At 53.4% G+C, this 241,953-nt stretch overlaps 5 protein-coding genes and 1 pseudogene across 10 annotated transcripts; 4 read left to right on the forward strand and 2 right to left on the reverse strand.

Moving 5' to 3' along the window:
- Positions 1 to 609: 609 nt before the first annotated feature.
- FCF1 (FCF1 rRNA-processing protein) lies at positions 610 to 14,880 on the reverse strand. The gene is made up of 8 exons (XM_055130520.1): positions 14,811 to 14,880; positions 14,506 to 14,573; positions 12,903 to 12,974; positions 10,145 to 10,293; positions 6,967 to 7,039; positions 4,420 to 4,507; positions 1,793 to 1,887; positions 610 to 1,113 (listed from the first exon to the last, which is right to left on the reverse strand). Exons 1-8 carry the CDS (start codon positions 14,811 to 14,813, stop codon positions 1,065 to 1,067), a joined length of 597 nt encoding a protein of 198 aa, XP_054986495.1. The 5' UTR covers positions 14,814 to 14,880; the 3' UTR covers positions 610 to 1,064.
- An 18-nt stretch (positions 14,881 to 14,898) lies between these two features.
- AREL1 (apoptosis resistant E3 ubiquitin protein ligase 1) lies at positions 14,899 to 66,285 on the forward strand. 5 transcript variants are annotated; one of them, XM_055130515.1, is made up of 20 exons: positions 14,899 to 15,005; positions 36,449 to 36,746; positions 42,901 to 42,961; positions 43,685 to 43,911; positions 44,793 to 45,030; positions 50,290 to 50,459; positions 50,580 to 50,760; positions 51,364 to 51,611; positions 54,450 to 54,527; positions 56,144 to 56,285; positions 56,598 to 56,719; positions 58,346 to 58,421; positions 59,053 to 59,162; positions 59,950 to 60,129; positions 60,300 to 60,425; positions 61,193 to 61,322; positions 61,502 to 61,560; positions 63,457 to 63,546; positions 63,853 to 64,028; positions 64,116 to 66,285. In XM_055130515.1, exons 3-20 carry the CDS (start codon positions 42,946 to 42,948, stop codon positions 64,216 to 64,218), a joined length of 2,472 nt encoding a protein of 823 aa, XP_054986490.1. In that variant the 5' UTR covers positions 14,899 to 15,005; positions 36,449 to 36,746; positions 42,901 to 42,945; the 3' UTR covers positions 64,219 to 66,285. The 5 variants fall into 5 exon arrangements, with proteins under 5 accessions (XP_054986490.1, XP_054986494.1, XP_054986492.1 ...); XM_055130519.1 differs by having other exon boundaries at positions 43,685 to 43,881; XM_055130517.1 differs by lacking the exon at positions 14,899 to 15,005 and adding an exon at positions 15,223 to 15,316.
- A 14,122-nt stretch (positions 66,286 to 80,407) lies between these two features.
- On the forward strand, positions 80,408 to 86,066 carry LOC101543663 (60S ribosomal protein L34-like; annotated as a pseudogene).
- A 17,446-nt stretch (positions 86,067 to 103,512) lies between these two features.
- Positions 103,513 to 199,996, forward strand: LTBP2 (latent transforming growth factor beta binding protein 2). The gene is made up of 36 exons (XM_055131041.1): positions 103,513 to 104,081; positions 111,593 to 111,663; positions 125,553 to 125,799; positions 150,191 to 150,378; positions 152,683 to 152,853; positions 154,057 to 154,263; positions 155,535 to 155,803; positions 156,523 to 156,625; positions 165,138 to 165,212; positions 170,002 to 170,124; positions 172,616 to 172,780; positions 173,006 to 173,221; positions 174,220 to 174,239; positions 175,212 to 175,251; positions 176,691 to 176,810; positions 178,471 to 178,590; positions 179,324 to 179,452; positions 181,456 to 181,578; positions 183,662 to 183,781; positions 184,746 to 184,868; positions 185,011 to 185,136; positions 185,453 to 185,578; positions 186,319 to 186,441; positions 186,537 to 186,662; positions 187,446 to 187,568; positions 188,367 to 188,498; positions 188,932 to 189,057; positions 189,458 to 189,601; positions 190,112 to 190,300; positions 190,441 to 190,524; positions 191,143 to 191,271; positions 191,462 to 191,599; positions 191,687 to 191,854; positions 192,004 to 192,285; positions 193,271 to 193,420; positions 194,404 to 199,996. The coding sequence occupies exons 1-36, from the start codon at positions 103,648 to 103,650 to the stop codon at positions 194,547 to 194,549; spliced, it is 5,376 nt and encodes a 1,791-aa protein (XP_054987016.1). The 5' UTR covers positions 103,513 to 103,647; the 3' UTR covers positions 194,550 to 199,996.
- A 3,342-nt stretch (positions 199,997 to 203,338) lies between these two features.
- Positions 203,339 to 204,997, reverse strand: ISCA2 (iron-sulfur cluster assembly 2). Its single transcript, XM_004612283.2, has 4 exons — positions 204,894 to 204,997; positions 204,580 to 204,682; positions 204,324 to 204,439; positions 203,339 to 203,887 (listed from the first exon to the last, which is right to left on the reverse strand). The coding sequence occupies exons 1-4, from the start codon at positions 204,962 to 204,964 to the stop codon at positions 203,713 to 203,715; spliced, it is 465 nt and encodes a 154-aa protein (XP_004612340.1). The 5' UTR covers positions 204,965 to 204,997; the 3' UTR covers positions 203,339 to 203,712.
- A 168-nt stretch (positions 204,998 to 205,165) lies between these two features.
- On the forward strand, positions 205,166 to 218,144 carry NPC2 (NPC intracellular cholesterol transporter 2). Of its 2 annotated transcripts, XM_055131042.1 has the most exons (5): positions 205,166 to 205,506; positions 209,653 to 209,760; positions 212,452 to 212,624; positions 217,312 to 217,427; positions 217,825 to 218,144. In XM_055131042.1, exons 1-4 carry the CDS (start codon positions 205,425 to 205,427, stop codon positions 217,396 to 217,398), a joined length of 450 nt encoding a protein of 149 aa, XP_054987017.1. In that variant the 5' UTR covers positions 205,166 to 205,424; the 3' UTR covers positions 217,399 to 217,427; positions 217,825 to 218,144. The 2 variants fall into 2 exon arrangements, with proteins under 2 accessions (XP_054987017.1, XP_004612341.1); XM_004612284.2 differs by having other exon boundaries at positions 205,167 to 205,506; positions 217,312 to 218,144.
- The last annotated feature ends 23,809 nt before the right edge of the window (positions 218,145 to 241,953 follow it).

The following is a 241,953-nucleotide window of genomic DNA, read 5'->3' on the forward strand; positions in this document are numbered from 1 at the left end:
TTTAAACCACATCCGGCTGTGAACTCAGAGATCACTCCTGGAGGGCTCAGGGTACCATATGGGGTCAGCCGTGTGCAATTCAAGTGCCCTACCTGCTATACTATTTCTTGGCTCCCAACCACTCACTCATTTTTAAAAAGATTAACTGAAATATCACCATCTCTGGTCCATCCTCCCCACTTTAACCCCCATCAAGAAATCATTTTTTTTGATAGTTGGGATCCTGTGTGGTTCTGGGAATCAAAACTGAGCCTACCACATGTAAAGCACGTGAATTCACCTTTTGAGCTGTATCCCAGCTGTTCTTCCCTTCTTTATGTGCTTCCTTATCCAGACTTTTACCCTAGCATCAAGTTATCTTTATTTATGGCTTTGATTTATTTTTTTGTGCCATATCTGGAGGTGATAGGGGTTAGTCCTGCTCTGCATTCAAGAACCCATCACTCCTGGCAGGCTCAGGGGACCATATAGGATGCCAGGGATCGAACCCGGGTCAGTCATGTGCATTTCTCTATCCCCTATCTGTATTTATTGATGTACATTTCTCCGACCATGAATGTCATTAGGTCATCTTCCCACTAAGCACCTTGTATAAACAATAAATTCCTGTTGAGCGATTCAATATAAAACCAGCAATTTATGTAAGCAACCAGGATTTATAAAAATATGCAAACAAAATTTGTAATGATACAAAATAACATTTTCATTGTGTTTTTTGTTTTTTAGGCCACACCTGCTGTTCTTAGGGCTTACTCCTGGCTCTGTGTCCAGAGATCACTTCCTGGTGGGCTAGGAGGACCATGTGGTGTCAAACCTAGGTTGACCTTCGTGCAAGGAATCAAACTTAGGTTGGCTGCGTTTGAGGCAAATGTGCTACTCACTGTACTATCACTCTGGCTCCCAAAGTATTTTCAAAACATCAAAAAGTGAATGTACTTAACCATTCTCAGCTCATAATAGAGCAAACGGGTGAGTGGAATGATAATTTATAGACATGCTAGAGCATGTTTAGTGAACCAGCAACAAAGAAAGTTGAAGGCAGGCAGAACTTTTGTCTTCAAGAACTAGAATCGAGGGGCTCCGTAATCATCCGGCATCCGCTCAATGTTGTACCTGATCAGGACGAAAAGTTCACAGTGGTAAGAAAGCTGGACTCAGAACCATGTAGAAATCCACCCTTTATTGACGCCAACACTCGCCCCCTCTGAAACGACTTCACCCTATTACCAGAAACATCTGAGAGGAAGAGCATAATGGACGTTGCATTATCTTTTTTTCTTTAAAGTCAGAGAAAGTTTGCAAATGGGGAATCCAAGCTCTGCGTCCAGCTTAGCACAATTTAATTCATATTCCTCCTAGTACATTATGCTCTCCCCAGGCCAAAAAGCTGGACAATCATACTCTGAGGACTGACATGGACCCATTCAAGAAGGATAAAAGACCAGCTTTTTGATTTTTACAAAACTTTTAGTTTCCAGATGAAGGGCTAATCACATGCACCAAACTTTCAAAAACAAGATCACTGGCCAAAATTATTTGCTTGATTTTAAATTACTGTTTTGTACTGAGGACAACACATGTCTCTATTTCTTCTACTAATCTTATTGTAAAAATGTGAATGTCTCATTCCTAAGTCCTAGCTTTATTTTTGCTCGTTACTTTGTCTTCCTTCTTCAAATACAGCTAAACACTGATACAGCAATATCCTTCAAATCCCTCTATAAAACCTGACCTCATTTCACACTGATACTTCCTATGCCCTGTTAATCATTTCCCACCAGAAAGTTCTCACCTATGATTAGAAATGTACATGATGGGAACTCCGGGGATCTTTCGAATTCTTCTTTTAAGGTCTCGGTCAACAGTGGCCACAATATAACATTTGTGCTGCAGGAAAACAATGAAGAATTCATAAAACTTTCAGAGTCAACTTCTTCATACTAGATAACTGCACCAGACTGGTCAGTTTTAATCACTCACTTTCACAGTAAATAGCTCAGAAAAGGTTACAAAAAATTCAGACAACTATCATGATTTAGAAGCTCTTATTTATAAACATAAGATGGCAATACAGCTCAAATAAACTTGAGGGGGAGAAGAAAAACCATTTGTTTTCCGTCACCTTTGGGAGAAAATGATGGAGGGATTCTTTACAAAGGTGCGAGTGCCTTAGAATGGGGGTCACAGTGTTTGTCTTCTCTGGGATCTGCAGGTTTGGGTTTAGTCTGAGACCTCCAGGGAATGGTGGAGTCAGGCTAGATGGGGCTAAGAACCCAGACTAGGAGCTCCAGGTCGAGTGTGAACCTAACAGTGATGAAAGCGGCAACATTTAGTGGTATTTGGAAGTGTGGTTACTTCCACACTTATTCTTTGTTAAGGTTAATAAAGAATGACTGCCTGGTGTCAGCTACGCAACGGGAAGCTAAAGGAAACATACTCCCACCACAGATGGGATAGCGGTGTGGTCACCAGTTAAAGATGATTCTCGTCAGCAGAGACAGGCTCTTTCACTGTCTTTGGGGTGGTGGTACTGGGCCGTGTCTGGCAGTGCTCAAAGGCTACCCCTGTCTCTGTGCCTGGGGCTTTCTCAGCAATGACAGGAATCCAGGTGGAGCTGCTGCGCATCAGGCAAGGCCTTTCCCCCTGCACTTTCTCCGGTCCACAGAGGTTTGGTTTGATTTTCATTCTGGGTTTGGGGGCAACATTTGGCAATGCTCAAGGGCCTTTCCTGGCAGAGATTGGGGGACCATATGTGGTGCTGGGGTCAGCCTATGCAGGGCCAGTGTCTTAAGCCCAGCATCTCCATACCATAGTATTGCTGCCTCCCCACCTCCCCAAGCTCAGGTTCTTAAACAGGACAATCAATAGCAGCCATTCTATGGCGTGGATGAGAAAGCCTGAGGAGGAGGAGAATAAAACTTTGCTTATTTCTTGGGGCTGGAGAGAGTACAGCTGTACTTGCCTTGCACACGGCTGACTTGGGTGAATCCCTGGATCCCACATGGTCCCCATGCACTGCTAGGAGTAATTCCTAAGTATTGTTTGCTGGGTGTGCACCCCCCCAAAAAAATTAAAACCCTAAACCAAAGGAAAAAACAAGAAACCCTCAAGCCCCCCCCCACCAAACTTGACTTATTTCAGGGTGTATGTGAGAAAATGCCCTGAGAAGCTCACATTTAACAGAAAAAAACTTTTGGGTTAGAGACAGAGGAAAGAATAAAATTGCTTCATGAGAGTGAATGGAAATAAAATCTTAGAATCATGGGGTGTGGAATCTTAAAATTTTATTTGTATACATCCACTTAAAATCATTTTCTACACAAGATTTGTGGAATAAAGACTCATCAGTGCCCCAAATCACATACCCAATAAATGCATGTGCTGGGATTTGAAGCCCAGGTTTCTCCCCCAAGGCAGTGCTCTCCTGTCAGCGACGGCAAACTCCCAATTCCCTCTCAGGCCAATGAGGCACCGCCCCTTACTGTGAAGGGTGTTTGGAGTCTGGGTCGCACCCAGCATTACTGAAGCTCTGTGTTCAGGAGTGGCTCCTTGCAGTGCTCAGTAAACCATGTGGGGTGCCAAAAGTCAAACAGGGTCAGCAGGGCGCAAGACAAGTGACTTAATCCTTGTTACTATATCTCATGCCCCCACAGTGAAGAATTTTTTTAAAAATAAATTTATTTATTGAATCACCATGAGAGCAGTTACAAAGCTTTTGGGTTTAAGTCTCGGTCACACAATGATGAAACATCCATCCCTTCACCAGCACACATTTTGCACCTATAAAAACCCCAGTATACCCCCCCACCCCAAACCCTCCCCCTACCTGTGTGGCAGTGAAGAAATTTTATATAATTTTTTTGTTTTGTTTTGGAGCTACACCAGGCGGTACTCAGGGGTTACTCCTGGCAGTACTTGGGAGACCATATGGGATGCTGGGATCAAACCCAGTTTTTAGCCATGTATAAGGCAAAATGCCCTACCTCTGTATTATCACTCTGGCCCCTAGAATATTTTTAATATCCCTAAACACTTGGCTATCTTGAACATTCTGGGGATAACAGTTCACTTTATAATTATTAGTTATGTTGCCGCACCAGGTTATGGTCACAGATCACTCCTGGCAGTGCTTAGGGAACCATAAGCGTGCTGGAGATTGAACCCACATCATCTGTGCACAAACAAAAAGTCTTACCTGTTGTATTATCTCTCTGGCACTTACTTATTACTTTATCAGTGGTGCTTAGGGCTTACTCCTGGCTCTGTACTCAGGGATCACTCCCGGTGGGCTCAGGGGACCATATATGGTGCTAAGGATTGGCATGAAAGGCAAGTGTCCTATCCACTGCACTGTTTCTCTGGCCCCAGCTTTATTTCTTAAAGCACAAAGCAGTAGGTATATTTAAAAACTGGTGGTACCTGAGTTACTCTTTGTACTAAGCAGTCATCTGCGTAGGTTCCTTTGTGTGTGCATGGTAGTCGTTCAAATCTTGGATCCTTGGCAATCCTGGAGGATTGTAAAAGTAGATTAACTATTCAGGCAATTGGGTAATTTTCTGAGTATCAATTAGGTACATAAAAGTAACAAGTAGGTAAATAAAAGAGATTTTAAGATATCCTCTTACCTTCTAATTAAAAAACACTTCCAGGGAAGGGAATTAAAGCTTATAGCCTAATACTATGTGTGCCTGAGGTCATGCAAATTCCACAAAACTCAGTATATTAGATTTCCATGTCAAAGATAAGTAAGCACACGGACAGCAATAGATTTGTTCAAAGCTACATAAGTAGAAAAAATCAGGGGGCTGGAGCAATAGCACAGCGGGTAGGGCGTTTGCCTTGCACGCAGCCGACCCTGGTTTGAATCCCAGCATCCCATATGGTCCCCTGAGCACCGCCGGGGTAATTCCCGAGTGCAGAGCCAGGAGTAAGCCCTGTGCATCGCCAGGCGTGACCCAAAAAGAAAAAAAAAAAAATCAGGATTATTCAAACCAAATCACTTTTCTTCCTCATCTATCTATCTATCTATCTATCTATCTATCTATCTATCTATCTATCTATCTATCTATCTATCTATTTGGGGGGGGGGATACAAAATGCTTGGATTACTCCTGGCAGGCTCGGGCGACCATGTGAGCCTGGGTTAGCTGTATGCAAGGCAAACATCCTACCTGCTGTACTACTGCTCTGGCTCCCAAATAATTTTTTTTTCCTCTTTGGGTCATACCCAGTTATGCACAGGGGACCATATGGGATGCTGGGAACTGAACTTACATTGGCCACGTACAAGGCAAATGACTTACCTGCTGTACTACTGCCCTGGCCCCCAAATCACTTTTAACTTAAATACTTCACTTTTATGAAGTTGTTTCACACAAATGTAGAAGAAAAAGGGACAGGGGCTGGAGCGATAGCACAGCGGGTAGGGCGTTTGCCTTGCACGCAGCTGACTGGGTTCGATTCCCAGCATCCCATATGGTCCCCCAAGCACTGCCAGGAGTAATTCCTGAGTGCAGATCTAGGAGTAACCCCTGAGCATCATCGCCGGGTGTGACCCAAAAAGAAAAAAAAAAAAAAGAGGGACAAGGATGGTCATTATAAACCAGTATATAATAGTAAATATGAGAGATAATTGGAATCATCAGCAAGATAAATGCTAAGCGTATTTTCCATTAATATTATTAACATTCTTCTGTGACACACACATAAGGGTCCGGAGACCAGAGTCTGAGAATAACTACTTTAAAATCAGGAGTGCTTTTGGGGCTGGAGAGATAGCACAGCGGGTAGGGCGTTTGCCTTGCACGCAGCCGACCCGGGTTCAAATCCCAGCATCCCATATGGTCCCCTGAGCACGGCCAGGGGTAATTCCTGAGTGCAGAGCCAGGAGTAACCCCTGTGCATCGCCAGGCGTGACCCAAAAAGCAAAAAAAAAAAAAAAAAAAAATCAGGAGTGCTTTCTAGAATCAAACCTACAATGTGAATCCTTTAAATGTGATTCTGATGATATCTAGACAATAAACAGACAGATAAAAAATGGAAAATCTCGGGGCTGGAGTGATAGTACAGCAGGTAGGGCGTGTTTGCCTTGCATGCGGCCGATCCAGGTTTGATTCCCAGCACGCTATAAGGTCCCCTGAGCACTGCCAGGAGTAATTCCTGAGTGCATTAACCAGGAATAAAAACCCTGTGCATTGCCGGGTGTGACCCAAAAAGGAAAAAAATAAGAAAAAAAAAAAAGGAAAATCTTGAGGTATATTTATTTCGTTTTGGGGCCACATCAGGTGGTGATTTTTTTGGTTTTGTTTCTTGAGTTACACCCAGGTGGTGGTCAGGGCTCACTCCTGGTGGAGCTTGGGAGATGCCTGGGATCAAATCCGAGTTGGCTGCATGCAAAGCAGACAACCTCTCTGCTGTACTATAGCTCGGGCCCCCTGGTGGTGATCAGGTCTCACTCCTGGCTCTGTGCTCAGGGATCACTACTGGCAGTGTTCAGGTAACAATATGCGCTGCCAGGGATCGAACTGGAGTCGACCACGTGCAAGGCAAGCAGCTAAACCCCTGTACTATCCCTCTGAGAGGAACTTGAAGGCCCATAGACCAACATGACTAAGTAATTGGTTCAATAAAGCTTCCGTATAAATATCGATAACCTTCAAGTGTTTATTTTCTTAATTACAAATTGTTGATCAGTTTTGCATTACTTTTTTGAGTGGGTGAGCACGCCTAGAAGTGCTCGAAACCTGCCCCTCTAGTGGGGTTCAGGGGACAATGTGGGGCCAGGAGTCAAACCTGGGCCTCCTGCAATACGCTCCCGTGCATTTAGCTAGGTTTTTTTTGCAGTTCCGGCATGACTTTGATTTAAATTAACTGGCTAAGAACTTTCTGGACAGCAATTAGGAGACAGTGGGTCAAACAGCTCTCCAGTACATCACCTAGAACATATCAAGACCAGCCCCTTCCTACCTGAGAGCTACTCGATACTTCTGCCCCAATTTTTCAATCTCCGCCATGACACAGTCAGTTATACAAGGGATACCTGCCAGGAAAAAACACGTTTTAGAAACAGAACTTGTGAAGAAATGGAATATGCTCTAAATTACATCCTATTTACAGTCTTGAGAAGGCACACAGGATACTGAAATAACAGCAGACTATACTGAAATGAAGAACTAGAAGAAAAATAAAATCTATTAATTTCATCATTTAAAATTTTTCCTTCTTAAAGGAGAAGATTTAGGAAAAGGAGTAAGACCTTACAGAATGAGTACCATTCCAGAGGAGGTAAACTTTTTAATATACATGGAAAAATAGTAAAGGGAAAGAGAAGTTAGCTGAAGTATCTGTAGATTGACCTTTTTTTTTTTCTTTAAGTGGTGCGGACACACCCAGTGATGCTCAGGGATTATTCCTGGATCTGTGCTTAGGGATCACTTTTCCTGGGGCATGTGGGTGGGTGGAGGATGGGGGGGTACATGTGTTGCTGGAGATTGAATCCAGTTCAGCTGTGTTGAAGGCAGGTGCCCTACCCACTCTACTATCTCTTGGGCCCCATATTAATTCATCCTTTATGTGTTCTTCATTGAGCAATTTTTGCTTTGTTTTGTTTTGGGACCATACCCAACAGTGCTCAGAGCTGATAACTGACTCTGTGCTTAGGGTCGTTCCTGGTGGGCATGCAGCAACCATATGGGCATTGAACCTGGGTTGGCTGTGTGCAAGGCAAGTGCTCTAGTCATTATACTGTTTGAGCAACATTTTTTTTTCTTTTTCTTTTTTGGTGAGAACCAAAAAAACCCCGAGCCTGGCAAGCTCCCCGTGGCATATTTAATATGCCAAAACCAGTAACAATAACAGGTCTCATTCCACACTCCACTGACCCTTTCAGAAAACTCCAATCGCTGGGAAAGACGAGTAAAGAGAGGCTGCTAAAATCTCAGGGCTGGGACGAATGGAGACATTACTGACGCCCGCCTGAGTAAATCTATGAACAATGGGATGACAGTGATACAGTGAAGGGAGAGGAAGGCAAGGGAGGGCTCTAGAGTTTCTTTTTTGCTAATGAAAACATTTAAAAGTGACCTAGTCTGGAATCAACCATACGTGTGTGCGGGCTGAGGATGGGTAAGATAGAGAAGGGACCGCTATGACAATCATAGCTAGGAATGATCTCACTGGACAAGCACTGAGAGTTAAAAGTAGGCAAAGGGATATTCTTGATAACCTTTCAGTATCAATATTGCAAACCACAATACCCAAAAGGGGAAAGAGAGAGAGAAAATCGTGTACTAGAGAGGGAGGCTAGGGGTAGGGGTGAGGGGTAATGGGAGAGAAACTGGGACACTGGTGCTGGGAAATGTACACTGGTGGAGGGATGGGTGTTGGAATACTGTACGACTGACAGCTAATCATGAACCGAAACCTAAGCTTTGTAAGGTTCTATTTTACAGTGATTCAATAATAATAATAAATAATAATAATAATAAAAAAATAAAATAGAGAATAATTTAGCAAATGTCAATTTGTTCCTAATCAGCTTAACAATGAACTTAAAAAAAAAAAAGCATTTCGATTTCTTGTGCTATTACCTCATTTACTTTACAAAACTTGTTTACACCTTGCTTATCCATAACTGCAACTGCAATTCTATTTTTGGTATTTATTGATCTGATGCATGGGTAGAAGCATATTGAATGCATATGCACCTTTAAACAACAAACAATGTAATATGGTTTTAAAATTTATATAAACAATATAATGCAACATGTCATTTAGTAAGTTATATCTTTGATGTTTATGTATGTATAACTTTTTTCACTGCTATATAGTATTTCATGCTGTAACTTCCCACTCAACTGACTCATGAAAAATCTTTCCCACTATAAACTCAAAAGGTACTCAGTGTGAAAAAAAATAAAATTGACCTAGTTCTCAAAGACAATAAAAGCCATGAGCCTCGAAAGGGTGAACTGACGGTGTGTGAATTATATCCCAATAAAGGTATTTTAGAAATTCACAGAAAGGGGGCTGGAAGGCTGGAGGGGGCTGGACAGATACCATAGCGGGTAGGGAGTTTGGCTTGCACACGGCCGACCTGGGTTCGATTCCCAGCATCCTATATGGTCCCCTGAGCACCGCCAGGGGTAATTCCTGAGCGCAGAGCCAGGAGTGACCCAGAAAGGAAAAAAAAAGGGGGGGGCTGGAGCAATAGTATGGCAGAAGGGCACTTTTTTTGCTTGCAGCCAACCCAAATTTAATCTCTGGCACACCACCACATGGTGCCTTGAGCACCGTCAGGAGTGATCCCTGAGCACAGAGCCAGGAGTAAGCCCTGAGCACAGCTGGGTAGGGCCTCCAAAATACATAATCACAAAGAGACAAGATAAATAGTTCTGCATTCAGGGGGACCTGAGTTTGAACCCCCGCACCATGTGCTCCCGAGAAGGCCGCATGGAGCACCGCCGCACATCCTCGGGCTCAGGCATCGAACAGCCCAGCCCTGTTGGCCCAGTATTGCTGGGAGTGGCCCCAGGTTCCCTGGCCTCCTGCCACAGTTTGAGAAACGTCTCAAAAAAACTCAAAAAGAAGACAGTAAATATGAGGCAATCCATTTTTAATTTTTATTTTATTGAAAAAAAAAATTAAAAGAAACCCCACTCAATAGAGATCACGTGAATTTTAAGAAATTGGCAGACATAAAGTATAGCAGCCAAGGTGCTTGTCTTGCACATGGCCAACCTGAGTTCGATCCCCGGCACCCATGTGGTCAACCAAGCCCTGTTAGGAGTGATCCCTGAGCACAGAACCAGGAGTCAGTCCTGAGCATTGCTGAGAGCCCTTTCTCACCCCCTACCCCCCAAGCCCCCGAGAAATAAACAAAAACTGCCCCACGGAGGGAGATGGTTCACAGTCTGGAGTGCGTACTTTGAACATGCACCCCCAGATATTCTTCAAACCCTGTAGTCCTCCAAGTGGTAGTAGGAACAACGCCCAGGCGCTGAGGCGGGAGCAGTGTTGTGGTGCCAGGGTTCAAACCGGGGCCGAACTGCCTGTCCTGTCTCTCCCGCTCCTTTCTTTTCATGTCAGTGGATAGATCTAACTCTTCTGCACAAACGTCCCAGAAACATAAAAGTATGATACTCACACTTGGCATACAGACAGTCCATCATTGATTGTACTAGGTCCAATTTGGCTTTAATGGAGAAGTTGATGAAGTTGGTATCAACCAGGATATGGTACGGTGGGCCCAGCTGTGTGTTATATTGGAAGAATAAACAGGAAGGGTGCTGGGTGCTGAGGGAGACAGAAACAACACAGCAGGTCCACACTGACATTTCAGTAACAACAAACGCAGCAAAGAAGTCTCTGAGCAGAACTATTTGCTATAGAGTAAGCTCTTTTTCTACTTAATGGAAACAAATTTTATAATCACATATTCATCATCAATCCTTGGCAAAATGAGAAATAGAAGGAAAATGTGATGAGGTTTTCAAAAAGTCAAATGTGGGGCTGGAGTAATAGCACAGTGGGGAGGGCGTTTGCCTTGCATGCGGCCAACCCGGGTTCGATTCCCGGCATCCCATAGGATCTCCCGAGCACCGCCAGGAGTGATTCCTGAGTGCATGAGCCAGGAGTCAGCCCTGAGCATTGCCAGGTGTGACCCAAAAAGTAAATAAATAAAAAAGAAAAATATTAAAAAAAAAAACCCAAAACCAAAAAGTCAAATGTACTATCTTTATTCTGAAAAGATGACCTTACTACATTTCCCCCCTGTTTGGGCCACACTCAGTGATGCCCAAGAGTAACTCCTGCTTTAGGGTTTGCAGTGCTGGGGATAGAACCGAGGCCTCCACGCAAAGGATGTGCCCCGGACGTGTGAGCTATCTTCATCCTGGCTGTTTTTTTTGGTCACGTATTTTGAAACCAGGTCACACTACCAACAGCTTATCTGAAAGTGGTTAATTAACACAAGTCAGAGTGCCAGAGTCAAGGGGTTAATGAAATGCGAGTGAGTTAAACAATGTTAATTATTTCTGTCATAAGACTCTGGGAAAAGAAAAATACTAATAGCCCCAGATTATACTCCTAGAACTTTAGGCAAAATTCTGACCCATGAAATTCAAAATTTTCTTGTTTCTGGGCCACACGCAATTGTGCTTAGGAATCATTCCTGGTCGTGCGCAGGAGACCGTTTGTGGTGCTAGGGACAAAACTGGAGTCATCTGTATACAAGGAAAGCATCTTAACCCCTATTCTCTCTCTCTAGCTCCTTTAGCATTTTCTTTTCTTTTTTCTTCTTTTTGCTTTTTGGGTCACACCCAGCGATGCTCAGGGGTTACTCCTGGCTTTGCACTCAGGAATTACTCCTGGCAGTGCTTGGGGGACCATATGGAATGCCGGGGATCGAACCCGGGTTGGCCGTGTGCAAGGCAAACGCCCTACCCGCTGTGCTATCGCTCCAGCCCCCCTCTCTCTAGCTCCTTTAAAAACAGTTTGAACTAGTGAAAATGATATGTGTTAGAAGTCCTGGCAGTCACCCCGACGAACCAAATCCAGTCCCACTCTGTAAGCTCTACTACGAGCCTTGCTTCAGAGACCCTTACATAAATCTTGAAAGAGATAAAAAGCCGCAGATAAGCTCGGACCCGTGAATGTCTGAAAAGACCAGGGGAAACTGGGCGCAGGGGGAGGAAGGGAGCGGTTGACCTGTGCCCGCCCAAGCAGAGCCCCTGGCAGCCACTTGCTTCCACAATCCAAAATTGCCGCCATACTCCCAGCCTGACTCCACTGTCTCAGGACGGACCTCACCGAGATATAATCTGCTGAAAATTTTGGTATGCGGGTTTTGTAACTGAAATCTCCAGGCTTTCTTGAAGTCGGAATGGGCTACATCCCCCACCTCCCTGTACTTTCGGAAGCCCCAGCAGTCACATTCACACACCAGGGCTGCCACCCAACTGAAAAGCTACTCCAGCTTTACTGTTCTGATAAAAATACCGAATACCCTGAACAAACACTATGACCTCTAAAACCATATGCATAAAAGGAAAAGGAGAGAGAGAGCAAGAAGGAAAGTGCCTCCCATAGAGGGAGGCTGGAGGTACGGGGTGGGGGCTGAGGGATGGTGGTGAGAGGTATGCACTGGTGGAGGGATGGGTGCTGGATCATGAAACCCAATCACAAGCAGTGTTGTAATGGTCTATCTCATGGATATCCAGTTAAAAAATTTTTTTAAAAAAGCAATGTGGAGTTCATGCCCAACTCAGAAAGCTTAATCAATGGCTGAATAAATAGCAGTACTCCTACATTAAAAAAAGAATGTAGGAGTAAAAGAAAAAAGAAAATGATGTGTGTGTGTGTGTGTGTGTGTGTGTGAATTAACAACACTTTCATTTGCATAGCTGAGCCAGACTCACAAATGATTGAGTAAACTAGCATAGGAAAAATCTGAATTTCAAGGTTTTAAAATGTGTCTTCTAGGGCCAGAGCGATAGCACAGCGGGTAGGGCGTTTGCCTTGCATGTGGCCGACCCGGGTTCAATCCCCGGCATCCCATATGGTCCCTCAAGCACCGCCAGGAGTAATTCCTGAGTGCAGAGCCAGGAGTAACCCCTGAGCATCGCTGGGCGTGACCCAAAAAAGCAAAAAAAAAAAAAAAAAAAAACGTGTCTTCTAGTTTTGTTTTGGTGAAGTAAGGTAGTTTTCATTGAAACCTATTTAGAAAGATGTGAGGGGAGAGAGAGGGAGAAGTCAGTCTCTGAGAGAGAACACAGTGTTCTCAGAGTGGAAAGGAGCAAGCAAGGACAACAAAGACAAGCAGGTGAGTCGTGTTTAGGGGCAGCACCAACGTGAGATGAAAGCGTCTCTTCCAGCTCTAAAACATGAGAATTATGGTTACTCACACTTCTCTTTCTTTAAGTGCACTGGGATCTTTCTTTACTTTCTTTTTAGGTTTTAATCTGTCCTTTTCTTTCCTAAAGGGAGAAAAAGTTCATTAAATGCAAGAAGGAAAACAAGAACACATAGCAGCTATTATCTCATTTGAAATGAGGTATTTTTGTTTTTGTTAACAGAGAAAATCCTACTTTGTGATTTTTTTTTTCTTTTTCCCAGTGATGCTCAGGAATTACTTTTATTCCCTGCTCCCCTCCCATGTCCCCCATATTTGGGAAACAGCTCAAGGTACTCAGGAATTACTCCTGGCAGTGCACAGTGGGGACAAGGGCAGGGGGTGGCATATGAAATGCTGGGGATCAATCTGGGTCAGCCATGTGCAAGGCAAACATCCTACCCACTGTACTACTGTTCCAGCCCCCAGGAATTACTTCTGGCACTGCTTGGGGAACCATATGGGACACCAGACAGTGAACCTGGGTCAGTGCATGCAAGACAAACATCCCACTCACAGTACTATCGCTCTGGCCCCCAGGTAGTTTCTTCACTAGAATATCAGCTTATAATGTCCCAGGTGGAAAACAATACGAAAGAAACATAATTACTCAGATAACAAAATTTAAAAATCTCCAGCTAATGGCCACAAAAATTAACAGGTAAATAATTATTGGTTGCACTATTATTTTTCTTAGAAGGTTTTTACATCAAGGATCAAAATCCTCTCTTAGCTGTGGAGAAGCAGATTGATGTCTGTATCTTAAGTCCCGTGCATTGGTGGCAGGTGGGATGGAGGCAGGGCTCCCCACAGGTGTCTTATAAAGTGTCAAAATGTACTAAAACATATACATATGACCATTCCATTTTTCCCTGAAGGCTCTTCACTCAGGGGTCACTCCTGGCGGGGCTCAGGGAGCCATATGGTGTCTTGGGATGGAACCTGGGTTAGCTGTGAGCAAGGTGAGTCCCCTGCCTGCTGTGCTATCTCTCCAATCCCTTTGTGAGGAACACTGGTCCTGATTTTCTAACTTGGTTCACCTGTCACTGCTGCAAGTGACTAAGGCCCCAGAACAGGCGATATCATTCTAGTCTCTTCTTCCACAGTCAACTGGATCCATTTAAAAGTTAGAGAGCTAACATTTCCCCATTCTTTCATACACACACACACACACACACACACACACACACACACACGGAAAGTTAGGTGCTAGAGACAGACAAACAACTCCCGCCCTGAGATATAGTGGCTAATGGCAAGAACGTGCAGATAATCCTACCTCCAGCACAGAACTTTGTAAGATCGAAACGTGAGGGGCTGGGCAGGGGTTGAAACACTTAAGAGAGGCTTCATTCCCGCCCCCTTCAGCTGGCGGGGCAGTTCCCCTTAGCTGAAAACGTGGCTTGGGAGGTTTCTCCATCAGTAAACCAAGACACAGGAATTTCATGACATAGTAAATGCAAAGCACAATAACGTCAGAAGCACACATAGAGCAGCAAAAAAAAAAAAAAAATCCAAAAAACAAAAACAAACAAAAAGCCACCCTTCCACGAAGTACCCCTTCGTGGCTCCCTGCCTGGATGCGTCTATGAACCCGGGGGGTGCCCGACACTCACAGCCTCTGGTCTCGGAGACTGAGCATTCGCTTCATGGTCGCATACTTCCTGGTCTTCTTCTGTTTCCCCTTGGAGCAGAAAGTGGAGAGTGAAAAAACAACAACAACAAGAGTCGGAACCACACTGGCCTCTGCAGCCCCCCTTTCCCCTTCACTCCTGCCCATGCCTCCAAGCCCCCCAGCAATCCGCAGCTCCCCTTCCCCCTCTGCCCCAGCCCTAAGCCGGGGTGGGGGGTCTCGGGGGCCCCTCAGCGGGCCGGCGAGCACCCACTCCCGAGCACCCGGCCAGCCGGCAGTCCGTCTCACCATGTCCACGCCGCGCCCGGGCTCCTTCCGGAACGGCCGGCCGAGCGTCCCCAGCGCGTCGCCCCGCCCCCCAGCGCGCTTCCGGCGCGGGCCAGCCCGGAAGCGGAAGCCGCGCGGGGAAACGGAAAAGCCCGGAGCCGGTTCCCAGCGCGGGCGTCCCGCTCCCCGGGCAGCGGCGCCCTCCACCCCAGCCCGGTAACGTGGGTCCCCGTGCGCCCCGGCGGCGCCAGGGGCGGAGGGAGGGAGGATGCGCGCAGACCCGGGGGCCGGAGGTGCGGGGGTGCGGGAGACGGGCTGCTCGCCCGCGCGAGTCCCGGTTCTTCCTGGGTTCTCCTCCCGGGCGTTCCGAACCTCAGCTCCCCCAGCCCCGGCTCGGGAGAGCTGGGGGGGGGGCGGGGGGACTCAGGGGGAAGGGGGAGCGGGGAGGCGGCTTTGCAGGGGCTTCGGGAGACCTCCCTGAACTTCTCGGGCCGTCTGCAGAAAGTCGGGGCATGGTGAGCCTGGAGGTGGGTCCCAGTCGCCGCGCCCGGCCAGGGGCGGGAGCCCGGGGGACGGTTAGGACGGAGGCGTGTTGACTCACCCTTAGGGGAGAGGGGAGAGGGGTTTTTATTATTTATTTTTCCTTCGAGAGCACGAAGACAGGGAGCCGGTTTCTGTTTCTTCTTCTTCTTCTTTTAGTGGCTGCTATGTAGGTACTCCTGTTTATTTTTCCTTAACTTTTTGGAGATTCCCATCTCAGGGGGAGGGCGGTGGGTGGGTGGCGAGGGAGGTGGAAATAAAAAGCCTGTGGAACACCAGAGACGATTTTTTAAACACGTTCTTGATAAGGGCACCCTTATCACGTCTGTCATCCGGCTCCGGGAATCAGATGGGGACTTGATGTCCCTCCCGCCGCCCCCCCCCCCCGCCCCGCGCGACCCTCCAGGGGAACCCTTGGGGTTGACGAGCACTCTCCTGTGTTCTCTAGCCTGCACTATAATCCGCCTTATGGTCAAGGTGCCCCCTCCTCGCGTTCCTTACGGGGAAGCTGAGGCTTAGACTTGGCTCCGGAGCCAGGTTGGGGTCTGTTTGATTCCATAGCGCCTCCTGATGCACAAGGTCCTTGGAGTGTCCGAAAGCCCCAAAGGTCATTAGGTGAGAAGAAAGGTGACCTTTGCATGACCTTACTGTCCAGCGCATTGTGTTGGTTTATATGGTCTTCGGGGACAAACTGATGGTTTTTGGGGGGGAAAAAAGAAAAAAACCCAAACAATCAAACCAACCCAGTCTGTCTCTTCTAACTGATCTGTGCTTCAGTTTCTTCATCGGTCAGACGGGAAGTATCACCATCACCAGTTTCACCGGGTGGATGTTATCAGGACCGAAAAAATTCTAAGGGGAAACTCCCAGGACAGTGCCCGGCACAAGTAAACGCAGAGAAAGTGATTTCTGTTGTTAGCATTGTGTGGCTTCCAACACGGAGCCTGAGAGCGTATGCCAATGTCATGTCATTGCTCTGTTTTAGAGCTGCTATCTCAATGACTTCAAGAACCTTAATAATGACTTTCAAAGACCTCATTAGCGTTTCGGTTCTTGAGCTCAATTGCAAAGTACTTTCTTGGGTTGCTTTTGAGGATAGTTTTCTTCAGCTGCTTCTCCTTTCTCCTGTAAACATGCGTCATGCTCTTAGGTGATTTGGTAGTTCCACTTGTGACTTTATAGCTCTGAAATTTTGATGTGGAAATAACCATATTAGTGAAAGCTTTATACTATTATATGTGCTTGGTGGTTTTTTTTTTTTTCCCGGTCACACCTGACCTTGCTCGGGGTTTACTCCTGGCGTTGAGCTCAGAGATCACTCCTGGCAGGACTCAAGGGACCATATGGGGTTCTGGGAATTGAATCTGGGTCTGCAGCTTGCATTGATGGTGCCCACCCACTATACTGGTCCCTGTGCTTAATTCATTACCTTATTTAAGGTCACTAGAAATTTCTAATCTTTCTGGAACAGCTTATCTCTGCCAAGCTGTCACTTATGGATAGAGCTGACAGCACCATTTTTATGATGCAATGGAACCTCTTGGTGATGAGGCAATAGTTTGCTTTTTTTTTTTTAAAGTAAACATGATTAGTTGTTTATTTTGAACACTGGGAGGCCGATTCGTATTTTCTATAAATGTATAGATTGAGGGGGAAATTGCATATAATTAAGTGGCAATTTGCATTTAAATGCAGGCACTGACAGAAAAACATTCTGCTGGTAATGTGTACCCTGGATTTTGGAATCCGTGAACAATAACAAATTAAAAACAGCAAGCGGTTTGCAATACCTATTCTGAGAACTTTCTGATTTCCTTGATTGTTAGTACTTGATAGGGAGCTAAATTAGTGTAGGAACACCCTGGGGGGTGAGAACATTCCTTCAAAAAAGATTTTGTTGCACGGTAATTTTGCATTCTGAGGTTCTTGTATCCCAAGATTAAAGTTCTCATACTCTAACAGCAAGTTTTGATGGTGATGGAAGGGGGGAAATGGTGTTGGCTTTCTGTTGGGCAAGGGCACGAAATAATGGCTCTTGGTGACATACTTGAGAGAAAAGGAAATGACTTTAGTCCTCAGCACCGGTGAGTGTGGCTTTGCACTTCCCTGCAGTACTGAAGAGGAAGAATTCGAGGCATTCAACCCTCAGCTTGAGCTCAGAGTAGAGAGATCCCTGAGCACAGGGACAGGAGCCAGACCGCTGGTGTGTTCATCTGAAAGCAAAAACAAAATAATCATTTTCAGGTGTTTTATTCACTTTTTTGGGTTTTGTTTCTGGGCCACATCTGATGGTGCTTGGGCTTGATTTCCATTCACTCATTAGTCTAATTTACTAATTTAAATTGTTAACAAATTTCTTTATAAAACCATGGGTAATGAAAGATTCCTTAAAGAACATCATTTGCTTCAGTGTTAGTCTTAGAGATAGATTAAAATTTTTGTCGCGGAGGTGGTCCACACTTGATGATATTCAGGGCATACTCCTGACTTTGCCTTCAGGGATCAATCCTGGCAGAGCTTGGGGAACTGCATGGGGTGCCAGGAATTGAACCTGGGTCAGTCCTTTGCAAGGAAAGAAACTTTCCTATTGTACTATTCATCTGCCCCCTATGAATTATTTTTACCCTAATGACCACAAAAATAAATATACCTCTGGTACTAGAAAGATTCCTGAGCAGAGAAACAGGGGCAAGACTGTTGGTGTGTCACCTGAAAATAAAAATTAATCATTTACAGATGTTTTATTCACTTTTTAAAATTTTATTTCTGGGCCATATCTGAGAGTACTCAGTGCTTATTCCTGGCAGGGCTGAAGGAACCATAAAGAATGCTGGGGAACGACCCTGGGTCTGCCATGTGCCAGGCAAGTGCCCTACCCATCCTACTAGCACTCTGTCCCTATTTTCTTCAAGTTCAAATTAGAGTTTTTACACTTAGGACTTTGTTTTTTGGGGGGAGGGGGTTACATCTGATGGTACTTGGGGACCATACTGTGTTGGTAATGAAACCCAGTTTCCCACATATAAAGCAGGCACTCCAGCTTTTTGGACTATCCCCCCCCCTTTTTTTTTAAATGTCTTGTGATAAGAGGTTTTCCCCAACCAACATTGCTGTTAATTATTTTTCAGTTAACTGGAATGTCTTCTAAATGTGATCACATAGTGTACTCTTCTGCTAAGGTGTTGATATTAATTTGAATCCATACTATGAATGGTCAGAGGTATATTTTATGGCTTAAATGGCCAGAGGTTTATTACTGCTGTATGTTCATTCATTCTGGAGGTGTTTGTTGAGCACCCATTCAGCCCAAGGATATTGATGTGCTTTAGAGGAATTTACTCTGTTCGTTTCTGAAAGTAGCTCAGGTCAGAAAACTATTGCATAAAATTATTATTATTATTATTATTATTATTATTTTGGCTTTTGGGGGTCACACCCAGCAATGCTCAGGGGTTACTCCTGGCTCTGCACTCAGGAACCACTCCTGGCGGTGCTCAGGGGACCGTATGGGATGCTGGGGAATCAAACCCAGGTTGACTGCGTGCAAGGCAAATGCCCTACCCACTGTGCTATCGCTCCAGCCCCTATTGCATACAATTTAATATTGTCAACATACGGCATAACAGATCAGATTTTATGACCATGGTAGATTCTACTGTATCATTTACATTTAGTCATGAAATAGCTTAGCTTAAATTTCACTTGTTTGTTCTGGTTTCTTTCCTTAATGGGCCATGAGTATTTAGCCTTCGCCAATACTGTGTTGTGTGATATTTTTCAAATTATAAATTTGTTTAACCTTGTTTGGGGGCGTGTATGTGTGTGCGTGCACGCATGTGCAGGCCTACCAGAGGGCTTATTAGGGTGTTAGAGCGTCAGGATGTTTCCCTGATGAGATCCTTGAAACTTGTTCTTCAGTGACTTTCTAGGGTGAGCTGAGTATTCATCATTTATTTATTAGAAACTTAGGGAAGATAGGAGTTTTGTTATTTATTCTAAATTAACCAATACCTTCTGATTTAAGGAATTTTTACCATGTTTTTCAGAGCTTGTAGCTGAAGAATTCACTGTAGTAGACTTTGCCTTTTGATGTGGAGATGCTGATAGTCAACGTTTATTACATTTTTGGTTTATTATCATTTTTTTGATCAGAGATTAAGTAAAGCTAGGCTAACAATACTACACATTTTTCTGTACTCACTTTTTCCTTTTTAATCTGTGATCCAGCCCAGAGTATTTTCCTTATTTATTTTGTTTTGTGCACCATAGTTGACTGTGGCCAAGGCTGACTTCTGGCGCTGTGCTCAGGGATCTCTCCTGGTGGGGCTTAGGGAACTATGTGTGATGTCAGCCAGGTGCAAGGCAAGTGCCCAACCTGCCGTACTATTTCTCTAGTCCCCTGCTCCCAGCCCAGGTTATTTTAAGGTTATTTTAAGCACCCTCTCATCAGCTGATGGAAGTTCAGCTCCAGAGATACCCCTGGTGTATGTGCAAGGCAAGTGTCTTATTAATTTCACTGACCCCTAAAGAAGTGTTTTACTCAGACATTGCCCGAGCTGGGGCAGTGACTGGAGATGCATGTTTGAAATTTTGTGGGGAATTGAACACGTAAAGTGGGAAACTATGTATATTTGGGGGGAGGTTGGGTCATAATCAGCAGGGCTCAGTGACTGCTCCTAGTTCTGTGCTCGAATCACTAATGCTTGGGGGACCATAAGCAGTGCTAGGGATGTAGTTAGGATCAACTGTATGCAAGACAAGTGCCTCGGCCCCTGTAGTGTGTCTCTGGTGTTACCAGATGCTTTGGGGTCACTCCTGGCAGTGTTCAAGGGCTATGGTCTATGCTCAGGAGTGGTCCCGGGTGGTTCTCAGGGTACCACTGTGGTTTTGGGGATCTGAACCTGGGTCTTAGCCACAAGCAACGCAAGTGCATCAAAACTCCTATTTGGGGGGGGGGCTGGAGAGATAGCACAGCGCGTAGGGCGTTTGCCTTGCACGTGGCCGACCCGGGTTCAAATCCCAGCATCCCATATGGTCCCCTGAGCACCGCCAGGGGTAATTCCTGAGTGCAGAGCCAGGAGTAACCCCTGTGCATCGCCGGGTGTGACCCAAAAACAAAAAACAAAAAAATAAAACCTCCTATTTGGCCCTACCATGTGCAATTAATCACTGTCACTGTCATCCCATTGCTCATCAATTTGTTTGAGCAGGCACCAGTAATGTCTTTCATTTTGAGACTTACTGTTACTGTTTTTGGCATATCCAGTACGCCACAGGGAGCTTGCCAGGCTCTGCCGTGCGGGCACGAGACTCTCGGTAGCTTGCCGGGCTCTCCGAGAGGGGCGGAGGAATCGAACACAGGTTGGCCGCATGAAAAGCCCTACCACTGTGCTATCAATCCAGCCCATGCAATTAATAAATAAAATATTTATTTTGAGGGGCCAGGGATGTGACTCGGTGGTAGACCACTTGCATGCACAAGACTCGGGATTCAATTTCTGACAACACCAAAAACAAAAGAAAAGTCAGGTTTTATCTTGGGATAATTTTAGATTTGAAGAAAAGTTCCAGAGATAGTACAGAGAGTTCTTATATGACTTTCATGCCTCTCACTTGTCTCACGTCCCTAATACTAACTTCTTACATAACCATGGAACATTTGTCACATCTAAGAAATTTACATTTGTACAGTACCAATAATTGAACTGCACACTTCTCAATTTTACATATTTTTCCACTTAATGTCCTTCTGTCTCAGGATCCACTCCAGGCTCCCACTTTTCATTTAGGCCATGAGTAATTTTGTTAAATGAGATGGGAATATTGATAAGCATTTTCTGTGCCATGTGTTGGGTGTAACAATCTCCTTTAGCCAGAATTGAAGAAAGAAAGTCCTTGGCCATGAGAATAAACAGTATTGCATAGATATGCATTTTTGTGCCCCTTGATTCTCCAAGCACTTGAGTTCTGAGCCAGAGTTGGCTTTGTTTGCAGGAAGGTGCTGTCGCAAGAGGTTTCTTGAGAAGCTGAGGGCAGATCCTTCTGAGGACCGGAACAGCACTCTCCCGCCGTGCTCCCTTCTCTGAGATTCACTGTGTGGAACTAGCACCAATTATTTGTCTGTCGGCTTTACTAAATTATGTTTTTAAGAAGTTAGGGATCATTTTGTTCCATTTAGTTCTAAGTACCCTACGTGTGGAATTTCTTTTTCTTGAAATCTAACAGTCTTAGGTTATCATTTCTGTGGGTGTTGGATTTTTTTTCTTCCTGAAATTTTTGTTTTTGGGCCACACCCAGCAGTGCTCAGGGTATACTCCTGGCTCTACACCCAGGGATCATTCCTTGCAGGCTCTGGGGACTATGTGGGGATTGAACGCAGGTTGGCTGTGTGCAAGGCAAGCACCCTACTCACTGTACTATTGCTCTGACCTTTTCCTGAAATCTTAAAGTACTATAAAATGCTTGTTTAAAGTCTTTCCTTTTTGATATACAAATAACTTATTTTCCTTTAAAATTACAGAGTAGAGGGCGGAGTGATAGTACAGCAGGTAGGACGCTTGCCTTGCACACTGTCAACATGATTTTGATCCTCGCCACCCCATATGGCTCCAATCCTTCCAGGAGTGACCTCTTGGCACATAGCCAAGAGTAAGCCTTGAGCATTATCAGGTGAGAGCCCCCTCAAAAAACAAAACAAAACAAAAACCAGAGTGCTGGAACAGTAGTACATTTGGATAGGGCACTTGCCTTGCATGCTATTGACCAGCATCCCATATGGTCCCCCCAAGTCCCACTAGGAGTGATCCCTGAATGCAGAGCCAGGAGTAAACCCTGAGTACTGCTGGATCTGACCCCCAAATGAACAAAATTAGTTAAATAAAAATAAGGGTCAGAGTAGAGGAACTGGAGAGATAGTATAAGCTATAGGACACTTGCCTTGGACAAAACTACCCCATGTTTAATCCCTGGCACTGCATATGGTCCCTTGAGCCATGCCAGGAGTGATTCCTGAGCACTGCTGGGTGTGGCCCAAGTGCCCCTCCCGGGGGCTGGAGCAATAGCACATCAGGTAGGGCGTTTGCCTTGCATGCAGCCGACCCAGGTTCGATTCCCAGCATCCCATATGGTCCTCCTGAGCACTGCCCAGAGTGATTCCTGAGTGCAAAGCCAGGAGTAACCCCTGAGCATTGCCAAGTGTGACCCAAACAAAAAGCAAAAAAACAAGTGCCCCTCCACCCCCCAAAATCAGTAGAATTGAAAGGAACGGATGGTAGTAGAGGTTGAAATTTTGTTCTTAAGTTTATGTGTGACAATCTCAGTTCTGCTCCACTGGGCTCTCAATTTGGCTTTTTGCCTGCCACGTCATGCCCTGTAAATGAAATAACTTTCTAGACTTATTGAAGGAGACAGCTTGTCAGATTCAGAGAGTTCTAAAATTGTCCTGTTTCAGCCAAGATTCAGTGGCCCAGGGTCACCTAAATAGAAAAGTTGCCATGGTATGAGAACACAGAGGGCTGTCTTAATTCTGTGAATTGGGGGCACAATAGAGTCAGTTTAGGGGGGTGGATGAGAGAGAGAGAGAGAGCAAGAGAGCACTTAATAGTTCTTTCCTTCTTTGACTCATATTAGTTTTGAATCCCTTTTTTCCAGCTTTCCCTGAAAGAAAATTGAAAGAATCTGAAAATTTGAAAAAGCAAACTGAAAGAGTTTGCTGAGAATGCAGTCTCTTGTTTGAGGGCACAGTTGAATCTGAATTATGTTTTTGTACATACTACTCATTTATTTCATTTTGCGTCTGAACAGCTCTGGCTGCTTGAACAAAAGTGGTGCCAAACAGAGAATGCAAACCAAATTAAGAAAATATAGAATTAGTTTTGTCTTGGTCAGCTTAACCTTTACAAGCCTGAATTTCTGTTCACCAGTGAGTGACAGTAGAATTCTCTTTAGCCTTTCCCTCGGTTAGAGTGACCCGGTATTGTGAGGATGAAAGCTTCTCTTTAAAGCCAGCAGAGCAGCCAGAGAGATAGCTCTGCATGCAAGACGCCCAGGTTTGATCCCTGGCACCACACAGTTCCCTAAGCTACAAGCCAAAAGTAACCTCTGAGCCCCGCAGACACGAAGCCCCACCCCCAATAAAGCCAGAAGGCAAAGAGTATATTGCCCCTCTCATAATCTAAAAGTGCATGCTCCTGATGTTGGGTTTTGCTTTTAAGAGCAAACGTGAGAGGTCTAAAGATTTTATGGCAGTTTTTAGGAGGTAAGTGACTAAGACCTTGACGACATTTAAATACGCCATTTAGTAGGTTGAAGAGGGGGAAGTGTGCAGAGATAAAATTTTTTCTAAACTCCAGAATAGACTTGACTTAAATAGTGCATGTAATGTGGGAAGTTGAATTTGAAAGAAACAAAGAGATAATAAGACTGAATAACTAATTATGAGATAAATGGAATGCAGAGGCTTAAAAAACTCATTAAATTTTTTGACAAGAGATTTTCTTTTATGAACCTTTCAGATAAAGCTTCTGAAAGAAAACAGAAGAAATATCTTTGTGACATTGAGTCAAGTAGAGATTTTTTTTTAACATTTGACAAGAAAATTGCAAATTATAGGGTAAAAAGGTAAGTTAGATATCACCAAATTAAAAATTTTTGTTTTTTGAACCACATTGATAGAAAAATGAAATAGTAAGCTATAGAAACTATTTGCCAAAATACATGTTATTAAAAAACTTATATCCAGTGTATATATTGGTTTGGGGGCCACACTCGCTGTGGTCGAGCCTGGTGGTGCCCGGCCACATCATGGTGCCAGGGTCAGACCAGGGCTGGCAGGCACAAGGCCAGTGTCTTCACTCTCACACTCTCGTCCTCTGTAACCTGGATTCATACTGTCGAAGGGGTTCTGTAGCTAAGCAGTGAGAAGACAGACAACTGAAATTTTCATAATTTTTTTTTTCTGTCATTTGCGGGCATCCCAAGCAGTGCTCTGGGGGCCACACCCCAACTAAACTTGGCCCACCAGGCCATCAGTTCGGTGCTGGAGGGAGCCTGGGGTCAGAGCTGCTGACGCGGTGCCAGGGGCCTCCAGGCCGGCACCTGCCGGTCCCAGGCGGTCTGGCCGGCCCTGCTTTGCACAGCACACCCGCCACACAGAGCCGTGGCCCTGGAGCAAAACAACTCAGGGTTTGGGCTCTGTTGTTTGGGGCCACACCTGGCGGTGCTCAGTGTCCATTCCTGGCTCTGTGCTCAGGAATCACTCCAGGCAGTGCTTGGGGGATCACATAGTGCCAGGGATTGAACCCAGGTGGGCTCTAGGCAAGCACCTTACCTGCTTATCTCTGACTCTCGGTTCTTACATTTAAAAAAAAATTTCTTTTTAGTGTTTTGGGCTAACTCAGTTTTTTTTTAAAAAAAAAACAAATGATTTGCTTTTTGGGTCACACCCGGCGATGCACAGGGGTTACTCCTGGCTCTACACTCAGGAATTACCCTGGCGGTGCTCAGGGGATCATGTGGGATGCTGGGAATCGAACCCGGGTTGGCCGAGTGCAAGGCAAACGCCCTACCCGCTGTGCTGTCGCTCCAGACCCCCAAAATAGCAAATGATTTGGGTTGTAAAGATGATTTACAAATAGTCAATAGGTACATGAAAGAGATGCTAATTATTACTAGTCCTTAGGGAAATGCAAATTATGATGAGAAACCACCATGAGATACCATCACCGCACACATGATAAAATGGGTGACACAAAATTAGAAAGATTGACAATCGCAAATGGTGGGTATCAAACAGCTGCAACTCTCATTCTGGAAATGCATGGTGGTACAGCTTTGGCAGTTTATTTTTTATTTTTTTTGTAGTGCCACAAATGACAGAGGAACCTAGGGCCTCACACGCACAAGTGTTCTGCCTCTGAGCTGTACCCGGCTCAGAGATTTCTTAGGTTAGAAAGAAATTTAGGGCCTAGCACTTAGGGCCTAACAATCTCACCACGAACTATTTATTTACTCAAGAGAGATGAGAGTGTTTGTCCACACAAAGACTTAAATGTTCATAGCAGTCTTAATCCATAATTGCCCCCAAGTGAATAGAACCCAAATGTTCTTCCATTGGTGTGTAGATAAACAAATTGTAGCCTGTCCCTGTAGTCGACGGGTACCCACAGTAGAGAGGAGTAAACCAATAAATGTAGCAGAATGTACTTAGCTTAGAAAAGTATGTCAGACAAAAGACAGTGTTTTGTGTATGATGCCACGCATATGGAAAAACTATAGTATAGCAAAAACTATAGTATAGACCTACCAGCGGTTGCATAGCGGGTTGGAGTTTGGAGATTTAATTGCAAAGTACAAAGGATTTTGACATGTTTTTGACAAGCGTTCCGTATCATGGCTTTTATTTTTTTTTGTTTGTTTTTCCTTTTTGTTATTGTAAACTTCTTTTTAAAAATTTGTTGATTTTTGGGGCTGGAGAGATAGCACAGCAGGTAGGGCGTTTGCTTTGCACGCGGCCGACCCGGGTTCGATTCCCAGCATCCCCTATGGTCCCCTGAACACCGCCAGGAGTAATTCCTGAGTGCAGAGCCAGGACTAACCCCTGTGTATCGCCAGGTGTGACCCAAAAAGCAAAGAAAAAAAAAAGTAAAATTTATTGATTTTTATTGAATCATCATGAGATAAGAGCATTACAAAACTGTTCATGATTTTTTTTTTTTTGCTTTTTGGGTCACACCTGGCGATGCACAGGGGTTACTCCTGGCTCTGCACTCAGGAATTACTCCTGGCGGTGCTCAGGGGACCATATAGGATGCTGGGAATCGAACCTGGGTCGACCGCGTGCAAGGCAAACGCCCTACCCGCTGTGCTGTCGCTCCAGCCCCAAAACTGTTCATGATTGAGTTTCAGTCATACAGTGTTCCAACAGCCATCCCTCCACCAGTGCAGTTTCCCGGCACCAGTGTCCCTAGTTTCCCCCTCACCCTTCCCAACCCCCATATCATGGCTTTAAAAAAATACATATAGCCTTATACAGTTGTCAAAATTATTTAAATCAATTTACTGTTGTAAACTTTATTTCCTTAAAGCTAATCTTGACTAGAGATATTTGTTTTGGGTTTTTGTATGTGTATGTTGGGGGGGATGGATTTGGGCCATACCTAGCAGTACCCGGGGGTTGGTTACTCCCGACTCTGCATTTGAAGTCACTCACGGCAGTGCTCAGGGGACCATATGGGATGCCAGGGATTGGCAAGTTTGAGTCTTTTGCCAACACTCTAAAATTTGGAGGTCCTTTTCTTTTGCATTTCCAAATTTCCAAGTACTCCTTCGGTATTCTTAAGCTCAAGTGTGACAGAAATAGCTTATCTTTGCTTTCTTGGGGTTCTTGATACATCAGTATTCCTGGTTGAGAATTCAACCAGGTAGATTCTGGGAGTCAGAGATAGCTCAGTGGTTTAGGTCTTATGGTTTAGGGTATGACTCCTAGTATGAGCATTGCCACGAATAATCTCAGTACCACTTGGCATGACAACCCCTCTCCCCCCCACTCTGTGACACCCCAAAACATACAAACAAGACTCTGGAATTGCAGTGCTTGGTGTTTTTACTTATGAACTGGGTGGCTGTAGGCAAGTTATTTCAGCCTTCTGGGCCTCTTGTTTCCTAACCTGAAAAATATGGATAGTCATATGGGTAGCTGGTAGAGCTGCTGTGAGAATTAAGTGACAAGAGACAAAGTACTTCGAACAGAAAGTTCTAAATAAAGAATGACTCTAAGGAACAAATGGGGATGCATCTATTGACGGACCAGCAGCAGTTGCTTATCTGTTGCCAAGGTTTCCACTACAGATGCAAAAAAAAAAAAAGTGGCTTCACTTTCTGCCTCTTTGTGGCAGAGGGGGAGGGAGAGGGCGAGGGAGAGAAAGGGGAGGGAGAGGAAAAGGAGGGAGAGGGAGAGAGAGAAGAGAGGAGAAGCCAAGGGCCAGAGATAGAGTCCAGGTTTGCCTGTGTCCCATCCTGGTTCTGTCCCTGGCACCACATGTCCCAGGATCGCAGGGTGCAATTACAGGAGGTCCCTGAGCCCCTGAGAGGGGAGGCCGAGGTGATTCCCCGCACCGCAGGGACCCTGCAGCACTGCATCCTTGGGCCCTTGCATTGAACTGTTGCCCAACTAGGCCTTTGAGCACAGCTTTGGGGCCCCCAAACAAATTAAAAAAATAAAAAGAACAGGGGCTGGAGCGATAGCCCAGCGGCTAGGGCGTTTGCCTTGCACGCGGTCGACCCGGGTTCGATTCCCAGCATCCCATATGGTCCCCTGAGCACCGCCAGGAGTAATTCCTGAGTGCAGAGCCAGGAGTAACCCCTGTGCATCGCCAGGTGTGACCCAAAAAGAAAAAAATAAAATAAAATAAAATAAAAAGAACAAAACAAAAAAGTTGGTATTTTGGACTGTTACTGGTTTTATTTCCAAATGTATAGGGTTTTTTGTTTGTTTGTTTTGTTTTGTTTTCCTGGCATACCGGTTAGTCCTTCAGGTGCATGTAGCATCTTTGTCTGCTATGGGCTGGTCTTCTGTGATCTGGGCACAGACCAACATGATAACTTGGCAACCCAGCAGCTTTGTTTGCAGGAAGAGGCATCTCCCCTGAGGTACGCTCTTGTAATGACAAGTCACCTGGGTCTAGTTTTCAGTTTCAACCAGTTCCTCCCCTCGTGCTCCAGGTCTGGTTCCCCAGCTGAATTCTCCCTCCTCTCACTGCCTCTCTGTTTTTATCTGATGCAACTGAGGAGCAGTAGCTTGTCCAAGGTTCTTATGCAATCAGATTCATGCTATTGCCCGCAACCCTGTGTACTTTGAGCCGGTCACCCTAGTATGACCCCAGGTGAACTGCCCAGATCCTTTGCTTTCACAATGCTGAACTTGGCACCACTTTCTTACTTGGTACTTTTGTTTGTGCTGTGCTTGCTGGCTGAAGTACTAGTCCTCTTTGTTTTTCCCTGCCTTTCAGTGCTTACTCATTGTCAGTAACTGCTCTGTTTCTTCCGCGAAGACTTCCCCATTCTATTACTCCTCTCCTTCCTTTGCCTTTCACGGTCCTTTATTCCAGTACTCCACACTGCATTTTCTCTCTCCACCTTGAATGAAGTCTGCCAAGGTTAAGGAAACATACTTTAAAAAACAAAACAAAACAAAACCAAAATCCGAACCCTGTGACTTTAGCTTTTATCACATAATCTGGCATATAGGAAATACCTAAGAATTATTAGAGAATGAACCATAAAGAAGAACCTAAAGAGGTTGGTAGTGGGTCAGTTCTGGTGAATTTGCTAATAGCTTTTTTTTTTTTTAAAGTCTATACATTTGGCTAAGACATCTCGGGATGAGGGGAACATAAACATAATGGAAAGACAACTTAAAATGTGAGTATTTGGGATGGTCAGTGATGGAGTAATAGGATAGAAGTTGGGTGGGATCGGTTCAAACTTCCCAGCTCTAGTACCTTAGTGAAGGAGGACAGTGTGTGTGTATATATACACCTATACAGACACACACACACACACACACACACAGAGCCCCAAGCATATATTTTGCCTCAAGTACAAAATATGTGTGCCTACAATGAGAATATTCATCCATACTTTCTCTATGGAAACTTTTGCCTTTCTTGCATTCTGGATTGTCGTCTTTGAGTGCATTTTAATACTAAGGTACCTTTTCTCCTTACCCGCCACACTTCCCTAAGACCAGTTGCTCCAGGAACAGGGTTCGTTTATCCCCTGGCTGCTCACACTGCTGGCATGTCCCAGTGCCCGGAGTCCGGGAGTGTTGGACTGCGCCCCTCGTCTGCGATGGCAGTATTCTAAATTTCTGTGATTGGGAGATTGTCTACTCAGGAGTATTATGTCATGGAACTGAGGAGACTGAGCTCATCTTGTTCTGACTAACGAGGTTGTTCCTGGAAGGCTGCAGGCAGTTGGAGGCACCTCATTACCAGATCGCTGGGGACCAGCTGGAGAGAGTTCACAGAAGACCCACAGGAATGATTAAGAGACTGGGGGGGGGGGGCTGACTGATGAGGAAAGAACATAAATGTGAACCGTGTAACTTGGCTGAACAAAGATAGCGGGAATACACAACAGTACTAATGTCTCAGGAGTCTAAATGTATGGGGGAAGGTCATGTTAGGTGGGGTTTTAGCGTGGGGATGTAAACTAAGGAGAAATGGAAGTAGGTAGTCTGACTGGTGGTGTGCTTGCTTTCATGGACCTCCTTAGGTAGACCTCTCTAACTGGTGCTCACACCCGGCAGTGCACAGGGGTTACTCCTGACTCTGCAATCAGGAATCACCCCTGGCGGTGCTCAGGGGACCATATGGGATGCTGGGAATCGAACCCGGGTCGGCCGCGTGCAAGGCAAATGCTCTACCCGCTGTGCTATTGCTCCAGCCCTGGTGCTCCTTTTTAACTCATGTCACGGTTCATTTTTAAATTGATTTCCCTGAACTCATGGCTCTGCAGGTAGTTCATGAATGCCGGAGACTACAATTTTTTAAGTTTTTTATTGAATCACTGTGAGATCTATAGTTATAAAGTTGTTTATGATTGGCTTTCAGTTATATAATGTTCTAACACCCGAGCCTCTGTGGCAGACACACCCTCTCCCCCTCCTCTACTCTACCCCCTCTTTATCTCCCCCCTTCCCCCTTCTCTCCCCTTCCCTTCTCTCCCTTTTCTCCTCCTCTTATCCTCCTCTCTCCCTCTCCCTCCTCTCTCACCTTCTCTCTCTGTCTCCCCCTCTCTTTCCCTCTCTTCCGCTCTCTCCCTCTCCTTCCACACTCCCTCCCTCTCTGCTTCTCCCCCCTCTCTCTTTTTAAAAATTTTTTTAAATTTAATTTTTATTAGTGAATCACCGTGAGGTACAGTTACAAACTTGAGAACTTTCATGTTTGCATTTTGTTTACATCCCTCCACCAGTGCCCATTCTCCTCCACCAATGATCCCAGTATCCCTCCCACCACCCCCACTCCAACCCCCACCACCCCATCCTGCCTCTGCGGCAGGGCATTCCCTTTTGTTCTCTCTCCTTTTGGAAGTTGTAGTTTGCAATAGAGGTATTGAGTGGCCATCATGTTCTGTCTGTAGTCTAATTTTGGCACGCAGCTTTCAACCCGAGTGGGTCCTCCCAACATCCTCTACTAGGTGTTCCCTTCTTTATCTCAGCTGCCTTTCCCCAGTACGTGAGGCCAGTTTTCAAGCTGTGGGGCAGACCTCCTGGTTCTTATCTCTACTACTCTTGGGTGTTAGTGTCCCATTCTGCTACTTTATATTCCACAGATGAATGCAATCTTTCTATGTCTGTCTCTTTCTTTCTGGCTCATTTCACTTAACATGATACTTTCCATGTTGATCCGCTTATATACAAATTTCATGACTTCATTTTTTTTTAATTTTGCTTTTTGGGTCACACCTAGCAATGCACAGGGGTCACTCCTGGTTCATGGACTCAGGAATCACTCCTGGCGGTGCTCAGGGGACCATATGGGATGCTGGGATTTGAACCCGGGTCGGCCGTGTGCAAGGCAAACGCCCTACCCGCTGTGCTATCACTCCAGCCCCCTACTTCATCTTTTCTAACAGCTGCATAGTATTTCATTGTGTAGATGTACCAAAGTTTCTTTAACCATCCATCTGTTTTTGTCTCCCCCTCTCTCTTATTGGGCATTGTGGTTTGCAGTACAGACACTGAAAGGTTATCATGTGTATCACTTTCGCACGTTTCAGCACAGAGTTCTTGTCCAGAGTGATCATTTCCAACTCTCTGTGATAGGGGTCCCTTCTCTCATCTGACTGCCCTCCCCCTACTACTCCTTGTGGCAAACTTCCAACCATGGGCTGTCCTTCTGGCCTTTGTTTCTACTATCTTTGGGTATTGGTTGGAGATTATATTTTGTGGAAGGAGATATCTTCTTTAGCTCTGGCTTATTTTATGGAATTTGGTAGGTGATATTTGGCATTGCAGAGTGCTGCCATCGCCTCTATTTGAACCAGGATTCTGAGGTGGACTTTCATATGACAGTTTTCTTGACTTTTTAGAGTAGTACTTTAAAGTAGAGACTGAACCAGTAAAGGTTACTGTGTTAATTTCAGAAACCTGGATATTGTATTTGGTCCCTGGTGTTCTGGTGTTTTAGGAAATTATAGCCTTGGTGGAATGCAGGCATGATTGTAAGAAATACGTACTTTGGGAAATGATTTGTATAAAATTCCTAATTGAGGTAAGGGAAGCAAAAAGTTTTTATAAAACAGTTGAAATTAGCCAGAAGAAACATTTGTATAACATTGCAAGCTTTATAGCTCTTTTCCTAAGAGAGGATTAGAACCAGGAGAAAATTAATTTTAGGCTTTTAAAAAATTTATAAAAATGCATTCACTTATATAGAGCAACGATGCCGTTCTAAGGCTAAGGCCTATATACCAGAAATTGGTTAACATTTTTATAAATGATAACATTTTTATAAATTCATAGTAGTAAAACTTTGTGGGCTCTGCCATCTCCACTCGGCCTTGTAACACAGAAACAATCACAGATAGTACGCAAGTGAAGGAACTTGGCTGTGTTCATCCATCCTTTATAACCAAGCTTTTGTTGTCAAGAATGAGTAGGATGTGCTAAATGTCCTAAGGGCCGCCCATAATCTTTTGGGAGAGACTGAAAACAAGCAATTCTGCCTGTCCCTTTTTTTACTTTTTACTTATTATTATTTTTTTTTTTTTTGCTTTTTGGGTCACACCCGGCACTGCACAAGGGTTATGCACTCAGGAACCACTCCTGGTGGTGCTCAGGGGACCATATGGGATGCTGGGAATTGAACCCGGATCAGCCTTGTGCAAGGCAAACGCCCTAAACGCTGTGCTATCGCTCCAGCCCTGTCCCTTTTTTAAAAATGGGATTGGAGGATGTTCAGTCCCGGGGGCCTACTGCAGGCTCTCTGCTCAGGGGAGTGGGGAGTGTGGGTCTCAGGATTGAACTGGAATAAGCTGCGTGCAAGACAAATGCCTTACCTCCTGTACTATCTCTCTGGCCCTGCTTCTAATACATTCCAATAAATGCTATAATAGAAATCGCTTTACCGTCGGAGCTTCACCAAGGAGGAATGATCTGTCTGGAAATTGGACCAGACAAGGCATTGATACTTGAGTTGAATTTTTTTTTTTTTTTTGAGGTGGTGGAGCACACCTGGTGATGCTTAGGGATTACTCTTGGCTATGCACTCAGAACTTACTCTCGTCAGTGTTCAGGGAACTGAATAGGATGCTGGGGATTAAGCCAGGTTGGCCTCCTTCAAGGCTTGTGCCTTACTGTACAATCTCTCTGGCCCCTCGATCTTCAACTCGTAAGAGAGAATGAAGCATTGGGCTAAACATGGTAGTTCCTGATGGGGAATAGTAAAGATGATGGAACTGGGAATTAATTACTAGCCAGCCACAGAGCTGACCCATAAGATAAGTAAAAATAAAAGTTTAATAAATCCATTACCTTTGCCCAATTTTTAATAATCTTAATTCAAATGAAAGGTTAACTTGCTTATTCATTCTTGTGCTTATTTTAATTTAATTGGGGGGAGGCGCGACTCCCCAGTAGTGGTGCTCTGGTGCTCTAGACCTGAGTGGTGCTCAGCTAAGCAATCTGGTAGTCCAGTGGTAGAACTCAGGGATGCTGCTCAGGCCCTGCTGTGCTGGGAATTACCTGACCACCCTAGTGATGCTTGGTGGTCCACCTGGGATGTCTAAGAAGATACAGAGTGCTGGTGACCTGAGTTAGCTGCATGCAAGGCTGTGCTTTAACCTCTCTAAAAATCTCCCCAGCCCTGCAGTCCCTTTTTGGGGAGTTTGTTTTTGTATTTGTGCCACACCTGGCAATATTCAGGGCTAAGTCCTGGCTCTGTACTCAGGAATTTACTCCTGGCAGTGCTCCGGGGACCATATGGGATGCCCGAGATTGAATCCAGGTTGGCCACGTACAAGACAAGTGCCCTACCCACTGTACTGTCTCTCCACTCCCTCAATCCCATTATTAATTATTATTATTAATTTTTTGTGAGAGATTTTTCCCGAAGGTGTTCAGGAAGGTCTAGGGGTCCCTCCTAGTGATTCTAGTTTATTGTGTGTGTGTGTGTGTGTGTGTGTGTGTGTGTGTGTGTGTGTGTGTGTGTGTTGAAGGGGGCACACCCAACAGTGCACAAGACTTATTCCTGGCGGTGTTCATGGACCCATATGAGGTACCAAGGAGCAAGCCAGGTTTGACTGCGTGCAGGACAAGTACCTAGCCCCTGGACTATCTCTCTGGGCCGTGTGAATTCTGGCCAGCCCAGTTGGTGGTTCACTGTGAGGGCCCAAGGATGCATTGCTGCTCAGGCCCTGAGGTGCACAGGATGCCCCAGCAGAGCTCAGAAGCATCCAGAACTGCAGTGCTTGGGCGGCCATGTGGTGCTGGGCATCAGACCAGGTCCACCACATGCAAGGCATGTGCCGTAACTCCTGTACTATTCTGTTTTTCTCCGTTCCATTTATTTCTGTTGTTTTGTTTGTTTTGGGGCCACGCCTCAGTGCTGAGAGAGGTTATTCTTGGCTTTGCACTCGGAATCACTTTGCACTCGGGAATTACTCCTGGTGGTGCTTAGGGGACCATAGGGATGCCAGGGATCGAACCCCCAGGTCAACTATGTGCAAGGCAAACGCCCTTCCCACTGTACTGTCACTCAGGCCCTCATTTCTTTTTTTTTAGGGGGAAAACAAAAAAGGTCCCTAAAAGTATTTGTTCTTAAGAAATAGGAACTATTTTATGTCCTTGTATCATTAAGAATGTAGGCAACACTGAAAGGTACAAGCATAAAATTAAAAGTTTTTATAATTCATCACCAGGAGATGGCCACAGTCACCATTTCTGTTTTTTTTTTTTTTTCCAGTTTTCTTTACTGTTTTCATTTGAAAAGTTGGGCTCATAGTGTATAAATAATTTTGTGCTTTTTAAATTTAACATTTTATTTGGGAACACTGCCCTGTGTTACTCCTTAGAAGTGTCATTTATTTTGAATGCTCCTATAGCATTCTAAGGATTTCTTAAAGTTTACGTAACTGTTCTCTCGTTTGTGGATCCTTTAAGTTGGTTCCAATTGCTAGTTGACCTGGGTTTTGGCTCTTGTGTTTGGCAAGTCCATCATCATATTTTAAAGTAAGTACATAGACTGATTTATTTTTAATTATAAAAGATTGCCAGCTTCCTTGATCTTCTGGCCTTCTCTCGTTCTCTTCTGCTCTTGTTAGCATTTTGTATTTTCTTTCTTGGTTTCCCACGGCTGAGCGCGGTGGAGCCGTGGATCCTGAGTCCGGGTTGCCTGGCTTAGACTCGGCTTTACTGAGTATCATGTGTAGTCTTGAGACAGTGTTGGGGAGAGCGTCGCAATTTTCTCATCTGTGAAATAGGGCTAGTTTTACCTGTGTCTTGGGGTTGTGGGCTGATGCTTAGGAAGCACCAGTAGTTCCTGTCCTGTGGTTACAGACTCTTCATTTAATGATGGCTTAAGCTTTTCTTGCCTTATTGTGCGAGGTATCAAACTCCGGGCCTCACTAATATTAGGGAGGCATGTGCTCAGCCACTGAGCTGCTGCCCTGCGCCTGGTTATTTTATTAGCAGGATTGTACATGCCTGCTCTAACCTCCTTTCCGTTACTTCCAATTCATGAATATTTGAGCACCCGACTGACTTTACTGGTCCAGTGACTTTTATCACCTCCCCCCACAGAAGCAAGTCTTCCTGTTTTAAAGGTAAAACTAGCAGTTCTGTCACCTTGTAGGGATGTATACGGGGCACGAAGGGCGTGCTTTAATTGCCTCCCCTTTCCAGCTGAATAGTACTGTCTTCGAGACGTTAGAAGGCCCGCTGTGATGTGGCCCCAGTAACTTTTCATCGAGTTCTCATCACCTTGTTCCCAGACCCTGTTCCCCAGCCCCCTTAAAGTGGGACAGGGTATGTGATAGTGATGAGGTTCACTTCCTGGGGGGTGGGAGGGTCTGATATACACCCAGCAGTGCTCAGGGCTTACTCGTGTTGGTACTGATATGTAGGGATCACTTCTGGCAGGACTTGGGAGACCCCTGTAGGGTGCTGGGGATTGAACCCAGCTTGATCCATGTGCAAGGTAAGTGCCCTACCCACTTACAGTTCTCTCTCACTGGCCTGTGAGGTTCATTTAAAAAATTTATTCATTTGGTGTTCGGGCCGTGCCTGGTGGGGCTCAAGACTTAACTCCTGGGTAAGTGCTCAGGGATCACTCCTGGTGGGGTTTGGGGGACGATGTGGTGCTGTGGATTGAATCTGGGTCAGCTGCGTGCAATAGCAAGTCCTACACACTGTACTATTGTTCCAACCCTAAAATTTACTCTAAAATTTCCCATTTTCTTTTGTTGTTGGCGTTGGCGGGGTTCATATGGCCGGTCGTAATGCTCTTTAGGGCTCACACAGTTTGCTGTGAGGCTTGTACATTTGGTTGTGCTTCATCGTGGGCACCAGGCATCTCAAAAAGCATTGCCACCCAGGGGTTACCCTCAAGCATATGAAGGTAGTACCAGGCAGTGAACGCAAGCTTTGTGTCTGCAAGGCAGACACACTGAGCTATCCCTGGGCCCGGATTCACTGTGGGAGTCTGTGCTCTAGTTTGCTGCTCCTGAAGGGCTGGGATGAACCGTGGTGCTCAGACTCCTTCTGGGGAGTGGCACAGTTCCAGAGACAAGATTGCCACTCAGCACTTCCTGTGGCAGGAGGAGCTGTTAAAAGTTTTCGTTGGGGGGCTAGAGAAATAGTACAGCAGTAAGGTGCTTGCCTTGCCTACCCAGGTTTGATCCCCGGCACCCCAATATGATCACCTGAGCACTGCCAGGAGTGATCCCTGAGTGCCGCAAGGTTTGGCCCAAAAACAAAAAGGGTTTTCCCTAGGAAAGCTTGGTCAAGGTTTACCAACTTTTTTTGTGTCTTAAGGTTTCCACTACCTTTTCTATCCCCTCTTGATTCTGGGGATTCACTTCGGTAATAAAATATTCCATTGTCTCTTTTCCCTTTGTAGGGTAGCCAAACAGATACAACCTTCGGTAATTAATTGCATCCGGCACAAGAGATGATATATTTGAGATGATCTATTTGCCGGCTCGATTTCTCCACGGTGGAAGTCATCCAGTTCCTTCCAGAAACAGTTCCTTGCTTCCGTGACTCACCCGAAGTGAAGGTCTGATGGACAGACATTTTCCGTCAACATTGCGGCTGTTTTCTTTTATGTGGAAGGTGGGAGACAAGGCCACCCATTACCTGCTTTGGTGACTAGCACTGTGCCACTCCGTTCTCGGAACATGGGCCCTCGTTTAAAGGTAAGAGCCTCGTCGGGGCCAGAGAGAGCTGTGCGCGAGTTCTGCAGCCTGGGGGTCCATCCCTGCCCTCTGATGGCGGCACCCCCCAAGCACAGACTTGGGAGCAGCCTTCAGAAATGCTGCGTGTGACCCCAAAACAAAGACAGAAGCAAATCCCCGAAATTAACTTGTTTGGAAAGTAGAATGTGGACTCGGTGATGAGTTTCTGCGCCTCTTCAGTTATGGATAGCTGTTACAGTGCGCCGTGCATTGACTTGGCTTTGCCTCCCAACAGGACAACTTTCAGTATGAAGAAATTAGTTCTTTCTTTCTGGGAAATGACTATTAACAATTTGGCAGCAATTGAACAATTTAGCAGTACTAAATTTATTTGGTATTGTAATTACAAAGAAATATTTTTGCCTCCCCAGTGGTGATTATTGGGTGCTCGCTTTCTCCCTCTCTCCTTCCCTCCCTCCTTCCTTCCATCCTTCCTTCCCTCCTTCCTTCCATCCTTTCTCCCCTCATTCCTTTCCTCCTTCCTTCCGTCCTTCCTTCCCTCATTCCTTCCCTCCTTCCTTCTGTCCTTCCTTCCCTCCTTCCTTCCATCCTCCCTTTTCTTCCTCCCTCCCTCTCTCCTTCCCCACCTCCTCCGTATCCCAGGGCGCTCAGGGCTTACTCCTGGCTGTGCAATCAGGGGTCACTCCTGGTAGTGTGGTGTTCAGGGGACTACATGAAGTGCCAAGGATTGACCCCCAGCCTGACTGTGTGCCAGGTAAAGGCTCTGCCCTTTGTACATGCCTCCAGCCTCGCAAACTTGATGGTAGTTAAATTGGCAGTGCGGCCTGAGAGCCCGGTGCTCAGCCAGCATTGCTGGGTGCCACCAAGGCCACCTCTGGTGCTGCTGTGCAGGGGTGGGGCTTGAGTATGTGGTGCTGGGGATCGAACTTGGGACATTGTATGTGGGAGCGTGTACTCTGGGCCCTAAAATTGTAAGTCTTTATTCTTAAAAAAATAAAGGAGAAAGCAGCTATTTTGTTTTGTTTTGTTATTTGGGCAGTGCTCCGGCATCACTCCTGGTTCTGTGCTCAGGCATCACTCCTGGCAGGGCTCAGAGATGAAATCTGGGTCAGCCACTTGCCAGGCAAGTGCGTACCCGCTATACTATCTCTGGCCTGCATTCCTTTTTACTTTATTTTAGTTTCAAAAAATTAAAAAGGAACCACAAATGTTTATATTCCTAATTTTAGCCTTATGGTGAGATTCTTCAGAGTAAAATTGGGTAATATATTTCATACCTTTATCTTTCTTCTTTCATTTGCGGGGGGGGGCATGCCCACTGGTGCCCAGGTCGTGCCCCTGGCTCTATACTCAGGGGTCCCTCCTGGCATGGCTCAGAGCATTTGGGTGTGAGGGATCTAGAGAGCCTGTGGTCTGCGTGCAAAGCCAGCGCCCTGTCCACTTGGCTCTCTCTAGCCTTTTTGACCTCTCACACTGTTTACCCCTCCAGTAGTTGGTCCTTGAGAGGTGCAGATTTGAGCTGCATGGCTTAATTGGACCTGGGTTTTTTCTAGCCTTAGTTCCACTTTTGTATATTCCACCAACTTTGAATGAATGTTCACTGGTTAATCCCCGATTTTGTAACCTATACATACGGGGTCAATGCTAAGTTACGCAATTTTTATTGTGCCCTAACTCCCACATTATTCCTATAACTCCATCAAAGTTTTCATGATTCACGATTTCTATAAAATTATTAACATTGAGCTTCAAAGTTAGACAGGAACTGAAGACATAGCTCTGTGTTTGTTTTTTTTTTTTGGCTCTGGATATGTCTTTTTTTTTTTTTTTTAAATTTTATTGAATCACCATGAGACTGTTACAGGCTTTCATGTTTGGGTAACAATCACACAATGATCCAACACCCATCCCTCCACCAGTGCACATTCCCCACCAGCTCTGTTTCTTAATATGTGGGAGATGTCTAACAGTTTCACTTTCCTATGCCCAACTTTTTTTTTTAATCTATATAATGAGTATAATAGTGTTTATTTCACCAACTTGTTACGGGGATAGTCATTTAAGGAAGCTAGCACGAAGAGCCAGTGGTGCAGGGTTTGGCCAGTGGCAAGTGAATCAATAAGGAATGATGAGTTACTACTGATTTCTGCGAGGTTAGAGTATTGCAGTTTGTTGAATCATATTAGGTCTGGAACACTAAAGAGATATGCTTAGAAAGAAGCAAAATACATAATCGAATTGTGTGAAGTAGTGTGGTGGGGACTTAGCACCCTGCCTCTTCGTGCTTGATTTAGACTTGGGAAGAAATCCAGAATCACTTTATGAAGATGTGTGAGTCTCAGGAGAGTGCTATAGAAGCTGTTGAAGAAAAATAAGGCTTAAGGAAGATTAAACCGTAAAATTGGATACCATGTCATGCTTGAGAGCTTATGACCTTAGTGTGGTTAGTTGAATGCACACATAGAACTGAAATTCAGTGGTAACTTTTTTTTTTTTTGGCTTTTTGGGTCACACTCCGAGATGCACAGGGGTTACTCCTGGCTCATGCACTCAGGTATTAACTCCTGGCGGTGCTCAGGGGACCATATGGGATGCTGGGAATTGAACCCGGGTTGGCCGCGTGCAAGGCAAACGTCCTACCCGCTGTGCTATTGCTCCAGCCCCTCAGTGGTAACTTTTCATCTGAAGAACTTAAATAACTCTGGCTCAAGTGGATAGAGAGAATAGAGGGCTCCAGAAAAATTATTTCTAAAAGGAAGGTCCTGAGTAACATTCCTTATCCTTAGGCTTCTAGACAAAGAGGTCAGATATGACTCCATTCAGCATTTTATTACTATTTACTTCTAATACGGTTAAAATTTACATGCTAGGGGCCGGAGCGATAGCACATCGGGTAGGGCGTTTGCCTTGCACGAGGCCGACCCGGGTTCGATCCCCGGCATCCCATATGGTCCCCCAAGCACTGCCAGGAGTAATTCCTGAGTGCAAAGCCAGGAGTAACCCCTAAGCATCACTGGGTGTGACCCAAAAAGCAAAAAATAATAATAATAATAATAAAATAAAATTTACATGCTATATACAATTATCTTGAGTGCTGTTTTTTTGTTTGTTTTTGGGCCACACTCAGTGATGCTCAGGGGTTATTCCTGGCTCTGCATATAGGAATTACTCCTGACAGTGCTCAGGGTGTTGTATTGGGTGCCAGGGATTCCAACTTGGTTTGGCCACATGCAAAGCAAGCACTCTCTCTGCTGTACTCTCTCTCCAGCCCCTGTAGACAACTTCCCTGAAAACTAGTTTTTACTCTGAAATGGCCCCCTGCATGTAGAACACACCCTCAACCCTTAGAGTTTTCTCTCCAGCTTCAGTTTCAGTCTTGGTGTGGGAAGTTGTATTGAAGGCTTCTCTCACCAAAGGCAGTGGTGCCATGATTAAATTGATTAAATGATTAAATTGCAATGCTTTAACAGTCACGAGGATACCAAAACCAAGATAGGTCGCAGTTGCACCTCTGAGCTTCTCACTTTCTCCTTCTCAGCTGCCTCTCACAGAAAAGACAGTTGCCAAAGTCAGAACAGGAATTCCTCCGGTTCTCGTGCCTGTGTGGTAATACTCTTATTCTTTCAAGGAGCAAGAGTTGGGCCCAGAGTGATAGCACTGTGGGTAGGGTGTTTGCCTTGCATGTTGATCCCTGGCATCCCATATGGTCTGGTCCAGCCAGGGCAACACCAGGAGTAATTTCTGAGTGTAGAGCCAGGAGTAAGCCCTGAGCATCGCCAGGTGTGACCCAACAAGCAGAACAGACAAAACAAAGAGCAAGAGACCATCCTGTGGCATCAGCCACGTAGACTTCATCTTTTGCTGACTGCTACAACTTTGCTAAGGACCAAACTGCCTGGCATTTGGCTTAGACGAGCTACTGAATTTGGTCCCATCAAGTTCTGTAGCACACCTTGAAAGGCGCAGATAGATATTTTCTGAGATGTTAGGGCTTTTATGCTAAGGGTCCCAAGAAGATGGAATACTTGTTTAGGAAGGAGGTTTAGTAGTTGTGATCCCAAATTGGGGTCTGTTTTGTTTTTACAACATGAGCCCCTTTGGGGGCAGCTTCATTGACATGTATTGGAGTGTCATTGTTCCCTCTTTCTTGGTAGGACTTTAGACTTTAGTCTGAATAGGGATTTCTTTGAAACTTGGCACAGCCACTTTTTTTTTTTTTTTGATATGGCCACTTTCATATGGTCAGTTTACCTACTCTCTGGATTCCACTTGGCATTTGTCATAATGGAACTTAGGTATATTTTCTGTCTCAGTTTTTTCCAGTATAGTTAAACATAAACTCACATCTTGGTTTTTTTTTCGGTTTGTTTGTTTTTTTAAAGTTTTTTTTTAGCTTTCTCCCAAATCTGAGTTTAGAAATTTTCTGCTATTTAGTCTCTAATATTCTAGTGCTGGTAAAAAGCATTAATTTTTTTTTTTTTTTTTTGCTTTTTGGGTCACACCTGGCGATACACAGGGGTTACTCCTGGCTCTGCACTCAGGAATTACTCCTGGCGGTGCTCAGGGGACCATATGGGATGCTGGGGGTCGAACCCGGGTCGGCCGAGTGCAAGGCAAACACCCTACCCGTTGTGCTATCGCTCCAGCCCCCGGTAAGAAGCATTAAGATGGTAGTAATCTTATGACTTAAAAGAAAGAATGAATGTAATGCATTAGAGAATGGAGAGCGTATTTAGCTTATTCTAAGGTCAAACCCAGTGACAAGGGCCAAAGAGATTGCTCAACAAGCTAGAGCACATGCATTGTATGCAGGAGGCCTGAGCTTGGTATATAGTGCCGTGTGGTTCTCTGATCACCAGCAGGTGTGACCCCGAAGCACCAAGCCAGGTGTAGCTCCTGTGTACTGCTGGGTATGACCCCAAAACAAAACAAAACAAAAAAGAATAAATAAAAAGTACAAATTCAGGGGCTGGAGTGATAGCACAGCGGGTAGGGTATTTGCCTTGCATGCGGCCGACCCGGGTTTGATTCTCAGCATCCCATATGGTCCCCCGAGCACCGCTATGAGTAATTCCTAAGTGCATGAGCCAGGAGTGACCCCTGTGCATTGCCGGGTGTGACCCAAAAAAAAGAAAAAATAATAAAGGTACAAAAAAAAAAACCGTACAAATTCAGTATGTAAAGCATAAGTATTGACGCATTACAGTTTTCCTTGGGTGCTTCAGATGAGTGATGAATATTGAGCTTATTCTAGAAACAAATTTAGTAACAATGCAAGTTTCTCTTCAGATTCTGGCTTCTGTTTGAACTGTTCTGACCTAGAACATCATTCAGGATGCAAAGTACGTTCTGTTCCTTTTGTTCCTCTCGTTGGCCTTTATGCTGAACTCATCTTCCACTAGATCCGTTGCTTTGCCTGATCGGTAACAGCGTGAGCAGCTTCTCTGACATGCCCACTGCTCCTGATTTGGGAAGACCTAGGGCTTATTTTAATTGTATAATACCAGTGTGGTGATGATGATAATACTTGCTTTAAAAATCTACATTTTACATAACTCTTTCTTCTTGATGAATTACTTCCAGAAGGGGAGAGCGATTCCATTATCTTCTGTGCTTGCGTTAATTAGCACAGCTTTGCTTGGGGGAGGCAGACCGTCTTGGAGGTCCTGGCTCTAAAGAGATGGAAGCCGTGTCGTTGCATTTTGTAATTAGCAATAAAGCAAATGGCTGTTTGTGGTATTCCGAGGGGATTGGGAGGTTAGAAGGCTTTAAGGAGCGGGGGGAGGCCATTTGTTTCACTGTTGTAGCCCCTGTCAGGCTAAAGAGAGGACGGGGTAGTGAGGCTAAGGTGGTGGCTCAAGGGCTGTGCTCTATTCTGTCTCTGAGAGGTCTGTGCAAGAGAACTGGAGAGGAAAACCAAGCAAGGTTTGGGGCTGGAATGATAGTACCATGGGTCGGGTGCTTGCCTTGCATGTAGCTGACCTGGGTTTCATCTCCGGCACCCCATATGGTCTTTCCCCTGAGCCTACCAGGAGTGATCCCTGAGCACAGAGCCAGTAGTAAGCTAGTAAGTGTAAGCTCTGAGTACTTCGGGGTGTGGCCCAAAAGCCACAACAAACGAATAAAACAAAACTAAGCAAGTTTTCTTTTGCAGCTGCAGCTGTGATCCTCGGCTGTCTGTGGGCTTCGAAGGGACCTGATGTTTTACGTTATTGGTATGTTGTGGCGAAAACTCACTTTGTTATCTTTTTGTTGCCTCCTTGTCTATTCCCTTTCCCCCTGAAAATAGAAGTAAAAATATTTCCACTTGTGCCAGAGCGTACCTTCACAGAATTGGCAGAGAAACTTAACTCATTTTGGGAAATATTTATTGCGTTATTTATAGTCGGTGTCAGACACGATTTCCTGCCTAGTCAAAGTCAAATAGGGCAAAAGTCTGCCTTTAAGGAGTTCGTAACATGACGGGTAGCTGGCCGAGGTGGGGGAAATATATTAATCGGTAAGTAGGAGTTTAAGGGCACCCTGAAGGGGGCCCCTCAGACCTCTCTGCACGGACAAGGGAGAAGGCTTCCTACAAGAGGGAATGGAACCCACAGTTCTTTCTCTGAGAACCCAGCATAGGCTGTTATCTGTGGCCCGTGGTATAGAGCAAGGATTAGCAAGCTTTCTCTATGGGGCCAAAGAGCCATTGTTTTTGGCTCTGTCTCTGTGGCAGCTGTTGAACTCTGTCAGGTCAGGACAAAGTGGCCCTCGATGATTGTGAATGAATGGGTAAGATCTTGGTCCCATGGACCTTCCTAGAAAAGGGCCCTGCTGGGGTTTGGGCCCAGATGGTCCATTCCGATCGTGTTATAGTAGTTCCTCTCTGCACCCTCCGAAGTGTCGGCCCCGACGGTGCGATGTAAACTGGCGGGTGGTGTGTTCTCTCTTTTACCCAGGCGGAATCACAGTGTCTGTGGTTGCATTCTTCTTCACAATTAAGTTCCTCTTTGAGCTCGCCGCCCGCGTAGTCAGCTTCCTCCAGAATGAGGACCGTGAGCGGCGAGGGGACCGGACTATCTATGACTACGTGCGGGGAAATTACCTGGATCCCCGGTCATGCAAAGTCTCCTGGGATTGGAAGGACCCCTATGAGGTGGGCCACAGCATGGCCTTCCGAGTGCATGTAAGGGAACGTTTCTGTCTCCGTACCCATTGGGGTTTCTCGGTCATTTGCTTTCCGGAGCCCGCTCAGTTGCTGGCCTAGAGGGTTAAGCTTTTATTTCCCCTCGTATTTCATCCCGCCTAGGAACGTGGGAATTGTTCACGCTTGAGGTCACACATTGATCATTTTGGCTTAATAGGTGCTTCTTTTCGAAGATGTGTATAGTTTAGTGTTAACCTTTTCAAAATGAACATATTACTGAAAAGAGTCGGCGTTATAGACTGGGGGCTGACCAGACCAGTCTGAGGCCCAAGTCGGGCCAGCTCCCTGTCTGGCCAGGACGCAGCCACACCCTTTGCATCTTCCCGTGTTGACCGTGCTTTTGTGCCCAAGGTAGTGAGCCACAGCCAAGTGGCTGCACAGGGGCCCCAGAGCCAACACACGTGGCCTCTTGGGCCCTTTACGGAACACGCGCTTCCCCTGAGGTCATTTCTCCACTGCGGCACTCCGCTTCACTTCTCCAGAACCCCGTGGAGTCAGCCAGTGGAACCCCCTGACTTCTCACATCTGTCCTGGCAGTATCACATAATTTAAAAAGGGCTGGTAACGACAGGGGAGGCCGCATTTGTAGTTCAGAAATGTCAGGTCAAAGTGGATTTAGTGGCACTTTATCCCTGTTAGGATAAATAACAGTTATTTATCCTAACAGGGTTAGGATAAGGTTAAATAACAGTTTCTTTGACACCTCGAAAAATTTGTTGCTCTCTGGGATACTGTGAACCGCACCGTGGGAGCAGGTGGGAACGGGGCTTTACTGGTTACTGCCTCTCTCCCGGCACTCGCTGGCGTTGGATGTCCTCCTGCTGTTTACTTGTGTGTGTGTTTGTGTCTTCCCGCTGCAGTTATTCTACAAGAACGGGCAGCCTTTCCCCGCACATCGGCCCGTGGGACTGAGAGTTCACATCTCTCACGTGGAGCTGGCAGTGGAAATCCCAGTGACCCAGGAAGTCCTCCAGGACCCCAGTTCCAACGTGGTCAAGGTGGCCTTCACTGTCCGCAGGGCCGGGCGCTACGAGATCTCTGTGAAGCTTGGCGGGCTGAATGTGGCCTATAGTCCCTACTACAAGATCTTCCAGCCTGGTACTTCCCTTTTTTTCCCTCCTCCTTTCCTGTCCATCACTTCCTCCTTGATCTTTTTCTTTAACAGCTCATTGATATTAATTTACATGCCGTAGAATTCATCTATTTAAAATACACAATTTAATGTTTTTTTGTTTTGTTTCAATGTTTAGTCCTGCCACAGGCATCACGGCCAGCTTTAGAAAATCCCCACCAAAGCAAACCTGTCCCCATTAGAACAGGACTCCCCATGCTCTCCCAGACCTTGCAGCCACGGGCAGCCTCCAGTTCACTGACTCTGGAGTACCCTGGGCCTTTCATAGAAGTCTAGTCACATAATTCATGACCTGGGGCTGGAGAGGAGTGGAACAGGAAGGCGTTTGCCTTGAATGCAGCCAATCCAGGTTCGATCCCTGGCACCCACATTGTCCCCCAAGCCCCACTAGGAGTGATCCTGAGTGCAGAGCCAGGAGTTAGCTGCTCAATCAAAAAAAAAAAATAAGTGAACTTTTGTGGCTGACTTACTTTTCTTAGTGTAATGATTTTATTTAATATATACATACATCCACACACATCTAGTGTATGATATATATGTGACATGTGTGTATATATGTGTACACATATATACATACATATATACACACACATATACATATACATGTGTGTGTATATATGTAATTGTGTGTGTGTGTGTGTGTCTGTTGGTTTGTGGGTATGGGTGTAGGTGTGGTGCTAGGAATAGTATAATGCCTTTAAGGTTCATCCGTAATTCGGGTTAGCCTCCCTCATTCCCTCCATCTTTTCTTTCCCCTCCTCTCCTTTTTCCTGCCTTCCTGTGCATTATGCATGCTGTTTAATACCTGCCACAGAGTGTCAATATTCTTCCACCACTGTCCCCAGATCTCTCATCCCATACCCCTGCTCCCACTTAGCAGACTTAGTTCTGAAGGCAGAATCTTGGGGTTTGCATTCATTTTCCATTGCCCTGTATTTCTTTATATCATCAAATAATATTCCATTTATGGACATGCTACTTTTGCTTATTATTGTCCCTCCCTCCCTCCCTCCCTCCCTCCCTCCCTCCCTCCCTTCCTTCCTTCCTTCCTTCCTTCCTTCCTTCCTTCCTTCCGTCCTTCCTTCCTTCCTTCCCCTTTCCTTTCCCTTCCTCCTTCCCCCCTCCTTCCCTCCCTCTCTCTCTTTCTCTCTTTTTTCTTCCTTCCTTCCTTCCTTCCTTCCTTCCTTCCTTCCTTTCTTTTTCTTTCTTTCTTTCTTTCTTTCTTTCTTTCTTTCTTTCTTTCTTTCTTTCTTTCTTTCTTTCTTTCTCTTCTTTCTCTTTCTTTCTTTCTTTCTTTCTTTCTTTCTTTCTTTCTTTCTTTCTCTTCTTTCTCTTCTTTCTCTTTCTTTCTCTCCCTTTCTCTCTCTCTCTCTCTCTCTCTCTCTCTCTCTCTCTCTCTCTCCTTTCTTTCTCTTTCTTTGAGGTCCTACCTGGTGGTGCTGGGGGCGTTCTCCTGGCTCAGTTCTGGGTTTTTCCCCCCTGTGCTCAGGGAGAGCTGGTGCTGAGGATGAATCTAGACCCCTGTCTGTACAGCATGTGCTCCAGCCCTTTGAGCATCTCTCCAACATTTTTCCTCTCTGCCAGCTGATAGGCTCCTGCCAAGGGATGCTGCTGTGAGTATCGGCGTGTGGGCCTTTATGCGGCCAGTTGTCTTCTGCTTCTCTAGTGGAGATGCTGGGTCAGTAGCTCACTTAGTTCTTAGAGATAGGTGTGCCAGAATAGACCAGATAAATTCTCAGTTTTGAAACCTTTTCCAGTAAAAGCACCTTGACCCTAATTCCAGCATTTCTGCCAAAGTGTTTTACTTCTCCCTGAAGAGTGTCTGCCCAAGCCTTTGGTATCCAAGAATCGTGGCCTTTATCTCGACCCTCCCACCCCCACTCCCTGACAGATGCTCACTGACTTTGAAGCCTAAAAATAGCATCTCTGACTCCTGCTCCGTTTCTGTTCAGCGTGTGAGCGCCTGTGTCCTAGTGCCCCGCCTCTGCTCCCTTCTCAGGGCGGCACTGGGGACACGCAGGAGGACCTTGGCGGGTTTGCGAGTCAGACCGCCGTCAGAGGGGCCTTAGGATTGATTCCTTTTGCTCTCCTGGGTTCAGTTTTCATTCTCCTCAAGTGGGATGACTTGAGCCGGTGCCCCCCAAGGCCTCTCCCGCCCCATGTTTCTCCGTTGCTTCAGTGCCTCGCCCACAGGCTCCTTTCTGCATGAATTAACACCACCCCACCTCCCTGCCACCAGCGGAGAACAGTTCAGATCCTTATAATAAATTCGAGTCCCTTTCTTCTTATACTAAAATAAGGTTTGTTTTGGAGATAATAGTCGATTCCTATGCAGTTTTAGAAAACAATGCAGAATGATCAGTACCCTTGATGCAGTTTCTCCCAAGGGCGATATCTTGACAGTACTGCAGCATAATATTCCCCTCCGTACAGTCAAGGTTGGGGGGCTGACTGCGGGGCACGCAGAGCCAAGAACGTGGGAGCGGGACTCCTACTTACAGTAAGAGCACGCGCTCCAGCCTGTTGAACTCTCCCGTTTCTCATTTCTTTCGTTGGTATGGGAAATAAGCTCACCTTCAGTCACGACATGGATAAACCGTGCAAGTGTTTTGACACCTGCCCCCACCCTTCATACTTAGTGTTTTAAAATGACAGGAAAACGCCAGTAACAGGCTTAATGGATTTATTAAGTTTATCCCTTCAGTTCCTCTTTGTAGCACCCAGTATATCCTTGGAAATGCCAGACGGAGCAGCAGTGGCCAACAATAAATTCAGACTACGGAGTTAAACAATTAAATGATAAAAGCATTCTGTTGCAGTAGCCTGTTACATTTAAAGCCTCCCTACAGGGGCCGGAGCGATAGCACAGTGGGTAGGGCGTTTGCCTTGCACGCGGCCGACCCGGGTTCAATCCCCGGCATCCCATATGGTCCCCCGAGCACCGCCAGGAGTAATTCCTGAGTGCAAAGCCAGGAGTAACCCCTGAGCATTGCTGGGTGTGACCCAAAAACCAAAAAAAAAATAAAATAAAGTAAAGCCTCCCTACAGTTGGGGAACTTTATTTTATTTATTTTTTTGGTCACACCTGGCAATGCACAGGAGGCTCTCCTGGCTCATGCACTCAGGAATTACTCCTGGCAGTGCTCAGGAGACCATATGGGGTGCTGGGAATTAAACCTGAGTTGGCCATGTGCAAGGCAAATGCCCTACCTGCTGTACTATCACTCCAGCCCCATTTTATTTATTTTTGAGGGGAGTTGCAGTAGGCCACGTAAGTTTTGTAACCAGTGCTCGGCAAGCATTAAGTGTTGGAAAAGGTCATCTTTCCCCTGTTACCTTGCTTTTGTACCTTTGAGTTTGAACTTTTTTTTTTTTTTTTTTTTTTGCTTTTCGGGTCTCACCCAGTGATGCACAGGGGTTACTCCTGGCTCTACACTTAAGAATTACTCCTGGTGGTGCTGGGGGACCATATGGGATGCTGGGAATCAAACCCTGGTCCACCACGTGCAAGGCAAACCCCCTGCCTACTGTGCTATCACTCCAGCCCCGCTTTTGTACCTTTGTCAGAGATCAGCTGGGCGTTTTTGTTGGGGGTCTATTTGTGAGTTCTCAGTTCTCTTCCACTGATTTCTATATCTGCTCCTGCACCAGTAACACAAGAGCTGTATAAAAAATCTAGAAATTGAGGATTTTTTGTGGGGAGGGGCCTTTTGGATCACATTGGCGATGCACAGGGGTTATTCCTGTGCATGCACTCAGGAATTATCTCCTGGCTGTGCTCAGGGGACCACATGGGATGCTGGGAATCAAACCCAGGTCGGCCGCGTGCAGGGCAAATGCCCTACCTGCTGTGCTCCAGCATGAGTAAACAGATTCTTCCTACTTAATTTTTTTTTCTTTTGGAATTGTTTTATTATGCTAGATCCTTTTTCCTATACATAAAGAATTTAGAATGATAGAAAGTTTAGAATGACATTTTCTAAATTTATAAAACAGAATCTTGCTGAGATTTTGATGAATTATTTTAAACCCATCTTCTCTCCAAGGACAATTGACAATTATACTGCATTGTCTTCCAGTTCATTTGCCTGGCTTACCTCTAAATTTAGACTTTAAAAAAATTTTTTTTATTGAAGGGACCAAAGTGTACAACGGGTAGGATGCTTGCCTTACATGCAGCCAATCTGGCTTCGATCCCAGGTCCTGCATATGGTCCCCTGCGCACAGAGCCATGAGTAAACCTTGAGCACTGCCATGTGTGGCCCCAAACAAAATTTGTATCAATAATTTGTAGTTTTTAACATACTAGTCTTATATATCTTAGCACCCAAGTGTTCTATTGTGGGGTGTGTGTGCTTATTTTCAGGTCTGCCACTTTATGGTGAGCCTGGGGTAGGATTTGGGCCACACTAGCTGTGTGTGACCCCACAGGGCTTACTCTTGGTAGTGCTCAAGGGACCGCATGCAGTGCTCTGGATTGAACCCAAGTTGGCACGTGCAAGTCAGCACCTTCCCAGCTGTACTCTCTCCGTCCCGATCTGCCTCACTCATGGCTTCCTCGTGGTACTCTGGGCACTCTAGCTGTGATTCTCAGTTCACTTTTTACTGCGTTCTATATTCCTTTTGCTTAGTGCTTATATTCCTTTTGCTTAGTGATAAGGAATTTATAAAAATCAGTCCCTAAAGTTCATTTAACTTATTTGCTCAATTTTAGTTTTCTCCGAGACTCTTTTTTTTTTTTTGCTTTTTGGATCACACCCGGCGATGCACAGGGGTCACTCCTGGCTCTGCACTCAGGAATTACCCCTGGTGGTGCTCAGGGGACCATATGGGATGCTGGGAATCGAACCCGGGTCAGCCGCGTGCAAGGCAAACACCCTACCCGCTGTGCTATCGCTCCAGCCCCTCTCCGCGACTCTTTATTTGTTTGGTTCTTAGCTCACATGCAGTGGTGCTCAGGGCTTACTCCTGACTGCTCAGGGGTCACTCCTGGCGGGGCTCAGGGACCATATGGGGTGTCCAAGATCGAAGACAAGTCAGCTGTGTGCCAGGCAAGCACCCTGCCCACTGTACTGTCTCTCCAGCCCCTTTTTCCCTTTGCACCTTAATGGTATTGTTTATCCCTAGAAATTGGGCAGAGACCCAGTGCTATATGATTCACTGAACAAATCTGTATATCCCGAAAGCATCTCTCGCAACATTAGATCCCACTGTCTTTGTTCCAGGCGTGGTGGTTCCTTCCAAAACCAAAATAGTGTGCCATTTTTCTACTCTTGTGTTGACCTGTGGGCAGCCACACACCCTTCAAATAGTGCCCCGAGATGAGTATGACAACCCTACCAACAATTCCACGTCTCTGAGAGATGAGCTCAGTTACAGCCTCGCCATTCATGAGGTAAGCGCCCTCCTTTCTCTGTGCTCTTTCCTCTCCTCTCGTGCTCACCCCTCCCAGTTCATTCCCACCTTGTCGCCTCTTCTTACATACGTTCTCGAAACTTTTCTTTTCCTCTTCCAGCTTGGTCCTCAAGAAGAAGAGAGCGCCGGTGTCCCCTTTGAGAAGTCGGTGTCGTCCAACAGGCAGACGTGCCAGGTGTTCTTGAGACTCACCCTCCACTCTCGTGGGTGCTTCCATGCCTGCATTTCATACCAAAACCAGCCCATCAATAATGGCGAATTTGACATCATTGTGCTAAGTGGTGAGTTCAGAGAACGTTGTCCTTTAGTCCTCTACGCAGACCACTTGTTTTTTGCAGGTCCACACTCCTCTTCGCTCTCGATTTTGGATTTGGGGCCACATCCAGTGGTGCTTAAGGTTTGCTCCGGGCTCTATGTTCAGGGATCACTTAGTGGGTTCTCAGGACCATGTGGGGTGTCTGGGATCCAACCGGGGTCGGCCATGTGCAAGGCAAGCGCCCTGCCTGCTGTATCTCACTCCAGCCCATGTCTGCACTCCTCTGACCAACCTCACAACCCGTTGATATTCAAGCTAAGCTCTGCTTAGAAATTCATGAACTGACTAGTGATAGGTTATTTCTTTAATCTCGCAGCTCTCGCTTTAGATCTTTACTGTTGGGGCCAGGTTGTGGCTCAGTTGATGGAGCATTTGCCTTACGTATGTGTGGCCCCGGGTTCAGTCCCTGCCTCAGCACATGTCCCTCCACACCGGCATGTGCGTGGGCCTAGCGGCCTTGGAGCACTGCTTAGTGTGGTCACTCATCTCCCCACCAAAAAAAAAAAACAAAACGGGAAAAATGTACAAAATTTCAAGGCATTCATGCTTTCTCCTTATCACACTTCAGAGAGCGAGAAGAATATTGTCGAACGAAACGTGTCCACCTCGGGAGTGAGCATTTACTTCGAGGCTTACCTTTACAATGCCAACAACTGCGCCAGCACGCCCTGGCACCTGCCCCCCATGCACACGAGCTCCTTCCAGCGCCGGCCTTCCACGGCCATCGAGGAGGAAGAGGAAGACTCTCCCTCCGAGTGTCATACCCCCGAGAAGGTGAAGAAACCCAAGAAGGTCTACTGCTATGTGTCACCAAAGGTAGGCACGCCCCTTCTGCCTCCGGATTCCCCACCGGCACGCACCTGCGTGGGATTTAATGGCGTAGTCCCCATTATCCACCGAGTCTCCTTGGTTCCATTTACCCGCAGTCAGTACTGACACCAAAATACTGAGTGTGCTCGGATGTTTAGAGAGGGGGTGTGGCCATGTTCATGAACTTTCACTAGCTTGCTATTATAATCGCTTCATTTTATTATTGTTAGTCTTCAAGTGTCTAAACATGAAGCTTTTTTTTTTTTTTTTTTTGCTTTTTGGGTCACACCCAGCGATGCTCAGGGGTTACTCCTGGCTTTGCACTCAGGAATTACTCCTGGCGGTGCTTGGGGGACCATATGGGATGCCGGGGATCGAACCCGGGTCAACCGTGTGCAAGGTGAATGCCCTACTGGCTGTGCTATCGCTCCGGCCCCTAAACATGCAGCTTTTCAAGGTGTTCGTTCATAGGAATACTATCTGGGGTTTCAGGCTTCTGTGGGCAGGGGGCATGTGTAGTTGGTGACAAGAACCACCGAGGAGCTGTCTCAGCATGGGGCATGACTCGTGACTTACGGTGTGTCCCTGCCGCTGAGAGAAGCTGGTGGACGTGGAGAAGACTGTGCCGCACCCCTGTGCCTGGAGCACCTGTGGCTTCTTCCCTTTGATGCTTCTGGGAAGACTTCAAGGCATGGTTCTTAGCATTTTCCAAAAAAAACGCTTTTAACCAATAAGCATTTCTCATTAATGTAAAAATTTCTATTTAGCCCCCTGTGCTGTTTGGAAACAATTTGATCTTTTCATTCTGCCTTTTGTGAGACCACAGTAAATGGATGCCACCATCAGGCTCCACGATCGGAGTGGAGAAATTCTGGCAGAGATAGGAGGGTGACTTTCTCAAGGCCCCTGGGCTAAGAGGCGCTTTGTGTTGGGGGTTTTCTTTTTTTGTATCTGTATCTTGCTTATTCATTCAGACCTCAGAAGAAAAATGGAACTTGTGAAACATCTTATTATGTCTTTAATGTCATAACCAAAACTGATTCCTAATTCTGTTCCTCTCAAGATCACTTTGATGCCGTACCCTCTTCTGTACTATTGCTCTGTCCCTCTTTTTAAAAAAAAAAAATCAAGAAATACTGACTTAAAATATGTTCAGGTTCTTGCCTTTCCTCTTCCTCTCCCTTCATGGTTGGTGGTGTTGTGATGATGGGCATCACACACACACTCATACACACACACACACTCACACTCACACACACACACACACATGCCTGGTGCTCCTCATCACTCAACTCTGTGTGCTCCCGCCCTGGGCCCCATTGCTTTCAAAGGTCTGCGCCCCTTTTTTTTTTTTTCTTTTTGGGTCATACCCGGTGGTGCTCAGGGGTTACTCCTGGCTCATGCACTCAGGAATAACTCCTGGCGGTGCTGTCATCCAGAAGACCATATGGGATGCTGGGAATCGAACCTGGGTCAGCCATGTGCAAGGCAAATGTCCTCCCCACTGTGCGATTGCTCCAGCCCCTCATTGTGCTCTTGAGTTGTGCTTGTGCCTCTTCTGGTTGTGGTGCTCACGTTCATGGTCACCCACAGAGAGGGGTTTGTGCACACCCAGTGCTCACTCCTAGCAGGTCAGGTTTGTGCTCCATCACTTTGGGCCACACCCTATCTGGACATGAATTTTTTCCAGAATAAATGGAAAAAAACAAAAGTTATTACATGAAGCCAGAGTGATAGTGCAGCAGAGAGGGCTTTGGCCTTTCGTGCAGCCAACCCATAGCATCCCTGAGCCACCAAGAGTGATCCTGAGCACAGAGCCAACAGTAAAGCCCTGAGCACTGCTGGGTGTGGGCCCAAAACAAAACAGTCACTACAGTGCCCGCTTCCTTTTATGTGGCGTGAAGGGGCTGGCCTACAGTCTGTGGCCCGTATGTGAGCACCGTCACCGGCAGATGTGAGAGCGCTGGGGCTGGGCAGGCGCCCTGCTGAGCACCGTGTCACCATGAGCTTGAGAGTCCCAGTCGCGTCCCAGTCGCGTGCATGCAGGCACCTCGACTGTGAAGCCAGGGAGCCCCAGGGAGCCCCAGCCAGGTGTTGGTGTGACCTCTGGTAATCGCAGCAGCCGTTGCCGGGAAGAGAAAAATAAGTGAATAGATAAAAATGTTTAAATGATTATGAAAATCGAAAACGGGTCGGAAAGATGGTGTAGCGGGTAAGACGTTTGCCTTGCATGCAACTTGGCCCGAGTTTGATCGCCAGCTCCCCAAACAATCCCCTGAGCCCACAGAAGTAAGCTCCGAGCACCACTGCGTGTGGACTGAAAAAGAAAAAAGCAGTGGGTAGGGACCCCTGATATTCACTCCCCCAGCACGGAGTCAGTCTCTGGCAGCACCGGGCTGAGCAAGAGATTTTTATTATTTCTAAGTGAAGTATTCTTGCCTCATTGAGTGCAAACCTTATCTCAGCTGTTTAGGAATGATAAAAAAGACTTGAGTGTTAAAAGGATGGGACATTGCATTGTCAGCATAATGTATTTTTATTTATTTTTTAATTTCAAATTATTTTAAGAGAAGGGATAGGAGGGGGGAAAGCAGGAAAGCTTCCTGGTTATGGGTAGGGCTCACTGTTGGAATTCCCCAAAGTAACAGCATTTCCGTTTGTCTGTTTTAAGATGGGGTTGCTATTCATTTGATTGCAGTGTTGACTAAGTCGTTTTCTTGCTTCATAGAGGAAAGAGGTTAGCATGAGAGTTGTAGATGGGGACTCTGATGTTTGTTTGAGATTTGGAGCCCCGGAGAGCCTTTAATTCCTCATTCACTTCCTTTTCTGCTCTTGGTTTTCCAGCAATTCTCAGTGAAGGAATTCTACCTGAAAATCATCCCCTGGCGCCTGTACACCTTCCGGGTATGCCCCGGAACAAAAGTAAGTGGGACTTGCCATCCGCTCAGGCGAGGCTGAGAAGGCCTCGGCGATGGAGTGTGTCAGCCTTTTCTTTCTTTCCTACAAGGGCTTTTTGTGTTTCTGCAAGTTCTCATTATGCACATAGGGTTCATTGCCAAATAAACTAAGGGTCATCCTCTCCTCAGGAAGTGGCGTCAGCGTCTAGAAGTTCTAGAAGAACACATGCCTACAGAGGCAGAAATTAGTAACAGGGCAGTATTTCAACAGCTATCTTTGTCCTGAAGATTAAGCTAATGAAGAGGCTTTTGGTTAACCTTGGCTTGGTTTCCCAGTTGGCTAAGCTAAGAACTCTTCTAGAGTCAGTGCTCATAGTTTAAAACTTTTTGAGACTTCTCCAAGCTTCAGGAATCTAAAGACTATTTCTGTTTGCACAGCCTTTCCAAGATAGTTATTTGCTCATATATACACACATACATACATACATACGTACATATATACATATATATCTTAATCCTTAGGGTTTTTTTTGTTTGTTTGTTTGTTTGTTTGTTTTTTGCTTTTTGGGTCACCCCTGGTGTTGCACAGGGCTTCCTCCTGGCTCTGCACTCAGGAATTACTCCTGGCAGTGCTCAGGGGACCATATGGGATGCTGGGAATTGAACCCAGGTCAGCCGCATGCAAGGCAAACGCCCTACCCGCTGTGCTATCTCTCCAGCCCCAATCCTTAGTATTTTTGCTCCTTATGTTTTATGCTGGGAGATCTGTAGTATTGCCTATGATTCTTACTAGAGCAGTCGTTCCCACTCAGATTATTCTAAATGAAATTAGAGCACTGTAAAACACAGCCATACATTCTGTACTGACTAGTTTTCACTTGGAGAAAAAAAACCTCACTTTGGTTTAATTGGTTGGTACAAAATAATAGGGAGGAGAGGTGGAATGATAGTATATTGGGTAAGGCGTAAGTTAGCCTTGCACTTGGCCAACCCGGTTTCAATCCCCAGCGTCTTATATAGTCCTCCTAACACCACCAGTAACAGTTTCTTGGTGTAGAGACGGGAGTAACCCTTGAGCATTTCCAGGTATGCTCCCCCCCCCACACACACACACACAAAGTAGGCATGCATATGCAAATCCATTAAAAAGTATTTTTGTTGATTTTATAGATTGAATAGTTAACCAGCTACAAACTGTTCTCATTATATTAACATAATTACTTACAAAATGTTCCCTGGCAATCTTATAAAGTTTATAACGGGAAAGGCTAATTTGATTTATGTAGGTTCTTTAAGTTTTTCTATCCATGAAAAGATTGATAGAACAAATTGATAATACTCATAATTTGTATTATGAATTTATAATATAGTTTCTTTCATTGTAATCAAGTTAAATTTACTTTTAAAAAGGGTTGGTATGTGGGCTGGAGAGATTGTACAGCAGGTAGGGGGCTTGCCTTGCACGTGGCTGACCTGAGTTCAGTCCCTGGCACTCTGTATGGTTCCCAGAGCCCTGCCGGGAGTGAGCAGAGACAGGAGTAAGCCCTGAGCACTGCTGGGTGTGGCCACATAAAAAAAATAGCTGTGGAAAGTTTTGTGTATTCGAGGACTTTAGTAATAACCGCCCCCCTCCTTTATTAGTTTTCCTATCTTGGCCCTGACCCTGTCCATAAACTCCTCACGCTGGTGGTGGATGATGGCATTCAGCCTCCTGTGGAGCTCAGCTGTAAGGAGAGGAATATTCTAGCAGCCACTTTCATCCGCTCTCTCCATAAGAACATCGGTAAGTTTGGGGACGGAAAGAAAGAAATCAAGGGGGAAGGAAGTAGATGGGATGAGAAAGAGAAGTAATGGGGAAACAGGGGTCAGGGCTTCGGTGATGTGGAGAGCGGGAAGCTATATATCCAAAGCACAGACGCAGCAGTGAAGACGTGAGATCTAAGCTACAGCCACCGAATATTGTAACATGCCTGCCAAGGTGGCAGGCGGGGTGGCCAGGGACCCTGACAGGAAAGGCAGCCGCCTAACTCTGGGGTCTGAGGGTGGAGAGGGTGCAATGGATGTTGTTACCGTGATGGATCTTGCTGCTCCTCAGGAGGCTCTGAGACCTTTCAGGACAAGGTGAACTTTTTCCAGAGAGAGCTTCGACAGGTACATATGAAAAGGCCACATTCCAAGGTCACTCTGAAGGTCAGCAGACACGCCTTGTTGGAATCGGTGAGTAAAGATGTATCTCCATTGATCGGTGCCACATTTTCCCATTGAAAACCCTTCTAGTGTTTGAGTGTGTGTGTGTGTGTGTGTGTGTGTGTGTGTGTGTGTGTGTGTGTGTGTGTAACTGAAACTTCTCTTCAGATTTTTCTACTTTCTCTTCAAGTTCTGGTTTCTGTTTGATTATATTAAGTTTAGGTCTGATTTGTTCAAGCTAAGTCATTGACAGGGAGACTAGTTAACACCTCGACTTTGGAATGTGTACTGAACTAGTGGAACAGCCTCACAGTTTCCCTATAGGGCTGTAACTAACTGCCACGGAAGAATGGTCTTGTTATGGGACCTCTGGCATTCAAGAGTTCTTGGATCAAAAGGAAGTGAGTCTGTTGTCACTCTGGTCTGATGGAAAAGGAGCACCTAAGGTGTGTCTGTCTGCACTGCGCAGACACTGGCCTGGCTCTTACATTCTCCAAGAGTGAGGAGGCTTGATCCCTGTCCAGGAAGCGTTTGTGATGTTTGGCTCGCCTGGGCGTGACTGGAAATCCCTTTTCTCAGCCACATTCTCCGTGCCATGTGGCTCCCAGTCTGCACCTAGCCCAGTGGGTAACAATTTTTAGGAGAGAATCTGGAAACTACTCTTGATGGCAGCTAATTTTGGGTCATTTTTACTGCTTTTTATGTAAGTTTTTCTCATTCATAAAATGAACACACACACGCCCAAAAAAGACCCTTGCCTTAGAGGTGACCGACCCTGGTTTGATCCCTGGCATCTCATATGGCCTCCGCAGCATCACTAGGAGTGACCCCTGAGAACAGTCAGGAGTAATCCCTGAGCACTTCTGAGTGTGGCCCAAAACAACAAAAAACAAAATTTAATTTTTTTTAAATTTTAGTTTGTTTTTATAAAGTAGTTCATGATGATTTATTGCTTTCAGTATTCCAATACCAATCCCACCACCATTATACCTTCCCATCACCATTAGTTCTAATTTTCCCAACTACCACCCAAGGCTGCCTCAATGGCAGGCTCTAAATATTTTGTATTAGTTGTTATAAATAATTCATTAAAAATGATGAAAAAAGATTTCCTGAGAAGAAAGTGTGTGAAGATTGTTGTATCTCACCAGGAGCCATTAAGCCCTTACATAAGAGATTACTAACATGTTGTTAGAGGTTGTGTGCTAATATTTTCTTAATCGAGATTGGTTGCCTTCTATTTTATATCCCATCCAGTGTGGTGTGCTATTCCTGGTATATCAATGAAAACCTTAAATTTCTTCTTGAGTTGTACATTTTAAATATCAGGTGATGTGTGTGCTTCTGTTTTTATTTTTTAGTTTTTTAGTCCACACCTGACAGTGCTTAGAGCTTAGTCCTGACTCTGTTCAGGGATCACTCCTGGTGGGTTTCAGGGACCGGATGGGGTCCTCAGAATGAATCAGGGTCAGCTGCGTGCAAGGCAAGTGCTCTACCCACTGTGCTATCGCTCCACCCCTTGTGCTTACTTATAAGCACTGAATATCCTCCAAGTACTAGTGGCTAGTTAAATGAACAGTGACAGTGTTCTTGTATTTTTGTTTTTAACACCCAAGAGATTCCAGCTCATATACTGACAGCTTCACTGTTTTTCAGTCTCTGAAAGCCACTCGGAATTTCTCCATCGCAGATTGGAGCAAGAACTTTGAAGTGGTTTTCCAGGATGAGGAAGGTCAGTTTTGAAATTTCGTATTCATCTTTTTTTAACTCTCCCGACTCCTCCTCCTCTTTGTCTAACCCCTCTCCACACGAAGTTAAAACAAAACAACAACAAAACCCAGCCCTAGGCTACCCCACTTAACCTCCCCCCCAAAAAAAAGAAACCCTATTCCTTTCCAAGGGAAAAAGAAGGCATGAGTTAAGATTCAAAGGGTGGTGTTCACTGGCCGAATGGCCCCGTGTTGCTGACTGAGCACAGACGTACAGGGGCTTGGACAAGTCACCTTTTGGACCCAAGAAATGTGTCCCGGGGCCCCCTGCAGGGCTCTGGTCTGTATTTCCATGCTGTTTAGCTGTATTTGTTTAGCCCTACAGAAAGGTGTGGGGTGTTTGGTTTGTGTAGTTTTTCAGGTCTGTGGTTTAGGTGGATTGGAATGGGGAAGCACGGGTGTGGGCAGTGTAGAGTGATGGGAAAGGAGTTGGAATGGGGAAACACGGGGTGTGGGCAGTGTAGAGTGATGGGGAAAGGCGTTGGAATGGGGAAACACTGGACGTCGGCAGTGTAGAGTGATGGGGAAGGAGCGGACTGACGGACGCACCGTAGCGAGGCCAGAGCCACTGTTTACTGATATCGTACTTTGCAGCGCTCGACTGGGGAGGGCCTCGTCGGGAGTGGTTTGAGCTGATCTGCAAAGCACTATTTGATACCACCAATCAGCTCTTCACCCGGTTCAGTGACAACAACCAAGCATTAGTGAGTCCATGGCTTTCCCCTGGGTGGGAGGGAAATGTGGATTATTTTACAGCCACTAGATGAGCTCCAGGTTATGAAACTGTCTTAGAAGTCTGATCACCTGTGCCCTGTTGTTAATTTTGATAATGGAATACAAACTTACTCAGTTTCCTTCCGCCTTTTTGCCTTCATTGTGTAGTCTATAAAAAAAGGGAAAATCAAGACATAAAACTAAAGAGTCTTATAGGAGCTGGGGAGAAAGCTCAGAGGACTAGAGCATATATTTAGCAATGTGGGAGCTCTGGGTTTGACAACAAATGATCCCTCGAGCACTGCTAGCAGTAATCCCTGAGCATTATCAGGTGTGGCCCCCAAACCCAGAAATAAAGGGGATGTAGTATAGTGCATGGCTTTTAATTGTATAAACTGCTTTCTCAAAACTAAAGCAGTTGAATCCTGTGTTAAATATTGAGTGGGCGTAGGAGACGAGTAGAAAAGTAGACTTTGACTGAAAAAGTTCTGGTTTAGGGAAAAGGCATCGTCTCATTCCCAGTTTAACGTGCACACGCAGCCAAGAATCACAAACTTAACATCAGATTCTTCAGCTGAATGTGAGTGCATCTTTGCTCTTTGTCCTCATGTCACTTCGTCTTACTCAGTGGCTGTCAGAGACTAGTCCACTTGGAGAGCTTCTGCTCCTGGCACCAGGCTGTTTGGTTCCTGGGGATAGACGGGGTGGAGAGAGGGTCTGTCCAGACTAGGCTGGAAGATAAACGCTTCCAAGCCTTATAATGCCTTTCTTTGACAGGTGCACCCCAACCCCAGTCGCCCCGCCCACCTGCGCTTGAAGATGTATGACTTTGCGGGGCGGCTGGTGGGCAAGTGTCTTTATGAATCCTCCCTCGGAGGAGTCTATAAGCAGTTGGTTCGAGCTCGATTCACCCGCTCTTTCTTGGCCCAGATCATAGGCTTACGTATGCATTACAAGGTAATGTCTTAGCCCTGTACTTTTCATCTAGGCGGGGCCTGTACCTCCTGGACTTCTCCATTCTGAGCTTACTGTTATGAAAGTCGGAAGACAAAATGGTTTTAAGCTGGTACAAATTTGGCTTCTGGGGAAGAAGTACTGTTCCATCTTTACCTTCTCTGTCCTCTCAGTACTTTGAAACAGATGACCCAGAATTCTACAAATCTAAAGTTTGTTTCATCCTCAACAATGACATGAGTGAGATGGAGCTGGTCTTTGCAGAAGAGAAATACAACAGATCCGGTCAATTGGATAAGGTGAGAAAGAGGGCAAGAGCCCGTGTCACCCACTGCCCAGCTGCTTCCAGCTCAGTGCTGGATACTAGAACTTCCCACGGTAATGGAGATGTTTCCTTTTGAGAACAAACAGTCTTGTCTTTGGTCAACTGGAGTGACCAAGTAAATTTTCCCTTTAAATGTTTCACAGACTTGTAAATAAGCCCCTGAATCTGGTGACAACCATATTATACAGTCTAACCGAGGGCACTGATTCCCACCCTTCTGACTCAGCCTTTCCCCGCCTTTCCTCCTTCCAGAAGAAAGGGACTTACAGGGCCATAGAGTCCAGGGGGTAGGGCACACACGGCCAACCCCATTCCCATCCCCAGCACCCTGTATGGTCCCCTCAGCCCTGCCAGGAGTGATTCCTGAGTGCAGAGCGAGGAGTGACCTCTGGTGCCCCTGGGTGTGGCCCCAAAACAAAAAAACAATAAAAAGAAAAGAAACTTCAGAGGGTTAAAGAAAGTCAGTCGTGGTTGTGTTTTGGATCATGGAGACATTAAAATGTTACTAACGTGGTTCATAGCACCGCTCTCTTTGACCAAGTCTGAAAAGAATCGCTTGGATAACCAGAAATCATGGCCAGTAGAACAAAGCAATAATTGGAGCCCTGAAGCTTAGTGGCTGAAAAATAAAAGTGCGCTGAAAAGCTTGTGAGGGCAGGAGAAACTTGTGAGTGGCAGAATTCAGTAATGCTGGGCAGATAAAATTCCATTCTCAGCTTCTTATTTTCTCTCTTACTTCAGGTGGTAGAACTCATGACAGGTGGCGCACAAACTCCAGTAACCAACGCAAACAAAATCTTCTATCTAAATTTACTGGCCCAGTACCGGCTGGCCAGCCAAGTCAAAGAGGAGGTTGAGCATTTCCTGAAAGGTGAGCTCCTGTCTGTGCGGGGCCGAAGCTGTTTCTAGTCTCCGTGATTTGGGTCAGACTTTTTTTTTTTTTAATTTAAATTAAATTAAATTTTTTATTTAAAGAAATTTTTTAAAAATCATGTAGGAGTGCTGCTATTTGTTTGGGTCTGACTTTTTAAATGTTGCTGTTTTCTTCAGGCCTGAATGAGTTGGTTCCTGAGAATCTTTTGGCTATTTTTGATGAAAATGAACTTGAGGTGAGTACTTCTGGCTGACAGCCCCTGTTACTATGAGCGGCACAGGGACTATGTCACTGCCCCCTCTGCTCAGAAGCGGGGAAGCCTCTTTGGCAAAAGTGGCGTGTATTTGGGATTCTCCTAAGCATCGACTCTTTCTGCAGCCTTTAAAGGCTCAAATATAGGGGCCGGAATGATAGCACAACGGGTAGGGCGTTTGCCTTGCACGCAGCCGACCTGGGTTCAATCCCCGGCATCCTATATGGTCCCCCAAGCACTGCCAGGAGCAATTCCTGAATGCAAAGCCAGGAGTAACCCCTGAGCATCACTGGGTGTGACCCAAAAAGCAAAAAAAAAAAAAAAAAAAGATCGAATGTGAAGTTAAAAGCCCAGTCATTAACCATTTATGAAGAGTAATCCCGTTGATCTGTTCATGAATATTACCGAGTTAAACAGAATGTCGGTTTGTGGCCGGGGCTGTGGTGCATGCCTTACATGCATTTGGCCCCAGGCTCAAGTCCCAGCGGTGCATGGTCCCTGGGCACCACACTGTCAGTGCCAGGCTGAGTATCATTGGGTTCCTGAGCACCATCGGGGAGATTCCCCTACCCCCTCCCCCTAGAAAAAAAGGAAAAAATAGAATGATGATATCAGGTTTAGTCTTCGTAAATTCTGTCACATTTGATGTCGATGTAAGGAAAAAATAGAACTTATTTGTTCAGGAACTACTTATTAAGGGCCTCCAGTATGTCACATATGTGTGAGGCAGTGGTGAGACGGCAGTGAGCAAGACAGAGCTCTGCCTCTCGGGGTGACGTTCCAGTGAAGGGGGCAAAAACAAAAAGACATGACAAATTTCAGAGTTTTAAGACACGTTACTTAGATAATATACTCTTATTTCAGTTTTTATAAGAGCCATACGATGGCTATCAAATGGCAGTTCCCTTCTGTGTGGGTAAAACAGTAAGGTCAGTTCTTACCTGCTGCTCACCGTAGTTCCCTAGCACGCAAGTGAGCTTTCCATTGCTTAAAGGAGGGTGTGTTTCTGCCAGGGTTTCATCTAGAGTGGTAGTTCTGTGTTCAGTCCCCACATGGCCCACAGTCACTCCACTGTGTGGGGTTCCTGGTGCCACGGGAAGGTGCCTTGTCCCCAGCGCCCTGCCACTGGGTGTGCGGGTGCCACCCCCAAGTGTACCATCCCTGGTGAGTACGACAGCCAAACGTGTGTGTGTGTGTGTGTGTGTGTGTGTGTGTGTGTGTGTGTGTGTGTGTGTGTGTGTGTGTGTGTGTGTGTGCGCGCACACACACTCGCGAGTGCGCGCGCTTAGTACCCCTGGCTTAATGCTCAGCAGTCATTCCTCACAGTGCTCTAGGGACCATGCAATGCCAGGGATGGAAGTGGTCCTCCTGGTGGGCAAAGCACTCACTGCAGCTCTTTGAACCGTCTCCTCCTTTCCGAACACACAGGCTTCTGTGCCTTTCCTGGAGATCCTGACTCAGGTGGCCTGTCCTAAGGCCCCGGACACCCCTTTCTACCACGCTGGGTAGGATCTAGCCGCCTGTTAGCACGTATTCTCCTACAGCAGCATCCTGGCGTCATGGCCCCGCCCTCGCTCTTTCTCCCGGTGTGCACATTTTACACACCAACATGGATGATTCGGGGCTTTGTTGTTGTTTGCTTTGGGGGCCACATCCGGCGATGCTCAGGGATTCCTCCTGGCTCTGTGCCCAGGGATCACTCCTGGCGGTGCTCGGGGAACCATATGGGATGCTGGGAGTCACAAGTTGGTTGGCCACATGCGAGGCACTTTCCCTGCCCGCTGTACTGTTGCTCCGGTCCCAACGTGGATCGTCCTGACTGCGTGTTGGGTCTCTGTCCTGGTGGCTCTCCTCCTAACACCCCACTGTCATCTCCAGCTGCTCATGTGCGGGACCGGGGACATCAGTGTGTCTGACTTCAAAGCCCATGCAGTGGTCGTTGGCGGCTCGTGGCATTTCAGAGAAAAGGTAAGGAGCCAGGCCTCCGGGTGGCTCCGTCCTGTCACAAGGGAGACGTTTCCGAGGAAAAGGGAGGAGTCGGAAAACGGATCTATGTGGGCAAGGTCTACATGTCGTGTAGGCGAAGGGCACCCACGTCCCAGAGGGCCACCGTGCACACTGCCACGGGGGCTATGTGACATCGTCAGTGCCCAAGGAGCCGGTCAGCTCTCCCCATTCCTGCCTGTGCCCTCCGAGGACAGGAGCGGGCATACCCCTCCTCCCCCCCGCCGCCGGGGTTCTTGCTCTCTCCCAGCCCTCTGCTCTTCCTGCCAGGTCATGAGGTGGTTTTGGACCGTGGTCTCCAGCTTGACCCAGGAGGAGCTGGCTCGGCTGCTCCAGTTCACGACGGGCTCCTCTCAGCTGCCCCCCGGGGGCTTTGCCGCACTCTGCCCCTCGTTCCAGATCATCGCTGCTCCCACCCACAGCACGCTGCCCACCGCACACACATGGTATGTGTTGGCGCCGCGCGGCCTCGAGGGGTCTTGTCTCCCCACCCCTCGTGGCGCCCACTCATCCCCGCCCCCCTTGCCCCGCAGTTTCAACCAGCTGTGCCTCCCGACGTACGACTCGTACGAAGAGGTGCACCGGATGCTGCAGCTGGCCATCAGTGAGGGCTGCGAGGGCTTCGGCATGCTCTGACCATCCTCTGACCCTCCGGGGCACCTGGCGCATGTCACCAGTGTCATCACCGTGGACCCCGGAGCCACGGAACCGCCCGCCGGAAGGCGCTGCATGCTTCCCCGTGTCTGGAGAGTCTGGTCACCTACACGCTCTGTGCTTCCTCCCCTCCCTGTCCTCATTAGCACGTAGGCCTCCTGCTCGGGGACAGGAAGGGGGCCGCACTGCCGTCGGTCCGTGTGGTTCTGAGAGGAGCTCAGCAGCGCGCTGCTGCAGGGGCCGGAGGAAGTCCCGAAGTGGATGCCATGCTCCTGGGAAGCTGCGGGCGTCCTCGCCTTGCTCGGCTCCTCAGCAGCCCCCTCTGGGGCCCTCGCCGAGCCACCCGAGGTACGCACGCCCTTCCCGAGGGCAGGGTCACCGCCTCCTCGCATCTGGAGCCTCCACTCTGTCCCTCTGCACAGTGACAGGCCCAGGCCGTGGCACTGGACTCCCCGTAATGGGGACTGAGGGTGCAGAAGCCAGTGCTTGTCTGGGCTGTGGGGTCAGCACTGAAAGAGGAGCTTTGTCTGCAAGTCACTGTAACCCCTAAAATGAACACGAAACTTCCAGAGTCGGAGCCGGGAGAAGAGCAGCCGGGCTGCAAATGGGACAGGGCCGTAGCCCCCAGTACTGAGCGGCATTCCCCTCGGGAATCTGACACTGATGCGCGGCCCTGCACTACGTCTGTTACACGAGGAATGGCTGGGCGCGACTGCTTTCCTCCGGGTTCTGTGGCCCGTGAAGAGCTGGGCGATGTGCACGTGTCTGCTGAAGAGATCTGGTAGCGAGGGACAGGGACAGTAGGAAGAGCAGGCCGCTGCGCCCTGGCTCTGCTCTGGCGGTTCTGAGGCCACGGCAAAGGGATCAAGGAGCCCATCCAGGTCCTCTGCTTGCCCTGTTCGTCCCCTTCGCTCCATCAGTCGCCGGCATCCATTGTTCCGTGGTGGTTAGAGAGGACCTGCAGCCTTCTCCCGGAGCAGCCCGCATCCTTACCCACCCCCGTGTGATCGCCAGCGTTGTCAGAAGTCAGAATCTCACGCGCTCCCAAATCTGTTTGTCCGAAGGCTCTCCTGCAGGCGACCGTCCCCCATGGCACTTCAACCCCGAGAATACTACAAGCCATCTTTATTGCCAAAACCAGCAAGTCCAGAGATGGGGCGGGACTTGCGGTGATGCCTTGATCTCCTTGAAGCTTGTCTGAGCCTCCCTGTTCCAGGGACCAGAGGAACAGGCCCCCCTGAGCTGCTCTAGTTCCTGCCTGACCTCCGACCGCGCACTTGTCATTTGTCCCTCTCGGCGTGTGTGCTGACCTCACTGGTAGTGGTGACCCAGGGTCCAGCAGCCTTGCCGCACGGTCACTGCTCTCCTCAGGAACCAGGGCAAGGTGCTGCTGCTTGCCCCCAGGTGGGGCAGGCCAGCTTCCTCGCCCTGGGCAATGCCCCTCGGGCACAGAGGGGGCTTTCAAGCAGGGGCACCGGGACTGGTTCTGCTGTCTTTGGGTTCTGCATGTCCCCTCCGAAGCCTCCGGAGTCCCTGCTGGTGCCCGCGTTGACTTTCTTGGCTGGCTCTGTGGTTCCAGCCCTCACTTTCACGTTGGTCACAGTGGCCTGGGTGACACTGCGGCGTCCCGCAGTGGCCTACAGCCCCAGGCTTCACAAAACCTTTTGGTACTGTGGTCCTTTTCTATTCTTCCCGTTTCTTTTCTCCTAGCTCTGTTCCCAAAGGATCTTTGCTTTTTTTTTTTTTTTTGTCCTTTTTCTTCTCCCTCCTCAACCTGCTTCGGCACTAGCCGTTGAGGGGAAAGGTACAAGATGTCAGTGAGAGAGAAAAGTGTCTTATTTTGTTTGGGGCAAGTCTTGATTCACAGTTCTTGACTTGGGGCTGTTGTTTCTGTCCCTCTGGCCAGGGAGGGCCAGCTCATCTCTCACAGAGCAGGCACCCACTGCACAGGAGCCCGTGGCCTGTGTCTAGACCTGCAGAGGCTGGACAGCTGCACAAGAGTGTAAATATTTTGTACAGTTAATAAATGAACTTTGGAAGGATGATGGAGCAGTGCCTGCTGTGGTCATGTGGTCTTGGGGCAGGGGGAAAGAAAATGTAGGCACGCTGTTGTCTTGTCCCAGTAATCCATTCAGAAACAAGTCATCTCGGGTAGTGAGTGTCCGTGCAGCCTTCATCCACTGCCCTCCCCCCCTCCCCCACCCCTTCGCATGCAGGCACACGGAGCCTGCGCTGTGCTTAGCGCCTGAGGATACGGGTTTGGCAAGGGCAGAGCAGGGCTGTTCTCCTCAGTCTTTAAACATGTGCTGTTGTTTTATTTCACAAGAAAACCTGTGTAGAGGGGCTGGAAAGCTAATATGACAGGTAGGGCTCTTGTCGTGCCTGTAGCTGAATGGTTCCATCCCTGGTGCCACATATGGTCCGCAAAACACTGCCAGGACTGACCCCTGAGCATACAGCCAGGAGTAAGCCCTGAGCACAGTAGGTGTGGTCCAGATACAGCCCTTACCCCATACATACTTCCCCCACACCAAAGTACAAGGAAAGGAAGTCACTGGTTCTTCAGAGGTAACTTAACCTCTTCATGTGTGGAAGGAAAGCCCTCTCCGATTCACATGCAGCCTTTTTTGGCTTATAATATGACGCATATAGGGGCTGGAGCAATAGCACGGCGGGTAGGGCGTTTGCCTTGCATGCGGCCGACCTGGGTTCGATTCCCAGCATCCCATATGGTCCCCTGAGCACCGCCAGGAGTGATTCCTGAGTGCAGAGCCAGGAGCAACCCCTGTGCATCGCCAGGTGTGACCCAAAAAGCAAAAAAAAAAAAAAAAAGACGCATATAATATTTGTTTTGGGGACCCCTTGGAGGGGGCCTTTCCTGGCCCGGTGCTTCGGAATCACTGCTGGGTGCTTGGGGGTTCAACTGGAATCCCAAATATGTCTGTCTTAGCCTTTTAATCTCTCACCAGCCCTTAAAACATCATCTTTGAGGGTGACTAGGAAGAAGTCAGTCCTGGACTGCGTAAGGTGCTAGGTCTGCTTGTGTTGACCAAGACACATCCCGATGACAAGGCTCTCTGTGTGACCTGTATTTTGGACTCCAGAGCCCTGCTTCAACCTTCCCTGTGGCCCAGCCATCTCCTGGGGTCCAGTCTTCCTGCAGAGGTGTCCTTGGGGCCTTGGGGTGTCACGTGTAGAATGGGACCCTTAAAGGATAGAGTCTGGAACTGCTGCTCTTGAATGTTCCTATTTTATTTTCAGAGGCGCTACCCCAAGCAGAGCATCGCTGGGTGTGACCCTGTGGTTTGGTGCTCAGGCCTGACAGTACAGTATCATTTTCATGACCTGCAAACCCAGTTATTATCGGAGTAAGAAAGTTGACTCAGAGCCTGGAGTTCTGGGCCAAGTTTTCCAATAATCACATTGACTATGATTAGGGGCCCAGTCATTCCAAGTGAGGGGGCTCGGTGGAACTAGAGGACGGGAGGGTCATGTAGGAGGCAAGAGTCCGGGGCTGGCACAGAGTTCCAGAGTTGGCTCTTTGCCTACCTGGCATATCAGGCAAACCTGGAGTATCACCTCAGACGCCTAATCTGAAAGAGAAGACCCTGTGTGGAAGATGATAGCACACCCTTCTCACGGCCCTGCGAAGGCTGAGGAGCAGAGCGAGGGGATTGCACCCTAAAACTTAGTCAGGGTAGGTGATCTAGTGACGGGCAATTTTCACAAGGGAGTTCCCGACTCGCCCGACTGCTGCCATCATGATGGTATCATTCATTTTTTATTTTTCTTTTTGGGTCACACCCAGCGATGCTCAGGAATTACTCCTGGCGCTGCACTACAGGAATTAACTCCTGGTGGTACTTGGGGGACCATATGGGATGCCGGGGATTGAACCTGGGTTGGCCACATGCAAGGCAAACGCCCAACCTGCTATACTATCACTCCGGGCCCCCTGGTATCGTTCATTTTTGAGCATTTCTCTTACACCAGGAATTTTCATATCCTCTGGTCTTTTTTTTTTTTTTGCTTTTTGGGTCACACCTGGCGATGCACAGGGGTTACTCCTGGCTCTGCACTCAGGAACCACCCCTGGCTGTGCTGAGGGGACCATATGGGATCTGGGAATTGAACCCGGGTTGGCCTCGTGCAAGGTAAACGCCCCACCCGCTGTGCTATCGCTCCAGCCCCTCATATTCTCTGGTCTTATATGAACAGACCTGCAGAGTAGCCTTACTTTCTCCACAAGACACAGTTGGTCTCATTTTCTCCATTGACAGACACAGTTGAGGCTCAGAGAGGATGGATGTGTGTTAGCGCCAAGGCTCCTTAGCTTGGCAGAGCTGTATTTGAACACAGGTCTGTTTCATGTCAAAGCCCAGACTCTTCCACTTGGCTGATTTGTCTCAGGCAAATTAGTTTAGACTAAGAAATCTCCCAGGCCCTGGCCTCTGGTGCTCACTGACTTGCCTCATGTTTTCTTGATGACACTGGCTGACAGATGGACACTTCTACCCCCATTTACCTGTCAGTCACTCAAGGATTTGGGAATTATGAGACGGCCCCACTCGAAGAGGATAGCTATTAGTAGTAAGTTTCTGAAACCTCCTGCGTGTAGAATGTCACAGAGAGTACCAGCTAATGACGGAGGGAGCCGACATCCAAGTTGAAATGAATCGTGCAGAAATAATACAAGACACCCCTGAGGATATAATTGCTGGGGCCGAGGGGAATCCTGACACGCTAATATCCCCACTTGGGTGGAAAATCCACAGGTCACATGCAAATGAAATGAAGTCAGACACGCTATACAATACCCCGATGTTTATCTCTCTGGCAATGAAGTTGGCTGAACAAAAGAAAAGGCTCATTTAAATCTTTGTCTCTAAGGTCTCTTCGCATGAAACACCACTGCCTTTGGCAAAGGTGAGACTCCTGGCGCCTAGCTCAGTGGACAAGCCCAATGGACAAGCGTTCTACCTAGAACGCCCAGGTAGATGGCCCACCTCAGAGACGGGGAATCTGCTGGAACTGTGATCCCAGCGACACCGCCTCTACCCCCACCCCCCTGTACCTCCCAGGGCAGCCACCACCCTGCAGCCCTCATTTCACCTGCCCTCCAGATGAGCACACGCCGGAATCTCTGTGTCTTCCCATCCTCTGCAGACCAGCCTCGTTCCCTCTCCCCAGAACTCCCACTCGGCTGAGCTGCCAAGACATTCCTCTGTTTGCCCGCTCTTAGAGGAGTCGGAGATAGAGGAATTGGTGAGCCAGCCGGGGAGACGGACGGCTTTCATGCCGAAATGAAATGTTGCATTCTTGGGTGAGAGAGAAAGAGGCTGTGTGTCATCGTTTTGTGCTAGTCCTTATGTCTTCTGTCTAATCCTACTCCAACTTGTCATTTCATTTCCTACAAATGTACCTCCCCACCCACAGAACGCCTGACATTCCTGGTCCATCCCTGAGCTCATGGCCCTTTTCCCTTTAGTTCTTTGCATTTCAACAAGCTTTTGTGGGTGGCAGGCAATGTTCGGGGATCCAAGAACACAGATAAAATGTGGAATTCTTCCTCGGAACAGCTCGCAAGCATCTTGTGGAGGGAGACAGTCAACTCATTCCCTTTAGTTTTCTTTCCCCTAAGTCCAGAGCACCCAAGTCCCTCATCACCTCTCCATACTTTCTATTTAATTGGGGGGAGGGGGGACACACTGCTATTTGGATCATTCTCATGTATAGGGTCATAGCTGCAAGTGAAATTTCTCTAGCTCCTGCTACGTTCTCCAAGGGATTTTCCCTGTTGATCTCAGAGAAGAACTTTAAAGAGATAGATTCTAAACGAGGAGGCCCAAGGAGCACGCCCTACATTTGCCACAATCGGCATCACTCGAGCAGGTTCTAGGAAAGGCTGGACCTGGGAATTCCATGATCGTAGGATCTACATACTCTTCCCTTCGCCCTCTCTCCCAGGCACAGTAGGTCTCACAGGTTGACTTTGGCCCTGGGGGACTGGTCGGTAAGTGGCTTACAGTTAAAATCTGGCCCGGGAGAAGGAGGCATGTCCAGCAACAACCCAAACGGTTGGCATTCTGGTCAGAAGCGGGGGGTGATGGGAGTGGAGTGCAGTACCACACCCAGCAAGTCAGACGAAGGAGGAGACGAGGCCTGCACCAGCACGACGCCGTGACAGGTGGTTTGTGGCGGATCTGGGTGAAGACTGAGCTTTGCTCCAATTTCTCTGGATGTTTGTCAAACAGGAAACGGGGGTCCCTGGTCACAGCACAGTGCTGCAGCTGAGGTCTGCCCCTCTCTAGAGCTTGAGCAGATATTAAAGTTACGCGAGCGCGCACGCATACACACACACACACACACACACACAAGCTTCTGAGCTGGGTGGCAGTCAGGGATGGACCTCAGACCAGGCTCTGATTTCTTTTAGGAAAAGCTTCGAGCTCCTTTTACTGGAGGGAGATATCTGAAGCTGTGTTTGCAGTACCAGTCTCAGTCTTGAGTCTGGGGGTTCTGTGGCGGTGGCACTTGTTCTCGAGGCGGCAGCGATAGCCGTGCGGGGGGAACAGGGCTGAGCTGCCGGAGGAAGGGCTGGCTCCCTGGGGTCCGACCAAACTGTCCCGCGCACCTTGAAAGTACAGTTGTATTTGTATCCTGACTGTGTTCTCCAGACAGCTGCTCCTGCCCCAGCACAGCACAAAACCCTTTTGTCAGACCTGATCTTGAGTTCTGGCTCCAAAATGTCACTGTGGATTAAGTATGGGAGGGAGGGAATCATCAAAGCGAAACGCCCGGCTGTGAGGGGTCAGGACGGGCTTCAGGGCTTGGTGCGGTGGGAGAAGGGGGCTGAGATAGCGGTTGGCACAAGGATACGGAGAACTCTGGAAGCGGAGCCAGCCAGTGAGGAGTGAGGCCCCGGGAAGTTTGGCACGCGCGAAAGCCGGGTATTTCTCCGGGAACAGCCACTCTATTTTTCTCGGCCTTGGCAGCGGGTCAGGGCAGCAAGCAGTTCTAGCAGGGCCCACATCCTTCCCATTGTCTCCACCCGCCTCGCTCTCTCGCCCGCCCAAACATCTGCTTCAGATTGGGGCCCTTGCCCTCTCCCCAATTCCTGGACCAAACTGCAGGGGGCAAGCGTGAGGGGCACCAGGCTGCAGGTATGGGACGGGGCGGGCTCTCGGAAAGGTGCCTGGAGGTTTGGCCTGAGGTGCTGCAGAGGGTTCAGGGGTCTGGACCTTCCTCCCTCCACGCCCCCCCCACCCCGCCACGTTTTAGAAATGTGCACATATATGACCCAGCCTAACCAGTGAGCTCTTATCTATCAGGGTAGAGGGGGCGGGGGAGGGGGGGAGGGTGTGTTACTGGGGAATCGGTTCCTCTAGGTTCATTGCAGAGCCCCCAGGGGCAGCTGGCTGAAGTGATTAGTGCCAGAGCAGCGGGAGGTGCTAATGAGGTTTTAAACAGCTCTTCCTCGAGGCTGCCGCCGGAGCCAGAGTGGGCCTGAGCCCGGCTGTGCTGTGAGGAAAGGGATTGGCAGCCTGGCCTTGGCCGGCCGCAGGCTCAGGAGTCCCGCCGGCAGGGTCCCAGCGTCACTAGCCTGGAAACTTGGATCCATTTTACTCCCTGTGGTGCTCGGGGCTTCCGGGGTCAGCCTTGTGCGAAGCCAGCAGCCTTTGGTCAAGGTGTGCTTGACACTTCCGTTTGTTAAGGATCCTTTGTTGTCATTTGGGGGCCACCTTCAGCAGTGCTCAGGGCTTCTTGCTTTATGCTCAAGGGCTACTCCTGGAGGTTCTCGGGGACCAGACAGGGCCCTAGGGGGGAATCAAACTGGGGTCTGCTGTGTACTACCTCTTTGGCCTGGCAAAGAGCATTATTCTTCCCGTTTTACAGCTGAGGAAACAGGTACAGTGCAGCTACTTGCCCGGAGATCACATGTTCAGGGATGAGTCTAGGCGTTCAGTTGTATGTTGGGTTCAGAGGAGGTGGAGTTTGGGGAACAGAACAGTCACCTGGAGAGAGTACAGGAGGCAGAGGGTGGGCCTGTGACTCCTGGGACCCCAGACCCAGTCAACAGTGCCTCCCAAGGCCTCTGCTGCCCCCTCAGCGCAGAGCTGGGATTCCCACCACCCTCTGCAGGTCAAGAGGTGCCCCTCCACCTCCACATCGGTCTCCTGGCTCCAGACCCCTGTCGGAAATGGAGCCGGTCTGGCCAAGGCCACTGCGCTGCCAGGAGCCCCATTAAACTTCAGAGTGAGGAGGGCGCCGACCCCATCACTTGGCGGGAACATCAGGAGCCTCGGTGACTTCCCAGCTCACCCTGGCCAGCTGCAGAGAGAGAGAGAGACAGAGACAGAGAGAGATGGGGGCTGTGCACAGGAAGGGGCCTGGTGGTTCATCTTCCGGGAGAGCAGCTCCCTGGCAGCAGGGAGCGGGGAGCGCTAATGAGCGGGCAGGAGGCAGGCCAAAGCCTGCGTGCATGCTCGGTGCGGTGGGAATCCGCCCAGCTCCTCTGCCTCCTGGCCTTTGTCTAGGACACGAGTGCCCCGAGGGAGATCTGGTCCCCGAAACCAGCGTGGCCTGGGCAGAGCTAAACCCTCTATTTAACAAGACATAAGCCAGAATTGTCTCCGGAAAAACTTTGGTTCCGAAATGAAGGGGGCGACTTAAACCAAGAACATGTGAAAGGAAAGGAGCCAGAATCCTGATGCGTCCAGTTATGAAGTCCAGCTTTGGGGACCAAATTAACAGTGACCCTGACCACAGGCCCCTTCGGTTCTCTTCAGCCTGGCCTGGTGGGTTGGTGGTAGGGGCACAAAGAAAGGGAAAGCCCAGGATGGTTGAGAGCCACCCTACATACATGTGTGCACACACACACACACAGAGGACTGGTCTATGCACATGCATACACACACATGTGCACACACACACATAAGTGTGTGTTCATAGAAACTGAAAAAATTCTGTGTGCGTGCCTCACAGGAGCACAGGAGTTTAGTCATTGAGGTCAGTGTCCTGCTCACTGGCTCCTTGCTAGTTTATTTATTTTATACTACCTGCTAACGCAAGACTTTCAAGCACCAGGGTTAGAGAGGAAGGATGGCAGGTAAAGCATGACCCCAGAGCCAGGGCCAGGAAGGAGTAAGTCCTGAGCACTGCCAGGTGTGGTCTAAAAGAAAAAAGGAACAAAATCACATTTAAAAATTGGATAAAAAAATAAAATAAAATAAAAATAAAATAAAAATAAAACTTGGATAGCCAAACCAGGGGTGTGGGTCAGCGGAAGAGCACTAGCATGTGTGAGAACTGCACACACACTTTTTTTCAAATTAAGTGACTGTGGAGCCAGGACCTTTAGGGGGCAAAGGCAGGTGGAGCGCTTACCTTGCATGCGGCTGACTAGGGTGTGATCCCAGCATCCCACGTGGTCCCTCAAGCACCTCCAGGAGTGATCCCTAAGCATGGCCAAGAATAACTCCTAAGCATTGCCAGGTATGGCACCAAAACAAAAAAAATAAAATAAAAAAAAGGAGGCAATACCATAAGTGTCATAAAATCCAGCCCCCCCGACCCCCCGCCAGGGCACATCAGATGTGCTTCTGGCAGCATCCGTGTCTGCCATTTCCTGCGGATGGGATGTGGGTAGAGGGACAATAAAGGGCTAACCTCGCAGGATGGAGGAGGGCTGGGAATGGGGGAGGTGGCAAGGGTTCATGGTGAATCCAAAACCATCTTGTGGCCTTCTGAATGGAGGACATTGAGCCCCCCCTCCCTTGTTCCTGAGCCCAGGAGCTCTCGTACCCAGCCCACACCGTTCTGCTCCTTCGAGGGCTCGAGGCGCCTGGGGGACGCCTTGGCCAGGGGCAGCGCTGGGGAGACTGGGCCCCCCAGCTCAGGAGGACACTTCCGAATGTTTATGCAGCATTTCTCAGACCCTGCTATGGGCATTTGCGTAAAAGCAACAATTTCTTAGGAATTCCCTGGGAGGGGGCGGTAATGGAAAGGAAAAGGAGCCTGGCAAGGACGTGGTGTCAAGCAGGAATCCAAAGCAGGGAGACTCCACGTGCCAGGCTCACGGAGGTGTCTGACCTCACACCTGCAGCTGGGGAAGGGGCAGAGGGAAGTCACCTTCCGGAACCATCCCTGAACTCCTGTAGGAATGGCGGGGGGGTGGGGGGCAGCCGTGCCGCAGGCCACACACAGGCCCTGTCCCCTGCTGCTGGCTGCCCAAGCCGTGAGCTCCCTGTTTGCTGGGGCCTCATGGACAGCTCTGAAACCGAGTCCCTGCTGTCACCCAGGCTCCTGCCGGCTCACCGCTCAACGCCCACCGCCTAGCCCGGCATCAGCCCGGACACGGGGCCACGCATAGGGGCTGCCAGAACCAGGCAGGGCTCAGCTGCCACACTCACCGCCGCTCCTGGGGGCCCACACGCGGGCGTAGCACAGTGCAGCCCTGGTGGCGGGGCGCCACCGCCCTGGGGAAGGCAGCAAGCAGCCCCCGTGCAGATCCTTCAAAACCCGTCACCTGCCCTCCCCGCCGTCGCGTGGCACCGACGCGCAGGCCTGTCTGCAGAGCCCATGTGTGGGAGGGCCGTGGCCTCTGGACAGTGCCCCGCAAGGCCCTCACTCAGGCCCTCGAGAGACCCCGGCGGCGGAGCCTCTCTCGCGTGTTGCAGACAAGCTGGGAAAGGCACATCTGGGAGGCCCCCCGGGGCGGGAAGTGCAGGACGGCTCTGGCTCTCTGGAGAGCCGAAACAGCGCGTTCTGGCCCTGCGCCCTTCCCCGGGTCCTCCTCCTCTTCCCCAGAGGCATGCCCTGGGCCCCCGGGCGGGAGCGGGCAGGGCCCACTGGGGTGGGGAGAGAGGTGGCACCCTGAAGGGGGGACCTCAGGCCGGAGGGTGGGCTGTGGCAGGGCAGCCCTCGCAGACTCGGGAGCTGCAGGCTGGCTGCCACCTGCCCTCCCCAGCACAGACTAAATATCCAGGCCGGCGGGTGAGTGAGAAATTCTTGGCCCCGGCCTGCCTGCCTGCCGAGGAGGCCTCTCTGGCTTCACATCGCCTCCTTCATGGGACCGGGGCTGCTGTCTGCCCTCAGCCTGGCCTGCTCTTCCTGTTCCTCACCGCAGGGGCCCGAGCCCATTGGCAGCCGGCTCCGGCGCAGGGCAGGGGCACCGGCCTTGGGCAGCGGCCAGGATGAGGGAGGGAGTGAGAGCCAGAGAGCACAGACATGCAGTCAGAGAACGTCTGAGCGCAAGAGACAGAGTCAGGAAGTGACAGGAAGACAAAGAGCCCGAGTGAGGGAGACTGGGAGACAGGAGGGCAGCAGCCGAGAGGGCCAGGGTGGGGCGGGGGTGGGGGGTGGGGGGGATGGACGACGTAGAGGGAAGCGCTTGTCTGCCGAGAGGAAAGGGGAGAAGAAGGGTCAGCGGCTGGGCAGTCAGGCCCTGAGCTGGGGTCCCCACAGGACCCCCTGCACCTTGCCCGCCGGCCTTCTGCCAGGGAAGGGGACACGTTCTCCAAGGTGGGTCCGAGGCACTGGAGCAGGGACAGGCCACGTTCCCACATCTGCTTCTCATCCGCAGCCCCCTCACGGCACACATGCAGCCCTGTGCGCTCTCCGGAGCCTCGGTCCCCCCAAAACAAAGCGTGGCTCTGCGTCCAGAGCTGCGAGTCCTGGCTGACGCTGCGGCTCCCTTGAGTGGTGTGGGGGAGGGGGGGTCCCGGGCTTGGCCGTGCCAGTACAGAGCCAGGGCTGGGGAAATCGAGTCACTGGCAGAGGTGGAGAAGGGGAGCCTGGGCAGGGGAGACAGAGGCCTGATCTGGAGGGGATTTGGAGGGGAACTTGGGGAGTTCCACCTCCTCCTTCCCGCACCTTGCCCATGCCCCCGTCCCCGCCCCCCCCCCAACTAAGGCACCAGACCCTGGGGGCCTTTCCCAGTGGCTGTACCAGATGGTGGAGCCAGTGTGAATTCTTTTTTTTTTTTTTTTGCTTTTTGGGTCACACCTGGCAATGCACAGGGATCATTCCTGGCTCACGCACTCAGGAATAACCCCTGGCGGTGCTCAGGGGACCATATGGGATGCTGGGATTCGAACCCGGGTCGGCTGCGTGTAAGGCAAATGCCCTACCCGCTGTGCTATCACTCCAGCCCCCCAGTGTGAATTCTTTTTTTTTTTTTTTTGCCTTTTGGATCACACCCGGCAATGCACAGGGGTTACTCCTGGTTCTGCACTCAGGAATCACTCCTGGCGGTGCTCGGGGGACCATATGGGATGCTGGGAATTGAACCCGGGTCGGCCATGTGCAAGGCAAACGCCCTACCCGCTGTGCTATCACTCCAGCCCCACCAGTGTGAATTCTTGATCTGAGGGTGGGATACGCCTGGGCACAGTCTCAGCTGCCAAACCTGGCCACATCCAAGCAATAGGCACCAAGGCTTTGAAAGGTGGAGAAAGAAAATTTCTTTCTTTTAATTGCAGTTTTCATTCTCTTTTTCATTCTCTTTTTAATTTAATTTTTTTAATTGAATCACCATGAGCTACAGTTACAAAGCTTTCATGTTTGATTTTCAGTCATACAATGATCGAACACCCATCCCTCCACCAGTGCACATTTTCCACCACCCATGTGCCCAGCATCCGCCCCCTTCATCCCAACCCTCCCCCTGGCTCTATGGCAGAAAATTTCCCTCACACTCTCTCTCTACTTTAGGGCATTATGGTTTGCAATACAGATGCTGAGAGGCCATCACGTTTGGTGCTTTATCTATTTTCAGCACACATCTCCCATCCCAAGCAACTCCTCCAACCATCACTGACTTAGTGATCCCTTCTCTGTCCCAGCTGCCTTCTCCCCCAGCGCATGAGGCAGGCTTCCAACCATAGAGCAATGTTCCTAGCCCTTGTCTCTACTGTCCTTGGGTGTCCGTCAAGAAGATTGTTCTTGTAGGTAGTTAATGAGCTCTGTGAAAGTCTCAGCTCCAGCTTCATGGCTTTTTTTTTCTTTTCTTTTTGAACCACACTTGGCAATGTTTAGGGGTTACTCTGGCCCTGCACCCAGGAACTATTCCTGGCGGTGCTGGGGGGAACCATATAGAATTAAGCTCAGGTTGGCCACGTGCAAGGCAAATCCCTACCCACTGCGCTATTGCTCTGGCTTTTATGTAGCATGGGCACCTGCTTCCCTCTGCTGTACCCAGTCCTGTGCCCGGTGCTGCCCGGTGCTGCCCTCTCCGGGACTGTCTGACGGTCAGCGTCAGCTTCTTCACTCCCTCGTTCGTGTCTCTGTTCTCGGACTCGCCCGTTCCACCTTGCTCGCTTTAAAGGGCATGGCGTTAGGCCAGTAGCTTCATTCCAATGTCTGTGTCCCACCTCCAGCGTGGCTGACGTGCTACAACGTAACGATGTTGGGAGATGAAGGAAGGAGGCTTGGACGAGGTCATGACTTGTAGGACTGACCATTGGGAGCCCCCCGGGGGCACAGCATGAAGGCAGCCATCTGCAAACCGGGAAGAGGGCTCTCGGCAGACTCTGGGTCTGTTGGCCCCTTGATCTGGGAGTTCTCAGCCCGCAGACAGAGAAGGACGCATTTCCGTTGTTTAAGCCACCGAGTCTGTGGTATTTTGTTATGGCAGCTTTCGCTGACACAGACACCCGTCAATTATGGAGGCGAGGCTGAGGGAGAGCTAACGTGTGAGGGGGCTAGAGGGGCACAGGGGCACCAGACATGACGTGATGGAGCCAATGCTGGACTTCCAGAAACAGGGGCCGGAAGTCTTCTGAGAGGAAGTGGGGGGTCTGAGTTCTCGTGTCGGCCTCTTACACCCAGCCTTTTGCTAGCACCAACAATCCTCGGTCAAGACTGACACCCCCCAGACCAGGAGTAGCATGAAGACTCCAGGAACAGATCAGTCCATCAAAGGGGACCTCTCTAGGGTGGGAGATTGCCCCTGGCAGTCTACCCCTGGTCTCTGGGCATGGAGAAGCCTCACACCCGTTAGGACCGCAGACGGCAAGACTGAAGCTGGGAGTTCTGCCAGATTTGCTTCAAAAGGGGAGGCCTGGGTGTGGGGTGAGGTGAGCAGCAGGGAGAAAGTCCAGCATAGGGGATGGGAGAGGGGAGGCTGGTTAAAAGTCCTTGGCAGGGCCTTCCAAGGGTGGGTGGGTCAGAGGTGGGATGGAGGATGGAGAAGGGCTGAGATGTAGGATGCAGGAGAGTGGAGAGGAGCGAGGGAAGTGGAGGACAGAGAGAAGGTAGAGAAGAGGAGCAAGAGAGAAGAGAGAGATTAAAGTTGGGAGCAAAGCAGGAAATTAAGAAGTACTTGGAGCAAAAATAGAGGTTCAAAATGGGGACTGGTCCTGGTTTAGAGTTCATTTTCTGAAATATCAAAGCTAGTTCAGGAGTCTTCCAGAAACGAATAAAGGGAATGTCTTGGCTTGTGTAGCTGTAAATGCCAGAATGGGACAGGCTCCGACCATCCCTAACTCAGGGGATGCTCGTTAAGTCAGAGCACTGAGACGCCCTCCAGTCGTGGGTGTGGCTTATTCTTAGGCCACACCCCCTTCTAGCACTCGACCATCAGGAGTCCTGCCACAGTCTTGCTAGGTTCTGTTTGGGTCACGTGTCCTTGCCTAAACCAATCGCTGTGACTAGAGCAATAGAACGCTATGATATCGTGGAGTGGTTGGTTGCCAGTGTCCAACACTTGAGTTTTTGAGAATTTCGGTAAATGGTTTTGCCAAAAAGCAGAGAGATTCTTATCTTCTCACTGCTGGCCTCAACTGCAGTCTTTTGTAGGGGTTGGACTTCTGTATTTCCGGGAGAATATGAGCGCTAGGGAATCTTGGACTGTTTGCTTGCTCTGGGACCCTAAGACTCATTAACAGCGCGTGGTACAAGGCTCAATAGATAATTGCCGGATCAGTTCAGCAGGCAGAGTTCATTGCTGCAAACTTCTGGCTAAAGGTTATGGAATATTTACATATTCCAGAGAGTGTTCTAAGCAATTTAACTATTTAAGTTCACCGTCATTACACAATTCCATGGCAACTACTGCTAGGATAACTTGCATTTTACCTACGGGAAACTGAGGCATAGGGGAGTTACTATAAGTAACAGAACTAGTGTTTGGGCCACACCCAGAGATACTCCTGACTCTGCACTCAGGAATTACTCCTGGCCATGCACGATGAGGAGGGGGGGCAGGAGGAGGGGGGACCATATGGGATGCCGGGGATTGAACCTGGATCAGCCACATGTACTGCTACTCCAGCCCCTTAGTGCTCAAACACAGGCATCTCACAATGCACTCTTTGGGGGTGTCTCCCAAGCAGTGTTGGGGAGAGGGAGGGCCTCTCTTTCCTCTTTATAATACTTGTTTAACGGGGCTGGTGGTTCAATACTAGAATGTGAGGATGTGCAGTACGGTTGGCTACCAGCAAGACAAGCACCCTAACTCCAGTACTATCTCTCTGGGCTCCAGCAAAGATGCTTTTAAGCATTGCCTCATTCTGCTTAGTAGATGGGAAAGTACTTTTAGGGCAGAGCAATTGTTCAGCCTGCAACTTCCACAGATAGAGGTTTGTTTTTGCTTGGGTAAGAAGTTTCTCAAGCTTCCCCTAACCTTCATAAAGAAGTGGAATAAGGGCGGAAGAAATAGTACAAGCAGGTAGGGCGTTTGCCTTGCACATGGCCAACCCGGGTTCAATCCCCAGCATCCTATATAGTCCCCCAAACACTTCCAGGAGTAATTCCTGAGTGCAGAGCCAGAAGTAACCCCTGAGCCATCACCAGGTGTGACCCAAAAAACAAACAAACAAAAAAAGAAGTGAAGTAAGAGGTCCTTCACTTTAATTTCTCCTCCCAGCTGAAAACGGAGTTGGTGCAGCCTCCCAGACGAGAAATCACAGAGAGGATGTCTTCTCCACGAGCATCATTTTACACAGTAGCATCTAGTTATTCTAAAGTAGGACCAAAACGTTTTGTGGTCCCCCAAATAAGGAAGAACTTAGAAAAGGATGGTTCACATAGAACACAGGGACCATCTTATGGGAGCTGCCTGTGGATGGAGTCATTTGAACAACAAGTAAAATAATAGTAACATTAGATCAGAACTCATCGAATAGGAGAGTCAGGCCTCTCCCAGGACAGTGTCTTTGAGGCCTTCAGAATGGTGCAGCGTTTGACATACTGCCGTCGGCTCTCCTACAACACGACCTCCAAGACCCGGCTGTCCTGAACCCCTGGAAACAGAATTATTTACCTGTATACCAAAAAGGTTGGGAAGGCACCGAAGTCTGCGTGTGGCATGTGCCCCCGCCGGTTTCGAGGAGTCTGGGCAGTGAGACCTAAAGTTCTGAAGCGGCTATTTAAAACAAAAAAGCAGGGGCTGGAGTGATAGCACAGCGGGTAGGGCGTTTGCCTTGCATGTGGCCGACCTGGGTTCAAATCCCAGCATCCCACAGCACCGCCAGGGGTGATTCCTGAGCCAGGAGTGACCCCTGTGCATTGCTGGGTGTGACCCAAAATGCAAAAAAATAAAAAAATAAATAAATAAAAAAAAGCATGTCAGCTGGGCCTATGGCGGATCCACGTGTGCCAAATGTGTGTGAGACAGGACCAAGCGTGCTCTCCTTATTGAGAAGCAGAAAATTGTCATGAAAGTGTTGAAGGCACAGCACAGAGCCAGAGAGCAAAATAAACATGAAGCTTTTTTGAAGAATGAGAAAAAAAAAGAATAAGAGAGTCAGAAGTTCTATTATAGTGAAAAATAATTGAAAAAGGAAGTATGGGAGAAGGACCAGCTCTTGTTTACAGAAGAATCCCCATTAGTAAATACACATATGGTCAGGGAAATACAAAATCACCCTTAGGCAAAGACAAGAGCAATGATTGCTGTAGGTCAGGTCCAGTAGTGATGATGGTTGCTATACTCAGGGGGAGAAACTTTGAAAAGAAGCAGGATATTTTCATAGTTTTAAAAAAAATTCTACTTGGATTGGATAGTACAGGCATTAAGGTACTTGCCGAGCATGTGGCTGTGTTTGCAAACCTAGTTCAATCCGCGGCACGGCATATCGTCCCTGGTTGCCTATGAAAAATGCCCCTTGAGCATAGATCCAGGAGTGACTACCCCCAAAATCTCCCTTCAAAGGAGCTAATTATTGATTACAAAGGGAAGGACAGTAGTAATTTTTTTTCATAGGGAAACACAGTGGGAAAAGGCAGGTAAACACAACCAAGTGTCAAGGTTAACTTCACCAGTAATTAAAAAAAAAATTACTGTTACCCCCCACACACAGCAAAATGAGAAAACAAAAAGGGTACATCACTCTTGTGATACTTTTACCTAAAATGCACGTCTGTCTCAGCACAAGAGAGCGTCCACTGAGAGACACTGAGAAGTAACTGAACAGTCGGCGCTGAAGGTCAAGGTGAGGAGAGAAGGATGTCCAGGGAACTGCTGCAGACTAAAGAGAATCAGCAGGTAAACATAAAAAGGGTCCCTGGTTGGGAAAAGGGCGTGCAAAAAGTGGATGAGCAGATGAGATTTGAAGAGGAAGTGAGGTTCAGGAAAGAATCTCCCGCTTCTGTTCATGCACTTACTTTTATTTACATGTTATTTATCCATGTAATCGTGTTATGGTTGTGAAAGCTGTTAGCTCTTTTTTTTTTTTTTGAAGTAAAAACAGATTTTTATTTGGAGGCTTTTTGAGGAAAGGGAAGAAGGGAGAGAAAGGGTGGTGGAGAGGAACATGCTCAAGAGAGAACGAGAGCTTCTCCAAAGGCGGAGAGCCCCCTGATACCCCTCTCAAGAGGGGACATGCAGGTGACACATGTGCTCAGGCACCATATATGCTCAGCTGTGTAGACACAAGCAGCACACGCGCCGTAAGCTGTTAACTCTTGAGGGAGCTGGGGGACGGTCTGTGTGAGCATGGGTCATTTCTGCAGCTCTATTCTGCAGAAACTGGGACCAGAGAGATGATACAGTGGGTCAGGCATGACCTACATGTGGCAACCTGGGTTCGATTCCCAGCACCACATATGCTTTCCCAAGCCCCGCCAGGAGTGATCCCTGAACACCACCAAATGTGGCCCAAAAACAAAACAGAAAGGACTTGAAAACAAAAAGCTAACCCAAATGATCACAGATGTACTGAGCACCTGTTTACACCAACTTTCCAGGAAATGAAAACTTAGTAGCTGTTGCAAAGATGGTGCCAGAAAGGATAATGCCTGCATCCAAGAACCCTTGTTCTCACAATTATGTGCATCAAAATGCTGAGAAACGGTTAATATCCTGATTCTGATCCCTTATATCTATAATGGTGCCCAGGATTTTACTTTTATTTTGTTTTGTTTTGGGGTCACACCTGGCAATGTTACTCCTGGTTCTGTGCTCAGGAATTATTCCTGGCAGTGCTCAAGGGCCCATATGGGATGCCAGGAGTCGAACTTGGGTCAGCTGCATGCAAGGCAAGTAGGAGTAAGTTCTCTTGGAGAACTCCACCTCGAGCAGCCTGGGAGACAGCCTGGTGCAGTCCTCGGCAGAAGCTAACCTTTGCCTGGGGGCCAGAGAGATAATAGAGTACCCGCCGTCCTATCTCTCCAGCTGCTTGAGATTTTGCGTTTCTAACTAGTTTCCAGGCGATGCTGTTGCTACTGGTGCACGAATCACAGGTGAGTGAGTGACAATGACTGGAAGCTGCTGCTGAGAGTTAACCTTGCACATACACACACTTAGTCCCAACGAAGGGAGCTGGGGCCATGCAGCTGCCGAGCCTCCTCCCGTGGGCAGAGAAGGAGGCATCCTTCTTATAATGTTCCTGGGGTCTCCCATGGGGTCTCAATAGCATCTGCCATTTCTTTCCAGGCTGTAGCCTGCTGGGCCTCGCCTGGCTGGAGTTTAAAGAAAAAAGTCAGGTACCGGGTTAATGACATGCCCAGAAATTTCATCAATGCCCAGGGTGCCAACATGGGCACTGGAGTTGCCCCCAGTCTGAATGCCCATTCAGACATCCACTGATTACCCACCCCCCTCAACCCGCCTCTTGCCCTTGGACTAGACAAACCAGTGCCCTTGGGCCAGACCAACCAGTTCCGAAGGGATCTCTGGGATCCAAGAATGTGCACAAACATGGAACCCGTCACCTCAGAGAGGCCCACTCTCGGGCTGATGAACTGGTGTCTGCACACAACATGCTCACAAGGTGGAGCTATGCTGAACACGGAACCAGCAATGGAAGCCACGCTCTGCACCATTTTATTCTGGTTCTCAGACCTGCTTCGTGCCGGCACGTCCCCTCTGCAGCCAATATTTAGCTCAGCAGGCTCTTGGCACATGGCCTTCCAGCCTCTCAGTGCACACGGGGCCACTGCAGACGGGAAGCCTGGCTGGCCCCACTGGGCGGCTCCTCTCGCCTCCTCAGCCTTCACTAGATCCTCAGAGTAGCGACGCAGGCCAATGTGCTTGTTAGCAGAGGCCTGGTGGCTAGGAATGGTGGATAGACTTGGAATCCCCAGACAAGCATCCGAGTGACCAGATTCTCAAGATGGACTCGGAAGAAGGCTGGGGAGCCTTGGCCCCCACCTTGGCTGTTTCACTCGACCTTGCCTTTGTGGGGAGGGTGGGGAGGCCGACTCAGACATGGACGTCAGCGATGAGTCTGCCCAGCCTTGCATGACATTCTTGCCTCATCCACACCTCAACATTTCTGTTGCTTTAAGTAACCACCCTACTTACAGCTGGGGAAACTAAGGCACAAGGAAGGGGCAGATTACCTGGACTGGCAGAGAGCAGTTCAGATTTCATTCCTTCTCATATGGGATACTGAGCTACATACTTGCCTCCCCCACAACTGACAAGTCTCTTACTTCAGATATTTCTTTTTTGGGGGGGGCTGGGGGGTGGGGTGGCCATGCTTGGTACCACACCCAGCAGTGCTCAAGGGCTACTCCTAGATCTATGCTCAGGGTCACTCCCAGTGCTGCTCAGGGAACCCTGTGGTGCTGGGGATCACACCTAGGCCTCCTGCGTGAGAGCACGTGCACTGCCCGTTGAGCCACCCCACCCCCATTCTAGATCTTAATTACCCAGTGCGTGTCTCGGCGTCTCCGTCTGCAAGCAGGCAGGCTCTGGTGTAAACTCCTCGAGGCCGCTGACAGCACTGTGTGCCTGCACCGAGCCTGGAAAATGGCGCGCCCTGAGCCGACACTCGCCTTCTTGGCCTCACGGTTTTAAGGTGTCAGATTCCTCGCATGGCCGGGCACACAGCAGGGCCCCCAAGAGTCCTGGCTTCCACTGAGGATTTGGTGCCCTCTGCCCAGACCCCCCGCCGTCTGTCCTCGGGTCGACCTTGCCTTGTTGATCCAATCACAGGGCTGGCTGTTGGGGGCCTCTGAAGTGTTTCTGGACCAGGCTCAGCCCCGTCTGCAGGCTTCAGCCCCGATTAATGAGGAAAACAGAGGCGGGGCGGCTGCCAGAGAGCAGGGCACCGGGAGCCCAGCCCTTCCTCAGGAGACCGGCGGGATGGCCGGACGGACGCGAAGGGGTGACCTGACTTCCTTCTTCCATGGGCCTCTCCACCTACTACCCAGCCTTGCCTCTAACTTGGACACAAGTTTTGCCTTTCTTTCTTTTTTTTTTTAAATTTGGGGCCACGCCTAATGGTGCTCAGGCCTTGCTCCTGGCTCCGTGCTTAGGAATCACTCCTGGCAGGTGCAGGGGACCGGAGGGAGTGCCAGGAATGGAACCTGGTTCAGTCCATGCCAGGCAAACGCCTTGCTCTCTGGACTGCTGCTCCAGCCCCTGGACACAGGCTTTGAAACATCTGGAAACTTCCTCTTGGAGAACTCCATCTCGAGCAGCTGGGGAGACGGCTTGCCGCGGTCCTTAGCAGAAACCAACCTTTGCTCTGGGGGCCAGAGAGACGGTAGAGCCATTAGGGTATTTGCCTGACAGGCAGTTGGAACCGCAGGTAGTTTCCCAGCAGGAGTAGTGTGTGTGTGTGTGTGTGTGTGTGTGTGTGTGTGTGTGTGTGCGCGCGTGCATGTGTTCATGTATGTGTGCACGTGTGTTCATGTGCACGCATGTATGTTCATGTGTGTGCGTGTGTGCATGCACATGTATGTTCATGTGTGTGCACACACGTGTGTGTGTATCAGGAGTAATTTTTGAGTGCAGAGTCAGGAGTAAGCCCTGAACAATACCGGGCGTGGCCCCAAAACTCTTCCCTATGAAAAGAAGCTGTTCTTTGCTTGTTTCAGGCTCTGAGTTCACCTCGGCGCCCCCACCCGCCACAGTACCTCATGGACCCCCAAGCTCCTCAGCACTCCTGGGCCCCAGCACGGATTCATCTACCAAAGTTTGTCCACTCTTGCCTGGAGTGGCTGCTCGGGCCCCTGAGCTCTGCCCCGGAGCCCCCCACCCCTGCAAACAAACATAATCACGTCTCGGAAACGTGACATTCCCCTCATCGGTTCCTGTTTCCTCCCTCCTCTTCCCCGTCCCAAGGGGAGTGTGGACGGTGAATCCAGGCCTTTCCCGCACACTCGCCTAACAGGTGGGCCTCAGGGTCCTGTCACGGGAGGGGAAGCGCAGGCACCCAGAGGTGGCAGGAACGGGAAGCCACCGGCCATGAATTCAGGTCTCTAACACGACTCCCTGCTCCCCCTCTGACAGTGCCCCCTTGGGGGTGCGCCCACATCTCACCAAAATCCCCATTTTGCCTCAGCTAGCCTTCGAAGGTCACAGCTCTGTCCAGGCCTTCTCACTGCTGCTCCTCACCTCAGAACGTCCCCAACAGCTGGACCCACTTAGCCTTTGACCCCTTCCGGGTCCAAGGGCCCTGTGCATTGGGTGCATTGGCCAAGCACCCATTTGCCGGCTGCCCGTGGCCCCTGCTCCAGGAGCTGCAGACAGGCCGGTGAGGCCCTTCGGAGAGGCTGGAGCCTGGGATCAGGCCGATGAGAACAGCAAAACCCAATCTCCGCTCGGACCCCACTTCTCATCACCAGCTTGTCCCACTTTTCAGGCCTGAGGTCAGTGGGTGGCGTCAAGCCCCACCTCCTCCCCGACCAGTGACACTCTGGGGACGGTCACCCCCAGTAGCTGCCCCTGTGGTCAGGGCAGTAGCCGCGGTGTCAGGAGGGCCCTCCGCTTTCCGGGGCTTGGGAAAATAGCCCACTCTCGACCCTGCCTGCGGAGAGGAATTCGAGGCCGCGCCCCTGCACAGTCTGCGCTCTTGCCAGCACCTCTTCCTGTGTCTCCGGGTGAGTGATGAAGCGGGGTCACTGGGGCGGCGAGGGCTGACATCTCCTCCTTGGGGCCCATCCCCCCTGGCCTGGCTCTGGAGGCCGCGTCCAGCCCAGCCCCGGCCCATCTTGAAGCACGAAAGCATGCAGTGCTCTCAGAGTCTGTCCCAGGTCACTGCACCTGCCTCAGGAAGGCGGGTGCCAGGGGGGCCACAGTCGCCGACCCTCTACCTCACTCTTCCCTGAGAATGGTGAAGAGGGTTAGATGTGGGGGCTCCAAGACGCGCAGCCCAGTTTGAGTGGGTTTCTCTGAGGGGCTGGAGAGAAGCTACAGCAGGGCTGGTATTTACATGCTCACAGCCGACCCGGGGTCCATCCCTGGCATCCCATATGGTCCCCCGAGCGCTGCCAGAAGTGATTCCTGAGCGCCTAGCCAGGAGCAACTCCTGAGCATCGCTGGGTGTGACCTCAAAACAGAAACAGCAAAAAAGAGAGTCGTTGGCTCCGAGACCACGAGGCCAGTGGGTGCGTGTGAGTGGGTGGTGGCTGTGGGGTGTGAGGGAGGCACTTCTCAGCCAGTTTCTTGATTTCGTCCTTGACCTGGCCCCAAGGCCCTGGGCCATCTGGTGTCTGCAGAGATGCCCCTTCATGCCGGGTCACCGTGTCCCTTCCCGAGTCACCATGGTGACCTCTGCCCCTTCCTCCAGTTCGAGCTCTTTCCTGCCGGAAGGATTGTACTCCTAACATCGCTGGCCGCTGGCCGCTCTTCTCTAGCCCTTCGCTCCTTCCTTCCCTGCCTCTTCTCGGGAGTGGCACCCCCTCGCCTCCCTATCTGGGAAGCCAGGGGGCTTTAGACCTATCTCTTTCTGCTTGTTTGTTTGGGGTCACCCATGGTGGTGCTCAGGGGTCACTCCTGGTGGAGCTCAGGGGACCATATGGGATGCCGGGGATTTAAGCCAGGGCCGTGGCAGGGTGGTTGCAGGCTAGGCGAGTGCCTTAGCTCCTGTCCTCTCTCTGGTCCCCACACACTCAGCTCTTGCTCTGCAATGCCATCTTGTGACCCTGCTGCTCTGCTTCTGGGCTCGGCACTGCCGTCCCCACTGCTCCGGTGCTCGGGAAGGAGGGAGGGAATCAGGCCTCTGTGCACTTCAGCACCTGGCGCACAGCAGGGCTTCAGAGAAGGATGCCCATGGCAAAAGCTGACCTGTGACCCAAAGATTTTACTACTTAAGACGATTAGAAGTGATGCCTGAGGCTTTTCCCAGGCCCTGACCCTTGCACATCTACCTCTTCCAAACTTGAGGCGATCACTTTCACTGCCCAAACAATCCTGGCTCTCCCTGCTCGGCCCTCACCTCGGCCCCTGGTGACTGCCAGGGCTCTCGGAAGTGAGTGGACAAGAAATAGGAAGAATAACAAGGGATTCTAAGAGAGCAGGTCAAGGCTGACCCTGCTGGAGACTGTGGTGGGGAGAGGGCCCCAGGGCCTTTGCGCGTCCCAGGGCACATCTGTCCCAGGGCCACCAAGCTTCCCTGTTGGCAAGAAGGTTAGGCAGCTACTCAGGCCCCAGTGAACTGGCCTCTTGGGCCAGCTGTTTCCTTGCCTTTGAATTTGTGGCTGACCTGGGGCTGTCCCCAGTCTGTTCTGAGTAGCCTGGGAGACTTCCAAGCATGTCTTTAAGAGGCCAGATGTGTGTCCACTGGCTGTGAATTCTTGCATGCGGAACAGGTGGGTGGGAATTACTCGAGCAGGAGCCAAGCGTGACTGGAAGCTAAGATGATTCTACCAAACCCTCGTTCCCCACACTTACTCCTAGACGGGGGGAGGGGGACAGAATCCAGGACTGGAGCAAGAGCCTTGGCCCCATGGCAGTGTCTGGAGCGCCCTGGAAATCCCCACCCCTGCCTCACTCCTTCCCTGCTCTAAATTGACATCCCATGTGTCGTGCACATCTGCTGTGTGCATATGCCCCACTCGCCTTCCCCTTCCTCGAATGACAGAAACCCAAGTTTCCTTGGGGGAATCTCCTTGCCTGTTCTATAGATTCCTGGTAGGACCGTTAGCTCCAGAGACCCTCCCTTGCCTCTAGCTCAAAGGCTGGATGCAGGATTCTGGGCAGGTCCATCATCAAATTCTCCTGGAGAATCTGAATCTGGCGTGGGGTGTCACTGAGCACGGCAGGTGGTTGACTTAGCATCAGTCAAAGCAACGGGTCTCGCCGAGCTGCCCTGGCTTCTGGCGACTCAGACCTGGTTATTGGACACCTTCTGTTCCCTGAATCTTTCCACTGAATTCTTTTCCCCTAAGTTTTCCAGAGTCTGCTTTGAGAACTTGGAGCCAAAGCTGATATGTATCCCATACACTTCTGGCCTCTTCTCAGTCCTGGCACTTCCGCTTCTCCTACCTGCAGACACAGCTTCCTTTCCACACATCCTGGACGCCTGGTGTCTCTCTGATTCTTGGCTACTCAGGAAAGAGGCCATGGAGTGGACAGAATCTTGGGTCTCCAAGGGGCAGCCGCCATACTTCTCATCCTCCATCTCTGTGTTAGCTGATTGCCTTTGTCATTCATTTCCGATATTCATGGAAGGCGAAAGTGACAGTTGGGAGATCAGAGTGTCCTTCCCGGACACCCTGCAATGACCCCCCCCACCCCGGCTACTTCTTTTTGACAGTCGATGTCAAATGACAGTGGGATCTGCTTTGCCCCCAACGCAAGTCTGTTCAGTTGCTGATGACATCTGCCCATTGTGACGGATCCAGAGACTCATCCCCACTGAAGGTACTTGCTCAAACTACAGGACCTTGACTCAGTGCGAATTAGCGTGTGCGGCGTGACAGAATTTGAGCCACACGTACCTACGCTTATTTCTGGAGTTGAAGGCTTCTGGAGCAAACGCACCCCCACCCCCACCCCTCGCCCACATGGATTTGGCTCCTGCTGCTGATTGTGGAGCCCTCCCCCCACCCACGCCATCTTTCCCTGCGACTGGCCCAGCCTCTGACGCGGCAGAGCCCACCTCATCCCTTGGAGCCCTCGCTGCGGCAGGGCTCTGTCCCGACTCGGTTCCCAGCCACCTGAGGCCTGGTGTTCTCTCCCTTCCTACCCCCGGGCAGCAGGACTGAGCCTTATCCTGGGCCCTCCCGTGAGCTGCTCGGTGAAGAATGGCTGAAACGCACCGGGGACTCGCTCATGATTCGTGTGACGGCCAGCACATGGCTCACCTCTCTCTCTCTCTCTTTATCTCTCTCTCTCTCTCTCTCTCTCTCTCTCTCTCTCTCTCTAAGGGGTCAAGCTATGCGGGAGGCATCGCTGTGGACATTTCACACAGGATGGCACTGGGGTACCAGGAGCTGGTGGGACCAGGAAGAAGCCTGAGGCCCAGCCAGAGTGAGATTGGGCAGGCGGGAGCCTGCTGAGAGCAGAGACCGGGGAGGTCCCTGGGGCAGGGGCTGAGGAACGGGCGCCGAGCCACTCTGTTATGGTGGCATGAGCATGGGGACCAGGCCAGCCCTGCCCCGCTACAGAGCCACAGTTTCCTAACAGAGGTGGCAAGTGGGGTGCGGCCACGTGGGAACCAGACCACAGGCACTACCTTGGGGCTGTTCCCTGGGGTGGCTTTATGTTGATGCAAACGCAAATCCTGGCGCTTTCTCCCTCTCAAGTGCTCAACTCCTGGCTGCACCAGGAGGCATCAGTCCAGGAATTGGGGTGAGCAGTCTGACCTTTCTGGGGCCCGCTGGGGGCTTGGATGGGAAACAGCTGAACCCCAGTGGAGGCCTCTCTTTCCGAGGCTCCTTGTCTAACCTCCAGCCCCCGTGGCTGCTGTGGTCTCCCCGGGGCCAGGCAGGCTTTCCGCCCGGACCTTGCACACTCGGTCACCTACTCCCCGCGATGTGCTGGCCTTTGCTTTCACGGCTGCCGTCCCAGCTGAGCTCTCGGAGAGCTGCTCTCCGCCCAGGGAGCGAGCCTGGAAGCGTCTGCATCCCCCCTGCTGAGGCCCTTCCCCGTCAGCGTCAGCATCAGCGTGGTGCCTAGGCCTTACTGACCTCCTGTCCCCATACCCAGCACAGCAGGGCCCGGGCACCGCAGTTACGTGGAAAATGTTCATGGAACGGGAGGCATCACGAGGCCGGGGAAGGCTGCGCGTTAAGAAAGGAGGCAGCTGCCCAGAGGCCACTCAGGCCACGGGAGGAGCTGCAGGCTCCCTCAGCAGTGCCCATCCGGGACCAGGACTGCTTCAGCAGCTCAGAGGCGGGTGTATGTCTGTGTGCGTGCACATGCATGAGTGGCAGAGGACAGGGAAAGAGAGGAGAGAGGAGAGAGGGAGGAGAGAGGGAGAGAAGGAGGAGAGAGGGAGAGAGGGCAGAGAAGAGAAATAGAAGAGAGACCGAGGAGGGAAAGAGAAAGGAGAGAAGAGAGTGGAGAGAGAGACAGAGACAGAGACAGAGACAGAGACAGACAGAGGCAGAGAGAGACAGAGAGAGAGAATCAGAAACGAGAACTGTTTCCTGTCAATCAGCGTGGACCCTTCCTCGCCAGCTGGAAGAGGGGAGATGTTGGCAGCTTATCTCCAGCCCGCCCTGCCGGGCCCTCTCCCCCGCCCCCCCAGCCTTGGCACTTGCACCAGGCCTGTCAGATGTTCCCAGGCCCTGCTGCTGACACGCACAGCGACTCTTGGCTTCCCTGCAGAGACAGCCAAATGGCTCCCAGCTTCTTGGGGGAGTTGAAAGAGAAAGCGCTGTGCGTCCTGGCAGCCAGTGACCCCGCTTCCATGCTTCCGGGACGCCGCTGCCAACGGGCTGTCACGAGACCACAGGCCAGCCTCGCTCTGGTTTGTTTTTGTTTTGGGGCCACACCCAATTGTGCTGTAGGGGTGTGGGGTGGGGAGAGGTGGTACCTAGTGCCTTGTGCCATGTGCAGGGGACCATGCAGTGCTGGGAACAGGACCCAGGGCTCCCACACGCGAAGCGTGCACCCCAGCCCTTTGAGCCATCTGCCCAGCCGCTCGCGCTGCCGCTGGGCCTCCGTCTCCTGTCCTGTCAGTGGGCTGGCTCATCTCGTAGCGAGACCCCCTCCAAGGTTCCCATCCTGTGGGTCCCGTTGCTCAGGGATCCACGCCCACCCTCGTCTATTCCTCAAATCAAAACACAATCTGAGGCCACCCAGTAACACCTTCTCTTATATGTAAAATGATTAATTTATTATATTCGGGGTTATTTAGGGGCCACATCTGGCAGTGTTCAAGGGCTATTCATGCCTCGGTGTTCACCTATGTGGTGTCAGAGACGGCAGGATGCAAGGCAAGTGCCTTAACCCCGGTGCTCTCTCTCCTGCCCCGACACCTTCTCTTTTCTTTTTTTCTTTTTTTTTTTGCTTTTTGGGTCACACCCAGCCATGCTCAGGGGTTACTCTTGGCTCTACACTCAGGAATTACTCCTGGTGGTGCTCGGGGGACCATATGGGATACTGGGAATCGAACCTGGGTCGGCAAGGCAAACGCCCTACCGGCTGTGCTATCGCTCCAGCCCCAAACTTTCTCTTTTCATGGAAGAGGAACCTGCATGCAGAGCGAGGAGCCGGCACGCTCGGGGGCCTTTCTGGTCTCTCTTCCCAGCCGTGTTCTGACCGTGTCCTTGCTGTGAGCAGCAGAGGTACCAGGGCCAGCTCAGAGCACTGTGGCACCTGCCTCCCAAAGCCTCTGCCACCCTGATCCTGACCCAGGCCCAGAGGCTGGACTCGCCCTCCCCGAGGCCCTGGGGACGTGGCTGCTGCCTCTCTCTGTTGCCCTTGTTTTATGGGAAGCTCTTAAAGTGGGGACTTGCCTTTCACCCCAGGGCCTGGCTCTCCGCCTGAGTTCAGTGGTTTTTTTTTTTTTTTTTGGCTTGTTGGGTCACACCCAGTGATGATGCTCAAGGGTTACTCCTGGCTCTGCACTCAGGAATCACTCCTGGAGGTGCTTGGGGGACCATATGGGATGCTGGGAATCGAACCCGGGTCGGCTGCGTGCAAGGCAAACACCCTACCCGCTGTGCCCCAGTGTTTTGAGAGGGAGCCCCATTTCCCTGGCAGCACAAGCATCTCACGCTAGCTCAGAGCGCAGAAGCGTCAGGCTGCGGAAGGGGCCGCGCTGGGACCCTTCAGTTGTGTTCTTGGTGAAAGCAGCTCGCATCAGGCCTGGCACTCAGAGAGAGACAGTCCAGTGAAATCTCTATTAACAGGCGAGAAAACAGGCTGAAGAGAGAAAGTCATTTATTTTTTTTCTTTTTCTTTTTTTAATTTTTTTTAGTTTTATTGAATCACCATGAGATAGTTACAAGCTTTCATGTTTGGGTTGCAATCTCACAATGATCAAACACTCACCCCTCCACCAGTGCAGAGAGAAGGTCATTTATTTAACCAGAGACTTGGGGCTGGGAAACAGTGACACTGAGGATAGCAACGAAACCCCAGACATTTCCTAGATCCGCAGTCCAGGATCAGTCGTGCAAGGCAGAGGGAGGTACAGGGGTTTGGTGAAGAGAGATGGAGCATTCTGCAGGCTGGGGCAGGTGCGGAGGTGGGCTTTCTCCTCGGAGGAAGAGGCCTTCAGGTCGGTTTTGTTTGTTTGTTTGTTTGGTTTTGCTTTTTGGGTCACACCTGATGATGCACAGGGGTTACTCCTGGCTCTGCACTCAGGAATTACGCCTGGCAGTGCTCAGGGGACCATATGGGATGCTGGGAATCAAACCCGGGTCAGCCGCGTGCAAGGCAAGACACGACATTCTGATGAGGGGATCGGGAGAGGAGCAGGCTGGGAATGGAACGGAGATTCTGAGCAAGAAGGTCTGTGCTAGGAACCAGGGAATGCAGGGGGGGGGGTTGCACAAGTCACAAGTGTGTGTGTATGTGTGTGTGTGTGTGTGTGAGAGAGAGAGAGAGAGAGAGAGAGAGAGAGAGAGAGAGAGACTGACAGACAGGCCTGTGTGCCAGCCCAGTAAGACACATGGGCCGTAGCAGGGACCCCCAGATGGTTGCTGAGCCGGTGAGCAGCCTGATCAGGAGGTCTGGGCTGCTGAAACGTGCGAGTTCTTGTTCATCAGTTTGCTTGCCCTGGTCAGAGATCTCTGGGCAGAGGAGGGGGTGGGTCTGATCTGAGGGCTGCCATGGTATCCCCCTCTTTGGGCGGAGGAGTGAGAAGAAAGCGGGTAGTGGCCAGGGCTTCCTGAGGGCTGTGGGGGGTGGTGGGAAGGGGGGGTACTCGGGACTTTCCTCGTCCCTTGGCCGCCAGCCCCCTCCGGACCAAGGTCTGGCCTGGAGAAGCGGAGCACGGAGCCTGTCTCGGACGTCTGTGTGAGTTCCTAAGGAGTGACATCTTTAATTTTTGTCTGCTGAGCCTCGATGGGCGAGGGGCCAGCCTGTGTTACAACCTCCCAAAGGTCCCTGGGCCAAGGCGCTCAGACCACAGTGGACAGAAATGAGGAATGAATCACCCAAGCTGGAGGAGGCCCACCAGGATCTGTCTGCACCCCTGCCCCCAGGCTGGTGTCTGTGCCCTGTCTTGGGCGGGGGGTGGTGGTGGTGGTGTGGGGGTCAGCACCTGTCCCTAAGAGAGTATGGAGCCACCAGGTCCAGCTCAGCTCTGCCCCCTGCCCCGATGTTGAGAGTGAGCAGGGCATGGCTTCTGGGTCCCTCAGCGCAGCTCATTCTAGGAAGACCCCCGAGCACCTCCCACAGTCTACTCCACAAGCCTCAAACCTCAGGGCAGGGGGGAATCCCTCTGCTGTCAAGGGCTGCAAGACGGGGACAGGCTGGGTGACGCTGGTATCCACCAAGGGAAGCAGCTTTGTCTTAGCTCCTAGAACAGGCCTTATTGACAGGGAGCTGGGGAGAGCTCACAGCATCAAGTGCTGTTTTATCGCGCCAGTACCCTGCACCCCTGGTGTGTGACCTTGCTGGTCCCGGGCACTGCAGGGTGTGGGCTCTATTAATTTTGGTGGGGCAGGACATGTCCCAGTGATACCAGGGTCCATTCCCAACTCTGTACTCAGGGTGACCCTTAATGGTGCTAAGGAGACCATTCCTGGTGCCAGGATTAAACTGTTTCTGTTGCAGGCAAGGCCAGTGCCTCACCGCCTAGACTAGCTTTCTGGCCCTCTATTATTACTATTATGATTGGTTTTTTTTTGGGGGGGGGTTGGGTCACACCCGGTGATGCACAGGGGTTATTCCTGGCTCATGCACTCAGGAATCACTCCTGGTGGTGCTCGGGGGACCATATGGGATGCTGGGATTCGAACCCGGGTCGGCCGCGTGCAAGACAAGCGCCGTACCCGCTGTGCTATTGCTCCAGCCCCTCTATTCGTTTTTTTTTTTTAAATTTTGGGGTCACAGCTAGTCATGCTTGGGGGTCACTCAAGCATGGTGATGCTGGGGGACCATGTGGTGCCACAAATGGGACCTGGATCTTCTCCGTGAATGCAAGAGCACTCAGCCTCTTGAGTATCTCTCTGGATCGTCTTTAGTAAAAATTAAAAAAAGAGTCCAGGATCTTGCTATCCTTCTACCCCCAGGCTTATCTATCTCTTTGGGGATTTTGAAAGGTTATTACAATGGGTTACCCCTTTCCTGCCTGGCCCCCTATAAGGCACTTTAAGCTCCTGAGATCCTACCAGGGGTGGGGATGGGGGTGGGAGGCACGAGAAGGCCTTTCAGGCAACCCCATTTCCCTGCTCAGACCTTTACAGCCTCTTCCTGGTGAAACTACAAAAGCCCCCCTCCCCCCCCCCCGCCCAGGAGTTTTTGAAGATTCCACTCCAGACAGGCTGAGGAGGCTTGTGGGGGGCAACAGGCCAATTCTGAGTTTCAGCAGATCAGAGACCGAAGATGAAGGAAACCAGTTATTTTGAGGCTTTGCACTTTGAAACTCGCCATGGTGGAAATAGCAGGGATTTGGGGGTCCTGGGGCAGCCAGCCTTTTTTAGCTAAATTCTGACGACACTCCCCACTGGATGGCCTTGGGCAAGAGACTTCACCCACCCATCATTTTGTCACTTCCTCTTTTTTTTTTTGGGTGGGTGGGGGGGGAACGGTATAACTGGAGGTGCTCAGGTACCACCCCAGGCTCTCTGCTGGGGGCTGCTGCCTGTGACATGGTGTTTCGGGAGAACATTGTGGTGCCATCAAACCCAGTCCTCGCTCAAAGCTCTCCAACCTCATGTCACTTCTCTCAGTATCAACAGGACAGCAATAAGCCTGTAGGTGATTGCTGACAGCAATACAGAGAGCACGAGGCCACAGTACCCACAGTACCGTGGGTAGGACACTTGCCTTGTACATGGCCGACCTGGGTTCAGTCCCCAGCATCCCATATGGTCCCCCCAAGCCCACCAGGAATGATTCCTGAGTACCACTGGGTGTGCCCTAAAAACAACAAACAAACAAAATTGAGCATGACTGTCTTACTTTGGTTCACCTCAGTCCCTCCCAGAATGTGTCTGGGTGGGGGAATAGGACTAGAAGATTATTGCCATAGTCACCAGCATGGCCTGGGCCCTCGGTCCCAATAGCCCCACCAAGGCAGCCCTCAGACCTGCGCTGGAGGCCCACTTGATCTCCACGGTGTGGGAACTCATGCAATCATTCGAGTTTTCAGGGAGGCCTCAGGCAGGGGAGAGGGCTCCTCTTTGCAGAATATCATCAGTCCTGATCTCTGCCCGGGTTTCCCAAACTGTCTATTCTTTTTTTGTTTGTTTGTTTTTTGCTTTTTGGGTCACACCTGGCAATGCACAGGGGTTACTCCTGGCTCTGCACCCAGGAATTACCCCTGGCGGTGCTCAGGGGACCATATGGGATGCTGGGAATCGAACCCGGGTGGTCCGCATGCAAGGCAAACGCCCTGCCCACTGTACTATTGCTCTAGGCCCTTTATTGTTTTTTAAAATTTATTTATTTTTTTGCCTTTTTTTGGGGGGTGACACCCAGCAATGCTCAGGGGTTACTCCTGGCTCTGCACTCAGTAATTACTCCTGGTGGTGCTTGGGGACCATATGGGATGCCGGGGATTGAACCCGGGTCGGCCGCGTGCAAGGCAAACGCCCTACCCGCTGTGTTATCATTCCAGCCCCCAAACTATCTATTCATGCAGAAAAGAACTCAGGGGGAGACAAATAAAGAAAATAAAGGGATTTAAAGGGGAGAGAAAATAGACTCGAGAGAGAATGTGGGCTTTTGCGGGGAGAGAGAGGAGAGGAAGAGGAAAGGGGAGAGAGAGAGAGAGAGAGAGAGAGAGAGAGAGAGAGAGACAGAGACAGAGACTCCTACACACCACATTGGGATGAGGGCGCTTGCAGAATGGAATTGCTATGCTGCCAGCTCGGGGGCTTTCTATGTAGGGGCCATTCACTAGCTGTGTCAGGAGAAAGGATTTGAGCCCCAGAAATCTACATTTAGATTCTTCTGCTGTTGTTAGTTTAGGGGCCACACCCGGCGGTGCTCCGGGCTTACTCCTAATTCTGCACTCCTGCCAGAATCATTCCTCGCAGGCTTGGGGGACCATATGGGACACTCGGGATGGAGCCAGCTGGGTGCAAGGCAAGCGCCGTACCTGCTGTACTGTCACTCTGGGCCCTGCACGCAGTCTTCTCCGGCCTCAGTTCCTATTGCATTAGTAACCTGAGGGGATCCAGACATCGATCTGGGCTGGGTCCGGGGCCATCTGGAACTGGAGCCTCTTCTAAGTCTGGCTCAGTCCTTTGAATCCCTGCAGCGGATCAGGGCAAGACAGCGCCTTCTCAGACCACATCTTGAATTATTCCTTCTGAAACTCGTTGCCAGGAGCCCCCTACCTGACTCCCTGGCTCAGCCCTTCCAACCCTGAGGGTCGAGATGAGCCCGGCTGGCTGTGGCACGCGGGGCTTTACTCCTCCTCCCTGGGAGTGGGAATCAGATGCACGGAAACCCGCCGCGATGGCCTCTGTCCGATGTGACCCCAGGGGACCCTCCAGCTGTAAGTAGACCTGCGGAGGGTGGGATGTTGCTTGATGTGTGTGCGGGGAGACGGGGAGGAGGCTAAGACAGCAATTCCCTGTGGCCATCAGCGTCCCCCCACCCCAAACAGCTGTGACTGCTTCCGGTTCCCAGAGCCACGAAGCCAGAGGCGCATCTGGGAACCAGACACTCCAGGAGTGAGCCCACTTCCTAGCTGTGGTTGCGGGGAAGTCACCGTACCTCTCGGAGCCTTCATTTCCTCATCTGCAGCATGAGGAAATTATAGCATTTCCTTTAGAAGATCAAATGGGAAAGTGACTGTCTGAACTTAGCAGAGGGCCTGGCCTGGTACACTGCAGGTGCTCAAGATGTAAGAGTCAATAAAATGGGGCAGCCATCACCGGTGGGCATCACCTGGGCAGAGGGGGATGGGGTGGGTGGCAAGAAGAGGACCCTTTACTTCTTTTAAAAATTAATATTATTAGGGGCTGGAGCAATAGCACAGCGGGTAGGGCATTTGCCTTGCACGTGGCCGACCCGGGTTCGATTCCCAGCATCCCACATGGTCCCCTGAGCACCGCCAGGAGTGATTCCTGAGTGCAGAGCCAGGAGTAATCCCCGTGCATCGGGGGTGTGACCCAAAAAGCAAAAATTATTATTATTATTGTGTGCTACACCCAGCGTTGCTCAGGGCTTAATCCCGGCTCTGTGCTCGTGGATCACTCCTGGTAGGGCTCAAGGGACTCATCTCTGGTGCCAGGAATTGAACCCGAGTCGGCTGCCTGCCAGGCAAGGGTACCAGGTCCTTACCTGCTGTACCGTCACTTCGAACAAGGGAGCTTCTTTCCCTTTCCCAACGGGAGAGGGGTCGCCCAGGGCAGCCTGGCACTGAACTTACTTTGTAGGAGACAGAGCACTGAACAGAGGGTCCCCTGCACCTGTGGCTTGAAGGAAGCCCCACCCAGCCTCTGAAGAAGAGCAGCCGAGTGCAGCCAGCTTCAGTTCCTTCCTTCGGCGCGGGTACCTGTGGGTTTGCCGGGGAAGGCCAGCTTGGTTCTGAGCAGGGGAGAGGGAAGTGGGGGCAGGAGCGCCAGCCCCTTTAAGAAAGAAAAAAATAATAATGCCCTGAATTCCGTGTGGACGCGGGGCCTCCCTGGAGGGAGCAGGAGCGCAGTCCTTGTTCGGGGTCCTTAGTTACTGAATTAGTTCAGGTTCTGGTGTCGCTCTGGCCGCCAGCACTATTCCAGCAAGACATGGGAAAGCAATTAGTCTGCTAGGGGTGTCCAGCAGGCCCCCGGGTCCTCCCCCACCTCCCTCTCGGGGGCCACAGGCCCCTGCAAACCTTTCCACTGTAATCTTGTGGCCTTGGGCCTCGCTCCGCCGAACTCTCCGGAGAGGATTCCTCCCGGAGACGGGGAGTTGGCACCTGATGAGTCGGGGTAGGAAGTGATACAGGGTGAGTCAAGAGCCTTTCTGGAAAAGGTTCCCCCCCCCCTTCCTTTCACTGGGCAGGGAGGGGAGGGTGGGAGAGAAAGTTCTGCCAAGCCCGGGTCCCCCAGGGAGTTGGGGAGGGGGCCAGCAGGCAGAAGGAGGGCAGTGGAGGTTCTTGGGGTGGGGAGGAGAGTGGCAGAGGCGGAGGTGGTGTGGGGGGGGTGGTGAGGGCGTGGGGTTCCAGCGTGGGAGACACGAGCCACATCCCCGGGGGGGGGTGGGGAGTGGAGCAGTTTGGGGGGTGCAGGTGGGACACGGCCACAGCTGCCTCCTGCATCTGCTGCTCATCAGCCTGTGATCGCGGGCAAGCTGGGAGCCAGGCCCAGCCTCAGTTTCCTCCCATGTTCATGTGGAAAGCATAACGCCGCCTTTATTGGGTTCAAAGAGCCAATTTCTGCAGCATGCAGAGCCTGGGGCTGAGACCAGAGAGAAGGCGCCCTAAGTTTTGGCAGCTTAAAAAAAATAGAAAGAGAGAGAGAAAAGAAAAACAAACCCCCAGCCCTTCCCCCCCCCCCCCCTCCCCCCCCCCCCCCCCGCCTCAAGTGTTTAGCGAATTGGAGATTCTGAAGGGCTGATCCACAGGCCCGGGCAGCTATGGGGAGCGGAGTGGTGGAGGAAGGCGCCAGCGGGAGGAGGAGGTGCCAGTCGAGGGGTAGATTAGCCGTGGGCCCCTGGGGAGAACAGGGTGGGGATTTCCAAGGCCCACTTGGACTCACCCAGGAGTGGGGGCGGGGAGGGAAGCGTGCCTGGAGGCAGGTTTTGGCTGAGGCTCCGCCACAAGAGGCTGAATGGGCGGCCAGCTTCCAACAGTGCAGACGGAGCCGTATTAATGATTTGGACACTCAGGAGGAAAAAATAGCTCAGGGACGAGGATGACGCCAAGGTTCCTGGCCTTGGGAGGCTCCTGGGGATCCGAGGTGAGTTTCTGAGGGACCGAGAGGAGAGGAACTGGCCAGGTAGGAGTAGAAGGAGGAAGGAAGCCCAGATGTGAGAGAAGGTGTCTCTGGGGAGCTAGAGGGCTCCTGTCCCTCAGTGCAAGGTGTGGGCTCCAACGAGATGCTTCCCCGGCAGCCAGCACCTGAACTCGGATCATAATGACACCCAGAGATTCACTGTCTCCCTCGGAAAAGGGGTCCTAGTGCAGCAGGGAGGGAGGGAGCTTTACATTCAGTCAAGGCAGGTTCGATCTCCAGCACCGCACAGGAATGATCCCGCGCACGGAGCAGCGGCAGGAGTGATCCCTGAGAGCAGAGCCAGGTGTTAAGCCCGAACCACTGTGGGTCCCCCAAACCACAATAAATCAAATCAACAATAAATAAAAGGGCCTCAAGGTAACAGGGCAGCTCCTGTCATTCAGTGAGCATGCTGGTAGTCACCAAGCTCCCTCCGTGCTGTCTCTGGGCCGGGAAACGGGAACGGGGAAGGCAGAAAATAAGATATTCCTTCTGAGTGATCTCTGTGGCTGGGAAGCCAGACAATAGCGGTTCTGCCGGTTGGGGAACGGGCTTTGCATGTCTGCAGAAGCTGCCACAGAGGACAGAGAGACTCCACCTTGTCACAGTGCAAAGAGCACTGGACTCTGAGCTAAAGGCAGAGCAGGGAGAAGCCCCAGCAGAACTCACCCCACAGTTCCAGCCGGAGGACAGGAGCGGGGTGGGGTGGGGATTCCCCCAAAGGTACTCCTAGCGGAGGGGACTCCCAGAGGACGTGTCACAGAGATTGGGGGCCTCCCAGAAGAGACCAGCCTGACTCCCCACAACTCTCCCCTCGCGGATGCTGGCTAAGCAGCTAGGAGCTGCACACACGTCAGTGTCATGAAGCCCATCTAGAAAGTTCTGAGGAGAGCACACTCTGCTTTGGGAGTGGACATTGGAATGGGTCTGAGCCAAGCTGGAGGAAGAGGCCTCTTCTTTTCCTCCAAGCAGGGAAGCAGCAGCCATCAAAGGGGGGCACAGACAGGAAGGTCCCACGAGGGGCAGGAGGCCCCGGGGTCTGTAGGGAATGTCCGGAGAGAGCTTTGCTAGAGCAGGCTTGGGTGAGGAAACGGACCTGCAGCGGGTGTCCAAGGGCCCACAGGTGTCCGTGAAAGCGGCTGCCCTGCCCAGCCCGGCCATCACACAAATGGGACTTGATCACTTTTAGCACCTGTCTGTCCCCTGAGCCCCAGGAGCCAGCGCAGAGACAGGCCACACCCACTCACTTCCCTCTAGGGTCTCTGGCTGGGGGCCGCATGTCATGGGTGAGGCTTTGATTGGACAGGACCAGACTTTTGGGGATTGAAATTGCCCACCACAGAATGAGGCTGTTCTTGTGAGTCACAGGGAAGGAAAGACCCGGGCCCTGCTCAAGAGGTGGCTCAGGGTAGGAAGGGAAAGCCGAGGGTTGACGCTTAGGGCTGCAGGACAGCAATGGGAGCATTAGTTACACAAATAAACAACTGAGATCACTCCGGCTAGCCCTTAGCGCCATGAAGGCAAATGGGGTTCATGTCAGAAAGTGATGATTTGGGACTGGGAGGGCTGCTGGGGGCTGGGGGCGGGGTACCCGGTCAGGGAGAGGGCTATGGGAGCAAGCCAAGAGAAGGGATGAGGAGTAAGTTCTATAAAAAGACAAAACCCTGGATCCACAGCACCCCATATGGTCCCCTGAGTCCTGCCAGGAGTGAGTCCTGAGCACCGCTGGGTGTGGCTTCCACGCCAAACCAAACCGACCAACAAACAGGAAAATCAACAACGCTGGCCAGACGGAACTGAGCCAGCTTCTGGTTCCCGGAGCCCACCAAGAGGAATTCCTGAGCGCAGAGCCAGGAGTCAGCCCTGAGCACCACTGGGTGTGGCCCCCCCAACAAATACAAAACAAAACAAAACAAAACCCCCTCAAAACCCAGCACTCTGGAGAGAAAGTTCAGTGGGCTGACCTCAGGCTTTGCATGTAGAACCAATCCTGTCTGGCCCACCCCATCCCCACCCCGTGCCCTGCACCACCAGGAGTGACTCCCTGAGCACAGAGCCAGAAGTCATCCTGACTGCCCCTGGGTGTAGCCCCTCCAAACCAAAAAAAAAAAAGGAAAAAGAAAAAATCAGAGCGAACTCTGAAAGTCTTGGAGACAGTGCTTCAGAGGCAGGATGGTCCTGCACTGGGCCGTGAGGACTCTGTGCAGGCTGAGAGGAACCAGAGCGTCCTATGCAGAGGCACTTTGAAGCTGGGGTCAGGACAGATGCCCTAGTGCCCCCCCTTTGGGTTTAGGCTGAGCCGTCCCAGCAGTGGGCAGGATGGGGAGGTGGACACTGGCACTCTTCTTACCTGCTCCCCACTCGCGCCTCTCCAAAAAAAAAAAAAAAACTGCGCTTGCAGAAATGCAGGGTGACCAGGCCTTCGGCTCTCAGGGTGAATCAGGGTGAAGGACCACGAGACAAGGACCAACTGGTTGGCTGGGGTTCCTCAGAGGGCTGGCAACTGGCATGCTTGCACCCCTGCCTCCTCCCTGTCAAGCCAGGACGATGCGAGCTGATGCGCACACACACATGCACACGCACACGTACACACACGCTCAAAGCAGCTCAGAGAGGGGTCGGTGAATTCCTAAACTGGGTGAAGCCCAAAGGGGGTGACTCCCTGGAGGGAATGAGGGGCTGGTGTGGGAGTCCCAGTAAAGGACCTCTGAACCGGGAAGCCGAAGGTCCGGATGACATTCCCCACTGAAGCACACTTTGAGTGGCCTGATTCCAGAACGCCCAAGTTCATGCATCTGCGGAAAAAGGGATCGGGCCGGCCGTGGCCTCCTGAGCCCCGCCCCCCCCCCCCCCCCCGCCACCCCCCATACCCATCCTGACGCAGCAGGAAAGGGATTAAGATCAAGGAGCAGAGGCGGCCGGGTCCCTGCCAGGAGCGGGAAAGGCCACACCGACCAGCAGAGGGCGCGCGCCCCCCAGCCGACCTCTCCGTGCTCCCGCGTTCTACCGTGGCAGTCGCCGACCAGCAGCTCCGCGCTCGCCCGCACCCGGGAGGGCGCCCCCTAGTGGCCGGGGTGGGAAGCTAAGGGTTTTAAGGCGCCTGTCGCTCGGGTCCTGGGGGTAGGGTGGGGGTCTTTGTCGTGTCTTGGCACCTCTCGTGGCCGCCTTCAGAGCCTCGAGGCTGCAGCCTCGGCCAACCAGGCGGCGGTGCGTCTCCGAGGTGAGGGACCGCAGGTAACATCCCGGACAGATCGGACAGATCGACAGTGGGAGCTGGCGCGGGGCAGGGCAAAGGCGCCCCCTCCCTGGCAGACGTCATCCCCACCCCCCTGTCTCCCAGGCCTCGGGTCAGCCCTGGTTAACCCCAGCTCCTCACGGGTTAACCCCCCTCGCCGCCCGCTCGCTTCGCGGTGCCAAAGTGGGTGTTGCTGGAATTCCTCTCTCCCTCTGCCGTAATGAGGGGGGCTGAGCTGTCCCTCCGAGGAGGGGGCATGGTGTGGATAAAAGAGACGAGGGGTGGGGGGAGAGAAGCCCTGGAGGAGGTTCCCCCAATAAAAGCCTCCGCTTCCCCTGCCGAAGGCCACAGTGCCGGGGAACCGGGCGAAGGTGCGGCGGCGGCGGCGCGCGCGGCTGGAGGCTCGGTCGGTGCGGGCGCGGGGCTGCCCGGCGAGCCCCCCGCGGTCCGACTCCACGTCGAGGGGCGCAACCCCCTGCAGGTCCCGCGGCTGCCCCCCACGCGCCATGCGGCCGCCGACCCCCGCGCGCTGGCTGCCGCTGCTTTTGCTGGCCCTGCGGGCCGGCCTGGGGCACGCCCAGCGGGACCCGGCGCGCGGCTCCGAGCCGACGGGCAGCCGCGCCGCCGCGGCCAAGGTGTACAGCCTGTTCCGCGAGCAGGACGCGCCCGGGCCGGGCTCGCGGCCGGCGGCGGAGCGGGTCCAGCCGGCCGGGGGGCGCCCCCGGAGGCCCGGCGAGGCGGAGGCCCGGAGGCCGGCCCGCGCGCCGCCGTCCCCGCGCCGAGGGCAGCCACCTGCGCAGACCTGGCCGCGCCGCCCGGGACCCTCGGGCCCGCAGCAGCCCGCACCGCGGCCCCGCGCCGCCCCGGCCCGCCCGCGCCTCGGGACCCCACAGCGGCCCCGGGCCGCGCCCCCGCACCCGCCGCGAGCGCGGCTCTCGGGGTGAGCACCGGGCTGGGCATCTCGGGGCGGGTGGCTGGGGAGGGAGCTGCAGTCGGGGGTACTGGGGTGCGCCGGGCCCTGGAGGGGAGCCCCAGACCAGGCTGGGGGGCGGCGGCGGCGGCGGGGGCCGGAATCTGTCCCTCCCGCATCCGGGCGGCGGGAAATGCGCCCCGCGCCCTGGTTCCCAAGCGGGCGCTCCGCGTCCCGCGCGCCTTCGAAGACTCCGCGGTCCGCGTGGGCCAGGCAGGCGCCCGCCGCGCGCTCCGAGCCCTGCGGGAACCGCACACGGAGCGCGGGGAGCGGGAGCTTGTCGGGGCCTCGGGGTTGCGGAGCGTGGGGGACGCGGGCGAACTGGGGCTCAGGGAGGCAGGGGGCGTCGGACGTGCGGGTTGGCATGGGCTGGGCAGGGTGGTGGTGCGGTGGGCAGGAAGCCTGTCTCGGGGCGCCGGCACAGTGGGGAATAGGGGGGTGGTGCTTGTGCGTCGGTGCCTGGAGGTGCCCGCGCGTCTCGCGCACCTTGCAGGTCTGAGCGCTCCCCCTCACGCCCCTTTTTTGCCCTCTCTGGGAAAAGGGGCGCCGGTTGCATGCCGGGGGTCCCCCTCAGGAGGCTCCCCAGTTATTTATCGGGATGGCCCTGGTGGAAGGGCTCCAGGTATCTCCGGAAATGGGTGCTGGTGGTCTCGAAGGACGCTGGCAGCCCCTTTTGGCTAGATCTGACTTACGAGCGGGTTGACTCTTGCAACCCGCTTCTCAGCCCCGAGGACGGTCCGCCCTGCGCTTTCCACCCTCCCCCGGGGCCCCGGCTGCGGAGTGAGTTACTGGACCGGGCCGCCTGCCGGTGTCGTTCGCCCCTTTCCGGGTGGGTCTGGGCTTTACTTCTTACGAGCCCCGGGGGACGGGCTCCGCAGGCTGGTGCTGGGAGGGAGAACCGTTGAACGACTTAAAATCATCCTGGGAAAGGAAGCGGTGAACTCGCTTTCTAGTACCGGAAGCTTTGTGCGTGTGAAACCTGGAGCAGAACGACTCAGAGGAGGCCACTCGGTTGGGCTGAAGCCCCTTGGGGCTCCGTGGGCAGGGGGCAGGGAAGCAGCGGGGACATGACAGAGACGGTGCAGAGACGTCCAGGATCAAGAGACTTTCACTGTTGTCCCTGGCCTGGGCCCGAATGCAAGGTAACCCAGGAAGTTTCGGGGGCTGGGAGCACCGTGTGGGACCGATCTTGGGGGACGCTTTCTGCTGGTGGTCCTTTCCAGTTTACCCCCACGTGGGGGCTTGGAGGCATTTAGGCAGTGTTGGGAACGGTGAGGACTGGGCTGGGAACCTTGCAAGTTGGGGACCAAGGTGGTGCTGAGCGAAACATTGTCCCCACAGAAAGGCAGGCAGATGGGCGCAGATGTGTGCAGACTTGGGCCGTGCCAAGCACAGGTGAACATCCTGTCCCGTTCTGGGGTTGGCACTGCCTCCAGATTCTCTTTGGTTAAAGTTGGGTTCCCCTGGCACTGGTTTCAGCCTGCCCCTGCGAGTCAGCTGGATCCGGACAGAGTGGCAGTGTTTCTGGTCTACTGGCTTCTTCTAAGCAAGGTCATTAGGGCTAAGGGCTTGTGGCCAGGTGGACCACTCGGGTCATGTGAGCTGCTCAGGGCCAAGGACCAAGTGCCACCTGCTGGTAGAACTTAGAATCGTGGCACTAGGAATTTCATTCCTTCAAATGTTTGCATCAGGCACTGCTCGGGTCAAGAAGTACCAGCTGGGTCCTGGGGAAGTTGTGCCGTGGGGATCTATTGCACGTGATGGGTATTTTAAACATGTGCCAGGCACAGAACTAGAAAATGACAGTTTGAAGGGAACTTCTATTTTTTTTTAATTTAAAGTTATTTTTTTGGAGGCATACCACGCCGTGCTCGTGAACCCAGGGCTATTTCTGATGGTACTCGAGGAAGCCATGAGGTGTTGGGAAGGAAACCCAGGACCTCACATATGCAGGCTTTGCTGCGCCACACCCTGCAGTGCTTACAAGGATTTTAAAAGCCATTATTTTCCTGTATTCGGTATTTCTTGAACTTGCCTCATCGCATACCACTTTCAGAATATTTTCCCTCTTGCTTTATTATTTTCTTTAAGTCCATATACAGTTAAAACAATAAAATTCTGCGCTTGGTATATATTTTTTGCCACACATGGCAGTGTTCGGAGATTACTCCTGGCTCTGTGCTCAAGGGGTCATTCCTAGTAAAGCTTGAGCGACCATATAAGGTATCAGGAATTGAAACTATTTCTCTGACCCAGTGTTTGATCTATTTGAACTTCTTCACGTTAGCAAATTGTGTACATATATAAGATATTATTAATAATATATCTTGGGGCCAGATTCAATCCTGGCATCCCATATGGTCCCCTGAGCACTGCCAGGAGAAATTCCTGAGTACAGAGCCAGGAGTAACCCCTGAGTATTGCCAGATGTGACCCCAAAACAACAACAACCAAAAAAGTCATATAACTTAGAACCTAGCTTTATCAAACCTGAATATTTCAGTCTATTTTGCTTCCTTTTTTTAAAAAAATTTTTTAAATTAGGGGTCATCTCCTGTGATGCTAAGTTCAGTGGAGTGGGCTTCATGGTTACACTGGGGGTCACAGGAACACAGTCTGGCAGTGACAGGCCAGGGATTGAACCAAGGGCCTGGGTTCTACCATTTGCACTAGCTCCCTGGCCTGCTTCTGACTTTTTGGTTGAAATTTCTCTAAAAATTTGCCTCCTGGTCTTCAGAGTTAACCATCGCCCTGAGTTTACTTCTGATTTTGATTTGTTTTTATGCCATTATTACAGATGCATGTATCCACAAGAGAAACAATATTGCCATGGAGCATCTTAGTGAATAAGTGATACCAGATGGGACCCCAACCTGCTTCCTCTCTACCTTCTTCATTAGATTAAATACAGTTTTTCCTTCTCAATAGATTTCTGAGATTTAGTCACATTAATTCAACTAGCTCAGGTTTAATCATATATTAACAGTTGTATATTATGCTATTGTCCGAATATATGGCAGTTTATTTACCCATCCTCTTTTTGGACATTTCTCTGAGCTACGTTTTTTAAATTTTTTTATTATTACCCATGTTGCTGGACTTATTTTTCTGCATTTTCTTTTTTCCAAGAAAACTTTATATCAAAATCAAGTGTTGAAAATAGCATCACTTGAGGCTAAGGGGATATTATGATGTGTGGGGAGCTTGCCTTGCCTGTGGCTGACCCATGTTTAATCCCTGGCACCCCCTTTGGTCCCTGGAGCCTGCCAGGAGTGATCCCTGAGCACAGAGTCAGAGTAAACCCTGAGGACTGCCAGATATGGCCCAAAACAAAACGAAAGAAAAAAATCCTTGGGTTGGAATGATAGTGGGGAGGGCATTTGCCTTGCACATGGCCAACCCAGGGTTGATCCCTAGCCTTGCATCCGGGCCCCGGAACCCATCCAGAGCTCATCCTGGAATTCAGAGCCAGGAGTAACTCCTCATGGCTGAGTATGTACCCCTACTCTCCCCCCAAAAATGCAACACTGTCACTGTCATCCCGTTGCTCATTGATTTGTTCGAGCGGGCACCAGTAACATTGAGAGATTTATTGTTACTGTTTTTGGCATATCCAATACGCACGGGTAGCTTGCCAGGCTCTGCCGGGCGGGCGTGATACTCTCGGTAGCTTGTCGGGCTCTCCGAGAGGGGCGGAGGAATTGAACACGGGTAGGCTGCGTGAAAGGCGAATGCCCTACCGCTGTGCTATCGCTCCAGCTTGAAAATGAAAAGAAAAAAAAAAACCCACCAAGAAACAGTGTCATGTTGGGCAGATAGTACAGTGGGTGGGACTTTGCCTTTGTTTGTGGTTGACCTGATCCCACGACCCTGAATAGTCACTGGAGCCTGCCAGGAGCAATCCCTAACTCCCATTTTTTTTGGGAGCACTAACCCCATTTTTTTTTTAAAGTGTGGCCCAATTTTTTTTTTTTAGAAAGGTAGTGGCTGCAAATTTTATTTATTTATTTTTTTGCTTTTTGGGTCACACCCAGCGATGCACAGGGGTTACTCCTGGCTTTTCACTCAGGAATTACTCCTGGCGGTGCTTGGGGGACCATATGGGATGCCGGGGATCGAACCCAGGTCGGCCGCGTGCAAGGCAAACGCCCTACCCGCTGTGCTATTGCTCCGGCCCAATTGCAAATTTTTTTTAAAAAGAGTAACTAAATAGAATTAGAATTAGTTTAATTAATTAATTAATTTTTTTCTTTTTGGGTCACACCCAGCGTTGCACAGGGGTTACTCCTGGCTCATGCGCTCAGGAATCACTCCTGGCGGTGCTTGGGGGACCATATGGGATGCTGGGAATCGAACCCGGGTTGCCCACGTGCAAGGCAAACACCCTACTCGCTGTGCTATCGCTCCAGCCCCAGTTAGAATTAGTTTTAAAAAGAAGAAAAATAGTTCCACTTGAATGAAGAGAAGGTAGGTGTAGGAAAACAACAATGAAAACAAAATGTTCTCAAATTCTGCATCTTTGTCTCAGGAAGCCAAGCGGTGGTGTGTTCTGTGAATAGGGGGCGTTCTGAACGGGGGTTCTGTTGAACAGGGGGAGGCACAACCTCAGACACTATTTCCCATGACTAACAGGGTTAGAAGGTCACAGGAAAGGGAATCACTCCCCACGGTGACGCAGCATTGTCAAGTGTTCGGAAGGGGCAATCGAAGCCCCTTTCCCACCCTAGGGCTCTCTTCCTAAATTTAGGCAAAAAGCCCACAAAGAGGAATTTGAATGTGGACTGTGCGTGTGGTGGGGGAGGGGGGGGCGGGGTTACTGTGTTGACCCTCGAGGTACAAAGAGGAATCAGCAAGGACCCTCGAGACCCCAAGGAGGAGACAAATGCTGCCTCCCCGCCCAGACAATCAGCCTTGAATGATGGCAGCGGCCGCCGGTCCGGGGGAAGAGATGTCTGGGGTGACTTTACCCCCAGGAGGGGACATTGCATCTGGGAGTGTCGGAGTATGCGAAGGATTTCAGCTGGCAGAGGAGAGGGAAGGGAGGCTTTCTAGGCAGAGCGGCTTACTCGGAGGCTTCCAAATGTGACCATAAATGGCGCAGCTGGGCACTGGCCAGCCTCACATCCTTGGAAGAGCCCAGTGCTGACTGTGGACAGTCTCAGAGATGAGCAAGGGGCATGCTTACCCACGGGCGGCTTCTCACAAAGGACTGGACGGACAGCACCCGTTCCTGCCTGTCAGCTAAATGGTGCTGGATCCGGGGGGGATCCCTTCGCTGAGAGGGGTCCCTGGGTTCAACCGAGTCTCAGAACCTCGGATGTGTGCCCCCACCAGTCAGGTCAGCTGCTCTCAAGCCGGCCAGGTTTCTCTCCGTGACCACTCCCTGGGCCTGTGGCCCGGACCAGTCCCGACGAGAAAGGGTCGTCCAAGCTCCCTGCTGGGTATCTGACCCCCTGCCCACCATCCCCAGAGAGCGGTCCCACTGCCAACCTGGCAGCCTTTGATTCTGGCCAGCCCTTCCAGGGACTGTGATGGCCTTAAGGGACCGCCTGGGTAGGCTGGACCCGCCTGGCTGTGGCCCCGAAGACACCCCTGCTTCCTCGCCCAGCCCTCCCCAGTCTGCTCACCGCCCTGAGGGTGGGAAGGACACTAACCCCTTCCAGGAAACTCCCAGGAACCCGGTAGAGGAACCTGTACCCCAGAACCAGAAGACCAGGATCCTCGCGGGAGGCAGGATTTCGGAGTCCAGTAGCTGCTGAAGGCACTGGTCCATAGAGGCTTCTGGGTGCCACCGTGGCATAACCCCGGGCCAACGGGACATCCTGGGAGGCAGTGGGGTCGAAGGGGCAGCTCTCACAAGCTGCAGGGATTTATTCTGCATGTTTTATGGGGCTGCTTAAGGCACACAGATGTGGGGGTCCGCTCAAACGTCTAAGATGCCCCAGACGCTCCTCGTGCTGGCCACAGAGGCTGCGTGGAAGCCCCTGGCTCTAACCTTTGCCCGGTTCCATGCCCTGCACCCCACTCCTCCAGTCTCAAAGGATTGGAAAATACTTTCTTTTCCTTTGGGGTTTTTGGAGCACATTGCAGGCAGGAGCGATAGCACAGCGGGTAGGGTGTTTGCCTTGCGTGTGGCTGACCCGGGTTCGAGTCCTCCGCCCCTCACGGAGAGCCTGGCAAGCTACCGAGAGTATCCAGCCTGCACGGCAAAGCCTGGCAAGCTACCCGTGGCGTATTCGATTTGCCAGAACCAGTAACAACAAGTCTCACAATGGAGATGTTACTGGTGCCCGCTTGAGCAAATCGATGAGCAATGGGATGACAGTGCTACAGTGCTCAGGACTTCCTCCTGTCTCTGTGCTTAAGGGATGACTCCTGGCAGTGCCGTGCTAGGGGTTGAACCAGGGTCAGCTGCATGCAGAGCAAGAGCCCTACTCCCTGTACTATCTCCTTTGACCCAGAAGACAGTCTCGAATGACACAGCCTGTGCCAGGGAGGCAGGGGATGCCCAGAAGTCTCCAGGAGGGGCCCCCTATGGCACTTAGACACTCACAGCTTTGGGCTGGGTGTCAGGCAAGTGAGGGACACCAGCCTCGCCTGAGAGCCCAGTTCAGATGGGTGCCTCTGTGCTCATGATGGGCCAGTCTCATGGGTGGGCGCTGTGGCAGTGCCCAGGGGAAGCGAGGGGCATGGGCCCCCCTCCATAGCGGCCCTGCGCTTGCCCAGGGAAAGCTCCGCCCCCACAGAGATGAACCCTCTTGAGTGCTGACCCTTGCTGCTCTCACCCAGTGCATAGTCCAGTTTGCATGCTCATTTTGTTCTGGGGAGCCATGCCCGGGGTGGTCAGGGGTCACTCCTGCTAGTGTCCAGGGGACGATATGGCGCTGCGGGTTGAACCTGGGCCTCCTACCTGCATCCCCACCTCTTTCAAATTTGGGCCAGACCCCGCTGTGCCTGCCCCGTGCTGTGGGCCTGATGGTTTGGTACTTGGAGGTCCCTGGGGTCACAGAGCCGGGCCAATCCCTCTGTGGGCGAGTGACACGGTGAGGCAGCTCTGTGTGTCTCTCAGCTCCTCCTGGGGACCAGCATGTGCTGGGCCAGGACACCCGTGTTCATCTGGGGGAGTCGCGATGGCATGTCCTTAGGGTGCGGGCAGCCAGGGGCCCTCTGAACTTTGTTCCGGGTCATACTCATGGCCTCAAGGCCCTGTCGTGGCCACCAGGGGAGGGCACCCTGTCTGAGGGCTGCCCCCACCCACTGCCCTCTCTCCTCACCCGTCGGCACGGGCAGGTCCCCAGCTCTGTGTGCAGAGAATGAGGGGGTCCCTCCACGGCATGCAGAGATGCCCCCCCTCAGATTCCAGCTTAGATCCACAGGATCGTCTGCGTGTCTGGGGGTTCTGCCAGGCTCTGGGGGCCGAGGGGGGCACCCTGGGTCTCCGTGAGTTGGACCCTCTGAGCTGATCTGTCGGTGCCCTGCAGGAGGAACGTGTGCGGGGGACAGTGCTGCCCGGGCTGGACCACAGCGAACAGCACCAACCACTGCATCAAACGTGAGTGCCCCCTTCCGCCCCCTCCCCCGGTATGCGGAGACCCCCGAACCCAAGGCCGTGCCTCCCCAGGACACCCCCTCGCCAGTAGTCCCAGGCACACGTATGTGTGAGGGGCCTGGCTCCCGCACCCCATCTCTCATCTGGGGGTGGGGGGCTTTGTTCTCTCCCACCACCTGTGGCTGGGCCTTCTGAACTTCGGAGCCCAGCTGGTAATAGAGATGGGGGCATTGGGGAGCCCCTCCTGGGCCTCTCCAGCCCCACAGGTCTTGGGCCAACCCCTGTCCCGCCTAGGGCCGCCTTTGCTGTCTGTTGGGCCCCAATTTCCTTCCTGTCCCCAGACTCCGCCAGTGGCTCTGTGCAGTGAGGTGTCCGGCCAACCCTCTGGGTCCCCAGCCGTGACGGAGGCCTTCGTCTTGGTACTCCTGGACCACCCCCACTCCCCCGCGAGCTGCCGAGATGGGGATCCCCGAGGAGGGATGCTGGGTCTCTGCCTATTGGGGTCTCAGGAAAGGCACCGAAATGCATCCCAGAGAGCAAAGGAAAAGGGCTGGACTTGGGGAGGGTCACTCGTCCCTGGCGCTTCTCTTGCCGAGCAGGGTGACCCCTCTCTGGAGAGAGGCTGGCGAGGGGGGCGCCTGGAGCTAGAAGCCAGGGTGGGGGACGAAGCAACGTAGGTGATTCAAGCCCCGCTGGGCCCGCTGAGCAGAGTGGGGGTCGCCCCACCGGAGCACTGCAGGGGGAGCCTCCCATAGTGGCGTGCACCCCCAAGTCCTCGGGGGTCTTGTTCAAGTGCAGATGCTGCTGTGGTGGGGTCACTGTGAGCAACGGGACCTTGGGGGAGGGAACTCAGGGCTGGGGAACCGCAGACTGGCACAGAGACGGGGCAGGAGCAGGGCGCCTGAGCCGCATCTTGAGAGTCTGTTTCCCCAGAGGCTCGGGGTTTCCCACGGCCACTGTGTCAGCCAGAGTGTCTCTCTGGGGAACCGAGGCGTGCGTGTCCTGGCATAGCAGCGCCCTTCCCACTCTGCCCGGGGCGGGGGGTGGGGTGGGGTGGGGGGAGACAGGTGTGGGGGGGCCTCCGTCCCTCTGCCCTTCCTCTCCCCACTCTCCCCTGCTGCTCTCCGTGGGGGAGGGGGGGCGTTGACCCTGCATGCAGCCTGGCTGTTCTCCTGGAGGAAGGAAGAGCCGGTGGGCTGAGCCTTCCCCCTTCCCCCTTGGCACCGCTGCCCACTGGGGGGCTGTGCACCTCTCCCCTCAACCCCCCCACCACCCCGGCCCAGAGTGCTGCAATTGTGGCTATTTTGCTGTTAATGAGCTTAATGAGAACCACGTGGGCCACGGGGTTTGGCCACGGGGTTTGGCCCCGGATGGCGGGGCAGAGAGGGAGCGCTGCAGAATGTGGGGGTGCCTGGCTCCACACCCCGCTAGCCGGCCCCCTGCTCTGTCTCCCCCTCCTTCCCCACAGCTGCCCTGCTGGCAGGAGCCGCAGCTGCCCTGCCAGGGAACTCTCCTGACTCGGCCCTGCAGTTTCACACATGTGGGCGCCTCCCCCAGCAGGAAAGGGGGCGGCAACCCCCCCCCCCCACACACACACACTGCCAGGAGCGGGGACCGGATCAGCCCCCTGGTCACAGGCTCGTATCTGTAGGCCCACCTGCCGTCCAAGTCAGGTCCCCCCGGGGGCCCCCTCGCCTCCTCGCACATACCCCAGCCCCAGGTTGTTGGAACACCTCGCCAGGCCCCCTCCTGCGGCCTCATCCCTGTCCAGTCGCTGGACCTTGCGGGACCACCGTGCTCGTGGCTGACCATCGCCGGAAACCAGTCCCTCTGTGCGTGTTTAGGGGTTTGTGAAGGCAGCAGACTGGGGCCTGGCTGGCTCAGCCTGGGGACAGTCGGGGGGCAGTTGGGGGGGGAGATGGAGAAGCGTGGGGTGCCAGGGTCCTGTGGCGTGTTTGCTTTTGGCTTGGCAGGGATCTAGCCCCGGTTTTCCCCTGTGCCAGGCCCATGCTGCACTGCTGAGCACCTCGCTGGCCAGGTGCCCGGGCCCGGCGCGTAGTCTGGGCCTTGAGACGGCTGTGCTGTCTTCCCAGACACGCTCACCCGGCACTGCCCTGACACATGCATTCCCGGAGCCCCCGTGGAGCAGGACGGGAACATTCTCTGACTCTCTCGGAAGTCCAGCTGGATGCGCAGGCCCAGGCTGTTTGGGGGAGGGGAGGGCAGAAGGGGGTCCCTGTAGGGGGCGACGAGGGGCCTGGGGCTGCCTTTCTCCCCCCATCCCCGCTGCACACCCCTAGCAGTCAGGCTCAAGGTGACGGGCTTTAGCTTCTGGTGCCGACCCTAGGAGTCACAGGTTCGAATCCCAGCTGTGGCCTCCGGCAAGTGACTGACCTTCCTCCTGTCATCGAGGTTCACCCACGTGTCCTTGCCCTGCCTGGGACCCTATGAGGACGCCCGGGGAGAGTGCTCTGGTGCCACCCAAGGACGCCTATAGGCAGGGGTCTTCCCCATCTTCGGGGAAGATGCGTCTTCCCCATCTTCGGGCGGGGGAGGGGGGGAGCTGTGATTTGATGCTGCAGCCCAAGCGGCTTGAGTGCTTTGGGACTCAGCTTCGTCTGGGTCATGGGGCGAGCATTGGACCCTGCCTGTGCATCACACGAGGGGTTGGGGAGCGACTGTCCCCCTGGAGGGCTGGCGTGCTCCATGCACCCCATGCGTGCCTGGCCCTGATCTTTTTTTTTTTTTTTTTTTTTGCTTTTTGGGTCACACCCGGCGATGCACAGGGGTTACTCCTGGCTCATGCACTTAGGAATCACCCCTGGCGGTGCTCAGGGGACCATATGGGGTGCTGGGAATCGAACCCGGGTCGGCCACGTGCAAGGCAAATGCCCTACCTACTGTGCTATCACTCCAGCCCCTGGCCCTGATCTTTTGGGCAGCAACGGTGGTGGTTTGCGGGCCCCCAGCCCGGGGCCCCGAGGCCTGTGTGCACTGGGGACCAGCCCTTCCAGAACACCTCCCGGTGTTTCAAGAGGGGGCTGGCTCTCTCGGGGCACCCACAGGGCAGCGCCCTCCGCTCTGCAGGGCAGGGCTCCAGCCCCTCCACTGTCCTTATTTGGGGGGGCCGCCTTGATTTTGCATAAAGCACTTTCCTGCACTGTGCCCCCCCGCCCCCGCCCCTCGTATTCCCACTCCCTACATCCCCACCGTGCCATGTCGCTGAGCCAAAGGAGGAGATTGACCAGGTACGAGCCCAGCTCTGGAGCCAGACCCCCCCGGTTCACAGCCGTCTGCCCCATGTCCTTACACCCAAGGCTTGCTGCTGTTTGACTTTCGTACCTCTCTTAGCCTCAGTTTCCCCACTTGACCCAGGGGCTTGGAAACCGTCCAGGTGCATTTCTAAATATAGAGATGCATGCGAGGGTGCTGGAGAGGCAGCACCGGGTGTGAGGCACTTGCTTTGCACGCAGTCGACTCCAGCCCCACCCCTGGGGAACACACCTGGGAGTGACCCTGCAGCCTAGAGTCGGGGGGGCATCTCCAAGCGTTGCTGGGTATGGCCTCTCACAAACCCTGCCCTCCCCCAAAAAAGATGTGTATAAAGAAGCGAGCACTTTCCTCGTGGTAAGTGTCGGACGCATGTTAGGGACAAGGCCAGGCCAGACCTGGACGGTGCCAGGACTGCAGGGCTCTGAGGAGAAGCGCCAGGAGACAGCCCTGGCAGAGAGGGCACTGGGCAGGGCCCCGGGCAGTAGTCATGCAGCTTCAGGGGCGCAGGTGGGCACCCCAGGCCTCTGCTGCACTGAGTGTTTAGGATGCTCTGAGCCTTAGCTCCAGAGGCTGCCACTGCCCCCTCATGACAGCCCGGCGTGGCCCCCTCTACATGTGTGCCCCGGTGTCCTTCAGCCACCTGGTTCCTGGTTATTTCCTTCTCCTCTCCCAGCTCCTGGCTCCTTCTTTCCCACTCACCATCATTATGTTGGGCTATCCCAGAACTTGCCCCCAGGGGGGCCCTGGGGCCATAATGAGGGTGAGTTGTCCCCCTCGACTGAGCCCCACAGACCCTGGGCCTTGACAGCAGCGGCTGTAGGGGTTGCTCTGGGCCTGGGGCCAGCTAAACCCCCGAACCCCTTTCACCCTGCCAGTGGCCTGTGCCTGGTCTGCCCTGGTCCTTCCCATGTCCCTCTGGCCCTTTCTCCCAGCACCCCCCTGTTGGGTTTCCCAGGACTGGGTCCCGAGCCCTCTCCCTCCCACCCACCCCCCGCCCCCGTCTTTGCGACGCCCCTTCTGGAGTGATCTAATGCATTCCCTCGCGTGTAAACATCAGCGGCGCGGACACCGCCCAGACGGGGAGATCTGTCTTCAGCCAGCCTCGGGCCGACCTCCAGCCTCAGCTCGCCGCCTGCCTGCACCGCTTCGGCTCTCGAGGCCTCCCAGACCTGGCAGTCCCAGCCTGTCCCAAACGAGGTCTGGATGTCACTCCCTCTGAGCCGTCTCGCCTGCCAGTCTCGCCCACGCTGTTCCCCGGGCACCCCCGGCTACCTGACTGCTCAAGTCGGACTCCTGGGGGCCCCTGGGGACACCCTCCCCTCGCCGGGGCTTTCTGTATGAACCATCCCCATGCCCTGCGTGTTTGCCTTGTGGATGTGTGTATCTCAGGAGACCATTCGCTTCTCCTGTCGTACCTCTCGCCTAGGGAGCAAGCAAGCTGGTCTGGGTGAAGAACTCAGGGACAGGGCCCCGAACCCTGGCCTCCTGCCAGCATAATGCCCAGCTCAGCCCGGGGGGGGGGGGCTCGCACACCACCGCCCGCACTCCAGCTCACTGCCATACCCAGCTGGGGGGCCCCAGCCTCGTCTCTCAGCCCCTGCACCCTGATCCCAGCCAGGGGTCTGGAATGAGCCACTTCCAGGCCGTCTCTTGCATCGGCCGAGCTCCCCGCTTCCTCCTCGGGGCTCCCACCCCGATGGCATTCGCTCTGGACCTCAGCCCACGTGTCCTCTGTCACCCACGCCCTGGTGTCGGGTGTCCCTATTTGTCTGCTTGCTTTGTGACAGTCTCTTGCACTGAAAAGCTCCAGGAGGAAAAAAGGACAGAGCGTGCCCAGCTTGGCTCATTGTCCTGGGCACAGTGTCCATGTCGAGGGCACGGTCATGTGGCGGGTGGGGGGGACGGGGGGGGGGGGGACACTGAGGCTCAAAGAGGGAAAGAGATTGGCCCAAGGCCCTGTAGCCGGAATTCAGGCCGACCACTGGCCTCTCTCCTCTGTGTTTCTACCTTGACCTTGGCTGGACTGTGAGTGCAAATATGACCCTTCCCTCATGACGTTTGGGGGGCTGGTTATGGAGCCAGTGGGCTGCGGGACATCATGCCCTTTCACTGTCTCCAGGGGAACATCTGGTACTGCGGCCTCTAAGGCTCCCAGCCAGGTCCCAGACTGTGAGATGAGGTGAGGTATGTTTGTGTGCATGTGCGTGTGTACATGTGTGTATGCATGTCATGTGTGAGTGTGCATGCATGTTTGTGCATGCATCTGTATGTGTGTGAGTATGCATGCATGTGTCCATGTGCCCATGTGAATGTGTGCATGTGTATGTGCATGTTTGAGTGTGCATGTATGTGTATGTGCATGTGTGTATGTGTGTCCACGTGCCTGTGTATGTTCATGTGAGTGTGCATTCAAGTGCCTATGTGTATGCGTATGTGTGTGCATGTGTGTGGGTGTGTGTACATGTGCCTGTGTGAGTGTGAGTATGCATGTGCATGTGTGTGCATGTGTGAGTGTGTGTACACGTGCCTGTGTGAGTGTGAATACGTATGCGCATGTGTGTACATGTGCCTGTGTGTGAGTATGCATGTGCATGTGTGAGTGTGCATACATGTGCCTGTGTGAATGTGAGTATACATGTGCACGTGTGTGCATGTCTGTGCAAGTTTGTGTGGATGTGCCCATGTGCATGTGAGTATGTGCATGTGCCCGTGTGTGTGTGAGTATACACGTGTGTGTGTGTGTGTGTGTGTGTGTGTGTGTGTGTGTGTCTTCTGCTTGATGCAGGAGATAGGGGCAAACCCCAGCCCGTCCAGTGATATCCTCCCTCATGCCTCGCAGTCTCTCTGCCCCAGCCCCGGCCCCCAGCCCCAGACGGGCCCAACATTGCGGCATTTGTTAATGCGATTAGCAGGGCGGTCCGAGCTGAGGGGCTGGGGCCAGGGTCTGACTCACACCTCCCCTTCCTCCCCTCCGGCCGCCAAACAGTAGAGGCCCCTTGGCCTGCCAGACAGCGTCTGCGGAGCTGCTCGAGGGGCCAAGAACTGCATCTTTCTCTCATTAGAGGCTTTTATGCGAACACAACTGCTATTTTGGAGCTGGGCGCTTCGCCGGCCCCTGAGCCCCTGTCCAGTTTCCAGCCACCCCCGAGCTGTGGTCTGGGCTCAGCTGCGGTCAGCCTGAGGCCCTGACTTCTCCTACCCTGGGAAGGCCACTGGGCAGAGCGTGCATGGAGAGGCGAGGTGTCCAGCGCACATTCTTGGACACCCGGGGTGTCCGGGGCACACTGGGACTTCCTTGGCCTTGGGGGTCCCTGACATTGGGGCCCCCTCTGTGTGAAAACCGATGACCAAGCCTGTGCAGAACTAGCTTAGGCCACAGGAAGAACCCCCACAGTGAGAAAATTCAGAGACCAGCAGGAGAGAGCCAAGGTGGGCTGCCCTGGGAAGGACTGAGGTCAGCGGTGAGGGGGGCAGGCACCGGCCCGTGGGCAGAGGCCTCAGTGTGGAAGGCGACTGGGCTCTGTCTCCGAAGGGGATGCTGGGCACCAGAGAGAAAGTACAAGAATTAAAGCACTCACTTTGCACACAGCCGACCCAGGCTTGGTCCCTGACACCTCCTATGGTTCCCGAGCACTGCTAGGAGTGATTCCTGAGCACAGAGCCAGGAGTAAGCCCGGAGCACACCTGGATGTGATTTTTTTTTTTTTTTTGGCTTTTTGGGTCATACCCGGCGATGCACAGGGGTTACTCCTGGCTCTGTACTCAGGAATTACTCCTGGGGGACCATATGGGATGTTGGGATTTGAACCCGGGTTGGCCGCATGCAAGGCAAATGCCCTACCCGCTGTGCTATCACTCCAGCCCCCTGGATGTGATCTTAAGCCCCCCTCCCCCTCAAAATTCAAAAGGGGACCAGGTGCTGGTTGGCAGGGCCCTGCGCCACTGGCCCAGGCTGAGGAAAGAAGGTAGTTTAACCTGACCTGGCAGAGCAGAACTTCGGGTGTTGGGGAGTTGGGCCCGAAGTCTGATCTGGACCCAAGGCTCATCTCCCAGGAAAGAAGGGGTACACTTGAAGGAGGAGGGGGCAGGCTTGAAGGGCTCCCTCTAAAACTAGTGTCTTATCAAATAGGAACAGATGAAGGGAGTAGGGGGCTCTGGGATCCAGAGAAAGGGCTGATGATGAAATGCATACTGGGCTGGGTGCATCAGGGGAAGGGACCCTGTGGCCATCTGTCTACTCAGGTCTTCACTGTTGAGACCTTTCCCTGGGGGCAGGAGTTGTGGCCAAGTTTACAAGCAACCTGGCTTCAGTTTCGGGGACTTGCCTGGCTTTGTTTGTTTTCTTTTGAATAACTCGGAGTGGATCACATGCTTATTTATTTTAATTGGTTTGTTTTAAATTGAATTGCCGTGAATTACAAAGATACAAAGATATTTGTGATTGCGTTTCAGGCATATATTGTTCCGATACTGATTCCTTCGCCAATGTCCCCTACCCTCTACCAATGCCCCTGTATTTAAAAAAAAAAATTGTGTGTGTGTGTGTGAGGCTGGGGGATGAAATCCAGGAGCTCATACATGCAAAACATGTGCTGTGCCCTGGCCCCTCTCTGAACTACAACCCCAACCCCTGTCATGTTTTTTACCAAAAAGTTTCCAAAGGTTGTGAAATAGAAGTTTCTCTGACGACAGAGATGTTCTGGATCTTGCTGTTCAACATGGCAGCAGAGGCCACATGTGGCCCGTGTCAATTGGGAGAGGATTTTTTTTGGTTTTGCTTTGGGGCCACCCCTGGTGATGCTCAGGGATGACTCCTGGCTCTGTGCTCAGGGACCACTCCTGGAGGTGCCTGAGGGGACCGTATGTGGATCGAACCTGAGTCAGGGGAGCGCAAGGCATGCGGCCTCCCCGTCGTACCCTCACTCTGGCCTGGGAGCGGATCGGATGCTTTCAAGTGTTCGTTAAATTCAGTCTGTTTCACTCTAATTCGCCATCCTAGCTCAGGCCCCCCGCGAGAGGCTGTCTTGAACACTCGCACTCTCCCAGATACCAGCTCTTTGCGGCTGGAATCGTGTCCAGTCAGTGGCTGAGAACCATGGTGGAGGCTGATGCAAGGACCCCCCCCCCCATAGTCACACCTCTGGGCCCTCCCACCTTCTACCACGGAGGCACTAGTAGGTGCCTGGGGTGGCTTGGACCATGGGAGCTGTTTCCAGAACCTTCTCCAGGCTCGCCTATACAGCTCTGGTCTCCTCCCAAAGGGTAGGGGTTTTGTGTGGAAAATCTGAGCAAAACTGCTCCACGGTGTCTGGAACTGAGAGAAGGTAGAAGGGGGCACGGCGCCATCTGTTTCTTACTTTCAAAGCCGTTTCAGGAGTTTTCTTCTTGGCATCCTGCTAACCCCACGGAGCTGAACTCCCCAAGCCGAAACTTTCCACAGGCCCAGTCCTCCGAGAGGAAGGAGGTGCCAGGCAGAGTGCAAGGGAAAGACCAGGTTGAGAAGCTCCAGTTGTGAATGGCCGAGGTCAGGGAACTTGGAGCCCGCGGTGCCTTCTGGCGGTGGGGGGTGCCAGGGCCCATGGGGAAGTCCTGTCTCAAGAAGACCAGCGGGGCTGGAGCGATAGCACAGCGGGTAGGGCTTTTGCCTTCCACGCTGCCGACCCGGGTTTGATTCCCAGCATCCCATATGGTCCCCTGAGCACCGCCAGGGGTAATTCCTGAGTGCAGAGCCAGGAGTAACCCCTGTGCATTGCTGGGTGGGACCCAAAAAGCAAAAAACAAACAAACAAAAAAAAAATAAAGAAGACCAATAGTGGACATGGTGGCATCATGAGTGATGACCCAGCCCTCCGGTCCACCACTGTGGCTGTTCATGTCGCCCCATCAGGTGTGACCTCTGCCCCTGAGCTGCACGGGAGGGCAGGGCTCTGGGGGACAGAGCACTTGGGCTTCTGGACAGTGTGGAACAAAATGCCTGGACTTCCGGGTCCTCCTCTCCTCTCCCCCTCCGCCCCCAGAGTCCTGTCTATAAACTCCCCGATATGCAGCACTCCCAGCCTTCCAGTTATGAAATCTGTGCTCAATTGGCATAGGAATGGTTTGCTTTGCTCGCCCTGTGACAAAGGTTGTGGCTGTTGTCGCTTGCGTCTTCTCAGCCAGTGGCAGGCCCCTGGGTTTCATGCAGCCCCGGGGGAGCTAGGCCAGAGCATCCTATGAACAGATGTATGGATGCCAGTTGTTCCTTTCTGCCCAGTGTGGTTGCTACAAATACAAACTACCATTTGTCATCACCTTTTTTTTTTTTCTTTTTGGGTCACACCTGGCGATGCTCAGGGGTTACTCCTGGCTCTGCACTCAGGAATTACTCCTGGCGGTGCTCAGGGGACCATATGGGATGCTGGGAATTGAACCCGGGTCGGCCGCGTGCAAGGCAAACGCCCTACCCGCTGTGCTATTGCTCCAGCCCCTGTCATCACCTTTAAAGAGAACATTTTAATACTTTTTTAAAAAGTGGCAAAGACATAATCTCAAATGAGACACTTTTATGTAGAAAATGCCAGGGAACTTTTCATTTTTCTGATTTTATGGCAAGCCTGTGAGAATTTCCCTAGAACTGATAAGAGAAGCCACCTTTTGGGGCCAGGTGGGTGTAAGTTTACAGGGAGGGGAGGGAGAGGAGAGACATTTATGTCTCTTAATGTCAGTAAAATTGTTTCTTCTTCTTCTTCTTCTTCTTCTTCTTCTTCTTCTTCTTCTTCTTCTTCTTCTTCTTCTTCTTCTTCTTCTTCTTCTTCTTCTTCTTCTTCTTCTTCTTCTTCTTCTTCTTCTTCTTCTTCTTCTTCTTCTTCTTCTTCTTCTTCTTCTTCTTCTTCTTCTTCTTCTTCTTCTTCTTCTTCTTCTTCTTCTTCTTCTTCTTCTTCTTCTTCTTCTTCTTCTTCCTCTTCTTCCTCTTCCTCCTCCTCCTCCCCCTCCTCCTCTTCCTCCTTCTTTTCTTCTTCCTTCCTTTCTTCTTTCTTCTTCCTCCTCCTCCTCTCCTCCTTCTTTCTTCCTGCTTAGGAGGCCCACCAAAGTTACATGCAGAATTGTATGAGAGATATTAGTTGGATATATACATACCTTTCAGGGGAGAGGGTCGGCCACACCCTGCCATGCTTAGGCCTTATTCCTGACTCTGTACTCAAGGATCACACCTGGGGGACTTGGGTGATCCTGTGTGGCACTGGGGACCTCAAGGCAAGTCCCCTGTACTAGCTGTCTAGCCCATAAGCCATTTTTATGACTTTCCTCTGATCATCTATTTGCCGTGAGCTATTACTCACACCAACTAATGTGTTTAGGGCGGGCTTATCTGGGGACCTGACTCCCAGCAGGGGCAGGGGACTTTGTGGTGATGAGCCCACTTGGGGGTTTCCTCCATGCAGAGACCTGGCTTGCGACCTTTGGACCCCTGGTATTCCGTTTCACTGAGAGCCTCCTCCCTAATCATTTGCAAAATGAATTTTGAGAAGGCAGAAACCTGGATAAGAGCCACAGCAGGCCGCGAGCTGGGCCTGTAGCATGTGGGGGTTTGAGTGTCGAGAGACTGGAAGATCTTGTTCAAGTCGAGGACGGGTGCCCCCCAGGGCCCAGGAGTGGGGGAAAGGGAGTACAGTGATTTCAAAGCCCTCCTTGAGGGCAAGGCCTGGCCATTTAGGGGCGAGGGGGAGACAAAATGAGGGAGGTGCTGTGTATCCTTATGACACCCAGGTTTTGGGGTTCTGCCAAGGTCTGGGGCCGTGGGTCTGGGAGTGCGGGTGCATTCCTAGTCCACATGAGAACCACGGCAGGCTCCTTCCTTCTCTGTCCCTCACATAAACCAGGTCTGAGACCTGTCCCTCACCTACACCCTTCTTCAGAGAGCCCTGGCTGGGTTGCAGGGGAGGCTGTCCCTAACTTCCGTCCTCCTCCCCCACCCGGTGTGAACGCTGTGGTCAACACACCACTCACCCCGCGGTGTCCTAGCTTCGGTGAGAATCCTCGCTGCTGGAAATCAGGGTCCTTGCTGCTTCCTGCCTCTCTCCTAGAGAGTGCCCAGGCCTGAGATGGTACCCAGCTTCCTTCCTGCACGGGGCGACTGAGGCCCCGGGAACTGAGGTTTCCACCACCAGAACCGGCCTGCCACGTGCTGCTCTCTGGGTAGGCTGCAGGACGAGGTTCTGAGAGGGCAGGGAGGAAAATCCGGACCAGCCCTGCTGGGAGAAGATGGGTGTGTGGCAGGGAGGGGGAGAGCCTGGACTTTTCAGCCCAACCGACGGAGCCTAGATCCCAACCCACCATGGGCTAAGCTGACTTGGAGGCATTGGTATGAAGGGATCCCAAATGACCGCTACGAGCTTCTCAGCTAGTTTATGAGCTGGAATCCTGGGAGCCTCCGAGAGAGAGAGAGAGGACATGGGCCGGGGAATGTCTTGGAGAGATTTCTTCCCAGGGGCCCCTGGCATCAGGAAGTTCTGGCTCCTGTTCTGGGTGACGGGGCAGAGTGTCTGGCAAAGACACTGAGGAAAAACTAAGGCTGTCCAGGGCCTGCAGGATCTGCCTCTGTTTCCTCGCTGACCTGGGAGGTCCGTGCACTCTAGTTCCCCCAGGATGTACCACACGCCCACCAGCCTCCAGAACATTGACCTTGTTCGTTCCTCTGCCCGGAAGACTCTGCCAAATCACTGCCTTTCCGGCCCCTTTGCGTGGGCCCCACCGTAGTCTAAGGAGAGACCTTCCCTGGCCTCCTGATCTCAAGTGCTTGTTTGGGTGTACAGCAGCCTGTGTCTCCCGAGTGACCAGCTTTAGGCTGGTGGCACCTCTGGAATCCATGATAGGGTCACATTCTTGTTTCTCATCTTGGTTTCCCCCACTCCATGGCTAACTTCGAGAATGGACAGTCCCCTTGCCCTAGCATACTGTATGCGCTTAGCATGAACATGCTTGCACACACGTGTATACTTCTAAAACCAATCCACTTCCCCCTTCTCTCTGTTGATGTTGCTGCTGTGTCCGGGGTCTCACGCCTGCCTGGCTGTGATGCTCACACACTGGGCAGTGGTGCTTGTGGGGCTCGTAGCCCTTCAGTCGCAGAGCTTGCCCAAAAGGTGCCAGGGGTGCCACCCTGAGTTGTGATTTGCACATTTGCGTGAATGAGCCTGTGTTTTTGAGCTGACGAGTGACAGACGGAGGGGACCCTGATTAGAGGCTCCAGCCAGGCTCTCCTGAGCCCCCTCCCTCTTGTCCCCTGGTGGGTGGGGTATTGCTAGGAGTCACTGGGCAGGACCACACGCTGCTACATGTGTCTATATCATGGATTCTCCCGTGGCGTGGCCACTGGTCACTGGAGTTTCCTCTAGATTTTGCCAGGTTGTTAAGAACAGTGAAGGGGACAAAGTTCTGCACCCGCCCCCTGCCAAACACTCCCCCATTTGGAGTTCTAAAGTTCTGTGCCAGCCTGGAGGAAGCAGCCCACTTCATGCCTCACTCTGCCCCCACCTGCTGGAGCCAGGGTCCAGGAGGCAGAATCCTTCCAGCTGCCTAAGTTGCAGCACAGACGATGAGGGGGAGAGCAGGAGAGGATGCAGTAGAGAATCATACCGAGAATGCCTTTGGGAGACCCTTGGGGTCCCCCCAGATTTCTCACGCCTAACTCCTGAGCTGATAGGCTCAGTGAGATCAAGAAGACAAGAGCTCAGGAATTCAGAAAATATGAACAAGTCCAACCACTCCCAGCTCCCAACTTTCAGTCAGTGCTGAGCCTTTTCCCATGAAAGAGATTCATCCATCCATCCATCCATCCATCCACCCATCCATCCATCATCCATCCATCCATCCACCCATTTATTCATCATCCATCCATCCACCATCCATCCATCCATCCATCATCCATCATCCATCCATCCATTCACCCATCCATTCATCCACCACCCACCCATCCATCATCCATCCATCCATCCACCCATTTATTCATCATCCATCCATCCATCCACCATCCATCCATCCATCCATCATCCATCATCCATCCATCCATCCATCCATCCACCCATCCATTCATCCACCACCCATCCATCCATCATCCATCCATCCATCCACCCATCTATACATCCATTATCCGTCCATCCATCCATCATCCATCCATCCATCCACCCATCTATCCATCCATTATCCGTCCATCCATCCATCATCCATCCATCCTCAATCCATCCATCATCCATCCACCCATCCATCCATCATCCATCCATCCATCATCCATCCATCCACCCACCCATCCATCCATCCATCCATCCATCCATCCATCCATCCATCCATCCAAGATTTACTCTGTGACCATCTCTGTTCCCAGTTCGAGGCCCACAGGAGGGAACAGTACGGAGATGTCTGCCATATCAGACTCCCCGTCTGGTAGGAGAGGCGGAGTCTGCAGATGTCGGCCTGATGGTGCCGCTGTGAGCGGCTCTTCTCCCTCTCCACAGCTCCCGTCTGGGTCGCTCACTGACGGTCCAAACCAGGTGTCAGGGAGCTCGCCCTGGAGGCCTGTGGGAGAAGGGAGGGCCTGGGACTGGCTGCCCCTGACAGGAGTGCTCCCTGCTCTGTCTCCCCAGCCGTGTGCCAGCCGCCCTGCCAAAACCGGGGCTCCTGCAGCCGGCCCCAGCTCTGCGTGTGCCGCTCCGGCTTCCGGGGAGCCCGCTGTGAGGAGGTCATTCCCGAGGAGGAATTCGACCCCCAGAACTCCAGGCCAGCACCCCGGCGCTCCGTGGAGGGCTCACCTCACTCGTGGAGGAGCAGCGTGGCTAGAGAGAGCCCTGAGGCCAGAAGTGGACCCTCAGTGCCACAGCTAACACAGGCCAGGTAAGTGCTGCCCCCAGGGTACCCGGCTCTGTCTTGCCCAAGGCTTGTCCTCCTGCCCTGTCCTCGGGTGAGCAGGGTGCGGGTGTCTTTGCCTGCTGGGAAGCAGCTGAGAAGGTCGTGTCCATGGCCAGGCCCCCCGTCTCGAATGTTGCCATTTCCTGGGTGGGTGGCCTTGGCCACTTCCTTCTTTGCTTCCTCAGCCTTGTGGTGGGGGCCGCCGTGGTGACCCTCTCACAGCACTGCTGTGAGGATAAAGTCAGTTACTGTTCGGGCAGTGCCTGGCACCCAGTAAACTGTTGGTACTTCTCCATCTCTCTCTGCGTGTGGTCCCCTCCGCCAGACAGACCCCTCCGTTCTCTCCGTACCCCGGGCTGCCTCTCCCTGGAGGAGAAGAGAAGGCGCGGGGAAGGAAAGGGGTGCAATAAAAAAAAAATGGGCAAAGAGCATGCCACGGGCAGGGATTCCTGGCCTGCCTGCCAGCCACTTGGCCAGACTCTAACTCAGGACAGGAAATCTGAACTTTGTAAACTGGGCCATTGCTAGGGGGGCTGTGTTTTCTTTTGCTTTTTTTTATTTGCTTTTTTTTGGTTTGGGGGTTTCTTATTTCCATTTACTGCCTGCTTCGGAACTTCTTTCTTAGGAAATGTTGCGACCTTGCCTTGCTGAACTAAGGAAAAAGGATCGACTGTTCCGAGCTAGAGAACTAGGGGCCGGTGGGGGAGGGAGAGGAAGGAAGGAAGGAAGGAAGGAAGGAAGGAAGGAAGGAAGGAAGGAAGGAAGGAAGGAAGGAAGGGAAGAAGGAAGGGAGGGAGGGAGGGAGGGAGGAAGGAAGGAAGGGAAGAAGGAAGGGAGGGAGGGGGGGGGAGGAAGGAAGGAAGGAAGGGAAGAAGGAAGAGAGGGAGGGAGGGAGGGAGGGAGGGAGGAAGGAAGGGAAGAAGGGAGGGAGGGAGGGAGGAGGAAGGAAGAAGGAAGGAAGGAAAGGAAGGAAGGAAGGAAGGAAGGAAGGAAGGAAGGAAGGAAGGAAGGAAGGAAGGAAGGAAGGAAGGAAGGAAGGAAGGAAGGAAGGAAGGAAGGAAGGAAGGAAGGAAGGAAGGAAGCTGTGGTTCAGCGACTCGGGCCCTGGGGTAAAGTCGGGGCACAGGGTCTTGGTAGGGGGTTTTCCAGGTCACCCGAACAAGACTGGAAGGATGAACTCAGCTTGAGGCCTAGGGAGTTCCAAGGTCAAAATCAGGAGAGCCCACCCAGTGGCCCCGGCCCGGGCTGCCAGGCTGAGAGAGGGGTAGAGCTAAACTGCCAGGTGGCCTGGGGGTGGCCGTGACTGGGTGGGCCAGCGCCGAGCTAGGCCTGAGCAATGTGCCTACTGGTCCTGGCTGTGTGGGTCCCTGGCAGAGGGCCTGGCGCGTGGATGGATACCTGGTGTGCCCTGCAGCAGTGCCAGCTGCAGGGCTAGCCAGGGCAGACGGGAAGCAGACTCCTTCCTACCAGCTCTCTCCAGGCTGACTCTGGACTGTGGGGGTGCTGACGAGTGAGTGTTAAGTACGGGGGTGGGGGTGGGGGAGAGGGGGTCTGAGGTTGGGGCGGCTGCCAGCACCTTACTGAGCTAGGTGGCCGCCCCGCCCCATCTCTCCAGCCCGCCCCACTCCTCCTGCTCTTCAGGGCCCCGTCCGCCTTCATCCCCACCCACTGACCTGACCCCGCAGTGCCCACCTGGCACACGTCCTCGCGGACCTGCACCCCGAGTGACCAAGAGGACGGCAGTTTTGTCTCACACTCTTTGGTGGGGTCCCCTACAGCTCCGTCCCGGCTCCTATGAAGCGAGGACACGGTCACTCAGGCCAAATGGAAGAGCTGGCCCGCCCCGACCGCCCTCGTCCCCGCCCCCAGCCTGCACCTGGAACCGCAGGGCACCCCACGCCCACACGCCCACACGCAGTGCCAAGTGCGGGATGAAGCGGGGCCCAGGTTCCTCTCGGGAGAGCGTGTCCCCTCGGGGACGGTCTGCTGGTCTGCTCCGTGACATCAGCCCATCCTTGGCCAGCCTGTAGCTCCGGGAGCCGGTGCTGAGGCTGCCAGGGAAGGAAAATGGACCCGGTGAGCCCGACCCCCCGGGAAAGTTCCGCAGGGCCGCAGCCTAGAGGCGCTGGAGGAGAGGGGGCCGAGCTCTGGGCCTGCGGCAGGGCCTTCCCCGCCCGCTCGTACACGCGCTCGTATGCAGGCTACTGTGGGGCCTTTAATGAGCTGCAGTCCCGTCCTTTCTCTGCCCCTCGGCCTCCATGCCAGGCCGTCGGGGGGCGTCCGAGGGGCTGCATTTGGCCCAGCTGTGTGTTTAGCCTTGGGTCGCCAGATCCTGCCGGCCTTGGGGTCAGACGCTTCCTATGCGCTTGGCCGGGTTCCCCAGGCAGCCGCTGGCCTGGCTCCTGATAGCGACTTGGCCAGGTGTCGGTGGTGGCCAGACAGGGCTGACAAGACATGGGGATGGTCTAGGAGCGAGGGGGGGCGGGGAGGCAATGCCAAACGTCCAGGGAGGGGCCACCCTGCGGGGAGGCCTGGGGGGGCAGAGGCCCCTCTCAGAGAGCAGGGCCCGGGGGCCAGGAGACGTGTTGCAGAAGGAAGGCGAGAGGGAGGTCTGGGAGAGTCGGGCCACTGGCAGCTGGCCCGACCCGCCAACCGAGCACCAGATGTGCACTGAAGCTGTCCAGCTGTGGTCTGGGCGGACCGGAGGGGCCTGGAGACTGCCTCCCCCCTCCGCTCCCCCCAGTCCCTGGTCTCAGATTCTTCCCTGAGGCGCGGGGCAGGGCCTCAGAGACCTGGTGATTAGCGCCTGGGCCCCGCAGCCCCAGGAGACACTTGGCGGTAGAGTTTCTTCAACTGCGGTGGGAGGGAGCCAGCTGGGAACGTGTGTGTGTGTGTGTGTGTGTGTGTGTGAGCGCGTGCGCACGCGTGCATACATGCGCACATGTGAAGCTTCCAGTCTAGGGTGATCGTCTGCTCTGGGTTCCCTGAACCCCATCAGAGCAGTGAGCGTCAGAGGTTGGGCTTTGGTTCCAATCATCCTGGCTTCCAGGTCTGGATTTCCGGTCACCAGCCATGTGCTCCTGTCCCCTGCCCGCCCCCCCCCCCAAGTCCCCTGGGTGAGTGTGCCCCCAGGGGCAGTTGCAGGGAGGGGTGAGTGGCTGAATGCCCCGGGAGGAGGGGCCCAGTACTGTGCCTGGGACGAGCACAGGAGCACCGCTCCATGGCTGCCAGCCGCCCATGGGGCTGGGCAAAGGACAGGCAGAAAACTGGGCTGCTCGTGGTGTGACTCAGCCTACGTGTGTGTGTGTGTGTGTGTGTGTGTGTGTGTGTGTGTGTGTGTGTGTGTGTGTGTGTGTGTGTGCAAAGCTGCTCTGGGAACGGAGCCTCGGGGCCGCGTGAGCCGCAGATGCAGCACCCCGAGTGTCCCCCGGGGACGGGCGTCAGTACGACACAGGGTTAAGAGGGGCTCCGACACGGCTCAGAATGAGAGGGGCCTCTGAGGGGCAGCTCCTCAGTGGGCCCTGCAGGGCTCCGGTGCAGGCTGGGCAGCAGGGTCCCAGGACAGACAGGGGTGGCGGGTGCTGGGGAGTTGGGGCCCCATGGCGGGAGCTCTAGGGGCGCTGTGTCCCCAGACAGCTGGGGCAGCCTTCTTGGAACTGTCCCAGCCTCTCCCTGCGGGTCCCCTGCTCTCCTCTCTGCCCTCCCCGCCTCTCTGTCTACCATGACTCTGTCTACCTCTCTGTCAGCCATGCTTTCCCCAGCTGCCTTAACTCAGCACCGCACAATCGGCCGCGTAGAAACACATACAGGTGGGCTGGAGCAATAGCATAGCGGATAGGGCATTTGCCTTGCACGCAGCCAACCTGGGTTCGATTCCCAGCATCCCATATGGTCCCCTGAGCAATGCCAGGGGTGATTCCTGAGTGCAAAGCCAGGAGTAACCCCATGCATCGCCAGGTATGACCCCCCCCCAAAAAAAAAAAGCAAAAAAAAAAAAAAAGAAACACATACAGGTGTTTTCCTGCAGTCCTGTAGGGGGAACTTGTGACGCAAGTGCCTCCGGGCTAAAGTCAAGGTCTCAGTAAGTCTGAGTTCTTGTCGACTCCTGAAGAAAAGGCTTCCTTGCTCATTCAAAATTCCTACCTAGAACTTCTCCTTTGCCTCCCGCTCTAGCTGGCTCTCTCTCACCCATTCAGTTCCTTGTGGGCCAGTGGCTCTGAGAGAGTGCAAGCCTATCAGGTGGCCGGAGGCCCTGCTTCTGTCCCCAGCACCTCAACTCAAGCCAAAGCAACAGACATGAGTTCCCTGTAGCTGTGCCTCTGACGTCCCTTTTGACTTGCTGGCTGCCACTTGCGGCCATTCCTAGAAACTGCCCGCATTCCTTGGCTGATGGCCACGCGCCTATCTGAAGTCCGCTTGGCTGGTGAAACTCTTCTTGCTTTTCTTTGGGGAAAGGGGTGTCGTCTCAAGGGGTGCTTAGAAGGCCTTCCTTCCTTCCTTCCTTCCTTCCTTCCTTCCTTCCTTCCTTCCTTCCTTCCTTCCTTCCTTCCTTCCTTCCTTCCTTCCTTTCCTTCCTTCTTTCTTTCTTGGTCACACCCGGTGATGTTCAGGGGTTACTCCTGGCTCTGCACTCAGGAATTACTTCTGTCAGTGCTCAGCTGACCATATGGGATGCCAGGGATCGAATTCGGCCAGTCCTGTGCAAGGCAAGTGACTTATAGGGCTGGGTTCTTTTGTAAACTCAGAGGAAACTCTCCTGGCATCTGATGGGTCCCTATAATCCTTTGGCTTATAACTGCATCACCCACCCCTGCCTCTGTAGTCACATAACGTGTGTGCATGTGTGAATGTGTGTGTGCGTGTATGTGTGTGTGCGTGTATGTGTGTGTGTGTGTGTGTGTGTGTGTGTGTGTGTGTGTGTGTGCTCGCCTGGTGATCTTAGACACCAGCCACTGGATGTATGACCTTATTTCTGCCTAATCACTCACATCTGAAAAAACCTATTTCCAAATAACTTCCCCTTCACAGGTCCTTGGGGGAGAAGAGGGCTAGGACTTCTATCTGGGGGGTACACAGTTCAGCCCCCATCAGGCCCTCTTCCCAGATACTCTCAAGACTGGAATCCCTGTCTCTCTTCAAGTATCAGAGGCCCCCGCCGCCGCCTGTGTTCACCCAGTTTGAGACGGCATTCACTGCCCGCACACCCCGCCTTCCCACGCCGACACCTTGGCAGAGCGCTCACACTCACATAGTTCCTTAGTGTTTGGTTTAGAGTTTTTCTAACCCCAGTGCAAAGTCGAGTCTAGCGGGCCCCGGGCTTCTGTGAATTCTCTGCTGATGAATGTCCGGCGCCTGGCACGTGGCTGCCCAGAGTGGAGTTGAGGGAAGGCGGGGCTTGGTCACTGACAGGAAGGACACAGAGGGCGGCCTTGTTCCTACTCGCACAGCCCGGCGGGGACCCAGTCCTCAGCCGGCCTCTCTGGGCTTCTGGGCACAGGACGAGGCGGGGGTGCCCGGCGCGGCTCCTGCCAGAGATGCAGTGTGGCTGGTGAGAGCGCGGTGGGTCTGGGGTGCCCTGGGCTCTCCCTGCTGCTTCTCCCTCCTTCCTTCTCCCCCCCCCTCCGCCATGCCAGTTTCCTCATCCTGTGCTGGGACAGTGGGATCACATGTTTCCCTTCACTCTCAGACCTCCTCGTGGGAAACTCTGCCCCCCCACCCCCTGGTCTTCATCACTCTGGGGAGACAGGACAACCTCTCAGGAGCGTCCTGTCCCAAGAGCCGCTAGAGGGGACACCCTGAATCCCATGGAGGGGGCCAAAGTCGGCAGGCAACTGACACAACAGGAGGGGTTGTCCCAGGAAACCAGAACCCCAACTTGGAAAGGAGGCAACTGCGGAATGCAGGAAAGAAGGTCCGAGTCGGGAGGGGGTGCCGGCTGGGAGTCGGGCAGACTCTCAGTGCTGGTGCCTGGCTGGCTAGTTGCTCAGTAACTTCACCGCATTGCAGCTCGAATCCTTGGAGCTGAAAGCTGAGACCCATTTTGGAGGCGGGTGAGAGAATTCGATGCAACAACGCGCGTGGTGGAATTGGCAGGTGTCATTGGCACATGCTAGGTCTGAGAAATAAACTCACGGTCTTTCTCTACAGTCTAGGGCAAATCAGCACAAGACTTTCTCTTCCCCATCCCCTGTCATCCGGGAGATCCTTTCCCCCCCAAACTCCCGCCTCATTGTCTGGGCTCATGGACTGGGAAACCAAGGCAGGACATGGTTTAAGGGCATTGTCCTGGGCATCCGGGCGATCACGACTCTGGACCATCTGAAGGCTGGCGGGGACCCTCTGAGCCAGACTCTTGCCCCAGCCACCCCCTCTTACCCGCTCCGTCCTGTGCCGTGTGCCTTCAGCTCATGTCTTTGAGCCAGGACCCATTGCTTCCCCCGCCCCCGCCCCCCTCACCTCCTTCTAATCCCATAGGTCCAAGATGGTTCTGCAATGCAGCTTAGGACAAGATGAGGGACTAATACGAGCCAGGGGCTGTGGGAAAGTCCCCCGGGCCTCTCTGAACCTCAGTTTCCCTCGTAATGAGCCAGAGGGATGGTGATTCATCTCTCAGGCCCGAGGGAAAGATCACAGATCCGGACCTCCAGGATCGCATCCCACATCCCATCCCTGGGTTGTGGCAGGGAGACGTGACGTCCTGGCCCAGGGGGGTCCTTGGCTGTCCCTCTCATGCTGTGTCACCATCCCCAGCATGATGGCAGAGCCTCCCCACTGGCTTGGCTGAGCCCCACATCCTGAGTCATGCCTCCGGCACCTTGGGTGGATGCCGGCCTGTCTCTCCTTTCTTTCTGGTTTCAGCTTTATTTTTTCAGATCTGTTTTCCTGACTTTGAACCTTATCCTTGCCTCCTGGGTTTTTTTTTTTTTTTTTTTTTTCTGGAATTCCCCAACCCTTACTATTTAAATTTTTTTTTGCTGTGCCCAGTGTTGAACCCAGATCTCATGCATGCAAGGACGGCACTTTCCCAAGGAGCCAATTCTTCATCCCTGAAAAGACTTAAGACCAGGAGCCACAGTCTTGTTCCCGAGCTGAGCCACTAAAGTTAGATTCTGACCTTGAACTTGCCACTTAGGGAGGGACAGTCCTTACCTCGCTGGGGGGTGATGAGGCTTACCTGGAACACGGTTTGGGTGAGACTAGGTGCTGAGGGGCGTCTGGTCTGTTGTTCTTTAGCAGCCTTTGTCTTTCTGTCCACGATGACCCCATTCACAAGGCCTTGACCTTAGGGCTATTGTTCACCCTTGGACACACCTCGGGGTCTCACCTGGCAGTGTCTGCAGGGACGGTGGCCCCAACCTAGGCGGCTGTGTTGGGGATCCTGAGTCTGGCTCCTGCTCAGGAGGGAGGTGCCCCCACTTTCCTTTTATTTAATATTATAAACCCCTCCCTTGAGGGCCCCCCTCCCCCACACCTGACTCATTCTTTATCAGGGCTTACGCCTAGCTCTGTGCTCAGGGGTCTCTTCCGATGGTGCTTGGGGATCATATGGGGAGCCAGGATGGAACCGGGGTCAGCCGTGTGCTAGGCAGGCACACTATTCTTCGTTCTCTCGCTCCGGTCCCTCTTTTCCACTTTCTAGGTTGAGATACCGTTTACTTATTTGTTCTGCCCATGGTCGTCTCATATCTCCAGCTGCTGTGTGAGCTGGTCAAGGCTGGGGTCCTATTTAAAATTTTTTTTTCAAGTTTATAAAGTAGTTCACAATATTTGATTACATTTAATATTTGAATACCAATCCCACCCCCATTACAGCTTCCCACCACCATATTTCGGATGCTTTCTTCCTGAACCCCAACCCCTGCACCAAGGCAGAACCCAACTAATTTATTTTGTATTGTTTATTGTGAAAAACCGCTGAAAATGCTACAAAAAAAGTTCCCTTAGAGGGTGAGCACAGGCCCCCTCAAGAATTCCAGGAGCCTGGCCCGGACGGGGGCAGCTTTCGAGGGCTCTCCCCGTTTCTCCCACCCTTGGCCCTTGGGAGAAACCCTGGAGCCCCTCCCCCTACATTGTGAGTGTGGAAGAGGGAAGCCTGAAGGGGCCTTCAGCTGGGGGCTTCTCCCACAGCCCTCACCTTTCTCCCCACTGTCTCCAGGGGCTTCTGGCGGTGCAGGGGGCCCCTACTGAGGTTTGTGGAGAGTCTCTTTGGTTTGCGGCAAAGGCTCTTTGGAGCGGCTGGGTGGGCTGCAGCTCCCTGCTGCCCAGGAGGGAGGGCAGACAGGCTGGACCTCTCCCCTGGGCCTTACCCGGGACCCCAGGGGAGAGGCTGGCGTGTCCTGATTGTCCAGTGTGCTGTCCGAGCGGCCGTCTCTGCCCTCCTGGGCTTTCCCGCTGAGAGGAAAGGCCCTGCGTTCCCCTCCCTGAGCCAGTGGCTTTGGAGCAGTCCTTTCCAGCTGGGTGGGCTGCTGAGACCCTCCGCTCAGGGCTGGGGCGGGGGTCTGGCTGGCCTTTGGGTGCCTGAGTGTGAGTAACAAGAAGTCAGGCTCTTGGCAGGTGCTCGGCAGGTCGCTGGGGTTGTGAGGAAGGCGGGGGCCCGTGCTCCCCTCCCCACGTGGTCGGACCTGCTTCTGCCTTCTTCCTCTTTGCTCGTTCAGTCCGGACTCCTCGACGTGGCAAGGATGCCAGGTTCAAAGAGCCTGGGGTCTTCTAACAGTTCTGCATCCCCCACCCCTTTCCCCGCTGCACAAATGTAGGGCCGAGGGGCAGGATGCTGCAGCATAACGCCCTCCTCGTACGTGAGCTGCAGGCCAGCCCCCTTTCCCAGGAGTCTCCCAGCTGAGGGGTCCCAGACTCCTTCCCTAGCTTCGGCTCCAGAGAGGGACTGGCCCAGCTGGCCGCCCTCTCCCACCTTCCCAGCTCTGGCATTCTGCGGCCTGCCTCTGCCTGCTGCATCAAACGGAGACGGCACTTGGCCTGTGCCTGCTCACTGTCACCAGCATCTGTGTCCCTCCTGTTCCAGGCAGCCCTGTCCTTATCAACAGACATCTGTGTCTGTATCACCGGCATCTGTGTCCCTGTCACCAGCATCTGTGTCCCTCCTGTTCCAGGCAGCCCTGTCCTTATCAACAGACATCTGTGTCTGTATCACCGGCATCTGTGTCCCTGTCACCAGCATCTGTGTCCCTCCTGTTCCAGGCAGCCCTGTCCTTATCAACAGACATCTGTGTCTGTATCACCGGCATCTGTGTCCCTGTCACCAGCCTCTGTGTCCCTATCACCAGTGTCTGTGTCCCCATCACCAGAGTCTGTGTCTATATACCAGCATCTGTGTCCCTATCACCAGCATCTGTGTCTGTATCACTAGTGTCTGTGTCCTTGTCACCAGCATCTGTGTCCCTGTCACCAGCATCTGTGTCCTTATTAACAGATGCTTGTGTCCCTATCACCGGAGTCTGTGTCTGTATCACCAGCATCTGTGTCCCTGTCACCAGCATCTGTGTCCTTATTAACAGATGCTTGTGTCCCTATCACCGGAGTCTGTGTCCTTGTCACCAGCATCTGTGTCCCTGTCACCAGCATCTGTGTCCTTATTAACAGATGCTTATGTCCCTATCACCGGAGTCTGTGTCTGTATCACCAGCATCTGTGTCCCTGTCACCAGCATCTGTGTCCTTATTAACAGATGCTTGTGTCCCTATCACCGGAGTCTGTGTCTGTATCACCAGCATCTGTGTCCTTGTCACCAGCTTCTGTGTCCCCTTCACCAGCCTCTGTGTCCCCACCACCAGCCTCTGTGTCCCCGTCACCAGCCTCTGTGTCCCCGTCATCAGCCTCTGTGTCCCCGTCACCGGCCTCTGTGTCCCCACCACCAGCCTCTGTGTCCCTGTCCCAGCCTCTGTGTCCCCGTCACCAGCATCTCTGTCCCTATCACTAGCATCTCTGTCCCTATCACTAGTATCTTATCTGTATCACAAATGTCCCTGCTACTTCCGGTGCCTGTATCTATATCACAAGTGTCTTGCCCCTGTTCCTTTCCGTGTCCTTCCCACAGCCAAGCCACTGGCTTGCACCTGTGGGTGTGAATGTTTTTGCTCCAGTGGGCTGAATTTCCCTTCCCTGGCCTGGGCTCAGAGCTGTCCCTGTCCCTGGCTGACACCAGCCTGACCCCAGCCTGACCCCATAGTCTGGAGTTGTGGCTCAGGGTCAGTGTGTGCGTTAGGAGTGGGATGGGACTGGGGTGATGGTTCTGGTGGCATTGGTTTCACAAATAGGGGGTGACTGGGGATGGCAGAGACATCACTTGAGTCTGCATTACGCTGAGGTTTTAACTGAAGCTTGTGATTAGGGTTGAATTAGGGTTTATGCTACCGTACAATTTTGGACTGTGGCTTTTTTGGAGTGGGGAATCTGAACTACATTTTATGGTATTTTAAGCATATTTATGGAACCATATTGACTTGGCCAGTCTTACTGTGCGAAGCATGTTATGAGCTGTCCCTAACTTAGTTCTGGGGACAGTACAGACAGTGGTGAACTGTGGGCCTTGGACCAGGTCTCATTTTCTTTTGGTGGGGAGACCTCAGAAGCATTGCTCAGGGGCCTCTAGCCCTGGCAGTGCCCCAGGAGCCCTAGGGGAGCAGGGAACAAGCCAGGGTTGGCTACATGCAGAGCGTGTGCCTTCACCCCTGCACGACTCTCCTCCCCCAGACCTCTGGGTGAGTCGCTCACCTCCTCGAGTCTGGGTGTGAGACGGCAATGCCAATAGGGATGCAGAGTTGTGATGGGAGGGTGAGAGAAATCGGAGAAACCGGGCGGCGGGGCGGGGGCGGGGCAGGGGAGGGGTGCAGTTACTACTCCGCAGGAACTCAGTACTCGCTGGCAAAGACTCTTAGAGGATCCATCACCTAGCAGGCTCCCGGCCGGAAACAGGCCACACGCATGGGGATGCTTTGACCAACTGTCTCTTTGCGAAGGCCAGACAGGCCAAAGGAGCCAGTGTGCTCTGGGGAAGCCCAGCAGAGGGACTAAAGGGGCTCGTGATCACTGGCTCCCAGAGGGTGGGACCATGGCACCGCTGCCCGCAGTGGCCCATCAGGAAGGAAGCAGAGAACTGACCTTACGCCTCTCCTGCGTGCATCCCGGGGGTGCTGAACGGAGCCAGAAGGCAGGGCCAGGGGAGCCTTCCAGAGCCCAGCACGGGGAGGAGATGGGCCTGGAGGGACAGGCATGCCCAAGGGCGGGTCCTCATGGGAATATTCCTGTGCCCCTATCCCTCCCGCAAGGAGTGAACCAAGGGAAAGGGCGGTCCCAGGATTCCAGCCCAGTTCTGCTCAGGCCTCTGGAATCCAACAAACACTCAAAGTCATTTTGCTAAAGGGTCCCCCAGAGCAGGTGAGCTCAGGTTGGAGCCCGCGAGCAGGGGCACGGCGAGGAGCACTGAGCCAGGCAAGCCTCGGGCGGCTCTTCAGGAAAATGCAGAAAGCTGGGCAGACCTGGAGACAGAGTTCCCCGCGCGTGGCTGGGGCGGGAGGCAGGGGCGGGAGGCAGCAGCATCTTGGGAATGAGTGAAAACACAAATGGGTGCAGTTTCCAGCATCCCGCTTAAACTGCAAAAGTAACAGCAGGTGTTTCAGGTGCTCCTGCCTCCTCCCTGCACGGGGCCTGAGTCCTCCAGGGGCTCAGATGTTTTGCTGTTAGAAAAGAGGGGCACGGAGGGCTAAAGAAGCAGGAGAGAGAGAGACAGACAGATGGACACGAGAGAGTCGAGAGAGCCTCAGAGAACATGTCGCAGGAACCACGATGGAGATATTTCAGGGACTGAATTGTGAATTCTCCTTCTGAGTTGAAGGTTTCCACGTACTTATCAGGTTTCCCCCAAGAGAAAGTTTCTGATTTCTAGGCCCAGTAGTTTTTCCAGTTACGTGATCTTTAAATCTGCCATCAGTTAATTAATTTGCAACTGTCAGAAAAGGCACTATGAGCTTCCCAGGTGAAAAACACTCTACGACGGAAAGTAGTATTATGATAACAGCAGTAAAAAGGGACCCTGAAATGTATACTTGTTTCCACTGGTGGAGTTAACTGAGTCAATGCCTCAGTGTTCTTCATCCTGCCCTGATCACCCAACACGCAGGTGTGCTTGTGCATTCACCTCCTCCTCCTCCTCCTCCTCCTCCTCCTCCTCCTCCTCCTCCTCCTCCTCCTCCTCCTCCTCCTCCTCCTCCTCCTCCTCCTCCTCCTCCTCCTCCTCCTCCTCTTTTTCCTCCTCTCCCCTCCTCCTCCTTTTCCTCCTCCTCTTCCTCTTCCTCCTCCTCCTCCTTTTCCTCTGCCTCTTCCACCTCCTCCTCCTCTCTCTTCTTCCTCTTCCTCCTCCACCTTTTCCTCCTCCATCGCCTTCTCCTTCTCCTCCTCTGCCTCCTCTACCTCTGCCAACACTTCCTCCTCCTCCTCCTCCTCTCCCTTCTACAATGCGTTTTCCACCACCTCCTCTTCCTCCTCTTCCTCTTTTTATTTCTCTTCCTCGTCCACCATTTCCTCCTCCACCATCTTCTCCTCCTCCATCACCTCCTTCTCTCTCTCCTTGTCCTCTTCCTCTTCTTCCTCCATCTCCTCCTCCTCCTCTGCCTCTTCCATAACCTCCTCCTTCTCCTCCTCCACCTTTTTCTCCTCTATCACCTTCTCCTCCTTCGTCACCTCCTCTGCCTCCTCCTTTACCCTCTTCACCCTCACCCTCACCACCATCTCCTCCTCCTCCATATCCTCTTCCTCCACCACCAACTCCTGCTCCTCTTCCACCATCTCCTCCTCCTCCACCTTCTTCTCCACCACCACATTCCCACTAGCTCCTCCTCCTCACTCTTCTTCCTCACCTTCTTCCCCACCACCTCCTCTTACTCCATCTCCACCTCCTTCTTCTGCACCTCTCCCATCACCATCACCGTCTCCTCCTCTATCTTCTCCTCCTCTCCTCTTCCAGGGAGCTGATAAATAAGAGGCTAATTTCCCAGGAAAGAATGAGAAAGGGCAGATGAATCCCATGCAAACTCCTCCGCTGACTGTGGGTGTCAGGGGACTCCTCAGGACCCAGAGGGGTGTGCATGTGCGTCTGTCTGTCTGTCGGTCTGCAGATGACATAGTGAATTGCTAAATGATTTCTAATGATGCGATGTGAAAACACACAGCTCCTTTGTTAGCCACATAGCTGTGGTTTTGTGTCCGTGATTCATTGTGGAAGGGAGTAGCTGTGACAGGCATCTTGTGGGTTGATTTTTTTCCCTCCCTTCTTCTTTTTGCTCCTAAAAAAATATTTGTGAAAGGTCTAACATTCAAGGAAGTCCAGTGTTATTTGAAAAGAAAAATCCCCTTTCCTTGCAAAATGAAGATAGCAAATCAGAGTTCCAGCCTGTCGCCTACACTGCACAGAGCTGCCAGAGTCCCCGACGCAGGGACAACGTCCCAGTACCCTCACCCACCCCCTCCGCCCCCCTCCGCCCCCTCCACCCTCCTCCACCCCCTTCCACCCCAGGAGCGGGAATGGCAGCAGAGGCCTTGCAAGGGAATTCTGTACTTTGAGGAGGGGAAAATAGGCTCTTGAGACCCCCAGAGAGGCAGCACCCCTAGGGAACAAACTGGGTCCACATTTCTTTCTTTCTGAGAGGTACTTGGGCGAAGATCAGAGTGCCTCCAGCAGGCAGGGACCCCGTGGGAGGCAGGAATTGTGAAATCAGCTCATCCTACAGTGAGTTTGATGCTCAGTGCTGCATAGCTGGCCTAGAGCAATGCTTTAACCCCACAGGCCTGTTTTCTTGTCTGTGAGAGGGACTTTCCTGCCACTGGGTTACACGTTGTCACAAATACAGGGGGATGCGCCCGTGCTCTGTGAGTGCTCCCCGCTCTTGTCTGTAGACTCTGAGGCTGCTCAGCCTGTGTTTATGTCAGAAGCAACGATGTAGCTCGAAACTCTGGGAGTTGGCCCAGATCACCTGAGTGTTTTTGGCACTGGTAAGAGGTTGGGGTTTTTTATTATTATTTTGTCATGGTTGTGGTGAGCAGTGGGGATTAGGGAGGAGGGGTCCTCATCCCCCAAAGACAAGTGTATTCAGGCAGGGGAGGGGGTGAATCCAGACCGATATTAGCCTCTCTGCTTCCATTGTCTCTTCTCTCCCATGAGAGAGAGAGAGAGAGAAAGAGAGAGAGAGAGAGAGAGAGAGAGAGAGAGAGAGGGAGAGAGACAGAGAGAGACAGACAGAGAGAGAGAGAGACAGAGAGAGAGACAGACAGAGAGAGAGACAGACAGAGAGAGAGAGAGGCCAGGAAGGAGCACAAGGGCCTGGAGCACATGTGTAGCAGCCTCTGGGTTAGATCCCCAGTTCTTGTACAACTTGGACCCCTGAATACTTTTGAGTGTGGCCCCAAACCAGAAATAAAAGGGGGACGGAAATCATAGTCCATATGTTAGAGGGTTGTAGTATTTTTTTTTTTTTTTTTGCTTTTTGGGTCACACCTGGCAATGCACAGGAGTCATCCCTGGCTCATGCACTCAGGAATTATCCCTGGCAGTGCTCAAGAGACCATATGGGATGCTGGGATTCAAACCCGGGTCGGCCGCGTGCAAGGCAAACACCCTACCCGCTGTGCTATCACTCCAGCCCCGGTTGTAGTATTTTTTTATGAGGGTTGTAGTATTTGTTTTTGAGGGTTGTAGTATTAAGTGAAATCTCACACGTCGAGGGCCTCGCAGCTGTTTCTGAGGGGAGGACCACGCTCCGCAGTGTCGCAGACTACTCCCGGATTCGTCTCGGGGTCGCTCCGGAGGTGCTTGGGCGATCATGTGATGCTGGGGACTCACCCCTGACCTGGCGTGTGCAAAGCACTCGTTCAGCCCCTAGCAAACATTTTTAGATGAAATGCCTATAGCGGGTGGTAGGACGGGCAGTTACGCAACCAAATGAAGACCTCTCAGGTGCGGGGGCAGTTGTCATAAAAATCCCCTTTGTGTATGTCCCTGGGGTTGAGTGCCGCCCCGGGCAGAGCAGGCTGGCTGCTGGCTGCCAGGATTCTGGCTGACCCTGAGAAGTGTCCCTGACCAGGCCCTCCACCCACTGCCTCTGTCCACAGCGGGCCTGTCCGGGCAAGCCCAGGAGTGGGGGAAGCTCTCCTGAGTCACAGCCGGGGCTTGTGTCCCCTCAGCAATGGGTGTGTTGTGTGTGTGTGTGTGGGGGGGGGTATATTCTGCAGCATAGAGGGCCCTAGGACCAGAGCTGGGAGCTGGGGTGTTTAGAAGGGGGGCTCCTGGCCAGTCTGCGGGTGGGGAGAGGCCCACCGTTCACATTCTGGTGGCTTTGGGAGAGGAGGCCTCATTCATTCCCCTCAGACTCCCGGTTTCACGTCCCCACCCAAACCTCCATCTCCTGGATCACTCGCCAGGGACCTCCAGGTCCTGAGTTTTCCCTGCTGACCTCAACCTGCACCTCCACTCCCCACCCCCTGCCCCTGGGTTCCCACAGTTGCTCTGGGGCTCCAGAAATGCAGCAGTTATTAGTGAAAGGGTGTGTGTGTGTGTGTGTGTGTGTGTGTGTGTGTGTGTGTGTGTGTGTGTGTGTGTGTGTGTGTGTGTGTGTGTGTGTGTGTGTGTGTGTGTGTGTGTGTGTGTGTGTGTAGCAGGTGGGCCCCAGACCTCCCTGCCTCACTTCACCCATGCCTTGATGACATCACCATTCCAACCATTTGTCTCCCCAGTTTCTTTGTGGCTCTCACTGTATCACACAGCCAGAGTTGGGGGCTGTGTGGGAGAGTGTGGTGGGCTGGAGACCCTGTTCACCTGAATTTAGAGCCTAGTTTTTTGTTTGCATGTTTTGTTTTGGGGGCCACACCTGGTGATGCTCAGGGCTCACTCCTGGCTCTGTGCTCAGGGGCTGATTGCTCTGGGTGGGGCTCAAGGAACCATATGAGATTCTAGGGATTGAACCCAGGTTGGCCGCGTGCAAGGCAAAATTCCCTGCCCGCTGCACAGTTGCTCCAGCCCTGAGACCTAATTTTGGCCTTCCAGAGCTGCTTGGGCTCAGGCGCCACTGACTTTAGACCCCCCACCCTCGCCCCACCCCTGGTGCTGTGACCTCATGTTGGGGCGCAGGCTCTGAAACCGCTATTCCTGCAGGCGGTCAGGATCTGGCTTCCAGCTTTGTTCTTCATCTACTGTGTGACCTTAGGCAAGTGTCCCTGCTTCTCTGGGCCTCATTTGTAAATTGGAGGTAGCCACACTCCCGACTTGGGTGTTTTCCCGATGAGTCAGTGAGGGAATCCGTGGAAACTCCTTACCAGAGGGCAGTCCTCATAAGAAGCCCCAGGGAGCTGTTTGCTATTATTGATGGAAAGTTCTCTTTCCCATTAACCAAGGCCAGTTTTCCGGCTCTCCGAGTCAGGAGTTTTGCCTGTGTGCCCGCGGTTCCTCTGCCTTGCACGGACTCTCCTTGCACCCCTTCCTTTCCTCCAGCAAACATCACGACCCGCTAGGCGGTGGCTGTGGATTGCAGCTGCCAGGGTGGCCTGGGGTCTGGGCTGGGAAGCAGCCCCGTGGTGTGACAGTGCTGGCACCTGCAACTCTTCCCTCTTGGGTTGCTAAAGTGCTCATGGCGGGTGAGGGTGGCCGGCTATTTGTATGGGGGAGGGGCTAGCCTGGCCCGAGGGGCTGTGGGGGATGGGAGGTGCTAACATCCAGCCTGGTTCAGCTCTTCCTACCCTGGACTGGGTCCTACCGGTCTGGGTCCGAAGGAAGGGAGGGCAGGGAATGGGAAGCAATTTTGCCAGTGACAGGAGGGCACTGGGTTTGCCCCTCACTTCTCTGCCCCCCTGCCTGGTTTGTGAGACACACATCCTACTTTCTATGCACCCACATGGGAGGTGCTCCCGCCTGCACCCTAGAAGGTCAAAGGATGGGGCTGGAGCAATAGCACAGCGGGTAGGGCGTTTGCCTTGCACGCGACCGACCCAGGTTCAATTCCCAGCATCCCATATGGTCCCCTGAGCACTGCCAAGAGTAATTCCTGAGTGCAGAGCCAGGCAGAAGAAGAAGGTCAAAGGATGAATTTCTGACATCTGGGTCCCCCTGAGCTCTGAGATTTCCCGGAGGAAACGGGGGGGGGGCGAGGCTGGTATGGAAGGGGACCCACCCAGGGTTGTGAGGCTGACTTCGGGAGGCCTGGGCATCGCTGCAGAGGGTCAGTGCTCCCTGTGGTGGCTATCTGGGGACAGCACATCAGCAGGGGTGCCCTAAGCAGCAAGGGCTCCCGGAGGCTGTGAAGAGAGTGAGGTCTTGGCCCTTCCCTTGTGTCTGGGGGTCCATGCCTGGAGGCGTTGCAGCTCTGGCCGGGGTGCTGTTAGGAGGAGCTCTGGAACCCACAGCCGGTCCTGCTGGATCCTTGCCTCCCCGAGAGTGTGCACTCAGCAGATGGGGGAGCAGCCCGGGGGTCCCTCAAGTGCCTTCCCCACCCCACCTCCATAGCCCCTGGGTCCCTGCTCTGCTCCTTTGCCCTTCTAGGTGCCAGGCAAGTACTCCAGCTAGCAGCTGCCGCAGAGAAAAGCTGCTGAGTGGGGTGGGGGGCATCCATGAGGACCCCTAGACCTTGTGAGACTGGCCAGCACTGCTTCAGGCTGCGTTAGGGGTGGGGGTCAGGACTCAGGTTGGTGGTGGCCCCTTGATATTCCCCCCACCGCATCCCAATATGCTGTTTGTAGCCCCTGTGCCCTTGTCTGCAGGGATGCAGGGGGCTGTGTTTCTCTGGGTCGCAGAGTCCCCCTACTTCTGCTGTCTCTGCCCCACACCCCTCCACCCTAGCAGGGGCACCCCTCGGTCTGTGGGCTGATGGTCCAGACACTCCAGGGTGTGGCCACACAAAGGGCCAGACTCGGGCTGGAGCCGGGGGATGGTGACTCACGGGGGCAGGGCAGAGGTGGTGACTGATGGCGGACAGAGGATGTGCAGCAGGAAAGGTCCGAGACACCCAGGGGAGTCTCAGCCCTTTCAGGCACGGGGGTGCCAAGCTGCAGGAGGGCTGGGTTCACAGGACACCTCCACCCTGAGCTCCCGGAAATCGGGGGCCAGTACCCAGGCCCTGCAGGGAGTCTGCGCCTTCCTTGGTGGCACGTGGACATACAGCCCCGAGGCAGGGACAGATACCCCAGGTCCTGGTCCTCTCTGGGCCCTTCACCACATCCTTCCTCCAGGGTGCCGAGGTGGAGCCCCCACTAGCTGTGGCCGGAAACCCACCCCCGGTCCCTCCAGAGCCCCCGGGACAGCTGGGGACAGGCAGGACAGCAGGGTTGGGGCAGGTGCTGAGTCCCCTAAACTAGGTCCACCTGGGGACCCGAGGGGAGCGCTTGAGGGGTGCCAGGCAGACGGCACGAGGCACCCCAGCCCCCCGCAGTGACACAGCCTCTCTGGGAATTTAAACTCCAGCAGCTCCTGCGGCTCTGGAGGGGCCTGGCGGAGGGCAGCCACCCCATATGAGGCCAGTTAAGTCTGACTTTCGTAAATCACAGCCCTTCATCCCCTCCGCAGCCTGCTGGGGGCGGGGTGCTGAAAAGCCACAAATGGCGAGTCATTAGCATTGTTGGAGCTTTTCCACCTCCCAAGCTCCACAAGTTCAGTCGCCTCCTACCTTCTAAGTGAACGAGCGCCGACCAGGTCCTCTCCACAGGCTCCCGTTTCCCTGGCGGGGAAGGAGCGGACAGGATACAGACTCAGATCCTGGCGGGGCACAGACCCCGGAAGCGGTTCTTCTGTGCGCATTCTTAGGGCTGGCACAGCAGACGGGGTCTGAGCCTGCTCCTGCCCAGTGTCACCCTCAGTTGGCAGCTCCTCTGTCCCCCTCTCATCTTGGGGCGCCCTCTGTCTGCACGGCAGTGGGCGGGTAGGTGGCAGGGGCTGGGGTGAGGGGTTTGGAGCTGCTGCTGCAGGATTGTGGGGTTCAAAGCAAGGACTGGAGAGTGAGACCTGCCGACCCGTCAGGAGGAATTAAAGAGGGGAGGGGTCTGCCAGGGCGCACCCCCTCCTTGACAGCACTCAGACCCTCCGTGGAAAGTGAGGTCTGCAGTTGTGGCAGAAGTGGGGTGAAGTTTTGGGGTGCTCCTGCTCCAGTGCTCCCATCCTGTTCCTTGGCTGGTGTTTTCATAGCCCCTTCTCTGCCTACCCCCAGGAGGGGCGCCCCAGTCCCCTCTCCTCCCTTTTTCATCCTCTGGACTCCTCTATTTCTCGAGTGTTTACCTAACCAGATGCTCACACCACTGGGAGCTCTGAGGAATCGCTTGAACGGTCAATGCGATTCATTCTGTAAGTTCTTAGCATGAACTAATGCAATTCATTAGTGCCAGGAACAGTTTTTTGTTTGGGGGAGGGGCCACACCCAGTGGTGGTCAAGCTTACTGCTGGGTCTGCACTCGGGAATGCACTCCTGGTGGGCTCCAGGGAGATGGTGCTGGGGGGACTGAACCCGCTTGGCCCTATGCGGTGAGGCAGGCTCCCTGCCCGCCCTCCTATGACTGCAGCCCCCCCACCCCCGCCCCGGGAGCGGCTCTAGCAGCAGAGCTGATGTTCGTCTGTGTGAGCCGAGTGAAAAACTCAGCGGTGGGCACCCGTGTCTGTGACAAGCACAAGCTGGCGTGAATGTGACTGCATTTCCCGGTTACGATTCATGGACTCTGTGTGTGTGTGTGTGTGTGTGTGTGTGTGTGTGTCTGTGTGTGTGTGTGTGTGTGTGTGTGTGTGTGTGTGTGTGTGTTTTCTCGTGTGCTTGCAGGCATGTATGAGCAGGCGCCAAAGGGTGGAGGCAAATTGATGGGAGCAAAACTTCCAGCTGAGGGCAGACTGCTCATGCAGGCATTTCCCCCCTCCTGGAGACAGGGAAGTGTCAGACAAGTGAGGAATGTCCCAACCCAGCGCGGAGCACTGAAGCCTGGCGCTACCCCCCTGAGCGGCAGCGTCGCCCTGCTCGCCCCCTTTACCCTGGGATGTACAACATGACGGACGTGGATGTTAACACTGCTGCTTGGAATATTTGGGAACCAGGCCGTTGGGGCTCCCGGGATGATGGCGCCAGAAATCCAACCCAGGGCCTCACACAAACCTTGGCCCTCACACCCTCAAGGCTAGCGCTCTGCTGCGAAGACGCATCCTCAAGCCTCTTTATCTCAGCAGGCGCCACCTGCCCCCCCCCCCCTTAGGACTCCCCTATTTGTCTCCATCGTCTGGGTCTCTCTCCCGAGCCCTGGTCTGGGGTGTTTCCGTCTGGAGATGCCTCTTGAGGCACCCAACACTTGTGTGTGTCCAAACCTGAGCCACTTTTTGGATCTCTTCGTGGTGATCTTGGCTCCTGGAACCCGCGTCCGCCCACTTGTATAAGCAGCCGCAGCTGGGAATTGTCTGTGTCTCTTACGGAGTCCCAAATCCCATGCCTTCATCCTGGCCCAGCAGGCCGCGTCACAGTCAGTCTCTCGAGCTAGTCTCCGCCCCACCCCCCGTCTGTCCCCTCCACAGACCCTTTCACCAGAGCAGTAAGGATTTAAAATGCCCATCCTGGGGCTAGGATGTGAGCAGCATGCCGTAGGGCACGTGCCCAACATCAGCACGGCCTGGGGTCCTGTCTCCTGCACTCTGGCCAGGAGTGGGCCCTACACAGAGTGCCCATTCCTCGGCCCTGGCCCTGAGAGAAGACTGTGGACATCTCAAGACCAATCTGTGGCTCCCTGTGTACCACACACCCTGGCTGGGGTGTTGGTCCCCTTGCCCTGATGCCACTGATGCAGAGAGAGGCATCCTGACACCGTGGACTTTGGGGCCTGGCCTGTGCCTTGAGTGCGTGGAAGGGCGTGAACAGCTCCTCCACCCACAGCATTTCCTTGTTCCCCAAACCTCCCGGAGAGTCCAGTAGCATCTCAGTTTTCCAGCTCCTCCACCCTGTGAACCCAAACCTAGTCTCCTGACCCCCTCGGAGCCACAGCACCCTTGTCTATAAAAAGGGGATGACCAAAGTGACAATGGGGAATGGGATGCCAGAAGGGGTCTGCCCAGTTTGGCAGCCTCACTTCTGTACCCAAGAGTCCTGTGTATATAACCTTCAGGAACCTCTGTTTTCTTGACTATATAAAAAAAAATGGGAATAATGAGTAACTCTTGAGGCTGCGGAGGATCTGTAGGAGAGAATGCAGGGGGCTGCATCGTTGGCACAGCCTGGCACAGAGGAAGCATTCATTACATCCTAGCCCCAGCTTGTCCACCCCCTTCCCTCCCCACACACATAGACAACCACTGAAATAGATTCCCAGGGTATCCTTCCAAGGTTGCTTTATAAGTATGCAAATGAATGCAACACGTATCCTTATTTTCTCTATTTTTACACCAAAGTTTACGTGCCTCTCCACCAGAAGTCGGCAAACTTATTTCCATAAAAGGCCAGATAGTAAATATTTCGGCCGTGCACAGCATATGGTTTCTGCAGCTGCTCATTGCTGCCATTGTAGAGTGAAAGCCGTTCTCAGACGACCAGCGTGGTGGTGTTCCAACCCGTCTTTATTTATGGAAACTTTCACCGGAGTTCTGGAGAGTTCTCTCGGGTCATGAGATCGGTTGGGTTTTAACTGCATTCAGCTGCAAGCACAGGACACCGCTGCTAGGTGGGTCACGGTCGGTGCAAACCCTGTCGCTGGCCCGTGGGGGCTGTTGCTTCTTCCCTTGGGGCACATCTTGAGGGGAGTCTTCCCTGTGGCTGTCACGAGTGACCTCTCTCTGCCTCGAGGAGGCCATCAGACTCCATCCCGTGGACGTACCCTGGTTTGTGTAACCAATCCCCTCTGAAGGGCACTTAAGTTGTTTCAACACTTTGCGAAATAGTTTGCTATTTCAAACTAGAACAGCTCTGAACAATCTTGTTCATCCATCATTTAGGACATTTACAAGTGTGCCCCAGAGGCAGAGCAGAGGCGAGGACGGGGGTGTGTGATTTATGGAGGCAGAGCTGCGAGAGAGCAAGCGGTATGGAAAGGTAGAAAGAGCCAAGTGCCGAGCTTTCCGGGAAGCTGAAGGTGGAGCCGACCCCCCGCTGGGGACGGGGGCGGGGCCTTCTGGCCCTGAGGGGGGAGGAGCCTGTCGGCTGGTTGTGTCAATCAACAGGGATTCAGAAGATGCCAGGGGAGGGTGGGGGAGGAGGTGGGTGTTTACCTGCGGCAAAGGGGGCAGCGGTGCCTACTACAGCAGGTTTCTCCGCTGCCTGGGCAGGGGAGAGACAGGGCAATAGCCAGGTTGTTGCCAGATGAACAATATACGTTCCTACCAGTAGCTCCTGAAAATGGCAATTTCTACACAATCTTACCACTTAGTCCATGATTAAACAACAGGAGTTTTGTTCATCTAAGGAACTTTTAAAAATGCTATCTCAGCATTATTTCTGTTAGCACATCTCTCTCTCTTTTTTTTTTTTTTTTTGCGTCACACCCAGCGATGCACAGGGGGTTACTCCTGGCTCTGCTCTCAGGAATTACCCCTGGCGGTGCTCAGGGGACCATATGGGATGCTGGGAATCAAACCCGGGTTGGCCGAGTGTAAGGCAAACGCCCTATCCACTGTGCTATTGCTCCAGCCCACGTTAGCACATCTCTTAGAATGAGTAAGGTCAAGTATATTTTTATGTGTTTAAGAGACATGTGGGGGGCAGAGAGATAGTACAGGGTTTAGGGCCTTTTTTAGGAAGCCTGCCCTGTTTCAATTCTCAGCACTCCATGTGATTTTCTGAGCATTGCCAGGAGTTCTCCCTGAACACAGAGCCAGAAGAAAACCCTGAGTCCCATCCCCTACCCCCAGTGTGCTCCAAAGCCCATAAAAACCAATAAATAAAACTGGATTGTCTTTTAAAATTTTGTTTGTGCTGGAGCAATAGCACAGAGGGTAGGGCGTTTGCCTTGCACGCGGCTGACCCAGATTGGATTCCCAGCATCCCATATGGTCCCCTGAGCACCACCAGGAGTGATGATTCCTGAGTGCAGAGCCAGGAGTAACCCCTGTGCATCGCCAGGTGTGACCCAAAAAGCAAAAATAAATAAATAAATAAATACATTTTGTTCGCTTGATATGAAGCCACATTTGATATGAAGCCACACTCAGGACTTGCTCCCGGTTCTGTACTCAGGGATTACTCCTGACAGTGCTCAGGAGACCGTGTGGAATACTGGGATCAATCTCAAGTCAGCTGTGTGTAAGCACTGTATCTGAGATACTATCACTCGGGCCAGGATTGTCTTTTTTCAAAGAAAAAAAAAATACTGTGTATTTTTTCTTTTAGGTCTTTTCCACTTCCAGGGACTGTTTATAGATTGCTCAGATTGATCTTCTGTCCTGGCTAAGAATCCTACTTACTTCTCCAATGTTGTCACCTGTCTTGTTATGTGGTTTAAGGTGGTTTTGACTAAGTAGGGGTTTTGATCAGAGGGTTGTTTGCACAAGCAAACCATAGCCCGGTGCCTGTTCCCTGCTAAGCCCTGGATGGGGATATTTCCCAGTGGTGCTGTCTACTCTGTCTGTGCTCTAGCCACTGGTGCTCATGGCCCTTCCAGAGACCCAGCTCGCACTTCCCACCTCTGTGCATTTTCCTATGCTTGCTTTGTGGGGGCAGGAGCCCTTCTCTGCCAGAGCTCTGAGACTGATGCTTGCTCTGGTGGCACAGGCCTGACTGCTTCCTGATCTACAGACAAGAGTGCAGGGACCTGTTTGTGCTAAGAATGAAAGGAGAGGGGCTGGAGAGATAGCACAGCGGGTAGGGCGTTTGCCTTGCACCCGGCCGACCCGGGTTCGATTCCCAGCATCCCATATGGTCCCCTGAGCACGGCCAGGGGTAATTCCTGAGTGCAGAGCCAGGAGTAACCCCTGTGCATCGCCAGGTGTGACCCAAAAAAGCAAAAAAAAAAAAAAAAAAAGAATGAAAGGAGAGACGTAAAAGATTTGTTGGGATGGAAAATGATGAATCATTCTATTTTTTCCCTTGAATATTATTGTGATATTGTTATTGTGATACTATCTCAGAGCCTCACGGGTCCCATCTCACGGCTTCAAAGGGCCCCGGGGGACTCCAAGGGGCCAAGTTACCTGCCTGAATAACCCCAGCAAAACACCTGGCTGTTCCACAGCGGGCCAGTACTTCTGCTGCCACTGCTGCCCTAAATGCAGTCCCTCCCCTTGGCACCTCCTTTCCCCCCACCTGGCTCCATAAAGGGGAGTGGCTTGCAGCCCTACAGCGGGGGCTGAGTGGCTGAGGAGGGGAGGGGAGGAGGGGGGGCTCAGAGCTACTGCTCTGGGGGGTGAGCCCCTCCCACACACACACTCTGGTCTCCATAGGACCCTCAGTGGGCTCGGCCAGCCTCGCCCTGCCCAGCAGCACACGGGACTCTCCCGGACCGTCCGCCTGTATCCAGCCCATGCTGCCGGCCAGCTCACCTCCAACGCCCTGCCCGCCGGGCCAGGCCAGGAGCAGAGGGATGGAACCCAGCACGCAGCCTCCCTGGACCCCTCATCGTCCCCCTGGGGTAAGGAGACCCGGCCGGCCTGGGGCTCCCAGAGTCGTTCCCCAGAAACTTTGCTCTGGGAGCTGTCACCCGGCACTCATTCTTGCAGCCAATCAACAGGCCAGTGTGAGCGCCTGCTTTATGGAGGGTCCCAAGGCAGCAGCTGAGCAGGGTCTGCACCGTGTTCACCCTGCAGCCCCGATGCTCCATTTCTGACCCCTCTGTGGTTTGCTTCAGCCTCAGCCTCCTGGGGAGCCGGAGCCGGCCCTAACCTCAGCCCCCGGCCCCAGTCCTGCCCCCTCAGGTGTTCCGCCCAGCCTGCCCTGCCCCCTCCCAGGCCTCCTCAGCGTCTCCAGCCTGGCCTGGTGACTGATAGGCACCAGCCCAGCGACCCCGTGGATCCCCCCCCCCCCCGGCACCTTCTTGGTGACTGCCCTCCAGCCCATCCCTGTGTGCCTGGCACTCCCTCACTCAGAGCCACCTCCTCAAAGCCTGCCCCTCCACACTGCCCCCTACCCGCTGCCCCGGGGAGCAGCATACACCCACTCCCCCCCAATGTCTGCCCCATCGAACCCGTGTCTGAGCTCGCCTCCCTCCTTCTCTTCTGTTTGGAAACACTGCAAAGGAGCCACTTGTATGTGCTCATTCACTAGAATGAACGTTCCAGTCCATTAGGGATTTCCTGCCACTGCCACCACAAAATCCTAAACCTCTACATCAGTCTGTAAGGAAACCCCAGATTCGTAGGCCGTGATCCCCAGCCCTCCATTCCCACCCCCATCCCAGGGATGCCTCCTACTCGGGGCCTACTCCTGTCTCTGGACCGGCTCTGCGTGCATGTTGGGACCCTGGCACCCCATGCTCCCCCAAGCACCCCATGCTCCCCCAAGCATACCAGGAGGGACCCCCCAGCACAGGAACAGAAATAGCTCCCAAGCATCGCCAGACGTGGCCCCCAAATCAAAAAAATAAACAAAGCAACAACAGACACACCTAAGACTCTCACGCTCAGGTGTCAGGGTTTGGGGAACCTGCCTCAGGGAGGATGGAGGCAAAAGCAAAGCTCAGAGAGAGAGAGAGAGAGAGAGAGAGAGAGAGAGAGAGAGAGAGAGAGAGAGAGAGAGAGAGAGAGAGAGAGAGAGAGAGAGAGAGAGAGGCCCGAGTACCCGTAAGTTAGGGCCTGGTAAGGGCTTCCAGCTCTGTGCTGGGAGCTGGGGGCCAGACCCCTTACACAGTTCCTCTTGTCCCACTTTCTCACCCAACCCGTGCGTCAGGTTCCCCTCCCCGGGCTCCCCCCATCAACCACGCACCTCTCCTCTCCTCTGCTTCTCAGCGCCAGGCCAGACCAGGGTTAAAGCAAGCGGCCTGGACGGCAGGGCTCCCCGTCCTCTAGCTGGCACCCCTCCAGGGGGCGCTATGCCCCCCCACTTCCTCTCCCGTCTCCTGTGGGAATTTTTCAGCGACTTCCCTACTACCAACCAGATAAAGCCCCTGTTCTTGTCCTGGGAACCCCAGAACTTCCAGGCCTCCCACTCTTCACATCCTTGAAGGGCTTCCCAGAGGACCCCTCCTCACCGGCCGGCCTGAGCTGTGTCCTGCTCTCTGCCCGCAGCCGCTCCCGCCAGCTCCCTGGTGCAGGCAGCACAAGCCTCCTCTGCCATTCAGTTTCCCAGCCTGGGAATAGGACACTGTTAGTTAGTGGTTCCTCTAAAAATGGCAATTCCTGGGGCTGGAGCAATAGCACAGCGGGTAGGGCGTTTGCCTTGCACCCAGCCGACCCGGGTTCAAATCCCAGCATCCCATATGGTCCCCTGAGCACGGCCAGGGGTAATTCCTGAGTGCAGAGCCAGGAGTAACCCCTGTGCATCGCCAGGTGTGACCCAAAAAGCCAAAACAACAACAACAACAACAACAACAACAACAAAAAGGCAATTCCTGGGGCCAGAGTGGTAGTACAGCGGGCTGAGTACTAGGCGGGCACACAACTGACCTGGGTGTAATTCTCAGCACCCCACATAGTCCCCCGGACCCTGCCAGAGCCAGGAATAAGCCCTGAGCACCACTGGGTGTGACCCCAACAACCTTCTTCCCCCAGAGACAATTTCTTTTATCTTTTGAGGTGGGTAGCACTTGGGCTACACCTGACTGTGCTCACCTGGCAAGGTGCAGGGGACCACAGCAGTGCCAGGGACGGAACCCAGGTCAGCTGTGCACAGGCAGTGCTCTCTCCACCGCCCGCCCTGCCCGGATCCCCACGGGGGCCCTGTGGGTCTAGCTCTGAACCCACTCAGCTCTGTCCCCTGGACCCAAACCATCTGTCTGCAGGGCTCAACCTGACGGAGCGGATCAAGAAGATCAAGATCGTCTTCACGCCCACGGTGTGCAAACTGGCCTGCGTGCGCGGGCACTGCTCCAACAGCTGCGAGCGTGGCGACACCACCACCCTGTACAGCCAGGGCGGCCACGGGCACGACCCCAAGTCTGGCTTCCGTTTCTGTGAGTCGCTCCCTGCCGGGAACCTCCTCAGATGGTTCCCGGCTGGCCCTGCAGGGAGGAGGGGGGCTCCTGGGGAGGAGACGCTCGATGTTCTCCATTCGGGGTACCTCGGAGCCGAGCCCAGCCACCTCCTAGCGGGGTGACCTCGGGGACTGCGACCTGGCCTCTCTGTGCCCAACCTCCCTCTACGGAGACGTGAAGGAGCAGACGGGGCCTCCACCCTGGTGTCCTGGTGTCCCGGGTCCTGGGGGCCGGGGAGGTGGGAAGGGCTGCTGAGGGTCTACCCTTGTCTGCTCTGACCCCCTCCAGGGGCCCTGCTTTTCAGGGGGCGCTGCGTTCCCCAGGTCATGTAGATTTGGGGTCCTATTGCTACTCTGGTGGGGGCTGCTCTAGTCTTCGACTGCCGGTCACCTGGAGGCCAACCCTAGATTTGTTTTATTTTTCTTTTGGTATTAACATTTTACTTGTGTAAGGTATACAACAAAATACACAGGTATGCAAATAATGATTAGCACATAATATTAGGACTGGAGCAATAGCACAGCGGGTAGGGCGTTTGCCTTGCACGCAGCCAACCCAGGTTCAATTCCTTCGTCCCTCTCAGGGAGCCCGGCAAGCTACCAAGAGTATCCCGCCCACACGGCAGAGCCTGGCAAGCTACCCATGGCATATTTGGTATGCCAAAAACAGTGACAACATGTCTCACAATGGAGACGTTACTGGAGCCCGCTCGAGCAAATCATTGAACAACAGGATGACAGTGCTACATAATATTGGCTAACATCTATATATAAACAGTTCAGTATTTTGAACTTAATATATCTTTTTATTATTATTTTAATTTTTTAATTGAATCACTGTGAGATACACTGTTAAGAAGTTGGTCATGATTATGTTTCAATCATACAATGTATATTTCCCACCACCAATGTCCCCAATTTCCCTCCCCACCAACCCCTCCCCGTAGTCTGACTCTATGGAAGGCACTTGGCACTTTTCTTCTTCTCTCTCTCTCTCTCTCTCTCTCTCTCTCTCTCTCTCTCTCTCTCTCTCTCTCTCTCTCCTCCCCCCCCCCTGCCCTATTTCCTTCTGGCCATATGGTTTGCAATACAGATACTGAAGTGTCGTGTCTACCCCTTTGCCTGCTTTCAGCACTCAGCTCTCGTCCAGAGTGATCATTTCCAACTATCCTCCATCCCCTAGATTTCTGCCAGATCCCCTGCCTGAGCGGGGGCCGCTGTGTGGGCAGAGATGAGTGCTGGTGCCCCTCCAATGCCACAGGGAAGTTCTGCCACCTGCCTGCCCCGAGGCTGGACGCAGAGAACCCAGAGAGGGGTCCCCAGCAAAGGGGCCCGCTCGGAGGCCCCTTGAAGCAATCCACGTTCACGCTGCCTCTCTCCAACCAGCTGGGTGAGCGGGGCAGGGGTGCGGAGGGAGGGCCAGGGTCTGGGCAGCCTTCCTGCCCAGCCTCCCTCTCCCTCAAGACTCAGTCTCACTCCCTAAACACCACCTTTCTGTTGGATTCCATCTTGGTTTTCGACCCTAACCCCTCCAGGTATTATGGGAGACAAAAAAAAAAAAAAAGAGTAGTCAAAGGTCAGACCTTCCCTCTGAGAGTCCCTAGGCCTGGGTGATGGGGGAAGGACGGAGGGGAAGGAGAAGACTGGAAAACATTTCATTCTTCTTGCCTCCTGTTGGTGGGTGCCGAGGGAAGGGAACCAACAGATGTAGAATCCTAGGGGCTGGGGATTTGCTCAGCAGTGGGGTGCTTGCTTCATGTGTTTGGGACTCTGGGCTCCATCCCTAGTACCAACATTAAAATACAGCAGGGGAGCTGGAGCGCTAGTACCGCGGGTAGGGCGTTTGCCTTGCATGCTGCCGACCCAGGTTCAATCTCCGGCATCCCATATGGTTCCCCCAGGAGTTACATGGAAAGGAGTAACCCTTGAATGAAGAGACAGGAGTAACCCCTGAGCATCGCTGAGTGAGACCCAAAAAGCAAATAAATAAATAAATAAATAAATAAATAAATAAACTAATAAATAAATAGGGGCTGGAGCAATAGCACAGCGGGAAGGGCGTTTGCCTTGCACACGGCCGACCCGGGTTCGATTCCCAGCATCCCATATGGTCCCCTGAGCACTGCCAGGGGTAATTCCTGAGTGCAGAGCCAGGAATAACCCCTGTGCATTGCCGGGTGTGACCCAAAAATAAATAAATAAATAAATAAATAAATAAATAAATAAATAAATAAATAAATAAATAAAATACAACAATAACAAAAATAAAAGGATTCTTATTAGCCAGTGGGTGGAGATGAGGGGAGGGCCTCATGGAGGAGGTGGCCTTCAGTTTGGTCTTTAACAGGGCCTTTGGTGAAAGCAGAGGGAGGCAGAGGAGAAGCTCCACAGGGAAGTGAGGGGAGGGGGGCGTGACCTGGCCTTCTGGGAGGGGGGAGGGTGGGCTGGCGCTCAGGGCTGGTCGAGGCTCCGGGAGGGGAGGGATGGGGGCGTGGTTTGGGTCCTGAGAGGGGGCGCGAAGGAGGGGTCCTCCCCCTGTTTTCTCTGGGGCCTGCCTGCTCAGGGCTCGGAGTCCAGGCTTGGGAAGGGAAGCAGAGTTGGGGAGACGCGGCAGGAGGGCGGGGCCCCGTGCCCCGCTCTGAGCGCAGCCCCTGTGTGCAGCCTCGGTGAACCCCTCCTTGGTGAAGGTGCACATCCGGCACCCGCCCGAGGCCTCCGTGCAGGTCCACCAGGTGGCCCGGGCCCCGGAAGAGAACAGCGTGGAGGCCAGACCCGCCGCCCGGCTGCCCGCCGGCCCCGGCCACAGCCCCTGGGACAGCAACAACATCCCGGCCCAGGCGGGAGACAGCCCCCGGCCACCACCTCCGCCGGCGGCTCCCAGACCACGGGGACCGCTGGGCCGGTGTTTCCTGAGTGCCGTGAACGGCCAGGTGAGAGCACGGCGCTGCCTCAGCCCCGAGGAACCCAGACAGAGAACGCCCCGGGGTGGGGTGGGGGGTGGCACATCTTTGCGCCCTGGAGTAAGTGGCACCACTGCCCACATGCAGAAGCTCAGGGCCTCCCATTTCCCAGCACACTGCCCCACCCCTCCCACCCCCCGCCACGGGCTGCCGGGGCCACTGCAGGGCCATGTACACCAAAGAAGACTTAGGGGGTCCCACCCATCCTTGTTGGACTCCACACATCCTGGGGCCCCCTGGCGCTGAGCCTGGGGAGCCCTTGGGGTTGGGGAGAGCAGTTTGGTGTCCAGACTACACTGGGGCGCAGGCAGGTGAACCCCAGAGTGTTGGGGTGCAAGAGCACGCCCTCCTCCTCCTTCTGGGGGGGGCACCCTGGTGTGGGATGGGCGGCCACTGGGTGAGATTGTCTGAGCCAGGGCACCCGAAAGTAGGGGCTCAGCCAGACCCAGGGGCTCCGCAGGGGGTGCGGATTGGTGTTTGCAGATGCCTCTCTGGAGACTCAGGGCTGGCAGAGTTGGGAGGGGGACCTCGGGGCCTCGGGCTCCTCCTGCTGCCCTGGGGGAAGCCAGAGGGGCCACGGTGGGGTGGTGAGGGAGCCCATCCTTCAGGGATCGGGCTGGGGGGCAGCGGCCTCGGGCAGGGGAGAGAGGTGACCGTGGGGGTGACGTTGTGCCCGGGCTCTTTTCCAGTGTGCCAACCCCCTGCTGGAACTGGCCACCCAAGAGGACTGCTGTGGCAGTGTGGGCGCCTTCTGGGGGGTCACCTCGTGCACCCCATGCCCACCCAGACCAGGTGAGTGTTGGGCGTCATGTTGGAGGGGGTGGGCAAGCCTCCCCATTGTGGGGGGAGGGGCGTTGGCCCCCTCAGCTCCCACCAGGGCCTTAGGGGCAGGCCCGGAAGACAGGCTGGCGAATTGGGCAGTCTTCTACCTGGGAGCACACTGGGCCATTTTGTTTTGTTTTTGTTTGGGGGCCACACACAGCCGGTTCTCAGAGCTTATCTCTGGCTCGGCGCTCAGAAATCTCTCCTGGCAGGGTTCAGGGAACCATCCGGGGTGCCAGGGATTGACCTGGGGTCAGCCACATACAAAGCAAGTGCCCTACCCGCTCTAAAATGGCTCTGGCCCAAACTACATTATCAGTGGTTTGCAAGAATGTGAAATTTCAGGGCTGTTGTTAAAGTCACTTTTGGGGGGTGGTGGTGGGGAGTCGGGCACCACACCCAGTGGTGCTCTGAGCTTCCTCCTGGCTCTGAGCTCAGGACTCACTCCTTATGGAACTCAGGGACCCTACAGGATGCTGGGGATCGAACCCAGGTGTCTATTAAAAGGCAAAAACCCTACCCACTGTGCTATCGTTTCAGCCCAGGAAACTACTTTTAACTGGTAGGGAGGGTCCTGAGGATTTGGACAGTTCCGCCCCTTGCTGGACATAGCCTGGCCTTCTGGCTCTGTCTGATTCCCAGGACAGAGTTCCTAAAACCCAAAAGCTCAGAATTTAGGTTTTTCTCCCTATCCTGGGTCTCCTTCCACATCGCCTGTCCCCCTCAGGCTTGGCTACTGACCCAGTGTCCCTCAGTCTCTCTCCTTAGGTGCCCCACAGCCTCCTCCTCACCACCTCTCCTTCTCTACCTTCTGTTCTCAGAATGAGAAGGCCCCCGACTCTGTCCCGCCTTGGGGCCTGGGAGCCTAGCGTCCTGCTCTGTGTGGCAGGAAGCATGTTCGTTCCCTCAGCAGCTGCCTCTGGCCGGCCCAGCGCTCAGGAGCCTGCACCGAGCCTGCTGCCCTGGCCAGCCTCACCTTCCCCGGGAGGCCCGAGGCTGAGGGTGGCTTGTGCCTCCTCCAGCCCGTCTCCCCTTCCCGGCCTCCCTCGCGGGCTGGGCCTGGGCCGGGGCCTGGCAGGGACTTCTCTGGCCTGTCAGCAGTTCACTTGTTGAGTCGGCTCATTGGGGGGCCTGGCCCGGCGCCCAAAGGTGGGAGGTTCCTAACTGCAGACTCAGCTGGGAGCAGCGGCCATGTTTGCCAAACGGAAACGCGGCGTGAAGGGCTGGCTCCACGGAGCGGTGGGATGACGGGGGCGGCGGCCCGAAGAACCAGCACACCGCAGGTACCTGCCCTGCGCTGCCCGCCCGGCTCTGCTCGGGGAAGAGGCGATGGCAGAAACGCCAGCCAGGGAGGGCCTCGGTGGACAGTGAGTGAGCGCCCCTGCCCTGAGCCATTGGACCTTAGGGCCCATTCAGAAAAGCCAGGGGACCCTTGGTCCCCTGGGAAGCGTCTCCCCACCCCCCCACCCCTACCCCCAGCAGGGTGAAACCCTGCCCCAAGCACGGCAAGCTCTCGATGGCCGAGCGACATCCCCCACCAGGCTTCTTGCCTGGCCAGCTCCCTCCCCCACCCCCCACCCGACACATCCCGACTCCTCATTCCATTCGGTCAACAAATATGACCGGGCACGAGGCCACCCTGGGAGGTGCCAGTGGGCCCCAGAGATGGCTCAGGGGCCAGAGCACCCACACTAGCTTAGTGGGAGCCCCGGGCTGGAGCCTGGACACCTCGTGGTCCTCTGCGCAGCGCTGGGAGTGGTCCCTCCATGCCGCCAGCTGTGGCCTAGAAAAAGCTCAGATCAGAAGAGCCCCCCCATGCACAGGCCCCCATGAGCCAGGACTGGAGAGCAAGGGAGGGAGGAAGGGCCGCGTCTCCAAGAGCACAGGCTGGACCCAGACAGGTGACACTGTCAGGGACAAGGGGCGTGGGGGGGAGGGCCGTGACCTCAGGCCCGAGTACAGTGGGCACCGTGAGAGCAGAACTCTTGAGACGTCCTGCCACGCGTTGGCACCCGCTTGGGGAAGGTGTTCAAAACAGTTTTGATTTAGATGTAGATCTAGGGTGCCACCAACCCCCCCCCCCCCGGGGCAGTACACAAGCTGCACACATGTGCCTGTGGGTCGGGGAGGCTCCTGGCTCCAACGGGTCTGGACGAGCTTCTTGTAGGAGATGACATCCAGAATAAGGGCTGAAGAATTATTCAGGCAGGCCAGCCAAAGGGATGGGCAAGCGCGGAGCAGCCCCAGGAGGCTGCAGCTGCCCTCCCGGTGCCAGGGGTGGGCACCTCCCCCCCCCCGCCCTCCTGCATGGCGTGCCACACAGCTCAACAAGCTGGGCACCAGGGCGCAGACCCTGGAATGTCTCGCATTCCAGCACACCGAGCAAGAAATAACAAAGACCAGGGCAACGTAAACATGGAAAACACATTCAAGTGCGGGTGTTGTATCGAGACAGGCGAGGAGCTGGGGGACCTTGTTTGCGTTGACCGGCTGCCAGACACGCTGCTCCACACACGTGCCCGGCCAGGTAGAGGATGTTTCTTTAAGGAGGCGTGACAAGCAAGCTACTGTGCAAAGCTGGACGAGTTGCTGGGATGGGTTCGGGAATGGTGGGCAAGAAAACAAATTTCCTGGTTCTAGAGCATTCTTTTTTTTTTTTTTTAAATTTGTGGGTCACACCCAGCAATGCACAGGAGTGACTCCTGGCTCTGCACTCAGGAATCACTCCTGGCGGTGCTCAGGGGACCATATTGTATGCTGGGAATTGAACCTGGGTCGGCCGCGTGCAAGGCAAACGCCCTCCTGCTGTGCTATTGCTCCAGCCCTCTAGAGCATTCTTAACCCCGGTGATTTTGCCCCTCTGAAGCCTGTATTTCTCTTTTAATTAAAAAACAAAAAAGTGGGAGGGGGGTGTGGTTTGGCAGAGCCACAGTATAGCAGGGAGGACACTTGTCTTACACAGGCTGACCCGGGTTCAATCCCTGGCACCCCATGTAATCCCTTGAGGCTGTCAGAAGTAAGCCCTGAGCACTGCCAGGTGTGGCTCCTCCGCCCCCCCAAAAAACAACAACAACAACAAAAAACCCCAAAAGGGTCGGGGTGGCTCCTATTCTTTGGTCTGGTAGAATCGGGGGGCTAGGGCAGGGACTAAGGCCTGCAGCCCACCATGGGATTCCATGGCTTCCCCTAAGTCACCTTTGGCTTGGAAGGTGCCATGGTGGAAGACGGCCCCCGCGGAATGCCTGCTATTTCTGACATGGGAAAAGGGCTGCTTTGAAGTCTCAGTGACATGGCACAGACAAATCCCTTTCCTTCCAGAAAAATTCCTCTGTGCCTCTTTCCCAAGGAGATGAGTTGGGGCGTCCGCCTAGGCCGGCTGCCCATGCGCCCTTCTCCCCCGTTCTGAGGGACACGTGCTGCTGGCTTTCCTCCCTGACTCGGGGTGGGGCGGGGCCCCCAGGGGCGCCTCTGTGATCCCTCTGCCAGGGCCTCGGGAGCCCAGAGCGCTCCCCAGGCCACTCTGATTGAGGCCACATTTGGGAGTTTTCATCTGAGACAGACATCTGGGTTGACTGGAAAGTTGGCGGTGGCCCCATCTGGCTTGGCACTGGCTGTGTCAACCCCAAGGCCCCTTTGCTGGGGCGTTGGGGCGGGTCGGCTCTGGCAGCCTGCGCTGCTGGGCGCCAGCACTTTCCCCTGAGATTGTCTTGCCTTCCACCTGACCAGGGCTCAGTCCACTTCAGAATCGGGACGCTCCTGCTATGTCCCTGCCTGCTCCCCTCCAGGGAGAGCTGGTTCTCTTGCTGGGCCACTTCAAGGAATTCTGTGTCTTTCCATCTTGGAAAACGTTCATGGCCCCAACCACCGGTTCCAGAATGTTTACACGATGCCAGTCTCCTCGCCTGCCTCCGTTCAGCTAATTGTCACAACTACCTGCAAGCTCAGGGTCTTTACCCTGGCTTGATGGAGGAAGAAAAGGCAGCTCAGGGGCTGGAGTGATAGCACAGCGGATAGGGTGTTTGCCTTGCACGTGGCCGACCCGGGTTCAAATCCCAGCATCCCATATGGTCCCCTCAGCACCGCCAGGGGTGATTCCTGAGTGCATGAGCCAGGAGTGACCCCTGTGCGTTGCTGAGTGTGACCCAAAAAGCAAAAAAAAAAAAAAAATAATAAGGCAGCTCAGAGAGACGGAGGAGCCTGCCCGAGGCCACACAGCTAGGTCAGGCGTTTGGATGCAGACCTCACGATGTCTGCGACTTGCCCCGGGGCCAGAGTCTCCCTGATCAATCTGGAGAGGCTGGACCTGCACAAAGACAGCAGAAATCGATGCCAGGGCAGAATCCCACAGCTGAAGGGGGCACCCCAAGGACTGTACATCACAGGTCACCTGTGCATGCAGGATAAGCCCTCTCAAGGTAGTTGGGCAGTGCCAGAGGTCCACCGGGAGGCTGGGGTTCAATGTTGGGAAACAGTTTTCCCCAACATGCCCGACACGTTGCGCACTGGGTCTGGGCAGATGCGGAGTGAAGGATGATGGGTGCGCGGAGAAACCACTCCGGCAGACAGCTGATGGCTGCTCACTTATTGCCCAGTACACACATATTTTATAGAGGGTCTTGGCTTAAGAGAATGGCCCAATCACAGAGTTTAGTGCTACTGACCTATCGCCTTTCCAACTCTGCATTGCCCCGGCTCAATCCCATTTAGGCCTAGATGCTGCAGTTAGGTGACAATTCTTGGGGGAGGAGACTCAACACCAGATTCCTGGTGCTTGCAAAAAGCGCCCAGACACTCCCTGCTGGGTCACTATGCAGGGACAGCTCTTACCTGCCATGCAGGGACAGCTCTTATCAGCTCCGGTGCCTGTCGCCGTGCTCCATTAGTTCAACCCCCAGCACCCCACGGTCCCCTCGGTACTGCCAGGAGTGATCCCCAAGTGCCAAGCCAGGAGTAGCCTCTTAGCACCACCAGGTGTAGCTCCCCCCAAAAAAGAAGACTGGGGTTCCAGAAACAGCCTAGGCCTCGGGACTAACCGAGAGGTGATGCCGGTGGGATGGTCCCCGGCTCGTGCATGTGGTTCTGGAGGTCTGGGCAGGTTTCCGGAGAGCAGAGCTCAGCTCGATCCCGTGCAGGAGCAAGAGCGTGCTCAGAGCCACGGCCTCGAGGAGTCCCCAGGGCTGGCCGGACGCAGTGACCCCCGCACCCGGAGTGGTTCCGGAGGGCTGGTGGAAGGATTTTAAAGGAATGGGGATGCGGCTCTGCTCCTGAGACGCAGACGTGAACCCTCAGAAGGAAGCACGTCTGGCGTGGCCTGCGTGTCCGGGCCTTCCCGGGGGAGGGTTACGGGGGCACTCAGTGAGGGAGCAGAGGCCGTCCCGATGGCGGCGTGGGTGCCGTCGCTGTCATCTCTGGCACGCCTGCCCAGTGCCCCCACTCACCCAGGCGGGGATGCTCCTAGTGCCGTTCCGCTGACGAGGAAATTGGGTGGCCCCAGGCTCCCCGGCGTCTGGGTTCTGGAATCTTCCCCCACCAGCCACTTCTGGTGTCCTTGGCACGTCATGAGCTGAATGAGAGGGGCCTGGCGTGGGAACAGCTGGGCCGGGGCGGGGCGCCTGTGTGGGGATGCGAGTCCAGGCTCGGCTGTCAGCGTTCCCGCTGCTGGGCTGAGGAGAAGCTGCGACTCTGGCCCAGGGAGTGCCAAGCGCGGCTTCCAAGGCACCCAGAGCCCCCCGGAGCTTGTGCGCAAGTTAGCGCCCTCCTGCCCCGGGGGAGGCGTCTCTCTCCTGCAGAGCTCCAGGGGGCTGGTGTGTGTGTGTGTGTGTGTGTGTGTGTGTGTGTGTGTGTGTGTGCGCTGGGGTCTGGCCAGAACCTCTCCGCTCACCGTGTGAAGTACCCTCAGCTGACCCCGAGGAAGCAAGCAGCAGCATCTTTGAATGCGTTCCTAGGGTCACTGGGGGTTCCAATGGTCCCCCCTCCCAAGGAGGAAAAGCTGCACGATGGCCATGATGTCATTGCCAACATGTGACAAGCGTTTGCTGTTTCACATGCTTTTCAGTGTTCACAGGGAGCAAGGAATTGTCACCTCTGTGTTACTGGCAAGAAAACCAAGGCTCAGAAATACTGAGGAACATATCCAAGTCTGTCCAGTCAGGGAGGGCTTGTTGTCCTGGAGACTGTGTTGCTGGGAGGAGGGAGGAGAGGAGGGGAGGGGAGGAAGGAAGGGAGGGAGGGAGAGAGGGAGAGAGGGAGGAAGGAAGGAAGGAAGGAAGGAAGGAAGGAAGGAAGGAAGGAAGGAAGGAAGGAAGGAAGGAAGGAAGGAAGGAAGGAAGGAGAAAGAAGGGAGGGAGGAAGAAAGGAAGGGAGGGAGGAAAAAAGGGAGAGAGGAAGGAAGGAAGAAAGGGATGGAGGAAGGAAGGGAGGGAGAAAAGGAAGGAAGGAAGGAAGGAAGGAAGGAAGGAAGGAAGGAAGGAAGGAAGGGAAGGGAATGAAAGAGAAGGGAGGGAGGGGGAGGGAGGGAGGGAAAGAAGGAGGGAGGGAGGGAGGGAGGGAGGAAGGAAAGGAAGGAAGGAAGGAAGGAAGGAAGGAAGGAAGGAAGGAAGGAAGGAAGGAAGGGAAAGAAAGAGAAGGGAGGGAGGGAGGGAGAGAGGGAGGGAGGGAAGAAGGAAGGAAAGGGAGGAAGGAAGGAAAGGGAGGAAGGAAGGAAAGAGAGGGAAGGAGGGAGGGAGGAAGAAAGGGAGGAAGGGAGGGACGGTGTGAGGGTGGAGGGAAGGAAGGGAGGGGGAGGGATGAAAGGGAAAATGTAGAGAAGGAAAGAGGAAATGAAAAGAGGAGGGAAGGAAGTAGAGAAGGAAGGAGGAAAGGAAGAGAAAGAGGGAAGGAAGGAGGGAAGGAGAGAGGGAGGAGGGAGGGGCAGGAAGCGGGAGGAAAGGGAGGCTTAGGGAGCACCTGCAGGCCGTGCCAGCTTTGTGCTCACTTCAGCCTGAGGTCTGTGTCAGGAAATAGCATCTTCGCATCAGCCCCGACCTAAGTCTCGGTCCCCACTTGGACAGACACAAACTGAAGCCTGGAAGGGGGAGAACGGTGCCCGGGCCCCCCAGCAACTCAGGGGGGAGCCGGGAACGGCATGTGGGTCTGGCCGCCCTGCGCCCAGTGCTCGCCTCGCTGCTTCTCCGAGGGAGCAGACGTTTCTCTGTGGCTCCGCAGTTTGCCGTGGAGGGTTCACTCCAGCCTGCCCGCAGTCTCTGTGCAGTGAGGGTAGCCTCACATCCAGCGTGTGTGTGTGTGTGTGTGTGTGTGTGTGTGTGTGTGTGTGTGTGTGTAGTGGGGTGGGGTTGCTTTGGGCAGAGGGAAATCTGGCAGGGGACCCTCCGCATGTCCCTGCTGCAGCCATCTGTCATAGCAGGCTGAGATCAGCGTGGCTGGAAGCAGCCCCTTGGCCAGACACATGTCCCCACATCTCCCCGGGCGCTGGCACGGGGTCCGGGCCCAAACTGTCTCAAGCAGTTAGCTGGGCCTGGCTGAGGGCTCTGGGACCCCCGCAGTCAGAGGGCTGAGCAGTCCAGGGGCTGGGGCCCGCGAGGCCCCTCCGCTTCCTTCTCAGGCCCGTGCACAGGCTGAGGTGCAGTGAGGGTGGACGGGCCAGGGCCAGCGGCCTGCAAACTGAGTCCCGAGCGCACGTGGCCCAGGTGTTCTCTCCAGGAAGGCCACGCCCAGCTGCTAGCAGGCCTCATTTGGTGCCATTAAGGCTCCCTGGAACTCAGGCTGGCCCCAACTCACCCCTGCACGTGGCTCTGGCTTCTTCAGGCCGGAGTGTCAGCTGCCAGTTCCCAGCAGCCCCTCCCGAAGTGCCCGTGTTCCCCGCTCCGCTCTGCTCTGCACCCCACGCTCCCACCCCGCGCTTTCGTATCATCTGGTGGAGCGCCTGGCCCACTCTGATCCTGGGTCCGCCCAGCGAGTTCGTCCTGGCCTCCCGGGGTGCCCTGCTTTTTTCCCTGCTTCTGTCATTCACTGTCTTGGTCCTCGTTGGAGAAAGTAGAGTGAGTTGAGGAAGCTCGAGGGGGTCGAGCGGCTTCCGGTCAGCAGCTTCCTGCTGGCCCCTGGAAGGTTAGCCGCACTGCAGGAGCTTGAGGATCAGAAACGGTGTAGGAGGGGCTGGAGCGATAGCGTATCGGGTAGGGCGTTTGCCTTGCACGCGGCCAACCCGGGTTCGATTCCCAGCATCCCATATGGTCCCCTGAGCACCGCCAGGGGTGATTCCTGAGTGTAGAGCCAGGAGTGACCCCTGTGCATCGCCAGGTATGACCCAAAAAGCAAAAAAAAAAAAAAAAAAACCAACGGTGTAGGACTTCTTCTCTGCAGCTGGGCCTCCTGGCCTCAGAATCCCAGCTCTGTCCACCCCCCTGGGCACCAGCCTGCACCCCACTTTCAGCTGGGATGACAGAGGAGGCCCGGGGCCCTGTGACACCTCTCTGTATCTCCTCAGCTTCCCCCGTGATTGACAATGGCCTGCTGGAGTGTCCCCAGGGGTACAAGAGACTAAACCTCACCCACTGCCAAGGTAAGGATCGGTGCCTGGTGGGGCTGGGGGTGGGCTAATGTAGGGCGCCCCTACTGAAACAGGAAGAGTAGCTCTCAGCCACCTGAGTGGTCTCCACTGGCTGCCCCTAAGACTAGAGTGAGGTGGGTGTGGGGGGGCTGCTGGACCCAGGAACCTACAACCTTGGGGTGAGGTGATGGAGAGGGCAAGGAAAGGGTCTGAGAGCAGGGTGTGTCCCCTGCACCCCATCTCCTCCCACCTGTACCTAGGCAAGGGGCCTTGTCTTAAAGGCCCCTGTCCCACCCCCACCTTCTCATCCCACAGACTACTGGCCACAGGAGAACTTGACCTCAGAATGAGAGACCAGAGCTCTCAGGATGGGAGACTGTTAGCCTGAGTCTGGGGGGACCTCCGGGGACTTTTCCCACCAAAGTCCCTGAATCACATCGGCACCAGGGGCTGGTGTCCAGAGGGCAGGAGACGAGACCCTCCAGCACAGCAGGCACCTGGCAGACTCTAGGCACGAGGGGGCCTGAGCAGCACTGCCTCAGAGACCCCAGATGGGGGGCCCACAGGCCCCTGGGCACAGAGAAATGGGGGTGGGACTCAGATGTAGCTTTGTTTCTTGGGGGTCTCAGGGGCCATGGGGAGACCGGGATGACTAAGGGCTCCAGAAGCCTTCACAGAGGGGGCTGTTGGCTGCAGGCCTGGCGTCAGTGGCTTAGGAGGGGGCTTTGCAGCAGGCATGAGTCCCCCGAGACACGAATCGGGGACCACACACAGGATCTGGGCAGGACAGTGTGAGAGACCAGAACTTGACCCAGCAGTGTTCTGGACAAGGTTCGATCAATAATAGTGTGCCAATGTTTGAACAAGTGCACGACAATTATGTAAGATGTTCATGTAAGTAAATAGAGAACTAAAGCTAAGTGATCGGGGTCATGGGGACCCCTGGGGGGAAAAGGCGGAGAGTAGATCCAGGGGACAAAGACAGTCGACGAGACCCAAGCCAGGCAGACATGCAGGGTGCCACCCTGAGCAGGGACCAGTGCTGTCCTTGAAACCCAAATAGGAATTCCCTCCAAAGAAGCAGACGTCTCGTTCTTCTAAAATCTTGATAATCAAAGTGAGATATTTTGAAAACTGTCAAATTCCAGAACCGCAGAATTCCATGGTCTTTTTGTATCAATAAAAATTGTCTTTAAAAAAATAAATAGGGGGCTGGAGCAATGGCACAGCGGGTAGGACGTTTGCCTTGCGTGCGGCCGACCCGGGTTCGATTCCCAGCATCCCATATGGTCCCCTGAGCACCGCAAGGAGTGATTCCTGAGTGCAGAGCCAGGAGTAATCCCTGTGCAACACCGGGTGTGACCCCCCAAAAAAAAGAAAGAAAGAAAGAAAGAGAGAAAGAAAGAAAGAAAGAAAGAAAGAAAGAAAGAAAGAAAGAAAGAAGGAAGGAAGGAAGGAAGGAAGGAAGGAAGGAAGGAAGGAAGGAAGAGGAAAGAAGGGAGGGAAGGAAGGAAGGAAGGAAGGAAGGAAGGAAGGAAGGAAGGAAGGAAGGAAGGAAGGAAGGAAGGAAGGAAGGAAGGAAGGAAGGAAGGAAGGAAGGAAGGAATGTTCTAGCTATGTATCCCGTGAGTGGAGGGTGCCACGGGGCGGCTGGGTCACCTGCTTGTGTCTGCAGAGACCAGAGGGGAGTTCTGGGCTGTGTGTGGTTAAGGAAAAGCTTGAGGTTCCAGGGAGATGGCTCAAGGACCAGAGTGCTTGCTTTGCATGGAAGAACTCTGGGTTCAATCCTTAGCATCATATGGTCCCCTGAGCCGGTCATGGCCCCCTCACAAAACTTAAAGAAAAAGAAAGAGAACTGGAGAGATAATACAGTGGGTCGGTCACTTGCCTTGCACACGGCCAACCTGGGCTCAATCCTCAGCTTCCCATATGGTCCCTGAGCACTGCCTGGAGAGATCCCTGAGCACGGAGCCAGGAGCAACCCCTGAGTATTGCTAGGTGTGCTTCTTGCTCCCTACCTTCCCCCTCAAAAAAAGCCAAAAAATAAAGTAAAAGACAAAGGAAAGGAAAGGAAAGGCTTGGACTTGGCCAAGGGCAGTCTGACTCATCAGGCCTGACAGATAACGTAAAATCTGTCATTTAAAAAAAAAAATTCCTTTGAATTGAGTCACCGTGAATTGCAAAGTTACTAGGTGCTGAAAGGAGAGGTCATTTTGCCCTTGGACGGAGCAGACCCGCCGCCAGCAGCCTCTCCTCCGGGAAACTTTCCTTATCTGGAGCACTGGAGTTTGTTCTCAGCAGCACCTCAGCTGAGCTCTCAACTCCCCCCTCGGCTGCGCCTCTGGAAGGCAGATGCTCAGGGCCCTCCCCGTCCCCCTGCCCACCTGCTCTCCAAGTCCCAAGCAGAGACTGCTCAGCGAGGCACCCACGTGCGTGGTCCCTCCTCTCGTCTCCCCTCCCGCTCCAGAGTAACCCAGGAGGTTGCTCCGAGCCGCATACCGAGTACTGGGTGCACTGCGTCGATGCGAGCCAGTGGTTGCTGCAGGCAGGGGGCCCCTGAAAAGTGGCCTGCAGTGATGGAAACAGGCTCAGGCGGGGCCCCCCACACCGCAGGGTCGAGGAAGGCTTCCAGCAATACCTAGACGTGAAATGAGAGTTGCCCAGTCACAGGGGGACGTGGGCCGTCCAGGCCGAGGACGACAGAAACCAGGGGCTGGAGTGCACACACGAGACGGCACAAAGCGTCCGAGGGTCCTGTCCGAGCCCCCTACTCACCCCAGGCTTGAGAGGAATCGTGCTGGCGAGGCTTTAGGAGCCCGCTGCAGTGGTGATGGACTTGCAGTGGGAATGGAGGGTGGTCCCCAGGCACGGCTGTCCGAGCAGCGTAGCGTGCCACGGGGCCGCCAGCCCGTCTCTCGACCCGTGAACCGGTGCTGTCTCTCCCACACGTGTGGGTGCTCAGGAGGAGGGGGTGGGTGTGCCTCTCCACTTTCTACGTCTACCCCTGAAGCTGAGGACAGGGATGGCATCATTGTGGCCGTCCTCAATGGGACCCCCAGCTGCCTTTTGCCAGGATTTCCTTCTTGTCTGGATGCGTTTTCCAGAAGAAAGCATTTGGGGGCTCGGGGGGTTGGCGGCGGAGTTTGGGCCACACCCCTCAATGCTCAGGAGTTTCTCCCAGTTCTGCCCTTAGGAATCACTTCTGGTGTTGCTCTGGGGATCATATGGGATGCCAGGGATCAAATCCAGGTTGACCACATGCAAGGGAAGTGCCCTACCCACTGGGCTATCCCTCAGGCTCCCCCAGGAAGCGTTTTTGAGATGGACAGGGAAGCTGGCACAGACTGAACAGCAGCCTGAGCAGCCACTGGGCTGGGGGGGTCTGGAATGGGCCCAAGGCAGGGGGTTCCGGAGGACTTGAGGGACTCTGAATGCCCTGCTAGCTCCTGCCTCTTCCCCGTGTCCCCCAGTTCTGGTCCCACAGGGACACGTGGGGTCTCCCAATGACTGTGAGTAGGAGTGACCAATCTACTCCTCTTGGGACTATATCTCCTTTCCATGGGCCCTCAGACTGCCCCTGACTTCCCAACTGACTTTGGGCATGTTATTTGAGGGCCTTCACCTGTGTCCCTCACACAGTCAGTATGTTCTTTTTGTTGTTTTTCATTTGTTTTGTTTTCATGCCATACATGTTGTGCTCAGGAATCACTCCTGGCAGTGCTCAGGGTTCCGTACAAGGTCCCGGGGATTGAACCCAGCTCCCTGAAGTCAGTGTCTTGCAAGGCAAGTGCCTGCCCTGTGTATGATCATTCCAGCCCATGCCAGTATGAGCTCTCATGATTTCCAGCCGGTAAATCTGGCCCTTTACAATTTTTTTAATTTAATTTAATTTTTTTTTAGTTTTAGTTTTTATTTTTTTGCTTTTTTTGTCACACCTGGCAATGCTCATGGGTTACTCCTGGCTGGCTTTGCACTCAGGAATCACTCTTGGCGGTGCTCGGGGAAACATACGGGGTACTGGAAATTGAACCCCGGGTCAGCTGCATGCAAGGCAAACGCCTTACCCACTGTGCTATCACTCCAGCCCCCCCCCTTTTTTTAATTTTAATGAATCACCATGAGGTACAGTTACAGATTTACAAACTTTCGTGCTTGCATTTCAATCATACAATGATCGAGTACCCATCCCTCTACCAGTGCCCATTCTCCACCACCAATGGTCCCAGCATCCCTCCCCCCCCCCCGCCCTCCCCGCCTCTGTGGCAGGCACATTCCCTTTTACTCTCTCTCTCTCTCTCTTTGGGTGTTATGGTTTGCAATATAGGCGCTAAGTGGCCAGGTTTGCAATTTTTATATTATTTTACCCTCCGAACTAGACTGTCCTCATTCCTGTTTGACAAAGGAGGAGGGAGGGGAGCTGAGCACAGCGGGGAAAACTGCATGAGTAAATCGCAGCTCTCTGGTTGTTGTTTCTTTGGAGGAAGAGGGGGTCCCGAGCTGTGTGCACGTGGTTGGGGGGGAGAGCGGGGACCACTCCTGCCGATTCTTGGCCAGCCAGGCTGTGTGGTTCAATGCTCAGGCTCTGTACAGCAGGGAGCCCACCAGGCCCACATCTGGCAGCGCTGAGGGGGTCGGGAACGAGGGGACATGTCATGCCAGGCGGGGTCCCTGACCACTGAGCTCTCTTTGCCATCCTTTGGTCTGGAGAGAGTGTGTGAGGGTAACTGTGCCCTGCCCACCTCAGGTCTGTCGTGTCCTCATGTGCTCATGCGTGTCATTTCCACCCCCCCCCACCCCCCAGACATCAACGAGTGCCTGACGCTGGGGCTGTGCAAGGGTGCGGACTGCGTGAACACCAGGGGCAGCTTCCTGTGCACCTGCAGGCCTGGCCTCATGCTGGATCCTTCCCGGAGCCGCTGTGTGTGTGAGTGTGGGTGGAGGCCAGGCTGGGGGGTTGAGGGGACGGGGAGAGAGGGGGGCAAGCTATGGGTCCTGGGGCCAAGCCCAGGGCAGCACTTGCTCCTAGATCCGGAACCCCAGACCCAGGGCCCAGGGTCTGCCACTCAGCCTTCAGCTATGCCCAGAACATGAAGGTCCCTCCCGCCCGAAGGAGCCGGCGTCCACCTCCCTGTCAGGCCTCTCCTTCTCTGCTTCCTGGGTTCTTGCTCTAAGCATTTCTGCCCCCGCCCCTGCCGTGTTTGTGCAGGGAGTGTGTGCGCGCCCTCTGCTCCCGGCAGCCCCATCCCTTAGCTACAGGTCTTTCCTAAAAGGGGTTGTGTGCGTTCCTGGCATTAGGGGCTCTGCTGCCTGACCCCCCTGCAGCTCTGCGTCACAACCACATCCCAAACCCTCTGAGCATCCCCTGTGTCCTGCACGCCAGGGCAGCTGTTCCCACTGTGAGAGTCCCAGACTGGCAGCACCCCAGACTCCTGGTAGAGCCAACGTCATGGTCAGGAGGGGCTTTCCTGGGGCCTGACCAGACCAGGAACAAAACCCCAACTAAGGGCCTGGGGGGTGGAGAGCCGCTCCCCACTCAGCAGGGGGCCCCATCTCTGGGCATCTCTGGGCTACAGGCTGCAGGGCTCCTGGGCTGGGGAGTCACAGTGCCACCTAGAGGGAGTGTCGGGTGGAGGCAGAGGGCACTGACCGCCCCCTCCCGGTGGCCAGCGGTTGGAGCTGGCCCCCTGCAGCCAGGAGGTGGGGTTGTCCCTGTTCCAGTCTCAGGGACGAAGTGCGGGGACGGGGTAGAGCTCACAGGGAGCCAGGTGCTCAGGCCAGAGCAGAGGGCATAGGTGCCAGGCAGGGGGGCGCAGAGCGCTCCACGGTCCACTGCGTTGCCATCCTCCATATTTTATATTTAGGCAGCAAGTGAAGCCCAGGGCGGTCCTGGGGTTGATGGGGACCTACCTGGGTCAGCTCCTCGGCTTTGAGGGCTGCCCTCTGCACTGAGTCCTCCACCCCCCATCCGGCCCTCTGAGGGTCTCCTCCCTTCCTACCGGGCGTACCCCCAGTCTTCCCTGGAGGCACAGGGCAAGCAAACAGCCTTCGTTACTGCCCAGCACAAGAGAGGGACAGCGGAGGGCTGGGGTCATTGTGTGACCTTCTGTGGTCTAGGGATTTCCACCCGTAGATCCGGCCACCCGTCTGTGAATTCTGTTAGCGTGCAAGGGGGGGTGGAGTGACCGGAGCCTTGTCATCAGTGCTCCCCCCAGGCCCCTGGGGGTCTTTCTTTTTCCCATTGATATTTGTTAAAGACACTGTGATTGGCAGAGCTGCCCATTACACAGTTGTCTCCAGCATTTTCATTGTTCCAGCATCACCAGTGTGACCTTCCCTCCACCAGTGTCCCTCCCAACCCCAGCCCTTCCCGCTGAGGCACACAACAAGTTTACTTTCTCTTGCTACTTCCAAGAAAACTTTAAGACTGACAAATAGAATGATCAGAAGATAAACCAGTAAGGGCCAATTACTATATGATTTTGACCTATGTCACTAAGAAAACTAAGACCATTTAATATAATATAAAAAAAATGCCTAGTATCATTTACATATATGTGTTTTCAACTCTAAAGTCTAGGACATTAAATTTTACTTTATACTAGGATCTCGTTATGGTAATAATCATGTCTCACCTGCCATTAACGACACTTTAAAAAAAAATTTTTTTTAATCCCTGTGAGATACAGTTACAAAGCTTTCATGTTTGAGTTTCAGTCATACGATGATCGAGCACCCGTCCCTCCACCAGTGCACATCCATCCTCCACCACCAATGTCCCCAGTGTCTCCCACCCCCCCTTTCCAGCCCTCCCCCTGCCTCTATGGCAGACAATTTCCTCCATACTCTCTCTACTTTGGGGCATTACAGTTTGCAATACAGATACTGAGAGGCCATCCCGTTTGGTCCTCTATCTGCTTTCCGCACACATCTCCCATCCCGAGTGATCCCTCCAGCCATCATTGACTCAGTGATCCCTTCTCTAATCCAGCTGCCCTCTCCCCCAGCTCATGGGACAGGCTCCCAACAATGAGGCCCCGGGGTCTTCAGGAGACTGCGGTCCCCAGAGCTCACTCCTCCCCACTCTCCCCCAGGCCCTCCTTGGGCTGGAGGGCACATGGAGATGAGTGCTCCGTCCCCACTCTGCCCGCCCTCAGTTTCACAGGCCCCCCGGCAGGGCGAGCGTGGGAGGTGCTGAGGGATCCCGTGGCTGCTATTCTTCCCCTAACATTCCTCGGAGCATTTCCAGGGGCCCCCCCGACCTCGGGCCTGGCACACGGGGTGGGGCAGGTCTGAGCGCACCTGGCGGGGCCTCACCCGGGCTGCCCGCTGCCCCGCCTCTGCTCCCCTCCTGGGGCCCTGCCCGGCCCTGCCCGACCCAGCCCGCCCCAGCCCGCCCCACCCGGTGTCTGTTGCAGCGGACAAGGCCGTCTCCATGCAGCAGGGCCTCTGTTACCGGTGGCTGGGGCCCAGCGCCTGCACCCTGCCTTTGGCCCAGCGGATCACCAAGCAGATCTGCTGCTGCAGCCGCGTGGGCAAAGCCTGGGGCAGCAACTGCGAGAGGTGCCCCCTGCCCGGCACAGGTAAGCCCGGCTCCCCATCTCAGCACCAGCCACCGGAGGTCTCCCTGCAAGCCCGGGCTGGTGGGCCGCCCTCGGGCCCAGTGCCCCCCTGGTCTCCCCTGGCCCAGCCCGGGCCCCCCCCCTCCCCTCTCTGTGTTGCCGTGGCCCTCAGAGGGGGCACAGGCAGGGAGGGCCCAGCTTCCTGCGGGGACGGCAACTCTCAGTGGGCACCCCTGGATTTTGCAGAGGCCTTCCGGGAGATCTGTCCTGCAGGCCACGGCTACACCTACTCCAGCTCGGACATCCGTCTGTCCATGAGGAAGGCCGAGGACGAGGAGCTGGCCAGGCCCTCACAGGAGCAAAGTCACCAGAGCAACGGGACACACCCAGGGCCGGCAGAGAGACAGCCGCTCCAGGGGGGCGCCCACACGTGGCAGGAAGCTGGCACCACCCCTGCCTCGGGTACCTGGGCTGGGTGGAGACCTGGGCAGATACTAGTTCCCTCCGACTCCAGCATTGGGGGGGCCCAGGGGGGGTGTTGCTGGACTCCTAGGATCTCTCCTGGGGGCATGAGGAAAGCAGAACCCCCAGTCCTGGGCACTTGGTCTCGAGGCCAGTGTGGTAAAGGGCTTCACCCTCTTGTTGTCCCATAGAGGGTCCAAGGAGTCATGGAGGGGGACAGGGGCAGCAGCAGCCTCCACCCCAGATGTGCAGCCTTTGTGTGCCCTGCCCCGGTCGATTTGGGGGAAGGCCACCCCCGAAGTGCTCAGGGGAACATGCAGTGTCGGGGTTCCAATGTGGGGTTCCCTCCTGCAGAGTCCTCTCCCCTGCCCCCCATGCAGCCTCTGGGCTGGCATTTGCCGTTGAACTTGATGCACGGAGGGGAGGGGTGTCCCATCATCCCCGCTGGGGTCGTAAGGGCCAGACAGTCCACACCATGCACTAACTCCAGCAATTCCACAACCCAGGATGGTGGTGGCAAGGCCTGCAGGGGGCAGAGGGCAAGGCGGGATGGAGCTGGGCTCGGGAGGCTGGATTCGGACCAGAACTGCCTGATGGGCCTGGGCGGGGAGGATGGAGCCGAAGCCCCTGGGCTCGCACCCAGGCCTTGCTAGAACTCCTCAGCCTGAAGGGTGGGGGTGGGGGGAGCAGCTTTGGGAGGGAAGAGGCCGCAAAGGACACTGGGAGTGTGAGGTGTGCTGGCGGGGAGGGGGCATTTGTCACAGAGCCTTGGGGGGCAGGAGACACCCCTGTTCAGGTGAGTCACCTGACAGGTGATTCTAGGTGACCGTCCACCTCGGAGGGTAGGAGCGGCAGGTGCGGGGGTGGGGGTGGGGGGGGCAGAAGCAGTCTAGCTCTCAGGCTGACCCTATAGGGGAGGCCGGAGCTGGGGGAAGGGAGCAGGTGTAGGGGCGCGGGCAGAATGTTCCCCAAACTCACTCTCTCCCTTCCCTTCCCAGGAGGTGCTCGGGCTGGCCAGGTGAGTCTCAGCAGGGCCGGAGGGCAGTGTGGCAGAACATGGGAGCTGGGAGCCTCTTAGACCCCACGCCAGTGTCCCAGGAGGGAGAAAAGGGGGTGATCTGTCGGGGTGGGTGGGGGGTCCCGGTTCCTGTAGGATTTCACTGCTGTCTCTCAGGCTGGCACCCCTGGGCCCGGGGGCTCTTCCGGCTCTGCCTGGGCCCAGTTTGGCTCTCCGCATCTTCTCTGGGGATGGTTAGTGCGGGACAGGAACCCTAGCAATGGCCTGAGAGCCGCCCCAGTACAGGAAGGGTTCTTTTCCCTGGGCCCGGGGCTCAGTGTCCTGGAAAAACTTTCCGGAATCCTGAATGGGCTCCTTCCCTCCCATCTGCCTCTCCCCGCCCTGGCCCTTCCCTCCAACCCCGCTCCCGCCCCAGCCCAGTCCCCTGTTCTGTCCCCAGGGAACCAGGAGACCCCTCACCCTCAGACCTTAGTGGCCCCTAGTTTCCTGCACCCCCCCCCCAGCCGTGCTTTTCTGCCCGCCGTTCCTCCCTACCTCCCTCCCGCCTCCCCACTGCCAGGAACTACCTGTGGGGAGGGGCTCCAGGCACGGCCCTGTGATCCCAGGAAGGCCCGTGTCCACCCCCAACCCCTCCTCGGGACAGCTTCTGTGGGTTTTGTGTCTGAGATGTGAGACAGGACCCTGTGCTGGCCTGTCCCGTTCGGCATTTAATCACTCGAACCCACGGTCTGAGGATCAGTGATGAGTCAAGACGATGGCCATAAGGTGTCCGGCACAATGCCCAGCCCAGCCCCCAGCCGCCTCCCGGCCTCTGTGTGGGGCACTGGTCCTACACAGAAGGGGACGGAGAAGGTGTGTCGGGAGGGTGTCTCTTAGCGCCCTCCCTGGGCACACTTGGAATGAGTGGACGCACGGAGCAGGGGGACCTAGCCGGAGAGGCCGCAAGAGTGACCCTGTCCCATTTCTGCTCAGGTGGAGACCAGCGTGACCCACGTCCCAGCCTGGATTCCAGGTGAGACCCCTGTGCTCCTAGCTCAGGGAAGGGGAAGGAGCTGGGGGAATTTCCCTAGGAGCTCAGATCAGCCGGGGCTGAGCCTGAGGTGGCAGGTGACAGCTTTTCCCGAGAGCTCAGTCCCTTTCATGCGACCAAAGATCAGCAAGACGCTGACAGGCCCTGCCTGTGTCCACCCCTCACCTTGAGGGTGGGAGCACTGGCCCAGGGGTGCTGTGGACCCCAGGAGCACTTCCCCGCCTGGAAGTGTCATTTCCTTCCAGTGTTGGTTGTCTTTATAAGGCGTTGGGCCACATCCCGTGACGCTCAGGGCTGCTCCTGGGGGCTCCTACGGTGCCTGCAGAGTGTCTGCTCAGCATCTTCTCTGGAAAGTGGTCAGGGCTCTGCAGAGTCTGGGGGATCAGGGGCAGGCACGGTTGGGCCTGCAGCTTCCTCTCCCAGAGCCTGGCCACCACCAAGGCTGGCCCCAGCCACTAAGGGTCCCCCGAAGGGAGGCGCTGATGCTTAAGTCCAGCTCTGTCAACCGTAAAGCGCTTTGCCAGCAGAAGAGGCTCAGATTGGGGGGGGGGGGGACTGGAGCGATAGTACAGCGGGGAGGGCGTTTGCCTTGCACACCGCCAATCCGGGTTCGATTCCCAGCATCCCATAGGGTTCCCTGAGCACCACCAGGAGTAACTCCTGAGTGCAGAGCCAGGAGTAACCCCTGAGCATCACCGGGCATGACCCAAAAAGAAAAAAAAAAGGAGAATAAGAAGAAAAAGAGGCTAAGGTGGACTCCTGGAGGCCCAGGCACTGGCTCTGACCCCATAGACAGGCTGCCCCTGGACAGAGGCCCGGCCAGAAAGTCAGGGTCTCTGCTCCTGAGCTGCACAGTGTGTGTGTGTGTGTGTGTGTGTGTGTGTGTGTGTCTGTGTCTGTGTGTCTGTGTGTCTGTGTGTGTGTGTCTGTGTGTGTGTGTGTCTGTGTGTGTGTGTGTCTGTGTGTGTGTGTGTCTGTGCGTCTGTGTCTGTGTCCCAGCTCAGGGAAAGGGAAGGCGCTGGGGGAGTTTCCCCAAGAGCTCGGATCAGCCGGGGCTGAGTCTGAGGTGACAAGTGACGGCTTTTCCCGAGAGCTCAGGCCCCTTCATGCAACCAAAGGTCAGCAAGACGCTGTGTCTGCTGTGTCTGTGTCTGTGTCTCTCTGTGTATGTGTCTGTGTGTCTGTGTCTGTGTTGGGGGCGGGGGGGTAAGGGGTGCTAAGACGCCCTAGAAGGGCTGTGCCATGTTTCATGTTGAGGCAGAGGATGGCCGGCCCCGGCACCATCCCTGTTTGTCAGTCCCCCCCCAGAGAGAAAGGGCACACTAGGCCAGCCCCCCCCCCCGGAGGTACTGTTCAGGGGTGGAGAGAGACGGGGCTGGGAGCCAGGACCCACCTGTTCTCTGCTCCCCTCTCCCCTGCAGAACACGCCGGGGGAAGACCCACACAGCCCCTGCCTGCACAGAGGAGCCCCGAGACCTGGACGCAAGTGCCAGTGCCTGCCCCCAGCCCCACCGAGGCGCCGCTGGCCCTGGGCCCCCCGGGTACGTACGCACTGCAGCCCCCCAGCCCAAGTGCCCATCAGGCCCTCCTCCCCAGATGGCTCTCAGCCAGCCCCTGCTGCCTCCTGGGCTCTGTGTGGGGCACTGATCCTGCACAGGAGGGGCGGGAAGGAGTGTCTCGGGGAGGGTGTCTCTCGGAGCCCTCCCTGGGGAGTCCGGGGCCCCCCTAGTAGACGGGAGCTGCCCCCTGCATCTGCTGAGTGTCAGGGTTGTGTGGGGTGGGGAGAGGGCTGACCCTGGGGAAGGAGCATCCATAATCTCAGGGCTCTGACAGCCTGGGGGCCTGTATCCCCCACTCTGGGCAGCTCCAGGGCGGAGGGTGGGTAGCGGCATCCCAGTAAGGGAGCCCGGGACCCGACGGGGTCTCCTTCCAACGCTGTGTAGGGACCCGGACAAGGGAAGCCAGGCCTGCATTACCACTGGGGTGCCCTGCGTGGGCTAAGGGCTGTCCCCGCCATGGCCTGGCCAGGGCTCGGTGCCCCCTTTGTTTGAAGGGGTGCCAGGGGAACCCTCCCAGTGATCCTTGGGGGCCCAGGCTGGCGGTGTCATGCATGGCCCACGGATGTGGTGCTGTCTGGGGATTGGCTGGGCCCCCTGCAGTGGTGGGAGGCCTCCAGGGCTGCCCCTCGGGGTGCTGGGAGTTAGCCAGGTCAGCTGCAGGCAGGCTAGCATCCTACCTGCAGTTCTGGCTCTCTGGCCCCGTCCATCGCCCGGAGGCCATCCTCCTCCAGCAGCTCCCAAGGTCTCAGCACGCCCAACAGCTGCCGTCTGGGGTCCGGGCATGACCCCCTGGCTGGAGTCTTTCCAGCCTGTCCTGCCTCGAGATGGGCACGCGGGGTGGGAAAGGGTCCTTGGGAAGATTACCAGGACTCTGAGCCTCCTGGAGGAGCCCAGTACACAGGAGGGGGTACAGAGGCACCCAGGCTGCCGGGGCACAGGGTCGGGACAGAACTGCAGATGAGGCTTGCAAATCCCCGGTGCTCGGAGCTGCTTCTAGTCCCTGAAGAGGCCCCTGGCATCGGGGGGCAGTAGACATGCCCTGGGTGGGGCCGTGGGGTCTCAGCAGCTGAGCGGGCTCTGAGCACCCCCAAAAGGCCTGAGAACTCGGGCGAAGATGCTTCACGGATGGCGCTGAGACCATCAGGAAACTGACACGTCTTATGGAGAGGGAGGTGTACCCAGCAGCATTTGGGGGACCATGTCGGGGGTCCTGCATGCCAAGCCCATGCTCCCCACCTTTTCGACGCCCTCTGGTGCCCAGCTTGCATTTTTGTGACTGAGTTCCCAGGGGACAGCATGCCGTCCTTCCCAGGTGGTGCCCGGGGAGTCATGATTCGAATCACTCACACTCAAAGTCCCTCCCCGCGCCCCCGACTCACCACCCATGTCCGCCCATCTGTCCGGGGAGCGTGGTGGTGCCAGGGAAGCGCTGGGCACTGCGGGGGGAGCCAGGCCGAGGTCAGGCAGAGTCTGAGGAGGCCTCGTGGAGACACTGAGGTCTCTACAGCCTGCAGGTCTCGGGTGGGGCGACCTCTGCGCACCCTTCCCTGGATGTGTCTGTGGGTCCCTCTGCCCCCCACTCCCTTCCACCGTCCCTGCCCGCCTCTGCACCACCCTCACCCCTGCCATGCTGTCTCCCCAGACGTGGACAGATGCGTCCCCAACATCTGCGGCCCCGGGACCTGTGTGAACCTCCCCGACGGGTACAGATGCCTGTGCGGCCCCGGCTACCAGCTGCACCCCAGTCAGGCCTACTGCACGGGTACTGCCTGGGGCTCACTGCGGGGGAGACGGCGGGGGTCGGGGGGGAGGCCCAGGGCAGAAGGTGGCACAGCTCTGGGGTGGGGGAGGGGCTGGGCGATGATACAGCGGGTAGGTCTTGCATGCAGCGGCCCGGGTTCGATCCCCGACATCCCATATAGTCCCCCGAGCACTGCCAGGAGTAATTCCTGAGTGCAGAGCCAGGAGGAACCCCTGAGCGTCGCTGGGTATGACCCCCGCCCCCCTATAAAACAGAAGGATCAGAGTCTCAGGGTCAGCCTGATGGGGGGGCGGCAGACCCACCTCTGGGAGCACCACCCGGTAGGACTCTGGCACCCTGAGAGGGGCGCTCACTCCGTGTCCCTCACCCCAGCTCACGGGCATGACAGCCACCAGTGATCCTGGAGCTGTCCCGCCTCACACACTGACTGCTCGCTCCCTGGTGGACCGGAACAGTCCTGGTCCTAAACGTCTCCATGGGGCCATCCTTGGGGGAGGAGGGGTAGGGGGAGTGCAGATCTGGACAAGTCACCCCAGGGGGCCAGGCCCCTGCGGCCATCCCCACCCCCATGCAAGGGAGAAACATTCCCTGACCACCAAGGAGACAAGGAAGTGGCTTTCGGGCCCCTGGGGAGAGGGAGGAGGTCAGGGAGGACGTGCAGGTGTGCCCACGGCCTAGTTCACGGCCCCCCAGTCTCAGAGAGTCTCACCTCCCCGTCCCTCCCCTCCTCCAGATGATAACGAGTGTCTGCGGGACCCGTGTCGGGGACGTGGGCGCTGTGTCAACCGCGTGGGCTCCTACTCCTGCTCCTGCTTCCCAGGCTACACGCTGGGCCCCTCGGGAGCTGCGCACTCGTGCCACGGTGAGTCCAGCCTGTCCTGCCCCGGGATTGGGCCCCCGGGCTGGGAAAGGGTCCTTGGGAAGATGACCAGGACTCTGAGCCACCCGGAGGAGCCCAGTACCCAGGAGGGGGTACAGAGGCACCCAGGCTGCCGGGGCACAGGCTCGGGACAGAACTGCAGATGAGGCTTGCAAATCCCCGGTGCTCGGAGCTGCTTCCAGTCCCTGAAGAGGCCCCTGGCAGCGGGGGGCAGCAGACCTGCCCTGGGTGGGGCCATGGGGCTCTGAGCACCCCCGAAAGGCCTGAGAACCCGGGCGAAGATGCTTCACGGATGACGCTGAGACCACCAGGAAACTGACTCGTCTTGTGGGGAGGGAGGCGTACCCAGCAGCGCTTGGGGGACCACGTTGTGCTGGGGATGGAACCGGGGGTCCTGGCATGCCAAGCCTGTGCTCCCCACCTTTTCCATGCCCCCTGGTGTGTGGCTTGCATTTTTGTGACTGAGTTCCCGGGGATAGATAGGATAGATAGCATGTCGCTCTTCCCAAATGGTGCCCGGGGAGTCATGATCCGAATCGGGCCATGGCTCCCCTGATCAGCTCTGCAGTCTTGGGGCTGGTTCTCGCTGGGCCCGCCCTGCAGTGCTCATGGCCACTCCTGGAGGCCAGCAAGGCTATGTCGCTCCCCTGGCCAGCGTCCCCTGCATTCCAACACCCCCACAACCCCCAGGATCTGGTCTACAGAGACCTCAGTCCCTTCCCAGTGGGCGCTCCCCTGCTGTTCCATGGCCCTGCCCCTCCTGTTCTCACCCCCTGGCACTGGAGCACGGCAGAGTGAGGACCCAGCTTATCAGAAATGCTAGAGGGTTGTTGAAATGCTCGTTCCGGGGCCTGGCTGGCACTGGTAGGTCAGAATCCCCGGGTGTAGGCCTGGGACTGTGCATTTTACAGCTTCTGCCAGTTACTCCTCTGAGCACTGATGCTTCAGAGCTATGGCTGGGCTGGGCTGTGGCTCTGGTAGAGTCACACAGGGTTTGCATGGCCAAGACCCTGAACTCCCGCCCCGGCTCCACACGCCCCTGGGAATGGCCCCGGTAAGGCCCCACAAAGAAAGTGCTGCCCAAATAGAAACCCAGAAACAAAGGCTCGTTATTCCAGCCACTCAGTCAGAGGCTGGGTGGGGTGGGGGGTTCTGGGCTGGGCACCAGGGGCACTGATAGTAGGAGGCACACCTTGGCGGCCGGGGAAAGGCGAGTGGGCAGTTGTTCGGAGCCTGGGTCCTGAGGTAGTCCTGGGAAGGCTGTTAGGTTGAAGGGGAGAAGCTGGCGGCCGTGCTCGAGGGTGGGCAATCCCCCAGGCCAGCCACGCGGTCAGTCGGGCTGAGACCAGCAAGGGTGGCATGGAGGTGGGGGCGTGCCCGTAGCCCTCGGCTGCCTGGGCAGCTGTCTCACGGCTGCCACACCCCTGTCCTGTCAGGAGGCCCCAGAGAACCCAGAAGGAGCCTCTGGGAGCAGGATCCAGTCAGCAGGGAAGGCGTCCCCTCCGCCATGCCAGCTGGACTGCCACCCGCTCCCAGGACCAGCCCTTGCTCTGAATGAGGAGATAGCCCTCGAGGTCCCCTGAGGGCCCCCTGGGTAGCCCCCCTCAGAGAGAGAAGCCCAGGGCTGTACAGGGCCTGAGCTGGAAGGGACTCAGCACCCCCTCAGTCACAGCCACAGCAGGGGCGTCCCTGAGCTCAGGACCCCGAGGACTGTCCTGGGGAGCCAGCCCCCCACAAGCAGGGCATAGCCCACATCCAGAACTTTCTTTCTCTTTTTTTAAATTTTTTTTTTGGCTTTTTGGGTCACATCCAGCATAGCTCAGGGGTTACTCCTGGCTCTACACTCAGGAATTACTCCTGGCAGTGCTCGGGGGACCATATGGGATGCTGGGGATGGAACCCGGGTCAGCTGCATGCAAGGCAAACACCCTCCCCGCTGTGCTATCACTCCAGCCCCCATCCAGAACTTTTCTGTGTGTTCCCAGACATAGACGAGTGTGAGCGGCCAGGGGTCTGTGGCAGTGGCGGGCAGTGCGTCAACACAGACGGCTCGTACCACTGCGAGTGCGAGCAGGGCTACGTCATGGTGAGGAGGGGGCACTGCCAAGGTAAGGATCGGGGGCAGCCTCTGCCCTCCTCCGGTCATCCGCGCTTTTGGGTCTGACTGAGCCTGCCTCCACCTTACCCTCTGAGAAATGGGCAGGCGGCCTGGCCCGAGGCTCCTGGACAAACAGCGCCTGGCACGGAGTGGGGAGACTGTTCCTTGACTCTTCTGGGGTCTTTTCAGCGGCCTTGTGCAAGCGGGCATGATGGTTGGTCGCCTGGTCTCATTCTGATCGGCCCGGGAGTCTCCACCGGCTGTCTCTGGCCCGGGCTGGCTCACCCCTCCTTAGGCGGATGGTCCCCCTCTCCCCGGGGGTCAGCACGTTGGTGTTGAGGTTGGAGAACTGATCAGCGCAGCCCACAACGACAGCCCAGGACTGTCGGACCCACCTGAACCAGCACCAGCTGAGCCGGTGTGCCCAGCCCCAGTCCCAGGAGTGGCAGGACAGACATGGGGTCCCTGGTGACCCACTGGGGCGGCTCAGAGAGGCCAGAACCCGAATGGGCTCCTTTGGTGGGTTTCGGGAATGGGGTCCCCCACACTGGGGGCACATTCACGCCCTTTGCTGGCTGGGGTGGAGGGCAGAGGGGCTGCTCTGGATGTCGGCACCCTTACGCCTTGCTGGGGTGCTGGTCTGAGGGAGGAAGCCAGCACAGACCGGTGGCATGGCGTGAGCCAGCACCCCCAGCCCCGGTGACGGGGTCACGAGGGCCCTGGTGAGCCGAAGCTTCGTCCCCTCCCACCCCAAGTGAGAGACCCCCAACACCCGCCCCCAGCCCTGTTCTCCCATTGTGGTTTGGCCTCAACTATGGCCCTCATCCCCTTCATCTCCCAAGGCAGGATTGCTCAGGCCCCCGCTGACCTTCGCCTATGCTCTCTGGGGTCGGGGAGGCACCCAGAACCCCACTACAAGGGGCGTCCTGCACCCTTCACTCCTGCCATCTGTCTGCAGAGAGGCCCTGCGCTTAGCCTGTGTCTCCAGGGGGCTCCTGGCTGATCTCCCAGAGACAGGCCTGATGTCAGTTCCCCGAGAGGGTCGAGGAGTTCTGGGGTGCTCCTTGCTGGCACCCCACTGGGTAACCACCCACCCTGTCTCCCTCTGCTGCATACCCAGGGTGAAGTTTGGGGCTTGCCAGGCCCGCCAGCCCCTGGGCTATCGTGGGTCTGACGCCTATAAGCCCGGCCCCTTGGGGAGATGGGATCTCACCCCCCCACACCCAGGCCCACCCCCGGCTGTGGCTCACTCTTGAGCTTCAGTGCCCCTGGGAGGTGGAGGAGAAGGGGGGCATGTCCTGATGCTTGGCCCTGTCCCTCCTCGCCTTCCTCCTCCTCTCCCTCCTCCTCCGTCCAGTGATGACTCTGTCTGTCCTCTGTCCACCTGTCAGGGCCGCAGTGCCTCTAAGCCTGTTAAGAAGCATCACTCATCCCGCTTCCTGCTGCTCATCCTGCCCCAGACCTTCCCCCTGGTCCCACATGGTCCCCCTGCCCGGGTCCCTCCCCCGCGCTCCCATCCATCCCTCCTGGCTGCTGCTCCCAGACCTCAGGGCAGAGGCTGCTGAGAACTTTCCCCTCCCCCCGCCTCCCCCTGTGGTTCTCAGCTGGCGCCTCGCCGCTGCCCCCAACATCAGCCTCAGGCGGCGGGTTGTGAGGGCTGGCCTCAGTCTTGGTTTCGGGGTGCAGGACACTCCCTTGGCCCTCGCTGCCCTGCTCACGGCTGACTCTGGGGCTCTGAGAGGCTCGTGTATGCGATGGTAGCCACTGCCACCCTCGGAAAGGCTCAGGAGTCCCCTGGGCAGAGAGAGACGAGCCCCACGCCCAGCTCAGGGAGCAGCGGGCGGCTGCTGGGCCCTGCCCGGCCCGGAAGTCAGCTCTGCTCGGGCTGAGGCTCACCCAGCCCCTTCTCCCGGCCGGGACGGGGTGGGAGGTGGCTCGGGGAAGTCCAGACAGTGCTCACTTTTTCCACGTCCCCCTCGGTCCAGACAGCGACACCCTCTCCCTGCTGAGGACAGGGTCAGGGTCAGGCTGCCCTCCGCTGCCCCTGCTCCTCCCCCCTCCCCCCGTGCATGACAGATGGGGTTATTTTTCAGATATCGACGAATGCCGTCAGCCTGGCACCTGCCCCGATGCGCGATGCGTCAACTCCCCCGGCTCCTACGCCTGCCTGCCCTGCGAGCCGGGCTTCCGGGGCCTGGGCGGGAGCTGTGTAGGTGAGGGCCGCGGGCCAAGGCCCTGGGGCCTCCTCGGGCCCACACACAGGAAGGGCAGGCGGTGGGCGAGGGGGTTCTGTTGGGGGCCATTGTCCTCCAAGGTCCGGCTGGGCCCGAGACGGCTGTGCTTGGGTGACCAGTGCTCTGCCCTCTGAGTCAGCTCGGGTGGGCCCCCCCACCCCCGCCCCGGCCCCTGGGCCGTATCTGTCTGGTAGCCACCGGCCCAGATGCCAGATGCTTTCTGTGGCTGCCTCCTGCCCCCGGGGGCGGGGGTGGCTGGCATTCCCAGAAGAGGCAGCCGGACCTGCCGTGCTCCCAGGAAGTGGCCAGTGCTCCCCTGCCCCCTTCCCCACAGCCCTGCCCAGAGGGCCAGCTGAGCAGCGGGTGCTCCGGCCGGGGGACTGTCCGCAGCACCCCGCTACCCCCGCCCAGGCCCTGCAGGAAGAGGGCGCCTGCTTCCGAGTGTCGGGGGCGCTGCCTGTGAATAGCTCCTTTGAGGCTCCCGAGAGGGCAGCCAGTTCCCAGGCCCTGGGGACCGGCCACTCTCCCTGCACTGCCCACCCACCTCCCAGGCACAGGGCCCCCCCCCCCCGCTGGTCTGATTGACAGCAGGGGGCGTCGGAGAGATTCAGACCCCCATGTTGGGTAAACCCCGGTTTGGGGGTCCCTTCACTGCTGGGGGCTTTGGCAGGGCTGAACCCGCCCCAAAGCTGGGGTGGGTCTTAGCCCCCTTTTCTGGGTCCGAAGCAGGGTGCTCCATGAAGTGAGCGGGCAGTCGGGGTGAGGGGGGTACACCCGAGCTGCAGAGGGTAGGGTGGGAGCAGGAATACGCGCCTGGTCCTCGAGAGGGGGGTGGGGGGCTGTCTGGCTAAGCCCCCTCTTCTACCACTTGAGATGCGAAGCCGTGCGGGGTGGGCCTGAGACAGAAGCAGCCAGTCACCCTCCTGGGCTTCTTCCCCCTCAGATGTGAATGAGTGTCTGAGTCCCGGGGTCTGCGCCCACGGAAGCTGCACCAACCTGGAGGGCTCCTTCCGGTGCTCCTGTGAGCCGGGCTACGAGCTCACCCCCGACCAGAAGGGCTGCCGAGGTAGGCAGAGCCCGGAGGGCCACCACTTCTGGGGCTGAGTGAGGCGGCCTCGTCTGTCCCAGGCCTCCCCCCTCCCGCCTAGGCCTCCCCCCCTCCCGTTCCTGCCTCCGGAGCCCCTCACAGGACCCCCTCGCCATTGCAGATGTGGACGAATGCGCCCACCGGGCTTCGTGCCCCACGGGCCTCTGCCTCAACACCGAGGGCTCCTTCACCTGCTCGGCCTGCGAGAGCGGGTACTGGGTGAATGAAGAGGGCACCGCCTGCCAAGGTGAGCCGGGCGTGGGCGACCGTCTCCCTCCCAGAGAGTGACCGGCCGTGTGCCACCCAGCCCCGGGCCCAGGGAGAGCCTCTGTTGGCGGGGGGGGGGGGGGGTCCCAGAAGAGTGGAACCAGGGACCGAGCAGAGCCGGGAGTGTCGGCCGGTGCTGGGCCCCATGGAAGGCCCCTAACCAGGGCCTGCCCGTGCCGGGGCGCTGAGGGCGTCCACCAGCTCCGACAGGGAGGCGGGGAGGGGTGAGGAGTTTTGTCTCTCCAGCCCTGATGGGGTGACTCTGGGGGCCCCCCTGACTGGCTGTGACCCCTCAGACCTGGACGAGTGTGCCTTCCCGGGAGTCTGCCCCGCTGGAGTCTGCACCAACACGCCAGGCTCCTTCACCTGCCGGGCCTGTGACCCGGGCTACCAGCCCGGCCCTCTGGGCCACACGTGTGAAGGTAAGCACGGGGCAGAGAGAGGGGTGACAGGGACAGGGAGGGCTGCTTCCGGGCCGGGATGCCCCTGGACACCTCTGAGCACCTCGGGTGGGCGGTGGGCTAGTGTGTGTGTGTGTGTGTGTGTGTGTGTGTGTGTGTGTGTGGCGTGGGTGGGGCTTCTCTGTGTGTGTGTGTGTGTGTGTGTGTGTGTGTGTGTGTGTGTGTGTGTGTGTGTGTGGCGGGAGTGGGGCTTCTCAGCCAGGCCGAGTATCAAATCATCAAATCATTGAGTCATCTCTGCCCGGCTTCCTGGGCCCGACTGGGACCTGAGCTGGTGGCTGGGGCTCCTCTGGGTTCCTCGGAATGGCCCGGAGCGGGCGGGCGGAGCTGGACCCGGTTGGGAACAGCACAGGTGTCTGCCCCGCCCCTGTAGGCCCAGGGGAAGACCTCCGGCGGCTCCCTGGATGGGTTGTGTGTTCTTCTCCCACGCGACCCCTTCGGCCTCTCGCTAACACCCAAGCCACTTCAACCAGAAGACTGGGCCTCGGGGGCTGGGACAGCAGGCAGCCCCAGCGGGGGGTTGGGAGAGGGGCCTTGTGTGTGGCTGGAGAGGCCAGGGAGCTGCCCGGTGGACTCGGAGCTGTGGTCACGAGGCCCTGCTCCTCCCAGCCACACCCCCTGTAGGGCCCAGGTCCCTGAGGGTGGCTCCTGGCCAGGGCCAGGGGTGCAGACTCAGGCCTGGCTCCCGCTGTGCCCTGCAGACGTGGACGAGTGTGAAGCTCTTCCGGGCAGCTGCCAGGGTGGCGAGTGCAAGAACACGGCGGGCTCCTACCAGTGCGTGTGTCCCCAGGGCTTCCAGCTGGCCAATGGCACTGTGTGTGTGGGTAAGCGGCCCGGGTACCCCCTCCAGGGGGCGGCGGGGTGGGGGGTGGAAGCGGGGGGATCCCTGGCCATGCCCCTGCCTGTCTCCTCCCTGCAGACGTGGACGAGTGCTCGGGGGAGCAGCACTGTGCGCCCCGGGGCGAGTGTCTCAACAGCCTGGGCTCCTTCTTCTGTCTCTGTGCCCCTGGCTACACCCCCACTGATGGGGCCACCCGATGCGAAGGTGAGCAACCCCCAGGCCCAGGGCCCACTTGCCAGCAGGAGGGGTTGCTGAAGCCTCCGTCTAGACTAATATCAAGTCAGGCTAGAGTGAAGGGACAGGGGGAGGCCGACCCGGGTTCGATCCCCAGCACCCAGTGGGTCCCCTGAGCAGGCCAGGAGTGATTCCTGAGTGCAGAACCAGGAGTAACCTGAGTATCATCAAAAAACAAAACAAGGGGCTGGAGAGATAGCACAGCGGGTAGGGCGTTTGCCTTGCACGTGGCCAACCTGGGTTCGATTCCCAGCATCCCATATGGTCCCCTGAGCATCGCCAGGAGTAACTCCTGAGTGCAAAGCCAGGAGGTAACCCCTGTGCATTGCCGGGTGTGACCCAAAAAGAAAAAAAAAACAAGAGGATTGGAGCGATAGTAGAGAGGGATAGTGCAGGGCATTTGCCTTGCACACGGCTGACCCGGGTTCAAGTCCCAGCATCCCAGATGTTCCCCGAAGCACCACCGGGAGTAATTCCTGAGTGCAGAGCCAGGAGTCACCCCTGTGCATCATCGCCAGGTGTGACCCAAAAAGGAAAAAGAAAAAATAGACTATAACATAAAATGCTGGTGGGGAGGGGATTTTGGCAGGCTGAGACAGGGGTTCCCCAGGATTCCAGGAGGAATTGGGGTTTTCACCAAGGCTGCCCCCTGGGGTCCACGGCAAGCAGGCACCCTCCCAGCTCCAAGTTGCCTCTTCCCCCTTAACAGTGCCAGGCCGGAGGAGGCTGGCCTGACCCACGTGTCTGTTCCAGATGTGGACGAGTGTGCAGGCCCTGACCGGTGTCAGGGTGGCCGCTGTGTCAACACAGACGGCTCCTTCCGCTGTCTCTGCAACACTGGCTTCCAGCCTGCCGCTGAGAGCACCGAGTGTGTGGGTAAGGGCTTCCTCGGTGGCCGGGGTCGGCCAGCCGCCCCCCTGCTGCCGGGCCCCAGCTGCCCGGGAAGCTGGGATGGACAGGGCCTGGCTGCCCGAGGGAACGGCATGGATGGCAACAGGGCAGGAGACCGACCAGGCCCCTCGTGCTAACAGAGCAGACAGTGTTTTAGAGCCATATTGGTCCCGGGGTGCTTTATTAAGTACCCGCCAGCCTTCTCTGGGAGACATAGTTAGGGGCCACCTTCAAATTGAGCCATGAGGGGCTGGAGCAATAGCACAGCGGGTAGGGCGTTTGCCTTGCACACGGCCGACCTGGGTTCGATTCCCAGCATCCCATATGGTCCCCTGAGCACCGCCAGGAGTAACTCCTGAGTGCAGAGCCAGGAGGTAACCCCTGTGCATTGCCAGGTGTGACCCAAAAAAAGCAAAAAAAAAAATTGAGCCATGAGACAGAGGTGAGGTGAGGTGAGGTGAGGTGAGGTGAGGTGAGGTGAGGAGAGGACCACTCTCTGGAACACACCTGCCTCGAGTCCCTCTGAAGGGGTGGCTGCAGATCTCTGCTGGGGGTCACATGGGGGCCAAGGGGCCAAAAAGGCTCAGAGCTCCCCTCCTAGATGCTCCCTCCTGCTGGGGTGCGGTGGGGAGGGGAGACCTGGAACCAGCTGTCTTGAGGCTAACCTGAGACCAGTAATTCAGAGCAGATGGAGGAAGCCAGAGCTTGCCCGGGACGTGAGGGGCCAGGGAGGTGAGGCAGGAGCCTGACGCTCCCGTCCCCTTCTTCTGGCCCTGGGCACAGACATCAACGAGTGTGAGGACTACAGCCGCCCAGTGTGTGGGGCCTGGCGGTGTGAGAACAGCCCCGGCTCCTTCCGCTGCGTGCAGGGCTGCCAGCCCGGCTTCCACCTGGCGCCGACGGGAGAATGCATCGGTGAGTGGGCAGCTAGGGGCGGGGGGCAGGGGGCAGCTGATTCCCTGGGTCTGGCCAGATGCTTTCCTCCAGAGGATTTTTTTTTTATTATTATCATTTTTTATTTATTTTTTTGCTTTTTGGGTCACACCCAGCAATGCACAGGGGTCACTCCTGGCTCATGCACTCAGGCTTCACTCCTGGCGGTGCTCAGGGGACCATATGGGATGCTGGGAATCGAACCCGGGTCATCCGCGTGCAAGGCAAAGCCCTACCCGTTGTGCTATCACTCCAGCCCTGGATTTTTTTTTTTTTTTTGGCCGCTTGTTTACCAGTTACTTTTTGCAGAACTGGGTCGGGGGGGGGGGGGGGTTCATAGAGCCGATAAACAGGCAAACATTCCCAGCAAACTGACGGAGCCCGTGGGCTCTCCCTGCCGTCCCGCTGCCCCCAGACATTGACGAGTGTGCCAACGACAACATGTGTGGCAGCCACGGCTTCTGCGACAACACGGACGGCTCCTTCCGCTGCCTCTGCGACCAGGGCTTCGAGAACTCCGCCTCGGGCTGGGACTGCGTGGGTGAGACGCACAGCCCAGGCTCAGGGCGGGGGCTCCTGTCTGCACAGCAGGCCCTGGAAAGTGGGCGGGGCAGGGCGGGCTCATACCCACCTGCGGCTGGCACCTCGGCCAGGCCGTGTGCGTGTGTGTGTGTGTGTGTGTGTGTGTGTGTGTGTGTGTGTGTGTGTAGTGTCTGTGGGGGGCAGGGGCAGAGCCCCCAAGGTTTCTAGAGATGGGACACTTGACAGGAACATCCTTTCCTCGGGGTCTGTCGGGGGGTGGGCCTCACCCTCCTCTCCCTCCCCAAGCCCCCGTGAGCTAACTCAGACCCCCCAGTTCAGCTCCTGCCGGGCCGAGCCTACTTCTCTGGGCGGGGGAGGGAAGGGGGACCCTGCCCACCAGCCTGTCCTCCCGGCCGCAGACGTGAACGAGTGCGAGCTCATGCTGGCCGTGTGCGGGGCGGCGCTCTGTGAGAACGTGGAGGGCTCCTTCCTGTGCCTCTGTGCCAGCGACCTGGAGGAGTACGACGCTCAGGAGGGCCGCTGCCGCCCGCGGGGGGCTGGAGGTGAGCCCCTCTAGCCCTCCCTGCCGGGCAGGACCAGCCTGTTGCTTGCTGGTGGGGGGGGCGCATGTGCAGGCGTGAGTCTGAGAGCTTTGGAGACCAGAGGTCAGCAGTGCCAGGCGGGAATGAGGGTCCCGGGGTGGGGAGTGTGTGTGTGTGGGCGGGGAGGGGTGGCTGGGATCACAGAGCCCCACCCACTGAGGGCAGCCCCCCCAGGGGGGCTCAGATTGAGCCGCGCCCCCCCCATCCCACCTGCCCTGCTCCCCAACGCCCTTGGCTGGTGGCCGACGTGGGTGAAGGAGAGAGCTGGGCACCGGCAGGCTGAACCCAGGGCTGCTCCAGCTGGGGACCCCAGAGACGAGGGCAGGGTGGTCCTGGGGGCCGTGGTGGCCTCCACCGTGCGAATGAACAGTCCCGCGCCTGTGCTCAAAGCCTGAAAGTCGTTCCAAGGCCAAGAGGCCTCTTTGGGCCGAGAGGGAGAGGGGACACTGAGAAGGGGCCCCTGTCACCCAGGCCAGAGTGTCCCTGAGGCCCCCCCTGGGGAGCGCCCCCCGGGTCCCCTCCACGCCGAGTGCTACTCGGGGACGGAAGGCCAGCCCTGCTCCCGCCTCCTGGGCCGGAACACCACGCGGGCCGAGTGCTGCTGCACCCAAGGCGCCAGCTGGGGGGACGCCTGTGCCCCCTGCCCCGCCGAGGACTCAGGTGAGGCCCCCGGTTTCCCAACCCTCACAGCTCCAAGCGGGGGTGGGGGTGGGGTGGGGCGGGCTGGGGAGGGGGGCCTATGAGGAAGGGGCGGGGCGGGGCACCCCCATCCCTGGCTGAGTCTCTGCCTCCCTGAGCAGTGGAGTTCAGCGAGATCTGCCCGAGCGGGAAGGGCTACGTCCCCGTGGAAGGCGCCTGGATGTTCGGGCAGACCACGTACACAGGTAAGCTGAGGCCCAGCGTGGGGGAGCTCTGACTCCGTTTCCCCCCCCCGAGGGTCAGTGTCCCGCCGCCCAGCTTCCCTGCGCACACGAGGCTCTGACTAACCGGGACGCAGAGCACAGGGACGGAGCGAGAGCACTGGCGCCCGGAGGCTCGTCCCTCTGGCCTCACTTGCAAAGGCTGAGTCTCAGGGTGGGGGGAGGACTCGGCAGCCTGGCCCTGAGGCTGGAGAAAAGAAAGGCCTAGAAAGAGCCCAGCTGGCCTGGCACCCTGGAAACACCCACGGTAGAACCATCCTTCCTCGCCGCCTGGAGCGGGTCAGAAGCGGCACCCACATTTGTGTGTGGACGGGGGAGGGCTTGGGCCATACCTGGCAGTGCTCAGGGCTCACTCCTGGTGGGACTTGGGCCGGGCACGTGGGATCCTGGCATCAAACTGGGGGTGGCAGTGTACAGGGCAAGTGCCCTACGTACTGTCCCTTCTCTCCCGCCCTGGGACCCACCTCTTTGAGGCAGGAAACTGAGGCCAGAGGACCCCTGCCCGCAGGACCCGGCTTTAGGCCCGGCGGTTCTCGTGTGTGGCTCCGTCCTCAGCCCCGTATCCCACGGCTCCTCCCACAGATGCGGACGAGTGCATGATGTTTGGGCCTGGCCTCTGCCAGAACGGCCGGTGCCTCAACACGGTGCCCGGCTACATCTGCTTGTGCCATCCCGGCTACCACTACAACGCCGCCCGCAGGCAATGCGAGGGTGAGACGGGTCCCGCCCAGCCTCTCCGCGTGCCACCAGCCACCAGCCCCGTCCGCAGAGCGGGGCAGCGGGGGAGCGCGGCCATCAGGGCTGTCAGGCTGGGCTGGCGGCACCACCGGCATGTTGCTGCCCCTCCTGCCGCCCCCCTCCCCCGGCCGCCGCGACGTCTCCTGTCTTTCTGCCTCCCCAGATCACGATGAGTGCCAGGACACGGCCTGCGAGAACGGCGAGTGCGTGAACACCGACGGCTCCTTCCACTGCTTCTGCAGCCCGCCGCTCACCCTGGACCCCAGCCGGCAGCGCTGCGTGAACGGCACCAGCGACCCAGGTGCCCCGGGGGGCCGGGTGGGCAGCGGGGCCCACTAGGATGCACGGGGCCGGGCCCTCATGCGTCTCTGTGCCCTGGGCCCTTCAGAGGACCTGCCCGACCATGACATCCACATGGACATCTGCTGGAAGAAGGTCACCGACTACGTGTGCAGCCAGCCCCTGCACGGGCGCCGCACCACCTACACGGAATGCTGCTGCCAGGATGGCGAGGCCTGGACCCAGCAGTGTGCTCTGTGCCCCCCGAGGAACTCCGGTGAGAGGGGGAGGGGCGCCTGCAGAGAGGGGCCCGGCCTGGGGGGAAGCGGGAGGAGGCCGGGATGGGGAGGGCGGCATTGCCTGGGGCACCCCTTGCCCCCGGGGCCGCCAGGAGTGGGGCAGCGTCCTCTCCCTGTGCCCCGACAGAGGTCTACGCCCAGCTGTGCAACGTGGCCCGGATCGAGGCGGAGCGGGAGGCCGGCGTGCACTTCCGGCCGGGGTACGAGTACGGCCCCGGGTCTGAGGACCCGCACTACAGCCTCTACGGCCCCGATGGGGCCCCCTTCTACAACTACCTGGGTCCCGAGGACGTCGTGCCCGAGCCGCCCTTCTCCAACCCGGCCGGCCACCCCGGGGACCGCGTGGCTGCCCTCGAGCCACCCCTGCCACCCTCGGAACTCCAGCCCCACTACGTGGCCAGCCAGCCAGGTCTGTGTGTCCGACCGACAACAGAGGGACAGCTGGGAGGGGAGAGCGGCACAACGGAGGCCTCTTACGGGTCACTCAAGGGACAGCTCCAAACGCCCAGATCCCGCAACGGCCTCTGATGATCGAGCCCAGCATGGGGGCAGGGTGAGAGGTAGAGGCACGGGTGAGAGGCACCAGGAGGCACGGGTGCAGCCCCAGAGCGTCCCTGGTGGCTGAGGAAGTGGGCACACATCCCTCCACACCAGTCCCACTTGCAGGATAACCCCCTGCCCAACGTCAGGCTGGCCGCCAAGGCGGGAGCTGAGGGCTGCTGGTCACTGTGAAGCCCCACCCCCCACTCCTTGGCGACTTGGGTGTCAATGACTCCAGCACTCAGGCCTTACTTAGATTTTATTTTTGGCTTTTGGGGTCACTCCTGGTGGCTCGGGAATCGAAGCCCAGGCTTAGCCCCTGGAGCCATCTCAGGTCCTGGACTTGAACACACTGACGCCGGCACTGTAACTTGTATTCATTATACTGCGTGCAAGCGTGGGCCACCGGTGGCACATACCGGTGCTAAACAGGGAGTCGGGCCGGTCTCTCTGCCCAGGTACCCACCACACCACCCAATGTGGTGCTTATTCCAGGGCGGTTTGCTTAAAGAGAGGGTTGTGGTGGAAGCTTTGGCTTGTGTTGGCTGCGCATATCATCCTCTGTTACTGCCACCCCCTGCCGCCCACCGCCCTCCCGCCTCACCTGTACAGAGTATCCTACCACCAACCACCCCAGTAAAGCCAGGCCCCGCACAGACACCGCTCTGGGATACGCAGGGGTCCTCGTGAGGGCGCTGGAGCCCGACCCTCCCGGGCCCCCCCAACCTGGCACCTCTCCCCAGGGACACACCCCTCAGAGCAGCACCCCTTGTTCTCGTGCCCGTGAGAGCCGCGCGACCCTCCCACCCACACTTCAGGCCCCAGCGTCCTTCTCTCTGGCCCCCGCCCTGCAGAGTACCAGGCCGGCTTTGAAGGGCTGCAGGCAGAGGAGTGCGGCGTGCTGAACGGTTGCGAGAACGGCCGCTGCGTGCGCGTGCAGGAGGGCTACACCTGCGACTGCTTCGAGGGCTTCCAGCTGGACATGGCCCAGCTGGCCTGCGTGGGTAAGGCAGCACCCGGGGGGGGGGGGGCAGTGCCTGGGAGCAGGTTGGAGAAGGCAGCGGGTGCCCGTCACTCAAGCAGGGACGCGCGGCTGGAGTTAAGATAACGTGATCCACTGCTGCCCCCTAGTGGGGCTGCGAGGCACCGGCTGGATGAGGTCAGGTTTAGAAATCCGGTTCTCGAGCCCGAGCCATAGTACAACGGGTAGGGTGTTTGCTTAGCATGTGGCTGAACTGAGTTCTAATCCCCGGCATCCCATATGCTCCCCTAATCACCTGAGTGCAGAGCCAGGAATAACCTCTGAACATCAAAAGAAAAAAAAAAAAAAAGGAAATCCAATTCTCCAAGGTGGAGAGACTCTCATCTTCCCACACTTTCTTCTATAATTGTTTAGGATCTGCCTTTGAGACAGGCTTGGATGGTAGTGGAAAATTTTGAAATAATGGTAGTGGGAAGTGGTAATGGTGGTGGGACTAATGTTGGAATATCGAATCTAATCAGTGTGCAACTTTATAAAAATAAAATTTTGAAATAATTTTTTTAAAAATAGAAAGCCTGGGGCTTGGAGTGATAGCACAGCGGGTAGGGCGTTTTGCCTTGCACACGGCCGACCTGGGTTCGATTCCCAGCATCCCATATGGTCCCCTGAGCACTGCCAGGGGTGAATTCCTGAGTGCAGAGCCAGGAATAACCCCTGTGCATGGCCAGGTGTGATCCAAAAAGCAAAAAAAAAAAAAATAGAAATCCAGTTCTAAGGAGGTTCCAAGACAGAAAGACAGGGGGCTGGGGGGGGGGGGTGCTGTTCCCCAGGCACCGCCTGGCATAACCACCCTCAGCTTGGGCCCTTGAGTTGCTTGGTTTGGGAGACAACTTTGGTCTCTGAGACCCCCCGGGGCTCCCAACACAGCCGGGGTCTTCGGGAGCAGAGGGAGAGCAGAAGTCCTCAGGCCCCCTCTCCAGCTCTCGAATCCGTCTCCTCTCTTAGACGTCAACGAGTGTGAAGACTTGAACGGGCCTGCCGCGCTCTGCGCCCACGGCCACTGCGAGAACACCGAGGGCTCCTACCGCTGCCACTGCGCCCCGGGTTTTGTGGCCGCAGCGGGTCCCCCCCACTGCATCGCTGAGGAGTAGCGGCGGGGGTCAGTGTGGGCAGCTACCTGGAACTGGGGCCCCCGCCCCAGGGAAGGGCCCTGAGGGAGCTTTCCCGGCCGGGAAGACCCTGGCAGACACCGGGCAGGAGGCTGTGCCAGCCAAGTCTCTTCGGGTCTCATGGCTCCCGGCTCAGGCTCTGGTGGTGAGCTTGTCACCACCTCCATGCTGCATGCCTTTGCTTGGCTCCAGTACCACCAAATAAGTGCTTTCATGCTTCCGCCACTGACCACAAGGCCCAGCCCTCCATCTGCCCTGGCTTTGGCATGGGATGTGTACAAAGGGATGGTCCCATCTACCCACTCAAGCTGCACAAAGGTGCAGGGTCCTTTGGCGTCCCATCGCAGACACGCTTTCCCTGCATGATCCAGACCCTTATCATCCTGATGATTCCCCAAGTGGGCCAGAAGCCACATCGACCCTGGGCTGGTCCTTCCAATCCATGGAGCAAGGAAATGCTGGTGGGACACATCACCCGCCAGTTTTTGGCGTGGACCAGATTTTTGCCACGTCTCCACCCTGTGGCCCCAGAAAGGAGCAAATGTTCTCGTGTCCGAGAATTCCAGATTGCAGGGAGTCTGAGAAAGCAGGGAGAAGGCGGTGTGAAAAGAATATGGGGGAAGTTTGGTAAGAGGGTGTCAGGGCTTCGTGCCAGTCTGAAGCAAAATGCTCAGTAGTTGGGGTAAAGAAACTAAACCCAGGGAAGTCCCTGTGCACTGCAGACAGGAAAGCCATGGCTAAGAACTTCAGTAAATACACACGCTTCCCACAGAAACAAATCTCCCCTGAGCCCTCCCTCTGTGCAAACCCGCTTGACAGAAAACCCTCCTTTCCAGCTTGTGAGATACAGAGCAGTCTTGTCTAGGGGAAGCCAGATTTCCTGTGGCTCTCGCCGGAACTCAGAGGGCTCTGCCCTCCTCCCCTCACAAAGTGACCGCCCACTGTCCCAGGCCTAGCGGGCAGTGCAGAGCCGCCGGGACTAAAGGAACATACGGCTCGGCACTTCTGTTCTTGTGTTTGTGTCATTTGCAATCAAATTACTTCACGTGTTGGCTCAGTCGGGATGTTCGCTGCGAGATTGTGCCACTACGTATGACTGGGGTCCCCAGGGAAAGGGCTCGTGACCCTTCCAGGCCAAGGTCACCTGTGAGTTGGCATTTCTCTGAGGAACGGCCGTGTCCGTGAGAAAGGCACCCTTGTGACTGATGATGTGGAGGTGAATCCGTCTTCCTGGTTTCATCTCTTCCGGCCTAACCTGCCCCCGGCGGCAGTCATCTCAGTCCCTTACTGGAGGCCTGCTGGGGGCCACACGCCGTGCTGAGTGCCGTGTCTGAATTGCATCTGAGCATCCAGTGATCCCACCTACTCTATTTATGCCCAACTTATAAAACAGGGTGAGAAAAGTTGACACACATAAAGCTTTGATGATTTGCTCTAGGTCATGCTGGTTGAGACAGAAATATATAGTTCTTAAACATATGAACATATTCTGACCTTTCTCCGTAACTAAAAAAGTGCAAGTTGAAATCACATAAAGATACGCTGTCAGACAGACAAAAATTTAAAACATTTTTTTTTAAGAATCCTAGTTGAGGGGCTGGGATTATGGCTCAGTGGTAGAGCGCGTACCCAAGCACATGGGGAAACTGACACTGTCATACACTGACATGAGTACCAACTTCTGATGAGGCTGCACTGAGCACTGTCTTCCAGAGTGACAAAAGCATTTACTCTTTGATTCAGTAATTGTACTTTTAGGAATTTTACCTTCAGATATAGCCTCAGTACATGTGAAATAACATGAGCATGGTTATTCTAGCATTATTTGGAATAGCAAAGTATTAGAAACAATTGACTGCTAAGAAGCCCTAAAAAAAAACAAAAAACAAAAAGAACAGTTCTAGCCATCAAAAATAGAGTAAGGAGGAAGGGAAGTTTGTATAACAAAGTGCAACATGCTGCTACTTGCCTAATGATAGGGGAATGCGAATTGGGTATCTGCAAATTCTATCCTTCCCACCCCACTTTACTCCCATGTTTCAGAGAATTCCTAACATTCCCTCATATCCCTGCTGGCATTGAGCACTCTTAAATGCAATTTCCACATTCCCTCATCCCAAAGCTCACCTTCCCGAGCTATTTCGTGCACATGCATATTTATCTTTGTATTCGAAGTGCATCTGGCATATCACGGATGCTCCCCTGCACTTTTCTCTTTCACTTTCTACTGGCACATAGAGAGCTGTCTTGTTCCCTTTCATAACTGTATGTGATTCCGTTGAATGGATAAACCGTAATTTATTTCACCAGTCCCCTACTAATGGACATTTTCTGTCTTTTTAATGCCTTATGTTGTGCTGAAGATTTTTGTACATGCTTGCTCATATCGTATCAATGGCATTGTATCTTAGAAACAATGGTGGCTTGTGGGGAGCGGGATGGGAAGTTGGGTACAGGCCGAGGACTTTTTTGTATCCCCTTTTGTGTTTTATTGAATTGTGAACCATATGTATTACCTATTCAAAAAATAAAATATTTTTAAATACAGCAGCTTGGCCATAGTCTGCTTAAGTGGTCCTTCTCTTTAGCTCTTTCTCTGATAGTATCTTGTGAAAAATATATACTCGCACGCAGAAGGATGATGTGTGTCCGTGGGCTTTCGGGGAGGCTCTCTCGCTTACTCACAGTCAGTGCTCTCAAGCCGCTGTGTATGAACCAGATCGAGACGGCTGTTGGCTGTGGGCAGGCGAGGGAAGAACGAGGACCAAGCTGGTTGATTAGTTGTCGGTTATTCAATTGCTCGTCTCTCCCATCTCACACACTCTTCCTTCCTAGCCCCTCATTCCTAGATCCCAGATCCTCGGATTCTGACTCTGACTTTCTGGATTCTGACTTTTCTTCTTCCCGTTCTCTGCTTTTCTTACGTTCTCTGCTTCTTCTTCCCTGGATTCTGACTCTGATTGCTTCTCGATCTGGCTCTCTTTTTCTACCTCCTCTGGCTGGCTCTCCTTCTCTCCCTACCTCCTCCTTTATGCTCTGCTTCTGTGTGTGCTGCTGTGCTCTCTTCTCTCTATCTCTGACTCTGTCTCTGTAGTCTCTCCTCTGGTCTCTTCCAATCTACCAATCTCTGTGTTCTCCAATCTCATGTACCTTATATAGCAATAACTTAGGGTGGTGATACAAAGGTGGGGTTGAACATTAACAAATCAACAAGGAGAGGTAAGGCCACTCCTCCAAGAGATTAACTCAAGGATAAAATCTCATCTAAAGAGATTACTCCAAATTACTAGGAGATCGGTTTAAGGGCGGGATCCCATCCAGAATGTGTAGTTTTCTTTCCTCAACTAGTAATCCACTTAAATAGTTATAGTAAATTTACTTCTAATATTTCTAGCAATGTCATTCTGTATGAACACAGAGATATATCAAACTTAAAGTTTGATTCTTCCTGAGGACATTCACTATATATTCCAGACCACAGTCCTCAGGCCAGGTTAGTCTTCCTAGCCCCAGCAAGGTCCTAATCCTGTCGTTATTTTTGGATCATGACAGCATTTATCCATGACCATGCTCTCAACTTATAGTTGAGTATTGTGGCACTTTGGCCTGGCCCATTTTGATGCCAGGGTAGCTCACAGCTTGCCCTGGATCCATTCAGTTCCTCGACGGGACGCTGCTTTTTGGGGTGCTAGGAACTAAGGGCAACTAAGTCAAGAAAGCAGATGCCCAGGAGTAAATATTATTCGGAGTCAATCAACTCCCAAGTTACAAGAGCATAATATTAACTGTCTTCCTATGTTCATGCAGAAAGGACACTGCTTTAACGTAAACTATGCAAAAGACATAACTTACAGGTTCAGTGCCCTTAGAAGGATCTTAATTTACAAGCTAACAGAATCTGATTAGGGGAAAGGTGATTAACTGGTTGGGAAGGAGCGTACAGAGAAGAGTTTACAGATAAACAAAGGAATGGGAGCACTGTGATGGGGCACAACCCGATAAACCTAAGTTCCCTGCGGCAAGGCTGAAAGGACAAACCCGATGTTATCCTACATTATCTTACATTTTATTTTTGGGTTTTTTTTTTGGCATTATCTGATGGTGCTCAGGGTTTATTCCTGGTTCTGCAACTCCGGGATCACTCCAGGCAGGGATCCAGCACCTGGGTTGCTGGGAAGTGAAACTGGGTTGGCCCCAGGCGAGCCAAGTGCCCCATACTCCGTACTGTTTCCCCAGCCCTAGAGCAAACATTCTTGAGGCACCTCCGTGGAGGAAGAATTTTCTAGGAAGGTAGAGCAGTTTCCTGCCTTGGAGCCAAACCCGGGAAATCAGGCTGGTGTCGGGAGGCCACGTGAGAGCCCGCCCACGGCGACTGCATGACCTCAGCTTGGCCAAGGTTGAAAGGAGGCCCACACCTCCGCAAACAGCACTGCCCACTGCTCCATACAGGATGTGCCCTTTAATGTGCTCCATACAGGAAGACCCTTTAAGGGGGTACTGAGCAGGAACGACCAAAAGAACAAGACTGTTTTCAGAAGTTAGAGAGATGAGTGTGTCATCACAGAAACTAGGACTACAGTCCTTCCTAATCTGTTGTAAACCTGTTTTCCTAATCCCTTGCTCAGTCATCGGTCCCAGGAAAAGAATCTAAGGGTGGGCAGGCCACATCATTTACAAAGCACTGTGCACTACCAGTCACTTCACAGACTAGTGTGAGAGCTGGATGTTAATTCTTTGTTTTTCCTCCTCTTCCTCCTGCTCCTTATGACTGCTAACTCTTTGAGACAACCAAGTGTCAGGTTGCTCTCACCTTCGGTGCTAAAGCACAGGTGGGACTTGCTGCTGTTGGCATTCACTATGAAGCATAAAAAGTTAAATATCAAGGGTTCAGAGAGGTAGTACAGTGAGTAAGGCAATTGCCTTGCATATGGCAGACCGGAGTTGGATCCTCAGGACCCCATATGGTCTCCTGAGCTCTGCCAGGAGTAGTCCCTGAGCTCAAAGCCAAGAGTAAACTCTGAGCACTGCTGGGTGTGGCCCAGAAAAGTTAAATAACTCTTCTGTGGACCAGAGAGATAACAGGCTTTGCATGCAGGAGGCCTGGGTTTGATACCTGGCACAACAGAGTCTCCTGAGCATCACCAGTAGTCCCTGAGCACTGCTGGGTATGACCTCACTGAAAAGGAAAAAAAAATCAATTCTGCAGCAATTAGTACCTTGATAACTTCCTCTTGAAAGTTGTGGGGAGATAAGTTTTTTTTTTTCAACTGATACTAGAAGAGTGCAAAGTTTCCCTATATGAATCTGCAGTGAGTAAAATTTATGAAAACGCTGGATTTTGTGGTTTGCTAGATAGAAGAATCTATGCAAAAAAAGTCTTAAGAAAATCCTAAGCCCATTTTACTGTTCTTGTTTATTCCAAGCAAACTGCCCGATGCTATCATTCCCTCATGACAGCGCCTTAACTTTCACCTGTTTGCAACAGAACCTTCTTACCAGTTCAAATTTCCTTATAAAGCTTTCTCAATCAGAAGGCGATTTCTCCCAAATGTACTCCATTCTAAACACAAAATTCCAACCAACAGTCAATACTTACGCATAGGAACTAGGCTCTTGAGTCAATAGGCACTTAAGGAAACCTATCCCTTGACTACTACAATTTAATGAATCAAGGAACAGGTGAAGGAAATGCTATTTAAATGATTTAAGCACAATGCTATTGTACTTATTTTGCTCAGCCTGAGTTTTTAAACCAATAGATCAAAAACAACCAAGATTCTAAAAGAATTAGTTCTAAGATTATGATTGTACAGCAAAATCCCCTTGTAGAGAGAAAAAAATATTTTTCTTTTGGGCCACACCCAATGTTGCTCAGGGATTACAGAATTACTCCAGGCTCTGCACTCAGGGATCACTCCTGGCAGTGCTGGGGGTAGGGGGGGACCATATGGGATACCAGGGATCCTCAGACTGGGTCAATCACATACAAGGAACGCACCTTATGCATGGTACTAACTTTCTGGCCCGAGAATGAAAATCTTATTAGTCCCCTGTGTTGGACAATTTTTAGGTATCTTAGTTACTACAAAGCCTTCCATGTGGCTGCTTTCTGCTGCCACAGCTGCAAACCTAACAAGAAGTTTGCTGAGGAGCTGAGTGTCCTGCACTTTCTCTCTTTATACACATTGTACACACAACTAGCTGTGTCCTCTAAGCCCTAGGTTTTCCCATGTTAATAAGAATATAAAGAAGAGTCTGCCCAAGATATTTTCTCTGACCTCTGCTTCCATTCTTCTTAGTGGTGCATTATTTTTTGGTGCATTTTAATTCCAATTCAGTCTAAAAACGTTCTAGTCCTGAAATGCATTTTTGTTGATATTGTTGTTGAGACACACTTTGAAGGTCTTAGGCAGAAATTTAACTGACAATTATTTGAGAATCAATTTGGTGGTATTTTTCCTAACATTAGCATTCAGAGGTCATTTATCTTATGGTGGCCTTGTCATTTTCAATTGTCTGTTCATCGTTCTGATTCTCCTGGCACTGTAATACACAAAGCGTGACTACTTCTAGCTCTGTAGCTTAATTAAGCCTAAACACGCACTTTAAAACTCATTAGAACCTGTGACTTACAAAGCTTTGCTTTGGCTGGAGAGATCGTTCCACGAGCTCAGGTCCACACTTTGCATGTGGCAGATTTGGGTTCCATCCCTGGCACTACATGGTACTCTGAGCGCCACAGGATGACCCCAGAAAATCAAACCAGGAGTAGCCCCTAAGCATCACTGGGTATGGACCCAAGACAAAAGTCAGAAAAGCTCTCTTCAGTGGTCTAAAGTAGTGCTGCCAGGCTTGACATAATATAAATAAAAATACTGGATGCCGCCCTCGGCCCAGATAAGATCTGGAGCTGCCGAACTCGAAACGGACCCTCTGCTCCTAAAGAATATGATCCCAGAGGTCTTCTAACCCATTCTGGCACCCAGAGTGGCTTCTTACAGAAATGCATCTAGACTGTGAGCTGTGCTACAACTCCGTGCCGCCCGGGGATGGACTTTTCCCCTCCACCCTGTTTGTCTGCACGGAAAATGGCGACAGCAACATCCACGTGGCGAGAGCCACCCTCTAAGACTCCCAACCCAGAGATGAATTTTGCAGTTTTGTGGCTCATAGGCGATCATGGGAAGTGGGTGTTCCCAGCACGCCCTCGGCCCAGATAAGATCTGGAGCTGCCGAGCACGAAACGGACCCTTTGCTCCTAAAGACTATGATCCCAGAGGTCTTCTAACCCATTTTGGCACCCAGAGCGGCTTCTTACAGAAATGCATCTAGACTGTGAACTGAGCTAAAATATCAGAAATCCAAAACCGCACGGCTGCAAGAGCAGCCGCGCGAGTTCATAGAGTCTTCATTCTCAACACTGAAATTATTAAATGATACCCTTTCAGCAGGCCTGATTGTTGGGGGAAAATTCCAAACAATAATAGTGAGTTCTCTATTGAAATATTGAATGTATTCAAAGTATAGAAATAATAAAGTGAAGATCATTAGCTACTTAGGTTAGGGCTGGGTGGGAGGGGGGTATTTTGGGGTTCTTGATGGTGGAACATGTGCACTGGTGAAGGGATGGGGGTTTACTCATTATATGACTGAGACTTAAACCTGAAAGCTTTGTATTTTTTTCATGGTGATTCAATAAAATAAAAACTTAAAAAAAAATACTGGATGCTCTGGTTAAATATGACTTTTTTTTTTTTTTTTTGGCTTTTGGGTCACACCCGGCGATGCACAGGGGTTACTCCTGGCTCTTCACTCAGGAATTACCCCTGGCGGTGCTCAGGGGACCATATGGGATGCTGGGATTAGAATCCGGGTCGGCCGCGTGCAAGGCAAACGCCCTACCCACTGTACTATCGCTCCAGCCCCTTAAGTATGACTTTTAAATAAACATATTTTGTATGGTCTCATGCAATATTTGTGACATACTTGTACCCAAATTTTTTTGTTTATCTGAAATTTAGATTTAACTGAGTATCCTACACTTTACCTAGGTTTCTACCTTACACTTTTTTTGGTCCTCTATTTTAACCCAACCTAAAAGAAAATTCCCTAAGAATCTATTGTTTAGATCTGAGGCTTCCAAGTTTATTTGATCTACTACTGCCTTTTTCAGAAAAAAAAAATAATAATAATCAATCAGAGGTACCCCCCTGAAAATGTACCTTTTCTAAGCCAACAAAGGATTCTGCAACTGCCTCTGGTTTATTAACTGCTCCCCTGTCCTCACAACACACCATCCTAGCACCCTCAGGGCAGTCTCTCTTTCTTTGGGAAATAGTGATCTACACCCCATGAAGGAACCACTTTCTGCTATGCATAGGACAGGAAGTATTGTACAATATGACAGGAGTGTATATATCCTATATGATCACATATCCTATATGATCACAGAAATGTCAATATAAGTAGGGGGGGGTTATTTTTCAAATTATTCACATATCCATGGGGCTTTCTGGGTAATGTTACTGGTTTTGTCAATTGAACAGATTCGTAAGTGTATAAGAGAAAAATATGTATATGCTTTAACAAATAATGGAGAATGGATGCAGAGGGGAAGAAAAGGATCAGTCAGTGGGCACATTCAAGAAGAGAGAGATGAAAAGGAATGTTTCATTTGACTGACTTGAAGCAAATAATAACCAGGTATTCCTCCAGGAGGAATAACCAGTGTCCAAGCTCCCCAGGCTGTGGGTAATCCAAAACACAGTAAGGCCATTCCTTAAAATGATGCTTTTATGCACACGCACACACACACATACACACAATATATATATATATACAAACAGCTCTGAGGGTCAGAGAAATAACTCCAAGTTCTGGAAAACCACGATGGTTCTACAGATTCAACGGGATTCCAACCTGTTATTGAATCTTAGAGACTAGCATCTAGCTGTCCCAGAACTGGGGATACTTAACTACAGTCAAGTGTAAAAGTGTCACATCCTGAGAAGAATAGTGGCAAACAACACCCCTGGACTGAAGGGGGAAAAAAAATCGATAGGGACATGATTGGAAGGCAACCTCTAGAGTGCTACTAACTCCAGGTCTCTTAGCTTGGTTCAGTGTCCGGCCGCCTGTCACGGCATCAGAGTTTGAGAGAGAAGGATGAGCCGCAGGAGCAGCCTTGCTGCGCTTGAGGATTGTTCAACACTTGGAAGGAGCTCCGGATCAGTTCTTGGCTGAAGTCCACCTGGGCGCCTTTCACGAAGGCCAGGCTATCAGCATCAACCACCACTCTGGCCCCGCCCTGTTCAAACACTCTGCAAAGACAGGAGGAAAGGCAGGCAGCAGTGAGCGTGGTAAACAGCAGAGCCTCCAGCGCTGGGCGCCCCGCTGCACCGTAAGCACAGAGGGCTCGGTCCTCAGGAGCTGCTCCAAAGGACACTGCACCGGGATGGACCGCCTGGGGGACCGAGGCCTCCTCACATCCTCAGCAGGCCAAGTGCCAGGGCCAGAGAGAGAGCCCAATGGGCTCCGCACAGGCTTTGCATGTGGACGGCCCAGGTTCCATGCCCGACGCTGCTCCCCCTAACACCCCCTTCCCATCCCACCCTCACCACCACCACCACAGCGACCACGATCCTGGGGCAGAGCTGGAGTCGCCCCAGCACCACCAGGTGTGGCCCCCAAATAGAAAAAGGAGCCCCAAAGGGCCCCTTAAACTTCAGAGTTTTGTCCCCTCCCCTGCCTCCTTGCCTGTCGTCCGGGTTGACAACGGTGTCCAGTGAGAACTTGTACTGGAATCCCGAGCATCCACCACCTTCCACCTCCAGCCGGAGGAATTCTGACCCTTTGGTGATTTCCAGGAGTCTCTGAAAAGCAGGAAGGGAGATTGGGGCGCAAGAAAAGCAGCAGCAGCAGCCGGGGAAAGAGAGCAAAGTGCAGGAGCCCCTCCCCCCCATACCCCACCCCCCGCTCCCGGCTGCCCAAAGCCCCACGTCCAGCGTCCTACCTGGACGCAGCTCTCGGTGAGGTGGATCTGCCCTTCATCGGCCTCGGGGTTGGAGGACGACGACACCCGACGTGCCGGTGGCCCCGTGGGGGCCGCCAGTAGCCTGCAGCACAAAGCGGGGGTGGGGTGGGGTTGAACCCGGGGACACACGGACACCTGCTGACCCCCCCGGCAGAGGACAGCCGCGAGTGGAACCTCACGACCCCAGCCCGGACAGCCGCACAGCGGACCTCACCGCCTCCCCCGCGGGCCTCCACTTTCCCCCCGGAGGCGTAGACCCTAACACACCCGGGGCGCCCTCTTAGGCTCGGTACCTGCCCCTGGGCCAGGGAGTGACCGCTCTCAGCGCCGCGGCAGTTACGGACAGTCCCCGCACGGCCGCCATCTTCCTCCCCCGAGCTCCGCCCTCCTCCGCTCCCCTCCGTCCCGCCCAATCCCGGCTCGGCCTGGTCCTGGGGGAGGCGGGGCCCCAGTGAGTCCCCGCCCCCAACACGCCTATTGGGCGGTGCCGGCAGAGAAGGCGTTTGATTGGCTACAACCACTCCCAAGGCGGAAGAGGAACAAAAGTTCCACAAAAATCCTGGCGGAGAGCAAAGGGGGTTAGGGCTGGGCGGAGATGGAGAAGCCGTGGGCCCGATCCGAGGGGCGGAGAGAGTGGGCGCTTGGGCCCGGCCAGTAACAGTCCCTCCCCGGCCCCGGGGGCGGGGCGAGGGCGGGCCTGTGCCCCGCTGGCTGACGCCTGGTCGCCTGACCGGGCTCCACCCGGCTCTCCGGCGGGATATATCTTGTGACCCGGGCGGCTGCATCTTCCTTCCTGGGGGAGTTGCGTCTCGCCTGCCGTTGCCATGAGTTCCCTGGCCGCCGCGTTCCTGCTCCTGGGGCTCTTCGCCTCCGCGCTGGCTGAGCCGGTGAACTTCAAGGACTGCGGTAAGCCCGGGACCAGCCCGCCCGAGGTTCCCGCGCCAGAAGCCCCGCGCGGGGGTCCCGGGACGCGGTCGGGGGCGGGTCGCGCGGTGGCCGGGGATTCCGTCCCGGCTCGGGTTCGGATGGGTGGGTCCCAGGGAGAAGCTGGCGAGGCCCGCCCCTCTGCAAACCCGCTTCCCAACTTGGTCTCTGTCCCCGGAACCGGGCTCGGGGCCGCTCCTGGAGCGAGGCTTTTGCTGAAGTTTCCTGAAGTTTGTGGCGCGGACAGCCAGGTGCAGCGCGGGGTGGCGGGGTGAGGGTTCACTTGCTCCCCCCACGCCCCCCAAAGCCCTGTGTTTTGCACGACCTCTCTCCTTCGCCACCAGGAGGGTCTTTCTTTTTTCCCTTTCCCGCCCCCCCCAAGACAAATCAGTTTTCCTCCGGCGGGGGTTTGTCGATGATTCTGCATCAGTTTTCCCTCCTGTAAACTCGTGCTTTTTGTGACATACAGTCCACACAGTTTGAAATCTTTATTAGGAAAGACGGGGTCGGGGGAGACGGTGAAGGAACTGGGCAGAGAAGTTCCAAGTCCAGTGAAATCTACAGAATTTAGTGTTTGAGCTAGAGCTTTTTTGAAGAGGACGGGGGTGGGGGGGTAAATATCAGTAAAAGATGAAACTGATGTTGTAAAATGTGTAAACCAAAAGAAAACGTGGGGGTCTTTTATAGTCAGTCATTGAACCCCAAGGATGTTAAACAACTTACAACCAAAAGTACACAGAGTACCCGAATAAGTTGACACTTTATCAACTTATTATCAGGTAACTGTAACTTGAACAAAAAAGAGATTTGTTTGCAAAATAAATGCGAGAGGGCCGAAGAGATAGTACAGTGGGCAGGATGCTTGCCTTACATGCTACCCACTAGCGCTTAATGCCCAGCACCACTTACGGTCTCCCTCACCCTCCAGCCCCTACCAGGAGTATGCCCTGAGCACCTCCGGGTATGGCCCCAAAACCAACTATTTTTGTGTTGTTGTTTTTTGCTTTTTGGGTCACACCGGCGATACACAGGGCTTACTCCTGGCTCTGTGCTCAGGAATTACTCCTGGTAATGCTCAAGGGACCATAGTGCAATGCAGACGCCCTACGTGCTGTGCTCTTGCTCCAGCCCCAACATTTTTTTTAATGTGAGAATAAATTTTTTTGCCATTGTGTGATCAAAACAATTTTTTTTCATCCCCCCCCCCAAAAACAATTTTTGAGGCAAAACTAAAATGGGTTAGGGGACAGAATTAATTGCGGAAGAAATCAACTGGCTTTGGGCCACTGAGATAACTCGATAGGCAGCCCTAAATCTTTTCCAGCACTGCGCGGTTCCCTTTGCACCATTGGGAGTGTCCCATAAAAGAAAAACTTTAAGGGGACTGGAGAGATAGCACAGCGGGTAGGGCGTTTGCCTTGCACGCGGCTGACCCGGGTTCAAATCCCAGCATCCCATGTGGTCCCCTGAGCACGGCCAGGGGTAATTCCTGAGTGCAGAGCCAGGAGTAACCCCTGTGCATCGCCAGGTGTGACCCAAAAAGCAAAAAAAAAAAAAAGAAAGAAAGAAAAACTTTAAAACTGCTGATCTATTGAAACTTAACACTATCCCACCAAACTGTGAGCGTGGTACTAGGAAATGTGCTATTACCACCTCAGATTACTGCCTTTCTCTATATTTAACTTAATAACCAACACCTGAAAATGCTGTTAACTGTGCAAATTCATTTCGTCTTTATAGTCTTTTACAGGTAAGGAAACAGGGCATAGAGTAACCGGCCCAAGATCACACAGTGAGGAAGCAATAGGAAAATAATGGGGATTCATGAGATGCTTTGGATTTCAAGTGACATTATGATACTGATAGCATTTAAAAAAAGGCACAAAGAAATATAAATCCTAAAATTGCCCTGCTCATTTGAAAAAAGCGAGTGTGCCCTTTTGGAAAAAAATTCTTATGGGGACTAGAGCGATAGCACAAAGGGTAGGGCATTTGCCTTGCACGCGGCCGACCCGGGTTCGATTCCCAGTATCCCATATGGTCCCCTGAGCACCGCCAGGGGTGATTCCTGAGTGCAGAGCCAGGAGTGACCCCTGTGCATCTCCAGGTGTGACCCAAAAAGCAAAAAAAAAAAAAAAAAAGATAAAAAGAAAAAACATCTTACGGAAAAGAATATTTCACTTATAAATTTTTAATTTACTTTTGAATTGGGAAATACTATGTAGCAACTCAAGTGTCCACATCAAAAGGTTTTTGAGGTCCACTTTCTACGCCTTTCCTCCCAGAGTGACTCTTTTCTCATTCTTCTCTTCATTTTCTCAAGTGAGAAATGAAACCAAATGCATTTTGCAATGTTTGCTAATTTTTAAGAAGTTTGTTCTGTTGACTTTAGAAGCCCAAGAACCTCTTGTTAACCAGAAGCTGGACAGAGGAGCTGTAAGAACAACCTCTAGTTCCTACTAGAACATGAGCCAGTCTTTTTGTTTTTTTGGCTTTTTGGGTCACACCCGGCAATGCACAGGGGTTACTCCTGGCTCTGCACTCAGAAATTACTCCTGGCGGTGCTCAAGGGACCATATGGGATGCTGGGAATCGAACCCGGGTCGGCCGTGTGCAAGACAAACGCCCTACCCGCTGTGCTATTGCTCCAGCCCCAACATGAGCCAGTTTTGAAAAGAATAGGTAGAATTTGGACCTTGAAAGCTTAGATGGATCCACTGATTTTCAGTAGATCATTGATTAGAGCTCGAATTTGTTTTATTTGGGGACTGTCCCTGGCTTTGTGCTCAGGAGCTGGTCTAGGTGGTGCCTAGGGGATCGTCTGCAGTGCCAGAAATCGAACCATTTGTGGCCATAACCGCTTGCTAGGCAAGTGGCCTTACCTTTGTACTATCTTTCCAGCTGCATAAATTGATTTTTTTTTTTAACTGCTCTGAAACAACACTGGCAAGTCAGGTTAATACTACTTCTTTACCGAGCGCCTTTCCAAGGCTGGCCCTCATTTTCCAACCTTGGAGGTATTCACCAGAAAGTTATTCCCAGCGTGGATAGAAACCTGCTTCAGGTAAGGACTGCCAGGGAACAGAAACTTAGATCGGGTGCAGTTAGTTGTGCTTTCGTCTTGTGGGAAGCTTCCTGATTTAAAGTTGAGTATAATTTGGGCCCTTAGCTTGTATTGGATCTTTGAAGACCAGAGCCTCTCCAAAGAACTTGGAAATCAGTGTCCTAATGACGCGGTCAAGATTTTGAGATACTGCAGCCTCTGCACAACCGCGCTCGCCTTTGAACACTTAACCGTCTTGCTTATCTCTATGCTTCTTTGCTTACTTATTTCCACTCTGGAGACGCCTGTGTTCTCTCTTGAACACACATTTTTCCCTCTGTCTGGCCACACATCTAAGTTTCAATAAAAATAATCTTGCTTTTTGAGAAATTGAGATACTGCTTGTTTTTCCAAGCCAAGATATCTTGACTCTTGAGTAAGACCTCGTAGCTTTCTTCCCTTAAACAACATGATAAATAACAGGAAAATAATTCCCACTTGTACAGTGGTTACAGTGTAGTTCCTCTTTTAGAGGCAGAAACAGACTTGGTCTGTTCGGGCTCTTTCCTCTAGAGAGTGGTTTCTCTTTAATTTCATAGCCCACTTAATTGGTAGCAATCAGGCTTCTGGAATGAGCCTCATTCCAAAAGCCAAGGCTGGATGGTCTAACTGTTTTTGCTATTTTTCCAATTCCCATAATAGTCATGGGGGCTGGAGCAGCAGTACAGTGGTTAAGGCACTTGCCTTGCACACAGCCACCCTGATTCGATCCCAGCACCACATCTGGTCCGCTGAGCACCACCAGGAGTGATCTTGAAAGGTAGTTTGTAGAGTTTTGTTGGTAGTGGTTTAATCTTTGGTGAAGACAGCCTCTGGCTATCATCTAATATAAAGGTGGTTTCTTATGCTTGGTTGAGAAACCAGCTGGCCGCCTTTCAGCTGACTGAGAGGATATGATTTTATCAGGGAAGTGGATCCAGATTCTGACTTTTAACTCCATCCCAGAAAAGGCGCCAGCGAACAGGTGTACCCTGACTAGCCAAGCAGAGCACCTTCGTGGGTCATTCATTTCTTGTCTCCCACAGGCAGTGCGACTGGACTCATCAAGGAAGTGAACGTGAGCCCCTGTCCGAGCCAGCCCTGCAAACTGCACAAGGGACAGTCGTACAGTGTCAATGCCACCTTCACCAGCAGTGAGTACAAGTGGCTCTTCTAATGTTACATGAAGCAGATCGCCGGCGTGGGGTTTTGTCGGGAGAGCAGCCGTCCCGTGTTCTGTGACCTCCTCTCCCACAGTGCAAAGCTTAGATTCGTGTGCCTTGTGTCTTTCTCTTGCTGGAGCCCCAAATGCTTATTTCCTGGAGGCCAGGGTGGCCAGATGCCCTAAAGACCACCAGGGAGATTTCCGTGTATTTCCAGGTTAAGGGAAGACATGGAGGACTTTTCTGTCCTATTTTGGCCCGTGGTGTACAAAAGGTTTTTTATGGGAACATGAGTTCTTTTAGCTATAGACTACAGAGTTCCAGAAAAGACCCTACTTCTATAGACTTCGAAGCCCCTTCAAAATGTTGGGGTTTTTTGGTCCTTGTTGTTTGTGTTTGTTTTGTGGGGCCACACTTAACTGTGCTGGGGTTTTGCTCCTGATTCTTTGCTCAGGAATCACTTCTGGCAGGCCCCAGGGGTCAGACTGTGTGGGGTGCCAAGGATCAAACCCAGGTTGGGTAACTGCAAGGCAAGAACCTTAACCACTGGATTATCTTTCCAGCCCTCAAAATGTTATTTTAAAGTATATTAAATTCCAGCTGGACTAGAGCGATAGCCCAGCAGGTAGGGCGTTTGCCTTGCACTCGGCCAACCCGGGTTCGATTTCTTGTCCCTCTCAGAAAGCCCAGCAAGCTACCGATTGTATCCCGCCCGCACAGCAGACCTGGCAAGCTACCCGTGGCGTATTCTATATGCCAAAAACAGTAACAAATCTCACAATGGAGAAGTTACTGGTGCCCGCTCAATGAACGATGGACAGTGCTACAGTGCTATTAAATTCCAGCTGTTGAGTCCAAATCCTGCATTAAAATAAAGGTGCATGGCCCAGTGGGGACTGAAGAAAAGACAAAGATTTTTAGCTTGCTTCTTCAACTTGAGGAATTATTATTGAAACTGTTTTTTCCTTGTACTAGCTCATCACCTCATAATCCCCATGAATCTAGACAAATGAAAAACTTTATTTCTAGGAAAGGCATCTACCTTGAATCTTTCCTTTATGAATTAGAATCCTAGCCCATGAAACTAGATAGTAATACAAAATCTTCAAGGCATCTCATTTTTTTTTTTTTTTTTTTTTTTTTTTGCTTTTTGGGTCACACCCGGCAATGCTCAGGGCTTACTCCTGGCTCTGCACTCAGGAATTACTCCTGGCAATGCTCGGGGGACCATATGGGATGCTGGGAATCAAACCCGGGTCTGCTGCGTGCAAGGCAAACGCCCTACCCACTGTGCTATCGTTCCAGTCCCGGCATCTCTCGTTCTTGCAGTGGATTTGTGTTTTGTTTTAGTCAGTGGGGTGGGGGCCACTCCTTATGGAGTTTGGGACTATATCTGGCTCTCCTCCGGGGTCACTCCTGGCAGTGTTTCGGGCATCACGTGTGGTGTGGAGGGTTTGAACCTGCCTCAGCTGCAGGCTGTCAGTCATCCTTGTACTACCTCTCTAGCCCTCCTCTCTGGTTTTTTACCCACAGACAACTCTAAATACTAGAATTGTTCTTAGTTCCAAACCAAAACTTTACCTTCAAAAGGAAACTAACTTGTTCTCCCCCACCAAAAATAAATAAATAAATAAATAAATAAATAATAAAACCAAGAGTGCATCTTAAGAATTCCCTAAGATTTGTAACACTGTTTACCTCCCCCCCCCCATTTTATTATACTTATTCTTTCTGATTATCTTGTTACAGTAAGTGTAGAGGTTACAAAGAAATGTACTTTTTTCTAATTTATGCTATTTGAAGATGTTAACATCCCCCTTTTTAGGTGGGGTTGAGGGGCACACCTGGCGATGCTCAGGAGTTTCTCCTGCTCGGCACCCCAGAAATTACTCCTGGTGGTGTTCGAGGGTCCACATGGAATGCCAGGAATTGAGCCTGGGTTGACTGTGTGTAATATAAGCCCTGCCTGCTGTACTATCTCTCTAGCCCCAAAAGTAAACATATTTCACTATTGTTATTGCCCTTGGCATGTATATGAAATCTTTCCTCTTTTCATATTCCAGCCCTTATTGATTTATAATCAAATCCTATGGGCAAGCTGTTTTAGAACCCAGAGATCAGTTCACTAACACTTTTATTGTTGTGGAGACCAGCTGGGTGGGAGGGAGCAGAAGGTGCTGGAAATCGAGTCCAGGACCTTTGCACATGCAAGGCATGTGCTTGAAGACTTGAGCTTCATGCCCAGGCCCTCATCCACTAAAACTCCTTATGAATCACAGTACATGTGGACTGAAGTATAGATAGGAAAGAGAAAGTTTATGTCACAAGTCAGTTATCTTGTTATATGTGATTACTACCCAGGTAGCTTCGATTCTCCTAAGAACCTGAAAGACAGTAAGAGCAAAGAAAACAATCCCCACTGATTGCTTTTATTATAATTTTGGGGCGGGGCGCAATTTAGTCATTTTTGAAGTATGGAAGTGAATTCTTGCCTGAGCATTCGCAGAGGCACTAAGCATAACTGTAAGGAAAAATAGCCTAGGATTTAAGAGGTATGATTTTATGATTTTCTATTATATTCATGCCACGCTTAAGAATATATTTGAATTTTTTTTTTTATTTAGCGTTTGGAAAGAGTCTATTTCCTTCGCTTTGCTGATTTTCTATTCTTTTATCTCTTAGATACGGATTCTCAGAATAGCACAGCTTTGGTGCATGGTATCCTGCTGGGCGTGGCAATTCCCTTTCCCATTCCTGAGCCCAACGGTTGTAAGAGTGGAATTACCTGTCCCATCCAGAAGGGCCAGACCTACAGCTACCTTAATAAACTGCCAGTGAAGAGCGAATACCCCTCTGTAAGTCACGCTGCTGCTGAGGACACTTGGAGGCCATGTGATTATATAAAAAGTTTGGAGGTGGGGGAGCCAAGGAACAGAGATGGGAGGAGTCCGTCATCTGTATGATGCAGGAGAGAAGCCTGGGGGGAGGGGGGGAAGTTGGAGGATTAGGAACCATGAGGGATAGGGCAGATCATTTTCATTGTGCCCCTTTGTCCTTTGTCTTAGCTCAATGGTTAGCCAGGACCTAATTATGCCATTTTATTTTATTTATTTATTGCTTTTTTTGGGTCACACCCAGCGATGCACAGGGCTTACTCCTGGCTCTGCACCCCTAGCGGTGCTCAGGGGACCATATGGGATGCTGAGAATCGAACCTGGGTCTGCTGTGTGCAAGGCAAACGCCCTATCTGCTGTGCTAACGCTCCAACCCCCTAATGATGCCTTTTTAATATACAATACAGTCATGCCTTGCAGTCCCCAAACTCCACTGACCTAGTGACCTTACTGTTGCTTATTACCGTCTAGAGCCTCACTTATCTTATGTATTGCCTCTTTCGTTAGCACCATTTTCCCTTGTGCTTGATTGAATCGCAAACAGTTTTGTTCATCCTGTCCCCTAAGCATACACAGTCCACTGCTGATGTTGCCAGTAAGAGGCCAGGGGAGAGATTGACGTGGAAACACAGTGATTAAGGGCTAGTGGAGTGGGAAATCAAGCATGTCCCCTTCCACCAGAGCGTGGACCTTGAAGAACAAAACAATGGAAGCGTTTAAAGGATCAACTGAATTGGAAGCAGGGGGACTATCAAAAATTTGAGAAGGGCTTGTATTAGTCTGATAATTGGGATTAGAAACCGGACAGAAGCGCGTTCCTTAGCCCGGTGATCTGAGAGAAGCAGGTTTGTTTGCTGTGTTGGAAGAAAAGCTAGAGCCCCTCATGGCCTTCACTCTGAGGTCAGCAGTCCCCAGCCCACCCCCACCTCCAGAACAGAAGCAGACCCGAGGAGACACTTGGCCCTGGTCAGCCTGACAGTCCCCTCGGACCTGCTGCTGGAGATGGGCAGCTCTGAGCTGCTACCCAGGACAGGATTCCCCAAGTATGCTCCAAGGAGGACAAAACCAACCCTCTACAGGCTGGTCAGGCTAGAAGGAAGCTGAGCATAATTCTGCTGCTCCCTCTTAGACAAGGGAAAAGTCCCTTCAAAATATTCAGCTCAAAGTTTGAGGTCTTCGGGGCTGGATCGATAGAACAGCGGGGAGGGCATTTGCCTTGCACGAGGCTGACCCAGGTTCGATTTGCAGCATCCAACATGGTCCCCTGAGCACCGCCAGGAGTAATTCCTGAGTGCAGAGCCAGGAGTAACCCCTGTGCATTCCCAGGTGTGACCCAAAAGGCCAAAAAAAAAAAAAAAGTTTGAGGTCTTCCTTGCTTGTGCTATAGACTCTAGCACCAAAAACCACGATAACAGTCTGGGGAAGTAGCTCAGTGGTAGAGTTGCATGTGTGAGGCCCTGGTTTACTCCTCAGTATCACACATGTGTATACGTGCATACACATGTGTATATGTGCATACACCTCTCTTTCTCTCTGTCTCTCTCTCTGTCTCTCTCTCTCGGTGTTATAATAGGTCACTTGTATCAAGAAGTCAATTCTGAAGATGCTAGAATTATTATTTTTTGCTCTGTTTTTTTGGGGCTGGGGGTACCATACCTGGCAGTGCTCAGGACTGACTCCTGGTCTTGTGCTCAAGGATTACTTCTGATAGGCGGGGAAACCATATGGGGTGCCTGGGATCAAACCCTGGTCTGCCACATGCAAGGCAAGCACCCTACTCACTGTGCTATCACTGTGGCCCCAGAGCCTAGAATTTTAAAGTTAAAAATATAGTCTCTGGATTCTATTATGACACTTAAATAGCATTTAACTAGAGAAAAGTCTGACCTCACTCTGAGGCTGAAGTTTTGCTGTGTTTAAGGCCGTGTTTTTCAGTGCCAGACTATTGGCGTTAAAAGGCTGAAAATCGCTGTTTTAAACAATTCAGGAATCATTTTATTCATTGTGTAATTGTGTAATGTGAAAGCGCCCAGGACTCTGCAAGTGTGGATGCAAAGGCAGCTGGAAAAGTTTTGGAAAATCTGGACCAGCTGATTGTAGAGGAAGGTTATCACCAGAGCAAAGCTTTCATGTGGATGAAACCCCATACTCTGGAAATGGATGCCTGAAAGAATTCTCCTCCACAAGGAGGCCAAACCAATGTCCAGTTTTTTAGGTTTTTTCGGGACGGGCTAGCAGTCTTGCCTGGGGCCAATGTTTCAGGCCACAAATCAAACCCCTTGTGATCTGGTCCAGTGAGAAGTCCAGGGCCGTCATGCATTGACCGGGCACGCGCTGCCAGCCAGTGCACATCCATCCTGAACATTCACAGGCAGTGGCAGTGCCTCGTGATGAATTTCTCAAGCCCTCACCCCGTCCTTCCTCAAGGGACTATACGCGTGGCCACCCTGGGTGGAGGTGGTAGCCCAGATTTCCAGATAAAGTAATTGGGGCCCCTGCATCCTCGGCATGACCAGAGTTGACTCTGCTCTGAATATAGCCTGGAGGTAAACCCAGGTCTCGTGATTGAGATATTTCGAGATATCATCATATCTTAGCACTGCCTTCAGGAGATCCTGGCTTCCCCATCAGTCTGTTAGCTGGATACCAGGAGTCTGTTAGCACCTGGGCTGTTCTTCTTCCTGCTGCCCATTGCCCCAACCTGTTACACCTGCTGCCTTTTCCACCAGCACTTGAGACAAAGCCTACTAAAATAGGCTTGTATTGAAGACAGGGGTCTTGATAAGAACCAAGGAAGGTAAACGGAGTCAATTCTTTTCTTCCGCCCCCCCCCATAAAGACAAGAGCTCCCTTCCTTCCTTCCTTCCTTCCTTCCTTCCTTCCTTCCTTCCTTCCTTCCTTCCTTCCTTCCTTCCTTCCTTCCTTCCTTCCTTCCTTCCTTCCTTCCTTCCTTCCTTCCTTCCTTCCTTCCTTCCTTCCTTCCTTCCTTCCTTCCTTCCTTCCTTCCTTCCTTCCTTTCTCACACCCAGGGTTTACTCCTGGTTCTGCACTCAGGAATTACTCTTGGCTGTGCTCAGGGGACCATATGGAATGCTGAGATCAAACCCGGGTTGGCCGTGTGCAAGGCAGACACCCGACCCGCTGTGCTATTGCTCCAGCCCAAGAACTCCACTTCTTTGAAAAGAAATCAAGTAGAACCCAGGAGCAACCTGACCATTTCTGGTTTTTTGAAATGGCAGGTAATTCAAGAACATGCTAATAGAGTTGTTTAGCACAAGAACTCTGCCTAAGAGACTCTAAGGGTCAGACACAGATCTGTAGATTAATTTGTGGAGTTATCTGTGCAGTTGTGGGCATTTCTGAGCCTCGGGTACTTGTGTAGAGTGACTGGTGAGGTTCTGATACGTATCAGGCACTTTAATCTGGTAAGCTATTGCTTGCCAAGGGAATTACAGTTCATTTGCAGAACAGCTTAATTTAGGGGCCGGAGCGATAGCACAGCGGGTAGGGCGTTTGCCTTGCACAAGGCCGACCCGGGTTCGATCCCCGGCATCCCATATGGTCCCCCAAGCACCGCCAGGAGTAATTTCTGAGTGCAAAGCCAGGAGTAACCCCTGAGCATCGCTGGGTGTGACCCAAAAAGCAAAAAAAAAAACACAGCTTAATTTAAACACTAAATGAAACAAAAGCTAATGGGTAGTAGTCTTGAAAAACTTATCAAACGAGTTTTGAAAAACCGGATATCACCTTCACCCAAACGTTTCCTTATGAAGAAACACTGGCGGGTAGAAGGGAAGCGACTGATAAAGAAGTCAACTAAAGTTCACAAATAAGACCTGGTACAGAGCTGGTGAACAGAAACAGCTAGCGGGGATGACTCAGCATGAGTGAAAAGTCACGAGTGAAGTCACAGCACACATCTCTAATTAGCTTTGTGGTCCCGGAAAACTTGAGGAAGCCAACTGAACCTCATTGCTACACAGAGTTCTTGTTCCTAACGTTCTCCACACAGCCATAGACTTTGGACCCACAAGGAGTTTGATATTTCTAGCTGATAAGTTTTCTTAGGAATAACCTAAGAATCTACCTTCTACATGCTGCTCTTCATGGTTAGAGATGGGCAAAAGGCTGGATCTGTTTCACAAAAAGAAATTGCTTGGATGTGAAATCATTTTCTGTGTGAGATTTCTTTCAGGTGTCATTGATCTAAGAAGGGGAAAAAGGTCCTGTAGAGTCTGGGAATGGGACTGGGCAGTAGAGCATGTGCCTGGTGTGTGTGAGGCCTTGGGTTTAATTCCCAGCACCACACATACACAGCGCAAATCTTTATAACCTGTATTTGATCATTTAACTAGGTTAGTATGTGGTGGTGCTGCTAAAACACTAAAGTAGTCATTTGGTTTACTTTATATCCCCTGTGCCTGTCATTATGTGGATGGATTTAAGAAAAGTGTGAAGAATGTTAGGTATTTCGTTAGTGTGTTACCACTTACATCTAGGACTCAGAATTAAAACGAAGAGAAAAAAGAAGAAAAATGTGAAGGATGTTAGGGAGTTTGCTAACTTACATCTGGGATTCAAAATTAATTCAAGTCTGGGATGAAGCGAGGTCCTAATTTTATTTTCTCCCGTTTTTCTCTTGCTCCAGATAAAACTGGTGGTGAAGTGGGAACTTCAGGATGACAAACACCAGAGTCTTTTCTGCTGGGAAATCCCAGTACAGATTGATTCCTAGAGCCGCACGATGCCAATCTGCCTGTCTGGGTATGAGAGAGCCCAGGGAGGGAGGGGAGAAAAAAAAAATCAAGCCTAAACTAAATCAGTGTTGGAACCTATGAGATGTAGTTCAGCAGTAGAGCGCTTGCCTTGCATGTGTGAGGGCTAGGGTTCAATCCCTGGCACCATCTGAAAAAAAGAAGAAAAAAAAAATTCCCTAATCAGTGCTAGAAGGTAAAAGGAATCTCTATAGACTGCTGTTCTTTGATGCTCAGCCTCCAAAAAGCATCTACGACTCCGTTTCCTGAGAAGCTCAGATGGTTGATTATCCTTGGAATATTTTTTACAGAGAGATTGAGGGAAAGTTAAGGAGTGAGACTGGAGGGATTGATTAATTGTCCTCCGTGTATTCGGCTGTTGGAATAAGGAGGGTCCTGCACGACAGGACCCAAGCGAAGCAGCTGAGGGATGCTGGGTTTATCGACCCGCACAGCAGAAGATGAACCACAGACGTCAGAGCTGGGATCCAACATCTGCAAGTTGCTCCTCTGGCAGTGCTTCCCGGAGACCAGCGAGACCAGGCGCCTCCGCTCCAGCTCCAGGGCTTCACCGGCAGCGCCTTGTTCCCCAGTGCCCACCCGCAGCGCCGGGGAGGGATGGGGGGCCCCCCGGACAGAAACTCCTCCTTGGATGACTGGTCCTCATGGTCTCTCCTCTCCTTTTTCTGTCTTTGGGGGTTTCATTAAACGCAGCATTTGATTAACAGAGGCTTGCTTCTTTTTTATTAAAGAAAAGCACAACCATCGCTATGGCCGCTCTGGGTGCCTGGAGTCTGTGCTTCCTCCTTCCAGGCAGAGCGAGTCCTCCAGAACCATGGGGGATACGCAGCCAGGCTCCCTGCAGTGCAGCACAAAGTGACTCTTCCGGTTGGGTCCAATAGTACAGCAGGGAGGGCACTTGTCTTGCATGTGGCCGACCTGGATTTGGTCCCCTGCACTCTGTCAGGTCCCCCCAAGCCCCATAGGAAGTGATCCCTGAGTGCAGAGCCAGGAGTGAGCCCAGAACACAGATAGGTGTACCCCTACCCCCTCAAAAAAAACCCAAAAAATATTTCTAGGAATGCCCTTTTCTCTCCTGTGCCCTGTTAGACCACATCAATCTGAAATAACTGTTTTGCACAGTCTAATATACCTAACAAACTTGGGGGGAAAAAACACAAAAGCAAGAATCACCTCATTGGAAAACTACTGAAAGGTTAGGGAAACCGTATTGGGAGGGTGGGAGTATGGGGTACGAGCTGAAATCTCTGGAAACTTTCCAATGCAGAAAAAGCCTAGAAGTTTAAAAATGAAGTATGAAGTTGTAGCAAGTTAAGAGCTAACTTAAACTTTGGTGTATCCTAATGCTGAAATACAAGCATAGTGATGGGGCATATATTTTGCCATGTTTTGAATCGGAATAGTATTGTTCCACCACTAACCTCCACAGGGGTTCACAAGTAAGTTGGGTAATGTGATTTCCCCCACCCCAAGGCTTATGTTGGCGTGCTTCGGCAGCAAGTAAGTTCAAATCTTTCATCCACTAATTTCACTAGAACCCTCAGAGTTCTTTGGCTTGTAAAATTTCCCAGGAAAACCACCAGGGGACAGCAATAGATCAGAGAAAAGTTAGCAACAGTCCGGTCGCTAGTTAGTTCCAGCACTCGTTCAAGCACTGTCCTCTTAGCCATGATCTTTTGTTACCCTCCCACACCAGACAGCCCACTGGCTTCCCCTGCCCGAGTCAGACTTGTGTGGATTCCAGAGGGCACGATTAGCTGCGCTCTGCCTTCAGCCCGCCAGTAGTTGGACCCTGACTTGTACTCAGAACTACCAGCGTGATCATTCAATTCTTGAGCCACTCCTTGTCTCTTGGACGCGTTTCGTAGTAGGAAGGCTGTGAGGAATTGAGATCACGATGCAAAACATTTAGAGTGGTTCTGGCAAGTAGTACCCGTTCTTCAGTGTTTGCCATCAGTCTGGGGGACAGGCAGACATGCCTCATCTAGAAATAGCAGGAAAGACAGAGGTTCATTCTGATGTGCCACCTCAGGAAAATGAGGTTCTCTTCTGCATGGAATTTTTGGAGGTGTCTGGGAAAGGCTCTGTTCCCGCGGGTCTGTGGCTCGCTCTTCTCTCGTGTCCCTGGCTTTCTCTGAGGCTGGCCGCTACCTGCCCTGCCTTTTGTACTTCTGCCTTACGTGTTAGTGGAGAGATGCAGTCGAGCCCGTTGGTTCGGTGGGATGCCACAGCTTCTGTTTACCAGCCCCCGTGTGCTCCGTGCTCTCTGCAGCCGTGAGCGAGGTAGGGTTCCTGTGGGGGATTAGTCTGAAAGGTCGTCTTTTGTACAGACGGTTCCTAGGTGCCCCTCAAGTCATTAAAACATGGGGAAGCGCTGTGTGTTGGGCTGTGTACTAAAGGTCATGCTCTTTCTAATGACAGTCTCCTGCTTTTCTAGTCCACCGAGCAGGCTGCAGAGGCTCACATCCAACTCCTCTCAGGGCAGAAAATAATCCCACTTTCAGTCATTAGAAATCAGGGGAGGGCATGCCTGGCCTCCTAATAAAGAGAACCGCATGCAAAAGGTCCCTGGTTTGGGATTCTGTGAGGGACAGTCCTGGTACTTAGTCAAATCTTTAATGAAAACAATGACCGTGGAGTAGTTGCCAACCTTGTCTGTTTGGTTTTAAAGTTTGAGTTGGTTATTTATCTTCTGGGCTTCCCACAGGATGCTCAAGAGATCCTGAGGTCCCTCCTCAGGCTGGTTCAGTGCATGGTTGGAGTGCTGCTTGAAGGATAATAAGAGTCTCTGAGAACAATCACGGACTTTGGAAAAGCGACTAGACGCAGATGAGGGACTTGACAAAGGAGAGGCTGCGGCTAAGGGGAGATGAGCTGGGGTTGGCCATTCATGTCAGATAACCCAGATGAGCAAATCACACTTCAGTGACAGGGTGGAGACAGCAATCCATTCACCATTCATTCACGGAAGAAAAGAGCATTGTCCCAGGAAAGGATTCTGTGTGAGAATGTGGCCGTGATTGTCTCTTTGGACAAGTGTTCTTTCCTTTGGGAATGAGATAGAACAGGGGAGACTCGATTGAGATGTGTGTGTGTGTGTGTGTGTGTGTGTGTGTGTGTGTGTGTGTGAGAGAGAGAGAGAGAGAGAGGCAGTATTGTGTGACTTAAGGTAGAAAGGCCTCCATCCCCCACAGACAACTGCCTGAGTCTTTAGTAGAGTTCAGTCATTTGGGGTGGTTGTGTCTTTTTCTAGGAAGAAAATCCCCTGGCCTAGCCCTCCCATTCTAAGCTGAATCCTTTTCACTTAAAGCTGTCAGTTGAGTAGCAACTAAATGGTCTGGGTGTTGGTTGCCATGGAAACAGCGAAAAGGCCCATTGCTATGGGAACCTACCATGCTCTTCAAACCAGGGGTTTGGTTCCTAAAAAGGAGAGGAGGGGTGGGTGGTAGGTGGGGCCCAGGAGATGGGCGGCCGGTGTGCCTGGAGGGTCCTAAAAGAGGGTGATCCTCACGGGTGAGTGGGCCTGACGTGGCCCGTCAGTCCGGGCAGAAGAGAACTTCCTCCACTTGCTGCAGCCCTGGCCTCACTGTTCTCTGCTTGCTGCTCCCTGGTAGCACAGAGCACTCAGCTTGCTGACCCCAAAAGCGAGTAAGGGTAGGAGGTTCTGGGCACACCGGGCACGTCCGTGCTGCCACCTCAGCTGCAGGGGGCTTCCAGGGAACACCGAGGCTCCTCTCACACGGCAGGCACTTCTTCCCCGTAATTCCTGTGTCCCAGATAAGCAGCCAGCAGGCAGATGGAGGAGCTCAGCTCTCACGGCCAACCGGGCAGGCGAGTAAGAGGCTTGGCAGACAAATGGATGGTGCTGGCTGGGACCACGGCAGTGAGGTTGGGGGCTGCAGGTGAGGATGCAAAGGGCAGGCCGGCACCGATGTTTCTATTCTCAGCATTAGAGAACAGCCTCGCTCTGTTCTCTGCCCTGAAAGGGAGAACTACAAAGGGAGCAGAGCATGAAAGGGAACGTTGCACGGAGACTCTCAATGGACGCACAACAGAGTGGTTAAGTTTGTGGCTTTTGCAGTCTAGGGGAAGAACTGACCTCGGAGTTCACTGGTGACACGACCTATGAAACAAAATGGCTCTGCCTGAGCTGCTGGGAATGTGTAATCAGGGAAAGGACTGGATCGTCTGTAAAGTCTTTGCCAGACTGATATTCGTCATAGTTCACTGAGTCGCCCAAAAGGATTCTGAGCAACATGGGTAACCAGACCAGTTATGTTGGAAGGGTAGGAAAAACAAGAGCTTTTTTTTTTTTTTTTTTTGCTTTTTGGGTCACATCCGGCAATGCTCAGGGGTTACTCCTGGCTCTGCACTCAGGAATTACCCCTGGCGGTGCTCAGGGGACTATATGGGATGCTGGGAATCGAACCCGGGTAGGCTGCGTGCAAGGCAAACACCCTACCCGCCATGCTATCGCTCCAGCCCCCCTAGGACAAGAGCTTTGATTTCAAGGCCATCGCAAATAAGTTTGGACCAGAGGAGTTTCATCCAATTCCCCAAAATTCTGAGTTGTTGTACCAGGTAGATGGCTCAAAAATCAGGAGCTCGGGTTGGGTTCCTGATACCACATGATTCCCTGAGAACTTCTGGGAGTGAGCACCCTGTCAAGAGTGACCCCTGAGCACCACCAGGGATGGCCCTGAAACAAAACAAAACAAATTCTGAGCTATAGGGTCTTTTTGCTTGTTGGTTTGGTTTTTGGTTTGGGGGCCACAACCGGTAATGCTCAAGGGTTACTCCTGGCTCTGCCCTCAGGAATTACTCCTAGAGGTGTTTTGAGTGCTCTATGGGATGCCAGGGATTGAACCCAGGTCAGCCACATGCAAGGCAAGTGCCCTACTGGCTGTGCTATCCCTCTGTCCCTGAGCTACATGGTCTGAATTGTCCCTCTAAATTTTGCCTTATCCTGACTAGATAGTTGTTGGTTTCAGTAGTTCTCCCAGGGAGGCTTGAAGTTGAGGACCCTGGCATGAGAGAAGAGAGAGAGAGACAGAGACAGAGACAGAGACAGAGAGAGAAACCCTTTGGGCTACTCCATAAGACTTTTTTCTGGTGTCTGTCATGTTTGAAGCCCAGAATTGGTCTATAAATGTCTATCACATTTACAATTCAAAATACGAGTTAACTTTACATCCTATCTCGTCTCTTTGCAGTTGATTGACTTTGGATAAAGAGGCCTCAGTTTCCTCAGCTATAAAAAAGGATGAGGGGCATGCAGGCCTGAGTGTTGTCTGGAGATACCAGGGCACAATGCAGCCTGCCTCCGTGAGAGTCCAGTGCTCATGATCACCCCGAGTAAGGAAGGAGATTGGTTCACAGCCAGGATTCACAGGCGTTTGCCACAATTTGTCTCTCTAATCCAATTCCAGATGCCATTCCAGATGGATGGCTTCCCTGCAGACTGTCTTCTCTCAGGCCCATGCTAACTCTCTTTTTAGGACAGTTGACCACATTCTTTGTCACATATAATTTCTGTGTCAGCTTTTCATCCCACCAGACCGGGAAACTTCTTGTGAGATGAAATGCTTTTCATTTTCAAGTGATTGCCTAAACCCAGTGGCTGTTAGGTGGAATTTTTTTTTTTTAATGGGAACATTTAGGTTTTTTTTAATCTGATCATGTAATCCATTAGCAGCCTTTGTCCCCAAAAGGGACAGGAAGGGCAAACAAACATTGACGTATGGGGCTAGAAGGGCAGAGGCTAGGGAACACTTAGTGATGCTTAGGGACTACTCCTGGCTCTGTCTGTGCTCAACTCAAGGGACCACCCACAATGTTGGGGACTCAAACCAGATAAGCAGGATGCAAGGCAAGCACCGGAACCCCTGCACTTTCTTGGCCTGAGGGATTGTGGATTAGTTTCGCCTTCCTAAAATAAAGGACCGGTGGGACCCTGCTCTGGGTGGGCAGTGCCAGAGCAGGACATGGGCTCCGGGTCTCCGGCTGTTGTGTGTGGGACTCGTGACAACAGGAGCTTCTCTGCATCCTCCAGGCCCGGCGTGGGGCTCCCCTCCCTGCCAGCTGCTGTCTGTCAGCAGTTGGGTTCAGCAACCCTCCCGGGCTGCTGGCTGCTCCTGGCTTCATCAGGAACAAGGCTCCGAAGCTGCAGGCTGGGGTCCGGGGTGGCCTCAGAAAGCAAAATCGGGATTCAGCCTCCCCAGCTCTCCGCTCTGGCTCCCTGGATCGCAGCAGCCCCCCCTGGCCAAACAACCCAGCCAGAGCCTGTCTGTGCTCAGCTCCGCAGGCACGAGGCCCAGGGAGCCGGCCCGAGGTTTCCCAAGGAATGGCTCAGAGACATCTCCCCCTCTGTGCCTGCACGTCCCGGGTGCAAGGGGCGGGAGATGAGGCCCTCAGGACCTGGCTGACTGTGACCACATGGGGCCTCTCTTAGATAGTATCTAGGAGAGAGGTTGGAGGTCAAAAGGAAATCCAGGCTGGTGCTCTGGGGGGGGAGACAGAGGCGGCTCCTACTCAGAACTTGCTGCCTTGGGCTGGTGCAGAGGCCCGGCAGCCCCTCCCGAGGGTGTCGGGCAAAAGTTGGCAAGTTGGGTTCACCCACAGGAACCCCCACAAGAAGCCCAAGGCTCTGGGTTTAAGAGCTGCAGGGCCAGGTTAAGGCTGGGACCTGTGGCCCTCCTGAAGCATTTGCTCTGCAGCCCAAGAGTGTCAAAGGCTGGGACCCAGCTCACTCTGTCCCCTGTCACCACACGGGCAGAACGGAGCATGGGCGTGAGTGTGCCAGGCACGGTGCTGAGCTCTGGGGGTGATGATGAGCCCCAAAACTAGTGGGAAAGGCAAGAATCCCTCCTTAGGGCCTGGCCGTGGGGGACGTTGTGGTATCACACGCACACATGTGATGGCCATCCAGGTGGTGGCCACCCAGGGGTGCCTGCTGGGGACACTGGCTCTGGGCGAGGCCAGGCAGGTGAGGACTTGTGCTGGGAGGAGGCTGTGGAGACACCAGCTCATCTCTTGCTCCATCCACGCTGCCATGGCCTCCACCCTGCCCTGGTGTCTTCACGGCCCCTGAGGTGCTCCTGTCTCTCTTCGTTTCCTCCTGAACTGCCTGTCTTGGTTAACTGTTTCACTCAAAGTTCCTCCTGCTTCATTTATTCTGGAACTAAGTCAGTATATTTCATTCTGTCTTGACACTGCTCCCGGTGTGTATGCTTGTGTATGTGAGTATGTGTCTCTAAGTGTGACCGTGTGTGTGGGTATGTGTGTGACTATGTGCCAGTGTGAATGTGTGTATGTCACTGTATGAATATGTGTGTGTAACAGTGTGTGTGAATGTGTGTGCCCATGTGTGAATGTGTGTGTGTATACACATCCAGCTCAAATAATCTAGTGGGATTCTTGAATTCTGCCCTCCCCCCGCCCCAGCTCATGTGCGCCCACTTCTCCTTTCTCCGTCTGCCCTCCAGTTTACTGGGCACTTTCAGTTCTCCCTTCGCTCCTGCCCCAGCCACAGGACAGTGACACAGTGCTTACCTCTGTCCGGAATGGCCAGCACTGCCCTGGCTTGCTCTGCTTTTATGGAGGGACACCTCCTTATTTTCCACACTTTTGTTGACCTGTCCCTTGCTGGGGGACACCTTCCCTGACCACCTTATGCAGACCAGGCCCAGAACTTTGCCATGTACCCTCCTAGTACCTGAGGCTACACTCTGGGCTCCTTCCGAGGTGTGGCTAATATCATCTCCCCCAGCAACTGAGAATCATCATGGGAGCAGGGGTGAGGGGTGGAGGGAGGCAACAGCATTTATATTTTGCTCATCATCATGTTTCCAGAGTCTAGTTATGCTTAAGGCAGGGAGCAGGGAACCAAAAAATGTTTCTGTGGGGCTGGAGTGAAAGCACAGCAGGTAGATTTGCCTTGCATGAAGCCGATCACGTTGGATCCCTGACATGCCATATGGTCCCCAAAGCACCACTAGTAGTGATTACTGAGAAGAGCCGGGAGTAAGCCTAGAGCACCACCAGGTGTGACCTAATCAACTGTCACTGTCACTGTCATCCCGTTGTTCATCAATTTGCTTGAGAGGGCACCAGTAACATCTCCATTGTGAGACTTGTTATTGATTTTGGCATATCGAATATGCCACAGGTAGCTTGCCAGGTTCTGCTGGGTGGGCGGGATACTCTCGGTAGCTTGCCGGGCTCTCCAAGAGGAACAGAGGAATCAAACCCAGGTCAGCTGTGTGCAAGGCAAACGCCCTACCTGCTGTGCTATTGCTCCAGTCCACGGCCTAATCAAACAAACAAGAAATATTTTTGTATAAATTTATAAATGAAATAAATGTCTTGGCCATATTTGACCCTGAACGTTTGTGTGTCCAGAAAAAAAGCAATGCCATACTAGGTCCAAGGAAGGCCAGAACCAAACAGGGAGCTGCCCCTAAGAGAGAGATGACAAGGAAAGGCAGTGATGGGGTGCCCCTGAACCAAGAGGTTGGATGGAGTAGGGGCCGAGGTAGGAAAACCGAGGAGAATGGAGTCACCTGTCGGGGTCGGGCAGAAAGAGGCCCAGGAAGGAGGGAGAATCGAAAATGTTTCTACTCTCCTGGTTCCCAGGAGGTCTGTGTATCCCCAGGTATAAAATAATGTGCCAGGAGAGGGCAAACCAACTGTTTCTCTTTCCTAGTGCCGTCACTATAACTAGACTTTCAGGGACTTGGCATTGGAGGGAACGAAGGTCATTTTATAATGAGAACCGTCACTGACACAGAGTAGAAGATGAATTTCATGTGATTATAGAAACTCATGAGATTTTCAAGACATAAGGGCTGTGACTTTAATGGGAGTTCCGTGAGCTCAAGAAGCATAAATACTTCACAGTCCTATATTCCATATGATTCTGTTTGAATTGAAGTTTCGTAAATGAGAAAAATATTAAAAATACATGGAGGACAAGGTCCGTAGAGGCAAAACCAAGCTTGTTCTTTTTCTGACCCGGCACCACTTCCTCTAGGCCTAACACAGGATCCGAATGGCCCAAGGGGATGCAAACTAAGTGTTAGATTAAATCCAGAGCAAACAACTCACCGAGTCTGGTCTCTACATTGTTCATTGAATTTTGTTATCAAAAGTTGCTTTGGGGGCTGGAGCAATAGCACAGCGGGTAGGGCGTTTGCCTTGCACGGGGCTGACCCGGGTTCGATTCCCAGCATCCCCTATGGTCCCCTGAGCACCGCCAGGAGTAACTCCTGAGTGCAAAGCCAGGAGGTAACCTCTGTGCATTTCTGGGTGTGACCCAAAAAGCAAAAAAAAAATAAAAATAAAAAGAGTTGCTTTGCCTTCATATTCCTTCGAGAGAGCTGGGCCCGCTGTGCCTCTCTGGAGAGGATCTAAATACGGAGGCTCCCTGGGGTGCTGTGTCCAGAAGATTCCAGGACTCAATTGTGGGGAGGACAATGGGGAGGTAGCAGGAGAGATGAAAGCAGCAAAGTCGGAAGTGAGCTTCGCTTCCTGCTGTTGTCTAGAGTAGGTGATTCGCTCCTCTCTGCCCGTGGCCAATGTTATCAGTGTTTACCGGGACCCCAGGAGAAACTCTGAGCTCCTTGAAGTCAAGGCTGTGCCTCTTTCCTTAACCTTAGACACCCAGAAACTAAGCCCACAAATACTTGCCCCGGGTCTGACCCAAGGAATCCCTGGGAGCACAGAGTCCATAGAATCTTGGCAGAGAGAGCTGGAAGGGGGCCCAGGAAGGGGGCAGTGGGAGAGCCGATGAAGAGGCCTGTGGGTCCTTTCTCTGCTCTCCTAATCTACCTGACGAGAGTGAGCCGAACCTCAGGGAGCAGCAGAGGAGATAGGGGAGGGTGATTACTGGGATTGATTCTCAGCAGGGGCTGAGCCGAGGAGACAATGTTCTCAGACTTAATCGCTGCTTTTAACTCCCCCCCCTACACACACATCATCATCTCTAATGGTCTCTGGCTGGTGCCACTCAGAGCATCCACCCCCAGGCCCCCTACTCTGCCTCCCCGCGCATCTTCCCAGCCTCGCAGCAATGCTGCCTCTCCTCCGTTCCCAACCCGCCGGCCCCTCCCTTCTCAACGTTGCACCCAGTGTATCCAGTCAGGAAAGAGGCGAAGCTGCCACTGCTGGCTAGATACTGTTTCTAGAGCTTGGCAAGTCAACAGCCCCTTAAGCAGCTTTCTGATGAAGGGGTCAAGCCACAGGCGCAAAACAGAGCAAGCCAAGGGTCCCGGAGAGCAAAAGCCCGGGAGGTGCTGGCGGATGGGTGATGTGTCTGGGAAGCAGGAAACCAGGCTGCACGCTCGTGGGGGAAAGACTGGAGATTGGCCAAGTGGAACGGAACCCCCAAATATAAGAATTGTCTGTAGCTTCTTTTTATTTATTTATTTTTTGCTTTTTGGGTCACACCTGGCGATGCACAGGGGTTACTCCTGGCTCATGCACTCAGGAATCACTCCTGGCGGTGCTCAGGGGACCATATGGGATGCTGGGAATCGAACCCGGGTCGACCACGTACAAGGCAAACGCCCTACCCGCTGTGCTATCGCTCCAGCCCTGTAGCTTCTTTTTATTTTTTTTATTTTTTTTTTTTTGCTTTTTGGGTCACACCTGGCGATGCACAGTGGTTACTCCTGGCTCTGCACTCAGGAATTACCCCTGGCCGTGCTCAGGGGACCATATGGGATGCTGGGATTTGAACCCGGGTCGGCCGCGTGCAAGGCAAACGCCCTACCCGCTGTGCTATCTCTCCAGCCCCCCCTGTAGCTTCTTTTTAAAACTAGGACCAATAGCACAGTGGGTAGGGCACTTTTGTCTTGCATGTGGCCCACCCAGGTTTGATCCCCGTCACCCTATCTGGTCCCTGGAGCCCACCAGGAGTGATTCTTCAGCGCAGAACCAAAAGTAAACTCTGAGCACCACCCCCCTCCAAAAGAAAAAGGGCAAAAAAAGAAAAACCTGGAAGGCAGAGAGTGAAAGAGGGCAGAGCCAAGGACACAAAACTTGTCTCCAAAGAGGCCAGAGGTGAGAATGAGCCCAGACACCGCTTGCCCTCACTCTCCCAGGCCCCGCTGTCTCCTTCCGCCGTAACCTCCGCGATGAACCAGCTGCCAGGTGGAGCCGAGCTGGCCGCGGCTACCAGAGCCGCAATCTGGCAGCCCTAAGATTGGCGTGCAGGGACTGTCTTTGTCACGAAAAGCAGAATTCTTGTTTATTTTGGTAAATGAATTGCTGGCAAGAGAGGACTTCTCATTTTCCAACAATAAAGAAAATAAATATAAAAGAAACTGCATATTGGAAAGCACCGAAAGGTTATCCTGGGTCCCACCACCAGCTTCTGTGGCACAAACGCACTGAGTGGCACAAATGCACAAGAACGCACAGAGGTCGGGGCAGCCAGTGTCCAGGGAACAGGGACCGCCCAGCCTGCGGGGCTGTCCCTCAGCTGTGTCCCCTGACCCAGCTTGTCATGAGGACAGAGAGGCCTCAGGGGAGCCCCTCTGAGTGGAAACGCTGGGAGGTCTCCCCACCCTGGGGAAAAAAAGACCCTGTCCTTGACCCTGTCCTGTCATCTTCTTCCCAGTCGGCCCTCTGAGGCCCTCTGAGAAGGTGACACCTATACAGTGACCGACTCTGCTGTTTGCTAGCCCCAAGTACCCCCAGAGGACCAGTACTGTGGTATATCTTTGGCAAGGACCAGCCTCAGGGCACACACACACACACACACACACACACACACAGGGAAGGAGGCCCTGGTGTCGATGAAGGAGGAGAGGAGTGATTGGTCAGCCCAAGGGTATTTGGGGGATTCATCAGAGAGAAGTGGGGACCTGGCTAGGAGCGGGGAGGAAGCGGAGTCTGGAAGGCTCCGGTCACTGGCAGAGTGGGCCCGAGTCCTCACTGATGAGTAACGCGGCTTCCTGTGGGCTGCACACCTGAGCGCGCAGCAGGCCTCCGGGAGGGGGCGGACGGCTCCAGCAGGCGGATGTAGGAGGATTGGGCGCTGGGGGCGCCTGGAGGAGGGGGTCCGGAGAGGAACTTTGCCTTCCAGGGAGCGTGTCAGGGGTAGAAGCAGGGGAAGGACTGGGGCAAGAGAGGGAATGAGCACAGGTGCGGCTGAGAGGGAAGCAGGGGAGGCTAGAGGAGGGAGCCGGGTCAGCGGGTGGATACCCAGGGCGAGTTTAAAGGAGCAGGAGCCAGGCTGGAGAGAATGCAGTGGGGAGGGCCCTTGTCTTGCACCCGGGTTCCATCCCTGGCACCCCACAGGGTTCCCTGAGCCCCGCCAGGAGTCATTCCTGAGCACATTCAGCCAGATGTGACCGCAAAACAAAAATCAACTATCAAGGAGCAGGAGGAGGCGGCCAGTCCCAGGGCAGGAGTCCTGACCCTCTGGCCACCAAACAAAGCTCGCCACATGCATTCTGACTTCCAGACAACTTCCTCTCTGTCAGTTGACTTGCTCGGGAGGTGGTGGAAGGTCATCTACATAACGAGAAAGGAAGTGGAGGCAAGGAGCAAGGTTCTAGGAGCCGAGACCCCCATGGCACCTCAAGCCATCCAGAAGGCCAGGCCACAAGGACGAGCGAGTGCAGGCCCAGGCTTCCCTTCCACAGGGTTTCCGGCGCTCCCCAGGCCAGCATGGCCCAGCTGTGACCAGCTCCTGGGGACATGGGGCCAGTACCTCTCTGTAGGAACTCAAAGGCCTCCCGAGACATCTCCCTCTGTTACCCCGGGATGGAGGGGTGCCGGGTGGGTCCTGGCTCTACTCCCCCGCCCCCGGCACATTCTCTCTACTCCCCCTGTCACTTATCCTGGGTCTCACCCCCATCAACGGATGGACCCCTACTGTGGGCTTTGGAACATCCTTTCTGGAAACTTCTACTGATGCACAAGGCCACCCTCCCCTGCTTCCTCATCCTTCCGAGAGCTTCACTTGCTCTGACTGGGAAAGGTCACTGCTCCGATTGCTCAGTGGGCCTCAGGGAGCCTTGAAGGTGCTCAAGGGCTCGGATAAAGGATTTCACTGCAGCCTCAGGAGAGGCAGTCGGGGTGCCCTTCTCGCCACCTGTTACAATGGGCAGGTTTTTTTTTTTTTGCTTTTTTTTGGGGGGGAGTCACACCCAGTGATGCACAGGGGTTACTGCTCCTGGCTCATGTACTCAGGACGTAGTCCTGGCAGTGCTCGGGGGACCATATGGGATGCTGGGAATCGAACCCGGGTCGGCCGTGTGCAAGGCAAACGCCCTACCCGCTGTGCTATCGCTCCAGCCCCTGCAACGGGCAGTTTTTATTTTGGCTTCTCGGGCCTGTTTGTGTGCGGAAGCCTGAGCTGCCTCTGTCTAAAAGAATTTGTTTCTGGGGAGCTCAGAGTGCAGGCTTGACACGAAAGACCCCACGGAAGGCTTAGGGCAGCCCTTCTGTCCCCGGGGTCCTGCCTTCCAGCTCCGCAGCAACTGACAGTGCGGCATTCCCAGGGTGGGCAGACGTGAGGTCCTGATCAGGATTCTAGGCCGCTTTCACTGAAACGAAAAACTACTTGGCCAGGTTCTTTCAACAGACAAGGAAACTGAGGCCAACAGACGTGACCTGCCTGCAAAGACACAGTTCTTTGGGGGCCCTGACTTGGCCTGCTCACTTCCGGTCCCTCTGTGCTGGGACTCAGCCTCCATCCCTTCAAGCAGGGTTGCCATGCACCCCCACTCGCCATCAGAGTCACCTTCTCGGCAAACCTAGGAACAGCATGTTCCCCGTACCCCAGCACAAGCCCCCATCCTGCCTGTCACTCAGGCTCCAGCAGCCAGCGCTAAAGATAGAATTGAGGGCAGCGTTTTAAGTCAACTGCAGCAGAACCAGCTAGCCCAGTGCAGAAGGGGAGCCAGGTCAGGGAGGAGAGCTCAGAAGCCTCTCCGCCTTGCGTTGCTCTGATCATGGCCCGGCCCGGCCCCTGTGGCCGGTGGTTTCAGCCTCTTCCTGCTGACAGAGCTCCAGAGTCCTGCCCCGGAGAGGGCTGGTGAAGCCTCAGCTGATTCCACAGCCCAGCAGCTGGACCTCAGACAGTGTCCGATCCCTTCCTGCCCTGGACCCACGTTGCCGGGAAGACCCCGCTCTCCTCTCCGCTCTGCCCTCATTTTGATTACAGGGTAGCCTCAGGGACAGAGCAAATTAGCAGTAGGCGCTGGCCTGGAGAGACTGGGCCACGGGCCAACAGTCCACAGGTGTGCCAGCCTGTCTGGATCCCTCGTCCTGTCTCTGGCCCGCCAGCTCTGTGTTGTTCTCTGTCACAGGCCAGAGGTCAGGGGGAGGCAGAGGAGGGGGAGGCTGGGACGGGGAGCGAGTGGGGAGGAAGAGAGACCTGTACTTATTCCCACGCTGGCCAGGGGGCTTCCTGCCCTGGGATGGGGGCTCTCAGGCAATGGGGAAGAAGAAAAACAGGGTGAGGGCTGGAAAGATAGTACCGGGGGTAAGGGGCTTGCCTTGCACACAGCCCACCCGGTTTGATCCCCGGCACTACATAGGGTCCCTTGAGCACTGCCAGGAGTGATCCCTGAGCACAGAGGAGCCAGGAGTCAGGCCTGAGCACTGCCTGGTGTGGCTCAAAAAAAAAAAATAGAGAAAAGAAAAGAAAAATAGATGAGACAGAATAAATCCCTGAATTGCTTTTGGTTCAGAAAGACAGGAGAAGAACATGCTCCTTTCCCTGTGCCTTGATGGGGCCGCTTCAGCACCCCACCTTCACCCCTAACGTCAGATGCCTGGGCAGAGATGAGGGGGACCCTGCAGATAACTGCTGTCCCCCGTCAACCATGTTTTCTAGACTCCAGGGCCTGGAGACAGCCCGGAGAAGGAGCAGGCCGCAGGCCCGGGATGGACACCGTCTGCCCCGCTCTCACCCACATCCCCACACGGTGGCAAAGCAGGATCTACCTCTCCAAGAACCTGCTTTCCAGGGACAGAAATAGTATGGAAGGGTGGGGTGCGGGGGTGGGGCTGCCACATGCTGCTTTTCCAGGGGCATTCTGGGTAAGAATAATAATGAGGCTATTAATAACTTCTTACCTCGGTTTCAGTCTTAAAGACCTTTCTCTAGATGTTTTCACCGCCTGCACACCCATTATCTCATTTGGTTTTCAAGGCAACCCTGTGAATCTGTGGGTTTTGCCACCCCCACTTGATAGATGAAGAAACTGAGGCACCCGGAAGGAATCATGTCCTAATGAGGTCTTGCTGCTGCTTTGTGTCTGAGCTAGGACCAGAACTCAGACTGACTTGGGTCACATCTTTTCTTTTCTCTTCTTTTCTTTTTTTGGTTTTGGGACCATACCTGGCAGTGCTCCTCAGAGCTTGCTCCTGGCTTTGCACTCAAGAATCATTCATGGGGGTGGGTTGAGTTTCCCTCCCCACCCCAAGCAGAACCCCGGAAGCCAGAACCCTCCAGAACTGAACCGCAGCCATGCTCAAGGGTACTTTCCATAAGCTCAGATGAGACTCACCTACGAGGGAACCTGCAAAAAAACCCAGATATGCGGGACCCGTGACTGAGATCCCCAAGCTCGCTCTGAACAGGACTGGGCCTCTGCCCCCCAGCTCCCTAGTTTTCCAGTAGCTTGGCAGTCACACCCACAGACTGCCCCCAGAGCCACGTAATCTCATCAACGGCCAAGATCCAGAGACTATGAAATAAAACTACTGGAAGAGAGTGACATAGCACCTCCGGGAGTGCGACCACATTTGTGGCCATGAGACCTCTTATGCTCTAGCCCACTGATGTACCAAAAGCAGCACACATCTGTTTAGTTTAACATACATGCTTGTAATCTCTTATACGAGGGCTTACTTAAATGGCTCCGGGATGAAATACAACAATCTTCACACACTTTCCGCTTATGGTGGCGGGAAGGCCCACAGTGGTGGGATTGGCATTTGAATATTATCTGTAATGAACGATTGTGAACAGCTTTACAAAAATAAAATAAAATCTATTAAGAAAAAAAATCACGAGAGGGTCGGGCAGAGAGCTCTGCCTGCAGGCGGTCCAGCACCATCTCCCTGGGCACAGTACATGCCAGCATCGCCAGGAGCAAGCCCAAGTACCAAGTATGAAGCAACTCCTGGCACTACCACATGTGGTTCCCAAACAATAAAATAAATAAAAGTAAAGAGGAAAATAAAATCACTCCTGGCAGTGCTCAGAGGACCATACGGGATGCTGAGGATCGAACCCGAGTCAGCAGCATATAAGGCAAGCACCCTACCTGCTGTACTATCTCTCCAACCCCCAAGGGTTCTATCTTTTATGTTCAGTTTTGGGTCAGACGTGGTGGTGCTCAGAGGACCATATAGGGCCAGAGATCAACCCTGCGGCTCCTACATGAAAAGTGTGTTCTAGTCCTATGAGCCATTTCCCCAGCCCCTCCTCAGGTTGCCTCGCTAGCTGTCTTGTGAGGTGTTCCAGAAATTTCTAGCAGGTCCTACCGGAGTCATCTATGGGGACAAAGGCTTGGGGACTTTGATCAATGAATCAAGACCTTCTTAGCCTGCATTTCACATGGTCTACACCCTGCGTCAGGTGCAAGAGACAGCAAGAGCAGAACATGGTTCTTGCCAACCGCAGTTTGATGTGGAGAGAGGCATGCCCGGGGAGCACCTGAATGCCGCAGGGTTCATTTCAAGGCCAAGCTAGCGTGGAGTGTGTGGGAACAGAGGAAGCGCCCAGACCAGCCTGGGGCCAGCCAAAAGCTTCCTGAGAGAGGCCATGCGCCAACCAGCAGTTAGCCAGGGCATGAAGCTCTCTTCCTTTTTTTAAATTTTTTTAAAAAATTTTATTTTATTTTATTATTATTACTATTTTGCTTTTTGGGTCACACCCAACAATGCATAGGGGTTACTCCTGGCTCTGCACTCAGGAATTACCCCTGGCGGTGCTCAGGGGACCATATAGGATGCTGGGAATCGAACCCGGGTCAGCCGTGAGCAAGGCAAACACCCTACCCGCTGTGCTATCACTCCAGCCCCCATGCAGCTCTCTTCTAAGCCCCCAGTTGTGCCCATCTTCCTGCTTGAACCTGCAGCCTCTGGCCTCTGTAAGAACTAAAGCGACCAAGCAGCACTTTACCTCTCTCTGGCTCTGTAGACCACCCATCCCGCCTGCCATGCAGGACAGGCAGGAAAGGGCCTGGGAAGGGACAGAGGGTAGGGGCTGAGCTCAGTTCCCTCCTGGAAATTGCCTCTCCAGTTGCAATAGGTCCAGGGCTTTGAGGGGGTACCCAATCTCTGCCACCTGCCCATTCTACCCAGGATTCAGCTCCAAGGCTCGAAAATCTAACCTCTTTTATTTGGGTTTTTTTTCTTTTCTTTCTTTTTTTTTTTCAAATTTTATTTATTTATTTATTGTCTGTTTGGTTTGATGGTGCTCAGGGGTTACTCCCTGTTCTGCACTGAGGAATCACTGGTTATGGGATGCTGGGTATCGAACCCAGGTCAGCTACATGCAAGGCAAGCACCTTACCTACTATGCTATAGATCCAGCCCAAAATATCTAACCGATATCTTAAAATCTGCAGATTTTTAAAAACTTATGCATCAGAGTCAACGTTGCTTTAGCTAATTTCCAGCATTTAATTTTTTCTCTGTCTCTGTGTCTGTCTGTCTGTCTCTATTTCTCTTCTCCCCCACCCCTTTCTCTCTCTCCCACTCCCAATTTTGACATTCCTGTCATTATGAAAACCTAACCTTTTCCTACTTGGTCTTGAGAAAAGAGGGCAATTGGTCACACCCTGGATGGGGGCCTCTGTGTTTGAAGTCAGTACATGAGCTCCCTCAGCCTTCTCTACCTGCAGTGGATGAATCTCAGTTCTTTGCTTTTCCTTCCCTCCTTCTCCTTTCCTTCTCTCCTTCTTTCCTTCCTTCTTTCATCTCTCCCTTTCTTCCTTCCTTCCCTCCCTCCTGTGGTGTTCAGGGCTTACTCCTGACTCTGCTCAGGGATCACTCCTGGTGGACTCAGGAAACCATAAACAAGCACCATATCCCATATACTATCTCTCTTGCCCTGAATCTCCATTCTTTTTGCAATTAATTTATGGCTGCCTCAATCTCTCTTCCTGTGGGTGTCCCACTTCTTTAGTTGAAGTACCCAAAACTGGACACAGGAGTCCCTCATGTCTGGTTGCTGACATGTCCAGATGCTGATCGGAGCTGTAGGCAGCAGGAGAGGGCAGGAGCTGTGGAACAGGCACTGGGGGAGCATGTGCAGCCAGTGGCAGGAGCTGCGCTGAGCAGATGCCTTGATAAACTTCCTGCCTGACACCTCTCCGCCTTCTGAGATGCTTCTCGTACCAAGGCACACACATACTTCCCATGCCTCCCTGCACCCAGCCCACTGTAGAGGGGTGGAGCGGGGATAGGGGAGCAATAGGACACAGCAGGACAGGGAGTGAATCGGCAGAATCCCAGAGACGATCTATTCTGAGCATGGGTGTTCTGACATCCGCTTATCCTCTTCAGAGAAGTCAAGCATGGATCAGTAGCATGATGGCCATATATAATTTTTGGCTAACAGGAATGATCAAAAGCAGCCATTCAATCATTTCCAGGAGCAAAGAAGAGCCCCCACCAGAGGCCCTACTGGCTTTGGGGTTTCTCACTAATGAGGATGCCAGGCTTTTTAGTGGATAAAACACTCTTAGATTCCTGCTAACATGGGATGAGATGGGAACTGCCCAGTGTGGAGTCTGACAGCCAGAATACACCGGGGGAATGAGAACGTTTTCCTCCTCGCTCGTTATCCCTGCTCTGCTCTTATGAAGGAGAGATAGGATGGAGGCTTTGGCTAAGGACCCTTCCAGAGCTCTCTCAGAGGGAGCTCCAAACCAAATCCTGGGCCTCTGCAGGAGACTGTGACCTTCTTTCCGCTCTGACAGCAGGCTTTAGAGGGGGAGTGAAGGGGACAAGAGCGTGTTGCTTTAGTCTCTGTTCAACCCCACTCTGCAGAGTTTGATCAGAAGGGAGGGTCCAACCCTCCTGCTACAACATCTCGGAAAAAGACTAAGGCCAGGGACAAGTGAGGAAGTGGGGAGAGGAAGAGACAGCAGAGAACGCAGCTGGGGAAGGAGGCAGGGGCAGTGAGGCTGAGGTAGCTGGAGAGCAATGGTTTCGAGGGGCAGAGTCGAGAGCATGAGAGCACGGCGAGCCCCGTTCTTGGTGATCAGGTGAGAGCAATTGTTCCTTCCTGTTGTGACCATTTGATGGTCTATTAACCCAGGCCCTGGCAGAAGGGTGACGGCTGGTAGAGTTCTTTCAAGAAACACCTGAGGGGGTGAGAGACGGCAGGGGGAGGGGGCAGAGCTTGGGCAAGGGAGACCAAGGAGAGGAATAAGGAAGAACAGGAGCAGAGAGGCAGGAAGGAAGAAAGAAGTGGGTGACTTAGCAGAGCAGAAGCGATCATTGCCCCCACATCCAGCCTGCTGGCCTGCGGCCACCTGGGGCCTTTATAGGCATTAGAAATGGTCAGTGACTCTTCTCTGCCCGCCTCCCCCGAAACAGCCTGGTCCTGCTCGCAAGCCCACACTGGCTCAAGTTGCTTAGCATGCGCTGGACAACATCCAGGCAGTTGCGACAAAATTAGCCAATTTCCAAACCCCATTAAATCTGCCTCCTGATAGCATCTCTCTCAGGGCCATTCCCAGAAGCGTGCAGTGCTGGGCGAGGGCGGCCGAGACGTGACTCGCTCCGGGCCACCCACTCCTCCTCTCTGTCTGACTTCACCGACCCACGGTTTCACTGCGGGCTCTTGCAGGGGACACGGCCCCGGCTTCCAGCACGCTCCATGCCTCCTTGGGAAGCTAATGGCACTCACCCAACCCAGACTGATGACCACTGCAATGTACCAGGCTATTGGACTGTGAGTTCCCGTTCCTGCTTGGCAGGAGATTGGATGGTGCCCCCGGAGCTCCCATGACCCGTTGTAAAAGATGGATGCCAAGATGAATACAGATCTGAGGGGGACAAGGTAAAGGAGCCCAGCAATGCAAGCATGGCCAAGGTCTTGAAAACGGTGGGTTCTGAGGGGCTAGGAGGGTTAGGGCACTGGCTTTACAGGTGGGTGACACTGCTTTGATCTCTGGCACCCTGTAGGGACCCCTGAGCATCACCAGGAGTGATCCCCGAGCCCAGAGCCAGGAATAAGCCCAGAGCACCACTGGGTATGGGCCAAACTTACACAAATGATGGATTCCACTTTGTAAGAAAGCAAAGGCCCAGAGTGGGCCTGAGGGACTCCGTGTCACACAGCTGGTGCACAGCAGGGTCAGGACTGAAAGCTAGGCCCTCAGTTTGGGGGGGGTTTCTATTCCCCCACATGTGTGTGATGAGGCACATCGGGACAAAATCATTTAGACCCTTCAGATTCCAAGAGAGAGCACTGAGACCAGACAGAGCCTAAAGACCTGGGTCCCAAACCTGGATGCTCCCTTTACAGCTGTAGGATCTTTGGCAAGCCAGCCTGTTTGCACCCGTCTCCTCAGCTCCCTCCAGGAAATGCAGCCCTTGCACCTAGCGATGATGGTTTCTCCCCTTTCCCTTCCCTCTCTCTGCCGTCATGGTCGTGGTGCTCAGCAATATCACACGCCCAGGCATGGCACTTGCACCCTCCACCACGAGGCTCTCCAGGCTAGCTCCCACTCCCTGCAGTGTGGGGTAGCCAGAGGTGGCACCAGAAATGTGATACAGAATGCTAGGGCCAGGGCCGGCTTGGCCCTTGTGGACAACCTCAGGGACAGAACTGTGGCCTCATTCTGGGGGCAGGTGCTCAAGCCCCTGAGCCATTTTGCACCCGCGGTGCACCCAGAATTTTGTGATCCTAGGAGATAAGATGGCATCTGCCTGGCACAGACCAGATACTGAGACTTGCTTCTTATTGGCTAGGCTGGCTGGTTTTTAGGGCACACCCTGCGGTGCTCCAGGGGACAAATCCCAGTTTGGTGCCAGAGGTTGTTCTGGCGTCAGCTGCCTGTCTGGCGCACGTGCCGCAGCCCCTTTGACTCATCACCCCAGGCCTGGGACTCTCAGTTTTTTGTTGTGGTTGTTTCTGCCACCCCACTCCTGCCTCCTCTCTCTCCTGTTTCCTAAGAACTCCTGTTGAAGGAAAGAAAGCGTTGAGTGGAGAGGAAGATGGGACAGGTGAGAAGCAACAGGGCCAGGACAGCGGAGTCTGCGCCAAAGTTGATGTTAAGGAACAGAAGAGCCAAATATCCAAATCGCAGTGTGAGCAGCACTGAAATCAAGTGACTCAAACTTCATCAACCAGGCTTAGAAAGGTGCCTGTCAAATGGGCAGGCTTCAGGGGGGAGGAGGGGATCAGCGGGAACATTGGTGAGGGAAACTGACATGGGTGGTGAAATTGATGCTGCAATATTGTGTGTCTAAAACTCAACTATGGGGGCTGGAGCAATAGCACAGTGGGTAGGGCGTTTGCCTTGCACGCGACCAACCCGGGTTTGAGTCCCAGCATCCCATATGGTCCCCTGAGCACCTCCAGGAGTAATTCCTGTGTGCATGAGCCAGGAGTGACCCCTGTACATTGCTGGGTGTGACCCCAAAAAGCAAAAAAGTAAAATACAATAAAAATAAAAACTCAACTATGGGGCTGGAGCCATAGTACAGCGGGTAGGGCATTTGCCTTGCACGCAGCCAACCCAGGTTCGATCCTCAGCATCCCATATGGTCCCCCAAGCACCACCAGGAGTAATTTCTGAATGCAGAGCGAGGAGTAATCCCTGAGCATCACTGGGTGTGATCCAAAAAGCAAAAAAATAAAATAAATAAAAAAATAACACTCAAGTATGGGGCCAGAGTGATGGGACATTTGCTGGTAAGGCATTTTCCTTGCACGAGGTCTTCATGGATTTGATCCCAGGCATCTCATAGGATCCCCTGAGCACCACCAGGTGTAACTCCTGACTGCAGAACCAGGGGTAATTCCTGAGCACCTCTGGGTGTGATCCAAAAAGCAAAAATAATAATAATAATAATAATAATAATAATAAAACTCAACTATGAATAACTTTGTAAATCACAATGCTTTAATTTTTAAAAAAGTGAAAAATATAAATTTTTTAAAAAAATTTTCCTGCTATTTGATTATAAACTATCTGAAGGATGGGGCTGCTTTATTCATCTGTGTGATCCCAGCGCTAGGCATGTAGTGGGGTCTTCAGAGAAGATTCTGACCCCTGGAAGTGGCCTGTGCAGCTCGGTCCCTTGTTCTCAGGTGGAGCTGAGACAAGGGGAGAGAAGGTGAGCTGAGTCCTCCTGGGAGCAGCAGTGTGTCCCTGGCCGGTGGTCTGGAGACAAGGCCCCCCAGGCAATGACATCTAGGGCAGGAGACAGCAGAAACAGGCAAACAGGCGGCCACTGAGAAGACTCCATCCCTGTCCTGCAGAGATGCACTTGCTGGGCTCAGCCCCGGATGCAGGAGGGGGCACTGCGTGCCTGGGGGTGTGGGCTCAGAACTGCTGGTAGATAGTTCAGCCCTTTTGGAAAACAATATGGACGATTCTCAAAAAACTAGAGGTTGAACTCCCATTTGACCCAGCAATACCACTGCTGGGAATATATCCCAGAGAAGCAAAAAAGTATAGTCGAAATGACATCTACACTTATATGTTCATCGCAGCACTGTTTACAATAGCCAGAATCTGGAAAAAACCTGAGTGCCCTAGAACAGATGACTGGTTGAAGAAACTTTGGTACATCTATACAATGGAATACTATGCAGCTGTTAGAAAAAATGAGGTCATGAAGTTTGCATATAAGTGGATCAACATGGAAAGTATCATGCTAAGTGAAATGAGTCAGAAAGAAAGAGACAGACATAGAAAGATTGCACTCATCTGTGGAATATAGAATAGTAGACTAGAAGACTAACACCCAAGAATAGTAGAAATAAGTACCAGGAGGTTGACTCCATGGCTTGGAGGCTGGTCTCTCATTCTGGGCAACTCAGAGAAGGGAACACCAAGTAAAATGTGGTCGGAAGTCATGAGGGGGTAGGGTGATGCGTGCCGAATGTAGACTAGAGACTGAACACAATTGCCACTCAACACCTCTATTGCAAACCACAACACCTAATCAGAGAGAGAGAACAAAAGGGAATATCCTGCCATAGTGGCAGTGTGGGGTGGGGGGGGAGACGGGACTGGGGAGGGTGGGAGAGATGCTGGGTTTACTGGTGGTAGAGGATGGGCACTGGTGAAGGGATGGGTTCTCGAACTTTGTATGGGGGAAACATGAGCACAATAATGTATAATTCATTTCAATTCTTAATGTAATGTTATTAGATCAATAAAGTCCAGATTAAAAAAAATTATTGAAAAAAAAAAAGAACTGCTGGTAGAGAGACACTGAGCCATAGGAGATAGGCGGAAGGGCTGGAACTCAAGCCCTGAGTATGGGAGGCCCGGGGTGGGTCTCCAGCACCGCGTGGTCCCCTGAGCATCGCCAGGCGGGACCCAAAAACCACAAATGGGAAAGAGAGAAAGAAAACTAGAGGGAAAATGAGGGCGGAAAGATAGTATGATGGTGTGGGGAGGCGGGTAGGGCACTAGCCTGGGAGTGAGTTATCTAAAGGCCCAGTACCTCTAACGGGACTTTAAAACAATTATACCAGCAAATGCTTTCAGTTCACACTAGAATTGAAAAGAAAAATAAAAAACCAAAAACCTAAACCTGTATGTGGTGAGGAGAGTAACCTAAAAGACAAGAGGAGTGAGTGTGTGTGTGTGTGTGTGTGTGTGTGTGTGTGTGTGTGTGTGTGATTGGGGGGTAGGGGTAAGGCATTGGGGGCCATTCAAAGCCAGGTGGGTTGGCGGCAGCAGTGGAGGTAGCTGCTGGAGGTTCCTCTTTGTGGATGGAGCTGAGCAGGGTGCCAGATTCCAGGGGCTGCAGGATCAGAGAATGTGCTCCTGACCCTTGCCCTCATATTTTATCCCCTTCAGGGCAAAGCACAAAATAATGAGAAAGCACAGGTCCCACGTAGGGAAGGATGTGGTGGTGGCGGCAGAGGGAGGTGTAAAATGGGAACTGAAAACGGGGAGGTAGAGTGTGGTTCTGGGGAGTCCTTCTGCTCTATTGGGAACAGGTTCTTCAACCTTCTTCTCAACACCCGTGGGCACATCCCAATCCAGCTGCATGTTAGAATCCCAGGGGCGGGCGGAATTTCCCACAGAGGGAATCCATGTGTGTTGGAATGTTTACAAAGCTCCTCGGGAGACTGTCCTGTGTCCCCAGGCCTCTGTCACCCCCACAGCGGCTGTGGAGGACAGGACAGCTCAGGGATGCAGGGAGAGCAAGGGCCAGTCCCGGGAGCCTGGAAACCAGGGGTGCCGATGCAGTGACTCATCTAGCTAGAGAGAGGTGTCCGAGGGGGCTGGTCCCCAATAGCTCTGCGCCATTCTGGAGCTGTGCTTCCCTGTGCTTTCCTCTCT

The sequence above is a fragment of the Sorex araneus genome, chromosome 3 (assembly GCF_027595985.1).
Source record: "Sorex araneus isolate mSorAra2 chromosome 3, mSorAra2.pri, whole genome shotgun sequence".
Classification (NCBI taxonomy): Eukaryota; Metazoa; Chordata; class Mammalia; order Eulipotyphla; family Soricidae; genus Sorex; species Sorex araneus.

Excerpts from the sequence above, each read along its gene's own strand:
- AREL1 (XM_055130515.1), top strand. Across the intron at positions 50,460-50,579 it reads ACAGCCTCGCCATTCATGAG|CTTGGTCCTCAAGAAGAAGA; the intron begins GTAAGCGCCCTC and ends TTCCTCTTCCAG. Across the intron at positions 51,612-54,449 it reads ACTGCTATGTGTCACCAAAG|CAATTCTCAGTGAAGGAATT; the intron begins GTAGGCACGCCC and ends TTGGTTTTCCAG.
- LTBP2 (XM_055131041.1), top strand. The coding sequence starts at position 103,648 with ATGCGGCCGCCGACCCCCGCGCGCTGGCTGCCGCTGCTTTTGCTGGCC. Across the intron at positions 154,264-155,534 it reads GCCTCTCTCCAACCAGCTGG|CCTCGGTGAACCCCTCCTTG; the intron begins GTGAGCGGGGCA and ends CCCTGTGTGCAG. Across the intron at positions 186,442-186,536 it reads CAATGGCACTGTGTGTGTGG|ACGTGGACGAGTGCTCGGGG; the intron begins GTAAGCGGCCCG and ends TCCTCCCTGCAG.
- NPC2 (XM_055131042.1), top strand. The coding sequence starts at position 205,425 with ATGAGTTCCCTGGCCGCCGCGTTCCTGCTCCTGGGGCTCTTCGCCTCC. Across the intron at positions 205,507-209,652 it reads GGTGAACTTCAAGGACTGCG|GCAGTGCGACTGGACTCATC; the intron begins GTAAGCCCGGGA and ends TGTCTCCCACAG. Across the intron at positions 212,625-217,311 it reads TGAAGAGCGAATACCCCTCT|ATAAAACTGGTGGTGAAGTG; the intron begins GTAAGTCACGCT and ends CTCTTGCTCCAG.
- FCF1 (XM_055130520.1), bottom strand. Across the intron at positions 12,975-14,505 it reads AGTCTCCGAGACCAGAGGCT|GAAAGAAAAGGACAGATTAA; the intron begins GTGAGTGTCGGG and ends TTCTCCCTTTAG. Across the intron at positions 10,294-12,902 it reads GCACTTAAAGAAAGAGAAGT|CACCCAGCACCCTTCCTGTT; the intron begins GTGAGTAACCAT and ends TGTCTCCCTCAG.
- ISCA2 (XM_004612283.2), bottom strand. The coding sequence starts at position 204,964 with ATGGCGGCCGTGCGGGGACTGTCCGTAACTGCCGCGGCGCTGAGAGCG. Across the intron at positions 204,683-204,893 it reads ACTCCCTGGCCCAGGGGCAG|GCTACTGGCGGCCCCCACGG; the intron begins GTACCGAGCCTA and ends TTTGTGCTGCAG. Across the intron at positions 204,440-204,579 it reads TCACCGAGAGCTGCGTCCAG|AGACTCCTGGAAATCACCAA; the intron begins GTAGGACGCTGG and ends CCTGCTTTTCAG.